The following is a 212,123-nucleotide window of genomic DNA, read 5'->3' on the forward strand; positions in this document are numbered from 1 at the left end:
ACTGACATTGGACGCAGAGCAATGCACGGTTTACACCAGATTATGTATTGAGCTTCAAGTCACAGATACTGATAGCGACACACGCAACAACGTGGCATGTCTGTTATTTACCGAAAATCCTGCTTCTACTGTCATTTGCACAGGTAACAGTTTCACACTGAATCATGAATATATGTGGCTGGGAACCAGTAACTTCGGGAGCAACATGGTCATTCACTTTTCATTTTTGCCACACCTGCAATTAGCCAATCCATGCCCGTCGCCCTCAAAAATATTCGTTTACTGTTGACCAAGTCAATTTTTTCGCAGCCTTTTAGTTGAAAGTTGAGGTGCTTATCCGCAATCCAATAATCTAGCCTCTCAGACTCGAGTGTGATCCTTTGCTTTTTGATAAGAATCAGTGGTCAAGTCAAATGGACTCCCCAAAAGTGGCTGTTCATTTAAGAATGTTGAAGGCAGAAAGACTGTCAAATATATGTTTGTTTGTGCACGGCCATTCTGTAGCTGTTTTAGTTGGATAATTGTAAGAAACGCACGTAGTTTCGTAAATCAAAACAACATATCCATCATTGGAACCTGTTTTTATTGTTTTATAACTCACTGGGGCGACACAATTGTCTTAATTTGAATTTGAATGAGTGATAATATTCCTGAATTTTGAACACAACTTTTTGCATGAGACGCCATACTTTCATTTCAATCTGTTTCATTTCATACAATACCACATGGACTGAGCTTCAAGTTATCAAATGGGAATTTAGATCATGAATTAGTGAAGCACCATCTTTTACATAAAGGGTTTAATTAATTAACGACATTATACCACCCACATAATTTTATTAATTCAAGTTATATTGAATTCTTGCAGATGTGGCTGTTAATTCCTTCTCCATCACAAGTCCATCATCGGATTTAGTATACACCATTGGAACTTCAACGGATGTGACTATAGACATAGACTTAGACTCAGTAAATGGTGGTGCTGAAGTGTCAGGCGTTAAGGCGTTCTTTGCAAACGACGATACCTCTTCACAGTCATCTGTAGTTGACGCCACTGGAACGAGCACTGCTGCTGCTAATGCGGCCAGCATCACAGACGCTGTACTGTCACTGACATTGGACGCAGAGCAATGCACGGTTTACACCAGATTATGTATTGAGCTTCAAGTCACAGATACTGATAGCGACACACGCAACAACGTGGCATGTCTGTTATTTACCGAAAATCCTGCTTCTACTGTCATTTGCACAGGTAACAGTTTCACACTGAATCATGAATATATGTGGCTGGGAACCAGTAACTCCGGGAGCAACATGGTCATTCACTTTTCATTTTTGACACACCTGCAATTAGCCAATCCATGCCCGTCGCCCTCAAAAAATATTCGTTTCCTGTTGACCAATTCACTTTTTTCGCAACCTTTTAGTTGAAAGTTGAGGTGCTTATCCGCAATCCAATAATCTAGCCTCTCAGACTCGAGTGTGATCCTTTGCTTTTTGATAAGAATCAGTGGTCAAGTCAAATGGACTCCCCAAAAGTGGCTGTTCATTTAAGAATGTTGAAGGCAGAAAGACTGTCAAATATATGTTTGTTTGTGCACGGCCATTCTGTAGCTGTTTTAGTTGGATAATTGTAAGAAACGCACGTAGTTTCGTAAATCAAAACAACATATCCATCATTGGAACCTGTTTTTATTGTTTTATAACTCACTGGGGTGACACAATTGTCTTAATTTGAATTTGAATGAGTGATAATATTCCTGAATTTTGAACACAACTTTTTGCATGAGACGCCATACTTTCATTTCAATCTGTTTCATTTCATACAATACCACATGGACTGAGCTTCAAGTTATCAAATGGGAATTTAGATCATGAATTAGTGAAGCACCATCTTTTACATAAAGGGTTTAATTAATTAACGACATTATACCACCCACATAATTTTATTAATTCAAGTTATTTTGAATTCTTGCAGATGTGGCTGTTAATTCCTTCTCCATCACAAGTCCATCATCGGATTTAGTATACACCATTGGAACTTCAACGGATGTGACTATAGACATAGACTTAGACTCAGTAAATGGTGGTGCTGAAGTGTCAGGCGTTAAGGCGTTCTTTGCAAACGACGATACCTCTTCACAGTCATCTGTGGTTGACGCCACTGGAACGAGCACTGCTGCTGCTAATGCGGCCAACATCACAGACGCTGTACTGTCACTGACATTGGACGCAGAGCAATGCACGGTTTACACCAGATTATGTATTGAGCTTCAAGTCACAGATACTGATAGCGACACACGCAACAACGTGGCATGTCTGTTATTTACCGAAAATCCTGCTTCTACTGTCATTTGCACAGGTAACAGTTTCACACTGAATCATGAATATATGTGGCTGGGAACCAGTAAATTCGGGAGCAACATGGTCATTCACTTTTCATTTTTGCCACACCTGCAATTAGCCAATCCATGCCCGTCGCCCTCAAAAATATTCGTTTGCTGTTGACCAATTCACTTTTTTCGCAACCTTTTAGTTGAAAGTTAAGGTGCTTATCCGCAATCCAATAATCTAGCCTCTCAGACTCGAGTGTGATCCTTTGCTTTTTGATAAGAATCAGTGGTCAAGTCAAATGGACTCCCCAAAAGTGGCTGTTCATTTAAGAATGTTGAAGGCAGAAAGACTGTCAAATATATGTTTGTTTGTGCACGGCCATTCTGTAGCTGTTTTAGTTGGATAATTGTAAGAAACGCACGTAGTTTCGTAAATCAAAACAACATATCCATCATTGGAACCTGTTTTTATTGTTTTATAACTCACTGGGGCGACACAATTGTCTTAATTTGAATTTGAATGAGTGATAATATTCCTGAATTTTGAACACAACTTTTTGCATGAGACGCCATACTTTCATTTCAATCTGTTTCATTTCATACAATACCACATGGACTGAGCTTCAAGTTATCAAATGGGAATTTAGATCATGAATTAGTGAAGCACCATCTTTTACATAAAGGGTTTAATTAATTAACGACATTATACCACCCACATAATTTTATTAATTCAAGTTATATTGAATTCTTGCAGATGTGGCTGTTAATTCCTTCTCCATCACAAGTCCATCATCGGATTTAGTATACACCATTGGAACTTCAACGGATGTGACTATAGACATAGACTTAGACTCAGTAAATGGTGGTGCTGAAGTGTCAGGCGTTAAGGCGTTCTTTGCAAACGACGATACCTCTTCACAGTCATCTGTAGTTGACGCCACTGGAACGAGCACTGCTGCTGCTAATGCGGCCAGCATCACAGACGCTGTACTGTCACTGACATTGGACGCAGAGCAATGCACGGTTTACACCAGATTATGTATTGAGCTTCAAGTCACAGATACTGATAGCGACACACGCAACAACGTGGCATGTCTGTTATTTACCGAAAATCCTGCTTCTACTGTCATTTGCACAGGTAACAGTTTCACACTGAATCATGAATATATGTGGCTGGGAACCAGTAACTCCGGGAGCAACATGGTCATTCACTTTTCATTTTTGACACACCTGCAATTAGCCAATCCATGCCCGTCGCCCTCAAAAAATATTCGTTTCCTGTTGACCAATTCACTTTTTTCGCAGCCTTTTATTTGAAAGTTGAGGTGCTTATCCGCAATCCAATAATCTAGACTCTCAGACTCGAGTGTGATCCTTTGCTTTTTGATAAGAATCAGTGGTCAGGTCAAATGGACTCCCCAAAAGTGGCTGTTCATTTAAGAATGTTGAAGGCAGAAAGACTGTCAAATATATGTTTGTTTGTGCACGGCCATTCTGTAGCTGTTTTAGTTGGATAATTGTAAGAAACGCACGTAGTTTCGTAAATCAAAACAACATATCCATCATTGGAACCTGTTTTTATTGTTTTATAACTCACTGGGGCGACACAATTGTCTTAATTTGAATTTGAATGAGTGATAATATTCCTGAATTTTGAACACAACTTTTTGCATGAGACGCCATACTTTCATTTCAATCTGTTTCATTTCATACAGTACCACATGGACTGAGCTTCAAGTTATCAAATGGGAATTTAGATCATGAATTAGTGAAGCACCATCTTTTACATAAAGGGTTTAATTAATTAACGACATTATACAACCCACATAATTTTCATTAATTCAAGTTATATTGAATTCTTGCAGATGTGGCTGTTAATTCCTTCTCCATCACAAGTCCATCATCAGATTTAGTATACACCATTGGAACTTCAACGGATGTGACTATAGACATAGACTTAGACTCAGTAAATGGTGGTGCTGAAGTGTCAGGCGTTAAGGCGTTCTTTGCAAACGACGATACCTCTTCACAGTCATCTGTGGTTGACGCCACTGGAACGAGCACTGCTGCTGCTAATGCGGCCAGCATCACAGACGCTGTACTGTCACTGACATTGGACGCAGAGCAATGCACGGTTTACACCAGATTATGTATTGAGCTTCAAGTCACAGATACTGATAGCGACACACGCAACAACGTGGCATGTCTGTTATTTACCGAAAATCCTGCTTCTACTGTCATTTGCACAGGTAACAGTTTCACACTGAATCATGAATATATGTGGCTGGGAACCAGTAAATTCGGGAGCAACATGGTCATTCACTTTTCATTTTTGCCACACCTGCAATTAGCCAATCCATGCCCGTCGCCCTCAAAAATATTCGTTTGCTGTTGACCAATTCACTTTTTTCGCAACCTTTTAGTTGAAAGTTGAGGTGCTTATCCGCAATCCAATAATCTAGCCTCTCAGACTCGAGTGTGATCCTTTGCTTTTTGATAAGAATCAGTGGTCAAGTCAAATGGACTCCCCAAAAGTGGCTGTTCATTTAAGAATGTTGAAGGCAGAAAGACTGTCAAATATATGTTTGTTTGTGCACGGCCATTCTGTAGCTGTTTTAGTTGGATAATTGTAAGAAACGCACGTAGTTTCGTAAATCAAAACAACATATCCATCATTGGAACTTGGTTTTATTGTTTTATAACTCACTGGGGCGACACAATTGTCTTAATTTGAATTTGAATGAGTGATAATATTCCTGAATTTTGAACACAACTTTTTGCATGAGACGCCATACTTTCATTTCAATCTGTTTCATTTCATACAGTACCACATGGACTGAGCTTCAAGTTATCAAATGGGAATTTAGATCATGAATTAGTGAAGCACCATCTTTTACATAAAGGGTTTAATTAGTTAACGACATTATACAACCCACATAATTTTCATTAATTCAAGTTATATTGAATTCTTGCAGATGTGGCTGTTAATTCCTTCTCCATCACAAGTCCATCATCGGATTTAGTATACACCATTGGAACTTCAACGGATGTGACTATAGACATAGACTTAGACTCAGTAAATGGTGGTGCTGAAGTGTCAGGCGTTAAGGCGTTCTTTGCAAACGACGATACCTCTTCACAGTCATCTGTGGTTGACGCCACTGGAACGAGCACTGCTGCTGCTAATGCGGCCAGCATCACAGACGCTGTACTGTCATTGACATTGGACGCAGAGCAATGCACGGTTTACACCAGATTATGTATTGAGCTTCAAGTCACAGATACTGATAGCGACACACGCAACAACGTGGCATGTCTGTTATTTACCGAAAATCCTGCTTCTACTGTCATTTGCACAGGTAACAGTTTCACACTGAATCATGAATATATGTGGCTGGGAACCAGTAACTTCGGGAGCAACATGGTCATTCACTTTTCATTTTTGCCACACCTGCAATTAGCCAATCCATGCCCGTCGCCCTCAAAAATATTCGTTTGCTGTTGACCAATTCACTTTTTTCGCAGCCTTTTAGTTGAAAGTTGAGGTGCTTATCCGCAATCCAATAATCTAGCCTCTCAGACTCGAGTGTGATCCTTTGCTTATTGATAAGAATCAGTGGTCAAGTCAAATGGACTCCCCAAAAGTGGCTGTTCATTTAAGAATGTTGAAGGCAGAAAGACTGTCAAATATATGTTTGTTTGTGCACGGCCATTCTGTAGCTGTTTTAGTTGGATAATTGTAAGAAACGCACGTAGTTTCGTAAATCAAAACAACATATCCATCATTGGAACCTGTTTTTATTGTTTTATAACTCACTGGGGCGACACAATTGTCTTAATTTGAATTTGAATGAGTGATAATATTCCTGAATTTTGAACACAACTTTTTGCATGAGACGCCATACTTTCATTTCAATCTGTTTCATTTCATACAGTACCACATGGACTGAGCTTCAAGTTATCAAATGGGAATTTAGATCATGAATTAGTGAAGCACCATCTTTTACATAAAGGGTTTAATTAATTAACGACATTATACAACCCACATAATTTTCATTAATTCAAGTTATATTGAATTCTTGCAGATGTGGCTGTTAATTCCTTCTCCATCACAAGTCCATCATCAGATTTAGTATACACCATTGGAACTTCAACGGATGTGACTATAGACATAGACTTAGACTCAGTAAATGGTGGTGCTGAAGTGTCAGGCGTTAAGGCGTTCTTTGCAAACGACGATACCTCTTCACAGTCATCTGTGGTTGACGCCACTGGAACGAGCACTGCTGCTGCTAATGCGGCCAGCATCACAGACGCTGTACTGTCACTGACATTGGACGCAGAGCAATGCACGGTTTACACCAGATTATGTATTGAGCTTCAAGTCACAGATACTGATAGCGACACACGCAACAACGTGGCATGTCTGTTATTTACCGAAAATCCTGCTTCTACTGTCATTTGCACAGGTAACAGTTTCACACTGAATCATGAATATATGTGGCTGGGAACCAGTAAATTCGGGAGCAACATGGTCATTCACTTTTCATTTTTGCCACACCTGCAATTAGCCAATCCATGCCCGTCGCCCTCAAAAATATTCGTTTGCTGTTGACCAATTCACTTTTTTCGCAACCTTTTAGTTGAAAGTTGAGGTGCTTATCCGCAATCCAATAATCTAGCCTCTCAGACTCGAGTGTGATCCTTTGCTTTTTGATAAGAATCAGTGGTCAAGTCAAATGGACTCCCCAAAAGTGGCTGTTCATTTAAGAATGTTGAAGGCAGAAAGACTGTCAAATATATGTTTGTTTGTGCACGGCCATTCTGTAGCTGTTTTAGTTGGATAATTGTAAGAAACGCACGTAGTTTCGTAAATCAAAACAACATATCCATCATTGGAACTTGGTTTTATTGTTTTATAACTCACTGGGGCGACACAATTGTCTTAATTTGAATTTGAATGAGTGATAATATTCCTGAATTTTGAACACAACTTTTTGCATGAGACGCCATACTTTCATTTCAATCTGTTTCATTTCATACAGTACCACATGGACTGAGCTTCAAGTTATCAAATGGGAATTTAGATCATGAATTAGTGAAGCACCATCTTTTACATAAAGGGTTTAATTAGTTAACGACATTATACAACCCACATAATTTTCATTAATTCAAGTTATATTGAATTCTTGCAGATGTGGCTGTTAATTCCTTCTCCATCACAAGTCCATCATCGGATTTAGTATACACCATTGGAACTTCAACGGATGTGACTATAGACATAGACTTAGACTCAGTAAATGGTGGTGCTGAAGTGTCAGGCGTTAAGGCGTTCTTTGCAAACGACGATACCTCTTCACAGTCATCTGTGGTTGACGCCACTGGAACGAGCACTGCTGCTGCTAATGCGGCCAGCATCACAGACGCTGTACTGTCATTGACATTGGACGCAGAGCAATGCACGGTTTACACCAGATTATGTATTGAGCTTCAAGTCACAGATACTGATAGCGACACACGCAACAACGTGGCATGTCTGTTATTTACCGAAAATCCTGCTTCTACTGTCATTTGCACAGGTAACAGTTTCACACTGAATCATGAATATATGTGGCTGGGAACCAGTAACTTCGGGAGCAACATGGTCATTCACTTTTCATTTTTGCCACACCTGCAATTAGCCAATCCATGCCCGTCGCCCTCAAAAATATTCGTTTGCTGTTGACCAATTCACTTTTTTCGCAGCCTTTTAGTTGAAAGTTGAGGTGCTTATCCGCAATCCAATAATCTAGCCTCTCAGACTCGAGTGTGATCCTTTGCTTATTGATAAGAATCAGTGGTCAAGTCAAATGGACTCCCCAAAAGTGGCTGTTCATTTAAGAATGTTGAAGGCAGAAAGACTGTCAAATATATGTTTGTTTGTGCACGGCCATTCTGTAGCTGTTTTAGTTGGATAATTGTAAGAAACGCACGTAGTTTCGTAAATCAAAACAACATATCCATCATTGGAACCTGTTTTTATTGTTTTATAACTCACTGGGGCGACACAATTGTCTTAATTTGAATTTGAATGAGTGATAATATTCCTGAATTTTGAACACAACTTTTTGCATGAGACGCCATACTTTCATTTCAATCTGTTTCATTTCATACAGTACCACATGGACTGAGCTTCAAGTTATCAAATGGGAATTTAGATCATGAATTAGTGAAGCACCATCTTTTACATAAAGGGTTTAATTAATTAACGACATTATACAACCCACCTAATTTTATTAATTCAAGTTATATTGAATTCTTGCAGATGTGGCTGTTAATTCCTTCTCCATCACAAGTCCATCATCGGATTTAGTATACACCATTGGAACTTCAACGGATGTGACTATAGACATAGACTTAGACTCAGTAAATGGTGGTGCTGAAGTGTCAGGCGTTAAGGTGTTCTTTGCAAACGACGATACCTCTTCACAGTCATCTGTGGTTGACGCCACTGGAACGAGCACTGCTGCTGCTAATGCGGCCAGCATCACAGACGCTGTACTGTCACTGACATTGGACGCAGAGCAATGCACGGTTTACACCAGATTATGTATTGAGCTTCAAGTCACAGATACTGATAGCGACACACGCAACAACGTGGCATGTCTGTTATTTACCGAAAATCCTGCTTCTACTGTCATTTGCACAGGTAACAGTTTCACACTGAATCATGAATATATGTGGCTGGGAACCAGTAACTTCGGGAGCAACATGGTCATTCACTTTTCATTTTTGCCACACCTGCAATTAGCCAATCCATGCCCGTCGCCCTCAAAAATATTCGTTTGCTGTTGACCAATTCACTTTTTTCGCAGCCTTTTAGTTGAAAGTTGAGGTGCTTATCCGCAATCCAATAATCTAGCCTCTCAGACTCGAGTGTGATCCTTTGCTTTTTGATAAGAATCAGTGGTCAAGTCAAATGGACTCCCCAAAAGTGGCTGTTCATTTAAGAATGTTGAAGGCAGAAAGACTGTCAAATATATGTTTGTTTGTGCACGGCCATTCTGTAGCTGTTTTAGTTGGATAATTGTAAGAAACGCACGTAGTTTCGTAAATCAAAACAACATATCCATCATTGGAACCTGTTTTTATTGTTTTATAACTCACTGGGGCGACACAATTGTCTTAATTTGAATTTGAATGAGTGATAATATTCCTGAATTTTGAACACAACTTTTTGCATGAGACGCCATACTTTCATTTCAATCTGTTTCATTTCATACAATACCACATGGACTGAGCTTCAAGTTATCAAATGGGAATTTAGATCATGAATTAGTGAAGCACCATCTTTTACATAAAGGGTTTAATTAATTAACGACATTATACCACCCACATAATTTTATTAATTCAAGTTATATTGAATTCTTGCAGATGTGGCTGTTAATTCCTTCTCCATCACAAGTCCATCATCGGATTTAGTATACACCATTGGAACTTCAACGGATGTGACTATAGACATAGACTTAGACTCAGTAAATGGTGGTGCTGAAGTGTCAGGCGTTAAGGCGTTCTTTGCAAACGACGATACCTCTTCACAGTCATCTGTAGTTGACGCCACTGGAACGAGCACTGCTGCTGCTAATGCGGCCAGCATCACAGACGCTGTACTGTCACTGACATTGGACGCAGAGCAATGCACGGTTTACACCAGATTATGTATTGAGCTTCAAGTCACAGATACTGATAGCGACACACGCAACAACGTGGCATGTCTGTTATTTACCGAAAATCCTGCTTCTACTGTCATTTGCACAGGTAACAGTTTCACACTGAATCATGAATATATGTGGCTGGGAACCAGTAACTCCGGGAGCAACATGGTCATTCACTTTTCATTTTTGACACACCTGCAATTAGCCAATCCATGCCCGTCGCCCTCAAAAAATATTCGTTTCCTGTTGACCAATTCACTTTTTTCGCAACCTTTTAGTTGAAAGTTGAGGTGCTTATCCGCAATCCAATAATCTAGCCTCTCAGACTCGAGTGTGATCCTTTGCTTTTTGATAAGAATCAGTGGTCAAGTCAAATGGACTCCCCAAAAGTGGCTGTTCATTTAAGAATGTTGAAGGCAGAAAGACTGTCAAATATATGTTTGTTTGTGCACGGCCATTCTGTAGCTGTTTTAGTTGGATAATTGTAAGAAACGCACGTAGTTTCGTAAATCAAAACAACATATCCATCATTGGAACCTGTTTTTATTGTTTTATAACTCACTGGGGTGACACAATTGTCTTAATTTGAATTTGAATGAGTGATAATATTCCTGAATTTTGAACACAACTTTTTGCATGAGACGCCATACTTTCATTTCAATCTGTTTCATTTCATACAATACCACATGGACTGAGCTTCAAGTTATCAAATGGGAATTTAGATCATGAATTAGTGAAGCACCATCTTTTACATAAAGGGTTTAATTAATTAACGACATTATACCACCCACATAATTTTATTAATTCAAGTTATTTTGAATTCTTGCAGATGTGGCTGTTAATTCCTTCTCCATCACAAGTCCATCATCGGATTTAGTATACACCATTGGAACTTCAACGGATGTGACTATAGACATAGACTTAGACTCAGTAAATGGTGGTGCTGAAGTGTCAGGCGTTAAGGCGTTCTTTGCAAACGACGATACCTCTTCACAGTCATCTGTGGTTGACGCCACTGGAACGAGCACTGCTGCTGCTAATGCGGCCAACATCACAGACGCTGTACTGTCACTGACATTGGACGCAGAGCAATGCACGGTTTACACCAGATTATGTATTGAGCTTCAAGTCACAGATACTGATAGCGACACACGCAACAACGTGGCATGTCTGTTATTTACCGAAAATCCTGCTTCTACTGTCATTTGCACAGGTAACAGTTTCACACTGAATCATGAATATATGTGGCTGGGAACCAGTAAATTCGGGAGCAACATGGTCATTCACTTTTCATTTTTGCCACACCTGCAATTAGCCAATCCATGCCCGTCGCCCTCAAAAATATTCGTTTGCTGTTGACCAATTCACTTTTTTCGCAACCTTTTAGTTGAAAGTTAAGGTGCTTATCCGCAATCCAATAATCTAGCCTCTCAGACTCGAGTGTGATCCTTTGCTTTTTGATAAGAATCAGTGGTCAAGTCAAATGGACTCCCCAAAAGTGGCTGTTCATTTAAGAATGTTGAAGGCAGAAAGACTGTCAAATATATGTTTGTTTGTGCACGGCCATTCTGTAGCTGTTTTAGTTGGATAATTGTAAGAAACGCACGTAGTTTCGTAAATCAAAACAACATATCCATCATTGGAACCTGTTTTTATTGTTTTATAACTCACTGGGGCGACACAATTGTCTTAATTTGAATTTGAATGAGTGATAATATTCCTGAATTTTGAACACAACTTTTTGCATGAGACGCCATACTTTCATTTCAATCTGTTTCATTTCATACAATACCACATGGACTGAGCTTCAAGTTATCAAATGGGAATTTAGATCATGAATTAGTGAAGCACCATCTTTTACATAAAGGGTTTAATTAATTAACGACATTATACCACCCACATAATTTTATTAATTCAAGTTATATTGAATTCTTGCAGATGTGGCTGTTAATTCCTTCTCCATCACAAGTCCATCATCGGATTTAGTATACACCATTGGAACTTCAACGGATGTGACTATAGACATAGACTTAGACTCAGTAAATGGTGGTGCTGAAGTGTCAGGCGTTAAGGCGTTCTTTGCAAACGACGATACCTCTTCACAGTCATCTGTAGTTGACGCCACTGGAACGAGCACTGCTGCTGCTAATGCGGCCAGCATCACAGACGCTGTACTGTCACTGACATTGGACGCAGAGCAATGCACGGTTTACACCAGATTATGTATTGAGCTTCAAGTCACAGATACTGATAGCGACACACGCAACAACGTGGCATGTCTGTTATTTACCGAAAATCCTGCTTCTACTGTCATTTGCACAGGTAACAGTTTCACACTGAATCATGAATATATGTGGCTGGGAACCAGTAACTCCGGGAGCAACATGGTCATTCACTTTTCATTTTTGACACACCTGCAATTAGCCAATCCATGCCCGTCGCCCTCAAAAAATATTCGTTTCCTGTTGACCAATTCACTTTTTTCGCAACCTTTTAGTTGAAAGTTGAGGTGCTTATCCGCAATCCAATAATCTAGCCTCTCAGACTCGAGTGTGATCCTTTGCTTTTTGATAAGAATCAGTGGTCAAGTCAAATGGACTCCCCAAAAGTGGCTGTTCATTTAAGAATGTTGAAGGCAGAAAGACTGTCAAATATATGTTTGTTTGTGCACGGCCATTCTGTAGCTGTTTTAGTTGGATAATTGTAAGAAACGCACGTAGTTTCTTAAATCAAAACAACATATCCATCATTGGAACCTGTTTTTATTGTTTTATAACTCACTGGGGTGACACAATTGTCTTAATTTGAATTTGAATGAGTGATAATATTCCTGAATTTTGAACACAACTTTTTGCATGAGACGCCATACTTTCATTTCAATCTGTTTCATTTCATACAATACCACATGGACTGAGCTTCAAGTTATCAAATGGGAATTTAGATCATGAATTAGTGAAGCACCATCTTTTACATAAAGGGTTTAATTAATTAACGACATTATACCACCCACATAATTTTATTAATTCAAGTTATTTTGAATTCTTGCAGATGTGGCTGTTAATTCCTTCTCCATCACAAGTCCATCATCGGATTTAGTATACACCATTGGAACTTCAACGGATGTGACTATAGACATAGACTTAGACTCAGTAAATGGTGGTGCTGAAGTGTCAGGCGTTAAGGCGTTCTTTGCAAACGACGATACCTCTTCACAGTCATCTGTGGTTGACGCCACTGGAACGAGCACTGCTGCTGCTAATGCGGCCAACATCACAGACGCTGTACTGTCACTGACATTGGACGCAGAGCAATGCACGGTTTACACCAGATTATGTATTGAGCTTCAAGTCACAGATACTGATAGCGACACACGCAACAACGTGGCATGTCTGTTATTTACCGAAAATCCTGCTTCTACTGTCATTTGCACAGGTAACAGTTTCACACTGAATCATGAATATATGTGGCTGGGAACCAGTAAATTCGGGAGCAACATGGTCATTCACTTTTCATTTTTGCCACACCTGCAATTAGCCAATCCATGCCCGTCGCCCTCAAAAATATTCGTTTGCTGTTGACCAATTCACTTTTTTCGCAACCTTTTAGTTGAAAGTTAAGGTGCTTATCCGCAATCCAATAATCTAGCCTCTCAGACTCGAGTGTGATCCTTTGCTTTTTGATAAGAATCAGTGGTCAAGTCAAATGGACTCCCCAAAAGTGGCTGTTCATTTAAGAATGTTGAAGGCAGAAAGACTGTCAAATATATGTTTGTTTGTGCACGGCCATTCTGTAGCTGTTTTAGTTGGATAATTGTAAGAAACGCACGTAGTTTCGTAAATCAAAACAACATATCCATCATTGGAACCTGTTTTTATTGTTTTATAACTCACTGGGGCGACACAATTGTCTTAATTTGAATTTGAATGAGTGATAATATTCCTGAATTTTGAACACAACTTTTTGCATGAGACGCCATACTTTCATTTCAATCTGTTTCATTTCATACAATACCACATGGACTGAGCTTCAAGTTATCAAATGGGAATTTAGATCATGAATTAGTGAAGCACCATCTTTTACATAAAGGGTTTAATTAATTAACGACATTATACCACCCACATAATTTTATTAATTCAAGTTATATTGAATTCTTGCAGATGTGGCTGTTAATTCCTTCTCCATCACAAGTCCATCATCGGATTTAGTATACACCATTGGAACTTCAACGGATGTGACTATAGACATAGACTTAGACTCAGTAAATGGTGGTGCTGAAGTGTCAGGCGTTAAGGCGTTCTTTGCAAACGACGATACCTCTTCACAGTCATCTGTAGTTGACGCCACTGGAACGAGCACTGCTGCTGCTAATGCGGCCAGCATCACAGACGCTGTACTGTCACTGACATTGGACGCAGAGCAATGCACGGTTTACACCAGATTATGTATTGAGCTTCAAGTCACAGATACTGATAGCGACACACGCAACAACGTGGCATGTCTGTTATTTACCGAAAATCCTGCTTCTACTGTCATTTGCACAGGTAACAGTTTCACACTGAATCATGAATATATGTGGCTGGGAACCAGTAACTCCGGGAGCAACATGGTCATTCACTTTTCATTTTTGACACACCTGCAATTAGCCAATCCATGCCCGTCGCCCTCAAAAAATATTCGTTTCCTGTTGACCAATTCACTTTTTTCGCAGCCTTTTATTTGAAAGTTGAGGTGCTTATCCGCAATCCAATAATCTAGCCTCTCAGACTCGAGTGTGATCCTTTGCTTTTTGATAAGAATCAGTGGTCATGTCAAATGGACTCCCCAAAAGTGGCTGTTCATTTAAGAATGTTGAAGGCAGAAAGACTGTCAAATATATGTTTGTTTGTGCACGGCCATTCTGTAGCTGTTTTAGTTGGATAATTGTAAGAAACGCACGTAGTTTCGTAAATCAAAACAACATATCCATCATTGGAACCTGTTTTTATTGTTTTATAACTCACTGGGGCGACACAATTGTCTTAATTTGAATTTGAATGAGTGATAATATTCCTGAATTTTGAACACAACTTTTTGCATGAGACGCCATACTTTCATTTCAATCTGTTTCATTTCATACAGTACCACATGGACTGAGCTTCAAGTTATCAAATGGGAATTTAGATCATGAATTAGTGAAGCACCATCTTTTACATAAAGGGTTTAATTAATTAACGACATTATACAACCCACATAATTTTCATTAATTCAAGTTATATTGAATTCTTGCAGATGTGGCTGTTAATTCCTTCTCCATCACAAGTCCATCATCAGATTTAGTATACACCATTGGAACTTCAACGGATGTGACTATAGACATAGACTTAGACTCAGTAAATGGTGGTGCTGAAGTGTCAGGCGTTAAGGCGTTCTTTGCAAACGACGATACCTCTTCACAGTCATCTGTGGTTGACGCCACTGGAACGAGCACTGCTGCTGCTAATGCGGCCAGCATCACAGACGCTGTACTGTCACTGACATTGGACGCAGAGCAATGCACGGTTTACACCAGATTATGTATTGAGCTTCAAGTCACAGATACTGATAGCGACACACGCAACAACGTGGCATGTCTGTTATTTACCGAAAATCCTGCTTCTACTGTCATTTGCACAGGTAACAGTTTCACACTGAATCATGAATATATGTGGCTGGGAACCAGTAAATTCGGGAGCAACATGGTCATTCACTTTTCATTTTTGCCACACCTGCAATTAGCCAATCCATGCCCGTCGCCCTCAAAAATATTCGTTTGCTGTTGACCAATTCACTTTTTTCGCAACCTTTTAGTTGAAAGTTGAGGTGCTTATCCGCAATCCAATAATCTAGCCTCTCAGACTCGAGTGTGATCCTTTGCTTTTTGATAAGAATCAGTGGTCAAGTCAAATGGACTCCCCAAAAGTGGCTGTTCATTTAAGAATGTTGAAGGCAGAAAGACTGTCAAATATATGTTTGTTTGTGCACGGCCATTCTGTAGCTGTTTTAGTTGGATAATTGTAAGAAACGCACGTAGTTTCGTAAATCAAAACAACATATCCATCATTGGAACTTGGTTTTATTGTTTTATAACTCACTGGGGCGACACAATTGTCTTAATTTGAATTTGAATGAGTGATAATATTCCTGAATTTTGAACACAACTTTTTGCATGAGACGCCATACTTTCATTTCAATCTGTTTCATTTCATACAGTACCACATGGACTGAGCTTCAAGTTATCAAATGGGAATTTAGATCATGAATTAGTGAAGCACCATCTTTTACATAAAGGGTTTAATTAGTTAACGACATTATACAACCCACATAATTTTCATTAATTCAAGTTATATTGAATTCTTGCAGATGTGGCTGTTAATTCCTTCTCCATCACAAGTCCATCATCGGATTTAGTATACACCATTGGAACTTCAACGGATGTGACTATAGACATAGACTTAGACTCAGTAAATGGTGGTGCTGAAGTGTCAGGCGTTAAGGCGTTCTTTGCAAACGACGATACCTCTTCACAGTCATCTGTGGTTGACGCCACTGGAACGAGCACTGCTGCTGCTAATGCGGCCAGCATCACAGACGCTGTACTGTCATTGACATTGGACGCAGAGCAATGCACGGTTTACACCAGATTATGTATTGAGCTTCAAGTCACAGATACTGATAGCGACACACGCAACAACGTGGCATGTCTGTTATTTACCGAAAATCCTGCTTCTACTGTCATTTGCACAGGTAACAGTTTCACACTGAATCATGAATATATGTGGCTGGGAACCAGTAACTTCGGGAGCAACATGGTCATTCACTTTTCATTTTTGCCACACCTGCAATTAGCCAATCCATGCCCGTCGCCCTCAAAAATATTCGTTTGCTGTTGACCAATTCACTTTTTTCGCAGCCTTTTAGTTGAAAGTTGAGGTGCTTATCCGCAATCCAATAATCTAGCCTCTCAGACTCGAGTGTGATCCTTTGCTTATTGATAAGAATCAGTGGTCAAGTCAAATGGACTCCCCAAAAGTGGCTGTTCATTTAAGAATGTTGAAGGCAGAAAGACTGTCAAATATATGTTTGTTTGTGCACGGCCATTCTGTAGCTGTTTTAGTTGGATAATTGTAAGAAACGCACGTAGTTTCGTAAATCAAAACAACATATCCATCATTGGAACCTGTTTTTATTGTTTTATAACTCACTGGGGCGACACAATTGTCTTAATTTGAATTTGAATGAGTGATAATATTCCTGAATTTTGAACACAACTTTTTGCATGAGACGCCATACTTTCATTTCAATCTGTTTCATTTCATACAGTACCACATGGACTGAGCTTCAAGTTATCAAATGGGAATTTAGATCATGAATTAGTGAAGCACCATCTTTTACATAAAGGGTTTAATTAATTAACGACATTATACAACCCACCTAATTTTATTAATTCAAGTTATATTGAATTCTTGCAGATGTGGCTGTTAATTCCTTCTCCATCACAAGTCCATCATCGGATTTAGTATACACCATTGGAACTTCAACGGATGTGACTATAGACATAGACTTAGACTCAGTAAATGGTGGTGCTGAAGTGTCAGGCGTTAAGGCGTTCTTTGCAAACGACGATACCTCTTCACAGTCATCTGTGGTTGACGCCACTGGAACGAGCACTGCTGCTGCTAATGCGGCCAGCATCACAGACGCTGTACTGTCACTGACATTGGACGCAGAGCAATGCACGGTTTACACCAGATTATGTATTGAGCTTCAAGTCACAGATACTGATAGCGACACACGCAACAACGTGGCATGTCTGTTATTTACCGAAAATCCTGCTTCTACTGTCATTTGCACAGGTAACAGTTTCACACTGAATCATGAATATATGTGGCTGGGAACCAGTAACTTCGGGAGCAACATGGTCATTCACTTTTCATTTTTGCCACACCTGCAATTAGCCAATCCATGCCCGTCGCCCTCAAAAATATTCGTTTGCTGTTGACCAATTCACTTTTTTCGCAGCCTTTTAGTTGAAAGTTGAGGTGCTTATCCGCAATCCAATAATCTAGCCTCTCAGACTCGAGTGTGATCCTTTGCTTATTGATAAGAATCAGTGGTCAAGTCAAATGGACTCCCCAAAAGTGGCTGTTCATTTAAGAATGTTGAAGGCAGAAAGACTGTCAAATATATGTTTGTTTGTGCACGGCCATTCTGTAGCTGTTTTAGTTGGATAATTGTAAGAAACGCACGTAGTTTCGTAAATCAAAACAACATATCCATCATTGGAACCTGTTTTTATTGTTTTATAACTCACTGGGGCGACACAATTGTCTTAATTTGAATTTGAATGAGTGATAATATTCCTGAATTTTGAACACAACTTTTTGCATGAGACGCCATACTTTCATTTCAATCTGTTTCATTTCATACAGTACCACATGGACTGAGCTTCAAGTTATCAAATGGGAATTTAGATCATGAATTAGTGAAGCACCATCTTTTACATAAAGGGTTTAATTAATTAACGACATTATACAACCCACCTAATTTTATTAATTCAAGTTATATTGAATTCTTGCAGATGTGGCTGTTAATTCCTTCTCCATCACAAGTCCATCATCGGATTTAGTATACACCATTGGAACTTCAACGGATGTGACTATAGACATAGACTTAGACTCAGTAAATGGTGGTGCTGAAGTGTCAGGCGTTAAGGCGTTCTTTGCAAACGACGATACCTCTTCACAGTCATCTGTGGTTGACGCCACTGGAACGAGCACTGCTGCTGCTAATGCGGCCAGCATCACAGACGCTGTACTGTCACTGACATTGGACGCAGAGCAATGCACGGTTTACACCAGATTATGTATTGAGCTTCAAGTCACAGATACTGATAGCGACACACGCAACAACGTGGCATGTCTGTTATTTACCGAAAATCCTGCTTCTACTGTCATTTGCACAGGTAACAGTTTCACACTGAATCATGAATATATGTGGCTGGGAACCAGTAACTTCGGGAGCAACATGGTCATTCACTTTTCATTTTTGCCACACCTGCAATTAGCCAATCCATGCCCGTCGCCCTCAAAAATATTCGTTTGCTGTTGACCAATTCACTTTTTTCGCAGCCTTTTAGTTGAAAGTTGAGGTGCTTATCCGCAATCCAATAATCTAGCCTCTCAGACTCGAGTGTGATCCTTTGCTTATTGATAAGAATCAGTGGCCAAGTCAAATGGACTCCCCAAAAGTGGCTGTTCATTTAAGAATGTTGAAGGCAGAAAGACTGTCAAATATATGTTTGTTTGTGCACGGCCATTCTGTAGCTGTTTTAGTTGGATAATTGTAAGAAACGCACGTGGTTTCGTAAATCAAAAAAACATATCCATCAGTGGAACCTGTTTTTATTTTTTTATAACTCACTGGAGCGACACAATTGTCTTAATTTGAATTTGAATGAGTGATAATATTCCTGAATTTTGAACACAACTTTTTGCATGAGACGCCATACTTTCATTTCAATCTGTTTCATTTCATACAGTACCACATGGACTGAGCTTCAAGTTATCAAATGGGAATTTAGATCATGAATTAGTGAAGCACCATCTTTTACATAAAGGGTTTAATTAATTAACGACATTATACAACCCACCTAATTTTATTAATTTAAGTTATATTGAATTCTTGCAGATGTGGCTGTTAATTCCTTCTCCATCACAAGTCCATCATCGGATTTAGTATACACCATTGGAACTTCAACGGATGTGACTATAGACATAGACTTGGACTCAGTAAATGGTGGTGCTGAAGTGTCAGGCGTTAAGGCGTTCTTTGCAAACGACGATACCTCTTCACAGTCATCTGTGGTTGACGCCACTGGAACGAGAACTGCTGCTGCTAATGCGGCCAGCATCACAAACGCTGTACTGTCATTGACATTGGACGCAGAGCAATGCACGGTTTACACCAGATTATGTATTGAGCTTCAAGTCACAGATACTGATAGCGACACACGCAACAACGTGGCATGTCTGTTATTTACCGAAAATCCTGCTTCTACTGTCATTTGCACAGGTAACAGTTTCACACTGAATCATGAATATATGTGGCTGGGAACCAGTAACTTCGGGAGCAACATGGTCATTCACTTTTCATTTTTGCCACACCTGCAATTAGCCAATCCATGCCCGTCGCCCTCAAAAATATTCGTTTGCTGTTGACCAATTCACTTTTTTCGCAGCCTTTTAGTTGAAAGTTGAGGTGCTTATCCGCAATCCAATAATCTAGCCTCTCAGACTCGAGTGTGATCCTTTGCTTATTGATAAGAATCAGTGGCCAAGTCAAATGGACTCCCCAAAAGTGGCTGTTCATTTAAGAATGTTGAAGGCAGAAAGACTGTCAAATATATGTTTGTTTGTGCACGGCCATTCTGTAGCTGTTTTAGTTGGATAATTGTAAGAAACGCACGTGGTTTCGTAAATCAAAAAAACATATCCATCATTGGAACCTGTTTTTATTTTTTTATAACTCACTGGAGCGACACAATTGTCTTAATTTGAATTTGAATGAGTGATACTATTCCTGAATTTTGAACACAACTTTTTGCATGAGACGCCATACTTTCATTTCAATCTGTTTCATTTCATACAGTACCACATGGACTGAGCTTCAAGTTATCAAATGGGAATTTAGATCATGAATTAGTGAAGCACCATCTTTTACATAAAGGGTTTAATTAATTAACGACATTATACAACCCACCTAATTTTATTAATTCAAGTTATATTGAATTCTTGCAGATGTGGCTGTTAATTCCTTCTCCATCACAAGTCCATCATCGGATTTAGTATACACCATTGGAACTTCAACGGATGTGACTATAGACATAGACTTAGACTCAGTAAATGGTGGTGCTGAAGTGTCAGGCGTTAAGGCGTTCTTTGCAAACGACGATACCTCTTCACAGTCATCTGTGGTTGACGCCACTGGAACGAGCACTGCTGCTGCTAATGCGGCCAGCATCACAGACGCTGTACTGTCACTGACATTGGACGCAGAGCAATGCACGGTTTACACCAGATTATGTATTGAGCTTCAAGTCACAGATACTGATAGCGACACACGCAACAACGTGGCATGTCTGTTATTTACCGAAAATCCGGCTTCTACTGTCATTTGCACAGGTAACAGTTTCACACTGAATCATGAATATATGTGGCTGGGAACCAGTAACTTCGGGAGCAACATGGTCATTCACTTGTCATTTTTGCCACATCTGCAATTAGCCAATCCATGCCCGTCGCCCTCAAAAATATTCGTTTGCTGTTGACCAATTCACTTTTTTCGCAGCCTTTTAGTTGAAAGTTGAGGTGCTTATCCGCAATCCAATAATCTAGCCTCTCAGACTCGAGTGTGATCCTTTGCTTATTGATAAGAATCAGTGGTCAAGTCAAATGGACTCCCCAAAAGTGGCTGTTCATTTAAGAATGTTGAAGGCAGAAAGACTGTCAAATATATGTTTGTTTGTGCACGGCCATTCTGTAGCTGTTTTAGTTGGATAATTGTAAGAAACGCACGTGGTTTCGTAAATCAAAAAAACATATCCATCATTGGAACCTGTTTTTATTTTTTTATAACTCACTGGAGCGACACAATTGTCTTAATTTGAATTTGAATGAGTGATAATATTCCTGAATTTTGAACACAACTTTTTGCATGAGACGCCATACTTTCATTTCAATCTGTTTCATTTCATACAGTACCACATGGACTGAGCTTCAAGTTATCAAATGGGAATTTAGATCATGAATTAGTGAAGCACCATCTTTTACATAAAGGGTTTAATTAATTAACGACATTATACAACCCACCTAATTTTATTAATTGAAGTTATATTGAATTCTTGCAGATGTGGCTGTTAATTCCTTCTCCATCACAAGTCCATCATCGGATTTAGTATACACCATTGGAACTTCAACGGATGTGACTATAGACATAGACTTAGACTCAGTAAATGGTGGTGCTGAAGTGTCAGGCGTTAAGGCGTTCTTTGCAAACGACGATACCTCTTCACAGTCATCTGTGGTTGACGCCACTGGAACGAGCACTGCTGCTGCTAATGCGGCCAGCATCACAGACGCTGTACTGTCACTGACATTGGACGCAGAGCAATGCACGGTTTACACCAGATTATGTATTGAGCTTCAAGTCACAGATACTGATAGCGACACACGCAACAACGTGGCATGTCTGTTATTTACCGAAAATCCTGCTTCTACTGTCATTTGCACAGGTAACAGTTTCACACTGAATCATGAATATATGTGGCTGGGAACCAGTAACTTCGGGAGCAACATGGTCATTCACTTTTCATTTTTGCCACACCTGCAATTAGCCCATCCATGCCCGTCGCCCTCAAAAATATTCGTTTGCTGTTGACCAATTCACTTTTTTCGCAGCCTTTTAGTTGAAAGTTGAGGTGCTTATCCGCAATCCAATAATCTAGCCTCTCAGACTCGAGTGTGATCCTTTGCTTATTGATAAGAATCAGTGGTCAAGTCAAATGGACTCCCCAAAAGTGGCTGTTAATTTAAGAATGTTGAAGGCAGAAAGACTGTCAAATGTATGTTTGTTTGTGCACGGCCATTCTGTAGCTGTTTTAGTTGGATAATTGTAAGAAACGCACGTAGTTTCGTAAATCAAAACAACATATCCATCATTGGAACCTGTTTTTATTGTTTTATAACTCACTGGGGCGACACAATTGTTTTAATTTGAATTTGAATGAGTGATAATATTCCTTAATTGTGAACACAACTTTTTGCATGAGACGCCATACTTTCATTTCAATCTGTTTCATTTCATACAGTACCACATCGACTGAGCTTCAAGTTATCAAATGGGAATTTAGATCATGAATTAGTGAAGCACCATCTTTTACATAAAGGGTTTAATTAATTAACGACATTATACAACCCACATAATTTTATTAATTCAAGTTATATTGAATTCTTGCAGATGTGGCTGTTAATTCCTTCTCCATCACAAGTCCATCATCGGATTTAGTATACACCATTGGAACTTCAACGGATGTGACTATAGACATAGTCTTAGACTCAGTAAATGGTGGTGCTGAAGTGTCAGGCGTTAAGGCGTTCTTTGCAAACGACGATTCCTCTTCACAGTCATCTGTGGTTGACGCCACTGGAACGAGCACTGCTGCTGCTAATGCGGCCAGCATCACAAACGCAGTACTGTCGCTGACATTGGACGCAGAGCAATGCACGGTTTACACCAGATTATGTATTGAGCTTCAAGTCACAGATACTGATAGCGACACACGCAACAACGTGGCATGTCTGTTATTTACCGAAAATCCTGCTTCTACTGTCATTTGCACAGGTAACAGTTTCACACTGAATCATGAATATATGTGGCTGGGAACCAGTAACTCCGGGAGCAACATGGTCATTCACTTTTCATTTTTGCCACACCTGCAATTAGCCAATCCATGCCCGTCGTCCTCAAAAATATTCGTTTGCTGTTGACCAATTCACTTTTTTCGCAGCCTTTTAGTTGAAAGTTGAGGTGCTTATCCACAATCCAATAATCTAGCCTCTCAGACACGAGTGTGATCCTTTGCTTATTGATAAGAATCAGTGGTCAAGTCAAATGGACTCCCCAAAAGTGGCTGTTCATTTAAGAATGTTGAAGGCAGAAAGACTGTCAAATATATGTTTGTTTGTGCATGGCCATTCTGTAGCTGTTTTAGTTGGATAATTGTAAGAAACGCACGTAGTTTCGTAAATCAAAACAATATATCCATCATTGGAACCTGTTTTTATTTTTTTATAACTCACTGGAGCGACACAATTGTCTTAATTTGAATTTGAATGAGTGATAATATTCCTGAATTTTGAACACAACTTTTTGCATGAGACGCCATACTTTCATTTCAATCTGTTTCATTTCATACAGTACCACATGGACTGAGCTTTAAGTTATCAAATGGGAATTTAGATCATGAAGTAGTGAAGCACCATCTTTTACATAAAGGGTTTAATTAATTAACGACATTATACAACCCACATAATTTTATTAATTCAAGTTATATTGAATTCTTGCAGATGTGGCTGTTAATTCCTTCTCCATCACAACTCCATCATCGGATTTAGTATACACCATTGGAACTTCAACGGATGTGACTATAGACATAGTCTTAGACTCAGTAAATGGTGGTGCTGAAGTGTCAGGCGTTAAGGCGTTCTTTGCAAACGACGATTCCTCTTCACAGTCATCTGTGGTTGACGCCACTGGAACGAGCACTGCTGCTGCTAATGCGGCCAGCATCACAGACGCTGTACTGTCACTGACATTGGACGCAGAGCAATGCACGGTTTACACCAGATTATGTATTGAGCTTCAAGTCACAGATACTGATAGCGACACACGCAACAACGTGGCATGTCTGTTATTTACCGAAAATCCTGCTTCTACTGTCATTTGCACAGGTAACAGTTTCACACTGAATCATGAATATATGTGGCTGGGAACCAGTAACTTCGGGAGCAACATGGTCATTCACTTTTCATTTTTGCCACACCTGCAATTAGCCAATCCATGCCTGTCGCCCTCAAAAATATTCGTTTGCTGTTGACCAATTCACTTTTTTCGCAGCCTTTTAGTTGAAAGTTGAGGTGCTTATCCGCAATCCAATAATCTAGCCTCTCAGACTCAAGTGTGATCCTTTGCTTATTGATAAGAATCAGTGGTCAAGTCAAATGGACTCCCCAAAAGTGGCTGTTCATTTAAGAATGTTGAAGGCAGAAAGACTGTCAAATATATGTTTGTTTGTGCACGGCCATTCTGTAGCTGTTTTAGTTGGATAATTGTAAGAAACGCACGTGGTTTCGTAAATCAAAAAAACATATCCATCATTGGAACCTGTTTTTATTTTTTTATAACTCACTGGAGCGACACAATTGTCTTAATTTGAATTTGAATGAGTGATAATATTCCTGAATTTTGAACACAACTTTTTGCATGAGACGCCATACTTTCATTTCAATCTGTTTCATTTCATACAGTACCACATCCACTGAGCTTCAAGTTATCAAATGGGAATTTAGATCATGAATTAGTGAAGCACCATCTTTTACATAAAGGGTTTAATTAATTAACGACATTATACAATCCACATAATTTTATTAAATCAAGTTATATTGAATTCTTGCAGATGTGGCTGTTAATTCCTTCTCCATCACAAGTCCATCATCGGATTTAGTATACACCATTGGAACTTCAACGGATGTGACTATAGACATAGTCTTAGACTCAGTAAATGGTGGTGCTGAAGTGTCAGGCGTTAAGGCGTTCTTTGCAAACGACGATTCCTCTTCACAGTCATCTGTGGTTGACGCCACTGGAACGAGCACTGGTGCTGCTAATGCGGCCAGCATCACAGACGCAGTACTGTCACTGACATTGGACGCAGAGCAATGCACGGTTTACACCAGATTATGTATTGAGCTTCAAGTCACAGATACTGATAGTGACACACGCAACAACGTGGCATGTCTGTTATTTACCGAAAATCCTGCTTCTACTGTCATTTGCACAGGTAACAGTTTCACACTGAATCATGAATATATGTGGCTGGGAACCAGTAACTCCGGGAGCAATATGGTCATTCACTTTTCATTTTTGCCACACCTGCAATTAGCCAATCCATGCCCGTCGCCTCAAAAATATTCGTTTGCTGTTGACCAGTTCACTTTTTTTGCAGCCTTTTAGTTGAAAGTTGAGGTGTTTATCCGCAATCCAATAATCTAGCCTCTCAGAGTCGAGTGTGATCCTTTGCTTATTGAGAAGAATCAGTGGTCAAGTCAAATGGACTCCCCAAAAGTGGCTGTTCATTTAAGAATGTTGAAGTCAGAAAGACTGTCAAATATATGTTTGTTTGTGCACGGCCATTCTGTAGCTGTTTTAGTTGGATAATTGTAAGAAACGCACGTAGTTTCGTAAATCAAAAAACATATCCATCATTGGAACCTGTTTTTATTTTTTTTATAACTCACTGGAGCGACACAATTGTCTTAATTTGAATTTGAATGAGGGTCAACATTCCTGAATTTTGAACACAACTTTTTGCGTGAGACGCCATACTTTCATTTCAATCTGTTTCATTTCATACAGTACCACATGGACTGAGCTTCAAGTTATCAAATGGGAATTTAGATCATGAATTAGTGAAGCACCATCTTTTACATAAAGGGTTTAATTAATTAACGACATTATACAACCCACATAATTTTCATTAATTCAAGTTATATTGAATTCTTGCAGATGTGGCTGTTAATTCCTTCTCTATCACAAGTCCATCATCGGATTTAGTATACACCATTGGAACATCAACAGATGTGACTATAGACATAGTCTTAGACTCAGTAAATGGTGGTGCTGAAGTGTCAGGCGTTAAGGCGTTCTTTGCAAACGACGATTCCTCTTCACAGTCATCTGTGGTTGACGCCACTGGAACGAGCACTGGTGCTGCTAATGCGGCCAGCATCACAGACGCAGTACTGTCACTGACATTGGACGCAGAGCAATGCACGGTTTACACCAGATTATGTATTGAGCTTCAAGTCACAGATACTGATAGTGACACACGCAACAACGTGGCATGTCTGTTATTTACCGAAAATCCTGCTTCTACTGTCATTTGCACAGGTAACAGTTTCACACTGAATCATGAATATATGTGGCTGGGAACCAGTAACTCCGGGAGCAATATGGTCATTCACTTTTCATTTTTGCCACACCTGCAATTAGCCAATCCATGCCCGTCGCCTCAAAAATATTCGTTTGCTGTTGACCAGTTCACTTTTGTTGCAGCCTTTTAGTTGAAAGTTGAGGTGTTTATCCGCAATCCAATAATCTAGCCTCTCAGAGTCGAGTGTGATCCTTTGCTTATTGATAAGAATCAGTGGTCAAGTCAAATGGACTCCCCAAAAGTGGCTGTTCATTTAAGAATGTTGAAGTCAGAAAGACTGTCAAATATATGTTTGTTTGTGCACGGCCATTCTGTAGCTGTTTTAGTTGGATAATTGTAAGAAACGCACGTAGTTTCGTAAATCAAAAAACATATCCATCATTGGAACCTGTTTTTATTTTTTTTTATAACTCACTGGAGCGACACAATTGTCTTAATTTGAATTTGAATGAGGGACAACATTCCTGAATTTTGAACACAACTTTTTGCGTGAGACGCCATACTTTCATTTCAATCTGTTTCATTTCATACAGTACCACATAGACTGAGCTTCAAGTTATCAAATGGGAATTTAGATCATGAATTAGTGAAGCACCATCTTTTACATAAAGGGTTTAATTAATTAACGACATTATACAATCCACATAATTTTATTAATTCAAGTTATATTGAATTCTTGCAGATGTGGCTGTTAATTCCTTCTCCATCACAAGTCCATCATCGGATTTAGTATACACCATTGGAACTTCAACGGATGTGACTATAGACATAGTCTTAGACTCAGTAAATGGTGGTGCTGAAGTGTCAGGCGTTAAGGCGTTCTTTGCAAACGACGATTCCTCTTCACAGTCATCTGTGGTTGACGCCACTGGAACGAGCACTGGTGCTGCTAATGCGGCCAGCATCACAGACGCTGTACTGTCACTGACATTGGACGCACAGCAATGCACGGTTTACACCAGATTATGTATTGAGCTTCAAGTCACAGATACTGATAGCGACACACGCAACAACGTGGCATGTCTGTTATTTACCGAAAATCCTGCTTCTACTGTCATTTGCACAGGTAACAGTTTCACACTGAATCATGAATATATGTGGCTGGGAACCAGTAACTCCGGGAGCAATATGATCATTCACTTTTCATTTTTGCCACACCTGCAATTAGCCAATCCATGCACGTCGCCTCAAAAATATTCGTTTGCTGTTGACCAGTTCACTTTTTTCGCAGCCTTTTAGTTGAAAGTTGAGGTGCTTATCCGCAATCCAATAATCTAGCCTCTCAGACTCGAGTGTGATCCTTTGCTTATTGATAAGAATCAGTGGTCAAGTCAAATGGACTCCCCAAAAGTGGCTGTTCATTTAAGAATGTTGAAGTCAGAAAGACTGTCAAATATATGTTTGTTTGTGCACGGCCATTCTGTAGCTGTTTTAGTTGGATAATTGTAAGAAACGCACGTAGTTTCGTAAATCAAAAAACATGTCCATCATTGGAACCTGTTTTTATTTTTTTTATAACTGACTGGAGCGACACAATTGTCTTAATTTGAATTTGAATGAGGGATAACATTCCTGAATTTTGAACACAACTTTTTGCGTAAGACGCCATACTTTCATTTCAATCTGTTTCATTTCATACAGTACCACATGGACTGAGCTTCAAGTTATCAAATGGGAATTTAGATCATGAATTAGTGAAGCACCATCTTTTACATAAAGGGTTTAATTAATTAACGACATTATACAACCCACATAATTTTCATTAATTCAAGTTATATTGAATTCTTGCAGATGTGGCTGTTAATTCCTTCTCTATCACAAGTCCATCATCGGATTTAGTATACACCATTGGAACTTCAACAGATGTGACTATAGACATAGACTTAGACTCAATAAATGGTGGTGCTGAAGTGTCAGGCGTTAAGGCTTTCTTTGCAAACGACGATTCCTCTTCACAGTCATCTGTGGTTGACGCCACTGGAACGAGCACTGCTGCTGCTAATGCGGCCAACATCACAGACGCTGTACTGTCACTGACATTGGACGCAGAGCAATGCACGGTTTACACCAGATTATGTATTGAGCTTCAAGTCACAGATACTGATAGCGACACACGCAACAACGTGGCATGTCTGTTATTTACCGAAAATCCTGCTTCTACTATCATTTGCACAGGTAACAGTTTCACACTGAATCATGAATATATGTGGCTGGGAACCAGTAACTCCGGGAGCAACATGGTCATTCACTTTTCATTTTTGCCACACCTGCAATTAGCCAATCCATGCTCGTCGCCTCAAAAATATTCGTTTGCTGTTGACCAATACACTTTTTTCGCAGCCTTTTAGTTGACAGTTGAGGTGCTTATCCGCAATCCAATAATCTAGCCTCTCAGACTCGAGTGTGATCCTTTGCTTATTGATAAGAATCAGTGGTCAAGTCAAATGAACTTCCCAAAAATGGCTGTTCATTTAAGAATGTTGAAGGCAGAAAGACTGTCAAATATATGTTTGTTTGTGCACGGCCATTCTGTAGCTGTTTTAGTTGGATAATTGTAAGAAACGCACGTAGTTTCGTAAATCAAAACAACATATCCATCATTGGAACCTGTTTTTATTGTTTTATAACTCACTGGAGCGACACAATTGTCTTAATTTGAATTTGAATGAGTGATAATATTCCTGAATTTTGAACACAACTTTTTGCATGAGACGCCATACTTTCATTTCAATCTGTTTCATTTCATACAGTACCACATCGACTGAGCTTCAAGTTATCAAATGGGAATTTAGATCATGAATTAGTGAAGCACCATCTTTGACATAAAGGGTTTAATTAATTAACGACATTATACAACCAACATAATTTTATTAATTCAAGTTATATTGAATTCTTGCAGATGTGGCTGTTAATTCCTTCTCCATCACAAGTCCATCATCGGATTTAGTATATACCATTGGAACTCCAACGGATGTGACTATAGACATAGTCTTAGTCTCAATAAATGGTGGTGCTGAAGTGTCAGGCGTTAAGGCGTTCTTTGCAAACGACGATTCCTCTTCACAATCATCTCTGGTTGACGCCACTGGAATGAGCACTGCTGCTGCTAATGCGGCCACCATCACAGGCGCTGTACTGTCACTGACATTGGACGCAGAGCAATGCACGGTTTACACCAGATTATGTATTGAGCTTCAAGCCACAGATACTGATAGCGACACACGCAACAACGTGGCATGTCTGTTATTTACCGAAAATCCTGCTTCTACTGTCATTTGCACAGGTAACAGTTTCACACTGAATCATGAATATATGTGGCTGGGAACCAGTAACTCCGGGAGCAACATGGTCAATCACTTTTCATTTTTGCCACATCTGCAATTAGCCAATCCATGCCCGTCGCCCTCAAAAATATTCGTTTGCTGTTGACCAATTCACTTTTTTCGCAGCCTTTTAGTTGACAGTTGAGGTGCTTATCCGCAATCCAATAATCTAGCCTCTCAGACTCGAGTGTGATCCTTTGCTTATTGAGAAGAATCAGTGGTCAAGTCAAATGAACTTCCCAAAAATGGCTGTTCATTTAAGAATGTTGAAGGCAGAAAGACTGTCAAATATATGTTTGTTTGTGCACGGCCATTCTGTAGCTGTTTTAGTTGGATAATTGTAAGAAACGCACGTAGTTTCGTAAATCAAAACAACATATCCATCATTGGAACCTGTTTTTATTGTTTTATAACTCACTGGAGCGACACAATTGTCTTAATTTGAATTTGAATGAGAGATAACATTCCTGAATTTTGAACTCAACTTTTTGCATGAGACGCCATACTTTCATTTCAATCTGTTTTATTTCATACAGTACCACATGGACTGAGCTTCAAGTTATCAAATGGGAAGTTAGATCATGAATTAGTGAAGCACCATCTTTTACATAAAGGGTTTAATTAATTAACGACATTATACAACCCACATAATTTTATTAATTGAAGTTATATTGAATTCATGCAGATGTGACTGTTAATTCCTTCTCCATCACAAGTCCATCATCGGATTTAGTATACACCATTGGAACTTCAACGGATGTGATTATAGACATAGACTTAGACTCGGTAAATGGTGGTGCTGAAGTGTCAGGCGTTAAGGCGTTCTTTGCAAACAACGATTCCTCTTCACAGTCATCTGTGGTTGACGCCACTGGAACAAGCACTGCTGCTGCTAATGCGGCCACCATCACAGACGCTGTACTGTCACTGACATTGGACGCAGAGCAATGCACGGTTTACACCAGATTATGTATTGAGCTTCAAGTCACAGATACTGATAGCGACACACGCAACAACGTGGCATGTCTGTTATTTACCGAAAATCCTGCTTCTACTGTCATTTGCACAGGTAACAGTTTCACACTGAATCATGAATATATGTGGCTGGGAACCAGTAACTCCGGGAGCAACATGGTCATACACTTTTCATTTTTGCCACACCTGCAATTAGCCAATCCATGCCCGTCGCCCTCAAAAATATTCGTTTGCTGTTGACCAATTCACTTTTTTCGCAGCCTTTTAGTTGAAAGTTGAGGTGCTTATCCGCAATCCAATAATCTAGCCTCCCAGACTCCAGTGTGATCCTTTGCTTATTGATAAGAATCAGTGGTCAAGTCAAATGGACTCCCCAAAAGTGGCTGTTCATTTAAGAATGTTGAAGGCAGAAAGACTGTCAAATATATGTTTGTTTGTGCACGGCCATTCTGTAGCTGTTTTAGTTGGATAATTGTAAGAAACGCACGTAGTTTCGTAAATCAAAACAACATATCCATCATTGAAACCTGTTTTTATTGTTTTATAACTCACTGGAGCGACACAATTGTCTTAATTTGAATTTGAATGAGGGATAACATTCCTGAATTTTGAACACAACTTTTTGCGTGAGACGCCATACTTTCATTTCAATCTGTTTCATTTCATACAGTACCACATGGACTGAGCTTCAAGTTATCAAATGGGAATTTAGATCATGAATTAGTGAAGCACCATCTTTTACATAAAGGGTTTAATTAATTAACGACATTATACAACCCACATAATTTTCATTAATTCAAGTTATATTGAATTCTTGCAGATGTGGCTGTTAATTCCTTCTCTATCACAAGTCCATCATCGGATTTAGTATACACCATTGGAACTTCAACAGATGTGACTATAGACATAGACTTAGACTCAATAAATGGTGGTGCTGAAGTGTCAGGCGTTAAGGCGTTCTTTGCAAACGACGATTCCTCTTCACAGTCATCTGTGGTTGACGCCACTGGAACGAGCACTGCTGCTGCTAATGCGGCCAACATCACAGACGCTGTACTGTCACTGACATTGGACGCAGAGCAATGCACGGTTTACACCAGATTATGTATTGAGCTTCAAGTCACAGATACTGATAGCGACACACGCAACAACGTGGCATGTCTGTTATTTACCGAAAATCCTGCTTCTACTTTCATTTGCACAGGTAACAGTTTCACACTGAATCATGAATATATGTGGCTGGGAACCAGTAACTCCGGGAGCAACATGGTCATTCACTTTTCATTTTTGCCACACCTGCAATTAGCCAATCCATGCCCGTCGCCTCAAAAATATTCGTTTGCTGTTGACCAATTCACTTTTTTCGCAGCCTTTTAGTTGACAGTTGAGGTGCTTAACCGCAATCCAATAATCTAGCCTCTCAGACTCGAGTGTGATCCTTTGCTTATTGATAAGAATCAGTGGTCAAGGCAAATGAACTTCCCAAAAATGGCTGTTCATTTAAGAATGTTGAAGGCAGAAAGACTGTCAAATATATGTTTGTTTGTGCACGGCCATTCTGTAGCTGTTTTAGTTGGATAATTGTAAGAAACGCACGTAGTTTCGTCAATCAAAACAACATATCCATCATTGGAACCTGTTTTTATTGTTTTATAACTCACTGGAGCGACACAATTGTCTTAATTTGAATTTGAATGAGTGATAATATTCCTGAATTTTGAACACAACTTTTTGCATGAGACGCCATACTTTCATTTCAATCTGTTTCATTTCATACAGTACCACATCGACTGAGCTTCAAGTTATCAAATGGGAATTTAGATCATGAATTAGTGAAGCACCATCTTTGACATAAAGGGTTTAATTAATTAACGACATTATACAACCCACATAATTTTATTAATTCAAGTTATATTGAATTCTTGCAGATGTGGCTGTTAATTCCTTCTCCATCACAAGTCCATCATCGGATTTAGTATACAGCATTGGAACTTCAACGGATGTGACTATAGACATAGACTTAGACTCAGTAAATGGTGGTGCTGAAGTGTCAGGCGTTAAGGCGTTCTTTGCAAACGACGATACCTCTTCACAGTCATCTGTAGTTGACGCCACTGGAATGAGCACTGCTGCTGCTAATGCGGCCAGCATCACAGACGCTGTACTGTCACTGACATTGGACGCAGAGCAATGCACGGTTTACACCAGATTATGTATTGAGCTTCAAGTCACAGATACTGATAGCGACACACGCAACAACGTGGCATGTCTGTTATTTACCGAAAATCCTGCTTCTACTGTCATTTGCACAGGTAACAGTTTCACACTGAATCATGAATATATGTGGCTGGGATCCAGTAACTTCGGGAGCAACATGGTCATTCACTTTTCATTTTTGCCACACCTGCAATTAGCCAATCCATGCCCGTCGCCCTCAAAAATATTCGTTTGCTGTTGACCAATTCACTTTTTTCGCAGCCTTTTAGTTGAAAGTTGAGGTGCTTATCCGCAATCCAATAATCTAGCCTCTCAGACTCGAGTGTGATCCTTTGCTTATTGATAAGAATCAGTGGCCAAGTCAAATGGACTCCCCAAAAGTGGCTGTTCATTTAAGAATGTTGAAGGCAGAAAGACTGTCAAATATATGTTTGTTTGTGCACGGCCATTCTGTAGCTGTTTTAGTTGGATAATTGTAAGAAACGCACGTGGTTTCGTAAATCAAAAAAACATATCCATCATTGGAACCTGTTTTTTTTTTTATAACTCACTGGAGCGACACAATTGTCTTAATTTGAATTTGAATGAGTGAAAATATTCCTGAATTTTGAACACAACTTTTTGCATGAGACGCCATACTTTCATTTCAATCTGTTTCATTTCATACAGTACCACATGGACTGAGCTTCAAGTTATCAAATGGGAATTTAGATCATGCATTAGTGAAGCACCATCTTTTACATAAAGGGTTTAATTAATTAACGACATTATACAACCCACCTAATTTTATTAATTCAAGTTATATTGAATTCTTGCAGATGTGGCTGTTAATTCCTTCTCCATCACAAGTCCATCATCGGATTTAGTATACAGCATTGGAACTTCAACGGATGTGACTATAGACATAGACTTAGACTCAATAAATGGTGGTGCTGAAGTGTCAGGCGTTAAGGCGTTCTTTGCAAACGACGATTCCTCTTCACAGTCATCTGTGGTTGACGCCACTGGAACGAGCACTGCTGCTGCTAATGCGGCCAACATCACAGACGCTGTACTGTCACTGACATTGGACGCAGAGCAATGCACGGTTTACACCAGATTATGTATTGAGCTTCAAGTCACAGATACTGATAGCGACACACGCAACAACGTGGCATGTCTGTTATTTACCGAAAATCCTGCTTCTACTTTCATTTGCACAGGTAACAGTTTCACACTGAATCATGAATATATGTGGCTGGGAACCAGTAACTCCGGGAGCAACATGGTCATTCACTTTTCATTTTTGCCACACCTGCAATTAGCCAATCCATGCCCGTCGCCTCAAAAATATTCGTTTGCTGTTGACCAATTCACTTTTTTCGCAGCCTTTTAGTTGACAGTTGAGGTGCTTAACCGCAATCCAATAATCTAGCCTCTCAGACTCGAGTGTGATCCTTTGCTTATTGATAAGAATCAGTGGTCAAGGCAAATGAACTTCCCAAAAATGGCTGTTCATTTAAGAATGTTGAAGGCAGAAAGACTGTCAAATATATGTTTGTTTGTGCACGGCCATTCTGTAGCTGTTTTAGTTGGATAATTGTAAGAAACGCACGTAGTTTCGTCAATCAAAACAACATATCCATCATTGGAACCTGTTTTTATTGTTTTATAACTCACTGGAGCGACACAATTGTCTTAATTTGAATTTGAATGAGTGATAATATTCCTGAATTTTGAACACAACTTTTTGCATGAGACGCCATACTTTCATTTCAATCTGTTTCATTTCATACAGTACCACATCGACTGAGCTTCAAGTTATCAAATGGGAATTTAGATCATGAATTAGTGAAGCACCATCTTTGACATAAAGGGTTTAATTAATTAACGACATTATACAACCCACATAATTTTATTAATTCAAGTTATATTGAATTCTTGCAGATGTGGCTGTTAATTCCTTCTCCATCACAAGTCCATCATCGGATTTAGTATACAGCATTGGAACTTCAACGGATGTGACTATAGACATAGACTTAGACTCAGTAAATGGTGGTGCTGAAGTGTCAGGCGTTAAGGCGTTCTTTGCAAACGACGATACCTCTTCACAGTCATCTGTAGTTGACGCCACTGGAATGAGCACTGCTGCTGCTAATGCGGCCAGCATCACAGACGCTGTACTGTCACTGACATTGGACGCAGAGCAATGCACGGTTTACACCAGATTATGTATTGAGCTTCAAGTCACAGATACTGATAGCGACACACGCAACAACGTGGCATGTCTGTTATTTACCGAAAATCCTGCTTCTACTGTCATTTGCACAGGTAACAGTTTCACACTGAATCATGAATATATGTGGCTGGGAACCAGTAACTTCGGGAGCAACATGGTCATTCACTTTTCATTTTTGCCACACCTGCAATTAGCCAATCCATGCCCGTCGCCCTCAAAAATATTCGTTTGCTGTTGACCAATTCACTTTTTTCGCAGCCTTTTAGTTGAAAGTTGAGGTGCTTATCCGCAATCCAATAATCTAGCCTCTCAGACTCGAGTGTGATCCTTTGCTTATTGATAAGAATCAGTGGCCAAGTCAAATGGACTCCCCAAAAGTGGCTGTTCATTTAAGAATGTTGAAGGCAGAAAGACTGTCAAATATATGTTTGTTTGTGCACGGCCATTCTGTAGCTGTTTTAGTTGGATAATTGTAAGAAACGCACGTGGTTTCGTAAATCAAAAAAACATATCCATCATTGGAACCTGTTTTTATTTTTTTATAACTCACTGGAGCGACACAATTGTCTTAATTTGAATTTGAATGAGTGATAATATTCCTGAATTTTGAACACAACTTTTTGCATGAGACGCCATACTTTCATTTCAATCTGTTTCATTTCATACAGTACCACATGGACTGAGCTTCAAGTTATCAAATGGGAATTTAGATCATGCATTAGTGAAGCACCATCTTTTACATAAAGGGTTTAATTAATTAACGACATTATACAACCCACCTAATTTTATTAATTCAAGTTATATTGAATTCTTGCAGATGTGGCTGTTAATTCCTTCTCCATCACAAGTCCATCATCGGATTTAGTATACACCATTGGAACTTCAACGGATGTGACTATAGACATAGACTTGGACTCAGTAAATGGTGGTGCTGAAGTGTCAGGCGTTAAGGCGTTCTTTGCAAACGACGATACCTCTTCACAGTCATCTGTGGTTGACGCCACTGGAACGAGAACTGCTGCTGCTAATGCGGCCAGCATCACAGACGCTGTACTGTCATTGACATTGGACGCAGAGCAATGCACGGTTTACACCAGATTATGTATTGAGCTTCAAGTCACAGATACTGATAGCGACACACGCAACAACGTGGCATGTCTGTTATTTACCGAAAATCCTGCTTCTACTGTCATTTGCACAGGTAACAGTTTCACACTGAATCATGAATATATGTGGCTGGGAACCAGTAACTCCGGGAGCAACATGGTCAATCACTTTTCATTTTTGCCACATCTGCAATTAGCCAATCCATGCCCGTCGCCCTCAAAAATATTCGTTTGCTGTTGACCAATTCACTTTTTTCGCAGCCTTTTAGTTGACAGTTGAGGTGCTTATCCGCAATCCAATAATCTAGCCTCTCAGACTCGAGTGTGATCCTTTGCTTATTGAGAAGAATCAGTGGTCAAGTCAAATGAACTTCCCAAAAATGGCTGTTCATTTAAGAATGTTGAAGGCAGAAAGACTGTCAAATATATGTTTGTTTGTGCACGGCCATTCTGTAGCTGTTTTAGTTGGATAATTGTAAGAAACGCACGTAGTTTCGTAAATCAAAACAACATATCCATCATTGGAACCTGTTTTTATTGTTTTATAACTCACTGGAGCGACACAATTGTCTTAATTTGAATTTGAATGAGAGATAACATTCCTGAATTTTGAACTCAACTTTTTGCATGAGACGCCATACTTTCATTTCAATCTGTTTTATTTCATACAGTACCACATGGACTGAGCTTCAAGTTATCAAATGGGAAGTTAGATCATGAATTAGTGAAGCACCATCTTTTACATAAAGGGTTTAATTAATTAACGACATTATACAACCCACATAATTTTATTAATTGAAGTTATATTGAATTCATGCAGATGTGACTGTTAATTCCTTCTCCATCACAAGTCCATCATCGGATTTAGTATACACCATTGGAACTTCAACGGATGTGATTATAGACATAGACTTAGACTCGGTAAATGGTGGTGCTGAAGTGTCAGGCGTTAAGGCGTTCTTTGCAAACAACGATTCCTCTTCACAGTCATCTGTGGTTGACGCCACTGGAACAAGCACTGCTGCTGCTAATGCGGCCACCATCACAGACGCTGTACTGTCACTGACATTGGACGCAGAGCAATGCACGGTTTACACCAGATTATGTATTGAGCTTCAAGTCACAGATACTGATAGCGACACACGCAACAACGTGGCATGTCTGTTATTTACCGAAAATCCTGCTTCTACTGTCATTTGCACAGGTAACAGTTTCACACTGAATCATGAATATATGTGGCTGGGAACCAGTAACTCCGGGAGCAACATGGTCATACACTTTTCATTTTTGCCACACCTGCAATTAGCCAATCCATGCCCGTCGCCCTCAAAAATATTCGTTTGCTGTTGACCAATTCACTTTTTTCGCAGCCTTTTAGTTGAAAGTTGAGGTGCTTATCCGCAATCCAATAATCTAGCCTCCCAGACTCCAGTGTGATCCTTTGCTTATTGATAAGAATCAGTGGTCAAGTCAAATGGACTCCCCAAAAGTGGCTGTTCATTTAAGAATGTTGAAGGCAGAAAGACTGTCAAATATATGTTTGTTTGTGCACGGCCATTCTGTAGCTGTTTTAGTTGGATAATTGTAAGAAACGCACGTAGTTTCGTAAATCAAAACAACATATCCATCATTGAAACCTGTTTTTATTGTTTTATAACTCACTGGAGCGACACAATTGTCTTAATTTGAATTTGAATGAGGGATAACATTCCTGAATTTTGAACACAACTTTTTGCGTGAGACGCCATACTTTCATTTCAATCTGTTTCATTTCATACAGTACCACATGGACTGAGCTTCAAGTTATCAAATGGGAATTTAGATCATGAATTAGTGAAGCACCATCTTTTACATAAAGGGTTTAATTAATTAACGACATTATACAACCCACATAATTTTCATTAATTCAAGTTATATTGAATTCTTGCAGATGTGGCTGTTAATTCCTTCTCTATCACAAGTCCATCATCGGATTTAGTATACACCATTGGAACTTCAACAGATGTGACTATAGACATAGACTTAGACTCAATAAATGGTGGTGCTGAAGTGTCAGGCGTTAAGGCGTTCTTTGCAAACGACGATTCCTCTTCACAGTCATCTGTGGTTGACGCCACTGGAACGAGCACTGCTGCTGCTAATGCGGCCAACATCACAGACGCTGTACTGTCACTGACATTGGACGCAGAGCAATGCACGGTTTACACCAGATTATGTATTGAGCTTCAAGTCACAGATACTGATAGCGACACACGCAACAACGTGGCATGTCTGTTATTTACCGAAAATCCTGCTTCTACTTTCATTTGCACAGGTAACAGTTTCACACTGAATCATGAATATATGTGGCTGGGAACCAGTAACTCCGGGAGCAACATGGTCATTCACTTTTCATTTTTGCCACACCTGCAATTAGCCAATCCATGCCCGTCGCCTCAAAAATATTCGTTTGCTGTTGACCAATTCACTTTTTTCGCAGCCTTTTAGTTGACAGTTGAGGTGCTTAACCGCAATCCAATAATCTAGCCTCTCAGACTCGAGTGTGATCCTTTGCTTATTGATAAGAATCAGTGGTCAAGGCAAATGAACTTCCCAAAAATGGCTGTTCATTTAAGAATGTTGAAGGCAGAAAGACTGTCAAATATATGTTTGTTTGTGCACGGCCATTCTGTAGCTGTTTTAGTTGGATAATTGTAAGAAACGCACGTAGTTTCGTCAATCAAAACAACATATCCATCATTGGAACCTGTTTTTATTGTTTTATAACTCACTGGAGCGACACAATTGTCTTAATTTGAATTTGAATGAGTGATAATATTCCTGAATTTTGAACACAACTTTTTGCATGAGACGCCATACTTTCATTTCAATCTGTTTCATTTCATACAGTACCACATCGACTGAGCTTCAAGTTATCAAATGGGAATTTAGATCATGAATTAGTGAAGCACCATCTTTGACATAAAGGGTTTAATTAATTAACGACATTATACAACCCACATAATTTTATTAATTCAAGTTATATTGAATTCTTGCAGATGTGGCTGTTAATTCCTTCTCCATCACAAGTCCATCATCGGATTTAGTATACAGCATTGGAACTTCAACGGATGTGACTATAGACATAGACTTAGACTCAGTAAATGGTGGTGCTGAAGTGTCAGGCGTTAAGGCGTTCTTTGCAAACGACGATACCTCTTCACAGTCATCTGTAGTTGACGCCACTGGAATGAGCACAGCTGCTGCTAATGCGGCCAGCATCACAGACGCTGTACTGTCACTGACATTGGACGCAGAGCAATGCACGGTTTACACCAGATTATGTATTGAGCTTCAAGTCACAGATACTGATAGCGACACACGCAACAACGTGGCATGTCTGTTATTTACCGAAAATCCTGCTTCTACTGTCATTTGCACAGGTAACAGTTTCACACTGAATCATGAATATATGTGGCTGGGAACCAGTAACTTCGGGAGCAACATGGTCATTCACTTTTCATTTTTGCCACACCTGCAATTAGCCAATCCATGCCCGTCGCCCTCAAAAATATTCGTTTGCTGTTGACCAATTCACTTTTTTCGCAGCCTTTTAGTTGAAAGTTGAGGTGCTTATCCGCAATCCAATAATCTAGCCTCTCAGACTCGAGTGTGATCCTTTGCTTATTGATAAGAATCAGTGGCCAAGTCAAATGGACTCCCCAAAAGTGGCTGTTCATTTAAGAATGTTGAAGGCAGAAAGACTGTCAAATATATGTTTGTTTGTGCACGGCCATTCTGTAGCTGTTTTAGTTGGATAATTGTAAGAAACGCACGTGGTTTCGTAAATCAAAAAAACATATCCATCATTGGAACCTGTTTTTTTTTTTATAACTCACTGGAGCGACACAATTGTCTTAATTTGAATTTGAATGAGTGATAATATTCCTGAATTTTGAACACAACTTTTTGCATGAGACGCCATACTTTCATTTCAATCTGTTTCATTTCATACAGTACCACATGGACTGAGCTTCAAGTTATCAAATGGGAATTTAGATCATGCATTAGTGAAGCACCATCTTTTACATAAAGGGTTTAATTAATTAACGACATTATACAACCCACCTAATTTTATTAATTCAAGTTATATTGAATTCTTGCAGATGTGGCTGTTAATTCCTTCTCCATCACAAGTCCATCATCGGATTTAGTATACAGCATTGGAACTTCAACGGATGTGACTATAGACATAGACTTAGACTCAATAAATGGTGGTGCTGAAGTGTCAGGCGTTAAGGCGTTCTTTGCAAACGACGATTCCTCTTCACAGTCATCTGTGGTTGACGCCACTGGAACGAGCACTGCTGCTGCTAATGCGGCCAACATCACAGACGCTGTACTGTCACTGACATTGGACGCAGAGCAATGCACGGTTTACACCAGATTATGTATTGAGCTTCAAGTCACAGATACTGATAGCGACACACGCAACAACGTGGCATGTCTGTTATTTACCGAAAATCCTGCTTCTACTTTCATTTGCACAGGTAACAGTTTCACACTGAATCATGAATATATGTGGCTGGGAACCAGTAACTCCGGGAGCAACATGGTCATTCACTTTTCATTTTTGCCACACCTGCAATTAGCCAATCCATGCCCGTCGCCTCAAAAATATTCGTTTGCTGTTGACCAATTCACTTTTTTCGCAGCCTTTTAGTTGACAGTTGAGGTGCTTAACCGCAATCCAATAATCTAGCCTCTCAGACTCGAGTGTGATCCTTTGCTTATTGATAAGAATCAGTGGTCAAGGCAAATGAACTTCCCAAAAATGGCTGTTCATTTAAGAATGTTGAAGGCAGAAAGACTGTCAAATATATGTTTGTTTGTGCACGGCCATTCTGTAGCTGTTTTAGTTGGATAATTGTAAGAAACGCACGTAGTTTCGTCAATCAAAACAACATATCCATCATTGGAACCTGTTTTTATTGTTTTATAACTCACTGGAGCGACACAATTGTCTTAATTTGAATTTGAATGAGTGATAATATTCCTGAATTTTGAACACAACTTTTTGCATGAGACGCCATACTTTCATTTCAATCTGTTTCATTTCATACAGTACCACATCGACTGAGCTTCAAGTTATCAAATGGGAATTTAGATCATGAATTAGTGAAGCACCATCTTTGACATAAAGGGTTTAATTAATTAACGACATTATACAACCCACATAATTTTATTAATTCAAGTTATATTGAATTCTTGCAGATGTGGCTGTTAATTCCTTCTCCATCACAAGTCCATCATCGGATTTAGTATACAGCATTGGAACTTCAACGGATGTGACTATAGACATAGACTTAGACTCAGTAAATGGTGGTGCTGAAGTGTCAGGCGTTAAGGCGTTCTTTGCAAACGACGATACCTCTTCACAGTCATCTGTAGTTGACGCCACTGGAATGAGCACTGCTGCTGCTAATGCGGCCAGCATCACAGACGCTGTACTGTCACTGACATTGGACGCAGAGCAATGCACGGTTTACACCAGATTATGTATTGAGCTTCAAGTCACAGATACTGATAGCGACACACGCAACAACGTGGCATGTCTGTTATTTACCGAAAATCCTGCTTCTACTGTCATTTGCACAGGTAACAGTTTCACACTGAATCATGAATATATGTGGCTGGGAACCAGTAACTTCGGGAGCAACATGGTCATTCACTTTTCATTTTTGCCACACCTGCAATTAGCCAATCCATGCCCGTCGCCCTCAAAAATATTCGTTTGCTGTTGACCAATTCACTTTTTTCGCAGCCTTTTAGTTGAAAGTTGAGGTGCTTATCCGCAATCCAATAATCTAGCCTCTCAGACTCGAGTGTGATCCTTTGCTTATTGATAAGAATCAGTGGCCAAGTCAAATGGACTCCCCAAAAGTGGCTGTTCATTTAAGAATGTTGAAGGCAGAAAGACTGTCAAATATATGTTTGTTTGTGCACGGCCATTCTGTAGCTGTTTTAGTTGGATAATTGTAAGAAACGCACGTGGTTTCGTAAATCAAAAAAACATATCCATCATTGGAACCTGTTTTTATTTTTTTATAACTCACTGGAGCGACACAATTGTCTTAATTTGAATTTGAATGAGTGATAATATTCCTGAATTTTGAACACAACTTTTTGCATGAGACGCCATACTTTCATTTCAATCTGTTTCATTTCATACAGTACCACATGGACTGAGCTTCAAGTTATCAAATGGGAATTTAGATCATGCATTAGTGAAGCACCATCTTTTACATAAAGGGTTTAATTAATTAACGACATTATACAACCCACCTAATTTTATTAATTCAAGTTATATTGAATTCTTGCAGATGTGGCTGTTAATTCCTTCTCCATCACAAGTCCATCATCGGATTTAGTATACACCATTGGAACTTCAACGGATGTGACTATAGACATAGACTTGGACTCAGTAAATGGTGGTGCTGAAGTGTCAGGCGTTAAGGCGTTCTTTGCAAACGACGATACCTCTTCACAGTCATCTGTGGTTGACGCCACTGGAACGAGAACTGCTGCTGCTAATGCGGCCAGCATCACAGACGCTGTACTGTCATTGACATTGGACGCAGAGCAATGCACTGTTTACACCAGATTATGTATTGAGCTTCAAGTCACAGATACTGATAGCGACACACGCAACAACGTGGCATGTCTGTTATTTACCGAAAATCCTGCTTCTACTGTCATTTGCACAGGTAACAGTTTCACACTGAATCATGAATATATGTGGCTGGGAACCAGTAACTTCGGGAGCAACATGGTCATTCACTTTTCATTTTTGCCACACCTGCAATTAGCCAATCCATGCCTGTCGCCCTCAAAAATATTCGTTTGCTGTTGACCAATTCACTTTTTTCGCAGCCTTTTAGTTGAAAGTTGAGGTGCTTATCCGCAATCCAATAATCTAGCCTCTCAGACTCGAGTGTGATCCTTTGCTTATTGATAAGAATCAGTGGCCAAGTCAAATGGACTCCCCAAAAGTGGCTGTTCATTTAAGAATGTTGAAGGCAGAAAGACTGTCAAATATATGTTTGTTTGTGCACGGCCATTCTGTAGCTGTTTTAGTTGGATAATTGTAAGAAACGCACGTGGTTTCGTAAATCAAAAAAACATATCCATCATTGGAACCTGTTTTTATTTTTTTATAACTCACTGGAGCGACACAATTGTCTTAATTTGAATTTGAATGAGTGATAATATTCCTGAATTTTGAACACAACTTTTTGCATGAGACGCCATACTTTCATTTCAATCTGTTTCATTTCATACAGTACCACATGGACTGAGCTTCAAGTTATCAAATGGGAATTTAGATCATGAATTAGTGAAGCACCATCTTTTACATAAAGGGTTTAATTAATTAACGACATTATACAACCCACCTAATTTTATTAATTCAAGTTATATTGAATTCTTGCAGATGTGGCTGTTAATTCCTTCTCCATCACAAGTCCATCATCGGATTTAGTATACACCATTGGAACTTCAACGGATGTGACTATAGACATAGACTTAGACTCAGTAAATGGTGGTGCTGAAGTGTCAGGCGTTAAGGCGTTCTTTGCAAACGACGATACCTCTTCACAGTCATCTGTGGTTGACGCCACTGGAACGAGCACTGCTGCTGCTAATGCGGCCAGCATCACAGACGCTGTACTGTCACTGACATTGGACGCAGAGCAATGCACGGTTTACACCAGATTATGTATTGAGCTTCAAGTCACAGATACTGATAGCGACACACGCAACAACGTGGCATGTCTGTTATTTACCGAAAATCCTGCTTCTACTGTCATTTGCACAGGTAACAGTTTCACACTGAATCATGAATATATGTGGCTGGGAACCAGTAACTTCGGGAGCAACATGGTCATTCACTTTTCATTTTTGCCACACCTGCAATTAGCCCATCCATGCCCGTCGCCCTCAAAAATATTCGTTTGCTGTTGACCAATTCACTTTTTTCGCAGCCTTTTAGTTGAAAGTTGAGGTGCTTATCCGCAATCCAATAATCTAGCCTCTCAGACTCGAGTGTGATCCTTTGCTTATTGATAAGAATCAGTGGTCAAGTCAAATGGACTCCCCAAAAGTGGCTGTTCATTTAAGAATGTTGAAGGCAGAAAGACTGTCAAATATATGTTTGTTTGTGCACGGCCATTCTGTAGCTGTTTTAGTTGGATAATTGTAAGAAACGCACGTGGTTTCGTAAATCAAAAAAACATATCCATCATTGGAACCTGTTTTTATTTTTTTATAACTCACTGGAGCGACACAATTGTCTTAATTTGAATTTGAATGAGTGATAATATTCCTGAATTTTGAACACAACTTTTTGCATGAGACGCCATACTTTCATTTCAATCTGTTTCATTTCATACAGTACCACATCCAATGAGCTTCAAGTTATCAAATGGGAATTTAGATCATGAATTAGTGAAGCACCATCTTTTACATAAAGGGTTTAATTAATTAACGACATTATACAACCCACCTAATTTTATTAATTCAAGTTATATTGAATTCTTGCAGATGTGGCTGTTAATTCCTTCTCCATCACAAGTCCATCATCGGATTTAGTATACACCATTGGAACTTCAACGGATGTGACTATAGACATAGTCTTAGACTCAATAAGTGGTGGTGCTGAAGTGTCAGGCGTTAAGGCGTTCTTTGCAAACGACGATTCCTCTTCACATTCATCTCTGGTTGACGCCACTGGAATGAGCACTGCTGCTGCTAATGCGGCCACCATCACGGGCGCTGTACTGTCACTGACATTGGACGCAGAGCAATGCACGGTTTACACCAGATTATGTATTGAGCTTCAAGTCGCAGATACTGATAGCGACACACGCAACAACGTGGCATGTCTGTTATTTACCGAAAATCCTGCTTCTACTGTCATTTGCACAGGTAACAGTTTCACACTGAATCATGAATATATGTGGCTGGGAACCAGTAACTCCGGGAGCAACATGGTCATTCACTTTTCATTTTTGCCACACCTGCAATTAGCCAATCCATGCCCGTCGTCCTCAAAAATATTCGTTTGCTGTTGACCAATTCACTTTTTTCGCAGCCTTTTAGTTGAAAGTTGAGGTGCTTATCCACAAGCCAATAATCTAGCCTCTCAGACACGAGTGTGATCCTTTGCTTATTGATAAGAATCAGTGGTCAAGTCAAATGGACTCCCCAAAAGTGGCTGTTCATTTAAGAATGTTGAAGGCAGAAAGACTGTCAAATATATGTTTGTTTGTGCATGGCCATTCTGTAGCTGTTTTAGTTGGATAATTGTAAGAAACGCACGTAGTTTCGTAAATCAAAACAACATATCCATCATTGGAACCTGTTTTTATTTTTTTTATAACTCACTGGAGCGACACAATTGTCTTAATTTGAATTTGAATGAGTGATAATATTCCTGAATTTTGAACACAACTTTTTGCATGAGACGCCATACTTTCATTTCAATCTGTTTCATTTCATACAGTACCACATGGACTGAGCTTCAAGTTATCAAATGGGAATTTAGATCATGAATTAGTGAAGCACCATCTTTGACATAAAGGGTTTAATTAATTAACGACATTATACAACCCACATAATTTTATTAATTCAAGTTATATTGAATTCTTGCAGATGTGGCTGTTAATTCCTTCTCCATCACAACTCCATCATCGGATTTAGTATACACCATTGGAACTTCAACGGATGTGACTATAGACATAGTCTTAGACTCAGTAAATGGTGGTGCTGAAGTGTCAGGCGTTAAGGCGTTCTTTGCAAACGACGATTCCTCTTCACAGTCATCTGTGGTTGACGCCACTGGAACGAGCACTGCTGCTGCTAATGCGGCCAGCATCACAGACGCTGTACTGTCACTGACATTGGACGCAGAGCAATGCACGGTTTACACCAGATTATGTATTGAGCTTCAAGTCACAGATACTGATAGCGACACACGCAACAACGTGGCATGTCTGTTATTTACCGAAAATCCTGCTTCTACTGTCATTTGCACAGGTAACAGTTTCACACTGAATCATGAATATATGTGGCTGGGAACCAGTAACTCCGGGAGCAACATGGTCATTCACTTTTCATTTTTGCCACACCTGCAATTAGCCAATCCATGCCCGTCGTCCTCAAAAATATTCGTTTGCTGTTGACCAATTCACTTTTTTCGCAGCCTTTTAGTTGAAAGTTGAGGTGCTTATCCACAAGCCAATAATCTAGCCTCTCAGACACGAGTGTGATCCTTTGCTTATTGATAAGAATCAGTGGTCAAGTCAAATGGACTCCCCAAAAGTGGCTGTTCATTTAAGAATGTTGAAGGCAGAAAGACTGTCAAATATATGTTTGTTTGTGCATGGCCATTCTGTAGCTGTTTTAGTTGGATAATTGTAAGAAACGCACGTAGTTTCGTAAATCAAAACAACATATCCATCATTGGAACCTGTTTTTATTTTTTTTATAACTCACTGGAGCGACACAATTGTCTTAATTTGAATTTGAATGAGTAATAATATTCCTGAATTTTGAACACAACTTTTTGCATGAGACGCCATACTTTCATTTCAATCTGTTTCATTTCATACAGTACCACATGGACTGAGCTTCAAGTTATCAAATGGGAATTTAGATCATGAATTAGTGAAGCACCATCTTTGACATAAAGGGTTTAATTAATTAACGACATTATACAACCCACATAATTTTATTAATTCAAGTTATATTGAATTCTTGCAGATGTGGCTGTTAATTCCTTCTCTATCACAAGTCCATCATCGGATTTAGTATACACCATTGGAACTTCAACAGATGTGACTATAGACATAGACTTAGACTCAATAAATGGTGGTGCTGAAGTGTCAGGCGTTAAGGCTTTCTTTGCAAACGACGATTCCTCTTCACAGTCATCTGTGGTTGACGCCACTGGAACGAGCACTGCTGCTGCTAATGCGGCCAACATCACAGACGCTGTACTGTCACTGACATTGGACGCAGAGCAATGCACGGTTTACACCAGATTATGTATTGAGCTTCAAGTCACAGATACTGATAGCGACACACGCAACAACGTGGCATGTCTGTTATTTACCGAAAATCCTGCTTCTACTATCATTTGCACAGGTAACAGTTTCACACTGAATCATGAATATATGTGGCTGGGAACCAGTAACTCCGGGAGCAATATGGTCATTCACTTTTCATTTTTGCCACACCTGCAATTAGCCAATCCATGCCCGTCGTCCTCAAAAATATTCGTTTGCTGTTGACCAATTCACTTTTTTCGCAGCCTTTTAGTTGAAAGTTGAGGTGCTTATCCACAAGCCAATAATCTAGCCTCTCAGACACGAGTGTGATCCTTTGCTTATTGATAAGAATCAGTGGTCAAGTCAAATGGACTCCCCAAAAGTGGCTGTTCATTTAAGAATGTTGAAGGCAGAAAGACTGTCAAATATATGTTTGTTTGTGCATGGCCATTCTGTAGCTGTTTTAGTTGGATAATTGTAAGAAACGCACGTAGTTTCGTAAATCAAAACAACATATCCATCATTGGAACCTGTTTTTATTTTTTTTATAACTCACTGGAGCGACACAATTGTCTTAATTTGAATTTGAATGAGTAATAATATTCCTGAATTTTGAACACAACTTTTTGCATGAGACGCCATACTTTCATTTCAATCTGTTTCATTTCATACAGTACCACATGGACTGAGCTTCAAGTTATCAAATGGGAATTTAGATCATGAATTAGTGAAGCACCATCTTTGACATAAAGGGTTTAATTAATTAACGACATTATACAACCCACATAATTTTATTAATTCAAGTTATATTGAATTCTTGCAGATGTGGCTGTTAATTCCTTCTCTATCACAAGTCCATCATCGGATTTAGTATACACCATTGGAACTTCAACAGATGTGACTATAGACATAGACTTAGACTCAATAAATGGTGGTGCTGAAGTGTCAGGCGTTAAGGCTTTCTTTGCAAACGACGATTCCTCTTCACAGTCATCTGTGGTTGACGCCACTGGAACGAGCACTGCTGCTGCTAATGCGGCCAACATCACAGACGCTGTACTGTCACTGACATTGGACGCAGAGCAATGCACGGTTTACACCAGATTATGTATTGAGCTTCAAGTCACAGATACTGATAGCGACACACGCAACAACGTGGCATGTCTGTTATTTACCGAAAATCCTGCTTCTACTATCATTTGCACAGGTAACAGTTTCACACTGAATCATGAATATATGTGGCTGGGAACCAGTAACTCCGGGAGCAATATGGTCATTCACTTTTCATTTTTGCCACACCTGCAATTAGCCAATCCATGCCCGTCGCCTCAAAAATATTCGTTTGCTGTTGACCAGTTCACTTTTTTCACAGCCTTTTAGTTGAAAGTTGAGGTGCTTATCCGCAATCCAATAATCTAGCCTCTCAGACTCGAGTGTGATCCTTTGCTTATTGATAAGAATCAGTGGTCAAGTCAAATGGACTCCCCAAAAGTGGCTGTTCATTTAAGAATGTTGAAGTCAGAAAGACTGTCAAATATATGTTTGTTTGTGCACGGCCATTCTGTAGCTGTTTTAGTTGGATAATTGTAAGAAACGCACGTAGTTTCGTAAATCAAAAAAACATATCCATCATTGGAACCTGTTTTTATTTTTTTTATAACTCACTGGAGCGACACAATTGTCTTAATTTGAATTTGAATGAGGGATAACATTCCTGAATTTTGAACACAACTTTTTGCGTAAGACGCCATACTTTCATTTCAATCTGTTTCATTTCATACAGTACCACATGGACTGAGCTTCAAGTTATCAAATGGGAATTTAGATCATTAATTAGTGAAGCACCATCTTTTACATAAAGGGTTTAATTAATTAACGACATTATACAATCCACATAATTTTATTAATTCAAGTTATATTGAATTCTTGCAGATGTGGCTGTTAATTCCTTCTCCATCACAAGTCCATCATCGGATTTAGTATACACCATTGGAACTTCAATGGATGTGACTATAGACATAGTCTTAGACTCAGTAAATGGTGGTGCTGAAGTGTCAGGCGTTAAGGCGTTCTTTGCAAACGACGATTCCTCTTCACAGTCATCTGTGGTTGACGCCACTGGAACGAGCACTGGTGCTGCTAATGCGGCCAGCATCACAGACGCAGTACTGTCACTGACATTGGACGCAGAGCAATGCACGGTTTACACCAGATTATGTATTGAGCTTCAAGTCACAGATACTGATAGCGACACACGCAACAACGTGGCATGTCTGTTATTTACCGAAAATCCTGCTTCTACTGTCATTTGCACAGGTAACAGTTTCACACTGAATCATGAATATATGTGGCTGGGAACCAGTAACTCCGGGAGCAACATGGTCATTCACTTTTCATTTTTGCCACACCTGCAATTAGCCAATCCATGCCCGTCGCCTCAAAAATATTCGTTTGCTGTTGACCAATTCACTTTTTTCGCAGCCTTTTAGTTGACAGTTGAGGTGCTCATCCGCAATCCAATAATCTAGCCTCTCAGACTCGAGTGTGATCCTTTGCTTATTGATAAGAATCAGTGGTCAAGTCAAATGAACTTCCCAAAAATGGCTGTTCATTTAAGAATGTTGAAGGCAGAAAGACTGTCAAATATATGTTTGTTTGTGCACGGCCATTCTGTAGCTGTTTTAGTTGGATAATTGTAAGAAACGCACGTAGTTTCGTAAATCAAAACAACATATCCATCATTGGAACCTGTTTTTATTGTTTTATAACTCACTGGAGCGACACAATTGTCTTAATTTGAATTTGAATGAGTGATAATATTCCTGAATTTTGAACACAACTTTTTGCATGAGACGCCATACTTTCATTTCAATCTGTTTCATTTCATACAGTACCACATCGACTGAGCTTCAAGTTATCAAATGGGAATTTAGATCATGAATTAGTGAAGCACCATCTTTGACATAAAGGGTTTAATTAATTAACGACATTATACAACCCACATAATTTTATTAATTCAAGTTATATTGAATTCTTGCAGATGTGGCTGTTAATTCCTTCTCCATCACAAGTCCATCATCGGATTTAGTATATACCATTGGAACTCCAACGGATGTGACTATAGACATAGTCTTAGTCTCAATAAATGGTGGTGCTGAAGTGTCAGGCGTTAAGGCGTTCTTTGCAAACGACGATTCCTCTTCACATTCATCTCTGGTTGACGCCACTGGAATGAGCACTGCTGCTGCTAATGCGGCCACCATCACAGGCGCTGTACTGTCACTGACATTGGACGCAGAGCAATGCACGGTTTACACCAGATTATGTATTGAGCTTCAAGCCACAGATACTGATAGCGACACACGCAACAACGTGGCATGTCTGTTGTTTACCGAAAATCCTGCTTCTACTGTCATTTGCACAGGTAACAGTTTCACACTGAATCATGAATATATGTGGCTGGGAACCAGTAACTCCGGGAGCAAAATGGTCATTCACTTTTCATTTTTGCCACACCTGCAATTAGCCAATCCATGCACGTCGCCCTCAAAAATATTCGTTTGCTGTTGACCAATTCACTTTTTTCGCAGCCTTTTAATTGAAAGTTGAGGTGCTTATCCGCAATCCAATAATCTAGCCTCTCAGACTCGAGTGTGATCCTTTGCTTATTGAGAAGAATCAGTGGTCAAGTCAAATGGACTCCCTAAAAGTGGCTATTCATTTATGAATGTTGAAGGCAGAAAGACTGTCAAATATATGTTTGTTTGTGCACGGCCATTCTGTAGCTGTTTTAGTTGGATAATTGTAAGAAACGCACGTAGTTTCGTAAATCAAAACAACATATCCATCATTGGAACCTGTTTTTTTTTGTTTTATAACTCACTGGAGCGACACAATTGTCTTAATTTGAATTTGAATGAGAGATAACATTCCTGAATTTTGAACTCAACTTTTTGCATGAGACGCCATACTTTCATTTCAATCTGTTTTATTTCATACAGTACCACATGGACTGAGCTTCAAGTTATTAAATGGGAAGTTAGATCATGAATTAGTGAAGCACCATCTTTTACATAAAGGGTTTAATTAATTAACGACATTATACAACCCACATAATTTTATTAATTGAAGTTATATTGAATTCATGCAGATGTGATTGTTAATTCCTTCTCCATCACAAGTCCATCATCGGATTTAGTATACACCATTGGAACTTCAACGGATGTGACTATAGACATAGACTTAGACTCAGTAAATGGTGGTGCTGAAGTGTCAGGCGTTAAGGCGTTCTTTGCAAACGACGATTCCTCTTCACAGTCATCTGTGGTTGACGCCACTGGAACGAGCACTGCTGCTGCTAATGCGGCCACCATCACAGACGCTGTACTGTCACTGACATTGGACGCAGAGCAATGCACGGTTTACACCAGATTATGTATTGAGCTTCAAGTCACAGATACTGATAGCGACACACACAACAACGTGGCATGTCTGTTATTTACCGAAAATCCTGCTTCTACTGTCATTTGCACAGGTAACAGTTTCACACTGAATCATGAATATATGTGGCTGGGAACCAGTAACTCCGGGAGCAACATGGTCAATCACTTTTCATTTTTGCCACACCTGCAATTAGCCAATCCATGCCCGTCGCCCTCAAAAATATTCGTTTGCTGTTGACCAATTCACTTTTTTCGCAGCCTTTTAGTTGAAAGTTGAGGTGCTTATCCGCAATCCAATAATCTAGCCTCCCAGACTCCAGTGTGATCCTTTGCTTATTGATAAGAATCAGTGGTCAAGTCAAATGGACTCCCCAAAAGTGGCTGTTCATTTAAGAATGTTGAAGGCAGAAAGACTGTCAAATATATGTTTGTTTGTGCACGGCCATTCTGTAGCTGTTTTAGTTGGATAATTGTAAGAAACGCACGTAGTTTCGTAAATCAAAACAACATATCCATCATTGAAACCTGTTTTTATTGTTTTATAACTCACTGGAGCGACACAATTGTCTTAATTTGAATTTGAATGAGGGATAACATTCCTGAATTTTGAACACAACTTTTTGCATGAGACGCCATACTTTCATTTCAATCTGTTTTATTTCATACAGTACCACATGGACTGAGCTTCAAGTTATCAAATTGGAATTTACATCATGAATTAGTGAAGCACCATCTTTTACATAAAGGGTTTAATTAATTAACGACATTATACAACCCACATAATTTTCATTAATTCAAGTTATATTGAATTCTTGCAGATGTGGCTGTTAATTCCTTCTCTATCACAAGTCCATCATCGGATTTAGTATACACCATTGGAACTTCAACAGATGTGACTATAGACATAGACTTAGACTCAATAAATGGTGGTGCTGAAGTGTCGGGCGTTAAGGCGTACTTTGCAAACGACGATTCCTCTTCACAGTCATCTGTGGTTGACGCCACTGGAACGAGCACTGCTGCTGCTAATGCGGCCAACATCACAGACGCTGTACTGTCACTGACATTGGACGCAGAGCAATGCACGGTTTACACCAGATTATGTATTGAGCTTCAAGTCACAGATACTGATAGCGACACACGCAACAACGTGGCATGTCTGTTATTTACCGAAAATCCTGCTTCTACTGTCATTTGCACAGGTAACAGTTTCACACTGAATCATGAATATATGTGGCTGGGAACCAGTAACTCCCGGAGCAACATGGTCATTCACTTTTCATTTTTGCCACACCTGCAATTAGCCAATCCATGCCCGTCGCCTCAAAAATATTCGTTTGCTGTTGACCAATTCACTTTTTTCGCAGCCTTATAGTTGACAGTTGAGGTGCTTATCCGCAATCCAATAATCTAGCCTCTCAGACTCGAGTGTGATCCTTTGCTTATTGATAAGAATCAGTGGTCAAGTCAAATGAACTTCCCAAAAATGGCTGTTCATTTAAGAATGTTGAAGGCAGAAAGACTGTCAAATATATGTTTGTTTGTGCACGGCCATTCTGTAGCTGTTTTAGTTGGATAATTGTAAGAAACGCACGTAGTTTCGTAAATCAAAACAACATATCCATCATTGGAACCCGTTTTTATTGTTTTATAACTCACTGGAGCGACACAATTGTCTTAATTTGAATTTGAATGAGTGATAATATTCCTGAATTTTGAACACAACTTTTTGCATGAGACGCCATACTTTCATTTCAATCTGTTTCATTTCATACAGTACCACATCGACTGAGCTTCAAGTTATCAAATGGGAATTTAGATCATGAATTAGTGAAGCACCATCATTGACATAAAGGGTTTAATTAATTAACGACATTATACAACCCACATAATTTTATTAATTCAAGTTATATTGAATTCTTGCAGATGTGGCTGTTAATTCCTTCTCCATCACAAGTCCATCATCGGATTTAGTATACACCATTGGAACTCCAACGGATGTGACTATAGACATAGTCTTAGACTCAATAAATGGTGGTGCTGAAGTGTCAGGCGTTAAGGCGTTCTTTGCAAACGACGATTCCTCTTCACAATCATCTCTGGTTGACGCCACTGGAATGAGCACTGCTGCTGCTAATGCGGCCAGCATCACAAACGCAGTACTGTCACTGACATTGGACGCAGAGCAATGCACGGTTTACACCAGATTATGTATTGAGCTTCAAGCCACAGATACTGATAGCGACACACGCAACAACGTGGCATGTCTGTTATTTACCGAAAATCCTGCTTCTACTGTCATTTGCACAGGTAACAGTTTCACACTGAATCATGAATATATGTGGCTGGGAACCAGTAACTCCGGGAGCAACATTGTCATTCACTTTTCATTTTTGCCACACCTGCAATTAGCCAAATTATGCCCGTCGCCCTCAAAAATATTCGTTTGCTGTTGACCAATTCACTTTTTTCGCAGCCTTTTAGTTGAAAGTTAAGGTGCTTATCCGCAATCCAATAATCTAGCCTCTCAGACTCGAGTGTGATCCTTTGCTTATTGGTAAGAATCAGTGGTCAAGTCAAATGGACTCCCCAAAAGTGGCTGTTCATTTAAGAATGTTGAAGGCAGAAAGACTGTCAAATATATGTTTGTTTGTGCACGGCCATTCTGTAGCTGTTTTAGTTGGATAATTGTAAGAAACGCACATGGTTTCGTAAATCAAAAAACATATCCATCATTGGAACCTGTTTTTATTTTTTTTATAACTCACTGGAGCGACACAATTGTCTTAATTTGAATTTGAATGAGTGATAATATTCCTGAATTTTGAACACAACTTTTTGCATGAGACGCCATACTTTCATTTCAATCTGTTTCATTTCATACAGTACCACATCGACTGAGCTTCAAGTTATCAAATGGGAATTTAGATCATGAATTAGTGAAGCACCATCATTGACATAAAGGGTTTAATTAATTAACGACATTATACAACCCTTTTTTTTTAATTCAAGTTATATTGAATTCTTGCAGATGTGGCTGTTAATTCCTTCTCCATCACAAGTCCATCGTCGGATTTAGTATACACCATTGGAACTCCAACGGATGTGACTATAGACATAGACTTAGACTCAATAAATGGTGGTGCTGAAGTGTCAGGCGTTAAGGCGTTCTTTGCAAACGACGATTCCTCTTCACAGTCATCTGTGGTTGACGCCACTGGAACGAGCACTGCTGCTGCTAATGCGGCCACCATCACGGGCGCTGTACTGTCACTGACATTGGACGCAGAGGAATGCACGGTTTACACCAGATTATGTATTGAGCTTCAAGCCACAGATACTGATAGCGACACACGCAACAACGTGGCATGTCTGTTGTTTACCGAAAATCCTGCTTCTACTGTCATTTGCACAGGTAACAGTTTCACACTGAATCATGAATATATGTGGCTGGGAACCAGTAACTCCGGGAGCAACATGGTCATTCACTTTTCATTTTTGCCACACCTGCAATTAGCCAATCCATGCACGTCGCCCTCAAAAATATTCGTTTGCTGTTGACCAATTCACTTTTTTCGCAGCCTTTTAATTGAAAGTTGAGGTGCTTATCCGCAATCCAATAATCTAGCCTCTCAGACTCGAGTGTGATCCTTTGCTTATTGAGAAGAATCAGTGGTCAAGTCAAATGGACTCCCCAAAAGTGGCTGTTCATTTATGAATGTTGAAGGCAGAAAGACTGTCAAATATATGTTTGTTTGTGCACGGCCATTCTGTAGCTGTTTTAGTTGGATAATTGTAAGAAACGCACATAGTTTCGTAAATCAAAACAACATATCCATCATTGGAACCTGTTTTTATTGTTTTATAACTCTCTGGAGCGACACAATTGTCTTAATTTGAATTTGAATGAGGGATAACATTCCTGAATTTTGAACTCAACTTTTTGCATGAGACGCCATACTTTCATTTCAATCTGCTGTATTTCATACAGTACCACATGGACTGAGCTTCAAGTTATCAAATGGGAATTTAGATCATGAATTAGTGAAGCAACATCTTTTACATAAAGGGTTTAATTAATTAACGACATTATACAACCCACATAATTTTCATTAATTCAAGTTATATTGAATTCTTGCAGATGTGGCTGTTAATTCCTTCTCTATCACAAGTCCATCATCGGATTTAGTATACACCATTGGAACTTCAACAGATGTGACTATAGACATAGACTTAGACTCAATAAATGGTGGTGCTGAAGTGTCAGGCGTTAAGGCGTTCTTTGCAAACGACGATTCCTCTTCACAGTCATCTGTGGTTGACGCCACTGGAACGAGCACTGCTGCTGCTAATGCGGCCAACATCACAGACGCTGTACTGTCACTGACATTGGACGCAGAGCAATGCACGGTTTACACCAGATTATGTATTGAGCTTCAAGTCACAGATACTGATAGCGACACACGCAACAACGTGGCATGTCTGTTATTTACCGAAAATCCTGCTTCTACTGTCATTTGCACAGGTAACAGTTTCACACTGAATCATGAATATATGTGGCTGGGAACCAGTAACTCCCGGAGCAACATGGTCATTCACTTTTCATTTTTGCCACACCTGCAATTAGCCAATCCATGCCCGTCGCCTCAAAAATATTCGTTTGCTGTTGACCAATTCACTTTTTTCGCAGCCTTATAGTTGACAGTTGAGGTGCTTATCCGCAATCCAATAATCTAGCCTCTCAGACTCGAGTGTGATCCTTTGCTTATTGATAAGAATCAGTGGTCAAGTCAAATGAACTTCCCAAAAATGGCTGTTCATTTAAGAATGTTGAAGGCAGAAAGACTGTCAAATATATGTTTGTTTGTGCACGGCCATTCTGTAGCTGTTTTAGTTGGATAATTGTAAGAAACGCACGTAGTTTCGTAAATCAAAACAACATATCCATCATTGGAACCTGTTTTTATTTTTTTTATAACTCACTGGAGCGACACAATTGTCTTAATTTGAATTTGAATGAGTGATAATATTCCTGAATTTTGAACACAACTTTTTGCATGAGACGCCATACTTTCATTTCAATCTGTTTCATTTCATACAGTACCACATGGACTGAGCTTCAAGTTATCAAATTGGAATTTACATCATGAATTAGTGAAGCACCATCTTTTACATAAAGGGTTTAATTAATTAACGACATTATACAACCCACATAATTTTCATTAATTCAAGTTATATTGAATTCTTGCAGATGTGGCTGTTAATTCCTTCTCTATCACAAGTCCATCATCGGATTTAGTATACACCATTGGAACTTCAACAGATGTGACTATAGACATAGACTTAGACTCAATAAATGGTGGTGCTGAAGTGTCAGGCGTTAAGGCGTTCTTTGCAAACGACGATTCCTCTTCACAGTCATCTGTGGTTGACGCCACTGGAACGAGCACTGCTGCTGCTAATGCGACCAGCATCACAGACGCTGTACTGTCACTGACATTGGACGCAAAGCAATGCACGGTTTACACCAGATTATGTATTGAGCTTCAAGTCACAGATACTGATAGCGACACACGCAACAACGTGGCATGTCTGTTATTTACCGAAAATCCTGCTTCTACTGTCATTTGCACAGGTAACAGTTTCACACTGAATCATGAATATATGTGGCTGAGAACCAGTAACTCCGGGAGCAACATGGTCATTCACTTTTCATTTTTGCCACACCTGCAATTAGGAAATCCATGCCCGTCGCCTCACAAATATTCGTTTGCTGTTGACCAATTCACTTTTTTCGCAGCCTTTTAGTTGAAAGTTAAGGTGCTTATCCGCAATCCAATAATCTAGCCTCTCAGACTCGAGTGCGATCCTTTGCTTATTGGTAAGAATCAGTGGTCAAGTCAAATGGACTCCCCAAAAGTGGCTGTTCATTTAAGAATGTTGAAGGCAGAAAGACTGTCAAATATATGTTTGTTTGTGCATGGCCATTCTGTAGCTGTTCTAGTTGGATAATTGTAAGAAACGCACGTAGTTTCGTAAATCAAAACAACATATCCATCATTGGAACCTGTTTTTATTGTTTTATAACTCACTGGAGCAACACAATTGTCTTAATTTTAATTTTAATGAGTGATAATATTCCTGAATTTTGAACACAAATTTTTGCATGAGACGACATACTTTCATTTCAATCTGTTTCATTTCATACAATACCACATGGACTGAGCTTCAAGTTATCAAATGGGAATTTAGATTATGAATTAGTGAACACCATCTTTTACATAAAGGGTTTAATTAATTAACGACATTATACAACCCACATAATTTTATTAATTCAAGTTATATTGAATTCTTGCAGATGTGGCTGTTAATTCCTTCTCCATCACAAGTCCATCATCGGATTTAGTATACACCATTGGAACTTCAACGGATGTGACTATAGACATAGACTTAGACTCAGTAAATGGTGGTGCTGAAGTGTCAGGCGTTAAGGCGTTCTTTGCACACGACGATTCCTCTTCACAGTCATCTGTGGTTGACGCCACTGGAACGAGCACTGCTGCTGCTAATGCGGCCAACATCGCAGACGCTGTACTGTCACTGACATTGGACGCAGAGCAATGCACGGTTTACACCAGATTATGTATTGAGCTTCAAGTCACAGATACTGATAGCGACACACGCAACAACGTGGCATGTCTGTTATTTACCGAAAATCCTGCTTCTACTGTCATTTGCACAGGTAACAGTTTCACACTGAATCATGAATATATGTGGCTGGGAACCAGTAACTCCGGGAGCAACATGGTCATTCACTTTTCATTTTTGCCACACCTGTAATTAGCCAATCCATGCCCGTCGCCCTCAAAAATATTCGTTTGCTGTTGACCAATTCACTTTTTTCGCAGCCTTTTAGTTGAAAGTTGAGGTGCTTATCCGCAATCCAATAATCTAGCCTCCCAGACTCCAGTGTGATCATTTGCTTATTGATAAGAATCAGTGGTCAAGTCAAATGGACTCCCCAAAAGTGGATGTTTATTTAAGAATGTTGAAGGCAGGAAAACTGTCAAATATATGTTTGTTTGTGCACGGCCATTCTGTAGCTGTTTTAGTTGGATAATTGTAAGAAACGCACGTAGTTTCGTAAATCAAAAAACATATCCATCATTGGAACCTGTTTTTATTTTTTTATAACTCACTGGAGCGACACAATTGTCTTAATTTGAATTTAATGAGTGATAATATTCCTGAATTTTGAACACAACTTTTTGCATGAGACGCCATACTTTCATTTCAATCTGTTTTATTTCATACAGTACCACATGGACTGAGCTTCAAGTTATCAAATGGGAATTTAGATCATGAATTAGTGAAGCACCATCTTTTACATAAAGGGTTTAATTAATTAACGACATTATACAACCCACATACTTTTTTTAATTCAAGTTATATTGAATTCTTGCAGATGTGGCTGTTAATTCCTTCTCCATCACAAGTCCATCGTCGGATTTAGTATACACCATTGGAACTCCAACGGATGTGACTATAGACATAGTCTTAGACTCAATAAATGGTGGTGCTGAAGTGTCAGGCGTTAAGGCATTCTTTGCAAACGACGATTCCTCTTCACAGTCATCTGTGGTTGACGCCACTGGAACGAGCACTGCTGCTGCTAATGCGGCCACCATCACAGACGCTGTACTGTCACTGACATTGGACGCAGAGCAATGCACGGTTTACACCAGATTATGTATTGCGCTTCAAGTCACAGATACTGATAGCGACACACGCAACAACGTGGCATGTCTGTTATTTACCGAAAATCCTGCTTCTACTGTCATTTGCACAGGTAACAGTTTCACACTGAATCATGAATATATGTGGCTGGGAACCAGTAACTCCGGGAGCAACATTGTCACTCACTTTTCATTTTTGCCACACCTGCAATTAGACAATCCATGCCCGTCGCCTCAAAAATATTCGTTTGCTATTGACCAATTCACTTTTTTCGCAGCCTTTTAGTTGAAAGTTAAGGTGCTTATCCGCAATCCAATAATCTAGCCTCTCAGACTCGAGTGTGATCCTTTGCTTATTGATAATCTGTTACTGAACTTATGTCACTTACATGGTAGGCATACGGGCATTACATGAATATTTAGAGCCATTCATTTTTTTGAAAAGACTAAAATCAATAAGTTTATCACATTCACAGAATGTGTAATGACAATGTTGTGTGGGCATAATTGTTTTCTAAAAAAATAGGGTGCATACACAAGTGTCCTGTACATAAACAGTTTAGGAATCATGCAATGTGGAAGATTTGAATAAATTTGGAAGAAAAGTGTTTTAGTTACTCTTATGAATGTGTGTATATGGTGTATACATAAACAGTAGTCAAACATGTACAGTCGGGCGTTTTAGGGTGAAACATTGCAGTTTGGAAGAAAAGTATTTTAATTACTCTCATCAACTTTTGTATATGTAAATACTTGGAAACGTATAATCGGGTGTTGAAACTTTGCATGTTTGTTTGTTTTCTAAAGCGCTTCAAATTAAACAGTTTGGAAGATAAGTGTTTTAATTACTCTTAGGAAGTTGTGTATATGTTGTATTCACAAACACTTGTGAAACATGTTTATTATAGTTTTTTAGGGTGAAACACTGCATGTATGAGTGTTTCAAAATAAAAAAGTTTGGAAGAAAGGTGTTTTAACACAAATATGTCTTATACATTAGCAACATTTATGGTCTTGTATTATGCTTCCAATTGAAGAAATTTCAAAAAATATCAAACTGCATCAAGTGTCTTGATTTCCAATCGATGGAATCGGAACATCATGAACCCCCAGGTGCACGTGAAGGGTAAGTATCTGCTATTGGCATTCCATACCCGCCCTGATGTTCCAAAGTCATGTCAGCGAAAAATGACATGTTTTTCATAGATGTTTTTGAACCATATATGTAAGGTATTATATATATTTATAAACTGCTAAATTTATTTGCCAGATAGAAAAACTATTTGCAATTGAAAGCTTAAGTGAATTTTATGTTGAAATGCACAATATAAAGTATACAATGGGCAATTGAAGATATCATTGCTCTTTACGAATATTTATAATAATTTTGTGAGTCACACACACACTGACATATCAAAGTAACACACACATTTTAACATTGCGATCTGAACAGTAACTACTAGAATATGATTCCGCACATTTGTACTTCCATTAGTTATTGGTCTGAATCTGAACCATCGTCATCATAAGCATCCTCATCGTATTGTGAATCAAGAATGGTCGCAGGATTTTGTAAATCAGCAGCTGATGAAACATTAGTAGCTGCAGTATATGTACCTTACATGTGGATACACAAGTACATATACTTGTACACACATTGTTCATTTATCCGCATCATTTGAATCAACAGCCTGTCTTGCAACCACAACATGTCATTGCCAGTACTGCAGATGGTGCTGGTAGAATGTCCATCCAATCAATTCCCTAATTATTCCCATCTGGTGTTGGTGGTTTTTTTCTTTTGTGTGAGTCAGTTTTTGTAGAGGAACGCTCGATAATTGGCCCTCTGTACATTTTCCTCTGTAAACTTGGAGGTTATTTCTCTGGATCTGATGTATCAAATGCAAACATGATGCGTTTGGTCCTGGCATTGAAGCTGTAAAATATGCAAGTTGCTGCTTCGCAAGGTATGAATAGGTCATAGATTAAGACTTCTTCAAAGTGATGCCATCGCAACCAAACAACACTTGATTTCCCTCGACCTTTGACGGCACTCGTGCTGTCACATCCAGTAAATGGATGAGCCCCTATAAAACCTTCTGATGCCATTTCTTTTGGTTTCTCTCCTATAGCTGTGAGATTAATATAACGTGTGTTTGACCCTGTATCAGTTAAGAACTAAGATGTGATCCATTTCAACCCACATGCAGCTGATGACATCAGTATCAGGGGAGCGAATGATGATAGCATCTGGTACTGGAGTTTGATGTAATGCATAGTGTGCATGAAGGACACGCCGTTGATCAGCTTCTTCCATGTTATATCCCAATTCCGGAATGTCCTTGCATTCTATTTGGTGCACAGACACACGGAATTCATAGCATTTGTTCCCAGCTGTAGCAAGTAGGATGTTCCCAGCAAATAATTTGCCATACTTAGCATTTGCTCCACTCTTCAATCAGAAAATGTGGCAATTAATGACACTTTAAATCTCGAAGGGCCTTTATAAACTGTTTTTTCCACTATTTGGTGTGCAGTGCTAATTACGGTGACGAAGCTGCCTTTTGCTGGTTGATTTTCTCGTTTAGAATTTCTTATTGATATTTCTGGATATGTGTTAGCCACCCAATGTACATATGCTGTACAGCTAATGGGAACTTGTCACATTATCAACCTTAGCACAGTTTCTGCCAAGTCACCGAATGTGGAATTGCTATTTACTTTCAGTTGCTGAATAGGTGCCATGGCATAAACAAATGGATCACCAGCTATATACATAAAACGTGGTTTGCAACAAATGTGGGTGAATATCTTACATTTTGATAAGACACAATACATTTATCATCGTGGAATATTAGTTCGTGAACTTTTATGTCCACAAAAACATATATTCACAAATATTCTATCACAAGTGAAACCAGCTATATTAGATTGTACAGGCTTAGTCACCATCTTGTACGCAATCTTTGATTTAAAGGTCACGGCAATAATTGTGTTCGAGCCCACCAACAAATATGGTATCTCATACCATAGAGATGCAAATAAACACAGTAAACACAGTTTGTAGGCCGGGTACAATGGGAGTGCCTATTATGTGGGATCAGACCTTCGCTTATATAATATAATATAATACAATCGGGTGAACGCGGTGCTTTTCAGCGCCCCCCGATTTTCTGCCTGTTTTGCGTTTTTGCGCTCGTTGTGCGCCCGTGTTTCTACACAGCTGTATATATAGTGTGTCTGCCTTTTACGTGAGTAATTTACAGTTGTTGTTTTCGTTATTATTGTGGGTTTTGGAGTGTTTTTGCCTTTGCCTTGGCAAGGTGGTCGGCAACCAAGATGGCTGCCGCTCACACAAGGCCACCGTCAACACCAACAGGTCACCTTACTAGAAACCATGCGATACGATGTGAAAACATTGATGGCATTCCTGTTGAAACTTATGTGGAGTCGGTTGCAGATTTAGTCGGGGCCAGTAATATTGTGGCTGCATCCCGTATGAACCGATCGGTTATTGTCTTTTTAAATAAGGTTACATGGGTCGACATGTTTTCTGCCGCTGGCCTTGACATTGGAGACCTCCATGTTTCTGTTGAACCTCTTGTCCACCCCTCTACAAAAATGATGCTATCAAATGTTCCCCCTTTTTTACCTGACAATTTTATTACAGATGCCTTAGCTAAATACGGGCGTGTCATGAGCGCGGTGCGAGCGATCCCACTCAGGTGCAAAAGACCAGCACTGAAACATGTAAAGTCTTTTCGCCGCCAAGTTTATGTATATTTAAAAGATCTCAATATCAAAGGTTTATTAACTATTACTTTTCAAGGTCAGACATATAATATTTACGTTTCGTCTGACGAATTGACGTGCTTTTCACGTAACATGAAGGCACATACACGTAAAACTTGCCCAAACTCTCAAACAACGAATATGCAAATGATGAATGATGAAAACAATAGTGCTCAAAATAGCACTCCAACAGACTCTCAACAGGTGAATGTAGTAACTAATTTAAATTCCCCTGACACATTGCACGAAAAAGACGATGACATAACTGATATAATTAACACCCAAGCACCAGATACTGAGATAAACAATCATGAGACCGATGGTACAACAGATAACATTGAAATTGAAACTGAAATGAATACAGATTCATCCAAACATATAAGCAAAAAGCGCACGCGCTCTAGATCACCAGTTCATAGAGAAGAACAAAACAATGACCAGTTAAATGACGAAAATAAATGTGAACTAAGTTCTAAAAAGCGTAACGATGAAAATGCAATCGAAATTGTTGAAAAAAATTGTCCGATTGATGAAGAGAGGGTACGAACCCCTCCTTCCCCTTCCATTGCACCACCATCGCCTACCCCTTCACCCCACAAACCCCTCCCCCACGTCTATGCCAATGTAACTGTGTGTAATCCAAAACCACAGCCCGAGCTAATAGAGTCAACCCCATTTCCATCATCTCCCTCACTTGAGTTCACAGTTGAATCCCCGCGCTATTCGCCGCTATCCGAAATCCCCATTGATTTAAGTGGTTTAACTGATCAATCGCAAGACCTTTTCAGCACACCTATGTCACAAAATAAAACCGCTGGTGATATGGAGGAAACTGCCAGCGAATGTAGTGAAAATGAGGGTCTATCATTTTAGATGTTTCAACATGTACTGATAACAGCGAATCAACAATATCAAACGCTAATATCAAAACCTTTTTGGTGTCTACACTTCACTCACGTAGATTTATAGACAAGTGTTTTGAATTTTGTCCCAATCTTAAAATATTGTTCCGACATCTGATAAACTACCGCAATACCACGCAGTTGAACACATCTGATAAATCACGCATACACAGACTCATTAAAAAAAATCAAATCGGGTAACTTTATTGCTGATATTTAATTTCCCTTTTTATGATGGCAAACACAATTACATGCGCAATTTACAATGTCAATGGTTGCCGGGACGCCCTCAAACGGTACAATGTTTTCAATTATCTCAAGCGTGACCATCCCTGTAATATTTATATGCTACAAAAAAAACACTCTCTTGTCTCCGATGAAAATATTTGGAAACTTGTGTGGCGTGGCCTTGGTATTTTTTCCCATGGCACCGTTAACCGTGCGGGTGTGGCTATTTTGTTTTCTCCAGCAGCAACTGTGAATATTTTATCACAATGTGAAATCATGCCTAGATATGTGTTGCACGCTCATGTTCAAATTAATGAAAATCTTGTTCACATTATTAATGTCTATGCACCTATTAATGGCGCTGAGCGTGCCAAATGCTTCACTAAAATTGAACAATTCATCAGTTCTCTAAATAATGACCTAGTAATCATGGGAGGCAATTTTAATTGCACTACTGAACCCGACATTGACCGTAATAGAGGGACTGAGCCAGACATGCGCACTGCAAAGCTCCTCAAATCTGTCCTGAATCATAACAAACTGTTTGATGCATGGCGCCAATACCACGGGAACACATTAAACTTTACCTGGGGGCGTGGTGGTACGCTTGTGCGCCTTGATAGGTTGTATTTAAGCAAAGGTATGCGTGGGAAAATTAAGAATATTGCCACAAGTAATGGTGCATTAGCTTTTTCTGACCATTCCCTTGTCCACATCAACATCGCCATTGGTGACAGTAAAAACAAAAGTGTGGTGTATGAATACAGAAAGTCTGCGCGATGAAGTGTATGTGGCTATCTTAACTGATTTTTGGGCGAAGTGGCAAACACTTCGAAACAATTATGTAAATATACAGACTTGATGGGATATTGGCAAAACTAAAATAAAGTTACTCACACAACAGTATTGCACACTCAAACAAGATAAATACAAAACCAAAAAACAAGCATTGGAAATGGAAATTAAAACCATCGAACGTTGTACTGCACACGATTCACCGCTCTTAAACTGTTACACTGAAAAGAAAAAATTGCTCGCGCGCCTTGTTCAATGCGAACACAAAGGCAGTGCTAGGCGTGCGCGACATCAGTTTTTAAATGAAAGTGATGTTTGCAATCCCTTCTTTTTCCAGTTAGAGAAAAAGAAGGGGACCAAAAAGGCGATCTTTCAGCTAAGGCACCAGGATAACACTCTTACTGAAAATCAAACTGAAATATGGAAAATCATAAACACATTTTACAATAACCTGTATACACCTGACAACATTGACATTGAAGCCCAAAATAGCCTCCTTGAAGGGCTACCGAAACTAAATGAAGCAGATCGTGATGACCTTGACAAACCAATCACGTTTGACGAACTGAGTGCCACGGTCAAACTACTTCCCCATGGTCGTACTCCCGGTATCGACGGAATACCAAACGAATTTTACCAAACGTTTTGGCACATCATTGGAGGTGATCTGTGCGAGGTATTTACTGCTGCCACTAACGAAAATGTGCTCCCCTTATCCTGCACAAGGGCCGTGGTCACTCTTCTCCCTGAAAATGGTGACGTTACCAACGTAAAACACTGGCGACCTGTGAGTCTGTTATGTAGCGATTACAAAATTTTCACTAAATCGCTTGCATTGCATTTGCGCGGTGTTTTAGGCAGCATTATTCATCCAGACCAAACTTGCAGCATACCAAACAGGCATATTCATGACAATATAAATCTACTTCGTGACAGTATTGACTATGCTAACTTAACTAACTCACCCCTGGCTATTGTTGCCATTGACCAGGAAAAGGCATTTGATAGGATACATCACGGATACCTCTTTAATACGCTTCGTGCCTTTGGTTTTGGTGACCGTTTCCTTTCTTACATTCGCCTCATGTATACCAATGCCCAGTCCCTGGTCCGAGTTAACTGCGCCCTTACTACACCCATCACAGTGGCCCGTGGCATTAGGCAAGGGTGTTCAATGTCCACTGCCCTCTACGTCATTGCCATTGAACCACTACTTCATAAAATTAGGAATGATGAAAACATTGAAGGGTTGATTATACCTCACAGCAAAAACCAACGTTCTAAACTCACTGCTTACGCTGACAACGTGGAATTTTTCATAACTCGCAAGCAGGATTTCAACTTACTAAGTCGCTGGTTACATGTCTATGAGCTTGCGTCAAACTCTAAAATCAATCTCCAAAAATCAGAAGGGTTATGGGTAGGTAGCTGGCGCAACATCACCTACTCCCCTCTCAATATCAAATGGAACAGCGAGGAGTTGAAACTGTTGGGTGTTTATCTTGGGAATAATCTAACTTATACGAAACTGGGCTGAACTTGTTGGAAAAGTAAATAATAAGATCAACTTCTGGAATCACTTTGTTCACAGCATGTCTTACAGAACGCGCGCTCTTATTATTAATAATCTGATTTCATCGCAGTTAATATATCGCTTTAATAGCCTTGTGCCGCCATCAGACGTAGTTCTGAAGGTACAGAAAATGCTGCTCGACTTCTTTTGGCAAGGGCGACATTGGGTATCTGCCGCAACACTGTACCTCCCCTTGGAAAGAGGTGGACAAAATGTTACACATCTTCCAACACGCATAGGTACCATGCGACTTTCCTATATTCAAAGATATCTATATAATAATCATGTTTTAAGTTCACAGACTACTTTTTTATGCAAGCGAGTAATATGTCATATGCAAGTCAACTTCTATGCACCACTATCCAAGCACCTTTACAAAGATTGCCATTATTTTATTGTGAGCTCCTCCAGTGCTGGAAATATGTAGATAAAGTGCGTAAGTTCAATGATAATAACGTAACTGATATTCTTAATGAGCCACTGTTTAACAACGCACTCATCATACATCCCATAAGAAATGAGCCTTTTGCGCTCAGACATTTTGTTGACGCGGGAATAACCAAAGTATGTGATTTGGTATCAGAAACGAATAAAACTTGGTTGGAGGCCGCTGATATGTCGGATAAAATTAAAATCCATTCCGAGCGTATTCTCCATCTCAGTATCAAGGTCATTCACGATTCTATTCCTACCAAATGGAAAGATACTATCAACACCTACTTCAAAGGAAACGGGAAGTGTAATCAACCTCTTTCACATCAGAGCTTTGAACTGCACTTTTCTGATGAACTAAATTTGCCACTATATAAGTTTGAAAAAGGCGCAATCTATAAATATCTAATACGTGTCCAGTCAATAACACAACACTTACAAAAACTTGACACTGTTTGGCGGGACATCCTTAGTCTGCCTGAAAGTGCTAAACCCAACTTCAAGGATTGCTATGAAACACCAGTCATTAACAAATATGGGGATCTGCAGTGGCGTATTGTCCATGGTGCCTTTCCAACGGGGAGATTTCTGTTCAAAGCTCGTTTGAACAATTCAGATAAATGTCCCTTTTGTGATGAAGTTGACACACTTCAACACATTTTTTATGATTGTCCATCAAATAGCGCCTTACTCCATTATTTTAATAACATCGCGTCGCGACTGCTTCAACCAGATTTTCGCATTCCGATTTGGTGGTTCACTATTTTACCACCCCATCTCTCAAAACACTTTATGTCGAGCAAGGCACAAGGTTTATTTTGTTTCTTAGCGTGCATCGCTAAGGTTGCGATTCATGTCAGCCGTCGTAATAAAAGGCAAAACAAAGGCTCGAGTGAGCCTGTGGATACCTACGGGGCTATAAATTCTACCTCTAGACTGTTATCATTTTATACTACAACAATGAATTCATAAATACAAAATTACATCTTGTGTAATATAATAATATAATACAGTTTCTGATATGATTCAAACACTTCGTGACAGTAGGTAGTGAAGAAAACATTGAAGCATTGCGAAAGACCGAATTGTTGTAAATTGCAACAAAATTATTTGGAAAGTCAAAGACAGTAACAAAACAAACAAAAAAAACACACAGGCATATAGATACTAACTTTCTAAGTACAACGAGATAAATCAACGCTATAGTCCGCCATCTTTATTTTAATTATAAATGCAATCATTATTCATGGGGGACCACGGGTCATAACTTGAGGGGAGTTAACACCCGTGATTTTAAAAATGTCTCGATTAATAAGAGTCTAAGTTACAGGGAAACATTATTTTGATTTTTCAAAGGAGCAATAAATGCATTTGACAGGAAAATATAAAAAAACAGCAATAAAAACAGCTTGCTTGCTTGAATTTAAATGGTATCCACCCAAAAATACACATGGCAGAACCCTGGCCTTCATACAATATTAAAGTCCATCATAGGTCGTTCAGTTACGTAATAAACCAAAGTACCATTAATTTCAATACTCTGATTATGTGTTGAATTGGTCTGAATTTACGCATCACACATAATTTACGAATTAACACATAGTCAGGGTATTGAAATTAAATGGTACCAACCAAAAAATACATTTGTTCTCAATAATTATTCGCTTGGAGAGTGCTAGCTTACATAAGATTTCAAAGCCATGCACGTTTTCATGTATGTAGGCAAGTTCTTGCATTTCCAGTCCGGGCCCATTCTATAACGTTTAGGGCTAGTATAATTCAAATCAGTCCAGTATTAGTTTTTTGTCTGAGTTTAAAGTAATATAAGAAGTTTTTTTTGGGATTGTATATTTCTGCTCACTTTTTCCATGTTAATTTTGAGGTAATGGTGCTATTCTGTGTCTTAATTGGAATATCCTAATTGGTGATGTAAAGTTATTCGGCAGCACTTTGAAAGTTTAGCTCTTATGTGTTATAACAACTTTTGTTTACATGAGCCCGCTGCCAATGTGGAGACATTACCCTACGTATGCAATACATGATACAGACTAATTATTGTATTTTTTTTTATTAATGCTAGTAAATGAATGTTTATACATTTGAGTAAATTTTGTATAGTATCGTTTAGCTGGAATTTATTCTCATTTTCTTTTTCCATGTTACCATGGTTACTTTATACTTACTTTGTGCTTTTTTGGAATTATCTATCATCATTTTAGAACTTTGAAACATTGATTTATATGCTACTTTGAAATAAAATTAACCTGCCATTTGCATTGTTTTTTGTATCTACATAAAAAATAATCAGTTTATTATTGTTTTATTAAATTGGCCTTGACAGTTAGGTATAGTAAATGAAATGTGAATCACTTCTTAATTATGCATGCATTATGAGGAAATTTGTAATCAGAATGCATGCTGGGATCTGTGTGTGTATACCTGTACAAAGCCAGTGAAATTGATTCATGCAAAGGAAACATATATATATAATCATATACAGGAATATGTAAGGAATACAGAAATACAGAAATATATGTATTAACTTTCTAGAATGGTGTCTTGCTCCAACCAGTGCACAGTAGAACGAGATGAATCAATGCCATAGTTTTCCATCTTTTAACATTGGATTTAACCATGGGGGACCGAAGAGAGTTATCACCCCTGATTTGTAAATGCCTTGATATAAACGTACAACAACCATCATTTTGATTTTTCAAGAAGCTGCAGTATAGGAAACATATCCCTGTCAAATTTCATGCGTATTATCGGTTCCAAATACAAATGGAACCAAACAAATGCTTGAAGCCTCTATAGCAAAATATGTGTGTTTATTTATAATATTGAAACTCAATGCCTAGAGTAATGTTTTTAGTTACAATCTGTGTTATCTTGTTAAAATCACACCTTATTTACTTATTTATTTACTAGTTTTTTTATTTTATTTTATTTTTTTATTCATCCATTTATTTATCCATTCAGAATATGTACTCTGGAGTTCAGGTGATTTTTGAATGAAGTAGAAAGTTGTTTACTCACTATGACCATGCACATTATTCTGTTACTGTACACAGATGCTGAGAGTCCTGTTGTGAATTGTCCAGGTAATATATCGCAGAACACAGACCCTGGAGCTTCTTGGGCGAATGTAACATGGAATGCTGCCAATGCAACTGAAAATTCAGGATCAGATATCGATCTGTATGTGTCTCATGACCCAGGCAGCCATTTCTCTATCGGAAGTACAGATGTTATGTATTCTGCTGTCGATGCATACAACAACACAGGGTACTGTTACTTTATTGTAACCGTCATTGGTGAGTATAATTATATTTATTGCGGAACAATTATCAGGAAAATTTGTAAAAGATAGTAAAGTGTTGATATAATTGATATAAACAAGAATTTATTTCTTTATTAACAAACAAAGTAATGTACTCTAGCGATCAGGTGATTTTTTAAATGAAATAGGAAGTTGTCTTTCAAGATGACCATGCATATTATTTCCTTTCTATACACAGACGCTGAGAGTCCTGTTGTCATTTGTCCAGCTGATATATTGCAGAACACAGACGATGGAGCCTCCTGGGCGAATGTAACATGGGGTGCTGTCAATGCAACTGATAATTCAGGATCTGTAACCAATGTGTATGTTTCTCATGCTCCAAGCAGTAATTTTTCTATCGGAAGTACAATTGTTACGTATTCTGCTGTCGATGCATACAACAACACTGGGTACTGTTCCTTTATTGTAACCGTCATTGGTGAGTATTATTGTATTTATTGCCGAACAAATATCAGGAAAATTCGTAAAAGGTTGTAAAGTGTTGATCTAATTTACATATAAATTGATAGACACGAATTTATTTCATAATTAATTTATTTATTTATTTATTTATTATTTATTTTTTATGTTTTGATTTATTTTTTGATTTATTTTCCAACACGATTATGTACTATTGCGACCAGGTGATTTTTGAAATGAAATACAAAGTTGTCTTTCAAGATGACCATGCACACTATTTTGTTTCTATACACAGACGCTGAGAGTCCTGTTGTCATTTGTCCAGCTGATATATTGCAAAATACAGACGATGGAGCACCTTGGGCTAATGTTACATGGGGTGTTGTCAATGCAACTGATAATTCAGGATCTGTATCCGATATATATGTGTCTCATGCTCCAGGCAGCAATTTCCCTGTCGGAAGTACAATTGTTACGTATTCTGCTGTAGATGCATACAACAACACGGGGTACTGTTCCTTTAGTGTAACCGTTATTGGTAAGTATAATTACATTTATTGCGGAACAGTTATCAGAAAAATTCGTAAAAAGTAGTAAAGTGTTTATATCATTTATATATAAATTGATAGACAAGAATTTATTTATTTATTTCTTCATTTATTATCCAACATGATTATGTACTCTTGTGATCAGATGATTTTTGAAATGAAATAGAAAGTTTTTGTTCAAGATGACCATGCATATTATTTTCTTGCCATTAACAGACGCTGAGAGTCCTGTCGTCATTTGTCCAGCTGATATATTCCAGAACACAGACGATGGAGCTACTTGGGCAAATGTTACATGGGGTTTTGTCAATGCAACTGATAATTCAGGATCTGTAACCGATCTGTATGTGTCTCATGCTCCAAGCAGCAATTTCCCTATTGGAAGTACGCAGGTTACGTATTCGGCTGTAGATGCATACAACAACACAGGACACTGTTCCTTTATTGTCACCATCATTAGTGAGTATAATTATATTTATTGCCAAACGATTATCAGTAACATTCGTAAAAGGTAGTAATGCTTTAATATAATTTATATATAAATTGATAGAAATTTATTTATTTATTTATTTATTTATTTATTTATTTATTTATTTATTTATTTATTTATTTATTTATTTATTTATTTATTTATTTATTTATTTATTTATTTATTTATTTATTTATTTATTTATTTATTTATCCATCCAACAATATTATGTACTCTTGCGAACAAGGGGACTTTTGAATGAAATAGAATGTTGGCTTTTAAGATGACCATGAACATTATCCTTTTTTTACACAGACGCGGAGAGCCCTGTCGTCATTTGTCCAGCTGATATATTCCAGAACACAGATGATGGAGCATCTTGGGCGAATGTAACATGGGGTGCTGTCAATGCAACTGATAATTCAGGATCTGTAATCGATGTGTATGTTTACCATGCTCCAGGTAGTAATTTTCCTATCGGAAGTACAATTGTTACGTATTCTGCTGTCGATGCATACAACAACACAGGGTACTGTTCCTTTAGTGTAACAATCATTGGTGAGTATAATTATATTTATTGCGGAACAATTATCAGGAAAATTTGTAAAAGATAGTAACGTGTTGATATAATTGATATAGACAAGAATTTATTTATTTATTAACCAACAAAATAATGTACTCTAGCGATCAGGTGATTTTTTTAATGAAATAAGAAGTTGTCTTTCAAGATGACCATGCATATTATTTCCTTTCTATACACAGACGCTGAGAGTCCTGTTGTCATTTGTCCAGCTGATATATTGCAGAACACAGATGATGGAGCATCTTGGGCGAATGTAACATGGGGTGCTGTCAATGCAACTGATAATTCAGGATCTGTAACCAATGTGTATGTTTCTCATGCTCCAAGCAGTAATTTTCCTATCGGAAGTACAATTGTTACGTATTCTGCTGTCGATGCATACAACAACACTGGGTACTGTTCCTTTATTGTAACCGTCATTGGTGAGTATTATTGTATTTATTGCCGAACAAATATCAGGAAAATTCGTAAAAGGTTGTAAAGTGTTGATCTAATTTACATATAAATTGATAGACACGAATTTATTTCTTAATTAATTTATTTATTTATTATTTATTAATTTTTTTTATTTTTTTATTTATTTTTTTATTTATTTTCCAACACGATTATGTACTATTGCGACCAGGTGATTTTTGAAGTGAAATACAAAGTTGTCTTGCAAGATGACCATGCACACTATTTTGTTTCTATACACAGACGCTGAGAGTCCTGTTGTCATTTGTCAAGCTGATATATTACAAAATACAGACGATGGAGCACCTTGGGCGAATGTTACATGGGGTGTTGTCAATGCAACTGATAATTCAGGATCTGTATCCGATATATATGTGTCTCATGCTCCAGACAGCAATTTCCCTATCGGAAGTACAATTGTTACGTATTCTGCTGTAGATGCATACAACAACACGGGGTACTGTTCCTTTAGTGTAACCGTTATTGGTAAGTATAATTACATTTATTGCGGAACAGTTATCAGAAAAAATTCGTAAAAAGTAGTAAAGTGTTGATATCATTTATATATAAATTGATAGACAAGAATTTATTTATTTATTTATTTATTAACCAACATGATTATGTACTCTTGTGATCAGGTGATTTTTGAAATGAAATAGAAAGTTTTCGTTCAAGATGACCATGCATAATATTTTCTTGCCATTAACAGACGCTGAGAGTCCTGTCGTCATTTGTCCAGCTGATATATTCCAGAACACAGAGGATGGAGCTACTTGGGCAAATGTTACATGGGGTGTTGTTAATGCAACTGATAATTCAGGATCTGTAACCGATCTGTATGTGTCTCATGCTCCAAGCAGCAATTTCTCTATTGGAAGTACGCAGGTTACGTATTCGGCTGTAGATGCATACAACAACACAGGACACTGTTCCTTTATTGTTACCATCATTAGTGAGTATAATTATATTTATTGTCAAACGATTATCAGTAACATTCGTAAAAGGTAGTAATGCTTTAATATAATTTATATATAAATTGATAGAAATTTATTTATTTATTTATTTATTTATTTATTTATTTATTTATTTATTTATTTATTTATTTATTTATTTATTTATTTATTTATTTATTTATTTATTTATTTATTTATCCATCCAACAATATTATGTACTCTTGCGAACAAGGGGACTTTTGAATGAAATAGAATGTTGGCTTTTAAGATGACCATGAACATTATCCTTTTTTTACACAGACGCGGAGAGCCCTGTCGTCATTTGTCCAGCTGATATATTCCAGAACACAGATGATGGAGCATCTTGGGCGAATGTAACATGGGGTGCTGTCAATGCAACTGATAATTCAGGATCTGTAATCGATGTGTATGTTTATCATGCTCCAGGTAGTAATTTTCCTATCGGAAGTACAATTGTTACGTATTCTGCTGTCGATGCATACAACAACACAGGGTACTGTTCCTTTAGTGTAACAATCATTGGTGAGTATAATTATATTTATTGCGGAACAATTATCAGGAAAATTTGTAAAAGATAGTAAAGTGTTGATATAATTGATATAGACAAGAATTTATTTATTTATTAACCAACAAAATAATGTACTCTAGCGATCAGGTGATTTTTTTAATGAAATAAGAAGTTGTCTTTCAAGATGACCATGCATATTATTTCCTTTCTATACACAGACGCTGAGAGTCCTGTTGTCATTTGTCCAGCTGATATATTGCAGAACACAGATGATGGAGCATCTTGGGCGAATGTAACATGGGGTGCTGTCAATGCAACTGATAATTCAGGATCTGTAACCAATGTGTATGTTTCTCATGCTCCAAGCAGTAATTTTCCTATCGGAAGTACAATTGTTACGTATTCTGCTGTCGATGCATACAACAACACTGGGTACTGTTCCTTTATTGTAACCGTCATTGGTGAGTATTATTGTATTTATTGCCGAACAAATATCAGGAAAATTCGTAAAAGGTTGTAAAGTGTTGATCTAATTTACATATAAATTGATAGACACGAATTTATTTCTTAATTAATTTATTTATTTATTATTTATTAATTTTTTTTATTTTTTTATTTATTTTTTTATTTATTTTCCAACACGATTATGTACTATTGCGACCAGGTGATTTTTGAAGTGAAATACAAAGTTGTCTTTCAAGATGACCATGCACACTATTTTGTTTCTATACACAGACGCTGAGAGTCCTGTTGTCATTTGTCAAGCTGATATATTACAAAATACAGACGATGGAGCACCTTGGGCGAATGTTACATGGGGTGTTGTCAATGCAACTGATAATTCAGGATCTGTATCCGATATATATGTGTCTCATGCTCCAGACAGCAATTTCCCTATCGGAAGTACAATTGTTACGTATTCTGCTGTAGATGCATACAACAACACGGGGTACTGTTCCTTTAGTGTAAACGTTATTGGTAAGTATAATTACATTTATTGCGGAACAGTTATCAGAAAAAATTCGTAAAAAGTAGTAAAGTGTTGATATCATTTATATATAAATTGATAGACAAGAATTTATTTATTTATTTATTTATTAACCAACATGATTATGTACTCTTGTGATCAGGTGATTTTTGAAATGAAATAGAAAGTTTTCGTTCAAGATGACCATGCATAATATTTTCTTGCCATTAACAGACGCTGAGAGTCCTGTCGTCATTTGTCCAGCTGATATATTCCAGAACACAGAGGATGGAGCTACTTGGGCAAATGTTACATGGGGTGTTGTTAATGCAACTGATAATTCAGGATCTGTAACCGATCTGTATGTGTCTCATGCTCCAAGCAGCAATTTCTCTATTGGAAGTACGCAGGTTACGTATTCGGCTGTAGATGCATACAACAACACAGGACACTGTTCCTTTATTGTTACCATCATTAGTGAGTATAATTATATTTATTGTCAAACGATTATCAGTAACATCCGTAAAAGGTAGTAATGCTTTAATATAATTTATATATAAATTTATTTATTTATTTATTTATTTATTTATTTATTTATTTATTTATTTATTTATTTATTTATTTATTTATTTATTTATTTATTTATTTATTTATTTATTTATTTATTTATTTATTTATTTATTTATTTATTTATTTATTTATTTATTTATTTATTTATTTATTTATTTATTTATTTATTTATTTATTTATTTATTTATTTATTTATTTATTTATTTATTTATTTATTTATTTATTTATTTATTTATTTATTTATTTATTTATTTATTTATTTATTTATCCATCCAACAATATTATGTACTCGTGCGAACAAGGGGACTTTTGAATGAAATAGAATGTTGGCTTTTAAGATGACCATGAACATTATCCTTTTTTTACACAGACGCGGAGAGTCCTGTCGTCATTTGTCCAGCTGATATATTCCAGAACACAGATGATGGAGCATCTTGGGCGAATGTAACATGGGGTGCTGTCAATGCAACTGATAATTCAGGATTTGTAATCGATGTGTATGTTTCTCATGCTCCAGGTAGTAATTTTTATATCGGAAGTACAATTGTTACGTATTCTGCTGTCGATGCATACTACAACACAGGGTACTGTTCCTTTAGTGTAACCATCATTGGTGAGTATAATTATATTTATTGCGGAACAATTATCAGGAAAATTTGTAAAAGATAGTAAAGTGTTGATATAATTGATATAGACAAGAATTTATTTATTTATTAACCAACAAATTAATCTACTCTAGCGATCAGGTAATTTTTTAAATGAAATAGGAAGTTGTCTTTCAAGATGACCATGCATATTATTTCCTTTCTATACACAGACGCTGAGAGTCCTGTTGTCATTTGTCCGGCTGATATAATGCAGAACACAGACGATGGAGCCTCCTGGGCGAATGTAACATGGGGTGCTGTCAATGCAACTGATAATTCAGGATCTGTAACCAATGTGTATGTTTCTCGTGCTCCAAGTAGTAATTTTCCTATCGGAAGTACAATTGTTATGTATTCTGCTGTCGATGCATACAACAACACTGGGTACTGTTCCTTTATTGTAACCGTCATTGGTGAGTATTATTGTATTTATTGCCGAACAAATATCAGGAAAATTCGTAAAAGGTTGTAAAGTGTTGATCTAATTTACATATAAATTGATAGACACGAATTTATTTCTTAATTAATTTATTTATTTATTATTTATTATTTTTTTTTATTTTTTTATTTATTTTTTTATTTATTTTCCAACACGATTATGTACTATTGCGACCAGGTGATTTTTGAAATGAAATACAAAGTTGTCTTTCAAGATGACCATGCACACTATTTTGTTTCTATACACAGACGCTGAGAGTCCTGTTGTCATTTGTCCAGCTGATATATTGCAAAATACAGACGATGGAGCACCTTGGGCGAATGTTACATGGGGTGTTGTCAATGCAACTGATAATTCAGGATCTGTATCCGATATATATGTGTCTCATGCTCCAGACAGCAATTTCCCTATCGGAAGTACAATTGTTACGTATTCTGCTTTAGATGCATACAACAACACGGGGTACTGTTCCTTTAGTGTAACCGTTATTGGTAAGTATAATTACATTTATTGCGGAACAGTTATCAGAAAAATTCGTAAAAATTAGTAAAGTGTTGATATCATTTATATATAAATTGATAGACAAGAATTGATTTATTTATTTATTTATTCATTTATTATCCAACATGATTATGTACTCTTGTGATCAGGTGATTTTTGAAATGAAATAGAAAGTTTTCGTTCAAGATGACCATGCATATTATTTTCTTGCCATTAACAGACACTGAGAGTCCTGTCGTCATTTGTCCAGCTGATATATTCCAGAACACAGACGATGGAGCTACTTGGGCGAATGTTACATGGGGTGTTGTCAATGCAACTGATAATTCAGGATCTGTAACCGATCTGTATGTGTCTCATGCTCCAAGCAGCAATTTCCCTATTGGAAGTACACAGGTTACGTATTCGGCTGTAGATGCATACAACAACACAGGACACTGTTCCTTTATTGTCACCATCATTAGTGAGTATAATTATATTTATTGCCAAACGATTATCAGTAACATTCGTAAAAGGTAGTAATGCTTTAATATAATTTATATATAAATTGATAGAAATTTATTTATTTATTTATTTATTTATTTATTTATTTATTTATTTATTTATTTATTTATTTATTTATTTATTTATTTATTTATTTATTTATTTATTTATTTATTTATTTATTTATCCATCCAACAATATTATGTACTCTTGCGAACAAGGGGACTTTTGAATGAAATAGAATGTTGTCTTTTAAGATGACCATGAACATTATCCTTTTTTTTTACACAGACGCGGAGAGTCCTGTTGTCATTTGTCCAGCTGATATATTGCAGAACACAGACGATGGAGCCTCCTGGGCGAATGTAACATGGGGTGCTGTCAATGCAACTGATAATTCAGGATCTGTAACCAATGTGTATGTTTCTCATGCTCCAAGCAGTAATTTTCCTATCGGAAGTACAATTGTTACGTATTCTGCTGTCGATGCATACAACAACACTGGGTACTGTTCCTTTAGTGTAACCATCATTGGTGAGTATAATTATATTTATTGCGGAACAATTATCAGGAAAATTTGTAAAAGATAGTAAAGTGTTGATATAATTGATATAGACAAGAATTTATTTATTTATTAACCAACAAATTAATCTACTCTAGCGATCAGGTGATTTTTTAAATGAAATAGGAAGTTGTCTTTCAAGATGACCATGCATATTATTTCCTTTCTATACACAGACGCTGAGAGTCCTGTTGTCATTTGTCCGGCTGATATAATGCAGAACACAGACGATGGAGCCTCCTGGGCGAATGTAACATGGGGTGCTGTCAATGCAACTGATAATTCAGGATCTGTAACCAATGTGTATGTTTCTCGTGCTCCAAGCAGTAATTTTCCTATCGGAAGTACAATTGTTACGTATTCTGCTGTCGATGCATACAACAACACTGGGTACTGTTCCTTTATTGTAACCGTCATTGGTGAGTATTATTGTATTTATTGCCGAACAAATATCAGAAAAATTCGTAAAAGGTTGTAAAGTGTTGATCTAATTTACATATAAATTGATAGACACAAATTTATTTCTTAATTAATTCATTTATTTATTTATTATTTATTATTTATTTTTTATTTTTTTTATTTATTTTTTTATTTATTTTTTTATTTATTTTCCAACACGATTATATACTATTGCGACCAGGTGATTTTTGAAATGAAATACAAAGTTGTCTTTCAAGATGACCATGCACACTATTTTGTTTCTATACACAGACGCTGAGAGTACTGTTGTCATTTGTCCAGCTGATATATTGCAAAATACAGACGATGGAGCACCTTGGGCGAATGTTACATGGGGTGTTGTCAATGCAACTGATAATTCAGGATCTGTATCCGATATATATGTGTCTCATGCTCCAGGCAGCAATTTCCCTATCGGAAGTACAATTGTTACGTATTCTGCTGTAGATGCATACAACAACATGGGGTACTGTTCCTTTAGTGTAACCGTTATTGGTAAGTATAATTACATTTATTGTGGAACAGTTATCAGAAAAAATCGTGAAAAGTAGTAAAGTGTTGATATCATTTATATATAAATTGATAGACAAGAATTTATTTATTTATTTATTTATTCATTTATTATCCAACATGATTATGTACTCTTGTGATCAGGTGATTTTTGAAATGAAATAGAAAGTTTTCGTTCAAGATGACCATGCATATTATTTTATTGCCATTAACAGACGCTGAGAGTCCTGTCGTCATTTGTCCAGCTGATATATTCCAGACCACAGACGATGGAGCTACTTGGGCGAATGTTACATGGGGTGTTGTCAATGCAACTGATAATTCAGGATCTGTAACCGATCTGTATGTGTCTCATGCTCCAAGCAGCAATTTCCCCATTGGAAGTACGCAGGTTACGTATTCGGCTGTAGATGCATACAACAACACAGGACACTGTTCCTTTATTGTCACCATCATTAGTGAGTATAATTATATTTATTGCCAAACGATTATCAGTAACATTCGTAAAAGGTAGTAATGCTTTAATATAATTTATATATAAATTGATAGAAATTTATTTATTTATTTATTTATTTATTTATTTATTTATTTATTTATTTATTTATTTATTTATTTATTTATTTATTTATTTATTTATTTATTTATTTATTTATTTATTTATTTATTTATCCATCCAACAATATTATGTACTCTTGCGAACAAGGGGACTTTTGAATGAAATAGAATGTTGGCTTTTAAGATGACCATGAACATTATCCTTTTTTTACACAGACGCGGAGAGTCCTGTCGTCATTTGTCCAGCTGATATATTCCAGAACACAGATGATGGAGCATCTTGGGCGAATGTAACATGGGGTGCTGTCAATGCAACTGATAATTCAGGATCTGTAATCGATGTGTATGTTTATCATGCTCCAGGTAGTAATTTTCCTATCGGAAGTACAATTGTTACGTATTCTGCTGTCGATGCATACAACAACACAGGGTACTGTTCCTTTAGTGTAACCATCATTGGTGAGTATAATTATATTTATTGCGGAACAATTATCAGAAAAATTTGTAAAAGATAGTAAAGTGTTGATATAATTGATATAGACAAGAATTTATATATTTATTAACCAGCAAAATAATGTACTCTAGCGATCAGGTGATTTTTTAAATGAAATAGGAAGTTGTCTTTCAAGATGACCATGCATATTATTTCCTTTCTATACACAGACGCTGAGAGTCCTGTTGTCATTTGTCCGGCTGATATAATGCAGAACACAGACGATGGAGCCTCCTGGGCGAATGTAACATGGGGTGCTGTCAATGCAACTGATAATTCAGGATCTGTAACCAATGTGTATGTTTCTCGTGCTCCAAGCAGTAATTTTCCTATCGGAAGTACAATTGTTACGTATTCTGCTGTCGATGCATACAACAACACTGGGTACTGTTCCTTTATTGTAACCGTCATTGGTGAGTATTATTGTATTTATTGCCGAACAAATATCAGGAAAATTCGTAAAAGGTTGTAAAGTGTTGATCTAATTTTCATATAAATTGATAGACACGAATTTATTTCTTAATTAATTTATTTATTTATTACTTATTTTTTTTATTTTTTTTATTTATTTTTTTATTTATTTTCCAACACGATTATGTACTATTGCGACCAGGTGATTTTTGAAATGAAATACAAAGTTGTCTTTCAAGATGACCATGCACACTATTTTGTTTCTATACACAGACGCTGAGAGTCCTGTTGTCATTTGTCCAGCTAATATATTGCAAAATACAGATGATGTAGCACCTTGGGCGAATGTTACATGGGGTGTTGTCAATGCAACTGATAATTCAGGATCTGTATCCGATATATATGTGTCTCATGCTCGAGGCAGCAATTTCCCTATCGGAAGTACAATTGTTACGTATTCTGCTGTAGATGCATACAACAACACGGGGTACTGTTCCTTTAGTGTAACCGTTATTGGTAAGTATAATTACATTTCTTGTGGAACAGTTATCAGAAAAATTCGTGAAAAGTAGTAAAGTGTTGATATCATTTATATATAAATTGATAGACAAGAATTTATTTATTTATTTATTCATTTATTATCCAACATGATTATGTACTCTTGTGATCAGGTGATTTTTGAAATGAAATAGAAAGTTTTCGTTCAAGATGACCATGCATATTATTTTCTTGCCATTAACAGACGCTGAGAGTCCTGTCGTCATTTGTCCAGCTGATATATTCCAGAACACAGACGATGGAGCTACTTGGGCGAATGTTACATGGGGTGTTGTCAATGCAACTGATAATTCAGGATCTGTAACCGATCTGTATGTGTCTCATGCTCCAAGCAGCAATTTCCCCATTGGAAGTACGCAGGTTACGTATTCTGCTTTAGATGCATACAACAACACAGGACACTGTTCCTTTATTGTCACCATCATTAGTGAGTATAATTATATTTATTGCCAAACGAGTATCAGTAACATTCGTAAAAGGTAGTAATGCTTTAATATAATTTATATATAAATTGATAGAAATTTATTTATTTATTTATTTATTTATTTATTTATTTATTTATTTATTTATTTATTTATCTATCTATTTATTCATCCAACAATATTATGTACTCTTGCGAACAAGGGGACTTTTGAATGAAATAGAATGTTGGCTTTTAAGATGACCATGAACATTATCCTTTTTTTTACACAGACGCGGAGAGTCCTGTCGTCATTTGTCCAGCTGATATATTCCAGAACACAGATGATGGAGCATCTTGGGCGAATGTAACATGGGGTGCTGTCAATGCAACTGATAATTCAGGATCTGTAATCGATGTGTATGTTTATCATGCTCCAGGTAGTAATTTTCCTATCGGAAGTACGATTGTTACGTATTCTGCTGTCGATGCATACAACAACACAGGGTACTGTTCCTTTAGTGTAACCATCATTGGTGAGTATAATTATATTTATTGCAGAACAATTATCAGGAAAATGTGTAAAAGATAGTAAAGTGTTGATATAATTGATATAGACAAAAATTTATTTATGTATTAACCAACAAAATAATGTACTCTAGCGATCAGGTGATTTTTTAAATGAAATAGGAAGTTGTCTTTCAAGATGACCATGCATATTATTTCCTTTCCATACACAGACGCTGAGAGTCCTGTTGTCATTTGTCCAGCTGATATATTGCAGAACACAGACGATGGAGCCTCCTGGGCGAATGTAACATGGGGTGCTGTCAATGCAACTGATAATTCAGGATCTGTAACCAATGTGTATGTTTCTCATGCTCCAAGCAGTAATTTTCCTATCGGAAGTACAATTGTTACGTATTCTGCTGTCGATGCATACAACAACACTGGGTACTGTTCCTTTATTGTAACCGTCATTGGTGAGTATTATTGTATTTATTGCCGAACAAATATCAGGAAAATTCGTAAAAGGTTGTAAAGTGTTGATCTAATTTACATATAAATTGATAGACACGAATTTATTTCTTAATTAATTTATTTATTTATTATTTATTATTTTTTTTTATTTTTTTATTTATTTTTTTATTTATTTTCCAACACGATTATGTACTATTGCGACCAGGTGATTTTTGAAATGAAATACAAAGTTGTCTTTCAAGATGACCATGCACACTATTTTGTTTCTATACACAGACGCTGAGAGTCCTGTTGTCATTTGTCCAGCTGATATATTGCAAAATACAGACGATGGAGCACCTTGGGCGAATGTTACATGGGGTGTTGTCAATGCAACTGATAATTCAGGATCTGTATCCGATATATATGTGTCTCATGCTCCAGACAGCAATTTCCCTATCGGAAGTACAATTGTTACGTATTCTGCTTTAGATGCATACAACAACACGGGGTACTGTTCCTTTAGTGTAACCGTTATTGGTAAGTATAATTACATTTATTGCGGAACAGTTATCAGAAAAATTCGTAAAAAGTAGTAAAGTGTTGATATCATTTATATATAAATTGATAGACAAGAATTGATTTATTTATTTATTTATTCATTTATTATCCAACATGATTATGTACTCTTGTGATCAGGTGATTTTTGAAATGAAATAGAAAGTTTTCGTTCAAGATGACCATGCATATTATTTTCTTGCCATTAACAGACACTGAGAGTCCTGTCGTCATTTGTCCAGCTGATATATTCCAGAACACAGACGATGGAGCTACTTGGGCGAATGTTACATGGGGTGTTGTCAATGCAACTGATAATTCAGGATCTGTAACCGATCTGTATGTGTCTCATGCTCCAAGCAGCAATTTCCCTATTGGAAGTACACAGGTTACGTATTCGGCTGTAGATGCATACAACAACACAGGACACTGTTCCTTTATTGTCACCATCATTAGTGAGTATAATTATATTTATTGCCAAACGATTATCAGTAACATTCGTAAAAGGTAGTAATGCTTTAATATAATTTATATATAAATTGATAGAAATTTATTTATTTATTTATTTATTTATTTATTTATTTATTTATTTATTTATTTATTTATTTATTTATTTATTTATTTATTTATTTATTTATTTATTTATTTATTTATTTATTTATTTATTTATTTATTTATCCATCCAACAATATTATGTACTCTTGCGAACAAGGGGACTTTTGAATGAAATAGAATGTTGTCTTTTAAGATGACCATGAACATTATCCTTTTTTTTTACACAGACGCGGAGAGTCCTGTTGTCATTTGTCCAGCTGATATATTGCAGAACACAGACGATGGAGCCTCCTGGGCGAATGTAACATGGGGTGCTGTCAATGCAACTGATAATTCAGGATCTGTAACCAATGTGTATGTTTCTCATGCTCCAAGCAGTAATTTTCCTATCGGAAGTACAATTGTTACGTATTCTGCTGTCGATGCATACAACAACACTGGGTACTGTTCCTTTAGTGTAACCATCATTGGTGAGTATAATTATATTTATTGCGGAACAATTATCAGGAAAATTTGTAAAAGATAGTAAAGTGTTGATATAATTGATATAGACAAGAATTTATTTATTTATTAACCAACAAATTAATCTACTCTAGCGATCAGGTGATTTTTTAAATGAAATAGGAAGTTGTCTTTCAAGATGACCATGCATATTATTTCCTTTCTATACACAGACGCTGAGAGTCCTGTTGTCATTTGTCCGGCTGATATAATGCAGAACACAGACGATGGAGCCTCCTGGGCGAATGTAACATGGGGTGCTGTCAATGCAACTGATAATTCAGGATCTGTAACCAATGTGTATGTTTCTCGTGCTCCAAGCAGTAATTTTCCTATCGGAAGTACAATTGTTACGTATTCTGCTGTCGATGCATACAACAACACTGGGTACTGTTCCTTTATTGTAACCGTCATTGGTGAGTATTATTGTATTTATTGCCGAACAAATATCAGAAAAATTCGTAAAAGGTTGTAAAGTGTTGATCTAATTTACATATAAATTGATAGACACAAATTTATTTCTTAATTAATTCATTTATTTATTTATTATTTATTTTTTATTTTTTTTATTTATTTTTTTATTTATTTTTTTATTTATTTTCCAACACGATTATATACTATTGCGACCAGGTGATTTTTGAAATGAAATACAAAGTTGTCTTTCAAGATGACCATGCACACTATTTTGTTTCTATACACAGACGCTGAGAGTACTGTTGTCATTTGTCCAGCTGATATATTGCAAAATACAGACGATGGAGCACCTTGGGCGAATGTTACATGGGGTGTTGTCAATGCAACTGATAATTCAGGATCTGTATCCGATATATATGTGTCTCATGCTCCAGGCAGCAATTTCCCTATCGGAAGTACAATTGTTACGTATTCTGCTGTAGATGCATACAACAACATGGGGTACTGTTCCTTTAGTGTAACCGTTATTGGTAAGTATAATTACATTTATTGTGGAACAGTTATCAGAAAAAATCGTGAAAAGTAGTAAAGTGTTGATATCATTTATATATAAATTGATAGACAAGAATTTATTTATTTATTTATTTATTCATTTATTATCCAACATGATTATGTACTCTTGTGATCAGGTGATTTTTGAAATGAAATAGAAAGTTTTCGTTCAAGATGACCATGCATATTATTTTATTGCCATTAACAGACGCTGAGAGTCCTGTCGTCATTTGTCCAGCTGATATATTCCAGACCACAGACGATGGAGCTACTTGGGCGAATGTTACATGGGGTGTTGTCAATGCAACTGATAATTCAGGATCTGTAACCGATCTGTATGTGTCTCATGCTCCAAGCAGCAATTTCCCCATTGGAAGTACGCAGGTTACGTATTCGGCTGTAGATGCATACAACAACACAGGACACTGTTCCTTTATTGTCACCATCATTAGTGAGTATAATTATATTTATTGCCAAACGATTATCAGTAACATTCGTAAAAGGTAGTAATGCTTTAATATAATTTATATATAAATTGATAGAAATTTATTTATTTATTTATTTATTTATTTATTTATTTATTTATTTATTTATTTATTTATTTATTTATTTATTTATTTATTTATTTATTTATTTATCCATCCAACAATATTATGTACTCTTGCGAACAAGGGGACTTTTGAATGAAATAGAATGTTGGCTTTTAAGATGACCATGAACATTATCCTTTTTTTACACAGACGCGGAGAGTCCTGTCGTCATTTGTCCAGCTGATATATTCCAGAACACAGATGATGGAGCATCTTGGGCGAATGTAACATGGGGTGCTGTCAATGCAACTGATAATTCAGGATCTGTAATCGATGTGTATGTTTATCATGCTCCAGGTAGTAATTTTCCTATCGGAAGTACAATTGTTACGTATTCTGCTGTCGATGCATACAACAACACAGGGTACTGTTCCTTTAGTGTAACCATCATTGGTGAGTATAATTATATTTATTGCGGAACAATTATCAGAAAAATTTGTAAAAGATAGTAAAGTGTTGATATAATTGATATAGACAAGAATTTATATATTTATTAACCAGCAAAATAATGTACTCTAGCGATCAGGTGATTTTTTAAATGAAATAGGAAGTTGTCTTTCAAGATGACCATGCATATTATTTCCTTTCCATACACAGACGCTGAGAGTCCTGTTGTCATTTGTCCAGCTGATATATTGCAGAACACAGACGATGGAGCCTCCTGGGCGAATGTAACATGGGGTGCTGTCAATGCAACTGATAATTCAGGATCTGTAACCAATGTGTATGTTTCTCATGCTCCAAGCAGTAATTTTCCTATCGGAAGTACAATTGTTACGTATTCTGCTGTCGATGCATACAACAACACTGGGTACTGTTCCTTTATTGTAACCGTCATTGGTGAGTATTATTGTATTTATTGCCGAACAAATATCAGGAAAATTCGTAAAAGGTTGTAAAGTGTTGATCTAATTTTCATATAAATTGATAGACACGAATTTATTTCTTAATTAATTTATTTATTTATTACTTATTTTTTTATTTTTTTTATTTATTTTTTTATTTATTTTCCAACACGATTATGTACTATTGCGACCAGGTGATTTTTGAAATGAAATACAAAGTTGTCTTTCAAGATGACCATGCACACTATTTTGTTTCTATACACAGACGCTGAGAGTCCTGTTGTCATTTGTCCAGCTAATATATTGCAAAATACAGATGATGTAGCACCTTGGGCGAATGTTACATGGGGTGTTGTCAATGCAACTGATAATTCAGGATCTGTATCCGATATATATGTGTCTCATGCTCGAGGCAGCAATTTCCCTACCGGAAGTACAATTGTTACGTATTCTGCTGTAGATGCATACAACAACACGGGGTACTGTTCCTTTAGTGTAACCGTTATTGGTAAGTATAATTACATTTCTTGTGGAACAGTTATCAGAAAAATTCGTGAAAAGTAGTAAAGTGTTGATATCATTTATATATAAATTGATAGACAAGAATTTATTTATTTATTTATTCATTTATTATCCAACATGATTATGTACTCTTGTGATCAGGTGATTTTTGAAATGAAATAGAAAGTTTTCGTTCAAGATGACCATGCATATTATTTTCTTGCCATTAACAGACGCTGAGAGTCCTGTCGTCATTTGTCCAGCTGATATATTCCAGAACACAGACGATGGAGCTACTTGGGCGAATGTTACATGGGGTGTTGTCAATGCAACTGATAATTCAGGATCTGTAACCGATCTGTATGTGTCTCATGCTCCAAGCAGCAATTTCCCCATTGGAAGTACGCAGGTTACGTATTCGGCTGTAGATGCATACAACAACACAGGACACTGTTCCTTTATTGTCACCATCATTAGTGAGTATAATTATATTTATTGCCAAACGAGTATCAGTAACATTCGTAAAAGGTAGTAATGCTTTAATATAATTTATATATAAATTGATAGAAATTTATTTATTTATTTATTTATTTATTTATTTATTTATTTATTTATTTATTTATTTATTTATTTATTTATCTATTTATTCATCCAACAATATTATGTACTCTTGCGAACAAGGGGACTTTTGAATGAAATAGAATGTTGGCTTTTAAGATGACCATGAACATTATCCTTTTTTTTACACAGACGCGGAGAGTCCTGTCGTCATTTGTCCAGCTGATATATTCCAGAACACAGATGATGGAGCATCTTGGGCGAATGTAACATGGGGTGCTGTCAATGCAACTGATAATTCAGGATCTGTAATCGATGTGTATGTTTATCATGCTCCAGGTAGTAATTTTCCTATCGGAAGTACGATTGTTACGTATTCTGCTGTCGATGCATACAACAACACAGGGTACTGTTCCTTTAGTGTAACCATCATTGGTGAGTATAATTATATTTATTGCAGAACAATTATCAGGAAAATGTGTAAAAGATAGTAAAGTGTTGATATAATTGATATAGACAAAAATTTATTTATGTATTAACCAACAAAATAATGTACTCTAGCGATCAGGTGATTTTTTAAATGAAATAGGAAGTTGTCTTTCAAGATGACCATGCATATTATTTCCTTTCCATACACAGACGCTGAGAGTCCTGTTGTCATTTGTCCAGCTGATATATTGCAGAACACAGACGATGGAGCCTCCTGGGCGAATGTAACATGGGGTGCTGTCAATGCAACTGATAATTCAGGATCTGTAACCAATGTGTATGTTTCTCATGCTCCAAGCAGTAATTTTCCTATCGGAAGTACAATTGTTACGTATTCTGCTGTCGATGCATACAACAACACTGGGTACTGTTCCTTTATTGTAACCGTCATTGGTGAGTATTATTGTATTTATTGCCGAACAAATATCAGGAAAATTCGTAAAAGGTTGTAAAGTGTTGATCTAATTTTCATATAAATTGATAGACACGAATTTATTTCTTAATTAATTTATTTATTTATTACTTATTTTTTTTATTTTTTTTATTTATTTTTTTATTTATTTTCCAACACGATTATGTACTATTGCGACCAGGTGATTTTTGAAATGAAATACAAAGTTGTCTTTCAAGATGACCATGCACACTATTTTGTTTCTATACACAGACGCTGAGAGTCCTGTTGTCATTTGTCCAGCTAATATATTGCAAAATACAGATGATGTAGCACCTTGGGCGAATGTTACATGGGGTGTTGTCAATGCAACTGATAATTCAGGATCTGTATCCGATATATATATGTCTCATGCTCGAGGCAGCAATTTCCCTATCGGAAGTACAATTGTTACGTATTCTGCTGTAGATGCATACAACAACACGGGGTACTGTTCCTTTAGTGTAACCGTTATTGGTAAGTATAATTACATTTCTTGTGGAACAGTTATCAGAAAAATTCGTGAAAAGTAGTAAAGTGTTGATATCATTTATATATAAATTGATAGACAAGAATTTATTTATTTATTTATTCATTTATTATCCAACATGATTATGTACTCTTGTGATCAGGTGATTTTTGAAATGAAATAGAAAGTTTTCGTTCAAGATGACCATGCATATTATTTTCTTGCCATTAACAGACGCTGAGAGTCCTGTCGTCATTTGTCCAGCTGATATATTCCAGAACACAGACGATGGAGCTACTTGGGCGAATGTTACATGGGGTGTTGTCAATGCAACTGATAATTCAGGATCTGTAACCGATCTGTATGTGTCTCATGCTCCAAGCAGCAATTTCCCCATTGGAAGTACGCAGGTTACGTATTCGGCTGTAGATGCATACAACAACACAGGACACTGTTCCTTTATTGTCACCATCATTAGTGAGTATAATTATATTTATTGCCAAACGAGTATCAGTAACATTCGTAAAAGGTAGTAATGCTTTAATATAATTTATATATAAATTGATAGAAATTTATTTATTTATTTATTTATTTATTTATTTATTTATTTATTTATTTATTTATTTATTTATTTATTTATTTATTTATTTATTTATTTATTTATTTATTTATTTATTTATCCATCCAACAATATTATGTACTCTTGCGAACAAGGGGACTTTTGAATGAAATAGAATGTTGTCTTTTAAGATGACCATGAACATTATCCTTTTTTTTTACACAGACGCGGAGAGTCCTGTTGTCATTTGTCCAGCTGATATATTGCAGAACACAGACGATGGAGCCTCCTGGGCGAATGTAACATGGGGTGCTGTCAATGCAACTGATAATTCAGGATCTGTAACCAATGTGTATGTTTCTCATGCTCCAAGCAGTAATTTTCCTATCGGAAGTACAATTGTTACGTATTCTGCTGTCGATGCATACAACAACACTGGGTACTGTTCCTTTAGTGTAACCATCATTGGTGAGTATAATTATATTTATTGCGGAACAATTATCAGGAAAATTTGTAAAAGATAGTAAAGTGTTGATATAATTGATATAGACAAGAATTTATTTATTTATTAACCAACAAATTAATCTACTCTAGCGATCAGGTGATTTTTTAAATGAAATAGGAAGTTGTCTTTCAAGATGACCATGCATATTATTTCCTTTCTATACACAGACGCTGAGAGTCCTGTTGTCATTTGTCCGGCTGATATAATGCAGAACACAGACGATGGAGCCTCCTGGGCGAATGTAACATGGGGTGCTGTCAATGCAACTGATAATTCAGGATCTGTAACCAATGTGTATGTTTCTCGTGCTCCAAGCAGTAATTTTCCTATCGGAAGTACAATTGTTACGTATTCTGCTGTCGATGCATACAACAACACTGGGTACTGTTCCTTTATTGTAACCGTCATTGGTGAGTATTATTGTATTTATTGCCGAACAAATATCAGAAAAATTCGTAAAAGGTTGTAAAGTGTTGATCTAATTTACATATAAATTGATAGACACAAATTTATTTCTTAATTAATTCATTTATTTATTTATTATTTATTTTTTATTTTTTTTATTTATTTTTTTATTTATTTTTTTATTTATTTTCCAACACGATTATATACTATTGCGACCAGGTGATTTTTGAAATGAAATACAAAGTTGTCTTTCAAGATGACCATGCACACTATTTTGTTTCTATACACAGACGCTGAGAGTACTGTTGTCATTTGTCCAGCTGATATATTGCAAAATACAGACGATGGAGCACCTTGGGCGAATGTTACATGGGGTGTTGTCAATGCAACTGATAATTCAGGATCTGTATCCGATATATATGTGTCTCATGCTCCAGGCAGCAATTTCCCTATCGGAAGTACAATTGTTACGTATTCTGCTGTAGATGCATACAACAACATGGGGTACTGTTACTTTAGTGTAACCGTTATTGGTAAGTATAATTACATTTATTGTGGAACAGTTATCAGAAAAAATCGTGAAAAGTAGTAAAGTGTTGATATCATTTATATATAAATTGATAGACAAGAATTTATTTATTTATTTATTTATTCATTTATTATCCAACATGATTATGTACTCTTGTGATCAGGTGATTTTTGAAATGAAATAGAAAGTTTTCGTTCAAGATGACCATGCATATTATTTTATTGCCATTAACAGACGCTGAGAGTCCTGTCGTCATTTGTCCAGCTGATATATTCCAGACCACAGACGATGGAGCTACTTGGGCGAATGTTACATGGGGTGTTGTCAATGCAACTGATAATTCAGGATCTGTAACCGATCTGTATGTGTCTCATGCTCCAAGCAGCAATTTCCCCATTGGAAGTACGCAGGTTACGTATTCGGCTGTAGATGCATACAACAACACAGGACACTGTTCCTTTATTGTCACCATCATTAGTGAGTATAATTATATTTATTGCCAAACGATTATCAGTAACATTCGTAAAAGGTAGTAATGCTTTAATATAATTTATATATAAATTGATAGAAATTTATTTATTTATTTATTTATTTATTTATTTATTTATTTATTTATTTATTTATTTATTTATTTATTTATTTATTTATTTATTTATTTATTTATTTATTTATTTATCCATCCAACAATATTATGTACTCTTGCGAACAAGGGGACTTTTGAATGAAATAGAATGTTGGCTTTTAAGATGACCATGAACATTATCCTTTTTTTACACAGACGCGGAGAGTCCTGTCGTCATTTGTCCAGCTGATATATTCCAGAACACAGATGATGGAGCATCTTGGGCGAATGTAACATGGGGTGCTGTCAATGCAACTGATAATTCAGGATCTGTAATCGATGTGTATGTTTATCATGCTCCAGGTAGTAATTTTCCTATCGGAAGTACAATTGTTACGTATTCTGCTGTCGATGCATACAACAACACAGGGTACTGTTCCTTTAGTGTAACCATCATTGGTGAGTATAATTATATTTATTGCGGAACAATTATCAGAAAAATTTGTAAAAGATAGTAAAGTGTTGATATAATTGATATAGACAAGAATTTATATATTTATTAACCAGCAAAATAATGTACTCTAGCGATCAGGTGATTTTTTAAATGAAATAGGAAGTTGTCTTTCAAGATGACCATGCATATTATTTCCTTTCCATACACAGACGCTGAGAGTCCTGTTGTCATTTGTCCAGCTGATATATTGCAGAACACAGACGATGGAGCCTCCTGGGCGAATGTAACATGGGGTGCTGTCAATGCAACTGATAATTCAGGATCTGTAACCAATGTGTATGTTTCTCATGCTCCAAGCAGTAATTTTCCTATCGGAAGTACAATTGTTACGTATTCTGCTGTCGATGCATACAACAACACTGGGTACTGTTCCTTTATTGTAACCGTCATTGGTGAGTATTATTGTATTTATTGCCGAACAAATATCAGGAAAATTCGTAAAAGGTTGTAAAGTGTTGATCTAATTTTCATATAAATTGATAGACACGAATTTATTTCTTAATTAATTTATTTATTTATTACTTATTTTTTTATTTTTTTTATTTATTTTTTTATTTATTTTCCAACACGATTATGTACTATTGCGACCAGGTGATTTTTGAAATGAAATACAAAGTTGTCTTTCAAGATGACCATGCACACTATTTTGTTTCTATACACAGACGCTGAGAGTCCTGTTGTCATTTGTCCAGCTAATATATTGCAAAATACAGATGATGTAGCACCTTGGGCGAATGTTACATGGGGTGTTGTCAATGCAACTGATAATTCAGGATCTGTATCCGATATATATGTGTCTCATGCTCGAGGCAGCAATTTCCCTATCGGAAGTACAATTGTTACGTATTCTGCTGTAGATGCATACAACAACACGGGGTACTGTTCCTTTAGTGTAACCGTTATTGGTAAGTATAATTACATTTCTTGTGGAACAGTTATCAGAAAAATTCGTGAAAAGTAGTAAAGTGTTGATATCATTTATATATAAATTGATAGACAAGAATTTATTTATTTATTTATTCATTTATTATCCAACATGATTATGTACTCTTGTGATCAGGTGATTTTTGAAATGAAATAGAAAGTTTTCGTTCAAGATGACCATGCATATTATTTTCTTGCCATTAACAGACGCTGAGAGTCCTGTCGTCATTTGTCCAGCTGATATATTCCAGAACACAGACGATGGAGCTACTTGGGCGAATGTTACATGGGGTGTTGTCAATGCAACTGATAATTCAGGATCTGTAACCGATCTGTATGTGTCTCATGCTCCAAGCAGCAATTTCCCCATTGGAAGTACGCAGGTTACGTATTCGGCTGTAGATGCATACAACAACACAGGACACTGTTCCTTTATTGTCACCATCATTAGTGAGTATAATTATATTTATTGCCAAACGAGTATCAGTAACATTCGTAAAAGGTAGTAATGCTTTAATATAATTTATATATAAATTGATAGAAATTTATTTATTTATTTATTTATTTATTTATTTATTTATTTATTTATTTATTTATCTATTTATTCATCCAACAATATTATGTACTCTTGCGAACAAGGGGACTTTTGAATGAAATAGAATGTTGGCTTTTAAGATGACCATGAACATTATCCTTTTTTTTACACAGACGCGGAGAGTCCTGTCGTCATTTGTCCAGCTGATATATTCCAGAACACAGATGATGGAGCATCTTGGGCGAATGTAACATGGGGTGCTGTCAATGCAACTGATAATTCAGGATCTGTAATCGATGTGTATGTTTATCATGCTCCAGGTAGTAATTTTCCTATCGGAAGTACGATTGTTACGTATTCTGCTGTCGATGCATACAACAACACAGGGTACTGTTCCTTTAGTGTAACCATCATTGGTGAGTATAATTATATTTATTGCAGAACAATTATCAGGAAAATGTGTATAAGATAGTAAAGTGTTGATATAATTGATATAGACAAAAATTTATTTATGTATTAACCAACAAAATAATGTACTCTAGCGATCAGGTGATTTTTTAAATGAAATAGGAAGTTGTCTTTCAAGATGACCATGCATATTATTTCCTTTCCATACACAGACGCTGAGAGTCCTGTTGTCATTTGTCCAGCTGATATATTGCAGAACACAGACGATGGAGCCTCCTGGGCGAATGTAACATGGGGTGCTGTCAATGCAACTGATAATTCAGGATCTGTAACCAATGTGTATGTTTCTCATGCTCCAAGCAGTAATTTTCCTATCGGAAGTACAATTGTTACGTATTCTGCTGTCGATGCATACAACAACACTGGGTACTGTTCCTTTATTGTAACCGTCATTGGTGAGTATTATTGTATTTATTGCCGAACAAATATCAGGAAAATTCGTAAAAGGTTGTAAAGTGTTGATCTAATTTTCATATAAATTGATAGACACGAATTTATTTCTTAATTAATTTATTTATTTATTACTTATTTTTTTTATTTTTTTTATTTATTTTTTTATTTATTTTCCAACACGATTATGTACTATTGCGACCAGGTGATTTTTGAAATGAAATACAAAGTTGTCTTTCAAGATGACCATGCACACTATTTTGTTTCTATACACAGACGCTGAGAGTCCTGTTGTCATTTGTCCAGCTGATATATTACAAAATACAGACGATGGAGCACCTTGGGCGAATGTTACATGGGGTGTTGTCAATGCAACTGATAATTCAGGATCTGTAACCGATCTGTATGTGTCTCATGCTCCAAGCAGCAATTTCCCCATTGGAAGTACGCAGGTTACGTATTCGGCTGTAGATGCATACAACAACACAGGACACTGTTCCTTTATTGTCACCATCATTAGTGAGTATAATTATATTTATTGCCAAACGAGTATCAGTAACATTCGTAAAAGGTAGTAATGCTTTAATATAATTTATATATAAATTGATAGAAATTTATTTATTTATTTATTTATTTATTTATTTATTTATTTATCTATTTATTCATCCAACAATATTATGTACTCTTGCGAACAAGGGGACTTTTGAATGAAATAGAATGTTGGCTTTTAAGATGACCATGAACATTATCCTTTTTTTTACACAGACGCGGAGAGTCCTGTCGTCATTTGTCCAGCTGATATATTCCAGAACACAGATGATGGAGCATCTTGGGCGAATGTAACATGGGGTGCTGTCAATGCAACTGATAATTCAGGATCTGTAATCGATGTGTATGTTTATCATGCTCCAGGTAGTAATTTTCCTATCGGAAGTACGATTGTTACGTATTCTGCTGTCGATGCATACAACAACACAGGGTACTGTTCCTTTAGTGTAACCATCATTGGTGAGTATAATTATATTTATTGCAGAACAATTATCAGGAAAATGTGTAAAAGATAGTAAAGTGTTGATATAATTGATATAGACAAAAATTTATTTATGTATTAACCAACAAAATAATGTACTCTAGCGATCAGGTGATTTTTTTAAATGAAATAGGAAGTTGTCTTTCAAGATGACCATGCATATTATTTCCTTTCCATACACAGACGCTGAGAGTCCTGTTGTCATTTGTCCAGCTGATATATTGCAGAACACAGACGATGGAGCCTCCTGGGCGAATGTAACATGGGGTGCTGTCAATGCAACTGATAATTCAGGATCTGTAACCAATGTGTATGTTTCTCATGCTCCAAGCAGTAATTTTCCTATCGGAAGTACAATTGTTACGTATTCTGCTGTCGATGCATACAACAACACTGGGTACTGTTCCTTTATTGTAACCGTCATTGGTGAGTATTATTGTATTTATTGCCGAACAAATATCAGGAAAATTCGTAAAAGGTTGTAAAGTGTTGATCTAATTTACATATAAATTGATAGACACGAATTTATTTCTTAATTAATTTATTTATTTATTTATTATTTATTATTTATTTTTTTTATTTTTTTTATTTATTTTTTTATTTATTTTCCAACACGATTATGTACTATTGCGACCAGGTGATTTTTGAAATGAAATACAAAGTTGTCTTTCAAGATGACCATGCACACTATTTTGTTTCTATACACAGACGCTGAGAGTCCTGTTGTCATTTGTCCAGCTGATATATTACAAAATACAGACGATGGAGCACCTTGGGCGAATGTTACATGGGGTGTTGTCAATGCAACTGATAATTCAGGATCTGTATCCGATATATATGTGTCTCATGCTCCAGACAGCAATTTCCCTATCGGAAGTACAATTGTTACGTATTCTGCTGTAGATGCATACAACAACACGGGGTACTGTTCCTTTAGTGTAACCGTTATTGGTAAGTATAATTACATTTATTGCGGAACAGTTATCAGAAAAATTCGTAAAAAGTAGTAAAGTGTTGATATCATTTATATATAAATTGATAGACAAGAATGTATTTATTTATTTATTTATTTATTCATTTATTCATTTATTATCCAACATGATTATGTACTCTTGTGATCAGGTGATTTTTGAAATGAAATAGAAAGTTTTCGTTCAAGATGACCATGCATAATATTTTCTTGCCATTAACAGACGCTGAGAGTCCTGTCGTCATTTGTCCAGCTGATATATTCCAGAACACAGACGATGGAGCTACTTGGGCGAATGTTACATGGGGTGTTGTCAATGCAACTGATAATTCAGGATCTGTAACCGATCTGTATGTGTCTCATGCTCCAAGCAGCAATTTCCCTATTGGAAGTACGCAGGTTACGTATTCGGCTGTAGATGCATACAACAACACAGGACACTGTTCCTTTATTGTCACCATCATTAGTGAGTATAATTATATTTATTGCCAAACGATTATCAGTAACATTCGTAAAAGGTAGTAATGCTTTAATATAAATTGATAGAAATTTATTTATTTATTTATTTATTTATTTATTTATTTATCCAACAATATTATGTACTCTTGCGAACAAGGGGACTTTTGAATGAAATAGAATGTTGGCTTTTAAGATGACCATGAACATTATCCTTTTTTTTACACAGACACGGAGAGTCCTGTCGTCATTTGTCCAGCTGATATATTCCAGAACACAGATGATGGAGCATCTTGGGCGAATGTAACATGGGGTGCTGTCAATGCAACTGATAATTCAGGATCTGTAATCGATGTGTATGTTTCTCATGCTCCAGGTAGTAATTTCCCTATCGGAAGTACAATTGTTACGTATTCTGCTGTCGATGCATACAACAACACAGGGTACTGTTCCTTTAGTGTAACCATCATTGGTGAGTATAATTATATTTATTGCGGAACAATTATCAGGAATATTTGTAAAAGATAGTAAAGTGTTGATATAATTGATATAGACAAGAATTTATTTATTTATTAACCAACAAAATAATGTACTCAAGCGATCAGGTGATTTTTTAAATGAAATAGGAAGTTGTCTTTCAAGATGACCATGCATATTATTTCCTTTCTATACACAGACGCTGAGAGTCCTGTTGTCATTTGTCCAGCTGATATATTGCAGAACACAGACGATGGAGCTTCCTGGGCGAATGTAACATGGGGTGCTGTCAATGCAACTGATAATTCAGGATCTGTATCCGATCTATATGTGTCTCATGATCCAAGCAGTAATTTTCCTATCGGAAGTACAATTGTTACGTATTCTGCTGTCGATGCATACAACAACACTGGGTACTGTTCCTTTATTGTAAGCGTCATTGGTGAGTATTATTGTATTTATTGCCGAACAAATATCAGGAAAATTCGTAAAAGGTTGTAAAGTGTTGATCTAATTTACATATAAATTGATAGACACGAATTCATTTTTTTTATTTATTAGTTTATTTTCCAACAAGATTATGTACTCTTGCGATGAGGTGACTTTTGAAATGAAATACAAAGTTGTCTTTCAAGATGACCATGCTCATTCTGTTTCTGTACACAGACGCTAAGAGTCCTGTCGTCATTTGTCCAGCTGATATATGGCAGAACACAGACCCAGGAGCTTCATGGGCGAGTGTATCATGGGATTTTACCAATGCAACTGATAATTCAGGATCAGATATCGATCTGTATTTGTCTCATGCCCCAGGCAGCAATTTTCCTATTGGAAGTACAATTGTTACGTATTTTGCTGTCGATGCATACAACAACACAGGATACTGTTCCTTTAGTGTAACCGTCATTGGTGAGTATTATTATATTCATTGACAAACAGTTATCACAAAAAATTTATAAACTGTAGTGAAGTGTTAATATAATTTATATATAAATTTATAGACATTGTGCTCTGGAGATCAGGTGATTTTTGAAAGAAATAGAAAGTTGTCGTTCAAGATGACCATGCACATTATTCTGTTTCTGTACACAGACTCTGAGAGTCCTGTCGTGATTTGTCCAGCTGATATATTGCAAAATTGAAAAAAGTGTTGATATAATTGATATATAAATTGATAAACAAGATTTTATTTATTTATTAAACCAACAAAAGAATGTACCCTAGCGATCAGGTGATTTTTTAAATGAAATAGGAAGTTATTTTTCGAGATGACCATGCATATTATTTCCTTTCTATACACAGACGCTGAGAGTCCTGTTGTCATTTGTCCAGCTGATATATTGCAGAACACAGACGATGGAGCCTCCTGCTCGAATGTAACATGGGGTGCTGTCAATGCAACTGATAATTCAGGATCTGTATCCGATCTATATGTGTCTCATGATCCAAGCAGTAATTTTCCTATCGGAAGTACAATTGTTACGTATTCTGCTGTCGATGCATACAGCAACACTGGGTACTGTACCTTTATTGTAACCGTCATTGGTGAGTATCATTACCAAACGCTTCAGCGTGGTATTAAGAGTTTGTTTTCAGGGGTGGGTGATACCAAGGTGGGAAATGGATGCACATATGGGGTTAATTCCTTGAATTGCAATATAGAGGGTTCAAGCTGAAATACAATATATAGTGTTTTCATGTTTCGTCTGATATTTCTGTGGTATTCTGCTGCTGTAAGTAATGCACGATTTGTTCCGAAATTCAGTATATTGTGTGTATTCCAGGGTTATTCGTTTTTTGCTAAAAACACCCCTATTTTTTTAGTGGCAGAGTCGAATAGTCTCACTCCCACTGGGAAATCTGCATTGTTGCTTGAATGTGAGTTAATTAAACACCTTTTCCAGACCGGCGAAAGAGTATACAACAGCCAATTTTAACAGCCTGTCACGTGATTTTAGTCTGAACGTCAACATGAAGAGGCTAGTCCATTTTACGCAGGAGTAATTGGGAGTAGAAAATGTGAGGGATAGTATCAACAGAGATGTGTATAGTGAAAAGTAATATCTATCCTTCATTTGCATCTCTGAGCATTTCTGTTTTAGTATATTGGTTTGAAAATGTTGAACTTGCATGATTTGCAATGTGTTTTTGTAATTGGGACTCCCCTATTGATCGAATCCCGGGTTTGAACGAGAACGGCACACCACGTGATTCGTTTGAATACAATGCTGATGGCAAACATGCCGTGTTACTGCACTACTGCACTGACGGGATGAATTACTGGTACTGCATGCAACAACTTCGCTTGTGATGTTGCTTGTTAGCCATGGATTACATGAATCTTGATTACCAGTCAAATGTTGCTCATTTGACGTTGGTAATCTTTATTTGGAACTGAGTAACTTCCTGGTACTTCGTACTATGATAAAAATCAGTCAACATACATCAAGTTCTCTCAATCGTAGTATTCCATGTGATGTACACCTAATATGCCAAAAATGTTGCTGAACGATTTGAACTGAATAAAAATAGCAGACGAAAATTTGTTTACAAAATAAAAATACTTCGGTTGCCAATGAAAACCGGTAAAAAACAAGCAATATGTTTTCGGCTGTTATCATGGAAGGGACATGAACGTGAAGCTAACGTCTGTTTATAACTAAAACCGGGCACCTTATACGAGGTTCGCAAAATAACATGACAGTCATTAGAAGTCACTTTATTTTATTGTTAGGACGTATTCAGCCGTTAAATGTATTATTTCCAACCGTTTTGCGATAGTATTTTCTAGATTGGAGGCATCATTTACATTTTATTCAAAGTTCAAAGCTGCGTTGGGATTACGTTGACAGTGGTAACAATGTCGGCGCCGGTGATCTCTTACCAGTGCGCAACGTAGCCACAATAAAAGGCATGATCATTTGGGCACTGCTATTACAAGACTTTGGCTGTTGCCATGGTAGCGGTGGGTCAGGATTGTTTTTCCAATTAGTGATGGTACGACCTGCCTGTCAAGTATGAAACGTGACAAAATCAGCCCAGCCAAAAAAAATCACAGAAGAGTTAAAAAGCCATTCCTGCTGAACAGTTACTCTAACTTCGGGGTCAACTTTCTCATTAATGAAAACAGATATCAAAAATTCAAATAGTAACTTTTTGCCCACACTCAAGCCGAGTACAATGAGCTATGTCTGAGGTGTTGTATCACAGGGAGTTGGACAAACTTATGTATTTTAATAAATTATTGAATAATAAAATGTTATATAACTTTTCTTTTACCCCCCTCCCCTTCCTGGTATCTATTTCAAGTATTTTTGTCAGGTTCAAATCGTTCACCAGCATTTTTGGCATGTTAGATGTACATCACATAGAATACTAGGATTGGGAGAACTTAATGTTTGTTGACCACCTGGAATCTGAGTTTTATAAATCTTGAAGGGCTCTCAGAAGATCCACCCGCTGCCTGGACCCGCAGTGAAATCTCCGATTAATATGGAGCCGCAACCATCAACATCGACCAAGACTCAGTCCATCCACGACAAGCAAGCAACATCACAAACGAGGTTGTAGTGTGCAGCTCACGAGTCAGCGACGACCGATTTCAACGAAAGTCATTCCGTCAGTGGAGTACTGCAGTTGCACGGCATGTTTGCCAATGCACAGATCTGTGGAGGAACTTTTAACTTCAACATCAACCGTGTATCGTAGTCGCCCAGTTTAAGTTCTGGTTCTGTCGTGGTCCCAACTAAAGGGCGACAGTCGTCGTGTCGCGTCCTGTTCAATATGGGACTCATAGCGACGTATACAACGCGTGTAAAATACATTGTTTATTTACATGAAATTCGAACACGCGCTGCGCTACGACCACCGCGCTTAAACATCCACGAGTTATTTATTCGGACAATGACTTAAATTAGACGTCTGATTATTTTATTTTCACATGTACAGCGACACGCGTTCTACACTGACAAGCGTTGCTAGGTCGCAGCACTGTCTTGGAGCATATTAATGGGCAATTGGGTTCCCCGATCTAAATTTCTATCCCGGTTTGTTGCACGTTCTTTTTTTAATATGAAATAATCAAATATGGGACATGTGTATAATAACAGAACCCCACACCCTCCCCGTGGCTTCGCTCGTGAAAGTACGGCAGCAGGATACACCGCATCACTCGTGAAAATAACTTCCATACGCAATGAAAGCCACGGGGAGGGTATCTGTCATAATACTTCATTATCACTGAAAACATTTTTCCCCTGAAATAAATTCCAGTGAATATGCCATTTCCCTCATACTCTATTGAGACACAGCGCAGTGAAAATTGGATTCACATGTAATGCTTGAAAACATGTCAGAAAAAATAAATTAAGTGAAATTCTACGTGACTTCATAATAGTTGGAAATGAACACATTACACCCGACCCTACCACTCTATATACAATGTAAACTACACCCCAAAACATCCTTTCACCCACAGTTACTACCGTGTTTCACCAGTGTATTCTATTTGACGTCAGGAGAAATTGAAATAAACAAATTAATTATAATTTCAGCCTCTAGTTGACCACTGATTAAAGAAACTACCTCGTCTTTATGTCAACTTGCAGTTATTCGTTGCCTACACCAGTGACTTCAAAATATATGTTTCAATCCCAGGAATTTCACTCGCTGTTAATTGCATGGGAGTGGCAGTCTTTAATGAATTTCTATTGTCATGTCAATTTCTTGCGATTAATCGAACATTAAGCTGTAACCACATACCGCCTAGGTGCTGTAATTAAATCCTGGTGTAAGCACCATATGAACTATGAACAATGTATGTGAAGCCAGCTGTGGGGTATATTCAATCCTATAGATTTCTCATTGTTTGGTAACTATTTGCTGCAAATGCAACAAAAATCAATATAAAAAATATTACCCACACAGTATTCTACAGGTTCCTTGTTGTATTTATTGCCGAACAAGTATCAGGAAAATTCGTAAAAGGTTGTAAATTGTTGATCTAATTTACATATAAATTGATAGACACGAATTTATTTCTTAATTAATTTATTGATTTATTTATTTTTTATTTATTTTTTATTTATTGATTTATTTATTTTCCAACAAGATTGTGTACTCTTGCTACCAGGTGATTTTTGAAATGAAATACAAAGTTGTCTTTCAAGATGACCATGCACACTATTTTGTTTCTATACACAGACGCTGAGAGTCCTGTTGTCATTTGTCCAGCTGATATATTGCAAAATACAGACGATGGAGCACCTTGGGCGAATGTTACATGGGGTGTTGTCAATGCAACTGATAATTCAGGATCTGTATCCGATATATATGTGTCTCATGCTCCAGGCAGCAATTTCCCTATCGGAAGTACAAATGTTACGTATTCCGCTGTAGATGCATACAACAACACAGGGTACTGTTCCTTTAGTGTAACCGTCGTTGGTGAGTATAATTATATTTATTGCCGAACGATTATCAGTAACATTCGTAAAAGGTAGTAAAGCTTTAATATAACTTATATATAAATTGATAGAAATTTATTTATTTATTTATTTAGACATTTATTTATTTATTTATTTATTTATTTATTTATTATCCAACAATATTATGTACTCTTGCGAACAAGGGGACTTTTGAAATGAAATACAAAGTTGTCTTTCAAGATGACCATTCATATTATTTCCTTTTTATACACAGACGCTGAGAGTCCTGTCGTGATTTGTCCAGCTGATATATTGCAGAACACAGACGACGGGGCTTCCTGGGCGAATGTAACATGGGGTGTTGTCAATCCAGCTGATAATTCAGGATCTGTATCCGATCTATATGTGTCTCATGCTCCAGGCAGCAATTTCCCTATCGGAAGTACAATTATTACGTATTCTACTGTAGATGCATACAACAACACGGGGTACTGTACCTTTAGTGTAACCGTCATTGGTAAGTATAATTATAATTATTGCGGAACAATTATCAGGAAAATTCGTAAAAGGTAGTAAAGTGTTGATATAATTGATATATAAATTGATAGACATTTATTTATTTATTTATTTATTTATTTATTTATTTATTTATTTATTTATTTATTTATTTATTTATTTATTTATTTATTTATTTATTTATTTATTTATTTATTTATTTATTTATAATCCAATAGCAATATGTAATCAGGATATCAGATTATTTTTGAATGAAATAGAAAGTTGACTTTCAAGATGACGATGCACATAATACTTTTTCTTTACACAGACGCTGAGAGTCCTGTTGTCATTTGTCCAGCTGATGTATTACATAACACAGACGATGGAGCTTCCTGGGCTAATGTAACATGGGGTGTTGTCAATGCAACTGATAATTCAGGATCTGTAATCGATCTGTATGTGTCTCATGCTTCAGGCAGCAATTTCCCTATCGGAAGTACAATTGTTACGTATTCTGCTGTAGATGCATACAACAACACGGGGAACTGTTCCTTTAGTGTAACCGTCATTGGTGGGTATAATTATATTTATTGCGGAACAATGATAAGGAAAATTTGTAAAAGATAGTAAAGTGTTGATATAATTTATAAATAAATTGATGGACACGAATTTATTTTTTTTATTTATTAATTTATTTTCCAACAAGATTATGTACTCTTGCGACCAGGTGATTTTTGAAACGAAATAGAAAGTTGTCTTTCAAGATGACCATGCACAATATTTTGTTTCTATACACAGACGCTGAGAGTCCTCTCGTCATTTGTCCAGCTGATATATTCCAGAACACAGACGATGGAGCTTCCTGGGCGAATGTGTCATGGGGTGCTGTCAATGCAACTGATAATTCAGGATCTGTATCCGATCTGTATGTGTCTCATGCTTCAGGCAGCAATTTCGCTATCGGAAGTACAATTGTTACGTATTCTGCTGTCGATGCATACAACAACACGGGGTACTGTTACTTTATTGTAACCGTCATTGGTGAGTATAATTATATTCATGGCCAAACAATTATCAGGAAAATTCATAAAAGGTTGCAAAACATCCGTGAATAAATTGATTTATTTATTTACAGAATATATACAATTCAAAAAATATTTTTAGATGACATAAGCTCCTCTGAAATATGTGTGAAATGTAGATTTGCAAACAATTCAATGCCTGATTGCACTTTTTCATATCCGTTCATCTTTCTCTGTGGTTACAGATAAATAAATAAATATAAATACAAATAAATATGAATATGACGATCTTTGGAATCGGTTTGCGCTAATTACAATCAGTCACAGTTGTATTTATTCTACGTGTTATCATTGTCAAACGTGCAACTGGAGAAAAGTTTTACCGTGAAAATTACATGTTAAAATATGATTGAAACAACTGTTATATAACTCTTTCAGTGCCTACCGATCTGGATCATCGTTACAATGTATTTTTGTTATTGCTTTAACTTGTTTCGTCGGTCTGATAATCGATGTGTCTCGGATTCAACCTGTGGTCAAACATTTCTTCTTTTAACCAGGGATGATTGAACGATTTTTAGTAAACATCGTAAAAGTGACATTCAATTCAATAGGGAGTTTAAAGCTACTGGCCAATTTCCAGGTAGATCTTCACTGTAAAAAAATATAGAACGGTGTGCCTTGTTGGCCAGTGTATAAGAAATGTACCGTTATCCTCGGCACATGCTTGCACCTACAACTTACAGGTCACAAAAAACCTTACTCAAACATGCAGTTAATACAATTATATTAATTTCCGTTAAACATGGTAAACAATATTCAAAACTGGGTGACAGATTGGCACTGGTTGTGTAATTTTATACAGTATTGGAGGCAGTCACTATCTATAGATGAACTGAAAACATTTTAACGATTAAAACTCTGTCCATTGAGCAGCTACAGTAAAGTACATATGTACTGTCATACTCTTTTTGTTCTACCTCTGTCTTTTTGGCTACCACATACCATCTTGTATTATCTGTGCTGACTTTGTTATTTCCAGGGATCCAGTCAATGTATGATATCATGGAGTGAGTCATTTCTCACATAAATTGATGTTGCACTCATACCATGTAAATTTGTAGGTTTCCTAACATCTTTCGAGTCTATTTTTATGTATTTCGCAGCAAGGAACAGAGTCCATTGTATTTTTGTCAGTGACTCATGAGCAAAGATAATGCATGATTGTTCCAATGTTGTTTATATATCCCTCATAAAAATGTGTCAACACATTTAGAAGACAAGATCATGTCGGTAACAACTTGCACTTCATAAAACTCACAATTATCCTTTCCACGGATTCAATATATTATTTTCTTGGGTTTTCAACCACCACATTTGATTATCCTGCAACTTACCTTTGTGAAGTAGCTGCCAATGTCTTCCGGGTCTCTCCCCTATATAGGCGGTAAGGATGGGTTGCATAGCGATCCTTGTATTCAATAGACTGATTAAAACACCAAAAACACTCACTAGACTGTGTGATTAGTGACCATTATTGTCGGCAAATTTTAGAAAGTGTCAGTTTATTCCAGTTTCCTGTAAGCTTGCTCATTTTATTGCTGGAAAAGGATTGACCAGCTTTGTTATTAGTCCAAGAAAATTGTTCAGCTTGGAATGTGTCTGAATCCCTCATTAGTGTGCAAGAATGTAGGAATGTACCAAGAAAATTGTTTTTTTCTGGAGTAAATTGTAGTGTATTTTACTTATGAAAGGTCAGAAAAAGGGCATGGAGATTTTATGAAATTGTGTGGATGTTAACAGAACTATGTCATGTGGTCACAGTTGCGCAATAAATGATGGACTATTTTGTGCGTAGCTATAAAATGTGTCACCGAAGTACTCACACGTGTGCATGATTCCAATAGTTTGTGCTGTGAAAAAACTCCACTACAAAATAAGTATTGTGTAATTTGTAGTGAGAATGTATTCAAATAGATTTAAGTTTATGAATCTTGTTTCTTTTCAAAGTGTATTTATATAATAAAAATTGTTTATAAAAATGTTTTTTATACTTTTTCGATGGATTGAATTTACAAATGATGAGTAATTTTGTTATTCCAGCACTCGAATTATGTGTTACGAATTCCTGATAGTTTAGGCTGTGTGTTCTTGCGAACGGGAATACATTAAACTGTGGACGTCGAAAGTTGTGAAATCATGGTACTGTTTTGGCTTTATACGACTTGCAGTTCCCTTTTGATGGATTTTATGTGACTGGCCATGTTATCGAACTGTATTATTATGTAAATCTGCCCGGGAAAATCTGCAAGCAAAGTTTAAATTACCATTTTCACTCTGCGTATAGCGTGGAGTCGTCATCTAAGTATGCACAATTGTTCGTCTCGTGTTCCCCGGTGCATTTAAAAATCCCTTTTAAATTTGGGGAACTTTGTGTGACTGACCGTGGTGTTTGTAAACTTTAGTCGAACTGTAGTAGTGTGTATTAAATTACGTTTGTGTCTCAACAAGGACTGAAAAGTGATTTCCATTTACTTCGCCTGTTATAAACCAACTGTATTAGCTTCCTTCGAACTTCCTATTGCCATCGGAATTATGTCTATTACACTCGGCGGTGTAGTTCGTATCGCTGTTCTTGTATGAAACGAACCCGGAAATCGACGGCAAATCGGGATTGTCTCGTCACGTGATTCCTTACCTTGTTCTTGACCGCAGTACGCTTGGCCATGAACTTCCACATACCCACGCTTATGGGAATAGTGCATCATGGGTATTACTGCATTGATCGAGGTGAAACAAACTTGGCTGCCGTATTATGCCTGTTGTTCGAATACATCGCTCGTGTTTCTCTTCCTGTCTTAGAGTTCTCTGTTTTCTTTGATTTTTTTTATTTCATTAAACACTGATTCGGCTGTTGCCATGCATTTAGTCATTGTCGACTGTTTTTTCTCGGATTGGTTGATAGTAACATACGCTAAGTACAATCAAACGAGTTGAACAGTAGTCATTTCTAACATGATTATTTAATTTAGTTTAATTTCTTCAGTTAAAAATTGAGTTTCCAAAATAAATAAATAATAATTCCTACCCTCATGTATACTTCAAGTTTTCATTAAAACAAAGTAAAAGTTTTTGAAATTGCTTTTCTGTCTGTTCGCCAATCCATTGCTCCAAAACACACCCTTAAATACTCTTATTTTCCCAGCATCGTTATATTGTGATAATGAACTAGTATTTTTTCTATGCTACTTTCGTTTAATGATCCCACTCGCATAGTCTTTAAAGTCAGTGAATTTGTTGTACGTTATTTGGGTAAATATAAGATGTGCATCAATGTGGTTCAGATGAATCATCGCTATAGAATGTGTTTTCTGTGTCAGAAGCCCTGGCCATCCATCACTCAACTGAAAGAGTGTTTTGGCTATAAAGAATCACACAACTAGGTGGTTTCTATGGGATAATGTACATATGCAGTATTTTGTGGAGAGAGATCTTTGGTGACAGACATAGACAATTAACCATTTGATATAAGGTTTTTGCTCTGTTATAGTGCCTACTATTCTCCGGTCTTCTTCAGAAGCTTGCTTTGTCTCCATAAAATAACCACTGTCAGTATTGACTGTACTATAATCAGCAAAATCTTCATTCCTCTGAGAAAGATCATTTATTTCCCCATGTTATGAATGTTGTAAAACGTCCTTGAGTTTCACATTCCAGATTAGTACATGGTATATAGATCATCGAGTTTGCATTTTCCCTATGTTATGAATATTCTAAAACGTCCTTGGGTTTCAGATTCCTAATTCGTACTTGGTATAGATCATCGAGTTTGCATTTTCCCCCACGTTATGAATGTTCTAAAACGTCCTTGAGTTTCACATTCCTGATTCGTACATGGTATATAGATCATCGAGTTTGCATTTTCCCCTATGTTATGAATATTCTAAAACGTCCTTGGGTTTCAGATTCCTAATTCGTACTTGGTATAGATCATCGAGTTTGCATTTTCCCCCATGTTATGAATGTTCTAAAACGTCGTTGAGTTTCATATTACTAATTCGTACTTGGTATAGATCATCGAGTTTGCATTTTCCCCTATGTTATGAATATTCAAAAACGTCCTTGGGTTTCAGATTCCTAATTAGCCTTCGCAGACGAAGTCTGCCGAAGGCTTATAGATTGGGTTCTGTCCGTCCGTCCGTCCGTCCGTCTTTTACCTCTTATAACTTTGATATGATATGCTCTGTCCAATTTTTTTCAAAGTTGGTGCAAATGTAATTCTCAATGCTATACATATGCACGCCAAGTATTTTTTTGATTTGGCAAACTTTCATTGTGTTTTTCTGTGATTTTCAACATTTTACTAGTACAAGTGCCTAAATTTGCCGGGAAATTCCGAGTTTTAACGACATCTTGCAAGAGAACTGGCAATACCGTAGTGCGCATGCACCAGTCTAACTAAAGAAATCGCCGTCGATTTCGTCTGAGGATATTTTATTCCGGGACTGTATCTTTCTTTGCACAAGGCTTACATAGATTAAATTCTATCTCAAAGGTAAGAAACTGTGCTTCTGGTATTTATTATGAACTTTGATTTATCCTTTTGTGTCCTGACTTTAGTGAGAAACTAGCGATCGCACAGTGTCACACTTTGCCAGAAAAACAGTCCTGCTATTAGTTCAAGAACTGGTTATGAAACGTGTAAATCGAAAGTTTATCTCGTCATTTAGGAGGCTTGGGAATAACGTTTGGCAAATAAAATACTGGAATAATAAAAACGTAAAAGTTTAGAACACGCTGATCGTGATTCTGTTATGTACGATTGCTGTTGCCGGTGTTCATTGGCAACTGCTAGCAGATTGAAACTTGGTTTCGTGACGACATATTAGACTAGAATTATCGAGAAAACACAAGTCAAGTTCGGCCAACCGAAAGCAATGATGAAATTGAAAAGTACTGTAATTAAATATCAATGAATCTATCATCGCTGTTAAATTACCTTTGAAGTACATATTATAACCGCGTGCGTTACTGCACTCGTGACCGGGACCTCTATGCTCCATGCGGTGTTGAAGTTTATCGGTAAATCGAACCTCTGTCAACAGAGACACATTTTCCCAATCAGCTATTTATTTCGGTACTGAAGTCAGGGTGACAATTTCAATGTTTAGCTACCATAATTTATCTCCATTATGAGCAGGAAAATAAATTACGGACCTCGATTGAGATGGATTTAACGGCGGCCATGTTTTTAAGGGATATGTGAAACAATATTAGGAAGGGGGTCAAATTCACGTAATCCTCAATTTTAATGATGTTGACTTAATAGTCATAATTTTTTTTTCAAAACTTCAGATATTATTTTATATATTTTAATACTACAATATGGTAATTAGTATGCAAATTAATATGCAAATTAGCAGCCAATCTGAGACAATGCAATCCAGTTCAAAGGAAATTTTATTACATGATCACTACCTCTGCTGATTAGTTTTTTATGCACTTCTATCTGCTTTTATATTAAATGTATTTTTTTGTATTTTTCTCAATAGTTTTTTTTTATTTCTTTTGATATATTAATTTGACAACTTTGTGGAGTGGAAACAGACTGTTGAATTAGTTCATCCTAGACTTTGGTAGAACATGTTAAAAATAGTACAGTGTGAACTGCAATTTCTTTCTGGCTGGTATAAATTTATTAAGTAATATTTTTTCGTACTAAAAAGACTCAAATATCTTTTTTAATTAAATCCAACAGCCAATGGGAGCACATTTGCTACAACCTCTGCTTACTTTGGGCTAAATGTTTGTTTTTTTTTTTGTTTTTTTTTTCAGGTGCATAGCCAGATTTTTTTTCTCGGAAAGCAAAGCCGCTGGAACTGCATGTATTACAAAAACATACCGGTACTATTCACTGCGTGTCCGACAATTGTATAAAGTTTTGCAGGTCCTCTGTTTTTTACTTTGAGAAGTTCTGTCAACCAAAGCATAAATATGTGTTTCTCTGTACATACAATTTCACATGATTTGTTAATATTAATGTATGATAATAAAAACTTGATAATATTTTTCTGGATTTTTGCACTTTATTTGTATCATTGTCGTATGAGAAGTAATCTTGTCCTTTTTAGAGATATTGAAACTAATCCAGGGCCACAAACTAGTTTATCCAAGCAGACACAACACTGACATATTTGCAGATCTGATTTGTATACTTCCTTGTCATTTTACCTGTTGTACTGGTTTGGTGCTATCTGGTTTCCTTGCTGAGAATAATGCTGACCTGGATGGAGAGTGCTATAAACTTGAAAATGCCATAGAAATCACGTTTGCCAATTTATGTCCATGCAACTTTAGAATGACAACTAGCGAAGGCTGTGTCATTCATGACTTGTTCGTACTTGGTATAGATCATCGAGTTTGCATTTTCCCCCACGTTATGAATGTTCTAAAACGTCCTTGGGTTTCACATCCCTAATTCGTATTTGGTATAGATCATCGAGTTTGCATTTTCCCCCACGTTATGAATGTTCTAAAACGTCCTTGAGTTTCTCATTCCCAATTCGTCCTTAGTATAGTTATTGCATTGCTTGCTGCATTGATTTTCCGAATAAGCCTGAAGGAGATTTGCTGACATGAATTTGTCACTTCCCAATGAAGTATTTGTTCCAATTATAGATGTATTTATGGAACTCACGATGTAATTTGAAATTTCAATCTACAGATACTGAAAAACCAATCGTCATTTGTCCAAATAACATATCACAGAATGTCGCCACGGGATCAGCTGTTGCAAATGTGACATGGAATCCTGCCACAGCAAGTGATAATTCAGGATCAACCACTCAGTCATCCGTTTCTATATTACCAGGAAGCAGTTTTGCAATTGGAAGTACAATTGTTACCTATAGTTTTGTAGACCCTAGCAATAACGCAGGACTATGTTATTTTACAGTAACCATCATTGGTGAATATGTACTTTGAATATTTTTATGATATTAGCTATTTCAGCCATTATTATCAGAATATAATATACAACATTCCATGCCAAATAACACAATTCTCTAAATTCTAAATGTTCTAAATGAGGATTAGCGGAATGATAGGCATACAAATAAATTATATTATGGAGGCTATACTGACGCTACTTTGTACTATTAGGTCATATACAACCAATAAGGCAAACACAAACGTAAACATTGAGGCAAGACGTTTCTTAAGGGTTTTTAATAGCATTCATTGCAAATCTTCTATTCAAACTGTTAAATCGGGTGATTTGTAAAGAACGACTAACGATGATTTAAAATAAGTTCAATATCTGTTGTTACTAATTCGATGTACTTTAGTTCAGTTTTGTTTTGTTATTATGAATTATTTTTTCAACTGCCTACAGTCATTTGTTTTATGGTCTTGCACTGGTAAATTTTCTTGTACTACTTTTGTGCAATGATGTATGATTTGACTGTGTTATTTCCATAGATAATGAACCTCCAGTTGTAACTTGTCCTGCTCATATAACAAGGGATGCAGATATTGGCGCACTTAGTGCAGAAGGTGTTACATGGAATCCTGCTTCTGCCACTGATAATTCCGGTACTGCTACTCAGAAATCTGCCTCACACATCTCGCCAAGCAACTTTCATGTTGGACAAACGATTGTTACATACATGTTTGAAGACCCAAGCTCCAACACTGCGTCTTGTTCCTTCACTGTCACCATCATAGGTAAGTATATAAAGAATATTATACTACGCACATATGAAACTTCTAGATAATATATTAATCACACACCTTTCGTTTGTAGGTCATCCAGCTTGTTTCAAACAGTGTTTTAAAGGATTCTGCGTACTAGATGACTCGTACCAACCTAAATGCAACTGCAACAGTGGTTACAGTTTGCACCAAAGCATTGACTGGCTCTGTCAAGGTTAGTGAACGCCACACAATATTCGAACAAGTTATTTTCATGTATCTTATAATATATGTTAATATTATTATTACCCCATCCCCACCCCCTCCCAACCGAGTCATTCGAACATGTTGATGCGATTAGGTAGATCTTAAATTGTCTTTTTAACGTATATTGGCATACTGGTTAATATTAGGTTTTGAGATTTTTTGTAATATATAACTTCAATGTGTCATTATATTTTATACTAGATATAAACGAATGTTCTGATGAATCCACGAATGGATGCTCGTATAAAGACGGATGTCGGAATTTACAAGGATCATACATCTGTTTATGTCCTAATGGTTATATGCTCGCATCTGATGGAAGAACTTGTGTTGGTAAATATACATACAAAACATTTTAAAATATTACCTAACTGTTTTACTATTTGTAGTGTACTAATTAAATGTAATATTGCATTGTTAAATTCGATTTAGGATGGATATATTATGGTACAGTAATTATTTCTTTTTAAAATTACTTTCAACAAAGTTATATAATGCTAAATTTGTAATGATTTATTTAAGATATTAATGAGTGTTACTATGAAAACTGTAATAACCACGGAATATGCACGAACACAGAAGGTAGTTTTTACTGTACTTGTAGTAAAGGCTATGAAGGAGTTTCTTGTGAAGAAGGTAAGATATATGATTTTCGAACAAAATTGTATGAATTGTATGTTAAATGTATTAATGAGTCATCGTGTCAGTGTATTGCAAAAATGTTCTACGTAATTGTATGACGCTTATTTTAAGTGAGTAGTTTAGTAGCCGTTCACGGAATGGATCGATTCATACAAAGTACTGTAATTAGCATATATATCTGCTTGTAAATGTAAAAATTGTGACAAAATTGTAAGTACAGGGTAAATAGGTATTTTAATATCTTTAATGATATAACTGAGCCTTAGCACTAACAGTATGTCTAATTCTAACTTGTAAATATGTTAGTTATATATCTCAATACTGAGTATCAAAAAAGGGCTTCAAATTAAAGCTCGTTCAATGCTCCCAAATATTGCAACATATATTTTGAAAACCAAATATTGATTACACCCTTTGAAATTATACGATTGACACTTCATGTCAGAATATATTTGTTTATACTAATGGTTTTTTAGAGTTCGTGTAGTTGATATTATTCAATGATGTTAATAGACAAGCTTTATTTCATTTCATTAATATTTCAAGCTGAAGATGTTCTTCCAACATTCCACCAATAACCATTTGTTGTCTAAACGAGTTAAAATAATCTTGAAAAAACTAGGGAATTGAGAATACATTTACTACAACAATCTTGGATACTCGATGTCGTTAGCGTGCCTTGATTGTAATTTGATAAAATACCTTAAATTTATGCGTTAACCTGAAATTGTCTACTTCAAACTTTACATACATTTTTGTATTTACCCTCAGCTGTGTACTTGGGTATCATTGTAAATCTTCCAGCCAATGTACGTTTGCATCGTTTCAATATTAATTAATATGTAATATATTGATTTGATTTGATTTGATTTGATTTACAACAGATATTGATTGGTGTCAACAATCACCATGTGTCCATGGCAACTGCACTGATGGTATTGAAACTTACACTTGTCATTGCCTCGACGGGTTTACAGGAATAACATGTGATGAAGGTAAATTTACTATATTGTTCACCAAGCTACTTTAAATTGAAAATGTTGGAGAGGACAAACTTGGCTCCATAATATAACCGCATCTTGTCAGTAATTAAGTCGCTGCCTATTATTATTTAGTTAAATGCGATTGATGACACTCTTGTGATTTCGATCATCTACCGCTGTAGGCTTCATCCTGTAATTCTGACGTTCCTTCTGTTACTTGCCAAATTAAAAATAACTATGTAAGTTACCAGAAGTGACGTATATAGCATATAGCAGTGATTGACAGTAATGGGGTCGGGTCTGTGTAAAAATAGAACCCATTATATATGTTAGCGAATGTGATTTGTTGGAGAATTACTATTATTTGTTCTGCTTGCCTGAAAATTTAAAATGAATATTATCAATATCATTAGATGTGCTTGAGTGTAAAAGTATGCCTTGTCAAAATGATGGTACATGCATTGAACAAGTCAATGGTTATATATGTAACTGTGATCGTGGTTGGACTGGTACACATTGTCAGGAGGGTATGTACATCTGAATATATTTACGTAGAACTTGGTTTGGGTACATCCATCTAAAATATTCGTATTGCCCAGCTCAAACAAGTGGAAGCTGTGTATATATTATTGATTTCACAAAAATTAATTGCATAGCAAATACATGGACTTTTTAGTTAAAAACAAAAGCTGCGTTTTCATCAATATTACAATTCACAGATCATTTATATTTGAATCAATCAATCATATAACTATTGTTTCGTCTGATTATATACGTATGTACAGATATAGATGAATGTTTAATCATGTTATCAAACTGTCAACATACATGTCATAATGTATTGAGAACTACTGATGACCGAGGATTTACATGTAGCTGCATAGACGGGTACGCACTTATTGATGACGGGCACAACTGTAATGGTAAGTCTCGATCTTGTTGGGGGTTTATTTCACAGTATATTTAATAGCCTGAAAAAAGTAGAATTGGTAGTACGTGATTTGAAAGATGACCGGGTCAACTTTATGTTTACTTTGGTAAAAGTATCAGAGTATATCCATTGTCTATACATTGTATAGGAAATACTTAAATCGGACTATCTGTAACTAAAACTTCCATACAAGAGGCCCAATTAAGATAAATGGCAACAGGCAAAGTCGTGTTTCTCGGGTTCACAGAAAAAAATCAACTGGGGCCACCAAATTATTAACAAAACGACCCATCAATGACCAAACATTGGGGTACTGGTACGCATAATACATCTTTGTATTCAGGGTAAATAATTTGTTCAGTAGTAGAGATCACACTTAACATGTAAAGTAACACACCTTGAGAAAATATTCACTGGATGGCCATCAATAATATAGTAAAAGTCAACAATGGCCAGATATACTGTTATTATAGTTACTATATATAGTTCAGCTAGCCACTGCAGGCACCCACCAATTGAAACAGACGACAAAAAGTACTTCCACTGTATTCAGGGGTCAGAGGTCAAGGTCATATCAGGTCAAGTTAGGGTGTCGACCTCTGGGTCAAAGACTAACGTCAGTCGAATGCAAGTTCATAAACACTGTTGGATATAAGTCTTCTAAGACATCTTCTTCATGAACAATATTGTATTTTATGTACAACTTACCACAAACTAATCGTTTTATCAGCTCCTTCAAAGCATCACTCGCGTTTCGTGAGTTAGTGTTCAGTTCTGTTGTTGCTGGTATTAAACGACGCAGAAATCCACATATACCTGAGACATTAACAAACTTTGGCGCCATTCACTGATCACCACAAATCTGGTTAATATTCGCTGTCAAGTAATAAATGAACTCAAGGTCTTAACAAGTAATCATCAAAGCATAAATGTCACAAAAAAGTTTCTTGGTATCATATGTATAATTATCTATGTAGTTAAATTAATAATTAGTTAAATTTATAAATGTAATCATTCTACTCAGATTCTAGCCGACAAATACAAATATTTCTCTGAAATTGTAATGTGCGTAACTTCCGTAAGTAAAATCGACTACGTCATGACCATTATCTTCATGTTATTGCTGCTACAGAAATAAATGAATGTGCATCAAATCCCTGTGAAAATGGAGAGTGTATTGATGAAATCAATCAATATTCGTGTATATGCTTAATTGGATGGACTGGTACGAACTGTGAAACAGGTATAGTATTGCAGTTCAAACAATTCTCTGCACATTAAAACACTGTTACAAATATATAATCCTTGGAATGTATATATTAAGAAATGTTTAAGTCGACTAATAGACTGTAACATTCATACCAATTTTATATAAACGCTCATGTAATCACGGGGATTCATGTGTTACTATTCACGTAGAGGAAGTAGAGTCAGTATTGTCAAACACATCATATAAAACCTGAACTCCATATCATATCTTCAACACTGACATGAATAAATTGTAAATACTGAACTGATCTTATACGGAGATGAAACATAAAAACACCAGACACATAATTCAGATGTAACGCAATAAACATTTTCAATTAATAGACAAGTTAATACACACATACAAACAAGTGTTTTACAAAATAATAGGATGAGCTATAAATGTCACTGTTTTAAAAATGCAATTGATAAGTTGGATCAGTCTTTTTACTGACAGAGTACAGTAAAATTCAGCATTCACAATTAAACGATGATGGTTTCAGGTTGTGCTGTCTACAATTACTATTTGTAATATTTTATTGTTTCAATCACATTTAATATTTCTCACAGATTATGACATCCATTAGGCTACAATTATTTTTCAATTATAAATTATTTTCCTACTTATTAGATATTGATGAATGTTATGAAGAGACGGATGAATGTGATGATAATGCCATCTGCCAAAACACTCAAGGAAATTATACGTGTACATGCATCGATGGACATAGAGGAAATGGTTTCAACTGCTATGGTAAATACTCCTTTTGTTCTTTCTTTCTGTCTTCCGTCTTTCTTTCTTTCTGTCTTCCGTCTTTCTTTCTGTCTGAATGTCTGAATGTCTGTCAGAATGTCTGAGGCAGTATTTTGTTTAATTCAACAACATAAACATATTTCAGAGATAATACTGTTCCCGTTTGGTATTGAGGTTGAAGATAACAAGTTACGACTAACGTACCATAAGGCAGTAACAGACTCTACAGCAGATGGACGAATTACTCGTGATACAGCACAAAACCTGTATGATTTGATATCGCCGACTATAAAACCTCCTGTCGGTTTTCCATTTATGGGTCAATTCTACTACAGTTTGTATGTAAGTATATTTTTAGTTTACAACGCATTACATGCCACTGTGTTTCAGAATATCTACTTGGGTTCAATTCGGTATTAACATATATTAACTGGTTTACCTAACATAACAGAATATAACATGATTTTCCGAAGTTGACTATGTTAGAAATAAAATAATATCCATTTTCACTAGATACATATTGTTATTTACTTCAGTTTACAGACAACGGATTAATAGTATTTATGAATGAAAATGACGAGAAAAATGCATATGCACATCCGTATGGTATATTTAATTCCTCATATCAAGTACCAATGGTTGCTGCATTTTGGGAAGATGTAGATATGTCAGACCCTAATATAGGAGAAGTTTATTATCAGGTATGTTATTCTTTCTCCCATGATTAGTTTCAATATTCTAAACAGTGATTCCATTGGCATATTAATAAATCTGTCATATTTTACCTTTTTTTCATTTTACTGTGCTGGGATATTAGCACTTATCAGACGTGCCTGAAAAGGGCGTAGTAAAATAGTTATTATTTTTAAATAAATTAGTATTATCTGTTCTGAATTGTATTAATGCTACATTGATTAATGCTTTAATTAAGTATGAGAGCGTCAGTAAAGGGGTATTGTTTATTACTAAAGGTTTGTCATGCAATATAATTATTTATATAGGAGTATAGCTATGACAGCAGTAATCATGACTTGTTTTTTGATGTCAACAAGCGTATATACGATGTTTATGGTGACAACGATCCAAACGGTCCTGGAAAATTTAATGCAACATGGATACTGAAAATTACCTGGTTTGAAGTTGCTGACTTCAGTGTTAAATACTCCAAAGCTTATGTAAGTAAATACTGTATATGCATGTGGTAGGCATTGTTAATGTCCAAGATATATCTTGTATCGTAATCTATACCCTGAGTACAATCAATTCATTTGCGGGTATATATTTTGTGACATCATAGCTAACTAAATGTTCATGTTGAATTAGTAGTTTGCCCCCGACGCAAACTGCCTAGATATCGTATCTGGGAAATACATGTAAAATCAGAACTGTAATTTGGTGTAAGCATTTGGTATATGAAACTCTCAAAAATCGCCTTAAAATATTAAATATAGATGGGGCTGAAATTCATAAATGTTTTGACATACGTCATCACATCATCAAAATGTAGTCACTTTTAAAAACATTTGAGTATTTGCACGTAAAACCATACCCTGCCATAATTTATGTGGTTATGAGTTCACAATTTATTGATTCGTATACAATTGTTGATAAAATGTTTCTCAAATTATTGAACGACCTCCGGGTGACCTCTTTTGATATGACCATCCGGCAATATCAGAAAAATTAATCTCAGAATATCAGAAATTGTAAAAATGTAATTGGTGATAATTCTTACATAATTTAGTCGTAAAACAAGACACGACAAGAATGTTTATATAGGTCACATGAGCACACAACCGCAAAAATACATGTTTAAACATTTTTTTTACATATATGATGGGTGTGATCTAATAACGAACTCGGGCCAGACAGTAATTTACTACCAGTTTAGGATTGATAGCAAATTTATGCCAAACTATTTAATTAACTATTCCACAAAATACCCAAACAAATATGACTGAAGATGCAGTGGCATACACAGTGGCATTAAGATTGGCATACATATTTTCCATGCGATTCAAAAAATCTTTTGAGGTCAATGTCACATTATGAGTTTATGCAGTGTAAGCAGGAAGGAAATAGCCAGGGCCATCAGACTTGGCAGACGTGGTTCACATGTGACTCACAACGTATCTTCAGAACATGGTGTTAATAGTCATGGTCACAGTATGTGTTTGTGTATATTCAGTATTGGGCTACAAGAGCTATTAGCAGGGAACTTCGCATGTGGAGCACAGTTTCCCAATGTAACCCACAAGATTTTTAGGGATAAAAGATCAAAGACCCAGTATATGTGTATGTATGTATGTATTATCACAATAACCACCGCAGAAAGATCGCCATTGTCTTTAAAATTATTTGACACACATTTTTCGTTTGTAATTCCAAGACTTACAATTTAAGGTCAAGGTAACATTATCTATGTGTATAAGGCCTACGTTCTGTAGGTAGGGATTTGGTCATGCTATTACGGGTGATCTTTATACAATATGCAATCCTAAAAAGCTTTTAACTGCCTTTATGATAAACTAGTATTACAAATTCGAACCAAATCTGGAAGCCGTTGAAGTTCATGACAACAAATTGTCCAAGAACAAAGGCAGAGATAAACGTAAATGCTGCATGACATAGATCTAATCTTTGTTTTCCTGTTGCAAAATGGTCCAAGCTAGATTTGTGAGGAAGAGAATGCTTGGACACCTTGTATCCTTATCATTCAAACAGTCCAAACTTCCAATAACATTATTCTGTTCTGTAATGACCTTCAGTGCTTCATAGATATACAAACTTCAATCAGATATTATGTCTCTACTTTATATGACGAAGAATTATACAACAATTATTCCACTGGTTGTTTGATTTTATTATTCCACTGAATATTATGGATAAATCTCTATCTAAATTGCATAAGCCTCATTACAGACAACCTTTTCATACCAGCGTCCAGTCAATGTACAACCAAGTAGTAATCACAAGTATTACTAATAATATTGACAACTAGGGAAAACAGGTTTTGATCAGTTTTGAATGTTTAAATAAAATAAAATATGTGGATGATATTATTTTCCAAAAATGTAAAGATGGTAGATGTATTTACCAAATCTTGCTGCAAATTTTCCAATCGTTTTTCAATTTTGTTTTTAATAAACGCTTTGAAGGTCTAGAAACCTAATAAGTAATATTTAACGTTAGTGTTTCATGCAAACAACGTCATCTCCTCTGAGTAATAGTACAAGTTAGCAATGAATTCAATTATCTTTTAGCATATGCATACAACTGTAGATATTACATTTTGTATACGAGTACACAGTTGGTCAGTTTACAATCAGCACAAGACAAAAAGTCGTGGGGATTTACCATATTTATACTGCTCTTGGTCATATGACCCAATGTTGTACCCACAGGTCTATTTCTGTAAATATTGTGTTCTTATTCAGATTGCATACCGGCCGACTTTTAGTCACTGTTATGGTATTAGACGTTGCATCTTGTCTATAACAACGCACTTTTAGTCAAATTGCAGCGTCTGAAGTTCACAAAAAAATCTGTTTCTACTATTTAAACCGCCAAAGTTTTGGTCTAAGTATGAAAATAACATGAGCGCCAGTGCGATATATAGAACTCCGATAAAAAATATAGCATCGTTATAATAAACCAATAGCTAGGGAACTGAAGCACACAAACAAAAGTGGTTTAATTTAACTTACATTTCTCTCTGTAGCCAAACACATTCCAAGCTCTATTAGCAACAGATGGTATATTTGGATTTGTAATACTGAATTACAGAGAACAAGAGATGAGGTGGAAATATGCGAACAAAAAAGAACACAATGTTGTCTATGGTTACAACAGTGGGAGTAGTCGATTTGATAACTTACACACTGGTTTCAACATCTCTGAACGATACCGACCAGATTTACAAATAGGTAATACTGGTTTACAAGGTCGCTGGATATTACGACTAGAAACTAATACAAAAAGTACCGTAAACTATAAGAAACGATGTTTGGATTGGTATCATTTACAACCTCCACCAGAAACATGGAATAGAGGATTGAGTGGATGTCCATGTGGATTCCAACAAGGTGAAAACGACAACTCATTTGGACGAGGAAATCAACCATCAACGTCAAACAATGGTCTTAGTGGTGATGAAAGAAACCTTGGGGTGTCGGATGAAATACAACAAGGCATTAATTGGAGAAGAGGTACAGATACATCATATATAAAACTAATACGCTGTTGGTCATAACTCCTCTTGTCTATAGCACTTTTTAGGAATGACCTCAGCAGCGCGATATACCCTAGTAGTACATCTAACATTAGCCAGGTAAATTCAAATATTTAGCGAACATACAATTGAACAACTTGCATTTGTGGAATAGCCAGCTTTATATCACCATCCGTCATCACAAGAAATTCAATCGAGGTGTTTGCAAAAGTTAAGATAATTTACAAGTCGAATAACAAAAATAAGTGATTGTGAACAGCCAACAACAAAAAGCGGGCATAACATATTGTGTTTCGAAATGATGTGCACATCCTGCTTCTATGAAGCAGAATGAATACAAAAAAAGAAATAATCAGTCAAAACACTATAGTTTTGTAGCAAACTATACTGACTCTAAGCCCAAATATTGACTATTAATACACTTATGCTTTGCATTAGGTTGGAGTTTTACTTTACAAACGGCAAATTCCAATCCACATGGAGCAGGAATGCAATGTGCGTATCGAGGAGAAGATCACTCGTTGGTTGAAGGGTATGACGGCGATGTTTGGAGAAGCAGCTTTCAGGAAAGATGGCAGTATATATTCCGTGGATGGGGTTGGTGGACCGACTTCTCACCTGAGATGTACTGGCTTTGGTTAGGTAACTGTTTTCATAATTCAAAAATACTGATGGTATGAAACAAACGGCATCAAACACTTTATTACATCTTCTGGCCTTTCTTTCACAGATGATGATTTATTACCACGATACTATTGTTGCAGTATGTCAAATGACCCAGCATTCTGTGATATGTATACAGAGAAAAGGCCTGCTGGGAAATGTGAAGGATATATACCTCCGAGTTCTGGTAAGCATGTTCACATATGTAACTTGAAATATTCAGACTAGGTTACATATACTCGTGATGTATACGAGTTGCATGTGTACTATAATTACATATACACTTTTGTTTAAGGCTGGATGTTTGGCGATCCGCATCTAAAAACTCTCGATGGAGTTTCGTATACATTTAATGGTCAAGGAGAATATACATTGTTAGAAATAGAGGACAGGTTTGAACTACAGGCAAGAACTGAAAGAGCCAGGTTTAGCAATGGATCAGAAACACTTGCAACAGTATTCACGGGATTTGCTGCCCAACAAAACGATTCCAGCAAGGTATCAATCTAGATGTAATGACTATTTTCCCATGTTATTTGTCTACAGTAATTCAACTGAATATACAGCTAAGATCGAAACTCACCTATATTATTACAATATTAGAAAACAGTATATGTTTCATTGAAACACTTAATACTGTAGCAACAAATAGTGTCCTATGAGTATTATGTCATCAATAATATTTTTGTCTTAAATAAGGTGGAAATTAGATTATCTAAACTGGAGAGCACGCAGGCAAATCAAACACAACGTGAGATTGAAATATTTGTCAATGGAAATATGTTGAACATGTCAGTTCTGAGTGCAGGTGAGCAATTAACTATTTTGTATAAATACTTATAAATGAGAAGATACATGATACCCTAAATATGAAAATGATTTAAAGCTTGATGTGAAGTCATATAAACATTTGCGAAATTGGATTAAAATATTAACATTGAACATCAGTAATTTGTTTTTAGAGATATTGTATATGTGCAATTACGAGAAGCAGTCATTTATACAAAGCGGGAACATATTATTATTAGGCATACTGTATTGAAACCTGGCATAAACTGCATTATCTGTAATATTGGTTGATATTGCTCATTATGGCTGGTTTGATAGTGTCCAATCCGTTATTATTAATTCTATACATTATTGCTGAATAACAGTAAAGGAATATAATGCTAATAATTGGTGTATCATTAGAGCATTATCATTACAATGTGAGTGACCATCTCCGTATTGCACTACATATAGATTTTTACAGTGATGATATGGTTAATGTTAAACTGAGGCTGAAAGAAGATAGCAGTGACACTACAAGAATAGTTGCAATATTTTCATCTGGTTTGTCGTTCTCTGTTGCTAAGTTAAGTGGAATATTGGATATTGTTGTCAGTACACCGACATCATTCAAAGGAATGACGCACGGACTTCTCGGTATGTATTCTAACGTAATAACTTTAAAAAGACTGTACTAACATTATAACAATGACTCGTGTAACCAATGATTTATATATCGCTTTCCTAAACTACAGTGATTAAATAATATGTCCATATACCTTGGATAGATTATGAAACATTGTTCACCTTGAATAAATAAATTCTTGATAGTAACCACTGATACTATGATGTCAATCCCATATTAAAGTTTGCGTTTTGCAAATTAAATCAATTAAATAAATTACATAGGAACATGGAACAATAATACAAGTGATGACTTCACTATGAGAAACGGAACAATAGTGGTTCCCTCTGAATCGGGAGGAAACATCACTGACCGACAACAGTTTGAGTTTGGACAAACGTGTAAGTAAATGGTGCTTATTTTGTGAAAATCCTTTTTTTAGAAATTCTGCATATTCAAATGAATTATCACTGTTATTAAATGCATCAAATACAGTTTAATCACTAACATGTGTTTAATTACACAGAAATGATAGAATATGTTTTTACTAATTTTGCTCTAATTTGCAGGGATGGTAACTAATGAATCATCATTGTTCACATATCTTGACGGCGAATCCTGGGAATTGTTCAATTATCCGGATTTCATTCCGTACTTCCTTGATGAGTTGATAAATAGGTTTGAAGAAAAAGATCAAGACTTTCTAAACATGACACGCACTGCATGTGAAAATAACATAGATTGCGTCTATGACACGTTGGCAACCAGGGCAATGGAGATTGGACTGTACACTAAAACCAAATCAACTGTTTTTGAAGAAAGTGCAGCACAGCTAGGTATTTTACATTTTTCTATATACAGATTCAATAACATACAAGAATACTTAACCTATGATACTTATGTTCTAATGTTATGGAATTATTTCAACTCACATTTCGCTGTGTATTTTCAATAACAGTAAATTATCCACCTCGTGTGAATGGAACTGACGTGTTGCGAGTAGAAGTCAATAAACCTACAACGATACAACTCACCGCTGAAGATCCAAATGGCGATTTAGTGAAGTTTAGGTTTCTAGAAGAAATAGATGGAGCTGAGATCGGGGAAGAGAGTAAGTTGACCAGTCATGTTTCCCCTTTCCTTTAACGTAAAGTATATGGGTAGGTAGTTAATAATGATTCTAATAATAGATACATAAAAGATATCATATCGGCCGATCACTTGGTCAGATAGAAAATAGTAGCATAGTAAGTCAGTAAACTAAGTCAGTCAGTCGGTCGTTCGACTCACACTCACATTGACTCTCACTTTACCACTCCCACATTTAAACTCATACACTCACTCACTCACTCACTCACTCACTCATTTGGAGACATGGATAGGAAGGTCACATAGCAAGTGTGTGAAGGTGAAATGGTAGGTCGCGTATTGTGTCCTTAATAATCTGTATGTTCTGCATTACAGCGGGAACTATTACCTGGAAACCAGTAAATACAACACAATTAGTCTTTCAAGTCCAAGCCTCAGATGGCAAAGCAGTAGCGGCGTACAAACCAGTGGTTCAGATATGTGATTGTAAGAATAATGGAACGTGCCTATTTGACACTAGTGTCGGAGAAAGCGATGAAGTGAATTCAAAGTTTAAGGTATAATTAAATATTATCTCCTTGATGTTAGAATACACACATACTCGCATGATACTACAAAGTTTAATATCTTTGGAGGCTGAAATGATATAGGTTAAGTTATCACAAATACAATTTTTCTTTGTTTTAGCTGTTCGTGGAATTTTTCACTTTAAGGCACTGTAGGTCGAAGAGGATTATAGTAAAATAAATACCATACATATATACTTGTTTTCAAATTATCTTTTCAGGTTGTAGCGTGCAGTTGTTCTGAAGCATACAGTGGTTCCTTCTGTGAAACTGATTACGATGGTTGCTTGGATGACCCATGTTTTCCTGGTGTTAAATGTACTGATGTTGAGGCTCCAGGTTTCGGTGCTATATGTGAGGAATGTCCTTATGGACTTTATGGTGATGGTAAAAAATGCTATGGTATGTACAAGCAAATAATCAATGAATCCCAAAAGTTGCATGCATTACATTCAGTTTAATTCATAACCTCGCTATACCTCTTTTTTAAGACATTGACGAATGTTTTGAAGAAAGGGATCTGAATGACACAAGGCAGTTCTGTCAGCAAGAGTGTATAAATACAGTTGGAAGTTACAATTGTGGCTGCTATTCAGGATATGTATCATATAATCGTACTCACTGTGAAGGTAAGATATCTACTTACATGTTTATATCTGTAGAATTCACGTGATTTTAATGTAATATTTTTGTGCCAGACGACAGTTCAAGACAGGACATTCAATGTAACTGTTGTCTCGCTTGACTTTTTAAATTTGCAAGTGTAAGTGCTGACATACGAGGGGCGTTCAATAAGTAATGCCCCTGACCAATTTCCCATAGCAGGAGATTGACGAAACTTAGCACAGTTATTAGCCTTTCTCTACATAGGAACCACCCGGAGTTATGCATTTCTCCCATCGTTTGATGCAGCTCTGGACACTGTTTTTGAAGAACACCCCAGGTTGGTCCTCCAACCACGTCGTAACGTCATCTGGGAAACGCTCTTTCCTTTCAAAAACAACTTCATGGCTGGGGAGAGATGAAATTCAGAGGGTGCAAGGTCAGGAGGGTAAGGGGGATGGGGAGGATTTCATAGTCACACGCTCGTGCTTCTGATCTGGCGACATTCGAGTTGTGGTCCGGAGCAGTGTCCTGCAGGTAGAGGATACTTTTGCTGATCTTGCCCCGCCTCTTGATTTTGATAGCTTCTCTTAATTTCATCAAAAGTGAAGCGTAATAGACTTCTGGAATTGTGGTACCCTTTGCCAGGAAATCTGTCATCACTACTCCGACCTGGTCCCAGAAGACTGTGAGCATGACCTTGTCAGTGGAGGGCTGCACCCTTGCCTTCTTTGGAGGTGGTGAGTCCAAGTGCTTCCACTGCATTGACTGGGCTTTGGTCTCTGGAGTTTCATCCTGTGTAATCAGTCTTTTGAAAAACTCCAAATTCATCCTCGGGCACTCGACGCGTTCTTGCTTCTGGAAAGGTGTTAGCCAACTGGGAATCCATCTGGCGGACACCTTATGCATTTGCAAGGTGTTAGCCAACTGGGAATCCATCTGGCGGACACCTTATGCATTTGCAAATGGTCATGAATGATAGTTTCCATAGACTAATCTTGACCTCTTGGGCTATTTGGCGAACAGTAATGCGTCGATCTTCCGAAATGGCTGCCTCAACTTGACGGACAGATGCCTCACCATTGGCAGAAGAGGGATGACCAGGTCTGGGAGCTGTTTTCACAGACTTCCGGCCATGTTTGAATTCACGATGCCAGCGTTTTACAAGGTCATATGATGGGGCATAGTCACCATAAGTTTCTTCCATTTCATCAAAAGTCTACTTTGGTGTGCGACCTTTCAAAAAAAATGGATCACTGCGCGACACTCAACTGGCTCCATTTCACACCTGACTCAGTTCAAACACCTATAGATCAGAAACCACAATAAGTTCAGAGCAGTTTTATTGCAACATAACCCATATAGTCGTAAATCATGCAAAATTTCATCTAGATCAGACAACTGTAAGTGGGTCAGAGGCATTACTTATTGAACGCCCCTCGTATATAGCGCATTTTGCCACTGAGAAGGTATTCCAGTTTTAGACCATGTAACAGCTCTCTATAATAATGACATTATGACAATTTAATGCGTTATAGTGATGTTAATTAGACTAAGTCTAACACAAGCAAATGCGGACCAAGGTTCCCATTAAGTCACAATCATTAGTGAATAAATCCCTTTGAGTTTGCGAGTATGTTTACGCTTTTTAATGTTCAAATTAAAGTGGGTTTACCGATCATGAATCCGATGCTGTCAGTGACCAGTTTCATTTGGGTAAAATCAGTGATTTAAGTGATGTCATGTCTCTAACAATTATACTTTTTTCCTGAACTCAGATATCGATGAATGTTACCAACAGTTATTTGAGTGTCCAAACAATGCTCACTGTGTCAATACTATGGGATCATATATATGCACATGTGATGATGGATACAAGCAATATGTCAGAAATAATACATGCATAAGTAAGTATTATTTTATTCCTTTGGATTAAATAGAGTCTATACAGTCATATGAACTTATATGGATGGCACCCGTTTATGGACGACTTGTTTTCCACTGGTATTTAATGTTTTTGCAATTTTCAGAATATCTCAGTATATTGTCAAATTGTAATTCTAGCATAAGAAATCACTGCTCCATCGACAGGAATATATAATACCTTAATGAAAAACAGGCTCACCCAACTGTGTAAATGATTTCAACATACGTGACAAACTCCTTTCCTACCCTCTCAGAAATTGTACACGTACACACAATAAACGATTTCAAATGGAATGTGAAATTTATACAATCATGGCCAAAACAGCAGAAGAAACCCTGCATATCTGAACAGTAAACACACATCAAGTAATTTATTTTATAGCTGGTTCCTCATAAGACAGTTCGAGGTCTTTAAGGTTATGTACTATGGATGGCTTACAACCCTCTCACCCGGCTGATCATTTTTTGTCAGTTTCCAAGTAAACCCCTTTTTGTCCACATTATGTGTGTATTATGATAAAAATCACTTTATTACACAACCGACCGTTCAAACAACCAACCGATTGACCACAAACAGAATTAAAACAAATGATCAGGCACACACTGCAATCCCCATTGAAGACACTGAATAAATTTGGTCAAAATAATCAGAAAATTACCTTGGCTGACAATGGAGATATATATAAGACATTTATGAAAATACGTCAACTTTCGATCCATATTGTTTGTCAAAGACTGACATGAACTTATATTTTTATGGATAGTTTTCATTCAGGTTGATCAGGTAAATTTTAGACCACACTCTGAAAACGTTTGCAATACAAAGCCAAATTTAAGATAAGTAATTGCATCGCAGTGTCTATTAGTTAAAAAGTAGCTGCAAAACAAATTCCTTATACCAAATAGAGTGTCAGAAAACCAGTGTGAGAAAAAATTGATCGCTCATTTTGTATTCATGTACACACACGAAACGGTTCTTTAAAACGTCAGCTTGTTTTAAAGGGAATGCACTTATATAATATGTATATTGCATTATCTTACAGATGTAAATGAATGCATTGAAATATCATCTCCTTGTCCGGAATATAGTACATGTGAAGATACTGAAGGTGGACATAAATGTATGTGCCTTACAGGATTCGAGAAAAATTCCACGGGTTATTGTGAAGGTAATACTTCGTAATCACCTTCGTAAAACATTAAGCGAAATCGTTATTGTGGTAAACAAATTCTATTTGCTGTATATTTTTTCTCAAAGCAAGGTGTGTGTGTGTTTAAATGTCATACATGAAAATGGTTTTTTTGTTTGTTAATTTTGGTTTGACAATGAAAAGATTAAATTCAGTATTTGGCCACTGTACGGTAACCAGTTGTATTATATACACGATATTAGCTTAAATAGGAACAGGTGATTTACCATTGGCATAGATGTAAATAAATAAATGAGATTGTGAATGTTTTTTCCTTGTAGACATAAATGAGTGTACTCTATCATTATCTGATGATGATCGTCATAATTGTAATATTCAAGCCAGTTGTCACAATATACCTGGTAGCTTCCAGTGTACATGTACTGAAGGATGGCATGGAGATGGTGAAACATGTCAAGATATCAATGAGTGTGATGATGTGTACTTGACTGATTGTGACCCACAGAAAGCAAAGTGTTCAAACACACTTGGTAGTTATACATGCACATGTATTGATGGGTATGAGGGAAATGGAACCATTGGAAGTTGCACCGGTAAGTACATAACCATTATTATATTGACTATATTTTGCATTTGTTTGTCCATTCTGTCCGAATAATATATCGAGGACGAATTTCAATTTAGTCTTACCAACCGTTTCATGAATTTAGTTAAAAATACATTTTTGACTATTTTTATGCTGGCAAATTTATTGAGTTTATGAGCACTACCAACAATCAAATTATATGTAATCTAGCCAAATGTTTGTATTTTATTTTATGCCTCAGCACATTTTGACACATGTGACGTATATTGGGGGGGCTATGGCTATAGTATCTCAATAAAATTAATAAATAAATAAATAGTTTATATAACCACTGTTGTATACTTTAGTTTAAGTTGCGATATGGTTACAAAGTAGATTTATGCACATTAAATATGCTTGTATGGCTTATTTCAGATATCGATGAATGTTTACTATCAACTGATGATTGCCCACGTGATATCTCGAATTGTGACGATACAGAAGGTTCATACAAATGCATATGTAAAAACGGATACGAAGATGTGATTGGGGAATCTAGAAATTGTACAGGTATGTTATGCTGTAACATTATGTCATTAATAATTTCCTGAAAGAGAAGTTCAAACATTGTAATCAACATGCTACCAATCATTGTTTTGCTGATATTCAAAATCATGTAGATTCAATATTTTGGGGGATAAAGTGACGTATTAATGTGAACCCTCAATGTTCCTTAACCATCAAATATACTGGTCAATCATCTAAATGTCGTATTAGATTACATCACTATCAGTTTCATACAGGATAGAAATATACACCGGCAACAAATACATCAATGCAGAAATTACAGTGAAAAATCCCAACAGATTTCTCTGTTATTGCTGTTAATTTGTTTCAGATATCGATGAATGTGAAAGAAATACGCACTCATGTGAAGATAATTCAATCTGTAGCAACCTGATTGGTTCATTCAAGTGTATTTGTGTTGATGGTTATGTAATGAACTCAAATGACATATGCGAAGGTAATGGCTTTGATGAATATATTGATTGATTGGTTTTGGTAAACCAGATCTATTATTTTAAAATAGGTTATTCCTATTCTGGTTTAGACGCTCTATATAATTGAGGTAAATTTTCTCATTTCTGATTTGTTTTGAAGAAAAAAAATCATGGTCGCTGTTTAAATGACGTCTGACAGCTGTCGTATTATTACTCAGCATCAATTGAGTCGTATGACTTGTTACCTTGCCCGTACCATCAAAGATGGAAGGGAAAGGTATATTAAGGGAAAAATTTTGTCCGGCGTTGTCGTCGTCGTCGTTTGTGTCGTCGTCGTTAATAATTGTTATTGTGTGCATAATAACTTTACTAATTCTATTCCAAACTTTATCAAACTTGGTCACCTTATTCATCAGTATAAAGTTTTCCCTGAGTTTGAACAACAGATGTCCTGTATGAAAATATCATGCAAAAATTGAGAAAATCTGATAAAATATTTTGACTGTTTCTACTTGACTGATCACTGGTGATACACATCAAAGGTCACTTACCTCAGTGGAAATATGCATTGTTGTATGTGTTCAATGAAGCAAATGATTTATCTTGTAATAATATCCTTGGTAATGTATCTCAGAATCCATACTGGGTTTCAAAACCAACTCATGGAGAGATTGCACAGTCTGATACACATTTGCAAACCTACCAATAAAATCTTTACAGAAAACAAGATGTCAGAAAATCAATATAAGCACTGCTATGAACTGGGTGCCAAACTTTGATCAAGATCTGAAGCTAATAGAAAATCTGTTTAGTCAAAAGTTATCAAATCAAAAACAATACATAAAAAATACATTAAAAGCAAAACATTTCATCCACATTTTAAAAAGAAAATTATTCTAAAATATATGTATTCTGTATTTGACAAACAGTTCATTCGACAAATGAAAACTCACAGGAATATGTTTCAGCTATTAGAACAGAATGATAGAGTTTTTATAATACTAGTTTTAAAACGCACTTCAGAGATTGCAGTGTTTGAAGATGTAGTTTCTCAGGAGGCAACAGTACTGTTGACTTCTCCCTCCACTGGACACCAACTATTTATGTGGTTTTGGATACTGATCTGTGTTAGTATGTGCAGATTGTGGTTTTATTGTCTTGGGTGTGAATATGGATTTTTTTCTGTTTTCTGTTCACTGCGAGATGCGCAATAATAACATTATTTCAAGAATAACGGTAAGATATGTTACTTGTGTGATTTATTGATCTGCTTTATTAAATGATTTTGGAATTGATTTTATGCTACTGTATCTGTTTATTATGTATATATCGCAATTCTCAATTGAGATAGTAATGTTTTGAAATTTGATGAACAGTATTGTTCATGTCTACCATAAGTAGTATATATATTTGAAATCCAACTAAGGCATCTTATTAGATTAGTCATTGAATTACATTGAATAAATGTTTTCATTGATTGTAAATATTTTATTAGTGTTTTTGAATAATCGTGTGACTTGAATGCATGTTCTCAGATTATGTTTCAATCGTGGGAAATGTTCCAAACGTTTAAATTTCAATATTGGCTGGCTTGTCGTTTGATTTTTTGTTTGAATTGTAGTTGGCATCAAGAATTTGTTGCAAGTCGCCCATATTCATAACATCCCACGTCACTTCAAGAAAACATTATTATATTAATTTTGGGGACAATTGACAATTATAAAATAATGCTAATAATAAATACACCATATTTACATTTTGAGCCGTGGCTCTCCAAATGCTAATGAATAAGCGTCATCTGCAAAAAAAATAAAAATAAACAGGTTTTATAGTAAACTCTCTTCTTAAAAATACATAATTTGTTATACCTAATTTCAATATGTACGCCTATTTGTTTGTGCACTCTTGAAACGTTGCCTGTAAATTGAATTATTACAAATTTGATAATTTAGCATCTCTCAAAATGTCAAAATTTAGCACAACGGAAAATGGTATTTCTAATGACACATCGTGGCCATCCAGAAAAATTAAGTTAATGTAGAAGACTACATTGAACACTTTTTGGAATGTATGTTGTAATTGTTTAGAAATGCACATTAATTTAAAATCATTCCTAGAAATTCAACTGAAGACCATATTAATGTTTATAGTGGAACGACCTCTTTCAACTTCAGTATATTTGGTTTATTGCAGATGAAAATGAATGTCTTCTTTCTAGTCAAAATGATTGCAATCCGTCAAATAACATATGTGAAAACGCAGATGGTAGTTATGTCTGTCTATGTAAACTTGGGTACACTGGAGATGGAAATAATTGCACTGGTAAGTATTGTTATTAATTTTGACTGGTGAAAATATATGTCACTATAATGGCCATGGTTTCTACAAAAGTGTAAACAAGCTATTTCCACAATATTCACAATATTTCCTGATGTTGATGTCATGTTTTATTGTTGCAGTGATGTGGCATTTTCAGATAAATAATACAACTGAAATACATTCTCATTGTAAATATATTTATACAGATATTAATGAATGCACAGTAGACAATGGAGGATGTGAACACACATGTGTAAATACAGAGGGGAACTATTATTGTACATGTAATGATGGATATGAAATAGATGTCGGTGGTTTCAACTGCAAAGGTAATATAACATTTTGACCTAATTATCTATGCACATATATAATACACTGAAAATATTAATTTGTCTCAAATATATAGTTTTCCCGCTATTTTAAAAATCAAATTATATGTTTCCCATATTATTTATATATGTTATATTATTCTATAAAATACACCGAGGTTAATAATTACATGTATTAATTGAAGATTGTGGCTTGTATTAATCTACTTTGATATGTTCACAGCGGCATTATTAAACAGCCTAGTGGGAGCGAATCCTCTCGTTAACAACGTTTACTTCCCTGTCTACATAAACTCACGGCCAGGATTGAAAAATCCATGTCAACAGACAGATTTCACTAAAACATGATAAACAAACAAATATACACACTTACAAACAGACAATAACAATGTAAAGTTTATTAAACTCTGAAAAAGTACGGTAATTTCCTTTTTAGAGGACGTGATGGCCGTAAAAAATTGCATTTGGTTTATCTTCGCAAAATGATACAAATAAATCATTCAACAATACAGTGTCAAAAAGGGTGCTTTATGTTTCAGAATTTAGGTGACCACTAATATGAAATACAACAGGTTCTGCTGACTGTCATTTTGTTCCTCTCAGATATCGATGAGTGTATTCTTGAAACACACTCCTGTCCACAGAACTGCACCAATACAGAAACCACCAATGACAATACTGTTGGATATGTATGTTCATGTGTCGATGGATTCATGGATCAGGGAACAACAGGTCGCGATTGTATTCGTAAGTGTGTTATATATTCTGGAAGAAGTGTATAATTATGGACATTATCAATGTTTGTTCCTAAATTGGTACATGGTTTATATTCAACATAACATGCATACATATTGTATCAACTTTCTTGGGACTCGGTAATTTGATTATATAGTGTCGATGGGTTTATTAGACACAGCAATGTCATACTATTAATCATTGAATTCGTTACAGCTGAGGAGAGTTGTGCAAATAACAGCTGTGTAAATGGAATATGTTATGTGCTTGACGGAGTTCAACAATGTCAATGTGAGCAAGGATATGAGTTGGATGCAGCAGACCAGAATACATGTTTACGTAAGTTCACATTTGATTTCATTAAACCAGAAATGTGTATATTTCCCGGTGTTATTTATTTTGTAATTATTTGTTATTTACCAGAACATCTATTACGATGTCGTCAAACATACATATTATTCGAATTGTCCTACTTCAACTGTCTTTTGTTCTTGTTACAGAAATTGATGAATGTGATCGTGGTACAGATATGTGTTATCATAACTGCCACGACGAGACACCTGGATATCGTTGTTCGTGTCGTGAAGGATATACATTAGATGTTGACGACAGATCATGCTCAGGTGAATTATTAAACATATTAAGCGACTTATTAAATCATTGCTTTTTTGGTGAATGGCTATCCTAAAAATTCAATAAGTTTACAAGATGATCCCAATAGTGTAATATGTGTTTTGACTGACTGAAAGTACTGAATATTGCCTAGGAGGTTTCTCAGCACTGACATTCGTTTCAGGTCACAACATTATCTAAGTGATTACACTTTATATATATTTGTTAGCTGGCTCTTTTGTACTATGTGTTTATTCATTTTGTGATATAAAATAGTATGATTGAAATGGATTTATTCACTTATCAATCGTCAGTCATTTTGAATAAGTAATGACCTAATATCATAGCAAATGAGCTGAAAATAGCCACGTTCACCATACCTACTCTGACTGCAGCTGTTGACTATGTAATAATGTTTCGTTTGAGAACTATTTTCAGTTGGTGTGTGTTTTTGCATTTGAGACGTATTTAATACAAGTTAAATCGTCAGAAAATAGATACTTAACTATGATGAGTAAAGGAACTTATGTTCTAGTTCACAGAATATTTAAATGCATATTGTGATACAATCAATATTTTATATACAATAGATATTGACGAGTGTATTGGTAGAATGCACAACTGTACAGCACTAGAAGAGTGTATTAATACTGATGGAGGTTTCAAATGTGTTTGTATTCCTGGCTATGGTTCTGACAGTGGAATATGTGAAGGTAAACTGAATAACCGAATAAGCTTGATGCATTATTATAAACTCCCAAAAATATCTCTTGGTATACGAGATACATATCAACATCGAATGGTATACTATTTTATTGGGTTTGCTGTGGTGACATTTCCTGATGGCTACACAAAACTATTTGTATTTCCCAGATGTTGATGAATGTCAGAGTAACACTTCCATGTGTCACGTGAATGCCACGTGTACAAATACCATTGGTCAGTATGAATGTGATTGTAACGATGGATTTAGTGGTAATGGTGTGATATGTGCAGGTAAGATTTCACTGATATTACTTAACCGTATCCGTAGTTAGTGGTTGATATGCGCTAGCTAAAGTGTGTTTGTAATAAATAAGTGATATGAAGTGATACTCCTTTTATTGCCGTGCACTGATAGTTAAGTATGTCATTTCCACTTTTCTGTCGTTATTATTATGAGCTATTTCATTTTACCATGCGAATAATTGTAGTTATCCGGACATAAATCATAATACAAAAGCAATAAATACGTTGCCATCGCGTGATATTTGGAGTTCGTATCGCCACATTTAGAGTGAAATATCAGTTATGACATTACAAAATAAGCGTCACTGCATAAATAATATGCACATTAGTCATGTCATGAAAGATTTGTTGTTATATTTTTAAGTAAATTACAATTATATACATTTTAAACCAGGTAGTGCACATAAAGATTCCGTGAATAACACGCTTTTAGAATGTATTGTTCAATTGCTATTTATTCAAATCACATATTCTTTTGGTTAATTTTGTAGACATTAACGAATGCATTGATGACCCATGTCCAGCTCATTCAGAATGTAGCAACACTGTTGGCAACTATACGTGTACTTGTGATACCGGTTTTGAATTAGACGGTAATGACTGCAATGGTATGTGTCACGTTTTGTTAATTAGTCCCCGTTCGGACGCAGTCCGAAAACGGGGACTTATGTTTTGACCTCCGTGTATCCGTGCGTGTGTGCGTGCGTGCGTGTGTGCGTGCGTCTGTGCGTGCGTCCGGAACTGTATCTTAGAAATGCCTGGACCAATCACAATCAAACTTCACACATACATCATACATGATATTATACATATGCACATCAATTTGTTTCACGATCTGATTCAAGATGGCCGAATGGCGGCCATTTTTGTGCTAAAAATCATCAAAATCATGCATTTCTCGGCTGTCTACGGATGGATTTTGTTCAAACTTAGTATATACATTAGACGTTATGGGACTTTGATGCAAATAATTTTGTTTTTCGGATAAGATTCAAAATAGCCGACTGGCGGCCATTTTGTTTTAATGAATGTGGCTCTTGTGCCATATATCTGACTTGCATTCACTGATTATATTCAAATTTTAAATACTCATTATACATCATGTCATAGATAGACAGATATATTGGTTGGACGATCCTATTCAAAATTGCCAAATGGTGGTCATTTTTGTGCTAAAAAATCATCAAATATCAAGCATTTCTGGCATTTATTGATGGATTTCGTTCAGACTTGGTTCAGACTTGGTACATATATTACAGGTTCCTGATGCACATCATTTATTTTTCAGATCGGATTCAAAATGGCTGTCTGGTGGCCATTTTGTTTTAATGTCTTGGGTTTCTAGAGCCATATCTCTTAAATGCTTTGACTGATTATATTCAAATTTTATATATTCGTTATACATCATGTTATATAAGATAAGATAAGATAAGATAAGATAAGATAAGATAAGATAAGATAAGATAAGATAAGATAAGATAAGATAAGATAAGATAAGATAATTCTTTATTATAACCTTATAGAATGAATTACATATCTATTTTGGTTTATAAAATGTAATAAAGGTGTTAAAATAAACATATCAAGTTAGATATCTAAAGTCTACTACAATACAGTTACATGTAATAATGTAAATAAATATATGTATATATATACATGTATTCAAAATGGCTAATTTTGAATGCTGTTCCAGAGCAATATCTCTCAATATGGACAAGTACTTGTTTGACGATCAGATACAAATGTCAATAATTTTAATGTTAAAAAATCGTATTCCTGACATGGTTATATTCCAGCTATATAAACAAAACTATATATCTTGAATTTGATAACTAACGGGGACTGTACCATGCATGGCTTGTTTTTATTTGAACTTACACGTTATTTGTTACTCTGTGTATACATACAAGATACAGGCATACAATAACGTTGAACGTTGAATATTGAAATGAATGAATAGTAGCACGTGACTTCTTGGATGCATTTTATTTATCTACACATTCTCGTTATCCAAAAACTGGATTTGGTTAGATTCCAGATGACCAAACGTTTTGGGAAATAATTATTTCTTTCATGAAATATGAATTAGGTTCTGACAAATATTATTGGTCGCAAAATTAAAAAAGTAATTTTGAAATATTTTATTTTTAAATATTGAACTTGGAATAACAGTAATGGCAAAAGCTAATTTACTAAGCATTAAGTGTGTGAATTTTAACATGAGCACTATGGTCTTCTGCAATAAAGATATTAATGGACCTATTTCGGAAAATATTTATATGTGATATATGTTTAAATGTTTTTTTGTTTTTTTATTCTTTCTAGATATAAATGAATGTAATGATGTAAGCTGTGACGCAATGGCTGATTGTGTGAATACTATCGGTTCTTATTACTGTGAGTGTATTGCTGGTTATGAAGAAGATGAACACAACACCTGTAATGACGTCAATGAGTGCTTGTTAGGAAGAGACAGCTGCGATGTCAACAGTGAATGTCAGAACACACCAGGATCGTATATATGTGATTGCAATGATGGTTATTCAATTGCTGACCCCTTATCCTGTCAAGGTAAGTATTAGTTATGATATTAATGTAATATTTGGTCTTCATTAAGTGGTATATAGTTTTATGTACTAGTGAGAAAGCGTTTGTTTGGCTCTTTGAATGGCGTTCCAAGATTAAAATAAAGACGTTCCGTTTTTCGAAATTGTGTGTTTTTTTTGTGTTTTTTTTTTTTTGAAAACCGAAATATAGTAAGTTTACTGGTAACAAAAGATATTCGATAAGCACCCTAATAATATTTTTCATCGATTACACATGAATATTAAAAACAAAACATAATTTGTTATATTCTCGATATTTTTAGCTTTGGTGTTGACTTTCACTTTTTGGACTTCTTCTTGAAAACTACTAGCCTAATTGTTTTGATACTGGGTGCATAAATACCTTGGGTAGACCTCTCTTAGATTTGTTCTTTTCGTGATGATATCTTTAATTCTCCGATTTAGTGAATTATTTTTTGGTATTGAAAAACCTGAAGTCCGTTTGATTTGATATTATACATATAGGTACTTCAGGTAGACCTCTCTCAGATTTTTTTAATTTCGTTGATGATATCTTCACTATTCAAATTTTGACGAATAGTTTTGTAATTTTTGGGCAAAAAGTTTGGTGGCTTTGATATTATAGATACCTCATGGGAACCGATCTCAGATTTGTTCATTTTATGATGATATTTTTGAAGCTGATTGAAATTATAATATGTGTGTTTAACAACTCATGTATAAACAGTGACTTTAATAAATATGATTTTACTTTCCAAATACTGTAAATTTCTTCATGAAACGTGAAAAACCAATGTTGAAAACGAAGAGTTATTATTGTAGTGTTGTGCTATGGACACAAAGATGGAAGAAACATTTCGATGAACAATATCAGGTTGAGATCCTAGTGGTTACATTTTTAGAATGGGAATAGTACACGTATCACAACGGCCACCGTTTTGCATTACTATATAAGACGAATAATGTGAAGCAGGGTAGAAAGGAGGTTCTAAACTAGTATCATAATTTGTATATGCAATTAAATTATTATAATGTGCTCCATGTATATTTCCTAGATATTAATGAGTGTTTAAATAAACCATGTGGTGACAATGAACGATGTGTCAACAACCCTGGGAGCTACCAATGTCAGTGTAAACCAGGATACTACAAGGAGGATGACAAATGCAAAAGTAAGAAGGGCTCTTGAATCACTTGATTCAATACATATACATTTAAAATAAAATAAACTTGACGCACGTCGATAGCATGGCTTACTTGTGATTCAAAAACAGCGAAATACAGAAATGTTTAATCTATCGCAATTGACATGGCTAAATTTATGTCATTCATAGAATCCAAAGCGTTTAATGTGTCCATGATACTTACGTCAGTCGGAGGCATCAATCTTGTAGATTTCAATAATGACCTGACTTCAACAAGGTCGGAACTGTATACTATTATAACGACCACAATAGAAGATGATGTAAGTATTATGTGTTCTTTGTTTAACAGATAATATTTATATTCTGACGTGCATTTACAATGTGACATGCAAGAGTTGATATCAACAGTGTGCTATGTTGTGACGTGAATTATTAGACGAAAGCAAAGTGTACAGACCTAGTATGTCTAAATACAGTGTATGTCTCTTTCAGATGGCAACACTGTTTTCAAATTCAGAAATATCCTCTGATTATTTGAGCACAATAGTAGCTGTATATGAAGATACAGATGGTGGAACATTAGTGCGATGTCTTGTTAACACAAAAAGCGCATCTTCAATAACTTCTGATGATCTGCTATCGGCTTTCACTGTTGGTCTAGCACAGGATGGAACACTGGTTGGGATTTCAACTTATATACGTCAAAACTCGTTTAAAAGTGATGATATCGGTAAGTTTTAGATATCAATTATGGATAATATTGAGTAATCACCCTAGTAATCTCAAGTAAATAGTGCATTGTCCGCCACGATGTGTTATATGTTGACAGTCATAGAAATCTATGTATACATTTGTGAAATACAGAAACTAAACGATTGATGAATTCCATGCAATGTACATACACGATTATGAAAGAAAACGTGTTTCACAGACCTCAATAGAACAAAATGCTATTGCATAAAATCTTTAAAAGGCATATATTGTTATGGCATGTATGACTTTCAGTATTTGTGTGTTTCCGCTTAACAGTCATCAACCACTGTTTGGACGCCACTGATACCTGCACAGAAGGTGAAGTCTGTGTTTTCACTGGAAATAATGTTTATGACTGTGAATGTGCACCTGGTTATAGTATGGCTGCTTCATCGGGGAAATGTATAGGTGAGTATGCACTGAATTGTAATTCTATATTCACCCTCAATCATTAGTCACATAAATACAAACAATATACCATATAGCCTACCTTCGTAGGACATGTGGATTCCGCCTATCACGCCTCGCATGATCTCGTCGCTGCATTCCTGAGAAAGCCCACAAGGACATTATCTCTGCCACAGTATTCTCACTACTTGATTACTGTGACACTGTGTATTCTAACTGCAGCATTACACTAAAAAGTAGTCTGCAACGTATCATAAACCTTGCTGTACGCATCCAATGTGGCTTGAAAAGACATGAACCTGTCTCCATTGCATGATCAGCTCTTGGTTGGCCAACCATTCAAGACAGACAAACTAAACACTTTAATAAACTCGTTTACAAATGCAAGCAATATTTAGTTCCACCATACTTATCTGACCTTCTCATTTCAAACTCTGCCATCCATTCCTACAACACCATAAATTTCAAAATCTCACACTCGCTCTTTTAAATATCGCGCAGCTACAGCTGCTAATAATATTGTATAATTTTATCTTACTACTTTGTTGTCAATTCATATTTTACCCCCATTTATGCATTTTATCGTTTTGTTCGGACTGCTATGTTATTGTCATTTTTTTATTGTAATTTTATCATATTATTTCGTAGTCATTTAATTTTATACCCTATTTATGCTTTTCTTTATTGTGTTCTCTGTCATTTTTACAGTGGTTTGTTTAATTCTATGTTAATTTTTATATCTATATGCTGTGCATGAAAAAACATTTATGGATGTACTGTTCTCAATGAATAAATTACAAATTACAAATTATTGAAAAATATATAATCTAATCCTTCAGTATCATCGTAAATTAGAAATTTATATCAATGTTACCATTTCATATAATGAACATGATTGTATTTCAGACATTGACGAATGTATAGATGAACCATGTGATTCAGAGTATCAATGTATAAACACTGCAGGCAGTTATAAATGCACATGTCTTCCTGGAACATTCAATACAAGTGGAAAATGTGAAAGTAAGATTGTTAAAAATCTTTATTAGTTTGCCATCATTGTTTGTCATCATTGTTTGTCATCATTTTTTGTCATCGTTGTTTGCCATCGTTGTTTGTCATCATTGTTTGTCATCATTGTTTGTCATCGTTGTTTGCCATCGTTGTTTGTCATCATTGTTTGCCATCATTGTTTGTCATCATTGCTTGCCATTATTGTTTGCCATCATTGTTTGTCATCATTGTTTGCCATCATTGTTTGCCATCATTGTTTGCCATCATTGTTTGTCATCATTGTTTGTCATCATTGTTTGTCATCGTTGTTTGCCATCGTTGTTTGTCATCATTGTTTGCCATCATTGTTTGTCATCATTGTTTGTCATCATTGTTTGTCATCATTGTTTGTCATCGTTGTTTGCCATCGTTGTTTGTCATCATTGTTTGCCATCATTGTTTGTCATCATTGCTTGCCATTATTGTTTGTCATCATTGTTTGCCATCATTGTTTGCCATCATTGTTTGCCATCATTGTTTGTCATCATTGTTTGCCATCATTGCATATTCTTGAATTCAGGCTGAAAATACTGTATAAATGACATGTTTTTTAACTAACTGTAATCGGTTAAAACGTGTTTCGATGAACGTTTTTAATGAACGTAATTCAGTATGACAATCCTTAATCTGGAAGAGTGTAAACCGGATATGGTTATGACATAGCCGATAATGAAATAGAATAGAATATGAAAAACGTTGTTTAAATAGGTATTTAGACTCCTTTCAATTGGCAATTGCCTTGATTATCACTGTATATTATTGGCTTGTCAATTATGAGTGAAGGTGGAGTCATAGTAGTGGCAAAATGTGGTCATCGTAACTTGTGGGCGCGATAGCTCCAATAATATTTAATAAAAGTATGAGTAACTTCCATATAATGTTTCTACATTCTAATTAGATGATCATTATTAAACTATCCTCAACTATGATCTGCCATGTGTAGCTTAACTATGTTTGATGGAGCATCTATTTTTGTTATTAAAACACATAAACCACAAGTAATTGTATGATTTAATGTAAAAGGGTTAATTATTCACTGAGTTTTAATTTTGCTTATTTCGTTGACTAGAAAATGCATTAAATTAAAACCCAGTGAATATGTAAAATTTAGCATAGAACACATTATCGAAATGATAAAAACGTGAATTAAAAATTCACTGAATATACCTGGAATGGTTAATCGGCGATATTTAAACCCAGTGAAAATTAGTCGTTTTACAGTATTATGAGCTTATTACGAGTTTGCGTGAAGACAGTGCGGCGGTAATATAGACCAACGCGTAGTAAAGTTTTATGCGAGACCCGTAATGCATGCGTTCATATTTTGCGGTATTCGCTTGATAACTTTATTATTATACATCTTTTTTTCTGCTTGTAGTAATAATTTAATGAGAGATTATATCCCGAACATTGACGTTTAGTGAATGGATGCTATTTCTGTCGTGTCGCGTTATTTGAACAGTCGAATAGTACTTATAAAACAGTGATTTTTACAGTACAGCAAATTATATTGTTTCCGGTGATATAAACAGTTAAAGTACAGTTAAAGTTCCTCTAATGTTTGGTGTGTCCTTCATCAAGTAGCAAACATGAACAATATGATAACTTTTTTTGTGTGTGTGTTTTCAGACTCCAAAACATTCAAAGCTGACGTTAAAATCGTTGAAGATTACAAAGACGAGTATGATGACTTATCATCATCAGGTTATAAGGAAGTAACAAGACGATTCACTGAGGCGGTGAGTTCGTTCACTAATAACAGAGGGCATTTTTTTTATTTTTTTATTTTTAATTAATTATTTTTTACAAAAAATAATTTGCGGTTTATTGCACGCATTTTGTGAAAAATACATTCAGACAGAATATTGGGTCCAACTCAAATTTATAAAACTGTGAATCATAGAAAGATGTTGCTTTCAAACATTCTAAACCTTGATTTTTCGGACGGTTAACACTAAAACTATCTCTACAGTAAGAAATATCACACAAGTATGTAGTTGTTACAGCATTAGTTCCCGTCGGACGTAGTCCGAAACGGGGACTTATGTTTTCGGTTCGGTCTGTGCGATTTTTCAGAGCAGCCTGGACAGGTCATAATGGGAAGCATGTGCACAGTGATTTATTGTTGATTTGGTTGACCTTTGACCGACTGGTAGCCATTTTTGGCCCAAAAAACACCAAATATCAACATTTGAACATGTCAACCGTTCCTCGGACATGCCTTGACCAATTTCATTCAAACTTGGCATTGGTATATGAGTTGTTTATGCCCATTTTACAAAGTTGTTTTTACAGACGGGGTTTGAATGTGGTACAAATGCAAGATATAATGGGTTAAATGTTGTTTTTAATTATTTTTGAATTTCAATGAAATTTTGTGAAATGGTCATTTTAACCGTTTATTGGACATGCCTTCGCCGATTTCATTCAAACTGTATACCTGTTTCATGCACATTTGTAGTTAATATGCTGAATATCCCAATATTTTAACATAATCTGACTATGTATTTCATTGTTTGTCAAAGTCACTAAAAACAATACGGGAACTATTTCATTTACATTGATTTGTTTACTATCTCATATTCTTAATCAACAATTCATAACTTTTTTTTACGAACTTCGAGTTGACATACACCCCTTCATTTACACTTATTCTTCAACATAACTAGTATGCAGATGATGAACTGTTTTATGTTGCCTTCTCTCATAAGATGTAATTTAAGTCAATTGAGTTCAATAGATGAACGTTTCTGGCACATTGGATACATTAACACATTGAAATTAAAGGTATTTGTCGAACAATAATTCATATACTAAGGTATAATTCACAAAGAAACGTTTTGTTGCATGGATTCCAGGAAGAATTGTTAACTTTGGCGATGGTAGTGGTTTGGTGGTGTCGGTGTTCGTTGGTGGTGTAGTTGGGTGGGTGTTTGTATGGTGATGTGCAGCAGTAGTGTTGGTGTAAATAGTTAATTTACAATATGCAAATATAGCTTAATATCATCGTGTATGTCATTACACATGTTAGTTCAAATGCTATTAAACTTGTTTTGTCGAATGCATTTTGACAGTTTTTTCTGCATTCCCTTTATAGATGAGAATTGCTCACACTGACACTACTAAGACAAGATCTGACTACCAAGGCTGTCATGTACAAAAGCTAAGCCGTGGCAGTGTTAATATAGAATATATATTATATTTTAAAAAAGATACAGATATAAGTGTGTCAGATTTGGAAGACGTTCTTGCCAATTATAATGAGGTGATTGATGTCACATCTAGTACCAAGGTGGTGTTTAAAGATAGCACTCTTCTCATCCAAGGTATAATGTGTATGGTTGTTATTTGTAAAGATTTTACAATGAAAGCTATGATAATTTGAATGACCACCTACAGCAGTTGTCACATTGTCTGGAGGACAATATGGTGTGTATAATAATCATTTGATTGGGTAGTTGATTATTTTAATAATGATATTTTTCTTCCAGAATATACTCCAAAAGCATGTGACAGTGATGTCACACATGACTGTAGTGTCGATGCCGATTGCATAGATGTAGTAGACAGATTCCATTGTGATTGTAATAGTGGATATGAAGACGAATCTCCTGAAAGGCCAGGAAGAATTTGTACAGGTAAACAATAAGAACAACAATGAACGATCGTTTGATCATTTCACAAACATGCACAGTTTCATACAATTGTTTTAAATGTGAGCATTCACTAATATCATGCCTTGTCACTTGTTGTAATGAAACTCAATAAATGCACCAGTAAACGTTGATATAATTATTAAATTGCATGGTATGTATTTGAATATACGTCGTATAAAATGCGATATGATCACTAAATAATTATAGGATCACAACATATTTATATATGTTTGCTACATCAGGGAATAAAGAATATAACGTATATCAAGTATTTTTACCTCATGTTATGTCTCTACTTGAATTTGCTTACAGAGATTTGTCCTACAACGTACTGCGTCAATGGAGGAACTTGTGTTGGAGACAGCATCGCAGAACGTAAATGCGAGTAAGTGAATCATTGAAATGTACTTTGTTTCATAGTTAAACCATTTCATGGCAGACATGCCGTTAATGTAATGTTAGTTTGTATTTGCATGTGCATAATACTGCAATGTATGCACTGTCATCGTAGTCTCTTATGTGTGATAGTTCTGTATATATATTATAATATTAGTATAATGTATACATTCCTGTCGTAATTTTATTTTAACAGGTGTCCAACAGGTTACGTAGGACATATATGTGAAAAGTCGACAAGTTAGTATTTCATAAAATAATATATTATTGCTCAATATATATATATATATATTCAATGCTGCATTCTTCTTCCTCTAATCATACTATCTATTTGATATTTGATATTATTTGAATTTCATGTTCATTAAATTTAAATGATGTAATAAACAACGGTTCCAAAATTCAATTATCTCTCTTCCACAGTGTTACCGAGCAATGATTTGGACCGGGTCTTAGTAATTTCAATTGGTACAACGGCTACTATAATCACTATTGCCTTGGTGATTTCGGTCATATTTTGCTGTCTAGTACGCAAGAAGCAAGATGCAAAATCAGGTTCGGTTTCTGATTTTTTTAATCGTGTGAAGGAACAAGGACAACGCAACATGTGGCGATACGGTGATGACGACACTCTTAGTGATATTTCATGGGATTCCCAACCGGAAGAACAACTGAAACACCTTGCAAAGGTCATGGAACATGCACCAAGGTTTGAAAAGGTTGGTACCAAATGCAATAACATCCTTCCACTGAAGGTTTTTCAATTATTAAGTTCATATGTTATTATTGATATTATTACTAGATTACTACATTTGATTGATTGATATCCATACATACACTTGACAGCATAGTTTCTATACACAGTTGTAAGTCCTATAGTTTATATTAACCTGTCATTTTACAGCCTACACGACCCAATTTGGGACCAACAGAATATGACAACAAAGGGTTTGTTTTACCGTATGTTGCGAAAGGAACAGAGGCACAAGATTCAGACCGTGCCAAGGTAAGTTCAAAGTACTTATTTAATCATTTAAGCTGTCAAGGCAGTACACCATGAATATAATGTATACTCTATTCGTTTGTAAAATGTATTTTTTAGAACAAGACAGTCTCGATTTCCACAGCATTCCTAAGTTCGAAACGGGAACTTATAATTCGGTCTCCACCCATCCGCCATATTTCATAACCCAGTTAACCAAACCAAAAGTGCCTAGTAAATTATCTGGGACATATGCACCCCCCCCCCACTCCCTATATTTAGGGGGGCCTATTCTTGTTCCCTCATTTTTTTGACCCCCCCCCCCTATCTAGGGAAAAGAAGAAAAGTTAACCCACCCCCCCCCCCTTCACAGGCTTTTCCGATGAATTTCACCCCCTATCTAGGGAACTTTTCAGTCTAGAACTCCTTTTAAACCCCCCTTTTTTGTATATATCAGGAAGTGTTATGAAATACACCCCCTATTTTGAGAATCTCGGGGGAAACAAGCACAAAATACCCCCTTTTCTACGATTTTCTCGGGGAAATGTTCCCGAGACAGATCGTCAAAAAGTACCCCCTTTCCCGAGAGAATGGGAACGCGCATGCGGCCCCCTATGGATCCTGAGTGGGGGGGCGGGATATGCACATGCAGTGGTTTACTGATTAAATTTAAAATGGCTGACTTGTAGCCATTTTGTTTTTTTGAAAATGTGGTATCTTATACATTTGTCAGTTGTTGTTCAAATTTGGTACATATATTATACATGTTAGAATACATGACTATGACAATTCATTTCGTGATCCGATCAAAGATGACCGACTGGCATCCATCTCGTTTTTTTTTTTGGAAAACGTGGTATCTTGGACAGAATTTGTCGGTTTTCGTTTGACACAAACATTATACATATTGGAATACATGTCCATGTCAAATTGTTTCATAATCAGATCAAAGATGGCCAATGACAGCCATCTTGCTTTTTGTCCATACTTCTATACCTCCAATGCATATGGACCATTTTTATTCATATTTAGAACATTCATCATACTTATTGGAATGGATACATGACTATGACAATTCGTTTCGCGATCGGATCAAAGATGTCCGACTGGCAGCCATCTTGTTTTTTGGAAATGTTATATCATGAACATGATTTATTATTTTCATTCAAATTTGTTATATGTATCATACATTTTAGGTAAATGTCCATGGCAACTTGTTTTACAGTTGGATCAAAGATGGCCGACTGCCTTTTTTCTTGCTTTTTGACCATACTACTATATCTCCAAGGCTTTTGCACCATGTTCATTCATATTTAGCACATGCATCATACATATATGAATACATGGCTATGTCAGTTTGTTCTATAATCAGATCAAAGATGGCCGACTGGCATCCATCTTGCTTTTTGGAAAACGCATCTTGGACAGGATTTGTCTAATAATGTATAATGTTTGATACAAATGTTATACATATTGGCATACATATTCATGTCAGTTTGTATTATGCGAGAAAATTTTTGCTCTATTCGCTATTTGTTTTCAAATCATCTCTTTATGAGGTCTAAATTTCTGTATTCTTACTGATTTGACTATATACTGTGGTGCATTTGTCAGTTTTGTTCACATGAATGTCATTTTCAAGGGATTGTAGTGTTATTGTTTGTTAATCATTTGTGATCTTGGAATATGTCAGTTTGTTCTATAATCAGATCAAAGATGGCCGACTGGCATCCATCTTGCTTTTTGGAAAACGCATCTTGGACAGGATTTGTCTAATAATGTATAATGTTTGATACAAATATTATACATATTGGCATACATGTTCATGTCAGTTTGTATTATAATCAGATCAAAGATGGCCAACTGACAGCCATCTTGCTTTTTGTCCATACTTCTATACCTCCAAGGCTTTTGGATCATTTTCATTCATATTTGGCACATGCATCCTACATATTGTTATACATACATTGTCAGTTTGTTTCATAATCAGATCAAACATGGCCGTCTGGTGGCCATCTTGCTTTTTTACCATACTACTATAAAATACAATCATCGATCTGCATACATTCCATACAGATTTGTTTAATAAATACCGGTGCTGGTTTCAAATTCAGAGTTTCCATTGGCGGATATGAGCTTGTGATGTGATAACACTCTTACACAGAATATAGCAGATTTCTATAACAGGGTCCATAGCGTTGGGAAAATCCTTTGAAAGTCTTTGGATGTTTTGAGGTCTGGAAAGTCTTTGAGTTGTTTTTAAATTACAGGAAAAATAAAAAAATCTTTCTCCAGGAAACTACCATATCCTCAGAACTTTGATGAGCTTTGGTGACGATAGTGGCCTGAATTAGGGGTCAAAATGTCTTGGAAAAATGCAAGAAAGTTTGGGAAAAGGTGTGGAAAAGTCTTGGAAATCATTTGCCTCTTGGTGCTATGGACCCTGTATAAGAAACTATTTCATCATAAATAATATATATTGCAGGTTTCACATGCGAAAAAATGTTTGCTCTATTCGCTATTTGTTTTCAAATCATCTCTTTATGAGGTCTAAATTTCTGTATTCTTACTGATTTGACTATATACTGTGGTGCATTTGTCAGTTTTGTTCACATGAATGTCATTTTCAAGGGATTGTAGTGTTATTGTTTGTTAATCATTTGTGATCTTGGAATATCTTGGGTATGTTGCTTATTTCTAATTTAATTGTTGAGTCACTTCTAGTTGAAAGAATGTATACATTATATGCATAACGCTTATGTAGGGTGGTAAAGAATGTATTATTTTGAAGTTAAGCAGTCACCAGTATTTGTGTGTCTCTGCTTTGTATATCTTATCCATGCATTACATTAACATATGATTGTCAATTATTGTACTGTTTACTTTAGGCTCTAAGGGATAGATCACAATCCGTGTATGATGCCGCATATAGTGATGATCATGGTAGACAATTCTCTTATCTGACTGGTCACCAAACCAGGCACAGCCATGATGACATTGACTTACAAATACCTCAGACTCACAATGCTGACTTCAGAAGACAATCGAGGTACGAATAATGAAATACATTCGTTTTTTTTCAACAACGAACTATGAGAATTCAAATAAAAATCAACATGAGTAAACATTAAATCTTCATTGTTAACAAATCAAATGTTAAACCTTAAATCTGCAAAGTACTCTATACAAAGTAATTCTATACGATATATTGTTGAATCGGCAATAGAGAATCTTATTGAATAACTGGAAACAATCTTCATGATGAAACCATATCACATTTGATTTTAAAAATACATACCGGGTATCTGAAAATATTTCGAAATCAGCGAAAATGTATATATTATATATTGATGATTATTTTATGATTAAGAGCAAACATATTTTTAAAAACATCCAATATTCATGTTTTTTTGTATTTCAGATATGATTATTAAATGAATATTCTATTAGCTGGACCACAGTTGCTACATGGACTTATATGATTTTTTGAATTTTATTTTTGTTTTTTGTTTTGAGATATTGAAAATGAGAATTGAACTTCATTATTAATCCATAACAATGTAATCAGGAAGTAACACGTCATATAAGTATATTACTAAGCATTACAATTGAGTATTGATTGTAAAAGCCACAACCCTGAATCTGACGTTTTAACTTATATATTCAAGTAGCAAAATAAATAATAATTGACAGATGTTGCCACGTCTAGACAAAAGTATAAACGACAAATAACATGACTACGTGAGTACAGCAACATCATTGACAAACACTTTTGTTGCAATGCCTTTACATTGTATATGTTACCAAAGATGCACTTCAGGCGATTTTGATTTTTGTTTTGTTTTCACTAATTCGTTTTGCATTCCCGAGAATACGGTAAATTTTGACATACCAAGTGGCAGCATTACCGAGAGAAATTATTTCTGACTTATAAACTGTTGTTATTTGCAGAATGGTGATGGCGACAGTCATAACATTTTTCTATTCACTTGTTATATGTAAATTTTAAAATACATGGTACATAGTCTATATCAAAATCAGATAATTTACAACGAGAATGAGTATGCACCTAATGTCTTTCAACAACTTATTTTATATTATCCAAGACTGTAATTATTCAGAGATTTATTTTTATATTTTATTCAAGAAATAAACGATTTATATACATATAACTGTTCTGGTAAATGTTATCAAACAGTTAATATCAATCTATATCAGATCAGTGCAATTACAATCAGAAACGAATAGCGCATTATATATTAAACAATTAGTGTACGTAAAGTGTCAGTGACATTATGACCCTCAAAAACCCTGACACATTAACTAGCCCTGATTGATATTGTATAATTGGATAGGGGATTAGCAACTAATGCTCATTGATATAGTATTGAACACCATGGTCACACTTTAACTAGCCCTGCTCAGTATCATATAATTGTATGGGCGGGCTGAACAACTAATGGCTATCGATAGCACGCATTGTATACCATTGCCACAAAGTAACAAGCCCCATTTAGCATCATGGGTATCAATCCCAATCTTAGGAACACAGGGTAATATAAATATATTTGATGATTTTTTTAGCACAAAAATGTCCACCATTCAGCCATTTTGAATCTGATAGTTATACCAATATATCTGTATATCTATGACGTGATGTCTAACGAACACATACAATTTGAACATAGTCAAAGCACGTCAAAAATATGGCACTAGAACCGCATTCAAACCAAATGGCCACCAGTTGGCCATTTTGAATCTGATCTGAAAAACAAAATGACGTACATCAAGGTCCCATAATGTCCAATGTATGTACCAAGTTTGAACAAAATCCATCTGTAAACAGCTGAGATCCGGTTCCGGAATTCAAGAAATGCTTGTTTTTTGTCATTGTTCTGCACAAAAATGAATGCCATTCAGCCATCTTGAATCAGATCGTAAAACAATTGATGTGCATACGTAAATTTTATGTATATGTGAAGTTAGAATGTTGTCAAACGCAACGTAATATTACCGTAATTGGTATAGTACAGGTGTGATGGTTCAAATACCAAAATGGCAACAGTAACAGAAGACTTCCCTGGTGGCGATGATAAAATACGAACACGAAGCCAACAGATGAGGTTTCAATTGGTAAACTCTGCAAACATCAAGTACAATAACGCGGTAAAACTCCACTACTCCAATGACTTGATACTTAAACTCCAACGAGATCTCCGATCTGAACTCAGTGCTGAACAACTCCTCTATATATACCCCCACTGTCTATAAATAGACCATTACATCAGCATACATAATGAGTCTGGAACTTACTACAAATTTACCTTCTATTGCCTCCTACAGTGTTCTATTACCTATTCAACCAGTTTCTAAAAAAAATCTAGAATATTCCACCCAGACACAGTACGGTTCTAGAACATTCTCAATGACACGGAAGTGGTAAATAAGTCGTATGCGACAAATGTAATCGGTTCAAGTATGTCTAAGATATAGGTCCAAAGGTATGGACACGCACAGAGGTCAATTCATAAGTTCATGTTTTTGGACTGTGTTCGAACAGTGACTAATAATGGCTTGCCATTATTGTATTTAATTTCACTATTTTGATGCTTAAGCAATTTCTCTGGGTTTAAGTTCACAAACTTGGCAGGGAAACAACAAACTAAAAAAACAGAGAATAACAAGCCATGCATGGCACAGTCTCAGTTAGTTATCAAATTTAAGATATAGTTTTGTTTATAGTAATATAGCTGAAATATAACCATGTCAGGAATATGATTATTGAACATTATAATGATTGACATTTGTATCTGATTGTCAAATGAGTACTTGTCCATATTGAGAGATATTGCTCTGGAACAGCATTCAAAATCAACCATTTTGAATACATGTATATATATATAACATGATGTATAAAGAATATATAAAATTTGAATATAATCAGTCAAAGCATTTAAGAGATGTGGCTGTAGAAGCCCAATCATTAAAACAAAATGGCCGCTAGTCAGCCATTTTGAATCCAATCTGGAAAATAAAATGTGCATCAGGAACCCGTAATGTCTAATGTATGTACCAAGTTTGAACGAAATCCATCCATAAATGCCAGAACTGCTTGATATTTGAAGATTTTTTAGCATAAAAATTACCGCCATTCGGAAATTTGGATTAGGATCGTCAAACCAATAAATCTGTTTATCTATGATATGATGTATAATGAAAATTTAAAATTTGAATATAATCAGTCAAAACAAGTCAGAGATACAAGTCGAGAAGCCCATTCATTAAAACAAAATGGCTGCCAAACAGCCATTTTGAATCCGATCGGAAAAATAAATGATGTGCATCAGAAACCTGTAATGTCTAATATATGTATCCAGTTTGATATTTGATGATTTTTTTATGAACAATTATTAAGTAACATCAATGAGCATCAAAAAATCAGAAACTGCTGGAAAAAAGACAAAGTAGAAATTATGGTCATTACTGCTTAATCTTTATTAGAAGTGTACTTCAACCAGAACAAATGAGAACGAAAAAGATGAAAGAAATATTCAATTTGAATCAAATCAAAAATAATATTTTAAATGGCGATGGTCATTACAATAATTCTGATCGATACAGGAGTCATAACGACTTATACAAGGGATGTAAAATACATTATTTGTTTACATGTAATCAGAACACATGCTGCAGAATGACCATCACCCTTTAATAACAATTTAAAAATAGCCATAAACTGGTATTAATTTTAACATTTTTGGTAAAAATTATTGATACTGAAGTTCAATCATTAGTTTTAACACGACTATAATGTTTGACAGCAATTCAACATATCAGATTTGATTTCTGTGAAAATATGCATTGAGTAAAATATGACAGCCATTTTGAAAACAAATTTGTGAAATCTGGGTTGTCTTAGACTTGCATACAGTCCCCATTTTGTCCTTTTTTTTCAATAAAATATAATATTAAGGGAGTTTACAAATAGTGTAAGCCAGGTTATCATCAAACAAACAAGAGACTTGTGTCCCTTATAGATGCCGGTGATGATTGTCTATGGGTCAGTGCATGATGCAATGATTGACAGGCTCATTAATGTTCCACCAAACAATGTCAAGGTCAAATTATAATAAATGAAGCGATAAAGAAGAGTCTGTATGCTAGTTTAGGGTCTGTGAAGGCTTGACTTAAAACAAACGCCACTATCTTCGTCTTTCTCAGAAAAAATGATAATGTTCCAGCTGATGAGATATCAGCTATTTGCCATGGTTATAAATGTTCTTGCACAATATCACAAACATGGCAGTTTATTTAGTTGTTGCCATGGCAATTACAATTGTTATCTGGTTACAAATCTCAGTGGTTGAGCTGGTAGTTTTCAACAAGATGAACAAGTAATTTTTGATGGACAGACCACAGATGAACAAATAGAAGACGAATCACCTACGATGATAGCAGCTAATGATGATATCATTTTGGGGTTATTTCAGAACACATTGTCATGAAGTGCCAATTTAATACAAATCTGTTAACATAAGCATAAAGCTAGTCCCAGAATCAGCCTCATATTCAAACCAAGCCTCAGTAAGTTTAGCAATTTATTAGTTTGTACAATTTTTATTGTAAAAAAACCACGATGATTTTCATAGTACATGGATGACTAAAAAAATGTTTTGCATTTTTATATGTAGATAGTTTTGGTTTCACACTTTTGAAACTGTACCACTGGTCGAACATACACACATAAAAAAAGCTGAAATTAACATAAAAAGTGCAAAAATGCATTTTTTTAAAGCTTTACTTACTTTTTTAGTTATTCATTATTATCTTTATTACATTTTAAACACCTAATTAGAAATGTAAATTTTTCTACACTGCTGTAATAAAGCTGTTATCTATTTATCTAATGTATAAGGCAATAATGTAAAGTATAATTTGGTTGTGAAAAGTGCTGCCAGAATCTTAATTTACAAAGCATTCTATGAATCAGAGTCGGGCTGTGGAGTTTATTATATGTGTCCTTATAATTTGCACTGGTCAAATATATTACAATTTGTCACCAGAGTTCAAACCTAAACACTGAGCATGTCAATTTGGTTACCAAGTGTCTACTCGAATACTAAGTGTGTTAAGAAAGTATTATACATCTGTCATCGTAACGGCATAAGTTACAGCATGCCATGATTTTGCGGTATTTTACGGGGTATTTTCATCCTACCATATTAGGATATGCGAATTCTAAATATGGAATTACGTGCGTAAGCATCCTCTAACAATAAAAACAAACATGGCTGCAACCAGGGTTTGACCGGCCTCCACACAAAGAAGTTCGCTGATTCTGTTCTAAACTTTTCTGATTTCAGCATTCCCATGATGTATCCTTGGAAGGAAAACATGTATAATAAGGTTATTACAAAGATACCTCAAAGTATGCACTCAGACAGTAGGTCGTCGCATCGGCCGATACTCCTGCTGTACTGTCTTCGTGCATACTTTGAGGTATCCTCGTAATAACCTCATATTATAATAAGGTGATCACATCAAAAAGCAATCAATGTGATTGTGTATAGGTACAAATTACTGATATTCTCATGATACATTTTTTCTGACATGCAGTCATTGTTTTGCGAGATAAAATAACATGCCAGTGAAATGCATTTACAAGATTCATGTCTGTGCCTTCACTTACATTCTATCACATACTACATTATTGCTGAATGTGAAAAAAATACATTTCATAAGTTTCTATCTTATACATAATTATAAATAATCATAATCCACCATCAAAATTAGATGTGGTCAATGATCAGTTTCATATCTAATCTGTGACATTACAATGTGACAGGACCTCTATGTGACACTGCCGTATGCATTTATGTGACATTAACATCCATCTATGTGACATTAACATCCATCTGTGTGATTAACATTCAGTTATGTAACATTAACATCCATCTATGTGACATTAACATCCAGTTATGTGACATCAGCTATGACATTCATTCTATCTAAGAAACTTGTATTTTTTAGGTTCATCGCTGTAACATATTTTTATTTCAGCCAGAATTCATTTTCACTGGAAAGACATTTTGTATGTTTTGTTTATTTTCACTGAATTTTGATGAATTGAATATAATATATAGGATCAAGGGAATTTTCACTGGATTTCAGTTTCACTGAATCATCCCTTCAGCGAAAATAACATGAATGAATTCTAAATGAAAATAAAGTACTTTGCAGTATATTTCATTATCATAGGTAGCATGTAACCAAACAATGTATTTTACATGTGTTAATATTGATTATGGCATGTCACGACCGTTCCTTTAAATTAGTTCAAATTTAGTCAATAACAGTACAATTGGCAATGACATTGAAACATTGTTTCAACGCTTCCTGACAGTTATTGATATCTTTCCATGGTGGACAAAATAAATCATCCATCAGTATAAGGTGGGTATTCAATGTTGATTGCGCTCCTTCAAATTTTCCATTTAAAACGTTATTCCACACATCTTTGTACAAAGTATTGGAAGTTGCAAATCTTGATAATCTTTGCATTATATCTTGAGTGCACTGGCACTTTGCACACGTCACTGATTTCATGTTTGGCACTGCAGGAAGCTTTAGTAACTTGTGACACTTTTCACATTTATATTTGGGAAGTAGATCTTCGATGTCTGGATATAATGGCCAGTCGTGGACACATGCATCACATTTACACTCAAAAAAGTACTGCCATTTCAGTCTTGTTTGACGTTCTGATTTGTCATGCACTGGATATAAGTAGCCGTAGTTATCGGTTATCTCCTCACCTTTGTATATATTTCTGATTGCGCGAACAACACATGTTTCACCATAACAGTTACGTGTCACAACAGGGTCACAGGAATGATTGACTAAACTCATTGTTGGGTAGAGTCCAGAACCGACTTCTACAAAGTGGCATTTGGTGATATCTGATCGCCAAAGCTCATATTCTGATATCTCATGTGCATTACAAGGTATGGTTTGTAGATGCGTGAGCATATGACCACCTATAAAAATAGCCACGTCTTCTTCATTATCAGCACCAACTGATTGGAAAAAATTCGTCTGCTGTAAACATCTAAGTAAACATACAGCTTTGACAACTCGTTTGAATAAATCACCGGGTTTTCTGTCTTCAGAATGCCCAACTAGATTGTAGACGCTGTAGTAATTGCTTTCATATTCTCCATCTACAGTACAACCATGGAACGACTCGTCAGGAATATTCACATTTGCAGACTGCTCCCTGAACTTAAGAAGAAAGGCGAGACCAGTACGAATAATAGTTCGTAGCGCAAGATGACCCATTCCCAGACCTAATTCTTGGATTAAGTCAAGATGATGGCATTCCAGATTGTGGTACATCTCCCATGATGCATTGCGACATTCTTTACTGCAGTAGACAATGCCAGCACATTGAAGACACGGAATAGAAGCAAGAACTCGGATATAACAATGATGACAGTGACTCACATTGCAGGGCTGTAAGCCTACTGAGGAGTAGGGATTTTCAACAATCAGAACATCACCAACTTTGACATCACGTGTGGCAACAGCATAGCGTCCCTTATCAGGACTGGATTCAATGGTAACAGCACTAGACATGCAAGGAACATGCAGATTTGATCCATAGCTGAGCTTTGGTGGTATTTTTAATTTCTTCTGTAAACCAACAGATTCAGTCGATTCCATCATTTTCTGGCACTTATCAAGTTGTTTATCAAGACAAACCTTGAAAGATTTTCTCTTTTTTCTATCAAGTTTACTTTTATCTACCCAAGACATGGCATCTTTAAAACATGCTATGGCATCAAATTTTCTTTTCAAGTTATAAAAACACTGCCCTCGGCGATCATAAAGTTTATACTTGAGGTCTTCGGGGTAACCATATTCAAATGCTCGATCAATGTCATCAAGACAATATTCAAATTTCCCCATATGTAGTAATACTGCTGCTCTATTACCAAATGCTAGAGAAAGTTCCTCACAGTTTGATTCCTCTTGAATAGGAGCAGTCATCACACTTTCTGTGTATAAGTACAAAGCTTTATCAAACTGTTTTTTCTGAAATGCAGTGTTGCCTTTACTACGTAGTTTCTTGGACTCTGCTGAAGTCTTTTTCTCATATTTTGGTTCAATTTTAATAACATCTTGTATGCAATCCAGACTCAACCCAAATTTAATTCTTTCTTCATTAGTCTGAAATTTTGCAAATTCTTCTGAAAGACCATGCACATCAGCATTCTCTTTCAGTTTGTCCGAAACTTTCTCAAATATCACATTAAACTCATCACTTGAGTTGTCTAAATTTCCTTTCTCCATTTTTTTCAGTCTTTTATTGTTTCACTCACTACAATGCACAGAATTCCATTGTATTTAATTGTTGTGGTCACTGCACTGAGTTATTGTTTCACTCACTACAATGCACAGAAATCCATTGTATTTAATTGTTGTGGTCACTGCACTGAGTTACATTGTTTTCCATTGTTTTTTTTACTACACAGCTACTGCAGATATTCATTCTGAAAAATATAATAAATAAATCATATTATTATACATCTGTCTTAGTGCCATAATTTTGAGGTATTTTACGAGGTATTTTCATCCTACCATATTAGGAAAAGTGAATTCCAAATATGAATGATTGCGCACGTAAGCGTCCTCTAATAATAATAACAAACATGGCTGCCACAAGGGTTTGACCGGGATCCACACAAAGACGTTCGCTGATTCTGTTCTAAACATTTTGGATTTGGCATTCCCATGATGTATCCTTGGTGGGAAAAGATGTATAATAATAAGGTTATTACGAGGATACCTCAAATTATGCACAAAAACAGTACAATGTCGCATCGACCTCTGCTGTGCGTCGGTCTATACTCCAATTGTACTGTCTTCATGCATACTTATGGTATCCTCGTAAGAATCTCATATTATTACGATTTCATAGTGTCGCTGTGAAAAAAATCTACTGCTATTATAAAACCATTATAAACTTGCCTAGACATGAATAAATCAATATAGGCAGACAGTGAAGCACTATTAAGAAATAGAAAATCTGGATTCGTATGATATGCATCTTTGAATAAAATGAAAATTTCCCAAGAAATAGTAATGCCTTCATAGGGATATTTGTTTATGGGTGGCCCATTGAAAAATAAAATTCTCTCCAGTCGCTTTCTGTTTCAGGCCGATTTCTTGCTATCCGCGAATTTTCACAAGCCCAAATACCTCTCTATATAGCGAGTTCTAACAACATTACAAAAGCTGAATGCCACTTTAAACCAGCCCAGTCATCTTTGAAAACTGCTTGTGAACATATTCAAATAATAGGATTTAGGGCTACATTTGATTGGACATGTATATGACATCATGCAATTCTTGCTAAAATGTATCAGTCTTGTCTTTCACGGTCAAGAATCCAAACAGTCCAAAATGAGAACTAAAAATTAGAAGGTCAATTGGCTTTGGTACACTATAACTTTGTTATAATGAATTGTTTATAAATTGAATTGTTGAATATATACAATTTTAATAGGTAGTTATAGTGAAGTGTTCAGTATAATGAATCACATAATACATCAAGTTTGTCATGAGTGGGAGACATGTTATGTGTTCATTATATCAGAATATTCATTATAAAAGTGTTCATTATAACAAGGTTACAGTGTACTTAGAAATGTATGAAATAATACAGCGTTAGCTTGATTATTATTTAATACATGACATACACATGTGTGAAAAGAAGTATTATGTTCATATAAAGTTTGAGTAAGACTAGCCAGGGCATGTAGGATATTTAGCTCTGGAACAGCATTTATTATATTAGCAATCTGATTTTGAATCTGAAAAACAAACATCAGAGCCCCATATTGTTTGTACCAACATTGAATGAAATCTGTCTATACATGGCCGTGATCCAGAAGAAAATTAAAATGGCGCCATTCAGCCATCTTGAATTGGATTGTCAAATGAATACATGTTCATATGTGTATGATGTATATGAACATGCTTGGTCAAAGCAGAGATGTGTCTCTGGAACAGCATTTGTTTGAACAAAATGGCCACCATTCAGCCATTTTACATCCAATTATAAAAAAACAAAATGACATGCATCAAGGACCTATAATGTCCAATTGTATATACCAAGTTAGAATGAAATTCATCTATACACGACCAAGACCTGGTTCCGGAATGGCAGAAATGCTTGATTTTGATGAGATTTCAGCACAAAAATGGCCATCATACGGCCATATTGAATCATATTGAAAACCAATAAAAGTGTAAATATACTGTGACCATAATACCGGCTACTTTTATGTGAAGAAAATATTTTATCACATTTTTAACCAGTCTCCTATTTTATCCAGTCTCCTAACTTGTGTGAAAATTTACAAAAATAAACATTTTGTCATTTATCATTTATGCTAAAATGATTGTTTCAAACCATTAAACCAAGAAGTCAAAAATATCACTTTTTACTAAAAATGACAAAAATATTCACCAAAATTAGAGAATTGAAGATATCATTATGAAATGAACAAATCTAAGAGAGGTCTACCCAAGGTACATATACACCAAGTATCAAAGCAATAAGAATTGCAGTTTTCAAGAAGAAGTCGAAAAAGTAAAACATTGACACGGATGATGACAGATGATGCAATTGTTTTGAGGAGGGCGAAAAAAAAATAAAATTAATTCTTTTTTTCCCATTAGATTTGTGTGATTCTCAAAGAATTGTAAGTGAGATCCTTGATCGGAGAGAAGAAATTAAATAAAATTTTATTCCATGTATAACCTTATTTCTCATCTGCGCGAGACTTCGGTACTTTGATCATGATACTCCCATGAAAATGCAACTTGGATTTGTCATGCGGCGGGCGGTAAAAAAATGAAGATAAAAATAATATTTTTTTAGCATTTGTTTGCGCTTACAAGTCGGCGGGCACAAGAAATTACGCTGAAATAAAATTATATTTATTTCATTTTCGGCTCCTGTTCATTCGGCGGGTTCGCAAAACAAGGGATAATAAAAGTCAGGCCTAATAATAAATTGCATATGATGCTGGTTAAAAAATAATTGTTACCCCCCCCAACCCCCAAAAAAAAGCATTTGTTGCTCTGGAGTTGGAGTGGCCAACAAATCCCACCTTTCAAATATGCTAAAAAAAATGAACTAAACAAGACATGAATGTCACAGTCCCTGTTATTTAATTATAAAATAAATACATGGATCATCTGCAAACAATTGAATTAATATGTACCAACTCTACTTTCATTAACCCAGGTTCAAAATCTCAGAGTACACAAGTGCAACCAAATCTGAGTAAACCTTGATGTATCATTAATATCAACTTGACTTCTTTGTTAATTCAGTTCTTTGTATATGTTTATTTCATTATCACCACTATAATTCCCATCAAAATGTAGCCCTGACACCCCTCTACATTTTTCCACTGAGATTAGTAATAGTACGACTCATCAGTCACTGATTTAAATCAAGGTCATGACCAGGTCATGACATTACTAAAAGCCCTAGCATTACAATGCTCAGTTGCTCTGTCAGTGCAGTAGGGAGAGGTAATTTTGGATGAAAATCTTGAAAAAGACCCACTTAGGATTTTCAGATCTGGAAAAAAAATTATGTGCATATACTCGGCAGAGACTTGTTCATCAACCTGCCAAGTTTCATCGATATTTCAGAATTTCTGAGAAAATGTTGGAGATGTTTTAGAAAGTGCCCTTTTCGAACTGGAACTAAATAACATGTGAGTTATACAAAGCACATTCCAGACATAAAATACATTGTGATCATATATCCAATCGGGGGGGGGGGGGGGGGGGGGGGGGGGCCTTCTTCTTATTAACATTATAGCCATGCAACATTTGGCATTGTACAGAGCATACACACAAAATTTCATTTAGGAATGAATATTTTTTATAAAAAACATTTATAAACATTTTATGAATTTCAAATTACAGTTGATAAGAATTTGACCAATCACAATGCCATCACAGCCAGTCTGTGACCCATTGTGACAATTTTCCAGCTACCTAAAACTAACTTTTTCAGCACCAGTTCCCTCTTTTCATCACAAATTCACAAAATATATAGTCTGTACTTTTCTTCAAAAGATTGGGACAAAAATAGCCAAATTTTTTGAAGAAATTAAAAGTGCAGACAAATTGGGGCGAGAAAGTCTGGTGGTGAAAAGGCTAAATAAATAACTACAAATGATTAGTTACAGCATTGTAAATATATTTGATAGGATTTTTTTTCACATAAATCAGCTATGTAGATGTACATAAACCGTTACTAAACAAATTCTCAAGCCAATGAAAATGTTCCACTTCTGCAGATTTGATTGTAACACAGGGAAAAAGTTCTATAATTTTTTATAAAAATGTTCATACTTCAGTAAAATTGATGGCATAACTACATCTATCATAATACATGTAAAAATGATTTCCCCGCAATTAAAGAATAAATACAATATCTATATTCCACAAATACACTACTAGAATTACGGACTCGGCTGAAGCTAGCAGACACTCCCAGCAGACAGTGGAAGCTAGCAGACACACAGCAGCTTCAGTCTATCAGGCATAATAATGCTTTGAATAAAAGTTTATCACATCTTTTTGAATCACGTAATCATAGTTTGACATCAATATATTAATGTAAATAGCTAATATTCATTTAAACAGAGAAATTCTAACAAATGTACTCACTCCCCCTGAAAGTGTATCTCTATGTGCGTGTATAAAAACACTATTCCAAATATTTTTGGGGAAATATTGAGTGTGCACCTTATCGACTTATATGGTATGAAACATACATGTATTGATTACAATTTGTGATAGGTGATATTTAATAATTAGCAGACATTTTTAAAATATAGAAATCATAATTATTATGGTAGAACTGCTCTTTTTGCTAGCAGACACTAATTAAGTCACAAATTACAGTTAAAATATTGAGTGTGCACCTTAACCACCTATGTGGTATGAAACATACATGTATTGACAACAATTTGCAATAGGTGACATTTAATAATTAGCAGACAATTTTAAAATATGGAAATCATAATTGTGGTAGAACTGCCCTATCTATTTGCTAGCAGACACTAATTAAGACACTAATTACAGTAAAAATATTGAGTGTGCACCTTAACCACTCATGTTATATGAAACATACATGTATTGTCTACAATTTGTGATAGGTGACATTTAATAATTAGCAGACAATTTTAAAATATGGAAATCATAATTGTGGTGGAACTGCTCTTTTTGCTAGCAGACACTAATTAAGTCACAAATTACAGTAAAAATATTGAGTGTGCACCTTAACCACCTATGTGGTATGAAACATACATGTATTGACAACAATTTGTGATAGGTGACATTTAATAATTAGCAGACAATTTTAAAATATGGAAATCATAATTATGGTAGAACTGCTCTTTTTGCTAGCAGACACTAATTAAGTCACAAATTACAGTTAAAATATTGAGTGTGCACCTTAACCACTTATGTGGTATGAAACATACATGTATTGACAACAATTTGTAATAGGTGACATTTAATAATTAGCAGACAATTTTAAAATATGGAAATCATAATTGTGGTAGAACTGCCCTGTCTATATGCTAGCAGACACTAATTAAGTCACTAATTACAGTAAAAATATTGAGTGTGCACCTTAACCACCTATGTGGTATGAAACATACATGTATTGACTACAATTTGTGATAGGTGATAATTAATAATTAGCAGACAATTTTAAAATATGGAAATCATAATTGTGGTAGAACTGCCCTATCCATATGCTAGCAGACACTAATTAAGTCACTAATTACAATAAAAATATTGAGTGTGCACCTCAACCACCTATGTGGTATGAAACATACATGTATTGACAACAATTTGTGATAGGTGACATTTAATAATTAGCAGACAATTTTAAAATATAGAAATCATAATTATGGTAGAACTGCCCTATATATTTGCTAGCAGACACTAATTAAGTCACAAATTACAGTTAAAATATTGAGTGTGCACCTTAACCACTTATGTGGTATGAAACATACATGTATTGACAACAATTTGTGATAGGTGACATTTGATAATTAGCAGACAATTTTAAAATATGGAAATCATAATTGTGGTACAACTGCCCTATCTATATGCTAGCAGACACTAATTAAGTCACTAATTACAGTAAAAATATTGAGTGTGCACCTTAACCACTTATGTTATATGAAACATACATGTATTGTCTACAATTTGTGATAGGTGACATTTAATAATTAGCAGACAATTTTAAAATATGGAAATCATAATTGTGGTAGAACTGCCCTGTCTATATGCTAGCAGACACTAATTAAGTCACTAATTACAGTAAAAATATTGAGTGTGCACCTTAACCACCTATGTGGTATGAAACATACATGTATTGACTACAATTTGTAATAGGTGATAATTAATAATTAGCAGACAATTTTAAAATATGGAAATCATAATTGTGGTAGAACTGCCCTATCTATATGCTAGCAGACACTAATTAAGTCATTAATTACAGTAAAAATATTGAGTGTGCACCTCAACCACCTATGTGGTATGAAACATACATGTATTGACAACAATTTGTGATAGGTGACATTTAATAATTAGCAGACAATTTTAAAATATAGAAATCATAATTATGGTAGAACTGCCCTATATATTTGCTAGCAGACACTAATTAAGTCACAAATTACAGTTAAAATATTGAGTGTGCACCTTAACCACTTATGTGGTATGAAACATACATGTATTGACAACAATTTGTGATAGGTGACATTTGATAATTAGCAGACAATTTTAAAATATGGAAATCATAATTGTGGTACAACTGCCCTATCTATATGCTAGCAGACACTAATTAAGTCACTAATTACAGTAAAAATATTGAGTGTGCACCTTAACCACTTATGTTATATGAAACATACATGTATTGTCTACAATTTGTGATAGGTGACATTTAATAATTAGCAGACAATTTTAAAATATGGAAATCATAATTGTGGTAGAACTGCCCTGTCTATATGCTAGCAGACACTAATTAAGTCACTAATTACAGTAAAAATATTGAGTGTGCACCTTAACCACCTATGTGGTATGAACCATACATGTATTGACAACAATTTGTGATAGGTGACATTTGATAATTAGCAGACAATTTTAAAATATGGAAATCATAATTGTGTTAGAACTGCCCTATCTATATGCTAGCAGACACTAATTAAGTCACTAATTACAGTAAAAATATTGAGTGTGCACCTTAACCACTTATGTTATATGAAACATACATGTATTGTCTACAATTTGTGATAGGTGACATTTAATAATTAGCAGACAATTTTAAAATATGGAAATCATAATTGTGGTGGAACTGCTCTTTTTGCTAGCAGACACTAATTAAGTCACAAATTACAGTTAAAATATTGAGTGTGCACCTTAACCACCTATGTGGTATGAAACATACATGTATTGACAACAATTTGTGATAGGTGACATTTAATAATTAGCAGACAAATTTAAAATATGGAAATCATAATTATGGTAGAACTGCTCTTTTTGCTAGCAGACACTAATTAATTCACAAATTACAGTTAAAATATTGAGTGTGCACCTTAACCACTTATCTGGTATGAAACATACATGTATTGACTACAATTTGTGATAGGCGACATTTAATAATTAGCAGTCAATTTTAAAATATGGAAATCATAATTATGGTAGAACTGCTCTTTTTGCTAGCAGACACTAATTAATTCACAAATTACAGTTAAGATATTGAGTGTGCACCTTAACCACCTATGTGGTATGAAACATACATGTATTGACAACAATTTGTGATAGGTGACATTTGATAATTAGCAGACAATTTTAAAATATGGAAATCATAATTGTGGTACAACTGCCCTATCTATATGCTAGCAGACACTAATTAAGTCACTAATTACAGTAAAAATATTGAATGTGCACCTTAACCACTTATGTTATATGAAACATACATGTATTGTCTACAATTTGTGATAGGTGACATTTAATAATTAGCAGACAATTTTAAAATATGGAAATCATAATTGTGGTGGAACTGCTCTTTTTGCTAGCAGACACTAATTAAGTCACAAATTACAGTTAAAATATTGAGTGTGCACCTTAACCACCTATGTGGTATGAAACATACATGTATGGACAACAATTTGTGATAGGTGACATTTAATAATTAGCAGACAAATTTAAAATATGGAAATCATAATTATGGTAGAACTGCTCTTTTTGCTAGCAGACACTAATTAATTCACAAATTACAGTTAAAATATTGAGTGTGCACCTTAACCACTTATCTGGTATGAAACATACATGTATTGACTACAATTTGTGATAGGCGACATTTAATAATTAGCAGTCAATTTTAAAATATGGAAATCATAATTATGGTAGAACTGCTCTTTTTGCTAGCAGACACTAATTAATTCACAAATTACAGTTAAAATATTGAGTGTGCACCTTAACCACTTATCTGGTATGAAACATACATGTATTGTCTACAATTTGTGATAGGTGACATTTAATAATTAGCAGACAATTTTAAAATATGGAAATCATAATTGTGGTAGAACTGCCCTATCTATAAGCTAGCAGACACTAATTAAGTCACTAATTACAGTAAAAATATTGAGTGTGCACCTTAACCACTTATGTTATATGAAACATACATGTATTGTCTACAATTTGTGATAGGTGACATTTAATAATTAGCAGACAATTTTAAAATATGGAAATCATAATTGTGGTAGAACTGCCCTGTCTATATGCTAGCAGACACTAATTAAGTCACTAATTACAGTAAAAATATTGAGTGTGCACCTTAACCACCTATGTGGTATGAAACATACATGTATTGACTACAATTTGTAATAGGTGATAATTAATAATTAGCAGACAATTTTAAAATATGGAAATCATAATTGTGGTAGAACTGCCCTATCTATATGCTAGCAGACACTAATTAAGTCATTAATTACAGTAAAAATATTGAGTGTGCAACTCAACCACCTATGTGGTATGAAACATACATGTATTGACAACAATTTGTGATAGGTGACATTTAATAATTAGCAGACAATTTTAAAATATAGAAATCATAATTATGGTAGAACTGCCCTATATATTTGCTAGCAGACACTAATTAAGTCACAAATTACAGTAAAAATATTGAGTGTGCACCTCAACCACCTATTTTTATTTCCATATTTTAATAGATGTATAAATTGTATGTATTTAAATAGCTGTTCTAAAAGGTGTTCGCCTTTACTATCAAGTGGGCCATATGGATCAATTACATAAATTTCCTGTAGTTTAATTTTGACTATAAATATAATCCAGTGTGATCCCCTTAAATTTGAAGGTATATAGATATATTCATAATTGAACCAATTTGTTTGTCTATAGGGCATTGGTAACCCAGCATTTAATGAACTTGACAGTTTTTTGAGTGCCCAACAAGCATCTTGGACTAAAATTGTATTCTGTTTATTATTGCCTTCAACAAGAAGTCTTATGTATGATGTAATCAAACAGTCATCTAGCCAATGTCCATTTATTAGATCAAAGATACATTGTTTTTGACTCCCATGTGCGAAGCACAAAATGGGAGTCTTTACAGTTAGTGTGTCTGTATGTGTGTGTGTGTGTGTGTGTGTGTGTATGTGTGTCCGACTGTTCCACTGCTATCTCACGAACCATACATCGGTTTTTGATGAAACTTGGTACATAGATGCTCTGAACATATGCGCAGATTTGATTAGTTTTTGGTAAAAATCCGTCCATATTAATTACCTAATTTGCATGATAATTAGCTATTTTTTAGTGGTTCCATGACTGTTCCACTGATATCTAAACAACCACTCATTGGATTTTGATGAAACTTGGTACATAGATGCTCTGAACTAATGCTAGGTTTTGAATAGTTTTTTGGTAATAATCCATGGATACTAATTACCTAATTTGCATAATGATTAGTCAATTTTCGGTTTTTCCACTGATACCTCAAGTACTAATCATCACATTTCAATGAAACTTGGTACATAGATGTCATATGACACTGCACAGACCTGATAGTTTTTATGGTAATATCAGTACATATAATTACCTAATTTGCATAATTAATTAATTTTCAGCTTTTGATATAAGTAGTGAGCATTACATTTCAATGAAACTTGGTACTTACATACTCAAGGACTATGCAGAGATTGATTGTTTCGGATAAATATTTGTGCATATTAATCACCTAATTTGCATAATTAGTTAATTTTCAGCTTTTCCACGGGTATCTCAAGTATTAATCATCGCATTTCAATGAAACTTGGTACATAGATCCTTTAGGACTATGCAGAGACCTGATTAGTTTCAGGGTAAATAATTGTGCATATTAATTACCTAATTTGCATAATTAATTTTCAGCTTTCCTACTGATATCTAAAGTACTAATCATCACATTTCAATGAATCTAGAATTATGCAGAGACCCAATTAGTTTTTGGTAAATATTTGTGCATATTAATCACCTAATTTGCATAATTAACCAATTTCCAACTTTCACACTGATATCTCAGGTACTACCGTAATCATCACATATCAATGAATGTTTATACATGGATGCTGTAGGACAATAGACAGACCTGGATAATTGTGGGTTAAAATCTGTACATATTAATTACCCAATTTGCATAATTAACCAATTTTAAGCTTTCACACTGATATCTAAAGTACTAATTTCCATTTTAATGAAACTTAGTACAAAGATGCTCTAGGACAATGTACAAACCTAATTAGTTTGGGGTAAAACTCTGTTCATATTATTTCGCTAATTAGCATAATAATTCATAATTTTTTGGTTCTAATCACATTTCAATTAAACTTGGTACATAGAGTTTTTGTTACATTGCGCAGACCTCATTAGTTTTACAATCAAATCTGTTCATGTTAATTTTCTGATTTGCATAATTAGTTTTCAGCTAAGTAATTTCAAATTATTTTTAATGTGTTTCCAATACTCTCAGCACATGGGAGTTCTTTCTAAGCTTTCTTTGATTGTATATTTATCCCTACCACTAAAATATCATCAATATCTCGCATATCCTCCAACATTTTCTCATACTTTTTCTTTCCAATTGATATTACAATTTTATTTTTACCACAACTATTCATATCATTATCAGAGCTACGTTTGAATTTAATATCGGATGATGAATTCTGTCATAAAATGCTATGCATTCCTCTGCCTCACAACAGTCAGTGTGAAGTTTACTAAATGTACAAAATGATTTATTCTGTGGGCTGGACATAGATGTGAGTTCCCACTTCCCAACATTTTTAATATAAGTATTGTATTGTACGTTTCCAGAACTAACAGATTTACAAACAACAATGGTCTTCATTGAAAATACAGTCCTTTCACTTATAAAAGTTGGGAATTCATCGACAATCGCGGAAAGATCTAGATTTGCTGTTAGTTGGAAGTCAGTTGATGTTTTTTTTTGTGTAAAGTATTATTGTTTGTCCTACTTGAAAAATGTAAGGTTCTGCACTAGGCTTAAAACTTCTAAATTTATCTGGCTTTGTACATGTGTTAGAATTACATTTTGGATTCATAGGCTTTAATCTTATTTCATTTATTGCATTTTTAACAGATTCTTTTGTGAAATTGTTGACAGGCAGGGATGTAATTTCTTTAATACCACTTGTTGACACAGTTTGACAGTGCAGACAATTAAAATGTTGTAATAGTTTAATAACAAATTTCTTTTTACTTTGTGATGTTAGCATCATCTTTGTGTGTTTTTTGGCTTATTTCTGCTGCTATATTTTTAACTGCCAAACAATTTTGCATTGCTGATAATAAAGTGTTTTGCCAGTGAGGTATGGGTGAAATTTCTTCTTTTATATCTTTTTCAAAAATTATTATGTACTCATGATAATTTGGAGGAATTTGTGTAATGTGATAAGTGTCAGTATCATCACACATGATTGGAAGATTATCTTCAGAATATAATGTTGAGACATAGTGACCACAACTGGCTGTAGGGCCAGCATGAGATACACTTGACTTTATTATGTAGTTATTTTCACTAATAGGGTTTTTCATTAAAGGAGAAAGATCAATTTTGTCCTCCAGTTCAATTTTATTTTTGATTTTAGATAACCGTTTTGTTCTTTTATTCCAGCTGTGCCTGGTCAATAATATGACAAGAATATTAGATGTTGATTTAATGAAGGCTTGTGACGTGATTATTCGATTTTCATTTTTACATTGCAAACTCTCACAGTCTACGTGAATTTCCTCTCTTTCAAATAAACGATGTAAAATATCTTGCAGTGTAAAACTATCTTGTTTTCGGTTAGTTGGGAAGTTTAGTTGTATGTAACTTAATATTTCATCTGTTCTTGTTTTATGCCCACATGTGTTGCAAGTTCTTTCTCGTGTTATTATCATTTCTGTCTGTAAGCCCCTGTACTTGAGGAATTTATCAATGAAGTTAATATAAAATTCATGTGCATCATGTTGCTTCCTTAATTGTAATCTCGCTATTTGACTGCTAGACCTAAGTGTATTGGCCATATCTGTTTTTGTTAGAGACATTTTGGAAGTTGTTAACATCTTGTTTAGTAACTGATGCAAGTTGTCAAACGAATATCGTTCATTTTGTGATACTTCTATGAAATCCCTGAGTGTTGATTGATTTTTCATCAGGGAATTCTTTACTGATTCACAGTGAAGAATACTTTGAACAACAGCATTAAACCAACAATTATTAGAAAAGTTTTCTAATCCAACAACAACATTACTATTTGCCGAATCATTTGAATTGAATGATTTGGATCTGGTGTTGAAGGTGACAAATGATTTAGTTCATCTTTGATTAAATCAGGTGTATTATGCCACTCTTGGTCAAGTTCTCTGTTGAAGCGATGTAAATCGTTTGGTCCTGAACATTGTTTTGTATTGCTAATAAATTTCTTGAATGTATCTGTTGACGTAGTACTTTTAATTTGTCTTAATTTTTGCGAAAAAACCTTTACTGACTTTGGTGGTGTGGCTTGATAAGAAAATGTTCTTTGTTTGTTTTCTTTTTTTGCTATCCCATTGTTCTCTAATTGTTGTTTGCATTTTGCATTTCTTTCCAACGAGAAGATTGCTAGTAAATGCATTTTGTTGATCTTTTATATCCCCATATACATCAGAAATAAATTCATCCAATCTGAGTGTTTTACCGCCAAGTTGAATATTCTTTAAAATCCCCATTCTACGTTCACTATGACCTATTGTCCTTGCATTTCCCCTGTCAATGAAATTATAGTTTTTATTAGTTAATTTATTTGTCTGTTCATGACGTGTCAGATCTCCCAACAATAACCCAGACCAAAAAGGACATGTTGGTAAGTAATATTTGCACATAAAATCTGCTAATTTGGGTGAATAATGTGCATTTGTTTTGATCATTTCTGTATGTTGTTGATTTTCAGCTTCAATTTTCGCCTTTTCTTTGATCTCATTGAAATGTTGTTTGAAATTTGAATTGAATGTTGTAAGAAAATCCTCTTCAGTTTGTTGGGCTAAAACAGTTTTTGTCTCTTCTTTTGAAAGATTATCTGGTTTTTCAATGCAATATTTAATGGTGACCCCACCTAAATTAAATGTTCCTGACTTTTTGACTCCAAATGTTTGCATGCCTGTTCTAATGTTGGTGATTGTTGTTTACTGTGCAAAGTTTCATCATCAAAATCATCTAAGTTTGGAGAATTTAAAAAAAGACTCATGCAATACATGATGCTCAGATTTGCTGATTTTTCACTAATGAATGTTTTGAGTGAACGTTTAACCTTTTTCATGAAATGACTTGCACATGCATGAGGAATTGTTTTTTGCAAGTCATCCTTTCTTGATTGGCCATTGACTATACGCCAGGCTCTTTGTAGGAAAGTTTCTAATGTTTCCTGATTAAAAACTTCTAAAGTTGCCAAACGAAAAACCCAGCTTTCATCACTGTTAATTTGTAATGGTTGTGATATTTCATGAAATCCAAATATTGTTTTTTCTGCATGACGAAAACACTGCATCCAGAATGATATGTGTGGTAAGCTGTGTGCTTCAGTGATCATAAAGGAAAGCGGGAGATCTGGCCCTTGACCAACTGGATTTGCAACTGTTAGTTCATAGTAAAACAAACGCCCAGATGATAATGTTGATTTAAGACATCCACCAGTAGCATCCCAGAAAGCCACAACCTTTTTACTCAAATCATGCCAAAACCGGACACCTGCTTCAGTAAAACAAACAACAAAAAGTGGTGAGACACTAAAATGTTGTATAAACCCTTTAACTTTACAATTTTGTTGGTTAGATGCCATTTCATCTCTCATTGTCAGAATACTTTGTATTTCATCATTATGTAGTCTTTTACTGGTTTTGGCTTCACTTGAAATTTTCTGAAATACACTTTGAGTTTTACCAGTTGTATTTCTGTTGCCTGAAAGAATCTGTTTTCCATCTAAATTTTCCATTTCTGTTATGTAGTGTTTAAATGGCTTTGTACCAGCTGCAAATTTGTTTTCTAACTCACGTCTTCTCTCGCCACGAATGGGTCGAGCTATATTTTCTGTTGGATCATGCTTCATTTTTCCTTCATAATATATTTCACATTTGTATATTTTTTTCATTTTTATTGTCACTGTCACACAACAGTATTGCGACTGACAATGACCTCGTGCTTGGAAAAAGCAGCCCTTTGGATTTGGGGAATTTGTTGTTGTGACTTTGTGATAATTAAACATTATAGCACAGTATGGATTTGACTTAATTAGTGTCTGCTAGCAAATAGATAGGGCTGTTCTACCATAATTATAAATTCCATATTTTAAAATTCTCTGCTAATTATTAAATGTCACCTATCACAAATTGTTGTCAACACATGTATGTTTCATGCCACATAATTGGGTAAGGTGCACACTCAATATTTTTACTGTAATTAATGTCTTAATTAGTGTCTGCTAGCAAAAAGAGCAGTTCTACCATAATTATGATTTCCATATTTTAAAATTGTCTGCTAATTATTAAATGTCACCTATCACAAATTGTAGTCCATACATGTATGTTTCATACCACATAGGTGGTTAAGGTGCACACTCAATATTTTTACTGTAATTAGTGACTCAATTAGTGTCTGCTAGCATATAGATAGGGCTGTTCTACCATAATTATGATTTCCATATATTAATTTTGTCTGCTAATTATTAAATGTCACCTATCACAAATTGTTGTCAGTACATGTATGTTTCATACCACGTAGGTGGTTGAGGTGCACACTCAATATTTTTACTGTAATTAGTGACTTAATTAGTGTCTGCTAGCATATAGATAGGGCAGTTCTACCACAATTATGATTTCCATATTTTAAAATTGTCTGCTAATTATTAAATGTCACCTATCACAAATTGTAGTCAATACATGTATGTTTCATACCACATAGGTGGTTAAGGTGCACACTCAATATTTTTACTGTAATTAGTGACTTAATTAGTGTCTGCTAGCATATAGATAGGGCAGTTCTACCACAATTATGATTTCCATATTTTAAAATTGTCTGCTAATTATTAAATGTCACCTATCACAAATTGTAGTCAATACATGTATGTTTCATACCACATAGGTGGTTAAGGTGCACACTCAATATTTTTACTGTAATTAGTGACTTAGTTAGTGTCTGCTAGCATATAGATAGGGCAGTTCTACCATAATTATGATTTCCATATTTTAAAATTGTCTGCTAATTATTAAATGTCACCTATCACAAATTGTAGTCAATACATGTATGTTTCATACCACATAAGTGGTTAAGGTGCAAACTCAATATTTTTACTGTAATTTGTGACTTAATCAGTGTCTGCTAGCAAAAAGAGCAGTTCTACCATAATTATGATTTCCATATTTTAAAATTGTCTGCTAATTATTAAATGTCACCTATCACAAATTGTAGTCAATACATGTATGTTTCATACCACATAGGTGGTTGAGTTGCACACTCAATATTTTAACTGTAATTTGTGAATTAATTAGTGTCTGCTAGCAAAAAGAGCAGTTCTACCATAATTATGATTTCCATATTTTAAAATTGTCTGCTAATTATTAAATGTCACCTATCACAAATTGTAGTCAATACATGTATGTTTCATACCACATAGGTGGTTGAGTAGCACACTCAATATTTTAACTGTAATTTGTGAATTAATTAGTGTCTGCTAGCAAAAAGAGCAGTTCTACCATAATTATGATTTCCATATTTTAAAATTGTCTGCTAATTATTAAATGTCACCTATCACAAATTGTTGTCAATACATGTATGTTTCATACCACATAGGTGGTTGAGGTGCACACTCAATATTTTTACTGTAATTAGAGACTTAATTAGTGTCTGCTAGCATATAGACAGGGCAGTTCTACCATAATTATGATTTCCATATTTTAAAATTGTCTGCTAATTATTAATTATCACCTATTACAAATTGTAGTCAATACATGTATGTTTCATACCACATAGGTGGTTAAGGTGCACACTCAATATTTTTACTGTAATTAGTGACTTAATTAGTGTCTGCTAGCATATAGATAGGGCAGTTCTACCACAATTATGATTTCCATATTTTAAAATTGTCTGCTAATTATTAATTATCACCTATTACAAATTGTAGGCAATACATGTATGTTTCATACCACATAAGTGGTTAAGATGCACACTCAATATTTTTACTGTAATTAGTGACTTAATTAGTGTCTGCTAGCATATAGACAGGGCAGTTCTACCACAATTATGATTTCCATATTTTAAAATTGTCTGCTAATTATTAAATGTCACCTATCACAAATTGTAGTCCATACATGTATGTTTCATACCACATAGGTGGTTGAGGTGCGCACTCAATATTTTTACTGTAATTAGTGACTTAATTAGTGTCTGCTAGCATATAGATAGGGCAGTTCTACCACAATTATGATTTCCATATTTTAAAATTGTCTGCTAATTATCAAATGTCACCTATCACAAATTGTTGTCAGTACATGTATGTTTCATACCACATAAGTGGTTAAAGTGCACACTCAATATTTTTACTGTAATTAGTGACTTAATTAGTGTCTGCTAGCATATAGACAGGGCAGTTCTACCACAATTATGATTTCCATATTTTAAAATTGTCTGCTAATTATTAAATGTCACCTATTACAAATTGTAGTCAATACATGTATGTTTCATACCACATAGGTGGTTAAGGTGCACACTCAATATTTTTACTGTAATTAGTGACTTAATTAGTGTCTGCTAGCATATAGATAGGGCAGTTCTACCATAATTATGATTTCCATATTTTAAAATTGTCTGCTAATTATTAAATGTCACCTATCACAAATTGTAGTCAATACATGTATGTTTCATACCACATAGGTGGTTAAGGTGCACACTCAATATTTTTACTGTAATTAGTGACTTAATTAGTGTCTGCTAGCATATAGATAGGGCAGTTCTACCATAATTATGATTTCCATATTTTAAAATTGTCTGCTAATTATTAAATGTCACCTATCACAAATTGTAGTCAATACATGTATGTTTCATACCACATACGTGGTTAAGGTGCAAACTCAATATTTTTACTGTAATTTGTGACTTAATCAGTGTCTGCTAGCAAAAAGAGCAGTTCTACCATAATTATGATTTCCATATTTTAAAATTGTCTGCTAATTATTAAATGTCACCTATCACAAATTGTAGTCCATACATGTATGTTTCATACCACATAAGTGGTTAAGGTGCACACTCAATATTTTTACTGTAATTAGTGACTTAATTAGTGTCTGCTAGCAAATAGATAGGGCAGTTCTACCATAATTATGATTTCCATATTTTAAAATTGTCTGCTAATTATTAAATGTCACCTATCACAAATTGTAGTCCATACATGTATGTTTCATACCACATAAGTGGTTAAGGTGCACACTCAATATTTTTACTGTAATTAGTGACTTAATTAGTGTCTGCAAGCAAATAGATAGGGCAGTTCTACCATAATTATGATTTCCATATTTTAAAATTGTCTGCTAATTATTAAATGTCACCTATCACAAATTGTTGTCAACACATGTATGTTTCATACCACATAAGTGGTTAAGGTGCACACTCAATATTTTTACTGTAATTAGTGTCTTAATTAGTGTCTGCTAGCAAAAAAAGCAGTTCCACCGCAATTATGATTTCCATATTTTAAAATTCTCTGCTAATTATTAAATGTCACCTATTACAAATTGTAGTCAATACATGTATGTTTCATGCCACATAATTGGGTAAGGTGCACACTCAATATTTTTACTGTAATTAATGTCTTAATTAGTGTCTGCTAGCAAAAAGAGCAGTTCTACCATAATTATGATTTCCATATTTTAAAATTGTCTGCTAATTATTAAATGTCACCTATCACAAATTGTAGTCCATACATGTATGTTTCATACCACATAGGTGGTTAAGGTGCACACTCAATATTTTTACTGTAATTAGTGACTCAATTAGTGTCTGCTAGCATATAGATAGGGCAGTTCTACCACAATTATGATTTCCATATTTTAAAATTGTCTGCTAATTATTAAATGTCACCTATCACAAATTGTAGTCCATACATGTATGTTTCATACCACATAAGTGGTTAAAGTGCATACTCAATATTTTTACTGTAATTAGTGACTTAATTAGTGTCTGCAAGCAAATAGATAGGGCGGTTCTACCATAATTATGATTTCCATATTTTAAAATTGTCTGCTAATTATTAAATGTCACATATCACAAATTGTTGTCAATACATGTATGTTTCATACCACATAAGTGGTTAAGGTGCACACTCAATATTTTTACTGTAATTAATGTCTTAATTAGTGTCTGCTAGCAAAAAGAGCAGTTCTACCATAATTATGATTTCCATATTTTAAAATTGTCTGCTAATTATTAAATGTCACCTATCACAAATTGTAGTCCATACATGTATGTTTCATACCACATAGGTGGTTAAGGTGCACACTCAATATTTTTACTGTAATTAGTGACTCAATTAGTGTCTGCTAGCATATAGATAGGGCAGTTCTACCACAATTATGATTTCCATATTTTAAAATTGTCTGCTAATTATTAAATGTCACCTATCACAAATTGTAGTCCATACATGTATGTTTCATACCACATAAGTGGTTAAAGTGCATACTCAATATTTTTACTGTAATTAGTGACTTAATTAGTGTCTGCAAGCAAATAGATAGGGCGGTTCTACCATAATTATGATTTCCATATTTTAAAATTGTCTGCTAATTATTAAATGTCACATATCACAAATTGTTGTCAATACATGTATGTTTCATACCACATAAGTGGTTAAGGTGCACACTCAATATTTTTACTGTAATTAGTGTCTTAATTAGTGTCTGCTAGCAAAAAGAGCAGTTCCACCACAATTATGATTTCCATATTTTAAAATTGTCTGCTAATTATTAAATGTCACCTATCACAAATTGTTGTCAACACATGTATGTTTCATACCACATAAGTGGTTAAGGTGCACACTCAATATTTTTACTGTAATTAGTGTCTTAATTAGTGTCTGCTAGCAAAAAAAGCAGTTCCACCGCAATTATGATTTCCATATTTTAAAATTTTCTGCTAATTATTAAATGTCACCTATTACAAATTGTAGTCAATACATGTATGTTTCATGCCACATAATTGGGTAAGGTGCACACTCAATATTTTTACTGTAATTAATGTCTTAATTAGTGTCTGCTAGCAAAAAGAGCAGTTCTACCATAATTATGATTTCCATATTTTAAAATTGTCTGCTAATTATTAAATGTCACCTATCACAAATTGTAGTCCATACATGTATGTTTCATACCACATAGGTGGTTAAGGTGCACACTCAATATTTTTACTGTAATTAGTGACTCAATTAGTGTCTGCTAGCATATAGATAGGGCAGTTCTACCACAATTATGATTTCCATATTTTAAAATTGTCTGCTAATTATTAAATGTCACCTATCACAAATTGTAGTCCATACATGTATGTTTCATACCACATAAGTGGTTAAAGTGCACACTCAATATTTTTACTGTAATTAGTGACTTAATTAGTGTCTGCAAGCAAATAGATAGGGCGGTTCTACCATAATTATGATTTCCATATTTTAAAATTGTCTGCTAATTATTAAATGTCACATATCACAAATTGTTGTCAACACATGTATGTTTCATACCACATAAGTGGTTAAGGTGCACACTCAATATTTTTACTGTAATTAGTGTCTTAATTAGTGTCTGCTAGCAAAAAGAGCAGTTCCACCACAATTATGATTTCCATATTTTAAAATTGTCTGCTAATTATTAAATGTCACCTATCACAAATTGTAGTCCATACATGTATGTTTCATACCACATAAGTGGTTAAGGTGCACACTCAATATTTTTACTGTAATTAGTGTCTTAATTAGTGTCTGCTAGCAAAAAGAGCAGTTCCACCACAATTATGATTTCCATATTTTAAAATTGTCTGCTAATTATTAAATGTCACCTATCACAAATTGTAGTCCATACATGTATGTTTCATACCACATAAGTGGTTAAGGTGCACACTCAATATTTTTACTGTAATTAGTGACTTAATTAGTGTCTGCAAGCAAATAGATAGGGCAGTTCTACCATAATTATGATTTCCATATTTTAAAATTGTCTGCTAATTATTAAATGTCACCTATCACAAATTGTTGTCAACACATGTATGTTTCATACCACATAAGTGGTTAAGGTGCACACTCAATATTTTTACTGTAATTAGTGTCTTAATTAGTGTCTGCTAGCAAAAAGAGCAGTTCCACCACAATTATGATTTCCATATTTTAAAATTGTCTGCTAATTATTAAATGTCACCTATTACAAATTGTAGTCAATACATGTATGTTTCATGCCACATAGGTGGTTAAGGTGCACACTCAATATTTGTACTGTAATTAGTGTCTTAATTAGTGTCTGCTAGCAAAAAGAGCAGTTCCACCACAATTATGATTTCCATATTTTAAAATTGTCTGCTAATTATTAAATGTCACCTATCACAAACTGTAGTCAATACATGTATGTTCCATACCACATAGGTGGTTAAGGTGCACACTCAATATTTTTACTGTAATTAGTGTCTTAATTAGTGTCTGCTAGCAAAAAGAGCAGTTCCACCACAATTATGATTTCCATATTTTAAAATTGTCTGCTAATTATTAAATGTCACCTATCACAAATTGTAATCAATACATGTATGTTTCATACCATATAAGTCGATAAGGTGCATACTCAATATTTCCCAAAAAATATTGGGAATAGTGTTTATATACACGCACATAGAGATACACTTTCAGGGGGAGTGAGTACATTTGTTAGAATTTCTCTGTTTAAATGAATATTAGCCATTTACATTAATATATTGATGTCAAACTATGATTACGTGATGCAAAAAGATGTGATAAACTTTGATTCAAAGCATTATTATGCCTTATAGTCTGTGGCTGCTAGCGTGTCTGCTAGCTTCCACTGTCTGCTGGGAGTGTCTGCTAGCTTCAGCCGAGTGAATTACGGGCATAAATACGAAAGTCAAGGACAAGATAAACCCCCTACTGCAGCTGTTTAAAGGGGCACTCCGTGCGCGAGACAGTCCATGCCAGACTACTTTGTGCCTGCAATCTAAAGACAGATGTCTTTGGAACGTTCAAACCCGTCAAGTGTAACGTGTTAACACGTCTGCTCATAAAGAACTCAGACAGTCGCATACCACAGTTGTGGGTCATTCATTCATAATGATGGGCTATCTGTTTGCCCAAACATCGTTTACGATTACACGGAATTGTACTGTGAAAGCAGTTCTGATTTTAAAAGCAACGTTATTCAACTCAAACACTTTATTTCAACTTACCAGATCAAAACAGAGCAGTTTAACATTATTTATCAGGACCGACCGAGAACAGCAAAGAAAGCTTCGCCAGACTTCTCCATGTTGTTCGTGCTGCATTCTGGGTAGAGAGTGCCCTCAAGCACAAGCTTAGAATAATGCATTCGTTTTTAGTCTAGACAGTGGACTGACGTCACACTTGTCACTTTACCGTGCAAGTCATTTAGAACTTTCCGAGTTCTTTAAGTAGGTCTTAGGATGCAAACCTCGTAAAATATGAATTCTTCTACAAACTAACAAGTAACAAAGGTATAAGGGGACAGTATAACTTAAACAACGTTTGCCCAAACCAAATATACAATTAAATCTTATGTTACAAAGTATCGAGATGCGTAAATGAATATGAAAGACTATATAGAAAAAATTGAAAGCTATTATTGTTAACAGAAATTAATTTATAAATCTCTTGTTATATGACACAATACATTATTTTGTTAACTATCAATAAAAAGATTTGTCCCTCTGACAATAGAGGGCGTGAAATGCGACGGAAATGCTTTACATTCTCAACTATTCAAGTTACAGTTTGAAAAAAAATCTACTTTCAGAGAAATTCGGGGTACGTCGGTAAACTTTTGTAACGCTTAGAAAACGCTAGATTGCAGATTAAGTAATTTTCTGTAGCAAAATTAGATTTGATTTTAAAAAGAACGTAACATAGACTAGAATTGTTAAAATAATAATGCCGATTTGATACATAACGACCGCATAAAGAAGTTTTAAGTTTATTTATAGCAACAGCTAGAATAAAATGTATCAGGCGCTGAGGTAGAGTAGAGGGCGTAGTACACCTCTCTGTCGTACACTCATTATGGAGGAGAGTCACATAGGTCAGAGTTAAACATCTGAATAAATGATTTACAGGTTTTCAAAAGACACCGCTTAGTACCCCCACTCCAAGCAACTTAACAATATTATTATTAACAATATTATATCAAATGAGATTTAAAGTCAACAAAACTTTATTTACATATTTATCAATTATATTTTTAAGATCGGAATATGTCCAGCAAAGAAAGTTTGCTGTCAAGCGCAATAAAACAGTAATTGCCAGCATCAGCCGTTTTATGAACTAGTGAGGAACTATGCCAAGGGATAAAATAACTTTAAAAGTAGTCATTGGATTTAAGTGATTTGTTGGAAATTTGATTAAGGTAGAAGCCTACTCATAAATTTAAAAAAAACAGAATTTATTCATTTTGCAATAAATTGTACTTCAAGGCAATATAAGGATATTGACCTAAAAAAGTTGGGGGTCACCAGCCTTTTTTTCGAGAAATTGTTGGTTGTATTTTAGTGAAAAGTCGCCATTTTTACACTATTATAACACTTTTACCACAGGTTCCTATGGCAGAAATATTATGCAATATCTCAAAATCTAGCCTGGTGACATAAACTGAAAATTGTTAATGATGGAGTACCATTCGTTGTTCTGAATTATTTAAAAAGAATATGTGTTTTAAAAAGTGTCAAAATATGTAATTTTTCTTTAACATTATGTTCTATGGAATTGTTCTAAAAATAGCAATTTTTAAGAAATATTGGGACATGTTTCTCAAAAAGTATAACTGTAACACACAAAAAACACTATTTCATTGTACCATGAGACATTAACTTCATGATTGTACAAAATAAACTAATGAACATTGTCATGCGATTTATGACCAATTTTGTCAAAAATTATGATTAGGCTTCTCCCTTAAGATCATGAGTGGTACCCTTTTTAAAGTTAGATACGCCCCCTTTTGAAGTTTTATTCAAAAATTCACAAACTGAAACTCCTGACACAGAGTTTGACTCTTTGAACTTACGAACATGGTGATAAAAAAACTTAGTAAATTAAACATCTGTTCTCAAAAATACCCGGTTAGATCCCCTTGCTATTTCAGCAGCATTATTAATACCCTATACTTTTAATAGATATATGCTGAATCCCTAGCAAATTCAGCCGTATTTCCATTTTTATAGTCGCTCCAAAGTGACTCTACTAGGAGAGTAGCTGTGGAATCATAGCTCTATGTTGCCGACCGCATTATTTACGTGACTGACTCTGGCCGGCCCACACAACAAAATTAAAAAAAAGACGTCCAAATGAAATTGTTAAGGCGAAATTCGATTGTAGGTCGCACCAAAAAGCTACGGAACCGCAGCTACTAGAAGAGTGACTGTGGTCGCTCCAACCACAGGCCGGACATACATTGTACTGACCGACCGGAAACAATTTGAAGTACTAGCGATTTGGGGGGTTTCGGAGTGTGGATATTTAAATTTAATGACATATGCGTGCTTTACATTATCAAACTATAATTTATATTATTTTGAGCAAGAGTAAGGTTCTGTACCGGCTCACAGTCTTTCCGCCCCATAGACGTCCATGTATTGACACGAATAGATCGCCAGGCCCTGTGGCCCCAACCTCGTACAAAGAGTCCAGTCACAATTGCTCCATGAATATTACATACGTATATATTATTACATTTCTGAAACTCTTACTTGCCAAACGCAGCAGCTTATTTTATTTTTAGCTTTAAAGCGCGGTGGTCGTAGCGCAGCGCGTGTTCGAATTTCATGTAAATAAACAATTTTATTTTACACGCGTCTTTTTTTTTCATTCGAGTGTAGTAACGGTTGTTTTCTATGTATTATGGGCAAAACGCATGCAAAAAATAGTTAGGCAAAATTAGATAGATGATTATTGTAATGGGGCAACGCATAGCATACATTAAAAAAGTTCTAATAGAAGCAAATTGTGGAAAAGTGAAATTAATCTAAATCCGGGGACAATGATAAAACAAGAACCTTCAATATTTGTTGAAAAATAATTTAAAACAGAACAATACTTAACAAAACTTAATAATACCCAAATTATAAAAAATATATATGCAAACTCAGAATTAGGAATCCTAATCTGATGACAGAGTAAAGCCGGCATACAAGAACAAAAACAAATGTTGATGAAAGATTCTGTGAAAGGTGAGGTGCTGATAAAGTTGAGGATGAATTTCACTTCCTGGTTGACTGTGAACAACATAAAGATGCACGAATAAGTCAATACCTTTACAGTTCATTTTTTTAGACGTAAAGTTATATATTATAGGCAACACATAAAAAACTTGCAGTTTATATTAACGAAAGTGGTATTTCTGAAATAGCCTATCTGTATGTGTATTTATCATATCTGAAATGTATACAGAACGTTAATTCTTTCCAAATTATTATTTTGTTTGATTTTAGCATGGCATTTGACTATGTTCTATTCAAAATGAATAAAGTCAATAAGGTTATTATTTATATATTAGCTCCCTGGTAACTGAAATGCATTTCTTCACATCCCCTATATATTATTGAATACAATTAATGTTAACAGTTTTCTACGTTGTAATACGTGTCAAGATGTAATATAATTGTGGCGTGGAACCTGGGAGTCAAACAGAGATTTGAGAAAAGGAATACGAACAAACAAACGCAACTGAACTTTCTGAATGTTGTCTGTGTCAGATTCACGTAAATCCGTATCGGTGGTAGTACCAGCGTGGTACGTATGAACAGTATATACTCAACGCTTAGAATGGCTAACACACATTTTTATTGTATAACGATTGTCTTGTATTGGCCATTATGTGTTTAAAATGTCCGTAGTTACGTACTAGTGAAATCGAGGTCTCTGGCATATAAGGTTTCGCTTCTGTCATGTACTGGTTTACAAGCAATACTGAGGTTCTGAATCACAGGAATATGGATACACCTAATACATCTTACAAGTATTTGACAACCGTGACTGCTGATCCGGAAAAATAGAACAGTCTGCCATATTTTGATTAAACTGGTCGAACTCCGGGTTGCCAATCAAGTCACTGTGTAAACGTACGTTCGCTAAATGTAAACAAGTGCAACGGCCTATAAACATAAATATCGGTTGATTAGACAAAAATGAAACAGAACGATATGTTCTGAAGACACCTGTAGACAGTTGTCAAATGTGAACTATAACATGAGATGCATTGGCTGTGAAATGAAATTAGGAAAGTTGCCATTCAATATAGACAAATTGCCTTCTCCAAATTCATGGCTTGCCGGCATGAACAAAACAGTAGTAACATACAAAATAAATGACATTTATTACAATTACAACGAAAGATAAGTTTATGGTTTATATCAATAATACTACACAATAAGATAGAATGATTATAACTGACTCAAACAAAATGATACTATATTAGCTAGATATTAGAAGTGTGTAAAAACCAAACATTGCATTAGTTGTATCTCTTATTTTTTTGATATTTCTGCATAACTTCAGACTGAGCTTCTTGTTAAATATATACATTTTAAATGGCCAAAATGTTTAAATTACATAGATGTTCCTAATATATTGTTTTCATTATTTTTCTTTAATTTCATCATGTAATTCACTTGTACGTTCTTTACAGGTCATCTAAAATAAAAATGAAAGAATGGACACTGGAACACCTAACATCTTAATATAAAGACAGTTCCCACGTCTGAAAATGTCAATGATGTGTTGTGGATTGAATTAATTAAGGTGATGTACATTCATTAAATATTTGTTTGCAATTTTATTATTTGCTTCATTGTGATCATATTTCAAAGACTTACCACATGTAGAACATACTAAAATGAAATTAAAATTGATGTATTTTATAACTAACAAAGTTGTGATTTGGTAATGATGACTGAATCTCATTAATATTATATGAATTTCACAGTCACTCTATCAAGTGCACACTGAATGATAATGCAAATTTATCATTCTCCATATTTGCGTCTTTCATCTAGTTAGGGAAGTTTAAACTTTTGTTCCATTTCATCTGCTGATTTTGATTTAATTTTTGAAAGGTTTTTAGTTTTGCTGACCTTTTTGATAATTCTACGATAAACATATAATTTAAGTTTTATAATCTTGTCAATCATCAAACATTTATGCTCTTATGTATTTACTTTCCCCAGAAAATCAAAGAAATAACATAATCCACTGGTAATATCTAGCAGTGTTGAGAGGCTGCTGGTAATGTCTATAATATGCTGTTTTCCCTCATAATAAAACAGTTATGATCATATACTGACATTACATACACTGATCAAAAAATACCAATCAAAAAACAAAAACTTAAAAAAATGTTTTGATAAAGTTTGGAGAGAGGGACTATTCATAAAATTATTACAAAACAACATATGTGGTGGTGCATATCGAGTCCTAAAACATATGTATATGAATATGCAATTCAAAATTAAATTAGATGACAAAGTGACCGAGAGCTTTAAAATGCAAGAAGGTGTCAAACAAGGGTGTCCATTAAGCCCAACATTATTTAACATTTTTATAAACGACTTGGTAGCCAACATTGATAACTGTACAATGAATAGTCCAAACCTAAGTAGTCAAAACATCTCTTCACTTCTATTCGCTGATGATATTGTTCTAACAGCTATTAACAAAGAAGACTTACAAAGGTCATTAGACACACTTTATGAATATACAAAACAATGGGGTCTACAGTTGAATATGAGAAAAACAAAAATTATGATTTTCACAAAAAATGGTCATAAATCAAAAAATACAGAATTCTCATATGGGCTAAACACGATTGAAAAAACAAATCAATTCACATATCTAGGGGTAACATTTAATACAAATGGGGCAATGAACATGACCATGGAAAGATTGGTAGATAAAGCAAAAAAAGCTGATGCAGCAATCAAACCAGTATTAACATCAAACAAGTTAAACATGCTTTTACAATTGAAATTATTTGAGGGCATCCAGACACCAATTTTAACTTATGCTGCAGAAATTTGGGGAATCAATACAGACCAGAGTACTGGGACAAAACATGTACAGAAAAACACCATTTAATGTTCTGTAGACGATTATTAAACTAAGAACTTATACATTACTGAAGAAAAATATAAATACTGAACCATACATTAAAATCCTTGATAATAAAGAAAACATTGGTCTATTAGCAAAATTGAGACTAAGTGCCCATAAACTAAACATCGAGATGGGAAGGCACAAAAGACCAAAAATAAAAACAGAAGACAGAAAATGTACTAAATGCAACCTACTTGAGGATGAAATTCATTACATCACAAAATGTGAACTTTACACAGATGAAAGAGAGTTGTTATATTCACATTTTTCAAAGAAAATTAACAATTTTAAACACTGTACAAACAAAGAAAAATTCATTCATATATTGAATACAAACAACAAATATTTACTAACAGAGCTTATCAAATTTATAAAAACAGCAAATACCATTAGAGAAAACCACCTAATGGGTCATTAATATTTTTTTTTTTTTTTTTTTTTTTATTTTTTTTTTAACATTATTTCATGTAACTGTATTGTAGTAGATTTTAGATATCTAACTTGTTATGTTTATTTTAACATCTTTATTGCATTTCATAAACCAAAATAGATATGTAATTCATTCTATAAGGTTGTAATAAAGAATTATCTTATCTTATCTTATCTTATATGCTTAGTTCCTTAAGTACTGTTTCATCTTTGGCTGTGCTATGTTTTCTTATTGATTGCCTCTTGTTTTATTAATTTGGGACCAAATTGTCATATAAATCTTCCAGTGGCTTAGTTAGTTAGTGGCTTATTGAAAAATGTTAATATTCAAAGAGTTTTCGTTGGTGCCTCTCTTTTACAATGATTCATCATACATTGTTTTATATTCATTGTATTTTTCACTAACATTTTTATTGCTCTCAACTATTGGAAACTATTTCTAAGACTGCAATAAATTATTATTATTATTATTATTATTATTATTATTATTATTATTATTATTATTATTATTATTATTATTATTGTAAATGCACACCACAACATAAGTAGAGAGAAAAAAACACATTATTATTACAAACAAGTAGGAACAGAAAACTGAATAAATTAAAACTTGCAAAATACAAAACTATAAAAATACAATACTGTAAAAAGACTGATTGGTGGGTACCAAGGTCACACAAGTTCAAGGACTTGGAAGATTAGTTTATCAATAGCTCATGAACACTTGGTGAACTATTTTCAGTTGTCAAATTTTTAAACCAATCGGACCGATCCTTGCAACTTTTGCAGAACGGCTGAAATATTAAAACAATGAAAATAAATCACAGTAAAATGTAACACTCTTATAGGGTTTACAGTCACAGACCCAGCTAAACGGAGAAGTACACAAACAGAAGGAGGATGGAGGACGATGATGGAATTGAAAACATGATCAGAAAATATCTGCGTGGTGAAGCTCCCAATGTATCGCATCCACAATGTGATGTGATCCACAAGAGAGATCAATTACGTGATGATGAGGTAGCAGTTTTGAAATACAATGTACATTACATTGTGGCTGCTGTGTTGATTAATGAAAAGGGGGAGGTATTGATGATGCAAGAAGCCAAGGTATCGTGTAGAGGGACATGGTATCTCCCAGCTGGACGAATGGAAAGAAATGAAACGCTAGAAGTATGTATGACATTTCATTGAACCACATACTACCTCATTGAATTTTGATAGTGCAGTTCAATAACTTCAATCTCATTATCTCAAATGTCAGGTATAACACCTGTGTTTAGCTTCAATAATTCAAGTATAGCTAGAATCTAACTTGTACACTAATTTTCTTTACACAGAATTTCTGCTGTACTTTACAACAGAGTTTTTCCTATTATGTACTATATAATTCCTTACATTCACCTCAATTTCTGACATGTACCACAGAATTTCTTATGTGCACAAATTTTTTAATCCCCTCAACTGACTGGGGTTGATCTAATCTGTTTATAGGAGGGAGTTAAACGTGAGGTGCACGAAGAAACTGGACTTGAATTCCAACCATCAGCCATAATATTTATTGAATGTATACATGGAAACTGGGTCAGAGTAACATTTACAGGCAGTGTGACAGGTAAGGAAAGTCATCACACACAGTGTGACAGGTATAAGAGAAAGTCATCACACACAGTGTGACAGGTATAAGCGAAGGTCATCACACACTGTGACAGGTATAAGGGAAAGTCATCACACACAGTGTGACAGGTATAAGGGAAAGTCATCACACACAGTGTGACAGATATAAGAGAAAGTCATCACACACAGTGTGACAGGTATAAGAGAAGGTCATCACACACAGTGTGACAGGTATAAGAGAAGGTCATCACACACAGTGTGACAGGTATAAGAGAAGGTCATCACACACAGTGTGACAGGTATAAGGGAAAGTCATCACACACAGTGTGACAGGTATAAGGGAAAATCATCACACACAGTGTGACAGGTATAAGAGAAGGTCATCACACACAGTGTGACAGGTATAAGAGAAGGTCATCACACACAGTGTGACAGGTATAAGGGAAAGTCATCACACACAGTGTGACAGGTATAAGGGAAAGTCATCACACACAGTGTGACAGGTATAAGGGAAAATCATCACACACAGTGTGACAGGTATAAGAGAAGGTCATCACACACAGTGTGACAGGTATAAGGGAAAGCCATCACACACAGTGTGACAGGTATAAGGGAAAGTCATCACACACAGTGTGAACAGGTATAAGGGAAGGTCATCACACAGTGTGACAGGCATAAGGGAAAGTCATCACACAGTGTGACAGGTGAGGGAAAGTCATCACACACAGTGTGTCTGGTAAAGGAAAGTCATCACACACAGTGTGACAGGTATAAGAGAAAGTCATCACACACAGTGTGACAGGTATAAGGGAAAGTCATCACACACAGTGTGATAGGTATAAGGGAAGGTCATCACACACAGTGTGATAGGTATAAGGGAAAATCATCACACACAGTCTAACAGCTAAGAGAAAGTCATCACACAGTGTGACAGGTATAAGGGAAAGTCATCACACACAGTGTGACAGGTATAAGGGAAAGTCATCACACACAGTGTGACAGGTATAAGAAAAAATTCATCACACACAGTGTGACAGGTATAAAGGAAAGTCATCACACACTGTGACAGGTATAAGGGAAGGTCATCACACAGTGTGACAGGTATAAGGGAAGGTCATCACACAGTGTGACAGGTATAAGGGAAAGTCATCACACACTGTGACAGGTATAAGAGAAAGTCATCACACAGTGTGACAGGTATAAGGGAAGGTCATCACACAGTGTGACAGGTATAAGGGAAGGTCATCACACACTGTGACAGGTATAAGGGAAGGTCATCACACACTGTGACAGGTATAAGGGAAGGTCATCACACAGTGTGACAGGTATAAGGGAAAGTCATCACACACTGTGACAGGTATAAGGGAAGGTCATCACACAGTGTGACAGGTATAAGGGAAGGTCATCACACAGTGTGACAGGTATAAGGGAAAGTCATCACACACTGTGACAGGTATAAGAGAAGGTCATCACACAGTGTGACAGGTATAAGGGAAGGTCATCACACAGTATGACAGGTAAGGTAAAGTCATCACACAGTGTGACAGGTGAGGGAAAGTCATCACACACTGTGTGTCTGGTAAGGGAAATTTATCAAACACAGTGTGTCTGGTAAAGGAAAGTCATCACACACAGTGTGACAGGTATAAGGGAAAATCATCACACACAGTGTGAGAGGTATAAGGGAAAGTCATCCCACACAGTGTGACAGGTATAAGGGAAAATCATCACACACAGTGTGACAGGTATAAGAGAAAGTCATCACACACAGTGTGACAGGTATAAGAGAAAGTCATCACACATGTGACAGGTATAGGGGAAAGTCATCACACACTGTGTGACAGGTATAAGAGAAAGTCATCACACACAGTGTGACAGGTAAGGCAAAGTCATCACACACAGTATGACAGGTATAAGGGAAAGTCATCTCACACAGTCTGACAGCTAAGAGAAAGTCATCACACACACTGTGACAGGTATAAGGGAAAGTCATCACACACAGTGTGACAGGTATAAGAGAAAGTCATCGCACAGTGTGACAGGTATAAGGGAAAGTCATCACACACAGTGTGACAGGTATAAGGGAAAGTCATCACACATTGTGTGTCTGGTAAGGGAAAGTTATCACACACAGTGTAACAGGTATAAAGGAAAGTCATCACACACAGTGTGACAGGTATAAGGGAAAGTCATCACACACAGTGACAGGTATAAAGGAAAGTCATCACACACAGTGTGACAGGTATAAGGGAAAGTCATCACACACAGTGTGACAGGTATAAGAGAAAGTCATCACAAATTGTGTGTCTGGTAAGGGAAAGTTATCACACACAGTGTGACAGGTATAAAGGAAAGTCATCACACACAGTGTGACAGGTATAAGGGAAAGTCATCACACACAGTGTGACAGGTATAAGGGAAAGTCATCACACACAGTGTGACAGATATAAGAGAAAGTCATCACACAGTGTGACAGGTATAAGGGAAAGTCATCGCACACAGTGTGACAGGTATAAAGGAAAGTCATCACACACAGTGTGACAGGTATAAGGGAAAGTCATCACACAGTGTGACAGATATAAGAGAAAGTCATCACACAGTGTGACAGGTATAAGGGAAAGTCATCACACACAGTGTGACAGGTATAAGGGAAAGTCATCACACACAGTGTGACAGGTATAAGGGAAAGTCATCACACACAGTCTAACAGGTATAAGGGAAAGTCATCACACAGTGTGACAGGTATAAGGGAAAGTCATCACACACAGTCTGACAGCTAAGAGAAAGTCATCAAACAGTGTGATAGGTATAAGGGAAAGTCATCCCACACAGTGTGACAGGTATAAGAGAAAGTCATCACACACTGTGTGTCTGGTAAGGGAAAGTCATCACACAGTGTGACAGGTATAAAGGAAAGTCATCACACACAGTGTGACAGGTATAAGGGAAAGTCATCACACAGTGTGACAGGTATAAGGGAAAGTCATCACACACAGTCTAACAGCTAAGAGAAAGTCATCACACACAGTGTGACAGGTATAAGGGAAAGTCATCCCACACAGTGTGACAGGTATAAGGGAAAGTCACCACACACAGTGTGACAGGTATAAGGAAAATCATCACACACAGTCTAACAGGTATAAGGGAAAATCATCACACACAGTGTGACAGGTATAAGGGAAAATCATCACACAGTGTGACAGGTATAAGGGAAAGTCATCACACACAGTGTGACAGGTAAGCAAAGTCATCACACACAGTGTGACAGGTATAAGGGAAAGTCATCCCACACAGTGTGACAGGTATAAGGGAAAGTCACCACACACAGTGTGACAGGTATAAGGGAAAGTCATCACACACAGTGTGACAGGTATAAGGGAAAATCATCACACAGTGTGACAGGTATAAGGAAAATCATCACACACAGTCTAACAGGTATAAGGGAAAATCATCACACACAGTGTGACAGGTATAAGGGAAAATCATCACACAGTGTGACAGGTATAAGGGAAAGTCATCACACACAGTGTGACAGGTAAGCAAAGTCATCACACACAGTGTGACAGGTATAAGGGAAAATCATCACACACAGTGTGACAGGTATAAGGGGAAATCATCACACACAGTGTGACAGGTATAAGAGAAAGTCATCACACATGTGACAGGTATAGGGGAAAGTCATCACACACTGTGTGACAGGTATAAGAGAAAGTCATCACACACAGTGTAACAGGTAAGGCAAAGTCATCACACACAGTATGACAGGTATAGGAAAAGTCATCACTACAGTGTGACAGGTATAAGGGAAAGTCATCTCACAGTCTGACAGCTAAGAGAAAGTCATCACACACACTGTGACAGGTATAAGGGAAAGTCATCACACACAGTGTGACAGGTATAAGAGAAAGTCATCGCACAGTGTGACAGGTATAAGGGAAAGTCATCACACACAGTGTGACAGGTATAAGGGAAAGTCATCACACACAGTGTGACAGGTATAAGGGAAAGTCATCACACACAGTGTGACAGGTATAAGGGAAAGTCATCACACAGTGTGACAGGTATAAGGAAAGTCATCACACACAGTCTAACAGCTAAGAGAAAGTCATCACACACAGTGTGACGGATATAAGGGAAAGTCATCACACACAGTGTGACAGGTATAAGGGAAAATCATCACACACAGTGTGACAGATATAAGGGAAAATCATCACACACAGTGTGACAGGTATAAGAGAAAGTCATCACACAGTGTGACAGGTATAAGGAAAGTCATCACACACAGTCTAACAGCTAAGAGAAAGTCATCACACACAGTGTGACAGGTATAAGGGAAAGTCATCACACACTGTGACAGGTATAAGGGAAAATCATCACACACAGTGTGACAGGTATAAGGGAAAATCATCACACACAGTGTGACAGGTATAAGAGAAAGTCATCACACATGTGACAGGTATAGGGGAAAGTCATCACACACTGTGTGACAGGTATAAGAGAAAGTCATCACACACAGTGTAACAGGTAAGGCAAAGTCATCACACACAGTATGACAGGTATAGGAAAAGTCATCACTACAGTGTGACAGGTATAAGGGAAAGTCATCTCACACAGTCTGACAGCTAAGAGAAAGTCATCACACACACTGTGACAGGTATAAGGGAAAGTCATCACACACAGTGTGACAGGTATAAGAGAAAGTCATCGCACAGTGCGACAGGTATAAGGGAAAGTCATCACACATTGTGTGTCTGGTAAGGGAAAGTTATCACACACAGTGTGACAGGTATAAAGGAAAGTCATCACACACAGTGTGACAGGTATAAGGGAAAGTCATCACACACAGTGTGACAGGTATAAGGGAAAGTCATCACACACAGTGTGACAGGTATAAGGGAAAGTCATCACACACAGTGTGACAGGTATAAAGGAAAGTCATCACACACAGTGTGACAGGTATAAGGGAAAGTCATCACACACAGTGTGACAGGTATAAGAGAAAGTCATCACACAGTGTGGGAGGTATAAGGGAAAGTCATCACACACAGTGTGACAGGTATAAGGGAAAGTCATCACACACAGTGTGACAGGTATAAGGGAAAGTCATCACACACAGTCTAACAGGTATAAGGGAAAGTCATCACACAGTGTGACAGGTATAAGGGAAAGTCATCACATACAGTCTGACAGCTAAGAGAAAGTCATCAAACAGTGTGACAGGTATAAGGGAAAGTCATCCCACACAGTGTGACAGGTATAAGAGAAAGTCATCACACACTGTGTGTCTGGTAAGGGAAAGTCATCACACATTGCGTGTCTGGTAAGGGAAAGTCATCACACAGTGTGACAGGTATAAAGGAAAGTCATCACACACAGTGTGACAGGTATAAGGGAAAGTCATCACACACAGTGTGACAGGTATAAGGGAAAGTCATCACACAGTGTGACAGGTATAAGGGAAAGTCATCACACACAGTGTAACAGGTAAGGCAAAGTCATCACACAGTATGACAGGTATAGGAAAAGTCATCACTACAGTGTGACAGGTATAAGGGAAAGTCATCTCACAGTCTGACAGCTAAGAGAAAGTCATCACACACAGTGTGACAGGTATAAGGGAAAGTCATCCCACACAATGTGACAGGTATAAGGGAAAGTCATCACACACAGTGTGACAGGTATAAAGGAAAGTCATCACACACAGTGTGACAGGTATAAGGGAAGGTCATCACACACTGTGACAGGTATAAGGGAAGGTCATCACACAGTGTGACAGGTATAAGGGAAAGTCATCACACACTGTGACAGGTATAAGGGAAGGTCATCACACAGTGTGACAGGTATAAGGGAAGGTCATCACAGTGTGACAGGTATAAGGGAAAGTCATCACACAGTGTGACAGGTATAAGGAAAGTCATCACACACAGTCTAACAGCTAAGAGAAAGTCATCACACACAGTGTGACAGGTATAAGGGAAAGTCATCCCACACAGTGTGACAGGTATAAGGGAAAGTCATCACATACAGTGTGACAGGTATAAGGGAAAGTCATCACACACAGTGTGACAGGTAAGGGAAAGTCATCACAGGCAATGTGTCTGGTAAGGGAAAGTTTGGTTATGGAAAGTCATCACACACAGTGTGACAGGTAAGGGAAAGTCATCACACAGTGTGACAGGTATAAGGGAAAGTCATCACACACAGTGTAACAGGTAAGGCAAAGTCATCACACACAGTATGACAGGTATAGGAAAAGTCATCACTACAGTGTGACAGGTATAAGGGAAAGTCATCTCACAGTCTGACAGCTAAGGGAAAGTCATCCCACACAGTGTGACAGGTATAAGGGAAAGTCATCACACACAGTGTGACAGGTATAAAGGAAAGTCATCACACACAGTGTGACAGGTATAAGGGAAAGTCATCACACACAGTGTGACAGGTATAAGGGAAAGTCATCACACAGTGTGACAGGTATAAGGAAAGTCATCACACACAGTCTAACAGCTAAGAGAAAGTCATCACACACAGTGTGACAGGTAAGCAAAGTCATCACACACAGTGTGACAGGTATAAGGGAAAATCATCACACACAGTGTGACAGGTATAAGGGGAAATCATCACACACAGTGTGACAGGTATAAGAGAAAGTCATCACACATGTGACAGGTATAGGGGAAAGTCATCACACACTGTGTGACAGGTATAAGAGAAAGTCATCACACAGTGTGACAGGTATAAGGAAAGTCATCACACACAGTCTAACAGCTAAGAGAAAGTCATCACACACAGTGTGACAGGTATAAGGGAAAGTCATCACATAGTGTGACAGGTATAAGGGAAAGTCATCACACACAGTGTAACAGGTAAGGCAAAGTCGTCACACACAGTATGACAGGTATAGGAAAAGTCATCACTACAGTGTGACAGGTATAAGGGAAAGTCATCTCACAGTCTGACAGCTAAGAGAAAGTCATCACACACAGTGTGACAGGTATAAGGGAAAGTCATCCCACACAGTGTGACAGGTATAAGGGAAAGTCATCACACACAGTGTGACAGGTATAGAGGAAAGTCATCACACACAGTGTGACAGGTATAAGGGAAAGTCATCACATACAGTGTGACAGGTATAAGGAAAGTCATCACACACAGTGTGACAGGTAAGGGAAAGTCATCACAGGCAATGTGTCTGGTAAGGGAAAGTTTGGTTATGGAAAGTCATCACACACAGTGTGACAGGTAAGGGAAAGACTTAGAGATAGTTATTGCAGAGTTTCAATATTAAATATAACACAGCTATGAATTATTATGACATCACACAATATACTGCTTGTGTGCATGTTTACATTTATAATTGTTTTTCTGTCTCATTGTTTTCAAGGAGGAATATTGAAAACATTGGAAGAAAGTGATGGTGAGTCCATGCAAGCAGCTTGGGTACCTATATTGAAAGGTGGCAAACCAGATATCTCTCCAATCAGGTATGCTTGATTTCAGTGTAATCATACCATACTTTATTTCACTCTAAACATACCATACCTTAATTTCAGTGTAAACATACCATTCCTTGATTTCAGTGTGTGAACATACCAACCTTGATTTCAGTGTAAACATACCTACCTTAATTTCAGTGTAAACATACCATTCCTTGATTTCAGTGTGTGAACATACCAACCTTGATTTCAGTGTAAACATACCTACCTTAATTTCAGTGTAAACATACCATTCCTTAATTTCAGTGTAAACATATCTACCTTGATTTCAGTGTAAACATACCTACCTTAATTTCAGTGTAAACATACCATTCCTTGATTTCAGTGTGTGAACATACCAACCTTGATTTCAGTGTAAACATACCTACCTTGATTTCAGTGTGAACATACCATTCCTTAATTTCAGTGTAAACATATCTACCTTGATTTCAGTGTAAACATACCTACCTTAATTTCAGTGTAAACTTACCTACCTTGATTTCAGTTTAAACATACCATACCTTAATTTCAGTGTAAACATACCATACCTTGACTTCTTTGTGTGAACATGCGTACCTTGATTTCAGTGTCAACATATCATACCTTGATTTATGTGTGTAAACATACCATACCTTGACTTCTTTGTGTGAACATGTTTACCTTGATTTCAGTGTAAACATACCATACCTTAATTTCAGTGTCAACATATCATATCTTGATTTCAGTGTGTGAACATACCAACCTTGATTTCAGTGTAAACATACCATACCTTAATTTCAGTGTAAACATACCATACCTTGACTTCTTTGTGTGAACATGCGTACCTTGATTTCAGTGTCAACATATCATACCTTGATTTCAGTGTGTGAACATATCAACCTTGATTTCAGTCTAAACATACCTACCTCGATTTCAGTGTCAACTTACCATTTCTTAATTTCAGTGTAAACATACCTACCTTGATTTCAGTGTCAACATATCATACCTTGATTTCAGTGTGTGAACATATCAACCTTGATTTCAGTCTAAACATACCTACCTCGATTTCAGTGTCAACTTACCATTTCTTAATTTCAGTGTAAACATACCTACCTTGATTTCAGTGTAAACATACCTACCTTGATTTCAGTGTAAACTTACCTACCTTGATTTCAGTGTAAACTTACCTACCTTGATTTCAGTGTAAACATACCATACCTTGATTTCAGTGTAAACATACCATACCTTGACTTCTTTGTGTGAATATGCATACCTTGATTTCAGTGTAAACATACCATACCTTAATTTCAGTGTAAACATACCATACCTTGACTTCTTTGTGTGAACATGCATACCTTGATTTCAGTGTAAACATGTATACCTTGATTTCAGTGTAAACATACCTACCTTGATTTCAGTGTAAACATACCTACCTTGATTTCAGTGTAAACATACCATACCTTGACTTCTTTGTGTGAACATGTGTACCTTGATTTCAGTGTCAACATATCATACTTTGATTTCAGTGTGTGAACATACCTACCTCAATTTCAGTGTCAACTTACCATACCTTGATTTCGATGTAAACATACCTACCTTGATTTCAGTGTAAACATACCTACCTTGATTTCAGTGTAAACATACCTACCTTGATTCCAGTGTAAACATACCATACCTTAATTTCAGTGTAAACATACCATACCTTAATTTCAGTGTAAACATACCATACCTTAATTTCAGTGTAAACATACCATACCTTGACTTCTTTGTGTGAACATGCGTACCTTGATTTCAGTGTAAACATACCATACCTTGATTTCAGTGTCAACATACCATATCTTGATTTCAGTGTCAACATATCATACTTTTATTTCAGTGTGAACATACCTACCTCAATTTCAGTGTCAACTTACCATACCTTGATTTCAGTGTAAACATACCATTCCTTGATTTCAGTGTCAACTTACCATACCTTGATTTCAGTGTAAACATACCATACCTTGATTTCAGTGTAAACATACCATACCTTGATTTCAGTGTAAACATACCATACCTTAATTTCAGTGTAAACATACCTACCTTGATTTCAGTGTAAACATATCATACCTTGATTTCAGTGTGTGAACATACCAACCTTGATTTCAGTCTAAACATACCATACCTTGATTTCAGTGTCAACATACCTACCTTGATTTCAGTGTCAACATACCTACCTTGATTCCAGTGTAAACATACCTACCTTGATTCCAGTGTAAACACACCATACCTTAATTTCAGTGTAAACATACCATACCTTGACTTCTTTGTGTGAACATGCGTATTTTGATTCAGTGTAAACATACCATACCTTGATTTCAGTGTCAACATACCATATCTTGATTTCAGTGTCAACATACCATACCTTGATTTCAGTGTCAACATATCATACCTTGATTTCAGTGTCAACATATCATACCTTGATTTCAGTGTGTGAACATACCAACCTCGATTTCAGTCTAAACATACCTACCTCGATTTCAGTGTCAACTTACCATACCTTGATTTCAGTGTCAACATACCATACCTTGATTTCAGTGTCAACATATCATACCTTGATTTCAGTGTCAACATATCATACCTTGATTTCAGTGTCAACATATCATACCTTGATTTCAGTGTCAACATATCATACCTTGATTTCAGTGTGTGAACATGTGTACCTTGATTTCAGTGTAAACATACCATACCTTGATTTCAGTGTCAACATACCATATCTTGATTTCAGTGTCAACATACCATACCTTGATTTCAGTGTCAACATATCATACCTTGATTTCAGTGTCAACATATCATACCTTGATTTCAGTGTGTGAACATACCAACCTTGATTTCAGTCTAAACATACCTACCTCGATTTCAGTGTCAACTTACCATACCTTGATTTCAGTGTCAACATACCATACCTTGATTTCAGTGTCAACATATCATACCTTGATTTCAGTGTCAACATATCATACCTTGATTTCAGTGTCAACATATCATACCTTGATTTCAGTGTGTTAACATACCAACCTTGATTTCAGTCTAAACATACCTACCTCGATTTCAGTGTCAACTTGCCATACCTTGATTTCAGTGTGAACATATCATACCTTGATTTCGGTGTAAACATATCATACCTTGATTTCGGTGTAAACAAATATGCAATTCTCACAGTGCGATATTGGATTGGAAGTTGATTGTACACACAATATTGTGATAAGTTGCACACTAATTTGCATAAAATCACAATCCTTGCTCCAATATAACACTGTAGGTTGTTCATTATTGTTATAATTATAATGTGTTTGTTCTTTTGTGGTGCATTTATTGTTCATTGATTCTTCTGACAAGTGCATATTTTAACTGAAAATATTTTCTCCACTAAAATATTAAAAGCATAAAATAAATAAAAATGAGTGAAAAAATGTTTCGTTCTTCTCTTTCAGAGCATTTGATATCCTGAAGTTGATTGAGATCGGTGTGGAGTACAACAAATATCATAATCATCCTGCCATATTGCCAGTATTGAATCCGTATCACAATGTATGCATCAGGCACTTAATCTTTGTCAAAAATCGGTATGTAAGTAGTATGTTTGTTTCCAGATTTGATGCAAAATGGCCATGTATTTTTTGTGACCGTGAATTAACTAACTGATGGCCATGGTTGGATGGTTGATCCAAAGAAATCGATGACATTCCAAACTAACAGTCTTTTTTTTTCATATCATATTGTTATTGTTATTAATTATTTACAACAGGATTGATCAATTACCCATTAGTTGAAAGTGTGTGAACTACTACTATATTTAGCTTTTTTAAAAACGCAATAGTAAAGGATATACAGACACCAGAAATGAACAGACATTTGATCCGCATCTTAAACTGACTTAATTTTGGAGACATTCAACACTGTGATGAATCTGTATATATTAATAATTGATTTTAAAATATTTTTTTTTTTATTTTGGCTACATGACTCATTGATTCTATGCTTAAAATAGTCCAGATTTTTACATTGTCTATGATTGTTGTATGATACATGTCACTGATGCAAACCATTGCTGGTTTTCTTTTTAACTAGAAGCCTACTCATGAATGAAAATACTTATTATAAATTTTTTTCATTTTGCAGGATATTGTTGTATTTTAGTGTATAGTTGTCTTTATTTTAATGCTTTTGCCATAGGTTCCAATGGCAGAGATATTATGCTGTATTTTAAATTGTAGTCAGGTGACATAGGCTAAAAAAATCATATATTGGTAATGATGGGGTACTTTTTGTTTCCCTGAATTATTTAAAAAATTATTTAAAAAATCTGGGTTTTAAAAAGTGTGAAAAAATGCAATTTAACATTGTGTTGTATGGAATTGTTCCAAAAGTATTTTCTCAAAAACGGCAATGTAATACACAAAAAATGTTATTTTATTGTACTGTTTATTGTATTGTTTATTTTCTCAAAAATTAGGAATAGCACATTCACACAATGAGCAATAGCCATTTTGCATTGAATTATTTGTTTATTTCAGGGATGCACTGAGTACTCTTTTGGTGAATGGACATCCACCATTAGTCAAGATTAACCATGGTAATGCAAGTTTAATAACTGAGGTATGTAATCTGAGTAAAAGCTATTATTCCAACCATATAATATGTTGATTGTCTTCTTGTGTGCACAGTTAGGGGTCACTTCTCTCGGGCTCAGTTAGGGGTCACTTCTCCCGGGCTCAGTTAGGGGTCACTTCTCTTATGCACAGTTAGGGGGTCACTTCTCCTGTGCTCAGTCAGGGGTCACTTTTCCTGTGCTCAGTCAGGGGTCACTTTTCCTGTGCTCAGTCAGGGGTCACTTTTCCTGTGCTCAGTCAGGGGTCACTTTTCCTGTGCTCAGTCAGGGGTCACTTTTCCTGTGCTCAGTCAGGGGTCACTTTTCCTGTGCTCAGTCAGGGGTCACTTTTCCTGTGCTCAGTCAGGGGTCACTCTTCCTGTGCTCAGTCAGGGGTCACTTTTCCTGTGCTCAGTCAGGGGTCACTTCTCCTGTGCTCAGTCAGGGGTCACTTCTCCTGTGCTCAGTCAGGGGTCACTTTTCCTGTGCTCAGTCAGGGGTCACTTTTCCTGTGCTCAGTCAGGGGTCACTTTTCCTGTGCTCAGTCAGGGGTCACTTTTCCTGTGCTCAGTCAGGGGTCACTTTTCCTGTGCTCAGTCAGGGGTCACTTTTCCTGTGCTCAGTCAGGGGTCACTTTTCCTGTGCTCAGTCAGGGGTCACTTTTCCTGTGCTCAGTCAGGGGTCACTTTTCCTGTGCTCAGTCAGGGGTCACTTTTCCTGTGCTCAGTCAAGGGTCACTTTTCATGTGCTCAGTCAGGTGTCACTTTTCCTGTGCTCGGTCAGGGGTCACTTTTCCTGTGCTCGGTCAGGGGTCACTTTTCCTGTGCTCGGTCAGGGGTCACTTTTCCTGTGCTCGGTCAGGGGTCACTTCTCCTGTGCTCGGTCACGGGTCACTTTTCCTGTGCTCAGTCAGGGGTATGTCACTTTTCCTGTGCTCAGTCAGGGGTACGTCACTTTTCCTGTGCTCAGTCAGGGGTACGTCACTTTTCCTGTGCTGTGATAGTAGTGATTTATAATGTGATAATGTAAAGCTATAATGTCATAAAAACCTCTAATTCTGATAGTAGTGATTTATAACATGATAATGTAAAGATATGATGTCATAAAAACTTCTAATTCTGATAGTAGTGATTTATAATGTGATAATGTAAAGATATGATGTCATAAAAACTTCTAATTCTGATAGTAGTGATTTATAATGTGATAATGTAAAGATATGATGTCATAAAAACTTCTAATTCTGATAGTAGTGATTTATAATGTGATATTCTAAAGCTATGATGTCATAAAAACTTCTAATTCTGATAGTAGTGATTTATAATGTGATAATGTGAAGCTATGATGTCATAAAAACTTCTAATTCTGATAGTAGTGATTTATGTGATAATGTGAAGCTATAATGTCATTCTGATAGTAGTGATTTATAATGTGATAATGTGAAGATATGATGTCATAAAAACTTCTAATTCTGATAGTAGTGATTTATAACGTGATAATGTGAAGCTATGATGTCTAAAAAACCTAATTCTGATAGTAATGATTTATAATGTGATAATGTGAAGCTATGATGTCATAAAAACTTCTAATTCTGATAGTAGTGATTTATAACATTATAATGTGAAGCTATGATGTCATAAAAACCTCTAATTGTGATAGTAGTGATTTATAATGTGATATTCTAAAGCTATGATGTCATAAAAACCTCTAATTCTGATAGTAATGATTTATAATGTGATAATGTGAAGCTATGATGTCATAAAAACTTCTAATTCTGATAGTAGTGATTTATAACATTATAATGTGAAGCTATGATGTCATAAAAACCTCTAATTGTGATAGTAGTGATTTATAATGTGATATTCTAAAGCTATGAAGTCTAAAAATCCTCTAATTCTGATAGTAGTGATTTATAACATGATAATGTAAAGATATGATGTCATAAAAACGTCTAATTCTGATAGTAGTGATTTATAATGTGATAATGTAAAGATATGATGTCATAAAAACTTCTAATTCTGATAGTAGTGATTTATAATGTGATAATGTGAAGCTATGATGTCATAAAAACTTCTAATTCTGATAGTAGCGATTTATAACATGATAATGTGAAACTATGTCATAAAAACCTCTAATTGTGATAGTAGTTATTTATAATGTGATAATGTAAAGCTATGATGTCATAAAAACTTCTAATTCTGATAGTAGTGATTTATAATGTGATAATGTGAAGCTATAATGTCATTCTGATAGTAGTGATTTATAATGTGATAATGTGAAGATATGATGTCATAAAAACTTCTAATTCTGATAGTAGTGATTTATAACGTGATAATGTGAAGCTATGATGTCTAAAAAACCTAATTCTGATAGTAATGATTTATAATGTGATAATGTGAAGCTATGATGTCATAAAAACTTCTAATTCTGATAGTAGTGATTTATAACATTATAATGTGAAGCTATGATGTCATAAAAACCTCTAATTGTGATAGTAGTGATTTATAATGTGATATTCTAAAGCTATGATGTCATAAAAACCTCTAATTCTGATAGTAATGATTTATAATGTGATAATGTGAAGCTATGATGTCATAAAAACTTCTAATTCTGATAGTAGTGATTTATAACATTATAATGTGAAGCTATGATGTCATAAAAACCTCTAATTGTGATAGTAGTGATTTATAATGTGATATTCTAAAGCTATGAAGTCTAAAAATCCTCTAATTCTGATAGTAGTGATTTATAACATGATAATGTGAAACTATGATGTCATAAAAACGTCTAATTCTGATAGTAGTGATTTATAACATGATAATGTAAAGCTATGATGTCATAAAAACCTATAATTCTGATAGTAGTGATTTATAACATGATAATGTAAAGATATGATGTCATAAAAACGTCTAATTCTGATAGTAGTGATTTATAATGTGATAATGTAAAGATATGATGTCATAAAAACTTCTAATTCTGATAGTAGTGATTTATAATGTGATAATGTGAAGCTATGATGTCATAAAAACTTCTAATTCTGATAGTAGCGATTTATAACATGATAATGTGAAACTATGTCATAAAAACCTCTAATTGTGATAGTAGTTATTTATAATGTGATAATGTAAAGCTATGATGTCATAAAAACCTCTAATTCTGATAGTAGTGATTTATAATGTGATAATGTGAAGCTATGATGTCATAAAAACTTCTAATTCTGATAGTAGTGATTTATAACATTATAATGTAAAGATATGATGTCATAAAAACCTCTAATTGTGATAGTAGTGATTTATAATGTGATAATGTAAAGCTATAATGTCATAAAAACCTCTAATTCTGATAGTAGTGATTTATAATGTGATAGTGTAAAGCTATAATGTCATAAAAACCTCTAATTCTGATAGTAATGATTTATAATGTAATAATGTGAAGCTATGATGTCATAAAAACCTCTAATTCTGATAGTAGTGATTTATAATGTGATAATGTAAAGATATTGTGGGATGATTAATAACACGCAATAAATGTGTGCAAATATTTGTGTGATAGATTCACAAATTGTTGAATGGCAAATATTGTCAGTGTCCATAGTCCATAGATGTAAGGAGCATGAGTTGCATTTTTTTTTTCATATTTATTTTTCCAAGTATTGAACCAAAACTATCTTTGTGATATCAAAGTGGAAACATGTTGATATGTTGACATTTGGTTTGTGTCTATGATAATAGCATGCACATAACATGAAAATGAAAATGAAAATTCACAGCATGTGTATATTCATTTCATTCCAAAAAAGTTGTTTTGCTCAGTATTTTATGGAGTATGAAAAACAAATTGGTTAAACATGTCCCTTTAACCATTGCTTGGCATTGTACACCACTGTGTTTTTGAGTTTTCAACAATAATAATAAATTGCTGATAAGTGAAATCCATTATTTTAAATTCAGTTTAACATGTACACAAATAACTTACTGTTTCAATAAAAAATCCTTGAATCGAAATAAGTAAAATTAAATAACACAAAAAAAATAATGTATTTTAAATATATATGAACAAGGTCTTAATTATTTCACTATGTTTGTTTCTATAGGTAGCTCTGGGTAAATCTATGACAGCTATGTCCATGGGAATCCTTGCAGTGGAGCATGCTGGGAAACCTCCCAAGGAGACTGATGGTTTGTGTTTCACTCAGCTGTCGTGGATGGAGACCGACAAACAGCCCAGCAATGCAGCTTATCATTTATATGAAATCACTGACCAGTCACTTAGACAACAAATTATAAAAATGTTAGAACCTGGTAGAACAATTCCAAGTAATTTGCATTGATGATTTCTGAAAATTTCAAACCGATTATTATACAGACAATAACAACTGGTAGAACACTACCAAGTAATTTGCATTGATGATTTCTGGAAATACCAAACTGATTATTATACATATAATAACACCTGGTAGAACAATACCAAGTAATTTGCATTGATGATTTCTGAAAATATCAAACCGATTATTATACAGATAATAACATCTGGTAGAACAATTCCAAGTAATTTGCATTGATGATTGCTGGAAATATCAAACCGATTATTATACATATAATAACACCTGGTAGAACAATTCCAAGTAATTTCCATTGATGATTGCTGGAAATATCAAACTGATTATTATGCAGACAATAACATCTGGTAGAACAATTCCAAGTAATTTGCATTGATGATTTCTGGAAATATCAAACTGATTATTATACATATAATAACACCTGGTAGAACAATTCCAAGTAATTTGCATTGATGATTTCTGGAAATATCAAACCGATTATTATACAGATAATAACACCTCGTAAAACATTACAAAGTAATTTGCATTGATGATTGCTGGAAATACCAAACAGATTAATATGCAGATAATAACACCTGGTAGAACAATTCCAAGTAATTTGCATTGATGATTGCTGGAAATATCAAACTGATTATTATACAGATAATAACACCTGGTAAAACATTACAAAGTAATTTGCATTGATGATTGCTGGAAATACCAAACTGATTTAAATGCAGACAATAACACCTGGTAGAACATTACAAAGTAATTTCCATTGATGATTGCTGGAAATACCAAACTGATTTAAATGCAGACAATAATACCTGGTAGAACAATACCAAGTAATTTCTATTGATGATTGCTGGAAATATCAAACTAATTAATATGCAGACAACATCACCTGGTAGAACAATACATTTACATTTTTGAAAGCCAGTACTCACAATACCGAATGACTATGACCATATCTTATTAAATTACTTCATACACTGCATGCCGGTATGATATTTTTAACTGATATTCTAATAAAGGATATTTATGTTGTTATAACTACAGTCACATGGTTTTTTATGATGTATGCTACTTTTATTTTATGACCTTGCCTAATTATTATGTATAGTGGTTACACTGTTATACATTTTATTGTCCAGATGTCTGAGTGAATATTGGCAACTGTATTGATTGCTGTGTTGGATACTTAAAACATGTTTCTGTGTTAGCTTGAAATTTCCGAAAAGTAAACATAGAATATTAATACTGAGTGTAATACAATACAGGTGGAGGATTAACTATCATGCAGGGGAGGTAGTTGTAGCCACATACTGTCTGAGTGCATGTATACTATGAGTTATCCTCATATTCCAATCATGAAAATGAAAATATTCCAATCATGAAAATGTCAAAATCCAAAAGGTTGAGAACAGATTTAGCGAACTTCTTTGTGTTGGGTCCAGTCAAACTTCACGCTTGGGGCTGCCATGTTTGTTTTTATTATTAGAAAATACTTATGCACGTATTAAATCATTCCATATTTGGTATTCGCATTTCCTAATATGATACAAATACCCAGTGGAATACGGCAAAATTACGACACCCACTAACTTACGTTATAGTGACAGATGTACCAGTAAACTTATTTTCTTTTTTTTTTGTAAGATGTTGGGATTTACTTTGACAAATCATTAATATTTGTTCAGTAAAAGTACTTTATGTCGTCACTAGCCAATTACTACCACTATTGTTACTTAGATATCTGAAGTCAAATCTTATTTTTACAGAAAACAAAAATGACATGGTAGAAAAGCAAGCAATGAATATTAAAAAAGAAATTATACTATAACACAAAGACAGTTTTTTACACAATAAAAACATTGATGCATGAAAAGATAAACTGGAAGATGCAAGACAAGAATGGAAATGAATAACACTGATGAAAAGAAGAGTGATTAAAAAGCAATAAAGACGTTGAAAAACTAATGAAGAGCCAGGGTTTGACAATTTAACAGCAGAACCAATGAACTGATTCAATCGTTAGTTCTATTGTCTTCTTCTTTGGAATAGAACTATTTCCTTTATAACTCATACAAGTAAGGTTATGATAATACAGAGAAGGATAACACCAAGAGTTGAAATGATTCTCAATACCACTCAAGCAGAATTCAGAAAAGAAATAAGCACAATAGAGCAGATCACAAACCTTTGTTTAGTTAGGGAAAAGTATCGTCAGAAAATTGTGTTTCACAAGCCTTTAATAGGGTGTGGCACAAGGCTCTGCTGTGGTTGGTTTGAAGCAAAGTTTGGTGTTAGGCAGGGATGCATACTGTCTTACACACTTTTCAATCTTTTTCTTCATTTGAAAAATGATTTTATAGTTCGTTCTGGAGGAGAAATGATCAACAACCTGCTTTAATGGTTGAAATGGAGGATGACCTAAAAGATATCACACATAGAATGAGTTTCAGCCAGAAAATATGGGATGTACAGAGAAGACAGAAACAATTATTTGTGGAAATCTTAGACAAAAGGAAAGGAAGATGAATATTTCATTTAACAACCTAGAACTTGAGAATGTTGAGAACTTGAAATATTTGGGTTCAATAAAGCTCGAGTCAGGCTAGCTTGCAGTACAATTGCAAGGCTAGATAGTATATGGTAAGTGAAAACCATCAAAATGGGGGCAAATCTGAAACTAATAAGATCGTTAGTAAGTTCAGCCATACTTTATATATGTGAGAGCTTGACTCTTTCTATAAACTGGAAGCCTTTGAATTACAAATTTACAGAAGAATATTAGTTACTAATAATAATGGAAACAGAAGAAGTCAAATGAGTGTGTTTAGAAGAAGATAGTCGTGATTAAGAGAACTGAACCAGAACGACTGCTGAATACAATATATTAAGAAAAGGAAGTTCGTTTTTTTTGAGGATATCAGAGCCAAGTGATTAACAAAGGTGTTGATTCAGGGAAAGATAGAAGGATGGCGACAGAAGAGTAGGCCAAAAAGAAACTGAACTGATGATTTAAAGATTGGTCAGGATTGTATGACTTGTGCAAAAGGGCTGAAAACAAATGGGTGGAGACAGAATGTCATGGCGTGGATGCACACACAGCATGACTATGGCCATGGCCATGGACTTGATGATGACCCTACTTTAACACCTAACAGGAGCCAATCAGAGAGCATGCAGTTTGTTTTTGTAATTCTTCATATTGAACTCTGCCTTGTATATATATGCTTCGTCAACTGGATATCTGTATAATACCAAGAAGTGGGTTATTCCGTCAGAATCAGTCTATACCCTAACCTTTTAAGTCCCTATTTGGATGAAGTCTGAACACGGAATTTTAGATTTACCTTCATGTTTGCGTCTGACTACCAGTCTGTCTATCCCTGTATCTTGAACATGCCTTGGCTGATTACATTAAATGCTAACAATTCCATTATAATAATATATATACTCAGCCATTTCAATGTTAAAAAGTACCTCTGACAAGCATTGACTGATCATGTTAAGACCTTTATATGTACTGTCAGTTTTTCACTTTGCCAGTTGGTAAGGTTTGACATAAGGTTATCCATCTTTTGTTATTGTGACTTAATTACTAGTGACTTCTACAGAACAATGATTCATTCTGCTAGTGACTTCTACAGAACAATGATCCATCCTGCTAGTGACTTCTACAGAACAATGATCCATCCTGCTAATGACTTCTACAGAACAATGATCCATCATGCTAGTGACTTCTACAGAACAATGATCCATCCTGCTAGTGACTTCTACAGTCTGAGAACAGTGATACACGCTGCTAGTGACTTCTACAGAAATATAATCCATCCTGCTAGTGACTTCTACAGATCAATTATCCATCCTGCTAGTGACTTCTATAGAACAATGATACATCCTGCTAGTGACTTCTACAGATCAATGATCCATCATGCTAGTGACTTCTACAGAACAATGATACATCCTGCTAGTGACTTCTACAGAACAATGATCCATCCTGCTAGTGACTTCTACAGTCTGAGAACAATGATACAAGCTGCTAATGACTTCTACAGAACAATGATCCATCATGCTAGTGACTTCTACAGAACAATGATCCATCCTGCTAGTGACTTCTACAGTCTGAGAACAATGATACAAGCTGCTAGTGACTTCTACAGAACAATAATCCATCCTTCTAGTGACTTCTACAGATCAATTATCCATACTGCTAGTGACTTCTAAAGAACAATTATCCATACTGCTAGTGACTTCTACAGAACAATTATCCATACTGCTAGTGACTTCTACAGATTAATGGTCCATCCTGCTAGTGACTTCTACAGATTAATGATCCATCCTGCTAGTGACTTCTACAGAACAATGATCCATCCTGCTAGTGACTTCTAAATAATAATTATCCATACTGATAGTGACTTCTAAAGAACAATGATCCATCCTGCTAGTGAATTCTACAGATTAATGATCCATCATGCTAGTGACTTCTACAGAACAATGATCCATCCTGCTAGTGACTTCTACAGATCAATTATCCATCCTGCTAGTGACTTCTACAGAACAATGATCCATCCTGCTAGTGACTTCTACAGATTAATGATCCATCCTGCTAGTGACTTCTACAGAACAATGATCCATCCTGCTAGTGACTTCTAAAGAACAATTATCCATACTGCTATAGTGACTTCTAAAGAACAATGATCCATCATGCTAGTGACTTCTACAGAACAATAATCCATCCTGCTAATGACTTCTACAGATCAATTATCCATCCTGCTAGGGACTTCTGAAGAACAATTGTCCATACTGCTAGTGACTTCTAAAGATCAATGATCCAACCTGCTAGTGACTTCTATAGATTAATGATCCATCCTGCTAGTGACTTCTACAGATTAATGGTCCATCCTGCTAGTGACTTCTACAGATTAATGATTCATCCTGCTAGTGATTTCTACAGATTAATAATCCATCATGCTAGTGACTTCTAAAGAATAATTATCCATACTGCTAGTGACTTCTACAGATCAATTATCCATCCTGCTAGTGACTTCTAAAGAACAATTATCCATACTGCTAGTGACTTCTAAAGAACAATTATTCATACTGCTAGTGACTTCTACAGAACAATTATCCATACTGCTAGTGACTTCTACAGATTAATGATCCATCCTGCTAGTGACTTCTACAGATTAATGATCCATCCTGCTAGTGACGTCTACAGAACAATGATCCATCCTGCTAGTGACTTCTAAAGAATAATTATCCATCCTGCTAATGACTTCTACAGAACAATGATCCATCCTGCTAGTGACTTCTACAGAACAATGATCCATCCTGCTAGTGACTTCTACAGTCTGAGAACAATAATCCATCCTGCTAGTGACTTCTACAGAACAATAATCCATCCTGCTAGTGACTTCTACAGATCAATTATCCATCCTGCTCGTGACTTCTACAGAACAATGATCCATTCTGCTAGTGACTTCTACAGAACAATGATCCATCCTGCTAGTGACTTCTACAGAACAATGATCCATCCTGCTCATGACTTCTATAGAACAATGATCCATCCTGCTAGTGACTTCTACAGATCAATGATCCATCCTGCTAGTGACTTCTACAGATTAATGATCCATCATGCTAGTGACTTCTACAGAACAATGATCCATCCTGCTAGTGACTTCTACAGTCTGAGAACAGTGATACACGCTGCTAGTGACTTCTACAGAAATATAATCCATCCTGCTAGTGACTTCTACAGATCAATTATCCATCCTGCTAGTGACTTCTATAGAACAATGATACATCCTGCTAGTGACTTCTACAGATCAATGATCCATCATGCTAGTGACTTCTACAGAACAATGATACATCCTGCTAGTGACTTCTACAGAACAATGATCCATCCTGCTAGTGACTTCTACAGTCTGAGAACAATGATACAAGCTGCTAATGACTTCTACAGAACAATGATCCATCATGCTAGTGACTTCTACAGAACAATGATCCATCCTGCTAGTGACTTCTACAGAACAATTATCCATACTGCTAGTGACTTCTACAGATTAATGGTCCATCCTGCTAGTGACTTCTACAGATTAATGATCCATCCTGCTAGTGACTTCTACAGAACAATGATCCATCCTGCTAGTGACTTCTAAATAATAATTATCCATACTGCTAGTGACTTCTAAAGAACAATGATCCATCCTGCTAGTGAATTCTACAGATTAATGATCCATCATGCTAGTGACTTCTACAGAACAATGATCCATCCTGCTAGTGACTTCTACAGATCAATTATCCATCCTGCTAGTGACTTCTACAGAACAATGATCCATCCTGCTAGTGACTTCTACAGATTAATGATCCATCCTGCTAGTGACTTCTACAGAACAATGATCCATCCTGCTAGTGACTTCTAAAGAACAATTATCCATACTGCTATAGTGACTTCTAAAGAACAATGATCCATCATGCTAGTGACTTCTACAGAACAATAATCCATCCTGCTAATGACTTCTACAGATCAATTATCCATCCTGCTAGGGACTTCTAAAGAACAATTGTCCATACTGCTAGTGACTTCTAAAGATCAATGATCCAACCTGCTAGTGACTTCTATAGATTAATGATCCATCCTGCTAGTGACTTCTACAGATTAATGATCCATCCTGCTAGTGACTTCTACAGATTAATGATTCATCCTGCTAGTGATTTCTACAGATTAATAATCCATCATGCTAGTGACTTCTAAAGAATAATTATCCATACTGCTAGTGACTTCTACAGATCAATTATCCATCCTGCTAGTGACTTCTAAAGAACAATTATCCATACTGCTAGTGACTTCTACAGATCAATTATCCATCCTGCTAGTGACTTCTACAGAACAATGATCCATCCTGCTAGTGACTTCTACAGATTAATGATCCATCCTGCTAGTGACTTCTACAGAACAATGATCCATCCTGCTAGTGACTTCTAAAGAACAATTATCCATACTGCTATAGTGACTTCTAAAGAACAATGATCCATCATGCTAGTGACTTCTACAGAACAATAATCCATCCTGCTAATGACTTCTACAGATCAATTATCCATCCTGCTAGGGACTTCTAAAGAACAATTGTCCATACTGCTAGTGACTTCTAAAGATCAATGATCCAACCTGCTAGTGACTTCTATAGATTAATGATCCATCCTGCTAGTGACTTCTACAGATTAATGATCCATCCTGCTAGTGACTTCTACAGATTAATGATTCATCCTGCTAGTGATTTCTACAGATTAATAATCCATCATGCTAGTGACTTCTAAAGAATAATTATCCATACTGCTAGTGACTTCTACAGATCAATTATCCATCCTGCTAGTGACTTCTAAAGAACAATTATCCATACTGCTAGTGACTTCTAAAGAACAATTATTCATACTGCTAGTGACTTCTACAGAACAATTATCCATACTGCTAGTGACTTCTACAGATTAATGATCCATCCTGCTAGTGACTTCTACAGATTAATGATCCATCCTGCTAGTGACTTCTACAGAACAATGATCCATCCTGCTAGTGACTTCTAAAGAATAATTATCCATCCTGCTAATGACTTCTACAGAACAATGATCCATCCTGCTAGTGACTTCTACAGAACAATGATCCATCCTGCTAGTGACTTCTACAGTCTGAGAACAATGATACACGCTGCTAGTGACTTCTACAGAACAATAATCCATCCTGCTAGTGACTTCTACAGATCAATTATCCATCCTGCTCGTGACTTCTACAGAACAATG

The 212,123-nt window shown here is 35.7% G+C and overlaps 9 protein-coding genes across 9 annotated transcripts; 8 read left to right on the plus strand and 1 right to left on the minus strand.

The window, feature by feature from the left end:
• Positions 1-48,967: 48,967 nt before the first annotated feature.
• On the plus strand, positions 48,968-61,516 carry LOC146735743 (uncharacterized). The gene is made up of 6 exons (XM_085506043.1): positions 48,968-49,011; positions 50,811-51,163; positions 51,890-52,273; positions 55,213-55,596; positions 56,323-56,661; positions 61,413-61,516. The coding sequence occupies exons 1-6, from the start codon at positions 48,968-48,970 to the stop codon at positions 61,514-61,516; spliced, it is 1,608 nt and encodes a 535-aa protein (XP_085362169.1).
• Positions 61,517-70,676: 9,160 nt separating this feature from the next.
• Positions 70,677-80,209, plus strand: LOC102802712 (hyalin-like). The gene is made up of 20 exons (XM_085506044.1): positions 70,677-70,953; positions 71,158-71,400; positions 71,677-71,919; positions 72,146-72,388; positions 72,714-72,956; positions 73,161-73,403; positions 73,678-73,920; positions 74,144-74,386; positions 74,688-74,930; positions 75,135-75,377; positions 75,652-75,894; positions 76,118-76,360; positions 76,824-77,066; positions 77,271-77,513; positions 77,788-78,030; positions 78,261-78,503; positions 78,815-79,057; positions 79,262-79,504; positions 79,797-80,039; positions 80,199-80,209. Exons 1-20 carry the CDS (start codon positions 70,677-70,679, stop codon positions 80,207-80,209), a joined length of 4,662 nt encoding a protein of 1,553 aa, XP_085362170.1.
• A 1,029-nt stretch (positions 80,210-81,238) lies between these two features.
• On the plus strand, positions 81,239-86,159 carry LOC146735744 (hyalin-like). Its single transcript, XM_085506045.1, has 11 exons — positions 81,239-81,515; positions 81,787-82,029; positions 82,256-82,498; positions 82,765-83,007; positions 83,212-83,454; positions 83,729-83,971; positions 84,202-84,444; positions 84,772-85,014; positions 85,219-85,461; positions 85,747-85,989; positions 86,149-86,159. The coding sequence occupies exons 1-11, from the start codon at positions 81,239-81,241 to the stop codon at positions 86,157-86,159; spliced, it is 2,475 nt and encodes an 824-aa protein (XP_085362171.1).
• Positions 86,160-89,110: 2,951 nt separating this feature from the next.
• On the plus strand, positions 89,111-92,065 carry LOC144352538 (hyalin-like). Its single transcript, XM_085506046.1, has 7 exons — positions 89,111-89,387; positions 89,659-89,901; positions 90,128-90,370; positions 90,678-90,920; positions 91,125-91,367; positions 91,653-91,895; positions 92,055-92,065. Exons 1-7 carry the CDS (start codon positions 89,111-89,113, stop codon positions 92,063-92,065), a joined length of 1,503 nt encoding a protein of 500 aa, XP_085362172.1.
• A 2,947-nt stretch (positions 92,066-95,012) lies between these two features.
• LOC144352539 (hyalin-like) lies at positions 95,013-97,321 on the plus strand. The gene is made up of 5 exons (XM_085506047.1): positions 95,013-95,289; positions 95,561-95,803; positions 96,050-96,292; positions 96,498-96,740; positions 97,023-97,321. Exons 1-5 carry the CDS (start codon positions 95,013-95,015, stop codon positions 97,319-97,321), a joined length of 1,305 nt encoding a protein of 434 aa, XP_085362173.1.
• A 152-nt stretch (positions 97,322-97,473) lies between these two features.
• Positions 97,474-103,359, plus strand: LOC102807888 (hyalin-like). Its single transcript, XM_085506048.1, has 6 exons — positions 97,474-97,786; positions 97,970-98,212; positions 98,417-98,659; positions 98,884-99,126; positions 99,520-99,762; positions 103,349-103,359. The coding sequence occupies exons 1-6, from the start codon at positions 97,474-97,476 to the stop codon at positions 103,357-103,359; spliced, it is 1,296 nt and encodes a 431-aa protein (XP_085362174.1).
• Positions 103,360-151,003, plus strand: LOC100372549 (uncharacterized). Its single transcript, XM_085506570.1, has 57 exons — positions 103,360-103,662; positions 103,918-104,160; positions 104,470-104,712; positions 104,940-105,182; positions 111,888-112,130; positions 112,643-112,888; positions 112,968-113,090; positions 113,324-113,455; positions 113,645-113,758; positions 114,649-114,759; positions 115,161-115,274; positions 115,533-115,670; positions 116,811-116,921; positions 117,558-117,680; positions 117,826-118,022; positions 118,217-118,381; positions 118,682-118,855; positions 121,402-121,888; positions 122,350-122,553; positions 122,642-122,761; positions 122,870-123,072; positions 123,274-123,382; positions 123,817-123,999; positions 124,252-124,368; positions 124,537-124,803; positions 124,926-125,078; positions 125,432-125,613; positions 125,844-126,024; positions 126,114-126,251; positions 128,004-128,132; positions 129,195-129,320; positions 129,623-129,895; positions 130,303-130,437; positions 130,766-130,891; positions 133,062-133,190; positions 133,394-133,516; positions 134,120-134,263; positions 134,468-134,590; positions 134,752-134,874; positions 135,454-135,576; positions 135,737-135,859; positions 136,363-136,479; positions 138,197-138,442; positions 139,494-139,610; positions 139,773-139,903; positions 140,076-140,313; positions 140,613-140,744; positions 141,651-141,767; positions 143,427-143,536; positions 144,895-145,123; positions 145,289-145,435; positions 145,766-145,838; positions 146,046-146,089; positions 146,273-146,568; positions 146,754-146,855; positions 149,720-149,880; positions 150,253-151,003. The coding sequence occupies exons 1-57, from the start codon at positions 103,386-103,388 to the stop codon at positions 150,263-150,265; spliced, it is 9,291 nt and encodes a 3,096-aa protein (XP_085362696.1). The 5' UTR covers positions 103,360-103,385; the 3' UTR covers positions 150,266-151,003.
• Positions 151,004-153,302: 2,299 nt separating this feature from the next.
• LOC100372698 (protein-lysine N-methyltransferase SMYD4-like) lies at positions 153,303-180,068 on the minus strand. Its single transcript, XM_002740887.3, has 2 exons — positions 179,953-180,068; positions 153,303-158,383 (listed from the first exon to the last, which is right to left on the minus strand). The coding sequence occupies exon 2, from the start codon at positions 158,181-158,183 to the stop codon at positions 156,174-156,176; it is 2,010 nt and encodes a 669-aa protein (XP_002740933.1). The 5' UTR covers positions 158,184-158,383; positions 179,953-180,068; the 3' UTR covers positions 153,303-156,173.
• A 3,372-nt stretch (positions 180,069-183,440) lies between these two features.
• LOC100372850 (8-oxo-dGDP phosphatase NUDT18-like) lies at positions 183,441-204,395 on the plus strand. Its single transcript, XM_085506232.1, has 8 exons — positions 183,441-183,523; positions 184,419-184,531; positions 187,159-187,483; positions 187,805-187,925; positions 195,312-195,411; positions 198,849-198,980; positions 199,932-200,013; positions 204,096-204,395. Exons 3-8 carry the CDS (start codon positions 187,211-187,213, stop codon positions 204,330-204,332), a joined length of 945 nt encoding a protein of 314 aa, XP_085362358.1. The 5' UTR covers positions 183,441-183,523; positions 184,419-184,531; positions 187,159-187,210; the 3' UTR covers positions 204,333-204,395.
• Positions 204,396-212,123: the final 7,728 nt, after the last annotated feature.

The sequence above is a fragment of the Saccoglossus kowalevskii genome, chromosome 12 (assembly GCF_978046115.1).
Source record: "Saccoglossus kowalevskii chromosome 12, keSacKowa6.1, whole genome shotgun sequence".
NCBI lineage: Eukaryota > Metazoa > Hemichordata > Enteropneusta > Harrimaniidae > Saccoglossus > Saccoglossus kowalevskii.

Excerpts from the sequence above, each read along its gene's own strand:
- LOC146735743 (XM_085506043.1), top strand. The coding sequence starts at position 48,968 with ATGAATATATGTGGCTGGGAACCAGTAACTCCGGGAGCAATATG. Across the intron at positions 51,164-51,889 it reads TTCTACTGTCATTTGCACAG|ATGTGATTGTTAATTCCTTC; the intron begins GTAACAGTTTCA and ends GAATTCATGCAG. Across the intron at positions 55,597-56,322 it reads TTCTACTGTCATTTGCACAG|ATGTGGCTGTTAATTCCTTC; the intron begins GTAACAGTTTCA and ends GAATTCTTGCAG.
- LOC102802712 (XM_085506044.1), top strand. The coding sequence starts at position 70,677 with ATGACCATGCACATTATTCTGTTACTGTACACAGATGCTGAGAGTCCT. Across the intron at positions 70,954-71,157 it reads CTTTATTGTAACCGTCATTG|ACGCTGAGAGTCCTGTTGTC; the intron begins GTGAGTATAATT and ends TTCTATACACAG. Across the intron at positions 73,404-73,677 it reads CTTTATTGTAACCGTCATTG|ACGCTGAGAGTCCTGTTGTC; the intron begins GTGAGTATTATT and ends TTCTATACACAG.
- LOC146735744 (XM_085506045.1), top strand. The coding sequence starts at position 81,239 with ATGACCATGCATATTATTTCCTTTCTATACACAGACGCTGAGAGTCCT. Across the intron at positions 81,516-81,786 it reads CTTTATTGTAACCGTCATTG|ACGCTGAGAGTCCTGTTGTC; the intron begins GTGAGTATTATT and ends TTCTATACACAG. Across the intron at positions 84,445-84,771 it reads CTTTATTGTCACCATCATTA|ACGCGGAGAGTCCTGTTGTC; the intron begins GTGAGTATAATT and ends TTTTTTACACAG.
- LOC144352538 (XM_085506046.1), top strand. The coding sequence starts at position 89,111 with ATGACCATGCATATTATTTCCTTTCCATACACAGACGCTGAGAGTCCT. Across the intron at positions 89,388-89,658 it reads CTTTATTGTAACCGTCATTG|ACGCTGAGAGTCCTGTTGTC; the intron begins GTGAGTATTATT and ends TTCTATACACAG. Across the intron at positions 89,902-90,127 it reads CTTTAGTGTAACCGTTATTG|ACGCTGAGAGTCCTGTCGTC; the intron begins GTAAGTATAATT and ends TGCCATTAACAG.
- LOC144352539 (XM_085506047.1), top strand. The coding sequence starts at position 95,013 with ATGACCATGCATATTATTTCCTTTCCATACACAGACGCTGAGAGTCCT. Across the intron at positions 95,290-95,560 it reads CTTTATTGTAACCGTCATTG|ACGCTGAGAGTCCTGTTGTC; the intron begins GTGAGTATTATT and ends TTCTATACACAG. Across the intron at positions 96,293-96,497 it reads CTTTAGTGTAACCATCATTG|ACGCTGAGAGTCCTGTTGTC; the intron begins GTGAGTATAATT and ends TTCCATACACAG.
- LOC102807888 (XM_085506048.1), top strand. The coding sequence starts at position 97,474 with ATGACCATGCATAATATTTTCTTGCCATTAACAGACGCTGAGAGTCCT. Across the intron at positions 97,787-97,969 it reads TTATTGCCAAACGATTATCA|ACACGGAGAGTCCTGTCGTC; the intron begins GTAACATTCGTA and ends TTTTTTACACAG. Across the intron at positions 99,127-99,519 it reads CTTTAGTGTAACCGTCATTG|ACGCTGAGAGTCCTGTTGTC; the intron begins GTGAGTATTATT and ends TTCTATACACAG.
- LOC100372549 (XM_085506570.1), top strand. The coding sequence starts at position 103,386 with ATGACCATGCACACTATTTTGTTTCTATACACAGACGCTGAGAGTCCT. Across the intron at positions 133,191-133,393 it reads AGATGGAAATAATTGCACTG|ATATTAATGAATGCACAGTA; the intron begins GTAAGTATTGTT and ends ATATTTATACAG. Across the intron at positions 135,577-135,736 it reads TGACAGTGGAATATGTGAAG|ATGTTGATGAATGTCAGAGT; the intron begins GTAAACTGAATA and ends TGTATTTCCCAG.
- LOC100372698 (XM_002740887.3), bottom strand. The coding sequence starts at position 158,183 with ATGGAGAAAGGAAATTTAGACAACTCAAGTGATGAGTTTAATGTGATA.
- LOC100372850 (XM_085506232.1), top strand. The coding sequence starts at position 187,211 with ATGGAGGACGATGATGGAATTGAAAACATGATCAGAAAATATCTGCGT. Across the intron at positions 187,926-195,311 it reads ATTTACAGGCAGTGTGACAG|GAGGAATATTGAAAACATTG; the intron begins GTAAGGAAAGTC and ends ATTGTTTTCAAG. Across the intron at positions 200,014-204,095 it reads ATGCAAGTTTAATAACTGAG|GTAGCTCTGGGTAAATCTAT; the intron begins GTATGTAATCTG and ends TTGTTTCTATAG.